The 288,358-nt window shown below is 44.5% G+C and overlaps 1 protein-coding gene, 1 long non-coding RNA gene and 1 pseudogene across 2 annotated transcripts; 2 read left to right on the top strand and 1 right to left on the bottom strand.

Annotated features, from left to right (window-relative positions):
• The first annotated feature begins 141,798 nt into the window (after positions 1–141,798).
• LOC6604047 lies at positions 141,799–143,872 on the top strand (annotated as a pseudogene).
• Positions 143,873–145,355: 1,483 nt separating this feature from the next.
• On the top strand, positions 145,356–263,724 carry LOC6603528. The gene is made up of 3 exons (XM_026990943.1): positions 145,356–145,467; positions 259,816–259,927; positions 259,992–263,724. The coding sequence occupies exons 1-3, from the start codon at positions 145,356–145,358 to the stop codon at positions 263,551–263,553; spliced, it is 3,786 nt and encodes a 1,261-aa protein (XP_026846744.1). The 3' UTR covers positions 263,554–263,724.
• Positions 263,725–283,207: 19,483 nt separating this feature from the next.
• Positions 283,208–284,063, bottom strand: LOC113566225. The gene is made up of 3 exons (XR_003409001.1): positions 283,748–284,063; positions 283,491–283,666; positions 283,208–283,424 (listed from the first exon to the last, which is right to left on the bottom strand). It is a non-coding gene; the product is annotated as an uncharacterized LOC113566225 (long non-coding RNA).
• Between the last annotated feature and the right edge of the window lie 4,295 nt (positions 284,064–288,358).

Genomic DNA, 288,358 nt, shown 5'->3' with positions numbered 1-288,358 from the left:
CTACACGAGATCTGGAAGATAGAAGATTTGCCTTGACTCCATTGTCGCCTTGCGAAACAGCGTAGATGCAAGCTCCATAAGCACTCATGCTGGCATCACAAAATCCATGTATTTCAAGGTTGCTGCTTCGAAGGAACGATAGGCGCGGGAAAGAAATTTGTTGCATAGAGTCAAACTGCTGAATAAAGTTGATCCAAGTTGTGCGTAAGGAGACTGGCAGACTTTCATCCCAATGAAGCTTTTCTTTCCACAGCTGCTGTAGAAATATTTTTGCGTTGGTAATTACTGGCCCTATAAGTCCGAGTGGATCATAAAATCGTGCAATAGTTGACAATACGACTCGCTTAGTTGGTTTCGAAGGGACTTGATTGGGACAGAATGAAAATATTAGCTCATCCGAATAATAGCGTCTTGGTTACATCGCTGCCATCAGTAATTTTAACAAATGTTTCCCTAGTTCACTGGGTGTTTGATCGAGTACAGATGTATCGTTGGAACACCATTTACTGATCTTGAAATTTCCTTTGGCTAAGAGTTCTGACACCTGGCGAATTATTTCCAGCACCTCATTTGTAGTATCTCCCCCCGTTAGCACATCATCCACGTAAAAGTCCCGCTGCACAACTTCAGAGCCAATGGGATATGAAGAACTTTCGTCTGCCGCTAGTTGGTGCATAGAACGGATGGCCAGAAATGCTGCTGGTTTCGTTCCATAGGTCACGGTATCTAGCTTGAATGTTTTTAGCTCCTCGAGGGGTGAGTCACGCCACAGTATACACTGCAGAAAACTATCTTGGGGCGAGACACGGACGCATCTATACATTTTACAAATGTCACCAGTCAATGCTATGCGAACGGTACGAAATCGAAGAGGCGTCGTAACTAACTTCGGCTGAATTGTTGGGCCTGACATCAATATATCGATGAGGGAATATCCTGTAGATGTACAAGCGGATCCGTCGAAAACTACTCGGAGTTTTGTGGTGGTTTTGTCTTCTCTTAAGACGCAGTGATGAGGAAGAAAAAATTTGAATTGTTTAAGTGAGTCACCTTTGAAAGGAGACATGTGATTCAAATCGACGTATTCCTTTATAAAAGCGGCGTATTGGGTCTTGAGAAGTGGTTTTCGAACCAGCTTGCACTCTAGATTGAGGAATCTGCGATAGGTTTGTTGATATGAATCTCCAAGGAGACTGTCACTCAGCTTCAAAGGCAATTGAACGCAGTACTCGCCGCTTGGAAGCCGACCGCAATGATTTTTAAAATGTACCTCGCAAACAATTTCCTCCTTTGTGGCTTCTGTAGCGAGACCGTGCAGTTTTCCACTTCCCAGAACCTTCGCACTAGCTCATCCAAACCAACGGTAGGCGTTTGGCTCAATTCCGTCGAACTAGAGGCCGCTAGGAGCACTGAGCTGTGGGAGTAATGACCGCCACCTATGACAACCCAGCCGAGACGGGTTTTTTGTATCATAGGAAGTCCCCTCTCCAATTTGAACTGTCCAACGCATTTAATGTAGTAAAATAAGCTGGCTCCAAGGCTGATATTGGATGGCATTTCCCATTTGAATACATCAAATGAAGAAGCAGGCTGGTTTCCTGTAATACGTGGAGCAACGAGAGCTGTGAGACTCGTGAAGTAATCGGAAGTCCTGGATTGAATGACCAAATTAACTGAACCTTCCGTGTGAAATGCAGAATCTGCGCCGATACCGGATACTGATACCGACCCTTTGGCTCGTTTCAGCTGAAGCTTCTGAGCAAAGCGAGAGGTTATTAAATTAATCTGAGAGCCTGAATCCAGAAGATCCCGGCAAGGAAGAAGATCACCAAATTGACTCTTTATCATAATGACTGTCGTGGCTAGAAACACTACGTCTGAGCTAAGATTCTGAGCAGGAGGTGAGCATGATGGTGAAGCGGCAACCAGAGAACTTGGAAGATTGGGACCTGAGCATGAGTCTGTCTGAATAGGAGACGTTGAAGCGTTCGTAGGTTCCGTGATAACTGACGTAGGCAGCGGATTGTTGATATGTAAAAGGGTATGATGTTTTTCACCGCATGTGCGACAAGAGCCTAAACTGCAAGAGGTATTCCAATGTCCCTTCTTCAAACAATTGAAGCAAACTCTAAGCTTCCTTGCCTCTCTAAGACGCAAAGATGGCGAAAGGTTTCCAAAGCGAGTGCAGCTGTAAAATGTTAGGCCCTTTATTATCACAGAATACGCATTCCAATACGATTGTATTTGTAACAACAAGACTGTGTTTTGAATGAGTGATTCGTTTGTGTGGATTGAATGATGATGCATCCTGCTATTTCCTCCATGGAAGATTAAACGTTTATTATTGAAACGATTGTTTAAAGTGTCCAATGCAATATCATAATTGCTCTCCGATACTTCAAAAGATCGAACAGCCTCCAAGGCAGGTAAATCAAAATATGAGCGCAGGTGCTGGAACTTCTCAATCTTTGATAGAACGGGCTCCTGATCTATTACTGTGCTAAATATTGAGTGAAAGTCTGCCCACTCAGTATAACCTCCACGGAAATTGGGAGGTTTAATGTCAGCAATATGATATCGTGACCGTACATTTCCGGAGTCAGTAACGTTGAGCTCGGGTCGTATCGTTGAGTGATGCGGCATGTTCTGGGTAGTCCTGCGGAGTGCTGAGCGAATACAAACTTCCATAGCCAAATCCTCAAAATTGTTGCTTAGGTCGCTGCCAATATCGTTCACATCAAGCTCTTCTAAATTAAAATGAGTATCATTAAATGAGTCGGATATTTTTTTCGAAGAATTTTAAATGAACACTTAGCGCTTCTTCATTGATTGGGTTGTTTTCATCACTCAATATCGTACCTCGAAGTGAAACGGCTTTGTTGTATATTGAGAGTGCCTTTCGTTTGTAAAAATCCACCCTGTTTTCCGGCAAGTCATTGGACTCATCCATTTTCGACAGGCAGCACCGAGCAAAGCACAAAGAAGAATCGAAGAACGTGCAGCGAACCCGAAGCCGTAAATGCACGTAGCTGTATTAGTGCTTGTGAGCAAGCGTGCGACGAAATGGGAATTATTATGTTTAGTGGATAATTTTCACAGTTTATAATTGTTTAATTCCAAATTGTTATTAACGATCACGTCGGGGTCACCAAATTTTGAGACAACGAGCTTTTTCGCTGACTATAATTGTTCAAGAATTTCAAAAATTAATAATTTGAGAAACGTTATAAATTTTATTATAGGTGATTTGTGTGTTGAGGGTGGCCGAAGATGCCAGAGCCTTTTACAATAGTATTAGAGAGTGATACACTTGGATGAGGCAAGCGAGCCGATCTCGAGCCAAAGTAATAGATTGGGGGAAAAAAAGGTCTGTTCTATATCAAGCGGTAACTGCCAGAGCAGGCGCAGCTGCTGAGGGCTTAGCGATGGCATACGAAAGAAAAGATAACAAGAGCGAGCATAGATGATTAAATGAGAGCATATTGCTGAGCGAGCATAGATAAAGCTACGGTTACGTTACGTTAGTTTAGTATAATGAACAAAGTGGAAAAAGTGAACTGATAGGCAATAGAAAGATGGTACAAAATTAACAGTCGTCCGAGGTATGTCTACAGGATGCGCCCCGGCCGATTCCCACTTGTAGAATGGTCGCTGAGCTGAATCAGAAGTAGAGCTCTCCTTTGGCAGCCGTGCAGTCGGGGCCGGCGACTCCTTGTTGAGGACGACCACCGCCTGGTTTGTAGGGCCCTGTGTCGTCTCCACTTTGACCACTTTTCTGGACTTTCTGGACGGAGTATATTGCCAGCACTCCCTCTGTCAGCATATGTGTATGTCTTGGCTTGGACGCTTGTAGATGTTAACTCGTCCCCCGCCACTTTACCAGCAGGCAGAGCAGCCGCAGGAATGCACAACCACTCTGCCAAGGTATCGGTTTTGTCGATTCACCACCCACTCCGGGTCCGGGATGGGAACCCTTTGGGTTCTTCCTAGCGTCTTCAAGGGCGAGGCCTTTGGGCCGCTGCCTTTCCCTGTTTAGGATTACTCCCTGTTAGAATTTGGGTGGTCCCAGACTAATTTTTGCTCTTATTTTGATTTAATTCTACTATTCTTTTCCACGAGCTGCAGAGAAGGGTTAAGGTCCGTTCGGGCAGAGATCTCTCAGCAAACAACTCAGCCTCTGGTCACATTGATCTGGCCATTTCGGAGTTTTTTTTTTTTTATTCATATAATTATTTATTTACTCTATAATATACTATATATTTAATATTTAACTTAATTAACGGACAGCAGTACAGGACAGGACTGTTGGGACTGGGGGTCCCGTGGTCTGCGGTACTGCCGCAAAGCATTGCTTCGCAGTGGCGTGAACCTCTACTCCGTCTGCTCCTTCCGCCTCCTCTCCGACGACCTAAGCGTTCGCATCACGCTAGAGGCGAACTCCGCAGCCGCTTCCCACACCTTCGGGTCTGCCAGCATCAGCGGTACCAGAGTCTTGGTGCTGACCCTAGACCCTGCTGCTGAGGCAGTGTCTGACTTTCATGGTCAAACCTGTGGCAGTCGAAGAGGACGTAACGAGCGTCCTCCTCAATGCCTGTGCCACACTCGGGGCACCATCCCCCTGTCTCGTGGGCAAAGCGCTTAAGGTAGCCGCGGAAGCAGCCATGTCCGCTCAGTGCCTGGGTGAGGTAGAAATCTACCTGGCCGTGCTTCCTTTCTTGGACGTTGACATGCAATGACTGCATCTTTCAAGAGGCGATGCAGCTACTGCACCGTCAAGTGGCCCGTGTGAAACCAGCAGAAGGCTGTTACGCGCGGATCCCAGGCAAAACGCAGCCCTCCTCCCGCCCAACCGACCGAGGGGCGCTGCCGCATGACGCACGGTGCGTAGTCGAACCGAACGCGAACATGCAAGAAAGATAGCTATTAGACTAACATTCGAGGAAAGTTAGCACTAAACTTACTAAGAAACTAAGCATGCAAAATACAAATACCACTACAATTACTAATTACTAGAAAGGTGAGTAAGGATTAGTAATTTATTAAGAGGAAGAGAACTAGTGGTGGATATAATATGGTAGAGGGAATTATAATCCGAGCATAAGACCCTAGACGGTTCATGCAAGGAATAATTCGATCTACAAAGTGGAAGGAACAACGGTATAAAATTTCTAGTCAGTCTAATAGGAATCGTGAAGTTTATGCGGCTCAACAGATCAGGGCTGTCTATGTCACCCCTGATCAAGTTGTGCATAAATATCACACCAAGCATTTTTCTACGGTTAACTAAGGATGGGAGGTTTACTAATAGTAGTCTACTAGAGTAAGATGGGAGTCTTACACCCGCATCCCAGTTAAGTCCCCGCAGAGCAAAGAGTAAAAAGTTTTTCTGTACTGATTCTATACGGTCCTGGTGTACTTTGTACTGAGGGCACCATACACAGGAGCCGTATTCTAAGATCGGACGAACAAGCGAGGTATAGAGAGTCTTTGTTATATAGGGGTCGTCAAATTCCTTTGACCACCTCTTTATAAACCCAAGCACGCCCATGGCCTTATTTACCATGGTAGAAATGTGTTCGGAAACTTTAACTTGGGGTCTGCCTTGTGGTACTCCCGAAGAAACCTTTACTGGTAAAGAGAGGGAGTTTTTGAAGAGGACTCTTTGAGACCTAGAACAAAGATAGCTAGAAATCCATCTCAGGAGGTTGGGCGGAAACCCTAAAAGGTCAAGATTATTCGCTAAAAGGAAATGGTTTACAGAGTCGAATGCTTTACTAAAGTCGGTGTAAATAACATCCGTCTGTAAGTTACATTGAAAGCCTTTAATAATGAAGGAGGTAAACTCTAACAAGTTCGTGGTGGTTGATCGCCGCCTTATAAATCCATGCTGAGTTATAGATATAAGTGCCTGCAGAGATGTTGCAAGTGCGGAGTTAAAACCTTTTCAAACAATTTGGGAATAGCGGATAACTTTGCTATACCTCAATAATTTTTTGCATCAGACTTGCTACCTTTTTTATGGAGAGGAATTATAAACGATTCCTTCCAGATTGGGGGGAAGCAAGAGGAATCAATGGACAGGGTGAATAGTTTAAGCAATGGTCCACACAGAGCCTCGGCGCAGTACCTGAGTACCCCGTCTGGACCCGGTGAAAACACCGGCTTAACTAGTCGAAGATCATGAAGTATGGAATATTCATTTAACAAGGGACTGAAAATGCGTTCGACCTCGGTAATCCGTGTGGGTACGGTTGACCAGAGTAGCGTTCCTCAGAATAGGTGGTTTGGAAAAACTGGGCAAAAAGATCGGCAATTGCCTGATCATTATTTGCCGACGTATTACAAAATGATAGCGAGGATGGGTGTGCGGACGTTCTACGCTTACTGTTTACGAAGCTGTAAAACTGTTTAGGGTCCTGAGAAAAACGTATCCTGCATCGAGATAGGTAGTTCTTATAGCATTGAGCATTAAGAACTGAAAAGTTTGACCGAGCTAATACATAGCGAGAGTGAGAAGTAGGAGAACCCACTTCTTGAAATTTTTTATAAAGTCTTGATTTTAAGTTTTTTAGACTGGATAACTCTTTGGTAAACCAAGGGGGTTTTCCAGATCTAGTCGGACAAGAAAGCGGGACTCAAGAATCAAAAAATGTGCCAAGAGCATTGTAAAAAATGTTTGTGCCTTTTATGATATCAGTGCACAAGTACAAAGCGGATCAATCAAAATCCCTAATGAGGTTATTAAGCTTCGCAAACTCGGCTTTACGAAAGCAGCGGACACGTTCGGGCAGCCTACTCGACCGATCCAATACAGTTGGTCCTATATCTAGCGACACCTCGAAAGTAGGGTGGTAGGTGTCTTCAGGTATAGTGAGCGGAAGGGCTCGGGTTAACAACACTATGGTCGGATCCGATACAAAGCACAGATCAAGCAATCGACCCAAGGAATTTTTCACATGGTTGACTTGAGACAGGGATAGGTCAAGCAAGCCGTCAACAAAGTCATGTCGTGACATGGGCACTAGGATACTAGACTCGTTTACCGAAGACCAAACAGTTCCTGGCAAGTTGAAATCACCAAGAACTATCATATGATCTTTATCTGATAGCGAGGAAGAAACAGCAGTTAAAGGGGACAAATGCTGCTCATAAATAGAGATATCCGAAGAAGGTGGGATATACGAGCAAGTAATGAATATAGCGAAAGCGGGAAGAATCAGTTTTACACACAGGAATTCCAGTTCCGGTTGAACCTGGACTGTGAAGAGTTCCGACGTGAAGATAGAGTCCACTGCAATCAGAACCCCTCCTGCACGTCGAGACGAACGGTCCTTTCTAAAAGTTGTGTACCGACCTGCCAAAACCTCGGAACTAAGAATGTCCGGCTTTAACCAGGTTTCAGTAAACACAATAACGTGGGAAGCAAATGCAACACTATCCCGGAAAAGAATGCTGAGCTTACTACGCAAGCCTCTTACATTCTGATAGGTTACTAAAAGAGAAGTTAGTTTTTTGGAAAAGTGGAAGCAAGACGGGAAGTTGAGGAAGAGGAAGTTGAGGTTGAGGGTGGCACACTGGAAAGATTTGTAAGGGAAAATGGGGGCCTATTCTTCTTCTTAGCCTTAAAGGCTAGCCACGCCTCAACGGCTTGTATGGCGACGTTGGCAAGCTCCTCCACTGTGGCTAGCTTCTTCACTATAGCCACTATTGCGACGTCATCAGCGAATCCCACCAGGTTGGTGTTGGCTGGCATCAGGAGCCTTAGGACCCCGTCGTACATGGCGTTCCAGAGCTGGCGTTCCTGAACCCGTATTGGTTCTGGGAGAGACCGCCTGCTGTTTCGATGGCTGCGTTTAGCCTTGCACCGATCACCCTTTCGAAAACCTTTCCTATGGAGTCCAGAAGGCAGATGGAACTGTAGGAAGAGGCCACCCCTGACGGCTTGCCCGGCTTGGTTAGTAATAGCAGCCATTGCTTTTTCCACCTCTCAGAGAACGTCCCCTCCTGGAGGCATTTGTTGAAAAGGCCCGCAACTTTCCTCGGGAGCAGAAGAAATGCCAGCTTCAACGCACTGTTGGGGATCGCATTCGGACACGGAGCTTTCCTGGGTATCAGGTTTCTGCTTAGTTGCAACACCTCGGCTTCCGTAACCTCGCAGATGTCGCTCGGGCTATGCTGGAACCGTAGGGAGCTAGTGATCTGCCGTTCTCGAGGCAAAAGCCTCCAGCACCGTGCAGCCTCTGGCGTTGGTACGGGAGGACCTCCATTCCAGGGCCCAGGCGTTGAAGTCGCCCCCGACTACGACGTTGTTCCGTCCTCGCAGATCGGAGCTCAGCTCGTCCATAATGCGGCTGAAGGTCTCGAGTGAGAGGCTGGGTGCCAGGTAGCAGCTGTAGAACCATTACCTCGAACGAACCCGTCTGCCGGCTTGGTGTCGCGGAATTGTAGCGCGTCAACGCCACAGAGCCACAGGGCCGCTTTGCCAGTGAGGTCCGCGGCCCAATGGCTGCTGCTTCCCACCTTTTGCGGTTCGCTGAGGAGTGCCACCTCAGAGCCAAGCTCGCGCACCGTCTGCGTCCGGAGATCCTGTGCGGCGCTGCAGTGATTCAGTGAGTTGAATCAACTGCATGACGTCCTGCACTTGCCGATCCCGCTTCGTGTGGCCTCGCAGTTTTTAGTGCCTGCCTGGTGCCTGACCTCCTTCTTTCCAGCTGCTGAGCAGATGAAACACGCCGGCTCTTTGGTACACTCAGCAACTTTGTGCCCCTTCTCACCGCACTTGATGCAGCAGCCACTCCTGTCCACTGTGCTCTCGCAGATCCTCGCGATATAACCAGGTTCCAGACATCGGTAGCACCTTGGGAGTTCATCTCTTTCCCGGATCCTACAGATGGTCCAGCTGATCCTCACGTCGCCGCCTTTCAGGACCGCTTGGCCCAGGGAGAAGGGCAAGCTGACCACCGCCAACTGGGACTCCGCGTATCCGCGGCGCAGTCTGCGGACTCTTACTCGTCCCTCGTCAAACTTGAATTGAGGAGCTCGAACGGCACGGATCTCCTGCTCCGTCGCGAGGGAGTCGATGTCTCGTGTCTCTACGACGACCTTCGATTCTTCCGTCATTGCGCGCACAGACGCTCCATCGCCGAGGACCCGTGCGATGCTGTCCTTCATGCCCTCAGCACTTTCCACGCTATCCTTTGCCACCTCCAGCAGAAGGTTGCCGTTAATGGTGCGGCGTACCTTGGAGACACAGCTTCCCAGGTCCGAAAGCTGGTTGTCGTCTCGTCTGGTATGGCTTCCCGGAGGCCTGAACTATGACCGCGTCTGGGCGAGCCCGGCGTGCTGCTCTCGGCCTCTTGGCCACCACGTTCTATCCGCTGTCCGGGATTCCGGGGCTCTTGGGCTGCCTCATGGCGCTGGGCGTCGCGATTTCTCCTTGTGGCCGCAACGGGGCCTTCCTAAGGGTCCTCTTGGTTGCGATGGCTCCTTTTGGCTGCCATGGGCGCGTAGGTGGGGTTCCCGGCTCCACCAATGGACCTTCTGCCACGGATGGCTGGCTTAATCTACGCCACGGTTCAGTTTTCACCGCGGCATCTTTCCTCCAGACGGTCGTTGTCTGCTGCTCCTTGTCTGCGCTCCGAGTGCTCTGTGAGCATTTCGGGCACAAACCGTGGGCGCCGGAGCCTTCCTTTCTCGATTCGATGATGTTCGAGTGCAGCTCCTTCATCACGCGAACAATGCTCTGGTGGCCATGTTGATGTGGCGCGTCTTTTTTTTGGTCCATCATCCTAGTTTGAACCTCGTCAAGGATTTTCCCCAGCTCAGAGAGGTTCTCGAGGCAGGTAGCCTCCTGGTGGGCCTTGCTCTTCTTTGGCGGCGTTTGCCTCTGGGAACTTCCCGGGCGTGCAAATCTGCCTTGGTCAAAATCAAATCCCACTGCAACCATCACCTCAGAAAGTCGCTAGGTCTGATAATCTGCACTCCCGTTCCTATCCTATATCACATGGCAGTCCCCCGGACTACAGGATGAGATTCCTGGCGGCGAAAGAGTTGGTTAAGCTGCTTGCATTTAATCTCCCAGCAAGTGAAACGGTGGCAGCATATAGGAATTCAAACACGGGCTACGCTAAGGCATATCGGGAGTTTGGCAGCATAATAGATGAAGTTAAGGTTTTTGAGAACACCTCCTCGTTTTGCACTAAAATTGCCCCCGACTTAGATTTTTTCAAAGGTTCTGCGGCTAACAAGCACGCTATAGAACAAACAGGTATCATGTTGCTCCACGGGGAAAAGAAGGATTAACTGGCAAAGGGAAGCTTTGAAATCTATTACACGGACGGGTCAGTCACAGATGGGCATTCCAGTGCCGCTTTCCTGCACAATAGAACAGGTTTTTTAGATAGCTATTACACGCACAAAACCCTTTCCTTGTTGTTCGCCGAGCTGCGTGCTATCGAGAAGGCATAAGACCATGCTATTTCGTACAATTCTCCTCGTGTCGCGCTCCTGACAGAGGTGACAATCGTGGCTCTCATTGTGGTGAAGAACATTCAGGATAACTTTATCGCCTAAAATCAGAAAAAAGATTCAACAAAATTAACATCTAAGAACTGTAGAGGTTAACTACATTCCCGGACACGCTAACATCCCTCAGAACACTTCAGTTGACGCAGCAGCTAAAGAAGCCCACAGACGAGGAAAATACACGCGAAACGGTTAATTCCCATTTCGTCGCACGCTTGCTCACAAGCACTAATACAGCTACGTGCATTTACGGCTTCGGGCTCGCTGCACTTGCGTTTCAAACCAAAAAATCAAACGGTTGGTTCTTCGATTCTTCTTTGTGCTTTGCTTGCTGCTGCCTGTCGAAAAGGGATGAGTCCAATGACTTGTCGGACTTGCAGGGTGTCGTTTTACAAACGAAATGCACTCTCAATATCACTTCGAGATACGATGCTGAGTGATGAAAACAGCCCAATCAATGAAGATGCGCTAAGTGTTAATTTCAAATTCTTGGACAAAATTTCCGACTCATTTAGTGTTACTTATTCTAATTTGAACCCTCGGGCCAACTATGGAGGCGAAGAAGGAGCAAGTACGGGTTGGGATGTCAACCCAAACGTCGGTGAGAAGCGTGACTGCTACCACCGGCGGGCACGGGGAAGAGCAATCCTCGATGCGTGTCGCCAGCGGTCACACCTCGGACTTGGCGGGAGCAGGCCAGGTCAGTTGTATAGCTACTGCCACAACGACAACTCCCTCAGGCAGGGCCGGCTACACTACGCTCAGATGCCACAAATGAGGGCGTCGAAGCTGGTGCATGCACGTCTCGTCGACGCACTGTTTGCACATATGGAGGAAGACCATACAAGACGATCCAACCTTAAGGTGGCTGACGCACACGGTCTGCCAACTGGAGGCGATGTGGGGAGGGGGCCAAGCTGGAGGTTGTGGACCGGGAGCATATCCCGTCCAAGCCCGTCCGTCCACGTGCCAACGACCTGACCTGACGCTGGTAGTCAACCCGTCAGGTGCAGCTCAACCTGCATAAAAGCAAGGTGGCGTCGGATGAGCTCCTCATTGGGCTTGCCGACATAGCTCTAGTCCAGGAGCCCTGGATTGCGACAAGCAACTCTGGGGCCGGACCAAAGTCCGCAGATCACAACTTGCTTTATTCAACATCGCTAAGCAGGAACAGAACCGTCGTACTCATACGAAGGGGAATCCATGCTTACCTTATGTCTCATTACAGCACGGATGTTCTTTCTATCTCACTCATTAAACTTTCTGAGCAATAGCGCTCTCTACTCAGTACCGCTCGCTATAATTGCTCTCCACTCTGCTCTCATTTTTTACCAATTCCGCTTTGAGCGTTGTCAGGCACATTGGTCTGATACCAATTTGTTTTGGAAATTTTCTTTTTTTCGTAAATTTTCTTGAGTAAATAAAATTATAGTAATAAAAAAATTCATCGCCTCGGAGAATGTGCAGCCAAGTACATCTGCAGCGTCCGTGTCCGTGGTGTCCGCAAGCTCGCTAGCTGTCCCGTCTATCCCGATCCCATCAGTGAATAGACGTTTCGGACCTCCGGATATTGCCACCACAGGTACTAGGCCTGTGGTGACTAGACCACTGGTGGGAGTCCAACCAAAACGACAAGTTTTTGTTTCACGGCTGGCCCCTGACCTCACATCTAATAATGTAATTTCTTTTATTTAAAGCAAAATAAAAGCCGTGGCATTAAAGGTGGAGAAATTCAAGTTCTCTTATGCCAGGTAGATAGCCTCTTTTAAGATAAGCATCTCCCCAACTCAATATGACACCATTTGCTCCGCCAAATTTTGGCCGGAGCATTTGGTGGTGAATGAGTTTAAGGCTAAGAAGAAGAATACGCCCTCCATAAACCTTACAAATATTTCTCAACTTCCTGTCTTGCTTCCACCTTTCCAAAAAACTAACTTCTCTTTTAGTAACGTATCAGAATGTTAGAGGTTTACGTAGTAAGCTCAGCACTCTTCTCCGGGATAGTGTTGCATTTGCTTCCCACGTTATTGTGTTTACTACAACCTGGTTAAAGCCGGACATTCTCAGTTCCGACGTTTGTTGTTGACGGCTTGCTTGACCTGTCCCTGTCTCAAGTCAATCATATTAAAAATTCCTTGGGTCGATTGCTTGATCTGTGCTTTGTATCGGATCCGACCATAGTGTTGTTAACCCGAGCCCTTCCGCTCACTATACCTGAAGACGCCTACCACCCTACTTTCGAGGTGTCACTAGATATAGGACCAACTGTATGGGATCGGTCGAGTAGACTACCTGAACGTGTCCGCTGCTTTCATAAAGCCGAGCTTGCGAAGCTTAATAACTTCATTTGGGATTTTGATTGGCCCGCTTTGTACTTGTGCACTGATGTCATAAAAGGCACAAACATTTTTTACAATGCTCTTGGCACATTTTTTGATTCGTGTGTCCCGCTTTCTTGTCCGATTAGATCTGGAAAACCCCCTTGGCTTACCAAAGAGTTATCCAGTCTGAAAAACTTAAAATCAAGACTTTATACGAAATTTCAAGAAGTGGGTTCTCCTACTTCTCACTCTCGCTATGTAATAGCTCGGTCAAAATTTTCAGTTCTTAATGCTCAATGCTATAAGAACTACCTATCTCGATGCAGGATATGTTTTTCTCAGGACCCTAACCAGTTTTACTGCTTCGTAAACAGTAAGCGTAGAACGTTCGCACACCCATCCTCGCTATCATTTTGTAATACGTCGGCAAATAATGATCAGGCAATTGCCGATCTTTTTGCCCAATTTTTCCAAACCACCTATTCTGAGAAAAGCTACTCTGGTCATCCGTACCCATACGTTTACCGATGTCAAACGTCATTTTTAGTCCTGTTCAGTTGGAGAAATATGCATAATTAATAGTTAATAATACTCGTCGGCATAATAGAGTGACACCGTGACACAGGGATCTATTTAACATGAAATATACCTCATATATATATATACCTCACGACAACACACTAGCCACTGCAGTGAGTTCTGCTGACAATGCACTCTCTCCGCAGAGGGCGAAGACAGCGGTGCGATTGCTGACCATCACAATGTCGCAATTGCCCACCAGACACTAAAATTATCCATAATACACAAACTTATATTTTTACGGACTCAGCACTTTTGTACCTTTTGTTAACTATAAATAAGAATCAATTTTATCAATAAAGTCAGTATCAGAAACAGTACCATAACTGCTTAGACTGTGAGGCTGTCGCCGTGTCTTCAGACCCTCCCTTGCGCACCGTAGGATACCCACTCCGCAGTCCAACTGGTTCCAACTAGTTGCGACGACCAAACTGTAGACGGTTTATGTAGCGTATGCAACCCAGATTCCTACATACACACACATTAACAAGTCCTTTGTTAAATGATTGTTCTTTACTTCATGATCTTCGACTAGTTAAGACGGTGTTTTCCCAGGGTCCAGACGGGGTTCCAGGTTGTGTACGCAGGTACCGCGCCGAGGCTCTGTGTGGACCCTTGCTTAAACTATCCACCCTGTCCATCGATTCTTCTTGCTTCTTGCTTGGAAGGAATCGTTTATAATTCCTCTCCATAAAAAAGGTAGCAAGTCTGATGCAAAAAATTATAGAGGTATAGCAAAGTTATCCGCTATTCCTAAAATGTTTGAGAAGGTTTTAACTCCGCACTTGCAACATCTCTGCAAGTCACTTATATCTCCAACTCAGTATGGATTTATAAGGCGGCGATCAACCACCACGAACTTGTTATAGTTTACCTCTTTCATTATTAAAGGCTTTCAATGTAACTTACAGACGGATGTTATTTACACCGACTTTAGTAAAGCATTCGACTCTGTAAACCATTCTTTTTTAGTACATAAACTTGACCTTTTAGGATTTCCGCCCAACCTCCTGAGATGAATTTCTAGCTATCTTTGTTCCAGGTCTCAAAGAGACATCTTCAAAAACTCCCTCTCTTTACCAGTAAAGCTTTCTTCGGGAGTACCACAGGGCAACCATCTAGGACCCTTATTCTTCACACTCTTTTTTAATGACTTGCCTTCGGTATTAACATACTCTCGAGTACTTATGTATGCGGATGATGTTAAACTCTGTGTCCAGTACAAGGAAATTTCATTTCATTCTCGCTTGCAATCCGATCTCAATAAGTTTCAGTCATGGTGTTGTGCAAAAAACACATAAAATCTTCTTACTCCTTGCTCTGCGGGGCTTTAACTGGGATGTGGGTGTGGGACTCCCATATTACTATAGTAGACTGCTATTAGTAAACCTCCCATCCTTAGTTAACCGTAGAAAAATGCTTGGTGTGATTTTTATGCAGAACTTGATCAGGGGTGACATAGACAGCCTTGATCTGTTGAGCCGCATAAACTTCACGATTCTTATTAGACTTACTAGATATTTTATACTGTTGGCCCTTCCACTTTGTAGATGGAATTATTCCTTGCATGAACCGTTTAGGGTCTTATGCTCCAATTATAGTTCCCTCTACCGTATTATATCCACCACTAATTCTCTTCTCTAATTCTAATTCTCTTATTAAATTACTAATCCTTACACACCTTTCTAGTAATTAGTAATTGTAGTGGTATTTGTATTATGAATGCATGCCTAACTCTCTTAGTAAGTTTAGTGCTAATTTTCCTCGAATATTAGTCTAACAGCTATTTTTCCTAACAGCCTTCTGCTGGTGTCACACGGGACACTTGACGGTGCGGTAATTGCATCGCCTCTTGAAAGATGCAGTCATTGCATGTCAACGTCCAAGAGATAAGTACATTCAGTTTAAGTGCGATTTCAAACACTCTTCGAAGGTAACAGTCTATAGAAACCCCCGGAATACAAACTGAGAAAATTTAAAAAGATAGTTACTTCGAAGCTCGCGAGTCCGGGCTCAGTGAAATCCGCGGAGGACATAGAGAAGTCTCTAGAGATCCTATCCAACTCGTTACTGGACACCTATCACACATCGTGCAAACCCTCGAGGACGAAGAAGAGGTCCAAGCCACTCCGGTGGAACCGGGATCTTTCTCTCCAAAGGAACAACCTCAAGGAATTCTTTAAGATCGGCAAACAAGCGAACGAAGGGATCGTCTATGAGGAATACACACTCATACTTAGGAGCTACAGGAAGGAAATATGCAAAGCCCAACGGAACTCGTGGAGGACCTTCTGCTCCAAAATCGAGAAAGTACCAGAAACCGCACGACTTCGGAAGCTGCTCTTTAAGCAGTCTACTGGCTTTGTATGGCCAATTAAAGCTAGACGACGGAAATTGGACAGAGGGCAGTGATGAAGCCCTAAGAGCACTAATGGAGGAGCATTTCCCTGGCTGCACCGAGGTCGCTGATGCCAAAAAGCACCAGGACCTAGCAACCGAGGAACAACACCCCCCAACAGATCTGTTAACCACAAAGCGAATCCACTGGGCAATAGACTTCTTTGCGGGCCCAAACGCACCAGGACTGGACGGGGTATTCCCAGCCATGATGCAGGTGACCAAAGAGGCGATTACCCCATAGCTTTCCGCAATATTCACAGCTTCACAGCCAGGCAGAGGTTTTTGCTATCAGGAAAGCAGTAGAGATCGCTCTTCTTACTGATAGAGCACACGATGCGTCGACAGCAAAGCGGCGATAATATCCATGCAGTCGTCCGCGGTTTGTTGCAGAATTGTCTTGGCGAGCAGGGAGGCAGTAGATATCCGAAGCACGACAAAGTCAGTGCGGATCTATTGGGTTACCAGTCACCAAGGCATCGAAGGAAACGAGGCGGCGGTCGTACTAGCTTAGAAAGGCGTTGGGCTGGCGAATACGAGAATCGAGAACGTGCCTGTTTCCCTTAGAAAGCTGCAAAGCGATCTAGAGAAGCAGGCCAGATCACAAACCGAAAGCAGGTGGAGGAGTACCAGCACCTGCAGAACCTCGAAAATAATGTGCATGGAACGCAACGAGAAACTTAGCCACTACCTATGCACCTACCACGAAAGGACTGTAGATTGTTAATGGAAATACTAACAGGTCATTTCAAGGCTGCTGAACATGCAACAAAGCTAGCCATCACCAACAGAGGCATTTGTAGGAAATGCGATGAACCTGGGGCTATCGAAACCCTGGAACATCTCATCTGCAACTGTCCGGCCCTCTCAAGGGTAAGGAGGAAATACCTGGGCGCCCCAGTGCTGGCATCACTGAACGATGCCTCCAAGAGGATGCCACAGGAACTGCTGGCCTATGCTAAAAACACTTCGATTCTCGCTGACTTTATACCAACCTGAACACTCGCGCGATGGTTCATACCCAGATTATGATATTGCATTGGACATTTTAAACAATCGTTACAATAATAAACGTTTAATCTTTCAGGCACACGTTGCTGAGATTCTGAGGCATGAGAAGGTTGAAGATGAGTCAACTACAAACCTACGTACTTTATCGGACAAGCTTCATTCTCACATGAGAGCGCTTAGGTCGATGGGTACCATGGAAGAAATAGCAGGATGCATCATCATTCAATCCACACAAACGAATCACTCATTCAAAACACAGTCTTGTTGTTACAAATACAATCGTATTGGAATGCGTATTCTGTGATAATAAAGGGCCTAACATTTTACAGCTGCACTCGCTTTGGAAACCTTTCGCCATCTTTGCGTCTTAGAGAGGCAAGGAAGCTTAGAGTTTGCTTCAATTGTTTGAAGAAGGGACATTGGAATACCTCTTGCAGTTTAGGCTCTTGTCGCACATGCGGTGAAAAACATCATACCCTTTTACATATCAACAATCCGCTGCCTACGTCAGTTATCACGGAACCTACGAACGCTTCAACGTCTCCTATTCAGACAGACTCATGCTCAGGTCCCAATCTTCCAAGTTCTCTGGTTGCCGCTTCACCATCATGCTCACCTCCTGCTCAGAATCTTAGCTCAGACGTAGTGCTTCTAGGCACGACAGTCATTATGATAAAGAGTCAATTTGGTGATCTTCTTCCTTGCCGGGCTCTTCTGGATTCAGGCTCTCAGATTAATTTAATAACCTCTCGCTTTGCTCAAAAGCTTCAGCTGAAACGAGCCAAAGGGTCGGTATCAGTATCCGGTATCGGCGCAGATTCTGCATTTCACACGGAAGGTTCAGTTAATTTGGTCATTCAATCCAGGACTTCCGATTACTTCACGAGTCTCACAGCTCTCGTTGCTCCACGTATTACAGGAAACCAGCCTGCTTCTTCATTTGATGTATCCAAATGGGAAATGCCATCCAATATCAGCCTTGGAGCCAGCTTATTTTACTACATTAAATGCGTTGGACAGTTCAAATTGGAGAGGGGACTTCCTATGATACAAAAAACCCGTCTCGGCTGGGTTGTCACAGGTGGCGGTCATTACTCCCACAGCTCAGTGCTCCTAGCGGCCTCTAGTTCGACGGAATTGAGCCAAACGCCTACCGTTGGTTTGGATGAGCTAGTGCGAAGGTTCTGGGAAGTGGAAAACTGCACGGTCTCGCTACAGAAGCCACAAAGGAGGAAATTGCTTGCGAGGTACATTTTAAAAATCATTGCGGTCGGCTTCCAAGCGGCGAGTACTGCGTTCAATTGCCTTTGAAGCTGAGTGGAAGTCTCCTTGGAGATTCATATCAACAAGCCTATCGCAGATTCCTCAATCTAGAGTGCAAGCTGGTTCGCAAACCACTTCTCAAGACCCAATACGCCGCTTTTATAAAGGAATACGTCGATTTGAATCACATGTCTCCTTTCAAAGGTGACTCACTTAAACAATTCAAATTTTTTCTTCCTCATCACTGCGTCTTAAGAGAAGACAAAACCACCACAAAACTCCTACGGGACTTTTACGTGGATGATGTGCTAACGGGGGGAGATACTAGAAATGAGGTGCTGGAAATAATTCGCCAGGTGTCAGAACTCTTAGCCAAAGGAAATTTCAAGATCAGTAAATGGTGTTCCAACGATACATCTGTACTCGATCAAACACCCAGTGAACTAGGGAAACATTTGTTAAAATTACTGGTGGCAGCGATGTAACCAAGACGCTATTATTCGGATGAGCTAATATTTTCATTCTGTCCCAATCAAGTCCCTTCGAAACCAACTAAGCGAGTCGTATTGTCAACTATTGCACGATTTTATGATCCACTCGGACTTATAGGGCCAGTAATTACCAACGCAAAAATATTTCTACAGCAGCTGTGGAAAGAAAAGCTTCATTGGGATGAAAGTCTGCCAGTCTCCTTACGCACAACTTGGATCAACTTTATTCAGCAGTTTGACTCTATGCAACAAATTTCTTTCCCGCGCCTATCGTTCCTTCGAAGCAGCAACCTTGAAATATATGGATTTTGTGATGCCAGCATGAGTGCTTATGGAGCTTGCATCTACGCTGTTTCGCAAGGCGACAATGGAGTCAAGGCAAATCTTCTATCTTCCAGATCTCGTGTAGCGCCACCCAAGTTGGAATTATGTGACGCAGCGCTACTCGCCCAGCTTATGCATTAAGTGTCTTTGATGACACTTGTGGTGTGACTCCACAGTCGTTTTGGCTTGGATCAAGAATCAACCATCCAACTTCAATGTATTTGTCGCTAATAGACTTTCTGTTATTCATGAACTCACATCTGGAATGTCTTGGCTGTACGTGCCAACTGATCTAAACCCTGCCGATATGCTTTCTCGAGGATCATTACCAGCTGAGCTCATCAATTCTCATCTTTGGATGTATGGACCTACATACTTGACAGCCAGGAAGGATCAATGGCCAAGTACGCCTGCTCTTCCAGAGCCAATTTTGGAGGCACGAAAAACCATAATAATTACAAACTGCTCGTCAATATATTTGGTGGAAGAATCAAAGTTTGTAAGTTCCTTTCCCAAAATGCAACGAATTTTTGCGTATATATGCAAATTTTTTCATCGACGAAAGTATGGAATAGCTGTGGAGGACTTGCGTTTGGGAACCGAGCTGCTTCTTCGCCCTGGAAACCCGAAAGGACATCAAGGCTTCAAGCTCGATCGTCTCGCTTTCGCCATTTTTAGATGATTGCGGCTTGCATCGAGTTGGAGGGCGTCTTAAAAACTCTACCTTGGACTTCGAAGCTCGGCATCCCATAATATAGCCCAGGAATCATTCCATCACTTCTGCTCTGATACGGCCCTTACACGAAAAACACCTTCACGCTGGACCCCAGTCGCTATTAGCCATCATTCGTCAAACGTACTGGCCAATCGGTGGCCGAAAGAGCGTAGCACACGTAACCAAAAAGTGTGTCAGATGCTTTAGAGTGAAGCCTCGAACTCTCGGGAAAATAATGGCAGATCTTCCGGTGGACAGAGTTAGCGAATCTCGTGCATTTTTAGTTACCGGCGTTTATTATTGCGGTCCGTTCCTATATAAATCAGAAGTTCGAAACCGGCCCCCACTAAAGTGCTACATGAGCATTTTTATATGTTTCTCCACTAAGGCGGTTCACATCGAGCTTGTGAAGGATCTTACAATGTCTGAGTTCCTCTCTGCTCTTCGCCGTTTTATTTGCACCCATGGAAGACCGATTCGTATTTGGTCAGATAATGCCACAAATTTTGTTGGAGCGCGGAACGAACTAGCGGAACTTAAGTCGCTATTCCTAAGCGACAGTCATCAAGAAGCCGTGCATCAAGCTTGTCTCGACGATTGCATCGATTGGCGTTTCATTCCTCCTACATCGCCACATTTTGGAGGATTGTGGGAGGCGTCAGTCAAGCTTGCTAAACATCATCTTCGACGTGCCCTTGGATCCTCGCTTCTTGGATTTGATGAGCTGCGCACTCTCGCGTGCAATATCTGTGCAATCATTAATTCAATGCCATTGTTTCCTTTTTCAGAGAACCCTGCAGATCTCGATGTACTCACGCCCAGCCATTTTCTGGTTGGCGCCCCTATCACAACCTTCTTGGAGCCCGACTTGGTTCATTCAAACGGCGATCGCTTGGACCGTTGGCAGAAGGTCACACAGCTTCAGCAAATCTTTTGGTTTCGCTGGCGCCAATCCTATTTAACCAGTCTTCAAGAAAGAACGAAGTGGCGCACCCGGAATCCTGAGCTTCGCGTCAATGATGTCGTTCTTGTTAAGGACGAGAACTTCCCTCCTCTGAAGTGGCCTCTAGCGAGCATCCTCGAGCTCTTCCCAGGAGCTGATGGCGTATCTCGAGTCGCCTTGATCATGATGGCTACAGGTGTTAGCCGAAGAGCACTTGAAAAATTATGTCTATTGCCTCTACAAGATGAGGTGAAAGGCATGGATCCTGCCACGGCCGGAGTATGTTCGGGCGAAGCCCGACTGTAAATTTTGTACCATCTTTCTATTGCCTATCGATTCACTTCTTTCCACTTTGGTCATTATACTAAACTAACGTAACGTAACCGTAGCTTTATCTATGCTCGCTCAGCAATATGCTCTCATTTAATCATCTATGCTCGCTCTTGTTATCTTTTCTTTCGTATGCCGTCGCTAAGCCCTCAGCAGCTGCGCCTGCTCTGGCAGTTACCGCTTGATATAGAACAGACCTTTTTTTCCCCCAATCTATTACTTTGGCTCGAGATCGGCTCGCTTGCCTCATCCAAGTGTATACTATTGTAATACTAATACTATTGTAAAAGGCTCTGGCATCTTCGGCCACCCTCAACACACAAATCACCCATAATAAAATTTATGATGTTTCTCAAATTATTAATTTTTGAAATTCTTGAACAATTATAGTCAGCGAAAAAGCTCGTTGTCTCAACAATAAGGATATAAATGATTTTGTTCTTGTAATATTTTAAATATAGTAATATAATTTAGATATTAATATTTATGCATTCAAATAAATGAAACAAATAACAAATATACAACTAATATGTGCACAAACCACCTTACGGTTTCGCATTCTCTTCAAATGCATCTTGCACTTTTAGGGCAGTTAGGCGCATGTCAAAATTACATAGCTAACAGAGTTAACTTTCAATGGGCGGTGAAAAAGGGAACGAGAGAAACAAGAGCTCAAGCGGATGGAGCGTGTCGAAGGTCTGTCTTTTCAATTTTATCCGTGATCACAGACGGACGTATGTAAGAAGAAAAACATTCAGTGCAGTGAAAAGAAACAGAACGTTGAGGAACGTTGTGAGTTTCTGCTGCGACCGTAACTCTACATTTATACCCGATACAAAGTCAGTATGGCTACATTGAGCGACAAAAAGTGCGTGTAGAAGAGACGTGTCTGAACGCGTCGCCGGGCGCTGCGTAGTCACTGTAAATTGACTTGTTCCTTTTGGCTATTAAAATGATCCGATCTGATCGAGATACCAACGGCAAAAGCTTCTGTTTTGTTCTAGAGCTAAGGCCAACGTGGAGCCCGACTTGTGGTACTTTTTATAGAGCCTGGATTTATTATTTTTTAAGTATGAAAAATACTTGGAGAACCAGGGAGGCTTGCACGATACAGGTACAGTGATTTCTGGAACAAATGTATTAAGGGCGGAGTAAATAGAGCAATAAAACGAGTTAACAGTTGCGCCTATGTTTGGTAATGAATAAAGAAACGACTAATCAACAGCGAGAGATGTAGATCTAAGTCGTTAAAGTTTGTTTTGCGAAAACACTTTATGTGGCAAAGCGCCATGGAACTGTCAGCACAACCAGATCGGGTACACTCAAGGGATATCGACAAAGTTGGATGGTAAGGATCTTCAGGTAATGATATTGGGCTATCGTTGGGGATATCGTTAACAAACATGAGGTCACGAAGTCTGTCCCTAATGTTTTTAACGGCATTAATTTGGACAAGGGAAATATCCGTTAGCCCATTGATAAAGTCATTGTGGCAATTGGGAAACAACAGGTTAGCGTCATCACAAGGCAGCCAAGAAAGAAATGGGAGGTTAAAATCCCCCATGACAATAATTTGATCATTGCAACCTAATGCAGATATGACAGTATTGATTGCTGGGAGGTGGTTTAAGTAAACCTCAGGATCAGACCTGGGAGGAATGTAGAAGCAGGTTAAATAGAAAAATGCCGAACCAACACGAACTTTGATTGCAACAAATTCAATTAACATGTATGTTATTGAATGGGAATAACTCAGATGAGAAATAAGATTTGATTGCAATCAGAACCCCACCTGCAAAAGATGGGCGGTCCATTCTATAAATAGTGTAAGTGTTAATGAAAATTTAAAGATCATTGATAGAAGAGTTAAGCCAGGTTTCTGTAAAAGCGATGGCATCGAAATCAAATGACGCAATTTGCCCAAGAAACTGGAAACGTTCTGATAGTGAATAGAAAAATGGTACATCAGTGTTTTGGAGCAGCAGGTTCGGTAATTCTGGGACTCGGATTCGTATCTTTGTGAAGGAACTCATGCAAAATTGTATGCTCAGGCCATATTGACGGTTCCACAGATTTAGATAGTAAAGAATCAGGGAGAAGAATTTTAAAGGATGATATGTTGCGCTTATTTTTAAATGTAAATTTAGTCACAACTATATCATCAGGCGAAGCGATAAGTTTAGAGGAAAGGTGTTGTTTACCATCCTCCGTTGTAGCCTCAGGAATAATTATAGCCGGAAACAACCACTGCTCTAAGTTGAAGCTCCGACCGAGAACGTGATGGTGGAGCCACTCTTAAAAGAGATCTCGGTCCTGAGGCAGAAACATTGGCAGAAACGGGTGGAGCAGGATTTGGCACGACATTACCAGCAACCTACACACCCGCACTAGGAGCACACACCACGTCGCTAGTGATGGCAGCAGAAACTGCAGAGATGGGATTGATGCTGATGGGATCTTGGATGCTCGAAGGAAGCACATTGCTCGGTGTAAAAAAACACCGGGGGCATGACCACACGGAGTAACAAATGCTTCCGATGGATGAAGGTGGGCGGCAGGCGTACCAATCGGATTAGGTTGCAAGAGATTGGTATCATTATGCGGAATTTTCCGTCTAGGCGATTCGCTCAAGAGTTTGAGCCCAAAGTGCGATTAAAGGGCTAGAAATTTCTCGTTGACATCCAGAAACCCAGTTTGAGGCTGTCTCATGAATGTGCGCATTTCGGCCTCAATCCGCCGACAAGCCAAACGTGACCAAGACAGGCCTATACGTTTCGAGATCAGATCATTTAGCCAGCCAAAATTTCCGCCACCAGCACATTTTATGTGGGCAAAATTATCGCACCGCCAGCAGCTAAGGAATAAATCACCAATGATTACACCACCGAATTCACATTTCTTTTCACTGCACACATTTGCCATTATTGACAGCAGTAGAATCACGGTGCACGAATAATTAAAGTACAGAGTGACAGCGCAGGCAAAATGGGAGAGCAGACAGCGGCGCGAGTCCGACAATCAGCAGCAGTGGCAATAATTCAGAGCAGATGATCCAACGAAGTGCAGAAAACGAGCAGTAAACTGACCAAAGCAGAGATACAAAAGAATAGTCCACAAAGAGGGAGAGTATATGCAATCCAGAGAGAGTTAGCTCTTTGTGGACTATTCTTTTGTGTCTCTGCTTTGGTCAGGTCAGGTGGACCAGGTTCACCCCCAGGTCAGTCAGGGCTTCTGTAATGGCGCCCGGTACAACGTTGTTGAAAGCTCCCTCAATATCGAAGAAGGCTATTAGTGAGTACTCTTTGAGATCCAGAGAATTCTCTACCGCTCAGATTACTTCAGGAAGTGCCGTTTCTGTGGATTTTCCTTTCCGGTAGGCATGATGTGCGCCTGACAGCAACTGAGGGTGCATAGTTGTCCTCAGTCCGCAGCCCGACGAGTCTTTCAAAGGAGGAGGAAGGACTGTCGGTACAACGGTCGATGCAGCCGCAAATTTGAATTAAATTAGATAAATGGTAACATTTACTCTTTAAGATCTAACGCCCAACATAGCTGCAGCATAGCTTAGGGTAATAAACGGAGAGACAGTCGTAATCTCACATTGATGAAGAACGGTCGTACCTCTTATATCTTCTCGTCTCCCCCGCAAGCAGCTCTGGTCCACCCCGCTAGTCCCCCGCGTCCATAGACTGATTAAAGGCAATTACCAATATTTGTAGCATTCTACATGGCCCCGAGCAGGGACCTTGGGATTAGCTTTCGTGATCGCAAATTTTCGTTTGGACCAAAAAGCTGTTCGAATCGAACCCAACGTTTATGCGTTGATATTTTTCCGAATTTATGCGCTCTTGGTTCGAATAGTTGTTATTAATCGAATGAGGATAGCCTTCGAGGAGTGTGCAATTTCTTTACAAATCCAATGTCGTTTGGAAATATAAGATTTTTTTTTTGCGCTCCGCATATTTTCCCTTTGTTTTACATAAACATCCGGTGTTTTCTTAAATAAACATTAAATACCTTCCTAATTCACATACTATCTGGAAATCTATTCTATTCCGCGAGTGCATGCCTTTTGATTTGTGTTTAATTATTATTTATTGAACTTAAAATTTTTCATCGTCGGGTTGTTCTGTTTGTGTTGTTGCCGTGAGTAAATTACATTGCATTACAGCTTTCGTCTCTCGTCTTGTAGCTTTTGTTGTTTTATCACTCTCTCGCTATCACCTCTACTTCAATAACTGTTCTTTCTCTCTCACTCTTTAAACATTCTGAGCAATAGCGCTCTCTTCTCAGTACCGCTTGCTATACCCGCTCTCCACTCTGCTCTCATCTTTTACCAATTCCGCTTTGAGCAATGTCTGGCACATTGGTCTGATAATAATTTGTTTTGGAAATTTTATTTTTTTCGTAAATTTTCTTGAGTAAATAAATAAATAATAAAAATGGAATACGCTGTGGTCTGCGCCAAAAAAAACCTGTAAGAAGCAGATCACCCAAGATCAGCCGAATGTCCCCTGCTGGCTCTGCGACAGAGTAGTGCACGCAAAATGCGCTGGATTTTCTGGCCTCGTGAGTGATGCTATAGCTAAACGTAATGGGTTGCATTACAGTTGCGAGGAATCTTATCGTCCTGCTTCCACCTCTCCAAAAAACTAACTTCTCTTTTAGTAACTTATCAGAATGTTAGAGGCTAACGTAGTAAGCTCAGCATTCTTTTCCGGGAAAGTGTTGCATTTGCTTCCCACTGTATTGTGTTTACTGAAACCTGGTTAAGGCTGGACTTTTAGAAAGGACCGTTCGTCTCGACGTGCAGGAGGGGTTCTGATTGCAGTGGACTCTAACTTCACGTCGGACCACTTCACAGTCTAGGTTAAACTGGAACTGGAATTCCTGTGTGTAAAACTGATTCTTCCCGCTTTCACTATATTCATTACTTGCTCGTATACTTATTCCACCTTTTTCAGATATTTATATTTATGAGCAGCATTTGTCCGCTATAATCGCTAAAGATCAGATAAAGATCATATGATAGTTCTTGGTGACTTCAACTTGCCAGGAACTGTTTGGTCTTCGGTAAACTAGTCTAGTAACCTAGTGCCCATGTCACGACATGACTTTGGTGACGGCTTGCTTGACCTGTCCCTGTCTCAAGTCAATCATGTTAAAAATTCCTTGGGTCGATTGCTTGATCTGTGCTTTGTCTCGGAGTCGACCATAGTGTTGACAACCCGAGCCCTTCTGCTCACTACACCTGAAGACGCCTACCATCCTACTTTCGAAGTGTCGCTAGATATAGGACCAACTGTATTGGATCGGTCGAGTAGGCCACCAGAACGTGTCCGTCGCTTTCGTAAAGCCGAGTTTACGAAGCTTAATAATCTAATTAGGGATTTTGATTGGTCCGTCATAAAAGGCACAAACATTTTTTACAATGCTCTTGGCATATTTTTTGATTCTTGTGTCCCGCTTTCTTGTCCGATTAGATCTGGAAAACCATAGAGTTCTCCAGTTTAAGAAACTTAAAATCAAGACTTTATAAAATAGTTCAAGAAGTTGGTTTTCCTATTTCTCACTCTCGCTATGTAACAGCTCGGTCAAAATTCTCGGTTTTTAATGGACAATGCTATAAGAACTACCTATCTCTATGCAGAATACGTTTTTCTCAGGACCCTAAAAGTTTTACTGCTTCGTAAACAGTGTAACGAACCTAAAGGGGTACGATACAATCCTTCCCCCGAAATATAATGAGCGTATCACACAACACCCCGCAACCAATGCCCCCTCTCCACACGTAGCCACCGATCAACACGCGCCGACTCCATAGCGTTGACCAAAGACATCAGGACACGCGGACTTCCCCCACTCCAGGCCAAGCCATCGGCCAAGTGCAGTCTTCCTGGTTCATCGACTGCGGAAAGATGACACCGCGAAAGTCTGCGACGGTCACCAAAAACGGCGAAGTGCACCCCGACGCGGAAGTGCACTTTCGAACCCGCGGACTCAGCAATACGGGCGTATAAAAAGACGACGACCAGAACCGGGAAACAGCTTGCGCAGAAACCTGGATCAGAGTACAGACGTTGTACCAGGAACCTACGGGAAACACCGGCGATCAGCCAAACTAAGCTAATTTAAAGTGCTAAGATTAATAATAAAGAGTCAAATTATCAGAGTAATATCCAATTGCGTAAGTTCATTCCAACTAGCCAAGCCACCGACACTACCCCACCGCGAGTCCACGCACGCCGTTTTGTATACACGACGAGCGACGCCCACTCTAGCCCCGATCCACACCCTCTACGATAGGCCACCCCCGACGCCTCCCTTAAGGTTCCATCTATTTCTACAAATTTCTTTTGGATTGACCCCTGGACGTGACAGAGCTTACCTCAGCCTAAAATAGGACCATCACAACAGTAAGGGTAGAATTTCCGCACACCCATCCTCGCTATCATTTTGTAATATGACGGCAAATAATGATCAGGAAATGGCCGATCTTTTTGCCCAATTTTTCCAAACCACCTTTTCTGAATAAAGCTACTCTGGTCATCCGTACTCATACGGTTTACCGAGGTCGAGTGGCATTTTCAGTCCCTTGTTAAATGAATGTTCTTTACTTCATGATCTTCGACTAGTTAAGCCGATGTTTTCACTGGGTCCAGACGGGGTTCCAGGTTGTGTACTCAGGTACTGCGCCGAGGCTCTGTGTGGAGCCTTGCTTAAACTATTCACCCTGTCCATCGATTCTTCTTGCTTCCTCCCCATCGGGAAGGAATCGTTTATAATTCCTCTCCATAAAAAAGGTAGCAAGTCTGAAGCAACCAATTATAGAGGTATAGCAAAGTTATCCGCTATTCCCAAAATGTTTGAGAAGGTATTAACTCCGCACTTGCAACATCTTTGCAAGTCACTTATATCTCCCACTCAGCATTGATTTATAAGGCGGCGATCAACCACCACGAACTTGTTAGAGTTAACCTCTTTCATTATTAAAGGCTTTCAAGGTAACTTACAGATGTTATTTACACCGACTTTAGTAAAGCATTCGACTCTGTAAACCATTCCCTTTTAACGCATAAACTTGACCTTGTAGGGTTTCCGCCCAACCTCCTGAGATGGATTTCTAGCTATCACAAAGAGACCTCTTGAAAAACTCCCTCTCCTTACCAGTAAAGCTTTCTTCGGGAGTACCACAGGGCAACCATCTAGGACCCTTATTCTTCACACTCTTTTTTAATGACTTGCCTTCGGTATTAACATACTCTCGAGTACTTATGTATGCGGATGATGTTAAACTCTGTGTCCAGTACAAGGAAATTTCATTTCATTATCGCTTGCAATCCGATCTCAATAACTTTTAGTCATGGTGTTGTGCAAACTTGTTACACCTTAATGCCTCGAAATGCAAAGTTATGACATTTCATCGTTCTAGCCCTTTGTTGGCTCCGTACACCCTATTTGGTGGTTCACTTGAGATAATTACCCTGGTGGATGATCTGGGTGTTATGTTAGACCCCAAGTTAAAGTTTTCCGAACACATTTCTACCATGGTAAATAAGGCCATGGGCCTGCTTGGGTTTATAAAGAGGTGGTCAAAAGAATTTGACGACCCCTATATAACAAAGACTCTCTATACTACGAAAGTTCGACCGATTTTAGAATACGGCTACGGTGTATGGTACCCTCAGTACAAAGTACACCGGGACCGTATAGAATCAGTACAGAAAAACTTTTACTCTTTGCTCTGCGGGTTAACTGGGATGAAGGTGTGAGACTCCCATCTATTAGTAAACCTCCCATCCTTATTTAACCGTAGAAAAAAGCTTGGTGTGATTTTTATTCACAACTTGATCAGGGGTGACATAGACAGCCCTGATCTGTTGAACCGCATTAACTTCACGATTCCTATTAGACTGACTAGAAATTTTATACCGTTGTTCCTTCCACTTTGTAGATCGAATTATTCCTTGCATGAACCGATTAGGGTCTTATGCTCGGATTATAATTCCCTCTACCATATCATATCCACCACTAATTCTCTTCCTCTTATTAAATAACATATTCTTACACACCTTTCTAGTAATTAGTAATTAGTAATTAGTAATTGTAGTGGTATTTTTATTTTTATGTTTATTTTGAATGCATGTTTAGTTATCTTAGAAACTTTCGTGCTAATCTTCCTTGAATATTAGTCTAACAGCTATCTTTCCTGCATGCTCGCGTAACAGCCTTCTGCTGGTGTCACACGGGCCACTTGACGGTGCAGTAATTGCATCGCCTCTTGAAAGATGCAGTCATTGCATGTCAGCGTCCACAATGGCCCTGCAGTCTGAGATCGACAGTTTAGATCCAGATAACTCGAAAAGGTCGGATTTAGAAGAAACGTGTGTGATTTTTTAGGCGTTGTACATGTCGGCAGCGCCAAACAGGTCTTTCCAACCACGAGGAAATTTAGTTCCCGTGCAGCACCGTCATAATTTACCAAAATTAAAGTTGCAAAGTTCGGCGGCAAGCACGGGGAATATAAACAATTTATTAATTTGTTCGAAAGTTTGGTAGATTCCAAACGGTCGTTGTCCAATATTGAGAAATTCAACCATTTCATTTCGTGCTTGTCCGATGAAGCCTTGGGAACGATACAAGCATTCCAAGTCTCAGATGCAAAGTTTCAGATTCGAAGGCTTTAGAAAGTTTGAGGGTGGTGTATGATAGTGTTGGGTAAACATTGCTCATTTTGGTGAACATGTTCACTTGTTTTTTTTTAGTAAGTGAGTCAACTCCCTCATATTGCTCACTTGCTCTCTTAGATTGCTCAGTTACTCACTTGCTCAGTTGCTCACTTGCTCACTCAGTTGTTAACTATTCATGCACAGATGGTCCCAAATTTCACTATACTTTCGATTTAGCGACATACTGAATTTTTGAAAGAGTAAACAGCTTTGCCGGTAATACAAAAAGTGTGAAGTAAACGCAAATATGAGCAACAGCTGCCAGATCGCAATATGCCCTTTGAGGAGCAAAATTGCGCAAAAAGTGAGTAGAGAACAAGTAAACAAAAATGAACAAGTGAAAACAAAAAACAAGTGAGCAAAAAAGAACAAGTGAACAACAAAGAACATGTGAACAAAAAAGAACAGCTTGGAAGGAACATGTTCAGTTGCTCATTTAAGTGAACAACTCTTTTTTGTTCACTCACTCATATGCAACACAACACTAGTGTATGACAACAAGTGCTTAATATTTTTCGATACACTTGCCCAGTTGTTTGAAATCCCGGCCATGACTAAGCCGTCCGCTTCTTCTCTGCGACTAGTTATAGTCCGTGTCAGCAATTTTCAAGTCGCTCTTAAAATTAAAAGACGAGCGAGGGGTTGCTAACGCCATGATCATATATCTGTCGTTTGACTATGATGTGCTGCCGCGCTGATCCGATTGTGCAAAAACTTTAAATAGGCGGTACCAGAACATTTCAGCAGAGGATTCCTCCAAGGTTAGGTTAGGTTAGGTTGAGGCGGCTGCCGGGCTCGCTCGGAGCCCGTCACACTTAGGCCGGTTTTGGCCCGTTGTGTCAGCAATTATCCCACCCAGATGCTCTCACAAAGTTCGCTATCCTCCTGGGACATAGTTTGGACATCTCTGAGATGTCGTGTAGAAAGGCTGAGCCCAGGTGCTGTAGCCTTCTTCTGCTGAGAGCTGGGCAGGAGCAGAACAGATGTTCCACTGTCTCCTCCTCTTCCTCGTCTCTACAGCTGCGACAAAAATCGTTATGTGGGGCCCCCAGCCTGTTAGCGTGGGTGCCTATTAGCCAGTGTCCCGTGAGGGAACGTATGACTACGCTGCACCTTTTCCTGCTTAACTTGAGGAGCTCGGAGGTGCGCTTCATGTCCATGGTCGGCCATGTTTGCCGAGTTGTGCGACATCGTGGCACTGTTTGCCACATATCGTTTGTTAGTCGCTTGTATTGCTCCCCACCCTTACAGGTGGCCATTGGCATACAGATATCCTCCTTGTCTTGGAGAAGGGGGATTGTAGTGCCAGATCTGGCCAGCTCGTCCGCTATACAGTTGCCCTCGATGTCCCGGTGGCCCGGGACCCAAATCAGGCTAATAGCAAATTGCTGAGCCATCTCGTGCAGAGATTTGCGGCAGTCTGCCACGGTGGCCGAGTTCAAGGAAATCGCGCTTAGCGATTTGATCGCAGCCTGGCAGTCGCTGTAAATGTTTAGCTTGGTTGCCGTAACGGCAGCCGCTTGTAGGCAGTCTAGAGCCTCCCTGATTGCTATGCCTTCCGCTTGAAAGTCTGAAGGAATGCCTTATGTTTAGCTGTTCAGAGTAGATTCCCCCTCCGACTCTGTCGTCCAGCTTTGATCCATCTGTGCAGATGTTTATGGCCCCATCTGGGCCTGGGAGTCCCTCGAGCAATTCGTCTCTGGGAGGGATGATTGTGTCGAAGGGAGTGACTGTGTACTCTCTTGGAACTTGGTAGTCTGTTTTTGAGGGGACGGTACTGCTATTATTTAGTATGGCTGAGTGACCTATGCACTGTGTCACCCATTGATCTGAGTCTCTTAGACGTATTGCTGCTGCTTCTGCCCGTTCCTTTCCTGCGAGGTCAAGGCTCTGTAGGCATAGGATGGCATTTAGGGCATCATTTGGGGTGGTGCGAAGAGCTCCGCTGATACACAGGGCGGCAGTCCGCTGGACTTTGCCCAGTTGCTTGGTGATCGCCCTTTTTGATAGGGCCGGCCACCACACCGTAACTGCGTAGAGTAGTATTGGTCTAACTATAGCTTGATATATCCATTGGACTATGCTTGGGATCATACCCCATCTTAGCCCAATAGCTTTTTTGCATGTGTAGAGTGCAGTCATTGCCTTCTTCACTCTGTCTTTGACATTCAGGTTCCAGCTAAGCTTCTTGTCAATTACCAACCCTAAGTAACTGGCACTGTCGCTAAAGGAGAGCCTGCATCCTTGTAGTATTGGAGGGTTGAGGGGCGGGCCCTTGTATTTATTTGTGAATAATACGAGTTCCGTTTTTGAGGGATTTACTCCCAGACCGCGCGATTCTGTCCAATCCGACAGTTGCGCTAGCTTTGTGGACATTAGGTCGCACAGTGTTTGCGGGTATTTCCCCGAGAAGATAATCGCAACGTCGTCCGCATAGGCCACGACTTTGCAGCCCCCCCTTCTAGGTCACATAGAATCTTGTTGACTGCTATGTTCCACAGAAGAGGAGACAGGACACCACCTTGCGGGGTGCCTCTGTTGACATACCTTGACTGTGCGAATGATCCCATCGATGATGTCACCGTCCTGCATGTGAGCAATTGATCAATGAGCATCACCAAGTAACGGTCCACCCCCAGGTCAGTCAGGGATTCTGTAATGGCGCCCGGTACACCGTTGTTGAAAGCTCCCTCAATATCGAGAAAGGCTATGAGTGAGTACTCTTTGAGATGCAGAGATTTCTCTACCGCTGAGATCACTTCATGAAGAGCCGTTTCCGTGGATTTTCCTTTCCGGTAGGCATGCTGGGCGCCTGACAGCAACTGAGGGTGTATAGTTGTCCTCAGTTGCAGCCCGACGAGTCTGTCAAAGGTTTTGTGGAGGAAGGACGATAGGCTGATTGGTCCAAAGTCTTTTGCAGCTGAGTGCGAGGCTTTTCCAGCTTTGGGAATGAAGACTATCTTTGCCTTAAGCCATGTTCGTGGGATTGTACCCACAGCCAGTATCTTCCTGAAGATACCTTTAGCCAGTTGATGGCCGTATCCCCGGCCTTCTGAAGTTGGGCCGAGATTACCTGGCAGATCCAGCGTTCCACCGGGCAACTCAGACTCGATAATGAAGGTCCGTTGATACAGAAAACTCTCCTGGGATGGGTCGTTTCTGGACGATGCAAGCTACAACAAGAAGCTGGTTGTTGTGTTGTAGTTTCGTCAAAGGAAAACATGGAGTTGGGAGGCTTTGTTGAAAGGCTTTGGGAGCTAGATACTGTTCCAGAGAATAAAAAAAAAAACAAAATACTCAGCAGAACAAATTGCTTGTGAGAACCACTTTGTGAAAAAGCGTTTCTAATTTGAATTCTGGGCGGTTCGAAGTTAGCCTGCCTTTTAAATCTGATCCCCATATGCTTGGATCTTCGTTCGACGCGTCGGCGAAGACTATTTCGGCGCAGTCATTAAATGACATTTTAATGGTGGGGCCCACTATTCAGAGGGAATTGGTATTATTTCTTGTCAGATTTCATTTGAATCGCATCGCCTTAACAGCAGATATATCGAAAATGTACAGGCAAGTGACTATGACTGCTCATAGTATGGCGAGAATCCATCTGATGAGGTACAGACTTTGCGTTTAAATACTGTCACCTACGGAACGGCTCCAGATTCATTTCTTGCCATCCGTTGCTTGCAAGAACTTGGAGTTCTTTATAGAGACACATTTGAGATCGGTTTCAACATAATTTGCAACGATTTTTATGTGGACGACAATGCCAACACAAGCCAATGAAATTGACACGTTGAATGTGATGTATAATCAAGTGTCCGAAATCCAAAATTACGGTGGCTTCCAGCTGTCTAAATGGTTTTCAAAACATCCACAACTAGCTGAAGGAATCAATATGGAAACATCCCTTAACTTCAATGAAACCGATTCGACCAAAGCCTTAGGTATGCGATGGAGTCCAAATGCAGACACATTCCGCTTTCATTTGGATGAAATGTTAACGGAAGTGGAATGGGATAAAGCGATTCCGATGGACTTCATTCAGGTTGGGAAGTTATTAGGAAGAATTTGCGGACTCTTCACGCAGTGACCATTCCAAGGTAGCATTCCAAGTAAAGCATACGGCTGTTGCCTTTATAATCTAGCAATCGAAAGTGGTCAAGTCTGTTGTCGATTGATGGCAGCAAAAGCTAGAGTTGCTCCACTAAAGACGAAAACCTTACCAAGGCTTGAACTATGCGCCGCTACTCTCTTGGCTCAATTTTGGTCCTACGTCAAACAAATTCTTGACAATTGCAGAATCGAGAGCGTTTATTTCTGGACGGACTCCGAAATAACGCTACATTGGATAAAGACTCCGCCATCGTCGCGAGATGTTTTTGTGTCAAATAGGGTATCCACAATTCAGGAGTTATCAGAAGGGATTACATGGCGTCATGTGCCTTCACTGTCAAATCCATCAGACTTGGCTTCTCGTGGATGCGACGTCCCTGAACTCTTGGAGTCAATTTGGCTAGAAGGTCCTAAATTTGTATGTGAGCCTGAGCACTGTTGGCCAGAGAACTCGCATTTTAACATCCCAGCCGATGTAAGGGAGTCGGAGGTAAAAAAGTCCGCACAAGTTTTAATTGGTGTTGAGGACTCATTTCCCAATCAGGTATTTGCTCGTTTTTCGTCGAACACAAAATTATTTCGAGTATTTGCCTATTGTAACCCACTAACCCACCCACTGTTTATTTGCTCGTTTTTCGTCGAACACAAAATTATTTCGAGTATTTGCCTATTGTAACCCACTAACCCACCCACTGTTTTTTAAACATCGATAGTCAAAGAGAGCTCTCCACGTAGTTGACTGTAAAGGAGTTGCAGCAATCGTCCCTCAAATTGATGGAACTGGTTCTACGATGTGTCTTTCCGCAGGAGCTTAAACAGTTGAAAAAGGGACAGGCTCGGCCGCCAAGCCTGCAAATGATGGTCCAAAAGATGTCTGAAAAAGGGAGAACGTTTTCGCTTATCAGGTTTTCGCCTGTGCCACTTGAGGCCAAGTTTCCAATTATACTGCCCGCCAAGAGTTACTTAGTCAAACTGTTTTTGAGGAATTTGCACTTCAAAAATTGTCATGCAAAGACACTGGTCAGTCTGCTGAGACAGGAGATTTGGTTTGCAAATGCACGTCGGGAATGCACTAGGATAGTTAGGAGATGCATCCATTGTTTTCGCTACGGGACGGTACTGCTATTATTTAGTATGGCTGAGTGACCTATGCACTGTGTCACCCATTGATCTGAGTCTCTTAGACGTATTGCTGCTGCTTCTGCCCGTTCCTTTCCTGCGAGGTCAAGGCTCTGTAGGCATAGGATGGCATTTAGGGCATCATTTGGGGTGGTGCGAAGAGCTCCGCTGATACACAGGGCGGCAGTCCGCTGGACTTTGCCCAGTTGCTTGGTGATCGCCCTTTTTGATAGGGCCGGCCACCACACCGTAACTGCGTAGAGTAGTATTGGTCTAACTATAGCTTGATATATCCATTGGACTATGCTTGGGATCATACCCCATCTTAGCCCAATAGCTTTTTTGCATGTGTAGAGTGCAGTCATTGCCTTCTTCACTCTGTCTTTGACATTCAGGTTCCAGCTAAGCTTCTTGTCAATTACCAACCCTAAGTAACTGGCACTGTCGCTAAAGGAGAGCCTGCATCCTTGTAGTATTGGAGGGTTGAGGGGCGGGCCCTTGTATTTATTTGTGAATAATACGAGTTCCGTTTTTGAGGGATTTACTCCCAGACCGCGCGATTCTGTCCAATCCGACAGTTGCGCTAGCTTTGTGGACATTAGGTCGCACAGTGTTTGCGGGTATTTCCCCGAGAAGATAATCGCAACGTCGTCCGCATAGGCCACGACTTTGCAGCCCCCCCTTCTAGGTCACATAGAATCTTGTTGACTGCTATGTTCCACAGAAGAGGAGACAGGACACCACCTTGCGGGGTGCCTCTGTTGACATACCTTGACTGTGCGAATGATCCCATCGATGATGTCACCGTCCTGCATGTGAGCAATTGATCAATGAGCATCACCAAGTAACGGTCCACCCCCAGGTCAGTCAGGGATTCTGTAATGGCGCCCGGTACACCGTTGTTGAAAGCTCCCTCAATATCGAGAAAGGCTATGAGTGAGTACTCTTTGAGATGCAGAGATTTCTCTACCGCTGAGATCACTTCATGAAGAGCCGTTTCCGTGGATTTTCCTTTCCGGTAGGCATGCTGGGCGCCTGACAGCAACTGAGGGTGTATAGTTGTCCTCAGTTGCAGCCCGACGAGTCTGTCAAAGGTTTTGTGGAGGAAGGACGATAGGCTGATTGGTCCAAAGTCTTTTGCAGCTGAGTGCGAGGCTTTTCCAGCTTTGGGAATGAAGACTATCTTTGCCTTAAGCCATGTTCGTGGGATTGTACCCACAGCCAGTATCTTCCTGAAGATACCTTTAGCCAGTTGATGGCCGTATCCCCGGCCTTCTGAAGTTGGGCCGAGATTACCTGGCAGATCCAGCGTTCCACCGGGCAACTCAGACTCGATAATGAAGGTCCGTTGATACAGAAAACTCTCCTGGGATGGGTCGTTTCTGGACGATGCAAGCTACAACAAGAAGCTGGTTGTTGTGTTGTAGTTTCGTCAAAGGAAAACATGGAGTTGGGAGGCTTTGTTGAAAGGCTTTGGGAGCTAGATACTGTTCCAGAGAATAAAAAAAAAAACAAAATACTCAGCAGAACAAATAGCTTGTGAGAACCACTTTGTGAAAAAGCGTTTCTAATTTGAATTCTGGGCGGTTCGAAGTTAGCCTGCCTTTTAAATCTGATCCCCATATGCTTGGATCTTCGTTCGACGCGTCGGCGAAGACTATTTCGGCGCAGTCATTAAATGACATTTTAATGGTGGGGCCCACTATTCAGAGGGAATTGGTATTATTTCTTGTCAGATTTCATTTGAATCGCATCGCCTTAACAGCAGATATATCGAAAATGTACAGGCAAGTGACTATGACTGCTCATAGTATGGCGAGAATCCATCTGATGAGGTACAGACTTTGCGTTTAAATACTGTCACCTACGGAACGGCTCCAGATTCATTTCTTGCCATCCGTTGCTTGCAAGAACTTGGAGTTCTTTATAGAGACACATTTGAGATCGGTTTCAACATAATTTGCAACGATTTTTATGTGGACGACAATGCCAACACAAGCCAATGAAATTGACACGTTGAATGTGATGTATAATCAAGTGTCCGAAATCCTAAATTAAGGTGGCTTCCAGCTGTCTAAATGGTTTTCAAAACATCCACAACTAGCTGAAGGAATCAATATGGAAACATCCCTTAACTTCAATGATACCGATTCGACCAAAGCATTAGGTATGCGATGGAGTCCAAATGCAGACACATTCCGCTTTCATTTGGATGAAATGTTAACGGAAGTGGAATGGGATAAAGCGATTCCGATGGACTTCATTCAGGTTGGGAAGTTATTAGGAAGAATTTGCGGACTCTTCACGCAGTGACCATTCCAAGGTAGCATTCCAAGTAAAGCATACGGCTGTTGCCTTTATAATCTAGCAATCGAAAGTGGTCAAGTCTGTTGTCGATTGATGGCAGCAAAAGCTAGAGTTGCTCCACTAAAGACGAAAACCTTACCAAGGCTTGAACTATGCGCCGCTACTCTCTTGGCTCAATTTTGGTCCTACGTCAAACAAATTCTTGACAATTGCAGAATCGAGAGCGTTTATTTCTGGACGGACTCCGAAATAACGCTACATTGGATAAAGACTCCGCCATCGTCGCGAGCTGTTTTTGTGTCAAATAGGGTATCCACAATTCAGGAGTTATCAGAAGGGATTACATGGCGTCATGTGCCTTCACTGTCAAATCCATCAGACTTGGCTTCTCGTGGATGCGACGTCCCTGAACTCTTGGAGTCAATTTGGCTAGAAGGTCCTAAATTTGTATGTGAGCCTGAGCACTGTTGGCCAGAGAACTCGCATTTTAACATCCCAGCCGATGTAAGGGAGTCGGAGGTAAAAAAGTCCGCACAAGTTTTAATTGGTGTTGAGGACTCATTTCCCAATCAGGTATTTGCTCGTTTTTCGTCGAACACAAAATTATTTCGAGTATTTGCCTATTGTAACCCACTAACCCACCCACTGTTTTTTAAACATCGATAGTCAAAGAGAGCTCTCCACGTAGTTGACTGTAAAGGAGTTGCAGCAATCGTCCCTCAAATTGATGGAACTGGTTCTACGATGTGTCTTTCCGCAGGAGCTTAAACAGTTGAAAAAGGGACAGGCTCGGCCGCCAAGCCTGCAAATGATGGTCCAAAAGATGTCTGAAAAAGGGAGAACGTTTTCGCTTATCAGGTTTTCGCCTGTGCCACTTGAGGCCAAGTTTCCAATTATACTGCCCGCCAAGAGTTACTTAGTCAAACTGTTTTTGAGGAATTTGCACTTCAAAAATTGTCATGCAAAGACACTGGTCAGTCTGCTGAGACAGGAGATTTGGTTTGCAAATGCACGTCGGGAATGCACTAGGATAGTTAGGAGATGCATCCATTGTTTTCGCTACGGGACGGTACTGCTATTATTTAGTATGGCTGAGTGACCTATGCACTGTGTCACCCATTGATCTGAGTCTCTTAGACGTATTGCTGCTGCTTCTGCCCGTTCCTTTCCTGCGAGGTCAAGGCTCTGTAGGCATAGGATGGCATTTAGGGCATCATTTGGGGTGGTGCGAAGAGCTCCGCTGATACACAGGGCGGCAGTCCGCTGGACTTTGCCCAGTTGCTTGGTGATCGCCCTTTTTGATAGGGCCGGCCACCACACCGTAACTGCGTAGAGTAGTATTGGTCTAACTATAGCTTGATATATCCATTGGACTATGCTTGGGATCATACCCCATCTTAGCCCAATAGCTTTTTTGCATGTGTAGAGTGCAGTCATTGCCTTCTTCACTCTGTCTTTGACATTCAGGTTCCAGCTAAGCTTCTTGTCAATTACCAACCCTAAGTAACTGGCACTGTCGCTAAAGGAGAGCCTGCATCCTTGTAGTATTGGAGGGTTGAGGGGCGGGCCCTTGTATTTATTTGTGAATAATACGAGTTCCGTTTTTGAGGGATTTACTCCCAGACCGCGCGATTCTGTCCAATCCGACAGTTGCGCTAGCTTTGTGGACATTAGGTCGCACAGTGTTTGCGGGTATTTCCCCGAGAAGATAATCGCAACGTCGTCCGCATAGGCCACGACTTTGCAGCCCCCCCTTCTAGGTCACATAGAATCTTGTTGACTGCTATGTTCCACAGAAGAGGAGACAGGACACCACCTTGCGGGGTGCCTCTGTTGACATACCTTGACTGTGCGAATGATCCCATCGATGATGTCACCGTCCTGCATGTGAGCAATTGATCAATGAGCATCACCAAGTAACGGTCCACCCCCAGGTCAGTCAGGGATTCTGTAATGGCGCCCGGTACACCGTTGTTGAAAGCTCCCTCAATATCGAGAAAGGCTATGAGTGAGTACTCTTTGAGATGCAGAGATTTCTCTACCGCTGAGATCACTTCATGAAGAGCCGTTTCCGTGGATTTTCCTTTCCGGTAGGCATGCTGGGCGCCTGACAGCAACTGAGGGTGTATAGTTGTCCTCAGTTGCAGCCCGACGAGTCTGTCAAAGGTTTTGTGGAGGAAGGACGATAGGCTGATTGGTCCAAAGTCTTTTGCAGCTGAGTGCGAGGCTTTTCCAGCTTTGGGAATGAAGACTATCTTTGCCTTAAGCCATGTTCGTGGGATTGTACCCACAGCCAGTATCTTCCTGAAGATACCTGAAGCCAGTTGATGGCCGTATCCCCGGCCTTCTGAAGTTGGGCCGAGATTACCTGGCAGATCCAGCGTTCCACCGGGCAACTCAGACTCGATAATGAAGGTCCGTTGATACAGAAAACTCTCCTGGGATGGGTCGTTTCTGGACGATGCAAGCTACAACAAGAAGCTGGTTGTTGTGTTGTAGTTTCGTCAAAGGAAAACATGGAGTTGGGAGGCTTTGTTGAAAGGCTTTGGGAGCTAGATACTGTTCCAGAGAATAAAAAAAAAAACAAAATACTCAGCAGAACAAATTGCTTGTGAGAACCACTTTGTGAAAAAGCGTTTCTAATTTGAATTCTGGGCGGTTCGAAGTTAGCCTGCCTTTTAAATCTGATCCCCATATGCTTGGATCTTCGTTCGACGCGTCAGCGAAGACTATTTCGGCGCAGTCATTAAATGACATTTTAATGGTGGGGCCCACTATTCAGAGGGAATTGGTATTATTTCTTGTCAGATTTCATTTGAATCGCATCGCCTTAACAGCAGATATATCGAAAATGTACAGGCAAGTGACTATGACTGCTCATAGTATGGCGAGAATCCATCTGATGAGGTACAGACTTTGCGTTTAAATACTGTCACCTACGGAACGGCTCCAGATTCATTTCTTGCCATCCGTTGCTTGCAAGAACTTGGAGTTCTTTATAGAGACACATTTGAGATCGGTTTCAACATAATTTGCAACGATTTTTATGTGGACGACAATGCCAACACAAGCCAATGAAATTGACACGTTGAATGTGATGTATAATCAAGTGTCCGAAATCCTAAATTAAGGTGGCTTCCAGCTGTCTAAATGGTTTTCAAAACATCCACAACTAGCTGAAGGAATCAATATGGAAACATCCCTTAACTTCAATGATACCGATTCGACCAAAGCCTTAGGTATGCGATGGAGTCCAAATGCAGACACATTCCGCTTTCATTTGGATGAAATGTTAACGGAAGTGGAATGGGATAAAGCGATTCCGATGGACTTCATTCAGGTTGGGAAGTTATTAGGAAGAATTTGCGGACTCTTCACGCAGTGACCATTCCAAGGTAGCATTCCAAGTAAAGCATACGGCTGTTGCCTTTATAATCTAGCAATCGAAAGTGGTCAAGTCTGTTGTCGATTGATGGCAGCAAAAGCTAGAGTTGCTCCACTAAAGACGAAAACCTTACCAAGGCTTGAACTATGCGCCGCTACTCTCTTGGCTCAATTTTGGTCCTACGTCAAACAAATTCTTGACAATTGCAGAATCGAGAGCGTTTATTTCTGGACGGACTCCGAAATAACGCTACATTGGATAAAGACTCCGCCATCGTCGCGAGCTGTTTTTGTGTCAAATAGGGTATCCACAATTGAGGAGTTATCAGAAGGGATTACATGGCGTCATGTGCCTTCACTGTCAAATCCATCAGACTTGGCTTCTCGTGGATGCGACGTCCCTGAACTCTTGGAGTCAATTTGGCTAGAAGGTCCTAAATTTGTATGTGAGCCTGAGCACTGTTGGCCAGAGAACTCGCATTTTAACATCCCAGCCGATGTAAGGGAGTCGGAGGTAAAAAAGTCCGCACAAGTTTTAATTGGTGTTGAGGACTCATTTCCCAATCAGGTATTTGCTCGTTTTTCGTCGAACACAAAATTATTTCGAGTATTTGCCTATTGTAACCCACTAACCCACCCACTGTTTTTTAAACATCGATAGTCAAAGAGAGCTCTCCACGTAGTTGACTGTAAAGGAGTTGCAGCAATCGTCCCTCAAATTGATGGAACTGGTTCTACGATGTGTCTTTCCGCAGGAGCTTAAACAGTTGAAAAAGGGACAGGCTCGGCCGCCAAGCCTGCAAATGATGGTCCAAAAGATGTCTGAAAAAGGGAGAACGTTTTCGCTTATCAGGTTTTCGCCTGTGCCACTTGAGGCCAAGTTTCCAATTATACTGCCCGCCAAGAGTTACTTAGTCAAACTGTTTTTGAGGAATTTGCACTTCAAAAATTTTCATGCAAAGACACTGGTCAGTCTGCTGAGACAGGAGATTTGGTTTGCAAATGCACGTCGGGAATGCACTAGGATAGTTAGGAGATGCATCCATTGTTTTCGCTACAAACCAAAATAATGAGTCAGATCATGGGAAATCTACCGGCAGACAGGTTTAGAGAAGGTTGTCCATTAATGATTTGTGGGGTGGTTTTTTGTGGTCCTATTAACTTCTCGCTTCGGATTTGAGGACGTCCGCCCGTCAAAATGTATATCGCGGTATTTGTTTGTTTCGCTTCGAAGGCCGTTCATTTAGAGCTTGTCCCAGATTACTAAGGCGTTATACATATCGGCAGCGCCAAACAGGTCTTTCCAACCACGAGGAAATTTAGTTCCCGTGCAGCACCGTTATAATTTGCCAAAATTAAAGTAGCCAAAGTTCAGCGGCAAGCACGCGGAATGTAAACAGTTTATTAATTTGCTCGAAAGTTTGGTAGACTACGACCGGTCGTTGTCCAATATTGAGAAATTCAACCATCTCATTTCGTGATTGTCCAATGAAGCTTTAAGAACGATACAACGATACATTCCAAATCTCAGATGCAAAGTCAAAGATTCGAAGGCCCTTTTCGCAAAGGGCAAGCAGCTGTGCATTAATTGCCTTCTATCTGGTCATAGAGTTTTCCAGTGCACATCCTCTAAGTGCAGAGTTTGTTCACAGGGCTAACACACACTATTGCATAGATATGACGTTTCGAATGCAAATCAGAGCTCGGACTAGCAAGGTCAGGCCATTAGAGTTCAGGCTTCGTCACATACTGCGCAGGTTGAACGTGTTTCCATTGAGCCCGAGCACGTCATCCTGGCCACAGCAGTGGTTCGAGTTCGATTGGTTTGGCCAAGTTCAGTTCGCAAGAGCACACTATTGGACTTAGGCTCGCAGGTCAAAGATTCATTTCTTGCCATCCGTTGCTTGCAAGAACTTGGAGTTCTTTATAGAGACACATTTGAGATCGGTTTCGACATAATTTGCAACGATTTTTATGTGGACGACAATGCCAACACAAGCCAATGAAATTGACACGTTGAATGTGATGTATAATCAAGTGTCCGAAATCCTAAATTAAGGTGGCTTCCAGCTGTCTAAATGGTTTTCAAAACATCCACAACTAGCTGAAGGAATCAATATGGAAACATCCCTTAACTTCAATGATACCGATTCGACCAAAGCCTTAGGTATGCGATGGAGTCCAAATGCAGACACATTCCGCTTTCATTTGGATGAAATGTTAACGGAAGTGGAATGGGATAAAGCGATTCCGATGGACTTCATTCAGGTTGGGAAGTTATTAGGAAGAATTTGCGGACTCTTCACGCAGTGACCATTCCAAGGTAGCATTCCAAGTAAAGCATACGGCTGTTGCCTTTATAATCTAGCAATCGAAAGTGGTCAAGTCTGTTGTCGATTGATGGCAGCAAAAGCTAGAGTTGCTCCACTAAAGACGAAAACCTTACCAAGGCTTGAACTATGCGCCGCTACTCTCTTGGCTCAATTTTGGTCCTACGTCAAACAAATTCTTGACAATTGCAGAATCGAGAGCGTTTATTTCTGGACGGACTCCGAAATAACGCTACATTGGATAAAGACTCCGCCATCGTCGCGAGCTGTTTTTGTGTCAAATAGGGTATCCACAATTCAGGAGTTATCAGAAGGGATTACATGGCGTCATGTGCCTTGTCAAATCCATCAGACTTGGCTTCTCGTGGATGCGACGTCCCTGAACTCTTGGAGTCAATTTGGCTAGAAGGTCCTAAATTTGTATGTGAGCCTGAGCACTGTTGGCCAGAGAACTCGCATTTTAACATCCCAGCCGATGTAAGGGAGTCGGAGGTAAAAAAGTCCGCACAAGTTTTAATTGGTGTTGAGGACTCATTTCCCAATCAGGTATTTGCTCGTTTTTCGTCGAATACAAAATTATTTCGAGTATTTGCCTATTGTAACCCACTAACCCACCCACTGTTTTTTAAACATCGATAGTCAAAGAGAGCTCTCCACGTAGTTGACTGTAAAGGAGTTGCAGCAATCGTCCCTCAAATTGATGGAACTGGTTCAACGAAGTGTCTTTCCGCAGGAGCTTAAACAGTTGAAAAAAGGACAGGCTCGGCCGCCAAGCCTGCAAAGGATGGTCCAAAAGATGTCTGAAAAAGGGAGAACGTTTTCGCTTATCAAGTTTTCGCCTGTGCCACTTGAGGCCAAGTTTCCAATTATACTGCCCGCCAAGAGTTACTTAGTCAAACTGTTTTTGAGGAATTTGCACTTCAAAAATTGTCATGCAAAGACACTGGTCAGTCTGCTGAGACAGGAGATTTGGTTTGCAAATGCACGTCGGGAATGCACTAGGATAGTTAGGAGATGCATCCATTGTTTTCGCTACAAACCAAAATAATGAGTCAGATCATGGGAAATCTACCGGCAGACAGGTTTAGAGACGTTGTCCATTAATGATTTGTGGGGTGGATTTTTGTGGTCCTATTAACTTCTCGCTTCGGATTTGAGGACGTCCGCCCGTCAAAATGTATATCGCGGTATTTGTTTGTTTCGCTTCGAAGGCCGTTCATTTAGAGCTTGTCCCAGACTTGTCCACTAAATGCTTTCTTATATCTTTTAAAAGCTTCATCGCAATACGCGGCGTTCCGCAGAGGATATATTCCGACAACGGGACCAACTTCGTCAGAGCCCGGAACGAGCTGAGGAAGCTGCAGGAAGCGTTAGAGGAGTAGCAGCACAGCCTGCGGACGTTCGCAGCGGAGCAAGGGATGGAGTGGAAATTCATTCCCCCACAAGCACCGCACTTCGACGGTTTGTGGGAGGCGGCGGTCAAACCGGCGTAACAAATCGTCATCCTCACGAAGAGCGAGGTTCGGACGGTGCTGGCCGAAGCAGAGGCCATACTGAACTCCAGACCACTCACTCCGGCCAGCCCAGATCCCAACGACGGAGAGGTACTCACCCCAGGCCACTTGCAGCATAGCTTAGGGTAATAAATGGAGAGAGAGTCGCAATCTCACATTGATAAAGAACGGTCATGCCTTTTTATTTGTTTCGTCTCCGCCGCAAGCAGCTCTTGTCCATCCCGCTAGTCCCCCGCGTCCGCAGCCTGATTAAAGGCAATTACCAATATTTGATCGCAAGATTCTACATGGCGCCCGAGCAGAGACCTTGGGATTAACTTTCGTGATCGCATTTTCGTTTTGGACCAGAAAGCTGTTTGCGAATAACCATGTTTCGCGTCGTATAAAATAACACTTCGTCGCCAGAAAACTATCGGAGAAGGAATAACATAGTGCCATAACCAAGACATAGAATTAATACTGACCTGCCCATGCCCAGGGAAATGGATTCTTCCGACAATCAGGTAACAATGCCAAAGCAATAGCGGCTAAAATAATAGCAAAAATACCTATTGGCTTGGCATTGAACAGTTCATATGTAAATGTATGTATGTATGACATGCCCAAACGGTTTAATATTCGTGTGTCGCTTTCTATATGAGAAAGAGTATCATAACGCTCCAACGCCAAAATTTTACCACCTCTTTCGGTGCTTGGGTGCTGTTCAGTTGCAAAAATATGCATAAGTAATATTTTATGATATCCGTTGGCATAACACAGTGACACCGTGACACAGTTTTCTATTTAACATTTAATATAATACCTCACGACAACTAGCCACTGCAGTGAGCTCTGCTGACAATGCACTCTCTCCGCAGAGGGCGAAGACAGCGGTGTAATTGCTGACCATCACAATGTCGCAATTGCCCTCCAGACACTAAAATTATCCATAATACACAAACATATATTTTACAGACAGTCACAAAACTACTCTCATAGAGATCGAACGTGCCTACGCTAACTAAAAGCTCATCGCAAAACCTTGCACAAAGCAGAATCACCAACAACTACCAACAATTATAACTAGAACAGTAACAAACACAAATATTCAATTAAGTGACAACCTAACGGAATCAAAACCAGAGGCGCCGTAATGGGGGACCCCCCAGATCGAGGGCCTAGTCTCTCTCCCCAAATTGAAACCCTTCTACAAACACCTGGACCGAAATTCGTCAACATCTCGAGAACAGATCCCAACAAAGACCTCAACTTGGTATCCCCCTTTCTCATAAAAAAACAAGTTGACTACACCTGTGGAGGTGAAGTCGAAATGTGCAAAAAAATAAGAAACGGAACAATTTTGATAAAGACGAAAACAAACATACAAGCGAAAAAACTAATACACCTAAAATCTCTTGCAAGCGACATCAACGTCAACGTCACAATACACAACTCTCTTAACTACTCAAAGGGCGTCGTTTACTCTAACGATTTAAGAGGCATTGATGAAGACGAAATCCAATTAGAACTTGCGCACCAACAGGTCTCCGAAGTAAAGAAAATTTTGAAAAGAGAAAACGGATCTCTTAAAGAGACTGGCGTCTGCATATTAACATTCAACCTACTAACCCTACCGGAGTACATAATGATTGGATACCAAAGAGCCCAAGTCAGACAATATATACCACTTCCAATGAAATGCAACAATTGCTTCCAGTTTGGACACCTCCAAAAATTCTGCAAAAACAAAAAACTTTGCTTCAATTGCGGAGAGGACTTTCACATTGACACGACCACACAAGAGAAATGTAACAAAACCCAGCACTGCATTAACTGCAATAACGACCAGCACTCTTCGAACCCACATAACTCCACCAGCAAAAAATGCCCTATCTTTATCACTCAATACGAACTCCAAGCAATTAAAACCACGAACAAATGCGACAACAAAACAGCCCTCTCAATACTACGGACACGGAACACAGATAATACACCCCACTTATTCTCTTCAGTCACCAAAACCACACAGGCCTCTACGCATTCCCAACAACAATACACAGCATCACAACAACAACACACAACACCACAACAACAACACACAGCATCACAAAAACAACAACACCCCCAGCAAGCATCCACATCCAAACGCCAAACTGTATCGTACTCTGATATCGACTCAGAAATAGACAGTAAGATAAACACCCTATCAAATTCCCATAAAAACAGCACAACCTCTAACATTGTAAAAATTCTACCACTAACTACCTCTAAGCGCAGACTAGCAGCAATTAAGGCTGCGGACAAATTAAAAAGCTCAAGCAGCAAAAAAACAAGACAGAAGAACCCCAATACTGACGCCTTGAGTAGCAACAACTGCTCAATGGAAATAGAATCCGACTAAAACTAACAGATCAAGTAAAAACAACCCAAATAACCAGCACTCAAGAGATAAAAACTCAAAAAAATGACTCTGACAATAATCCAATGGAACCTTCGAGGCTACATAAACAACTATAATGAACTACAAATTATTATTAAACAATACCAGCCGCATATAATTGCATTACAAGAAACGCATCTATTTAATATTCACAATATACCCATTCCTATCAACTTCTCACTTTACGCTAAAAACTACTCACCCAATTTTGGGGGAGCAGCAGTCCTCATACACAACTCAATCGAATCAAAGGAAATACATTTACAAACTGACTTCGATGCAACTGCTATTGAAGTTGAATCGAAGAAAAAATTTAAAATAATTTCTGCATACATATCGCCAAGCCAAAATTTTAACGAAAGTAACCTACACAATGTTCTCAGCAATAACTCAAGCTCACTTATTTTAGGTGATTTCAACAGTTGGAGCAAACTTTGGGGCTCACCAAAAAATAACGCAAGAGGCAATACAGTAGCCAAATTCCTAAATAACACCAACTTTATACTCTTAAACGACAAATCCCCCACACACTTTACCACACACAATACATACACACATATTGACCTATCATTTTGCTCTCCAGACTTATTCCAATACGCTAACTGGAAAATCATCGACGACCTTCACGGAAGTGACCATTTCCCTATCCTCATTACACTCTTTAACAATAACAAACAGAATAAAACACAAAACAACCCAATCTTCAAAATAAACTCAGCCAACTGGGATGCATTTAAGGACAAAACTGACTACTTTAATACAAAAAGTTCGCCCTCAAACAATATCAATAAAGAATCATCATGTCTAAATAAAATTCTACTACAAAGCGCCCATCTTACCATCCCACAAACATCAATTAAAAACTATCCCAGAAACGTTCCCTGGTGGAACAATGGACTGCAAACTCTCAACAACGAAAGAAAACAAGCATGGAACAAACTAAAAAAACACATTACAACTACAAACATCATTAGATTTCGAAAAGCAGCGGCAAAATTTAAAAAAGAAATTAAATCTGCAAAAAATAAGTCACTTTCCTCTTTTACTTCAGAAATCCAACCACAAACAAAGACAAGTCAAACCTGGTCAAATATAAGACGCTTTTGTGGACTGAATAATATGAAAAACATCCATACAATTATCCATCCGACCACTTTACAGCCAACTTCAGATAACCCCTCCATTGCCAATTCATTTGCCGAATACTGGTCTGATCAGTCCAAAGATTCCAACTTCTCATCCATGTTCACTAACAACAAATATTCAATTTCAACATATCAAAGCTCTCCTCCATCGCAATCTGCACAGAAAATAGAATCAGATATCACTTCCATAGAACTTTCCTCCGCACTCTCAAGCTTAAAGGGCCATACACCAGGTATTGATCGAATCTCCTACCCAATGATTGCAAATACATCCCCAGCAGTTAAGGATCGAATTTTAAAACACTACAATAATATACTTAATAACTATATACCTCAAGCTTACAAAATAGGTCTTGTTATACCAATAGCCAAACCCGGCTACATCAAAACATCAATAACCTCATACCGCCCGATTTCTCTAAACTCTTGCTTCGCAAAAGTCCTAGACAAAATCATAGCCAAGAGGTTGTGGTGGTTTGTTACTACAAACAAACATATACACACAAATCAAGTTGGTTGAAACCAAACGTGGAAAATCAGTTACAGACAATCTAGCGTACTTAGATCATCTGATAACTGATGCATTATCCCACAAACAACATTTGTCAATAGTATCATTAGATTTCAATAAAGCCTTTGACAAAATTGGACTACATGCAATAACTAAGCAACTCCAAGAATGGAACATCGGCCCAAAAATACTTAACTATATTATTAATTTTATGAGCAAGAGAAAAATCAAATGTCGCGTAGCAAACAACCTATCGAGCACTTTTCCTCTGCATAACGGAATCCCCCAGGGATCACCGATATCAGTTATTATATTCTTAATAGCATATAATAAACTAGCAAACCTCATTACTATCCAACGAAATCTCACATTCACAGCCTATGCTGACGATTTTCATATTATTGTCAAATTTAAAAAAAACCAAACCCAAGAAAATTTCAATCTCGATGATCTATTCCAAAAAATCGACGAATGGTGTTCGTTTTCAGGCTCATCCTTATCATTTGATAAATGCAAACACTTACATATATGCCGTAAACATAACTGTAAATGCACAATAACAACGAGAAACCTAAACATTCCGAGCGTAGACCACTTAAAAATATTAGGACTCACATTCGATTCAAAATATAGATGGACTAGACACATAGAAGACTTAGCTAGCTCTCTCTCAAACAAAATTAATATAATAAAATGTCTCTCCAGTAACAAGTTCAATTGCAATACGCATACACTAATATCAATCACAAAAGCAATAATAGTTTCTAAAATTGACTACGGACTAGTATTTTACGGCAATTCCTCAATAACTTGGCTTAAAAAAATTCAAACCATTCTAAACTGTGCAGTAAGGATAGCTTTGGGAGCATTCAGGACAACCCCGATTACAAATCTTTTAATGGAAGCTAACATAAACACAGTTGCAGATCGACGTGACTTTCTACAAGCCAAACTAATAAAAAACCTTTATTTTCCAAACAACTCACCTCTTCACAAAATCTCAAAGTCCCTCCAAAGCAGAATCCACTTCAACAACAAAATACCTTCAGCAATAACTTACTCTCTACAACATTGCAAAAAACAAAACATAAGCCTTCTCATAAAACCCGAAATAAAAACTAAGCTACCTTTCTGGAAATTCCAACCAAATACCATAAATACCGAACTTGAAAAACTAGACAAAAATAATACACACGACTCTATATACCAACAACACTTTCTTACCATCAAAAACCAATTTAATGATCACACCTTTCTGTTTACGGATGGATCCAAAACCATAAGTACCACATCATTTGCAATCACAACTGAAAAAAAACACCTTAAAAGTGGGCTTACTACAAAATTTTTCTTCAATTTACTCTGCCGAAATCATAGCCATATTCGAGGCAATACAAATTGTCAAATCTATGCGCGGGAAATATATGATATGCTCAGACTCTCTATCCTCTCTTCAAGCCATAGGCAACCCCGATAACTTCAACTATTACGAATCTAAAATAGATCTCTTCTAATGCAACTACACCCAAAAATAAAACTACTCTGGATCCCAGGTCATAAAAACATAAAAGGAAATGAACTAGCAGACCAAAAAGCAAAATCAGCTTCAACAATGCCCCTTACATACACACACAATAGCAATATATCAGACATTAATAAACACCTCAAGACAAAAATGCTTAAAGACAAACTTATAAAACTAGAACAAACATCGAACTGGTATCAATTTATCAATCCCAACCAAATAACAGCCGACAAATTCACCAAAAGACTAGACCAAAACACCACATCAAGGATAAAACAAACAAAAATAATTAGACTAAGACTAGGACATACAAGAATAACTCACCAACATTACCTAGACCCAACCAAAATAAATACTTGTACGCATTGCCTGAACAACGTTCCAGTAACTATAGAACACCTACTCAAAGACTGCCCATCCTCACAACTCACAGACATACGTTTCAAAATCTTCGCTAACAATAATCCACTGACATTCCTCTCTAACCCAACTAAAACTGAAATAGACCTAATCATAAAATATCTAAAAGAAACCAACTTATATCCATTAATCTAACTCTAATATAAAACCTATGGAATACATCTCACATATAATAAACATAATATAATAAGCATAACATAATAACAACATAGCCGAAGGTCGTAGTAACCAGTGCTATCATTAATAAGCTAGGTTAATAGTTTTAACTCTAACCTCGCTGTAAATAAATAAATAAATAAATAAAAATATTTTACAGACTCAGCACTTTTGTACCTTTTTTTACCTATAAATAAGAATCAATTTTATCAATAAAGTCAGTATCAGCAACGTTACCATAACTGCCTGTCACTAATCTTCCATCGCAATCATCAGAGGCTGTAGCCGTATTATGTATCCATAATACACAAACATATATTTTACAGACTCAGCACTTTTGTACCTTTTGTTACCTATAAATAAGAATCAATTTTATCAATAAAGTCAGTATCAGCAACGTTACCATAACTGCCTGTCACTAATCTTCCATCGCAATCATCAGAGGCTGTAGCCGTGTCTTCAGACCCTCCCTTGCGCACCGTAAAATATACACTCCGCAGTCCAACTGGATCAAGTTCTAGAGGCGACGACAAAACTGCAGACGGTTTATGTACCATATGCAACCCAGCTTCCTACACACACACAGGTGCAATATTTCGTCTTTCAATTGGAGAAAACATTGACCCTTGCAGCGGTAAGCTGATGCTCATGGCCGTTCTCTTAAAAAATTCATCTCGTTAATGCCTCACATACGCGTCTGTTTATTGTCGCATTCGGTCTTTACCCTGATCACAGCTTGTCGTTTCGTTTCGTAGATTGCTTTCGCAGCTTCGTTTGTCATATCGGCCTCTTTTGCTGGCCTCGCTCAGCTTGTGTTTCGTTCGTGTGTCAAGAAGCGATCATTTCGGTCTCTTATACTTGGTGAGTTAACTGGAGCATCGTTTGTCTGTTTGCTTTCCCAATACGCTCCAAACATTTTTTGCCGCATGGTTTTCGGATCAAACGTTGTTTTAACTTACATACGTATTTCTGCGCGCGCTTAGCGTTTTGCGCATCGCACGCTTCGTATCGTGTCGAACGTGGTTCAAACTTGATACGTCGAGCCAATGCTTGGCTGTTGGTAGCGTTCGCTTAGAACGGTTCGAAGTGCTTTCGTTCAAGCGTTTCGAATCAAACCCAACGTTTATGCGTTGATATTTTACCGAATTTATGTGCGCTTGGTTCGAATATTTGTTATTAATCGAATGAGGATAGCCTTCGAGGAGGGACACAGCAGCCATAGAAAAGAAAGGTACATCTTTTTTCGGCAAGTGTGGACTAGTCCGGAGGATCAATTCGATCAGATGGTAGTCTAGAGAAACAACCCTTCCGAAGATCTCAGGTACTATCGCCTGCAAACAGTGCTCCGTTCCTAGCAACGAAATGTCTGGATCATTTGGCAACATAATACATCCTACCAGTAGGAACATCAACATTAAAAACCGATTTCTACGTTGACGACTGTCTAACTGGATTAAACACTATTCAAGAGGCAATTCATGTTCGACAAGAACTAAATAAGATATTGCTACCGTCCGTATTCAAATTGCGTAAGTGGTGCTCTAACAATAAGACACTTCTCCAAGGAATCCCCAAAGAGGATATTGTAAGCGATGTCAAACTAGGAGAGACACTAGAGCACTACAGCGTGAAAGCTCTGGGTCTCATCTGGGTGCCTAAGAAGGATAAATTGTGTGGACGAACACAGGAAAGCCAAGCTACAGGCATCACCAAAAGGGATGTATGTTCCGAACTGGCCCAAATCTTTGACCCACTAGGACTCTTTGCACCGGTGGAAGTAAAGGAAAAAAACTTCATGCAAAAATTTTGGGAGCTCAAACTGGATTGGGATGACGAACTACCATCACAACACCAAATCGAATGGAAAGAATACCGGGACGTCTTACAAACATTGAACAAAATGCAAATTCCCCGGCATATCTACGATGGAAAAATTCTAGTTACACAAGAACTCCATACGTTTGTAGATGCATCAGAACGAGCACATGGCGCAGCTGTATATGTACGCGCTACATACAAAAACAACCAAGTGTCAGTAAGACAAACAATCGCTATCACGGTTACCAACTGTGTGCTGCAGTCCTCGGTGCTGAGCTCACAAACCGAGTCCGACAGGATCTGCACATGGAGATTAACACGGTTTCAGGATGTTTTTGGAGTGATTCCACCGTTGTGTTATCCTGGATAAACGCATCGTCATCCACATACCATACCTTTGTGGCAAATCGAATAGCCAAAATCCAGGCATAACAAACCAGTTACAATGGCGTCATGTCTCATCGGCCAACATCGCAGCCGATGTCCTGTCGAGAGGGATCCCAGCAAGCAGACTGACAGATCGCAATCTGTGGTTATATGGACCAGTTTTCCTGTACGGATCTCGAGACAAATGGACGAAGGCACCCAACATAGAACCCAGCAATCTTGAGAGAAGGGCTAAGCATGTAAGGTTGCCAATCACACCCAGCACACTTGGGGAAAAATTGTATACATGCAGACATAGCAACTCGTTTCACAAACTGCAACGTATTGTGGCATATATGTTTCGCTTCTGCTACAAAACCAACAGAGCGCACACCACGACGCTCTGCGCAGAAGAACTGACTCATGCCCGCGCTATAATCCTGCGATCCTGTAAACTCCTCCTATAATCAAGTCGAGTTTACAGCAGAGTTAAAAGAGTTTCAACGCTATAAGACTGTGGATAGAAAGAGCTCGATCATATCGTTATCTCCCTTCCTAGGAGACGATGAGCTCATCCGAGTTGGTGATAGACTTGAAGAAGCTCTACTGTCATACAACGCAAAACACCCAGTTTTGCTGCCATACAATGAACCAATCGTCAAAATGATCTTACGGGAACTACATGAGGAGAACATGCATTGTGGAGCTCAAGCATTAAGGGCAATTGCAAGACAACAATATTGGATCATCAATGGCAAGACAATGGCTAGAAGCATCATTCACACCTGTGTTAGATGCACCAAGGCTAGACCAAAGCTGATGCACCAAATCATGGGCAATCTCTCAGCACAACGAGTCACACAAGCACGTCCGTTTTTTAATGCAGGCGTCGACTACTGTGGACCAATCTCGATCCACCATAAGATCCGAGGCAAAAGACCAGATAAGGCATACATCGCTAGGTTCTGCTGCATTTCCACAAAGGCAGTGCACCTGGAGCTGGTAAGCGACCTGACCAAAGATGCATTCTTGGCCGCCCTGCGTCGATTCTTAAGTAGACGTGGGAAGTGCCAAACTATTCATTGCGACAATGCAACGAACTTTGTGGGTGCAAGAAACCAGCTTAGGTTAGGTTAGGTTCAGGCGGTAGCCTGGGAGAGTGATGAAACCCTCCCAAGCTCACTTGGACCTGTAGAAGGTCCGTTGTGGTGCCGCATGGGCGTGTGCCCCTTCCCAGTGCCTAGAAACCGTGGAGAAACAGGCTGTTGCAAATTAAGGGCAGTCCCATCCGGTGGCTTGGATGTATTTGGACAAGGTCCCTGGTTTGATTTCGGACAGGTCCGAAATATCAATGAGTAAAGCGGCCCCGAGAATACGAAGACGACGATTTCCAAGGGCTGGGCAATGGCAGAAGAAGTGGAGGACCGATTCCTCCTCCTCCTCGTCGCGACAACTCCTGCAGAAGTCGTTATGAGGGATTGACAGTCTAGAGGCATGAGTGCCGATCTGCCAGTGTCCCGTAATGGCTCTAGTAACTGCAGAGAACTGTGCTCTGCTGAGTTTATACAGCTCTGCTGAGCGCTTCTTCGATCGATATGGCCATATCAATCTTGAGACTTTACAGGAAACGGTTTGCTGCCATCTCCTATTGGCATTTTGCTCGAACAATTCGTGCGTTAGGAGCCTGCACGTAGCCAAGGGCATCGCTACTTGCTCCCTCTCCGATAGGAGAGGAATCGTAGTACCCTGCCTGGCTAGCTCGTCGGCGGCGTCGTTCCCCTCGATGTCCCTGTGGCCGGGGACCCATATAAGGAAGAGATCTAACTGCTCTGCGATCTCGTGCAGAGACCTGCGGCAGTCATTTACAGTCGCTGAGTTCGACAATATTGAGCCTAGAGCTTTGATAGCTAGCTGTCCGAGAAGACGCACACTAAGTGCGTGTCTAGACGTAGTTTGGAGACTACAGAAATGGCCTCCTTGATGGCTTCAACCTCCGCTTGGAACACACTACAGTGATCCGGGAGCCTGAAGCAATGACTGATGTTCAGCTCGCTGCAGTAGACTCCGCCTCCCACGCGGCCGTCTAGCTTTGAGCCATCAGTGTAGAAGTGAACCGCATTTGCAGGTCCTGGTTCGCCCATCTCCCAGTCCTCCCTAGGTGCGATTGATACCTGGAAGGGCGTCGAGAGGTGATCACTAGGATTACAGTAATCTGTCCTCTTTTGTAATTGCGGGAGTCTCATCAGGAGTCCCGAGTGCCCAACCGCGGACACCTTCCACAGTCTGGCTTCTCTCATTCTGAGGGCAGAAAGTGTTGCCACCTTCTTTCCCATGAGATCAACAGGGAGGAGGTCCAGCACAGTATCCAGGGCTTCCCCTGGAGTAGTGCGTAGCCCGCCAGTTATGCATAGCTCTGCCATGCGTTGAACTCTGCTGAGTTTATTGAGGCATGTCCTTCTGTCTAAGGCTGGCCACCATACCACCACTCCATAGAGCATAATCGGTCGTATGATGGCGGTCAACTATATAGGGGGTCATTCCCCATTTTAGTCCGATGGATTTCCTGCAAGTATAGAGGGCTACTGTGGCCTTCTTTACTCTATCCTCTATGCTCAATTTCCAATCGAGCTTTCTATCGAGGATTAGACCAAGATACTTGGCGTTGTTGCTGAAGATTAGCGCTTCCCCACATAGTCTTGGGGGAATCAGTGCCGGGACTTTGTACTTCCTAGTGAAGAGCACCAGTTCCGTTTTAGACGGGTTGACGCCTAGACCGCATTTGTCTGCCCATTTTGACATCTTCATGAGAGTGCTTGTCAGGCACTCACACAGCGTCTGCGGGAATTTACCCGAGAATGCTATAGCAACATCGTCTGCATACGCCACCACGCGGCAGCCACCCCCCTCGTTCGTTCACTGCCACGTTCCATAGGAGGGGCGAGAGGACTCCGCCCTGCGGGGTGCCTCTACTGACAAATCTGGTGGACGTTGACGTCCCCAGTGATGCCTCAACCGTCCTGCATTGTAGCATCTGATCGATCAGGCTCACCGTCCGGGAGTCAACCCCCAGTTCCGTCAGTGCACCCGTGATGGCGGTCGGTAGGATGTTATTAAAGGCGACTTCTATGTCCAGGAAGGCTACCAGGGTGTACTCCTTACAGTTGAGGGACGCTTCTATGATCGATGTGATCGTGTGTAGGGCCGTTTCGGTGGATCTTCCTTTCCGATAGGCATGCTGGGAGTCTGAGAATAGACTAGGCGGAATATTTACCGTGAGATGCATCCCCAAAAGCCGTTCCATCGTCTTCAGAAGGAAGGACGATAGACTTATGGGTCTGAAATCTTTGGGGGCAGTGTGCGAAGGCTTGCCTGCCTTGGGGATGAAGACGACTTTGGTATGAAGCCAGGTTTCCGGGATATATCCATGGGAGAAGATTCCCTCGTATATCCTTGAGCCAATTAGTGCCTTTTTGTCCAGCGTGAATCAGTTGGGCAGGGATGATGCCATCTGGTCCCGCGGATTTGTATGGTTTGAAGCTTTTTATTGCCCAAGAAATGTTCTCCTGGCTTAGCAGGTTCATGATAACACTTGAGGCAACGGAGGGAGCCGCGATGTAGTGTGGTCTGTTTTCATCGCAGCCGGGAAAGTGGGTGTTAAGGAGAAGATTTAGCGACTCATTGCTGGACGTTGTCCATGATTGGTCGGCGTTCTTCAGGTAGCCCAGAGTGGGTGTAGTCTTCGAGAGAACTTTGCGCAAGCGCGAGGCTTCCGAGTTATTCTCAATGTCGCTACAGAACTTACGCCATGAGGCGCGTTTGGCTTTCCTCAGTTCTTTATTGTAAACTGACAGACTGGTCTTGTAGTCGGCCCAGTTCTGCTCAGCGTTTTCAGCCTTAGCTTTATTGAAGAGTCTTCGGGAGGCTTTCCGGGGTTCCCTCAGTTTCGGATTCCACCATTCAGGTTTCTTCCGGCCTCTGCTCTTGCTAGAGGGGCAGGATTTATCGAGCATACATTGCAGGCGTCGGTAAATAGTTTCACAAGATGAGTCGTGGCTTCCCTGGAGATCTCCTCCTCAGGTGGAGTCTCAGGGAGAACACGACAGAGGTGGTCTGAGTACCGAGCCCAGTTTGTCCGCCTAAGGTTCCGAAATTGAGCTGGTCTCGGTAGTGAAAAAGAGAATACGGTTTCCACGTACCTGTGGTCCGAGAAGGAGTGCTCTTCCAGGACCCTCCAGGATACGATGTTCCCGTGTAACTCATGAGAGGCAAGTGTGAGGTCCAGGACCTCCTTGCGGTTTTTAATAATGAAGGTGGGATCACTCCCCCTATTTAAAAGGACCATCTGAGTGGTCAGTAAATAGTTGAAAAGGTACTCACCCCTTTCGTTGGTGTCAGTGCTTCCCCACTGGCAGTGGTGTGCATTGGCGTCGCACCCTACGATTAGGCCGGTGTCCTTGGCCTCGCAGTCGGTGATTAGCGCCTGAGCCCTGAGCGCCTGTGGAGGGGGGTCTGGTTGGTCGTGACCCATGTACGTGGAGCAGATTCTCAGTGAGCACCCCTGGCCTTCGAGGCTCACTGCTGTTTGGTCTTCATTGCTGAAATTTGGGAGCAAAAATAAATGCAAATATCTTTTTGCAAGGATGCAGGTGCGAGTTTTACCTGCGGAGTCAGCTACGTATAGCTTATAGTCAGGAGTCCTCAGACCAGAGACCCTGTTTCCGAGGATCCAGGGCTCCTGAATGAGGACTATGTCGGCTCCACCCTTGGCTAGGTGGAGCAGGGGAGCAGCGCATGCTGCCTTACAATGGTGGAGGTTTATCTGCAGGAGTATCAGTCACATTCTTGAGGTTCACCTCCACCATTGTCCTGTCGTGGTCGCTCTCCGAAGAGTCCAACTCCTCCACGACCCCGATGTGTTTGAGATCCCTAGTGAGATCGCTCACGTCTGACACGTAACCATCTAGGATGTCATCCGACACCACTGATGCCACGTCTGACACCGCCGGCTTGATCTCCATACTAGGGATCTCCGGGGGCTCCAGGTCTGGCTCGACCGTCGGCTGCATGCCTTTGGAGTCGGACTTGTACGGTACTACGACTACCTTCTTGTAGCCGTAGTCCACAGCGCCCTCCGTGTCGTGGAGAAGTCTGACCGACTCCTCGATCAGGACGAGGATGATTTGGCGCCTCTGCCCGTTGCTCTCCTCTACTTTGGCCACCTTCCAATCGGCAGTGGGAAGGTGGGGGTTGCAGACCTGCAGAATCCGGAGAATCTTATCCGGCTCTGCAGGCTTCGCCGAGACCCACGCTCTGGCCCTCGGCTTGCTGGGGATGTCCTCCCACTTCACGCCCTTGGGGCCCCCCGACGTGGATTGGCCCGATTGGCTTTTCGGTCCTCTCCTCACAGCGCCTGCTGCCTCGAGACGGTGGACCGACTTAGTCTCCTTCCCCGTCTTTTTGGGCACTGGTTTCCCAGATGCGTTTGTAGAGTGATGGTCTTTTCCCTCCGGCACTTTAGGAGGAGTGCCGTGCTCCTTTGCGGTGTTTTTTGTTTTAATATTTAAATTTGGCATATTTGATCCCACGAGTAGGCGGGAAGGGGTTAGTCGCCCGGGGCATAGCCCGCGTGCCCCGGGAAGCCTTATTAAAACTGGAGGTCGGCAGGTATCCAGAGTCCGCATATAAGCGACCGAGCACCCCCTCGGCCATGCATCCCTCGGCATATGACAGTGTCACCTTGGATTGGGGTTATTTCACTGAGAGTTTTCTTCTCTCCGCCCGACTACAATTAGCCAGCATCCTGGCAGAGACATGACCGTACCAGGACCTGTTTCCAGCCGCCCTCACGGGGAGAGTATAGTCGCACTTCCGCCGGTGTGTGCAGTTACGGCGGGTGCCGGTTCGCTCGTGCCCACCTGTATCCTATGACGCGGAGCACAGTCGCCTTGGATCCAGGGCAAGCCATGAACCCGAGGCGCCTGTGCCCCTTTCCGAGTCTACAGTTGTGACGAGCCGACCCGACATCCGTTTATCCCCCTATAGCACCCGACGGCTGACGACCCAAACCAGCTTAAAGAACTAGAAGAATCTATATTCCGTTCAATGGCAAGTGCTCTGATCACGAATCATTGCAACAAAAAGCAAGTGGATTTTAAATTCATTCCTCCCAGGGCTCCATCGTTTGGCGGCCTCTGGGAAGCGGCGGTAAAATCAGCAAAAAGCTGTTGATAACAACCACCAACACAGCCTCATTGACATTTGATGAACTAAACACAGTGATCATCGAAATTGAAGTAATTCTCGACCCATCATTCCAATGACAAATGATCCCACTGATACAACAGCGCTCACCCCAGGACACTTCTTGATTGGTGAACCATTGACAACGCCACCTGATATCAATGTTGATCATCACGGAAAAACATTGGTAAAGCGCTGGGAATTGGTATTGCGCATAAAGTATTCATTCTGGAAACAATGAGTATCAGTATTCTCCGAGCATTGCAAGCTCGGCACAAATGGAAGACCGCTTCCCCAAGCGTACCTGAAGGTTTATTAGTTTTGGTAAGGAAGAAAACCTTCCAGTAATGAAGATGCTAATGGGTCGCATCATTAAGACATATCCTGGACAGGACAACCATGGCGTATACAAGCGCTTGATCACTCGTCTAGCACCGCTATTTCCAGAAGATGTGGCAATCAAACGTTCCCATAACGTGATCAGTGACACCACGGAGATCGATGAGCCACCCACACAGCGAACAAAAAAATTGTTACCTACATTAACAACAACATTATTAGTGCTGTTGCTCATTAGCATTGTCACAGTCAATAAATGTGACACAATTCGCAAACAAGTCTGGAATATTAAATGAGAAGCTTGGAACATCACGAATAGCAACCTCTGAGTGGACCAAAATCGTATACTATGACTTGGACCCATATTGGAAGGATATGCCACTAATGTCTGCTGGAATGTCAGAGGTACGACTCATGTGCCCTGAACTAAAAAATGTTCCGGCATGCAACTCCATAGCAACTCACCGGGCCGGACTAAGTGTGTTACTCGACCCGTGCCGAGAGTCAGCCTGGCTGGGGGCCCGGTATAAAAACTAGCCCAGTCGCTAACGGAGGGCTCAGGGACTTGGTAGCCCCCTGTTCTAATGATGCCTTACCCGGGCAACGTGGATCTCTGCCCGGGCTGACCTTTCCCTTTCTCTGCATCTCGTGGGAACAAGATGTATAACAACAAAAACCAAAAAACCAACAAAAAAACAAATGAGTGCGGCGCTCCCCAAATGCCAACTGGGAGCAATCCCAAGCTCGGAAAGGCAGCGGCCCAAAGGCCTGGCCCAACCGGCTCTATAGTAGGGAATACCTGCAAGGTGGAAGGTGCCTGTGCGAACCCGAGGGGGTCCCATCCCGAATCCGGTATGGGTGGCAAGGTAACTCCCGAAGCTGACACCTTGGAAGGAAAGCTAAGCAATATTGCGGCTGCCCGACCTTCTGGTAAAGCGGAGGGGGTTGACTTGCCGTCGACAAGCGCCCAAGCCAGACGCTACACATATGCCGAAAAGAGGAGTGCAGGGCACATACTCCGTCGGCAACACGCCAGCAGTGAAGACAGCCCATCTGCCGACTGGCTGAAGAAGGTTTAATGGGCTTCGGCCGTGCTCCCGGAGTTCACCTTAGAACAGAAAAAGGTGGCTCCCCAAGACAAGAGGCAGCGCTCGCAGGAGACACCGGGACCGGTAGCAAAGCGCTCCAGAGTGCTGCCAAATGTCTCCTTTGCGCAGATTGCCAAGGAGAGGACGCTAATTGGTGTCCTCGACAAAGGCAGCGCAGAGGGTAGAATCCCAAGGAGTCAGTGGAAGTGGGTGGAAGCGGCACTGGCCGACCGCTGCTTCGAACTCCTCGACAAAGACCCTGGACCTCCGCCAGTCTGCAAGGACATGGGGTGGTTCCAGGGCAATGTTAAGATAATTGCCTGCGAAGACGAGCGCTCTGTAAAGCTTTATAAAGCGGCGGTAGCGCAGGTCGGCGAGGTTTATGCTGGGGCGAAACTCGTCGCAGTCGACTGGAGCGAGGTGCCCAGCAGACCGAGGGCCAGGATTTGGGTGCCGGCTACCTTTAAGGAGCCAGAACGCATCCTCAAAATGTTGCAGAGATACAACCCAGGACTACCAACCTCAGATTGGAAGGTAGCCAAGGTTGAGACGACACAAGGGCCGACTAACCAGGCAGTTCTCGTTCTCAATAAAGAGTCGCTGGCCCGATAGAGGCAGCAAAAGGAGAGCTAAACTTCGGCTTCAGCTCGGTCACCATCAAGGTGTACAAATCGGACGCGGCGGCCGCGGCGCTTCCTGTCGTCAACCCAGACGTGCAGGATGTTGTTGCGGAGATCGAAGCGCCTGACGACGAGCTGGAGCCAGACCAGGAAGGCTTCTCCTCAGAGACAGAGCTGATGCTCGACTTTGAGTCAATGTGCCGAGAGAGAGTCTCAGATGACTCGGACGCGGACATCACGGTGGTGGAGAATCTTGAAGATGGTCCTAAGGATCCTTCAAATAAATCTCCACCACTGTAAAGCAGCATCGGCTGCTCTCATACTCCGCCTAGACGCAAGCGGAGCCGACGTAGTCCTGATCCAGGAGCCTTGGGTGGTAGGAGGCAAGGTCTGTGGATTGGGGACGAGGGAATACAAGATCATTGTATCCCAAAATGAAGGTAAAATCCGTACCTACATACTTGCTAGAAAGCACCTAAATATCTTTCTGCTCCATAATTATAGCAATGGCGATAACACGGCGGCAAGCCTAGAACTAAAAGGGAATCATCTCAGGCTGGTGGCGTCCTATATGGCCCACGAGGATGATGATCCTCCGAACGACCTTGTTCGCAAAATAGCCAGCGACAGCGAAAGGACGGACAAAGACCTACTTATAGGTTGCGATGCCAACGCCCACCACACCCAATGGGGGAGTACGGACACGAATGTAAGGGGTGAGTCACTGTTCAGCTTCATCCTGAACTCAAATTTATTCATATGCAATCGGGGTAACGACCCCACATTTATAATTAAAAATCGGCAGGAGGTCATTGACCTCACGCTAGTGTCAAGCAAACTGCTGGACACAATCAAGAGCTGGAGAGTCCTAGGAGAGCACTCCTTCTCGGACCACAGGCATATCGAGACGATATTATCCGTCGATATTCCCAAACCAACCGACTATATCAATCCCAGAAAAGCCAACTGGGAAAAATATAACACAACCCTGGAGGAGCTACTCCCTCCTAACGCCCCTAATTGCCCGAACACTGAAGACAACCTAAACCATCTTGTGAACAGGCTTACGGATGCGTGCAACAAAGCCTTCAAGGCAGCATGCCCTTCTACCAGACCAAGGGGGAAAAAGAAACCCCCCTGGTGGTCTAAGCAACTAGACACCCTTCGTAGAACTTGTAGGACTCTATTCAATAGAGCCACAAGAACTAAGGAGGATACTCACTGGGCAGACTATAAAACCAGTCTAGCACTATACAAAAAGGAAACGAGGAAGGCTAAAAGAGCCTCCTGGCAAAAATTTTGCTCCGAAATCGAGGAAACCTCGGAGGCCGCAAGACTCCGGAAAGTTTTCTCAAAAACTACCCCCTCGGTAGGTTACCTCAAAAAGAATGATGGCACGTGGACCAACTCTAGTGAGGAGTCCCTACACATTCTGCTCGACACGCACTTCCCCGGATGCACATCCACCGAGCCGTCACACCTCCCAGGAGAGGGATCGGTAGAATCAATGGACCATATCCTTACAAAACGGAACATAAGTTGGGCAGTAAACAGCTTCAACCCGTTTAAATCGCCAGGCCCGGAGCAGGTAATCCCGGCCCAACTTCAGAAGGCCGGGGATACGGCCATCAACTGGCTACATAGTATCTTCAGGAAGATACTGGCGGTATGTACAATACCGCAAGCGTGGCTTAAGGCTAGGATAGTTTTCATCCGTAAAGCAGGCAAAGCCTCACACTCAACCCCGAAAGACTTAAGACCAATCAGTTTATCGTCTTTCCTACTCAAAACCTTTGAGAGACTTATCGGGTTACAATTACGGACTACCATAAGTCCCCAGCTGTACTCAAGTGCGCTGCATGCCTACCGGAAAGGAAAATCCACGGAAACGGCACTTCACGAAGTGATCTCGAGTGTAGAAAAATCCCTGCATCTCAAAGAATACTCACTAATAGCTTTTCTCGATATCGAGGGAGCCTTCAACAACGTCACACCGGGCGCCATTACAGAAGCCCTGACTGACCTGGGGGTGGACCGTCACTTGGTGATGCTCATTGATCAATTGCTCATACGCAGGACGGTGACATCATCGATGGAATCGTCCACCCAGTCAAGGTATGTCAACAGAGGAACCCCGCAAGGGGGAGTTCTGTCTCCTCTTCTATGGAACATTGCAGTCAATAAGATTCTTTGCGACCTGGAAGAGGGGGGCTGTAAAGTAGTGGCATACGCGGATGACGTTGCAATTATCTTTGCGGGGAAATACCCCCAAACACTATGCGACCTAATGACCGCAAAGCTTGCTCGATTGTCCGAATGGACAGAATCGCGCGGATTGGGACTAAATCCCTCGAAAACGGAACTCGTGTTATTCACAAAAAAATACAAGGTCCCGCCCCTCAACCCCCCAACACTAAACGGATACAGGCTCTCCATCAGCGACAGTGCCAGTTACTTAGGGTTGGTAATTGACAAAAAGCTTAGCATGAACCCAAGCATAGTCCGATGGATATATCTGGCAATAGTCAGACCTATAATACTCAACGGAGTTACTGTCTGGTGGCCTGCCCTAGCAAAAAGGACAATCACCAATCAGCTGGGCAAGGTTCAGCGAACAGCCGCCCTCTGCATCAGTGGAGCTCTTCGAACTACACCAAATGATGCGCTAAACGCCATGTTATGCCTTCAGAGCCTCGACTTTGCAGGAAAGGAGCGGGCAGAAATGGCAGCAATACGTCTTAGGGACTCTGAACCATGGGTACCCCAGAACATAGGTCACTCATCTATACTAAATAAAAACAACATGGTCCCAGCAAGAACGGACTATCAAAATCCAATGGAGCACACGGAGACTCCATTCAGCATAATCATCCCTCATAGAGACGATTGGCTCGAGGGACCCCCCGGCCCAGACGGGGCCATAAGCATCTTCACGGATGGCTCAAAACTGGACGGCAGGGTTGGAGGAGGAATCTACTCTGAACAACTTATATTAAGGCAATCTTTCAGGCTTCCGGATCACTGTAGCGTCTTCCAAGCGGAAGTTACAGCAATCAGGGAGGCTCTGTACTGCCTTCACACGGTTACCACCACGGCAACCAATCTAAACATCTACAGCGACAGCCAAGCTGCGATCAGATCACTTAACGCGATCTCCTCGAACTCGGCCACTGTGGCGAAGTGCCGCAGATCTCTTCACGAGATGGCTCAGCAATTTGCTATCAGCCTTATATGGGTCCCGGGCCACCGGGATATCGAGGGCAACTGCATAGCGGACGAGCTGGCCAGATCTGGCACTACAACCCCCCTTCTCCAAGATAAGGAGGATATTTGTATGCCTATGGCCACCTGCAAGCTCATCATAAAAGAGCAGTACACGCGACTGATAGACAACAAGTGGCAAATAGGGCCACGTTGTCGCACAGCTCGGCAAACATGGCCGACCATAGATAAGAAGCGCACCTCAGAGCTCTGCAAACTAGGCAGGGAAAGGTGCAGCGCAGTCATACGTTCCCTCACAGGACACTGGCTAGTAGGCACCCACGCAAACAGGCTGGGTGCCCCATACAATGATTTCTGCCGCAGCTGCAGAGACGAGGACGAGGAGGAAACAGTGGAACACGTGTTCTGTTCCTGTCCAGCTCTCAGTAGAAGGAGGCTGCATCACTTGGGCTCTGCCTTTCTGAACGACATCTCGGAGATGTCCACGCTGTGTCCCAGAAAGATCGTCAACTTTATAAGGGCATCTGGATGGGACAACTGTTGACATGAAGTCTCATCTGCAGGGAGGGAATGATCCCAAGCGGTATCACAACGGGCCGAAACCGGCCTATGTGTGCTGGGCTCCGAGCGAGCTTGGCGGCCGTCTCTACCTAACCTAACCTAACTCCATAGTTCAACACTTTCATCATGTGTATAACGTGCTAATTTAATAACGAAACAATTTGGATCTGGATATCATAGGAAATGTAGCAAGCAGTCTTTTTGGTGTTCTCGACTAAAATACGCTGTGGAGATGACTCAAGTAATTAAAAAAGTGAAAACCAATGAAGACTTCCTACTACATCTGCTTCAAAAACAAACATCAATTATTGACGCTACAATAAACTTAGTCAGAAAAGACAAAGTATCCACAATTAATCGCCTAAAAGTTTTGGAACAGTAATTGACTACTATCAACCGACAAATAGGACTTTATTTACTTATTTATTTTATTTATTTATTACTTAGGACTATTAGCACAGTTAACCCTGCTCACAACAACTCTCCAACGAATGGAGTCCGACATATCTGATGTCCTGATCGGTATTCATCATCGGAGAATAAGCCCCACGCTGGTGTCTCCCGACCAACTAAGAGACCAACTAGACCAGATACGGGATCATTTGCCACATGAGCAAATTATGCCAGTCACAACGAAAGAGGTGATTCAACTATACAGAATCATGCAAGCTAAAGGAACCCCGACTGCAACACACGTCATCTTCAAGTATACGCTACCTCTGGTCTCAACAATTCAGCTCGAAGTCTTCAGCATCATACCAATTCCAATCCAATGGGATTCAACAAGCTGGAGTCTATTTGACCGAGACCAGTTCACGGGCACTTCCCAAGAGGATTTCCGACGCTGTCTTAAAGTACATAACGAGGAGTTCATCTGCTTTGACCATCAGACGATCTTCAATGTGGACAATCGCTGTGAGTTTCAACTATTTAACAATAAAACAGAAACACTGTGTCAGGTAACACACACAAAGGCTGACATGGTGTGGCTAAAAACTCAGCATCCAGCACTCAAATCCAAGCAGTACGCAACGAAGTTCCGTCAACCATAACACTAGAAGGAACTGGTCCACTGCTCGCAATACTGAAGTAATCATCAGCACCTTCAGCACCACAATCAGCGAAGTAAAATCGACTTACACTCGGTTTGGTAACGTGAGCCCACCGGAGACATCATTCTCGCCATCAATGTGGCAACTGAAGAATCAGACATCAGACTATCTTCAAGAACTCGTCAGCCATCAATCATCACGAGCTGCCACACCATCTCACCACCGTTCAGCACCATCAACTCGCTCCCTAGCAATATCAATTCTGTTGATCATTGCCTACATTTTCCGGAAGAAGTATCAACTATGGAAACCATCAAATCCCGATCCAGCCGTGTCACACGGCTCCCCCTTGAACGCCGATTTGCCGACGACTTGAACGATGGTTGAACACCTGTTCAACCTGTTATGTATTCGTTGGCATAACACAGTGACACCGTGACACAGTTTTCTATTTAACATGTAATATAATGCCTCACGACAACACACTAGCCACTGCAGTGAGTTCTGCTTACAATGCACTCTCTCCGCAGAGGGCGAAGACAGCGGTGTAATTGCTGACCATCACAATGTCGCAATTGCCCTCCAGACACTAAAATTATCCATAATACACAAACATATATTTTACAGACTCAGCACTTTTGTACCTTTTGTTACCTATAAATAAGAATCAATTTTATCAATAAAGTCAGTATCAGCAACGTTACCATAACTGCCTGTCACTAATCTTCCATCGCAATCATCAGAGGCTGTAGCCGTATTATGTATCCATAATACACAAACATATATTTTACAGACTCAGCACTTTTGTACCTTTTGTTACCTATAAATAAGAATCAATTTTATCAATAAAGTCAGTATCAGCAACGTTACCATAACTGCCTGTCACTAATCTTCCATCGCAATCATCAGAGGCTGTAGCCGTGTCTTCAGACCCTCCCTTGCGCACCGTAAAATATACACTCCGCAGTCCAACTGGATCAAGTTCTAGAGGCGACGACAAAACTGCAGACGGTTTATGTACCATATGCAACACAGCTTCCTACACACACACACATAAACAGGTGCAATATTTCGTCTTTCATTTGGAGAAAATATTGACCCTTGCAGCGGTAAGCTGGTGCTCATGGCCGTTCTCTTAAACAATTCATCTCGTTAATGCCTCACATACGCGTCTGTTTATTGTCGCATTCGGTCTTTACCCTGATCACAGCTTGTCGTTTCGTTTCGTAGATTGCTTTCGCGCTTCGTTTGTCATATCGGCCTCTTTTGCTGGCCTCGCTCAGCATGTGTTTCGTTCGTGTGTCAAGAAGCGATCATTTCGGTCTCTTATACTTGGTGAGTTAGCTGGAGCATCGCTCGTCTACGTTTGCCTGTTTGCTTTCCCAATACGTTCGCAACATTTTTTGCCGCATGTTTTTCGGATCAAACGTTGTTTTAACTTACATACGTATTTCTGCGCGCGCTTAGCGTTTTGCGCATCGCACGCTTCGTATCGTGTCGAACGTGGTTCAAACTTGATACGTCGAGCCAATGCTTGGCTGTTGGTAGCGTTCGCTTAGAACGGTTCGAAGTGCTTTCGTTCAAGCGTTTCGAATCGAACCCAACGTTTATGCGTTGATATTTTACCGAATTTATGTGCGCTTGGTTCGAATATTTGTTATTAATCGAATGAGGATAGCCTTCGAGGAGGGTGCAATTTCTCTACAAATCTAATGTCGTTTGGAAATATTACCAAAGCAATAAATAAATAACTCCAAATAACTCGGAAAGGTCGGATTTAGAAGAAACGTGTGTGATTACTAAGGCGTTATACATATCGGCAGCGCCAAACAGGTCTTTCCAACCACTAGGAAATTTAGTTCCCGTGCAGCACCGTTATAATTTGCCAAAATTAAAGTAGCCAAAGTTCAGCGGCAAGCACGCGGAATGTAAACAATTTATTAATTTGCTCGAAAGTTTGGTAGACTACGACCGGTCGTTGTCCAATATTGAGAAATTCAACTCAACTCATCTCATTTCGTGATTGTCCAATGAAGCTTTAAGAACGATACAACGATACATTCCAAATCTCAGATGCAAAGTCAAAGATTCGAAGGCCCTTTTCGCAAAGGGCAAGCAGCTGTGCATTAATTGCCTTCTATCTGGTCATAGAGTTTTCCAGTGCACATCCTCTAAGTGCAGAGTTTGTTCACAGGGCTAACACACACTATTGCATAGATATGGCGTTTCGAATGCAAATCAGAGTTCGGACTAGCAAGGTCAGGCCATTAGAGTTCAGGCTTCGTCACATACTGCGCAGGTTGAACGTGTTTCCATTGAGCCCGAGCACGTCATCCTGGCCACAGCAGTGGTTCGAGTTCGATTGGTTTGGCCAAGTTCAGTTCGCAAGAGCACACTATTGGACTTAGGCTCGCAGGTCAAAGATTCATTTCTTGCCATCCGTTGCTTGCAAGAACTTGGAGTTCTTTATAGAGACACATTTGAGATCGGTTTCGACATAATTTGCAACGATTTTTATGTGGACGACAATGCCAACACAAGCCAATGAAATTGACACGTTGAATGTGATGTATAATCAAGTGTCCGAAATCCTAAATTAAGGTGGCTTCCAGCTGTCTAAATGGTTTTCAAAACATCCACAACTAGCTGAAGGAATCAATATGGAAACATCCCTTAACTTCAATGATACCGATTCGACCAAAGCCTTAGGTATGCGATGGAGTCCAAATGCAGACACATTCCGCTTTCATTTGGATGAAATGTTAACGGAAGTGGAATGGGATAAAGCGATTCCGATGGACTTCATTCAGGTTGGGAAGTTATTAGGAAGAATTTGCGGACTCTTCACGCAGTGACCATTCCAAGGTAGCATTCCAAGTAAAGCATACAGCTGTTGCCTTTATAATCTAGCAATCGAAAGTGGTCAAGTCTGTTGTCGATTGATGGCAGCAAAAGCTAGAGTTGCTCCACTAAAGACGAAAACCTTACCAAGGCTTGAACTATGCGCCGCTACTCTCTTGGCTCAATTTTGGTCCTACGTCAAACAAATTCTTGACAATTGCAGAATCGAGAGCGTTTATTTCTGGACGGACTCCGAAATAACGCTACATTGGATAAAGACTCCGCCATCGTCGCGAGCTGTTTTTGTGTCAAATAGGGTATCCACAATTCAGGAGTTATCAGAAGGGATTACATGGCGTCATGTGCCTTGTCAAATCCATCAGACTTGGCTTCTCGTGGATGCGACGTCCCTGAACTCTTGGAGTCAATTTGGCTAGAAGGTCCTAAATTTGTATGTGAGCCTGACCACTGTTGGCCAGAGAACTCGCATTTTAACATCCCAGCCGATGTAAGGGAGTCGGAGGTAAAAAAGTCCGCACAAGTTTTAATTGGTGTTGAGGACTCATTTCCCAATCAGGTATTTGCTCGTTTTTCGTCGAATACAAAATTATTTCGAGTATTTGCCTATTGTAACCCACTAACCCACCCAAAGAGAGCTCTCCACGTAGTTGACTGTAAAGGAGTTGCAGCAATCGTCCCTCAAATTGATGGAACTGGTTCAACGAAGTGTCTTTCCGCAGGAGCTTAAACAGTTGAAAAAAGGACAGGCTCGGCCGCCAAGCCTGCAAAGGATGGTCCAAAAGATGTCTGAAAAAGGGAGAACGTTTTCGCTTATCAAGTTTTCGCCTGTGCCACTTGAGGCCAAGTTTCCAATTATACTGCCCGCCAAGAGTTACTTAGTCAAACTGTTTTTGAGGAATTTGCACTTCAAAAATTGTCATGCAAAGACACTGGTCAGTCTGCTGAGACAGGAGATTTGGTTTGCAAATGCACGTCGGGAATGCACTAGGATAGTTAGGAGATGCATCCATTGTTTTCGCTACAAACCAAAATAATGAGTCAGATCATGGGAAATCTACCGGCAGACAGGTTTAGAGACGTTGTCCATTAATGATTTGTGGGGTGGATTTTTGTGGTCCTATTAACTTCTCGCTTCGGATTTGAGGACGTCCGCCCGTCAAAATGTATATCGCGGTATTTGTTTGTTTCGCTTCGAAGGCCGTTCATTTAGAGCTTGTCCCAGACTTGTCCACTAAATGCTTTCTTATATCTTTTAAAAGCTTCATCGCAATACGCGGCGTTCCGCAGAGGATATATTCCGACAACGGGACCAACTTCGTCAGAGCCCGGAACGAGCTGAGGAAGCTGCAGGAAGCGTTAGAGGAGTAGCAGCACAGCCTGCGGACGTTCGCAGCGGAGCAAGGGATGGAGTGGAAATTCATTCCCCCACAAGCACCGCACTTCGACGGTTTGTGGGAGGCGGCGGTCAAACCGGCGTAACAAATCGTCATCCTCACGAAGAGCGAGGTTCGGACGGTGCTGGCCGAAGCAGAGGCCATACTGAACTCCAGACCACTCACTCCGGCCAGCCCAGATCCCAACGACGGAGAGGTACTCACCCCAGGCCACTTGCTGATCGGCCAGTCCCTTTGCTCGCTGCCGCAAGGGTCGAGCCAGCCGAGCATTGAGGTCAGGATTAGGGGGGTGGTCCACGAAGACCACACGCTGCCGCACCGGTAGTTCAACGGCAGGGTAACCAGAGTCGTCGAAGGAGCGGATGGAAGAGTCAGGGGGGCCAAGGTGGGGACAGGAGTCATTAAGCGCCCAATTCATAAATTGGGCCAGCTACCAGCGGATTGAAGACCGACGTGCGGTCGTTCAAGGCGGCCGGAATGTCGGTACAGCGGTCCATGCAGCCGCAAATTTGAATTAAATAAAGCAACACAAAAATGTTGAGCAACTTTCGCTGCAGCATAGCTTAGGGTAATAAATGGAGAGATTATGAAGAACATTGATGAAGAATGGTCATGCCTTTTTATTTGTTTCGTCTCCGCCGCAAGCACCTCTGGTCCATTCCGCTAGTCCCCCGCGTCCGCAGCCTGATTAAAGGCAATTACCAATATTTTGTCGCAAAATTCTACAGGCATGCTGCCGTGGAGGCCTAGGTCTAGGTCTTCCTTTGTGTCCGGCTTGTTGGTGCTTTAGAAGGAAGTAAGTAATTCAGGGCTGAGCTATTTATTTCCCTGTTGGCTTTCCTGAGATTGATGTAGTCATTTGGTTTCGGACTCTCGAAGGATAGTGTGGTCTCGATATACCTGTGATCAGAGTAGGAGTGGTCATCAAGGACTTGCCAACTCTTGACTATGTCTAACAGTTTGTGAGACACTAAGGTGAGGTCAATAACCTCCTGTCGATTTTTAGTTTTAAAAGTGGGGTCGTTGCCCCGATTACAAATAAATAGATTTGAGTTAAGGATGAAGCTGAAAAGTGACTCAACTCTTACATTTGTGTCCCAGATCCCCCATTCAGTGTGGTGAGCGTTGGCATCGGAACCTGTTAGGTCTATGTCCGACCACTCGCTGACGCTGGCTAATATGCGAGCAAGGTCGTTGGGAGGATCGCTCTCCTCATGGGCTTTGTAGGACGACATCAGCCTTAGATGTGTCCCTTTCAGCTCTAGGCTTGCCGCCGTGTTGTCGCTACCGCTATAATTATGGAGCAGAAAGATATTTAGGTGCTCTGTGGCAAGAATTCAGGTGCGGGTTTTGCCTTCATGTTGAGCTACAATCATCTTGTACTCCTTCGATCCTAGTCAACAAACATTGTCTCCCACTGTCCAAGGTTCCTGGACTAGGGCTACTAGGTAGGACTAGGGTAATCCCATCCCGGATCCGGGGTGGGTGGTGAATTTGCTCCCAAAACCGATACCTTGGCAGAGTGGCTATACAATCCACGGCTGCTGTGCCTGCTGGTAAAGTGGCGGGGGACGAGTTACCATCTACAAGCGTCCAAGCCAAGACATACACATATGCTGACAGAAGGAGTGCTGGTAACATACTCCGTCGGCAGAACGCAAGTCAGATGTCCAGCCCAAAGGACAAATGGCAATAGAAGGTTGAGTGGGTCTCGAAGGTGCTGCCGAATTATGCCACAGAGGCGCCGAAAAAGAGATCCCCTAAGCCAAAGAGGCAACACTCGCAGGCGACCCCTGGACCAGTAGTGGTCGTCCTAAATAAGGAGTCACTGGTGCCGATAGAGGCTGCCAAAGGCGAGCTCAACTTTGGGTTCAGCTCCGTGACCGTAAAGGTCTACAAGTAGGATGTAGCGGCCGGGGCGCATCCTGTCGACAATCCAGTCGAGCAGGACGCTGCCTCGGAAATCGAAGCACCAGACGATTACAGGGAGACAGATTTCAGATTGGAGTATTTTTATTTATTTGTATATATATTCCTAACGCGACAGTATTCCTACTTTATGTTAAAGCGCTAGTCACATGGAGTTCACATATATATGTAGTTGTATGCTTTAAGCAGAATGATTTTCTTATTCTAACATTTTTGGTATGACTAATATTTTTATTATTATGACTAATATTTGTATTATTAATACTAATACTAATTCTAATTTTTGTTTTTGTTTTTTTTCTATTTTATTTTTTTTATTTATTTATTTTTTTTTATTATTTTTTTTTATTATTATTATTATTATTTATTTTTATTTACTTATTTATTTATTTTTATTTATTTATTTTTTTTTTTTTATGGGTTTATCAAGTGTTTTTCTAGTTTATCCCTAAATTGCGTTGCTCTACTAATATTTTTAATATTGAAAGGTAACTCATTCCATAACCGAATAGCATTTGTTAAAAATTGTTTTCCTGAATTGGCAAGTTTGTACCTTATGGTTACCAGATTCAACGTTCTATTTGATGAAGCAAAGGTTAATTTATCATATAAGTAGCTCGGCTGTCTGGTATAGATTATTCGATGTAGAAAAATAATTGTTCTGTACCCTATCCATGTCTTTAAATCCATTTTGGATATTTGTCTTGCTAAGATTGAGATATGATCGGTTCGTCTCTTATTATATATGTAGCGGGCAATGTTGTTAAATGTTACTTTTAGTTTTTTTTGAGATTCAGCGTCACAATTTCCAAATATTTCAATACCATAGAATAAGGTGGGTGTCAAATATGTCTTAGCTATCATTAGTTTGAGTATATCTGGCAGGTATTTTTGTGTTGGTGCGAGTTTTCTTAGTAGACTATATGTTCTACCAGTAGCTTTCACTACATGGCTACTCCAAGAAAGCGTATTGTTAAATGTTAATCCTAAGTTTTCCACCTGATCTACGTAATTAATTTGTTTTCCTTCGATTTCAAGTTTTGGATAGGCCATCGTATTTAGTTGCTTCTTGTATATAATTACACATTTACATTTATCTGGATTAAGTGCCAGACCGTTACGCTTCGCCCAGCTACTCACATTGAGCAAATCACTGTTACACACACTTATACACTCATCAATTTTACTCAATGGACGACTAACATACATTTGGACGTCATCCGCATACATATGACTTTTACAATTTAACAGGACGTCTGGCAGGTCATTCACATATAATGAGAACAAAAGCGGCCCAAGAACTGAACCTTGAGGCACACCACGTGCAGTGCTCATCATTGAAGAAATTCTACTTCAACTTACCACTACCTGTCTTCTATCCGTTAAATACGATTTTAATAGCTTTATAGCTACCTTACTAAAATTGAAAAAGTTAACTAATTTACTTAATAAGATTTCGTGGTTAACCGTGTCAAATGCTTTACTGAAGTCAAGTAGTACTAATAGCGTCACATTTCCTTCATCTTGTGTTAACCTAATGTCTTCCGTTATATTTACTATTGCCGTAGTACAGCTTCTTTGTCTTCTGTAACCTGACTGTTTGTCACTTAGTAGTGCATTGTTATCTAGAAAAGTTCGAATTTGTTGTGACATTAATTGTTCAAGGACTTTTGACAAAAACGATAGAATTGATATAGGTCTATATTCATTTTTTCCTTTAGGGACCGGTGTTATTTTCGCAAGCTTCCATGTACTTGGAAATATTGATTTTGTTAAGACAGTATTGCAAATATAAGTCACATGTGGTAATATTTTCGGAAGTAAGATTTTTAGAAATTTTGGATGTATTTCATCCAGTCCGATTGCATTTGACTTAATTTTAAGCACAGATTCAAGGACATCACACTGACTGGCACACATGAAGCTAAAGTTATTATCACAGGAACTATTCGGTATATTGTCAAGATAATGATTATATGCTACTTCAGGTACCCCGTTTATCACAAATTTTCTATTTAATTCATCTATGTCTACATCAATTTTGGTGTTATTTGTCCTCTTCCCTATTCCCAAGTCTTTGAGCTCCCTCCATGTCCTTCTTGTTAATATTGCACTTTGAAACCTTACAGAATAAAAAGATTTTTTAGCTGTCAGTATTAATAGGTTGGTTTTTTTCCTTAAAGTTTTAAATTCTTGATACTGAACAGAAATTCTGTAGCGTTTCCATTTGTTATATGCTTTGTCCCTTAATGATATATTGTGTGCAATACATTGATTGAACCATGGATTTTTCTTTTGTGCAATCTTTAATTTACGCAGTGGTACGAATTTTTCATAAAGACATGTTATGTGAGCTCGTAGTTGTTCTATTTGAGAATTAACATCATCCATGTCAAATATTATATTAAGGTCATATGTATTGAATTCGTCATTAAGTTTGGTAATGTCAATGCTCTTAAAATTCCGGTACCATATGTCGTCGTCAATCTTTTTACAATTAAAATCATAAGTCAGGAAAAGTAGGTCGTGTCTGGAAAATGTTGGGACAGATAACTGATCATAAAGAACTATTTTTTCTTTATCATTGACAAAACAAAGGTCCAATAATGTACTTGCAGTGTTTGAGAAATGTGTTGGTCTACTATTATTGACTAGATGCAAGCCTAACGATGCCATCGCTGACTCCATATGTCGTTCCTTCAGTATATTGCTGTTTAGATCCCCGATTATAATTACGTCAGTATAGCTTACAGATAGGTCTGAAATTGCATCAATTACTTGTTGGTAGATTGTATTGCGGTGTGGTCTGTACAGACAGCCCAATAGTAATTTAAGAGAGGCCGATAATTCTATAAAAAGGTATTCTATTGCACTTTCTGAAGGGTGCTTGCATATTAATTTGGATTTGAATTTCTTGTTTATGTATACAGCAACACCCCCACCATTTCCTTCCCGATCAGATCGGTATAGATCAAATCCGGTACACAAAATAACATTATCACATAGATGCGGCATGAACCACGTTTCCGAAACACAAACTACATCAACATTCGATTGTTCAAACATATATCGGAACTCATCAATCTTACCATACAGACTCTGAGCATTTATATGACAAATATTTATGCCATCTTTTTGTTTAGCCAGCGTACGAATCAATATCCTACTATTCGTTGGAAGTCTATTCATATTATGGACCATTTAAAAGTTACTAAATAGCATATTAGCAGCACACGCAATATACACAAATCAATTATAACTATATAAAAACATAAAACCTTAAACTTCAACATTATATTACTATGGCTAAGGGAAGTTTTACTAACGAAAAAGGTTATTGTGGTCTGTCTCAACTGGCCTGTTAACTGCACCTGGATCAACTGCTGCAAGCTCATCCTCGGAAGTATCCCGCAATGTTTGCAGGACATGCATGTTATCCACTCTAAAAATCTCTCCAGCTGGATGCTTCTTAACATGCACGATCGCCCGACGAGTGAAAACAGCCGATAGTGCTTTTCTTTTTTTCATTTTCATAGCCTCTTTGAAAACAGCCAGATTCTCTTTAGACAGCTGCTCATTAATATAAAACGCAGCCTGTGAGTCGAATTCCATTAGGTCCAGTGATAGCAGTTTTTTCGATTCCCTGCGATAGTTGCCAACAGCTTGCAACAACGCCGCCTTCTCTCTCACACTCTCTAGTCGCAGGATTATCACTGGATCAACAGCTGTTTCGTGTGTTCTCTGTCGGATCCTAAAGATGTCTTTCACCCTTGGGAGGGGTGTTAGGTTAAGGGCAAAGCACATCTTGTTGAATCGGACCTTCAACATTTCACCTTCTTCAAAGGGTATTCCATGAATACGGAGATCACACGCAATGTCCGCTTTGGCGCGCTCAACACATTGTGTGCTTAGATCTCTAACTTGCGCACGTATTTCTTGCATACCATGTACCTCATTTTTGAGTTTGATAATTTGCTGCTCCATTTCGTGGATTACCTCACCCGCCTTTTCCAATTGCAGGACACGTTCAGTGAGTTTCTTCACATCTACTGCCATACCAAGAATTTGATTGGTCATAGCTGTGAACTTTTCCTCTATGGCCTGCAATACACCCTCAGACTTTAACGTATTTGCCGTGATTAGTTCAGCCTGCTTAGCAAACATTCTGTCCAGGGCTTTCTGAATATTTTCTGGTATTTCCTCAGAACTCTTCGAGCCCTTGAGATCAGTTCCAGATTTTTCTCGCAGACGTTTTGAAACTGGAGCCATGTTCAAAACGTTTTTCCGTTACGGTTCTGCTTGAAATACTGCTTTATACTGCTTGAAATACTGCTTTGCCGACTCTTTACAATGCGTTGCCAATCACTTTGCTGTCTGCACTGCTTGCAACCTTTTATTGGGTATGGCTACGTTATTCTCTCAGTGACTCCGAAAGATCAAATGCTGGTTTACAGAGAGTGGTTCAGAACAATAACAAATATTCTTCTTCCACAGCACAACCAATAACAAATATTTTTCCACTGTATTTTATTAAAATTGGCTTTGTAGCGTTATCTTCAATTATTTCCACCGTCAATTGTTGTCTTTCAATGCGGACACAGTTTATGATGTGAACAAAACACTCTGTTTAATAAATAATAGTGTATCACTTGAGTTTTTCACGATTTTGTTCCTCTGTATGTTGTACACGACTTGCTTGCTTGCTTGCTTGAAGAGTTGTTGGAAGGCTACTTTACCGACAGCATGCTGGGGCGTGAATTTGAGGCGATGTGTCGCGACGCGGAAGTCGAAGACCTGTAGTGTATGAGCTACTTATACGAGGCATCGAGGCGCATCGTCAGTGTTGCTACTTCGCGAACACCCGCTGACGCTCCGGGGATACTTGTTTTTGGAACTCTCCCCTGGGAAAGCCCGCTTATTCGATATCCGCAACCAGTCCCCGTCCGACAAGAAATAGAATATTTCATATATAAATAAAATGAATGCTTTGTACGTGTAAATAGAATCATTAAAAAGAAGTATAAGAAGAAGAAAAAGTTGAGTTTCATTTGTTCATTCAATTCCTTCTGCTGTTCCACCGTTTTTATTATAAAAACAATGTTTGTATCTTCTTTGATAATACAAGTAATGTTCTATTAATGTTAATTAGTCTTACCACGAATAATATCATTCTCCTGATATAGAGTTACTGAAAGTATATACATATTTATTTCGATTTTCTGCAATTTCTTTCCGATATGCCAACAGGCTGTATCATTCTCCACATTATATTGGCTACGCAGATGATTATTACCACTAACCATACAGTGAATACCCCAGAGACTTCGGCTCTGGCGTTCGGGTACTGACGCGTCATCATGAGAAAGCGCAGAGAACATCTTTGCATGTGTTAGTACACCGCAATATGTTTCGACAAAAATATTAGTTTGTAATTTCTGTTTTCTGTTGTGCCTCCAGCATATTTTAATCTATGGGTGCACATGCATTCTCACGTACTTAGCGTGTGTATTATTTTATTGCTGGCCGCTAGAACTGGAATTTTAGTTTGGTTTTTGTTTTGGGTCTCTTAATGATTTGACCTACCGCCAAAAAAAATTAAGAATGGGCAGGGGTGGGGGTATGGTACACTAGGGCGCGGGAAATAAAATAAAGCTGTTATTTATTTTTATACTAAAAAATATAAAATATTAAAATAATATTATTACACATTTATTTCCTTAATTTAAACAGGTGGATTATAAATTATAAAAATTATGTAAACGCAGTTGGTTCTCGACTTCTTTCTTTATTTATTAATTAATTAATTAATTAATGAACTATCTAATTAAACGATATAAGAAAAAACGAGGGGGAACGTTGTGAGTTGCTGCGTACACCGCAACTCTACAGTTATACCCGATACTAGGTCAGTATGGCTCTCCTCCGGCAGACGGCGCTAATATGAAACGAAACGACAAAGAGTGTGTGCGAGAGAGACAGAAAATCAGTCTGTGCGTGACGGCGGGCGCTGCGTAGCCACTGCAAATTGATTTGTTCCTGTTGGCTATAAAAATTATCTGATCTGATCCAGACTCAGCAATCTGATAGATATGGTCATTCTCTATGATTCTGCATTTTTAGTTTTCTCAAATCTGTAATATTGTGGATGCAACAGATTGCATCGTCCTTTGTGGGGCCGAAAGGGGGTGGGGCGAAATTCTGAGATATACGTTTTATAGTGAGATCTAACAGAAGTGCGGATACCAAATTTGGTTACTCTAGCCTTAATAGTCTCTGAGATTTGTGGTTGCCCCAGATTTTCGTCCTTTGCGGGGGCGGAAGTGGGCGGGGCAAAGTTTTGAAATATTTTTGTAGCAGTGACATATCACAGAAGTCTGGATCCAAAACATCGTTGCTCTAGCTCTTATAGTCTTTGAGCAGTAGGCGCTGAAAGGGACGGACAGACGGACGGACGGACAGACGGACAGACAGACATGGCTCAATCGACTCGGCTATTGATGCTGATCAAGAATATATATACTTTATGGGGTCGGAAACGATTCCTTCTGGACGTTACACACATCCACTTTTACCACAAATCTAATATACCCCAATACTCATTTTGAGTATAGGGTATAAATATATATGTACCAAAATAAATATGCATAAATATAAATGAAATTGGTTTCACATATATTTCAAATCAATTGTCAATACGCGCTTTCCGACGGGAATGTGCAAAGCAAAAATGTAGATGCGTGTCGCACCATGAATACTCTCATGGACAATACCCAAACATTTTCTAATTATATCATGAAACTTCTTATGTACATATGTACATAAATATATATGAGATTATTACATTCGTATATTGCATGAGGGTATTCAAAATTACTGTTGTATGTCTTGGTGGCAAGCTTCTTTAAAAAGTTGTAGTACCCGAAAATACCCTAAATCAAAGAAACGAACCTGAACAAAATTCGAACTGTGTGCATGCCTTTGTCACAAGATTTCGAGATTTGGTACATCCATCATACTCGCATAGATACATACATACATTACATCCAGTTGCGCGCCCTTTAAGAGTACTAAACTCTTCTAAGAAGCTTGGCACCTAACATGAAGACAACTGTAATTTTGAAGTCTCTGGGGAAGTCTCTAGGAAGTACGCGCTGGCTTCGGCTTTTGTCTCTGGTCGGCGGGGTGTGGGCATGGAGGATATTTTACTACCCATTTAGAGCTCTGGCAAATGGTCGAGATAAGAATTTATATAAAAAAAAAATCGCGTACGAGTAGGGAAAGGATACTAGGAAACGGGATACAGGGGGTCAAAGGGACAGATCAGCATGGATACGTAAAGGAAGAAGATCACCGGTCAGATCTTTGTCGGCTGCGGTATCGCCCATTGGCGAGAACGCCCACCCTACCATGATCCTTCAGGGCCACCTATTAACAGTCAGGATCCCTCCAACAAAGACTGCGGTGGCTCACATCTGCGTCAGACGAGGTTTCATGGTTCCGATATAAGCCTTGGTTCATTTCCAAACTTACTTTATTTAAGCATTCATTTAAATGCCTATAAAACCTAACGCTTATAGAATGTAGTCCCTAATATAAGCCTTATATTCGATATTGTCTTACATTTATAGGGTATTACTATACAGCATATACTGGGGAAAGAATATCATAGGGGCGAGGTAAGGTATAATGATCTTAAATCTATAAAACTGATTAGTAGTAGGTAAATATAAATGCAAGCGCTATGTTATGTGTTCATCATAGGAACAAGAAAACTTCAAACTTCATTACGTTAACTTGGTCAGTGCCAAAACCAGACAAAAATCGAAATATGGAAATTCGCTTAAAGGCATGAGTAATACGTGTATAAAACCGTGATCATGGTTGAAGACCAACGGATAGTCACCGCACATTCATTCTTTTCAGATGGCTTTCTTGGTTCAGGATAATCACTTACGATACGATTAATAGCTACGCAGAAGTTGACTCCCACGCAGAAAGATCTTTCGTTGTGTGTTGGATGAGGTGATTTGATGGGTGGATGAGTATGATGATGTGTGTGATTGTGATGAGTGTCTGCATAGATGATGAGATGAATGCGTGGCAACCAAAATCAAAAACTGTAAAAATAATCGGTATTAATACACTACTCATTTGTTCAAGTTCGACTTAGCCCATGGACAGGAATTCCCTTTTTGTTTATACCGGATTTAATTGGCTGTTGCACATTTTTGCCGTATCAAAAGAACGTAGTTAAACAGAAAGCGGATAAAAAAACAGGGTTTCGCATATCGGGTCTAATTTCGAAAGAAAGATAGAAAATATAACTAAATCCGAGGCGGGGTCGATGCTTCCCGGCTGGAGACCGAGTTCCTACTCGAGGGCTGACGGTGGCACACGATTATACCGGGCGCATGTAACGTCAGCTGCTTCCGATGCCAGGGGTCAATGACCGCGGTCCATCTGCGGCGTGAGGTTAGGTACACTCGCACACTGGATTGCTCGTGGGGCGACTGGTGTATTTGAAGAGTCAGCCAGATCATCCCCATGGGTCGAACGGGGGGCGATGATTGCAGAGCCCACCGATCGGGTATACTTGGGGAGCAAGTCCATGCCCTCGGCTACCGCCTCATCCGAATGTCAAACGGTGGGCTTTAACCGGTGGTACGGGCAAGTGGCTAATAGAGGTCTCCGGCAATATGTTTCGACAAAAATATTAGTTTGTAATTTCTGTTTTCTGTTGTGCCTCCAGCATATTTTAATCTATGGGTGCACATGCATTCTCACGTACTTAGCGTGTGTATTATTTTATTGCTGGCCGCTAGAACTGGAATTTTAGTTTGGTTTTTGTTTTGGGTCTCTTAATGATTTGACCTACCGCCAAAAAAAATTAAGAATGGGCAGGGGTGGGGGTATGGTACACTAGGGCGCGGGAAATAAAATAAAGCTGTTATTTATTTTTATACTAAAAAATATAAAATATTAAAATAATATTATTACACATTTATTTCCTTAATTTAAACAGGTGGATTATAAATTATAAAAATTATGTAAACGCAGTTGGTTCTCGACTTCTTTCTTTATTTATTAATTAATTAATTAATTAATGAACTATCTAAATAAACGATATAAGAAAAAACGAGGGGGAACGTTGTGAGTTGCTGCGTACACCGCAACTCTACAGTTATACCCGATACTAGGTCAGTATGGCTCTCCTCCGGCAGACGGCGCTAATATGAAACGAAACGACAAAGAGTGTGTGCGAGAGAGACAGAAAATCAGTCTGTGCGTGACGGCGGGCGCTGCGTAGCCACTGCAAATTGATTTGTTCCTGTTGGCTATAAAAATTATCTGATCTGATCCAGACTCAGCAATCTGATAGATATGGTCATTCTCTATGATTCTGCATTTTTAGTTTTCTCAAATCTGTAATATTGTGGATGCAACAGATTGCATCGTCCTTTGTGGGGCCGAAAGGGGGTGGGGCGAAATTCTGAGATATACGTTTTATAGTGAGATCTAACAGAAGTGCGGATACCAAATTTGGTTACTCTAGCCTTAATAGTCTCTGAGATTTGTGGTTGCCCCAGATTTTCGTCCTTTGCGGGGGCGGAAGTGGGCGGGGCAAAGTTTTGAAATATTTTTGTAGCAGTGACATATCACAGAAGTCTGGATCCAAAACATCGTTGCTCTAGCTCTTATAGTCTTTGAGCAGTAGGCGCTGAAAGGGACGGACAGACGGACGGACGGACAGACGGACAGACAGACATGGCTCAATCGACTCGGCTATTGATGCTGATCAAGAATATATATACTTTATGGGGTCGGAAACGATTCCTTCTGGACGTTACACACATCCACTTTTACCACAAATCTAATATACCCCAATACTCATTTTGAGTATAGGGTATAAATATATATGTACCAAAATAAATATGCATAAATATAAATGAAATTGGTTTCACATATATTTCAAATCAATTGTCAATACGCGCTTTCCGACGGGAATGTGCAAAGCAAAAATGTAGATGCGTGTCGCACCATGAATACTCTCATGGACAATACCCAAACATTTTCTAATTATATCATGAAACTTCTTATGTACATATGTACATAAATATATATGAGATTATTACATTCGTATATTGCATGAGGGTATTCAAAATTACTGTTGTATGTCTTGGTGGCAAGCTTCTTTAAAAAGTTGTAGTACCCGAAAATACCCTAAATCAAAGAAACGAACCTGAACAAAATTCGAACTGTGTGCATGCCTTTGTCACAAGATTTCGAGATTTGGTACATCCATCATACTCGCATAGATACATACATACATTACATCCAGTTGCGCGCCCTTTAAGAGTACTAAACTCTTCTAAGAAGCTTGGCACCTAACATGAAGACAACTGTAATTTTGAAGTCTCTGGGGAAGTCTCTAGGAAGTACGCGCTGGCTTCGGCTTTTGTCTCTGGTCGGCGGGGTGTGGGCATGGAGGATATTTTACTACCCATTTAGAGCTCTGGCAAATGGTCGAGATAAGAATTTATATAAAAAAAAAATCGCGTACGAGTAGGGAAAGGATACTAGGAAACGGGATACAGGGGGTCAAAGGGACAGATCAGCATGGATACGTAAAGGAAGAAGATCACCGGTCAGATCTTTGTCGGCTGCGGTATCGCCCATTGGCGAGAACGCCCACCCTACCATGATCCTTCAGGGCCACCTATTAACAGTCAGGATCCCTCCAACAAAGACTGCGGTGGCTCACATCTGCGTCAGACGAGGTTTCATGGTTCCGATATAAGCCTTGGTTCATTTCCAAACTTACTTTATTTAAGCATTCATTTAAATGCCTATAAAACCTAACGCTTATAGAATGTAGTCCCTAATATAAGCCTTATATTCGATATTGTCTTACATTTATAGGGTATTACTATACAGCATATACTGGGGAAAGAATATCATAGGGGCGAGGTAAGGTATAATGATCTTAAATCTATAAAACTGATTAGTAGTAGGTAAATATAAATGCAAGCGCTATGTTATGTGTTCATCATAGGAACAAGAAAACTTCAAACTTCATTACGTTAACTTGGTCAGTGCCAAAACCAGACAAAAATCGAAATATGGAAATTCGCTTAAAGGCATGAGTAATACGTGTATAAAACCGTGATCATGGTTGAAGACCAACGGATAGTCACCGCACATTCATTCTTTTCAGATGGCTTTCTTGGTTCAGGATAATCACTTACGATACGATTAATAGCTACGCAGAAGTTGACTCCCACGCAGAAAGATCTTTCGTTGTGTGTTGGATGAGGTGATTTGATGGGTGGATGAGTATGATGATGTGTGTGATTGTGATGAGTGTCTGCATAGATGATGAGATGAATGCGTGGCAACCAAAATCAAAAACTGTAAAAATAATCGGTATTAATACACTACTCATTTGTTCAAGTTCGACTTAGCCCATGGACAGGAATTCCCTTTTTGTTTATACCGGATTTAATTGGCTGTTGCACATTTTTGCCGTATCAAAAGAACGTAGTTAAACAGAAAGCGGATAAAAAAACAGGGTTTCGCATATCGGGTCTAATTTCGAAAGAAAGATAGAAAATATAACTAAATCCGAGGCGGGGTCGATGCTTCCCGGCTGGAGACCGAGTTCCTACTCGAGGGCTGACGGTGGCACACGATTATACCGGGCGCATGTAACGTCAGCTGCTTCCGATGCCAGGGGTCAATGACCGCGGTCCATCTGCGGCGTGAGGTTAGGTACACTCGCACACTGGATTGCTCGTGGGGCGACTGGTGTATTTGAAGAGTCAGCCAGATCATCCCCATGGGTCGAACGGGGGGCGATGATTGCAGAGCCCACCGATCGGGTATACTTGGGGAGCAAGTCCATGCCCTCGGCTACCGCCTCATCCGAATGTCAAACGGTGGGCTTTAACCGGTGGTACGGGCAAGTGGCTAATAGAGGTCTCCGGGAATAACCAATCCGTAACTTCTAGACCAGCGTTTCAATACGTAGATAATAGTGGTGCTAATCCTACGCGGAAAGAACTGAACATTTTTCAACGGGTCGCTGTAGCTAAGTGGATAATTACCTCAACAGAATTGCACCACTGTTTCGAAAAATGTTAGTAAACTGTGGGCGCTCGTTTTCCAAATGGTCGAACGGCTGCCCCAGTATTGGCGATATATAACTGGCGCGTCCACTCAAATTAAATGGTCACTTTGAGCCGCACTTGGCACTTGCACTAGGCTTTAACTTTGGCTTGACCTTGGTTTAGAGAACTGGGTCAGCTCTACAAGACTTCTTTTTCCACTGCCGGTCACTCTGACGGTCACGAGATGAAAAAGAAAGAGGCTGAGCCTACTAAGTCCAGCAACCCACGTTTTTTCCACACTTTATGGTCTTCTTCTGTTATACAGAATCCAGGCACAGAAATATTTAATAAAATATAGTGCACGGCAGAAAAATTGCATATCAAAGTGTTGCCACTTGGTCGCAAAACAGCTGTTGATAAGCTTTATCAAAGCTCACAAGATCTTCAACTCTAATTTTTTACGGCCTAGTTTTAGGCTGTTATTTTGGGAGTTAGCCGTGGATAATTAAAATACAAGAAGGCACGACAAGCGTCGAATATTTCAAATGTATCGTTACGTACCTGTTGATTAGCATTTATTTGGTGAAATTAGAGTATATTTCTCACTCTTTTTTTATATTTTAAACAACGTTTTCGCAAATCCTTTTGCCAGAAACTAGATCTTTAACATAAGTCAACAAAATCAATGCAGAATGCAAACGCGCAGACAAGAAACGCGTTTTGTTTGTGGTTTTTTTTGTATCTTCCAGCACAAATACAGTAAAATATCACAATTCACGATTGCATGGCGTGTCATCGGTAGAAACTTAATGAGTCCGCAATGTACTGTAAGTCTTGTTCGCGGCTTATGGTTACTTATCGACTTCGAAAACAAAACAAACGCGGCTTTATATTACGGATATGTTAAGACTGGTCGGCGTTTGCTTCCCGCCTAACTATGTAGTTGAGCGGCAACCGGCGCGGAACTAGTCCGAAATTTTCGGTGTATGAACTGTCACATCTAAATAATGTATGGTTGAAACAGTCTTGTCTCCCAGTAATTGGGAATGAGTCCTATATCATTCCGCTTCACAAAAAAGGTTCAAGATCAAACATTGAAAACTATCGTGGTATCGCAAAGCTTTCCGCCATCCCGAAGCTTCTTGAGTTTCTGGTCACCCGGCAACTGCAACATCTTTGTTGCAGCTTGATATCTCCGTCGCAACACGGTTTTTTCAGACATCGTTCAACATCGACTAACCTTCTTGAGTTTTCTAACCTAATCCACAGTGGTTTTCAAATTGGTTTGCAGACGGATGTAGTTTTTACGGACTTCAGCAAGGCATTCGATTCTGTGAACCATGCTATGCTTATTCACAAGATCTCTTTATTAGGGTTCCCAACGAATCTTCTAGATTGGATTTTGTCCTATCTCTCTAACCGTACTCAACGTGTTTTGTTTTCTAACGTGTTGTCAAATACTGTTAATGTTACTTCAGGTATGCCACAGGGAAGTCATCTGGGCCCGCTTCTGTTTATTTTATTTGTGAATGACCTTCCTCAAGTTATAACATACTCTACTACACTAATGTATGCTGATGATGTTAAAATCTGTCTCTCTTACTCTGATTGGTATTTGCACACACGCCTTCAACTTGATCTAAGTGAACTACTATTGTGGTGTTCAACTAATCTTCTTTTTCTGAACCTTTCCAAATGCAAACTTATGACATTTTACCATTTATTATTTTGTCTCATATGTTCTAGGAAATCATGTCCTTGAGCGAATTTCGAGTTCAAATGACCTCGAAGTCCTTTTTGATCATAAGATGTGTTTTAACACCCATATAGCTGCAACTGTAAATAAAGCTAAGGGTGTTTTAGCGTTCATCAAGCGTTGGTCCAAGGAGTTTGACGACCCGTACGTTACGAAACAAGTGTACATCTCGTTAGTACGTCCTATATTGGAGTATTGTTCATGTGTGTGGAGCCCGCAGTATAAAGAGCAGCAGGTTGTTATTGAATCCGTGCAAAAGCAATTTTTAATTTTTTCCCTTCGGAACTTTAACTGGGACCCGGGTAGAATCTTGCCACCCTACCGGTCTAGGCTAAATCTTATTGACCTGCCGTCGTTGCACCATCGCAGAATATGCAATGGCGTAATGTTCGTGCACAAGCTCCTTCTCGGGACTGTTGACTCCCAAACTCTCTTGGGTCAGATTGACTTGGCCGTTCCATCTAGACCTACCCGTACTTTTAGGCCTATCCGTCTACCCATATGTAGGTCTAATTATGCTGATCATGAACGTTTTACGGTTTTATGCCATAATTATAACTCCCTTTGTCAAACCCTATCCCCTGAACTGTCTCTTAAACTAATTGCATGCAATATTTATAATCACTTAAATTTAGCTAACTTTTAACTTCTCTTTTTCCGCCTTTAGAAACTAAGTACCATTATTAACAGATAATTTGCTAATTTAATAAATAAAAAAATAGTAGCTTTACACAAAAAATTTGTATTCGGTATGTGGTGAGAAATGAGCCTCGTAGTTTTTAATTCAATGTTCATGTATGTTGCGATTGACCTATTTACACGCTCATGATTGTAGTACACCGCCTAAGTAACTATATTTACGCGCATAGCTGTGTTGTTGTTTACTCGGGTCCAGAACATAGCTGTAATGTTCTCACACGCATGGCCAGACCCGCAGCTGCACACGCACACAGCGATGCGTTCCGTTGTTTTGCATTGAGACCGTCGCGTCGAGTCTTATCGCGTGATCTTTCAATTCCCTTTTGCTCGACTTCTTTTCGCGGAGTTGATGCAGTAGAAACTTCTAGACGAAGCCGCCCGCACGCTTACTTTGAACCGCAGTAGAAACTTCTAGACGAAGCCGCCCGCACGCTTACCTTGTAGGGCAGTAGAAACTTCTAGACGAAACCGCCCGCACGCATACTTTGTACCGCCGCAGAAACGATCCCCCCGCTGGTCTTGTAATATACTTGTAAAATAACCACCAATATTAAATAATCAAGAAAATAAATAAGCTCAAGATATAGACGATTATACAGTCCACTAATTCATAACCATAACAAAATTTGGTCCTTCGAGCCGGATCTCCGCGTTTGAGTTTATTTATATACATATTGAGTGATACCGTTACCCGCTGTTTGCCATGAAGGCCCTAGTGCATCGTCTAATTCAGCAACGTGGGGCCTGCAAATCCCAATTAACTCGCGTGGCTGCGGAGGCTCAAGAGTTTGTACAGTCATGTACTTCTGTGCAAACATTACAGCACAAGTTGGACCGACTTGTTCAAATTTTCAACCGCTTTATGGAGCTGTCTGAAGAGCAGGTCCAATATAATGAAGATTTTCAATGAAGCCATATGTGACCGGAGCAGTCACGATAATGAGCACGACAACTCAAATCTACTGCTATCGAACACTGTGGAACACTTGTTTGAGGGACAAACTCAACTTCTGGAGAGGATTCGGGACTCATCGGGAACCACAGAGCTGCAGTTCGAGAAAATACGCATTCCGACGTTTTCGGGCAGATACGAGGATTGGTGGCAGTTTAGTGACTTGTTCTTAGGCTCAGTCGACAAGAAGAGTAGTCTGTCCAAGTGCCAAAAGTTTCATTATTTGAATTCCTATCTGGATGGTGAAGCGTTGTCTCTGATAAAACATATCGGATGCCAATTACCAGGACGCATGGGAGAGGCTCGAAAATCGCTACAACAAGAAGTCACTGATTGCTCGTTCGTTCATTCAAAACTTTCTTTCGTTGCCAACCGCAAAGGGTTCAAACATCGCCGAGTTGCGTAAGATAGTCGACACCGCTGACGACAGTATACGTGGTCTACATGCGCTGAGCTGCGACAGCCGCGATGTGTGGCTAATCCATATCTTGCTCTCAAAGTTAGACCCGGAATGCAAGGAAGCGTGGGCCACCTCCAGTGAATCGTGCAAGGAAAATGTGACCATAAATGACCTGTTCGGCTTTGTCTTCGCCCGTTGCGATGCACTTGAGTCTTGTCAAGATCCAAAGCTAATCCAGGATACACACACGGTGCTGAATAAACGTCGTGCAATTTCTCATCATGTGGACGTGCCAAATACGTCTGCTCGTGATTGTGTATATTGTCACGAGCAACACAGTCTTTATGCGTGCACTCAATTCAAGGCTCTGGATGTTGTGGACCGCCGCAAGTTCGCAAGGGATGGTCATTTGTGCTTCAATTGTCTAAGCCGATCTCATCAAGTCAAGGAGTGTAATTCCACAAACACATGCCGTCTGTGTAAGCTGAGGCAGCACACTCTTGTTCATCCAGAGGACATACGCTCTGTCACGGCTTCCGCTGATGTCAATAACTCCGCTGACTCACCCGTCCGCTCGTCCAGTTTCCCTGCTGACGCTGATCCTGCCGTGGTCAGCCATCATACATTGGAGAGGAAATTCGTGGCCAAGAGTCAGGCCATATTTCCTACGATTTTGGCCACTATAGTCGACTCCTGGGGCAACGAGACCACCTGCAGGATACTGTTGGATACTGGTTCGACTATAACGATGGTCGCCGAATCATTTATTCAACGAATTGGTTTGCCGCGCACCCACGCTCGTATACCAGTGGTTGGTCTAGGCGCAAATCCTGCTGGGGTTACTAGAGGTCGCGCCACATTCACGCTGCTCTCCCGCACAAGCTCGGCCTCAGTGGTGGTAACAGGTCTGATTATGAACACTTTAACCTCCTCGATTCCAGCCCAGAGGATCGAGTCTAACACACCGATGTGGAAAAGGATTCGTGATCTACCCTTAGCGGACCCTACATTTGGTAAACCAGGCGAAATTGACGTGATCTTAGGAGCTGATCAGCTTTGGAACCTTTACACTGGACAACGCAAAGAGTTTGGTTCTGAATATCCTATTGCACTTCATACTAATTTTGGTTGGGTCATTACAGGCAGCTACCATCTCAGTAGTGATGCTCACAACCACGCACTAGCACATCACGCGCACGAGGATCTGGACACTTTGGTTCGATCGTTCATGGACATGGAACGAGTTCAACCAAGTGACGCTACCATTGATGCTAGTGATCCCGCTGAGCAACACTTCGTTCACACGCACGCCCGCAGAAACGATGGTGTGTACATCGTCCAATACCCGTTCAAGGAATCTGCCCCTCCGATGGGGTCCACACTGCCACAAGCACTACGCCGCTTTTCTTCTCTCGAGCGGAAATTTCGAAAATTTCCTGCGCTCAAACAACAGTATGTCGAGTTTATGGAGGATTATATACAACGAGGACACATGGAGGTGATTCCTTCTACTACCGTAGAAAACAGTCCCGCCAATCACAATTACTTAGCACACCACGCAGTATTTAAACCAGATAGCACCACCACGAAATGCCGAGTTGTATTCGATGGCTCTGGGGAGGACTGCAATGGATCTTCACTTAATTCACGACTACACATCGGACCACCTATTCAAAGGGATTTACTTGGAGTATGTCTACGTTTCCGTCAGCATCGCTATGTGTTTTGTACGGACATTGAGAAAATGTTTAGAGGCATCCTGGTTTCAGAAGATCACACGCATTACCAACGGATTGTCTGGCGAAAGGAGGAGACTGCTACACTCGATCATTATCGATTGCTGACCGTGACGTATGGTTTAGCGTCTTCGCCGTTCTTGGCTGTTCGAGTTCTCAAGCAGATCGCGCAAGATCATGCCGATTTGTATCCGAAGGCTGCTGCTGTGCTTGTACGAGACGCGTACGTGGATGATATCCCTACTGGTTGCGATAGTATCGACGATCTCATTGCACTCAAAGATGAATTCATTTTGCTATTGAGCCAAGCTCAATTTAAACTTCGAAAATGGAGTTCAAACTGTTGGTCACTACTCAAATCGCTTGCCAAGATCTACGATCCACTGGGGTTGCTTGCCCCCACAACTGTATTTCTAAAGGTTCTCTTTCAAGATAGTTGGCTGAGCTCGGTCGACTGGAACGAACCACTACCCGCGCAGCTATGCGCACGGTGGCAACCGTTTGTAGCCGAAGTTCATTTACTGGAAAGCTGTCGCATACCCCGCTACCTATCCTCGCCACTTCAAGCAACGGAGCTGCATGGATTCGCCGATGCGTCATCTCATGCATACGCCGCTGTCATCTACAGTCGCGTGAGAGTCAATAATGACTACGCTGTAACACTGATCGCCACAAAAACACGGGTGGCACCCATCAAACCTATCTCCATCCCACGGCTCGAGTTGAATGCCGCCCATCTTCTGTCGAAATTGATGTCTCTGGTTAAGCAAACTCTAACTATTCCTATTTCCAGTACTTCGTGTTGGTCAGACTCCGAAATTGTACTACATTGGCTCTCATCACCCCCACGGACTTGGAACACTTATGTTTGTAATCGCATGGCTGAGATTCTAGAAGCATGCCCACGTAGCTGCTGGCAACACATTCGCACTGAGGACAATCCCGCGGACTGTGCATCACGCGGACTTCTACCAAAGGATCTGGTAGAACATCAACTGTGGTGGAATGGACCACCGTGGCTTTCCCAATCACATCGTCGACTGAGGACGCTGAGCGGATGGAAGTAAAGGTCAAGCCCCAAGTTAATCTACACATTTCCAATGAAGGAAATGATCTTAACTGTATGATCAACAAAGCTTCCTCCTGGTCACATCTCTTGCGGACACTTAGCTATTGCTTTCGGTTCGTACATCGTCTTCGTTGCAAGGACCGCCTGTCATCATTTTTATCGTCATGGGAGCTTCAATATGCCCGCTCTAGGGTAATCAAACATGTCCAGATGGAGTTCTTCCAAGTGGAGTACAGACAGCTGAGCACTGGACAAGCCCTTTCTCAAAAATCCAAGTTGATTCACTACACTCCATTTGTTGACGACCAAGGAATTCTGCGCGTGGGAGGACGCATTGGAAATTCGATGACAACCTATGACGCAAAACATCCCATACGTCTTCCAAAGGAATCACCAGTCGCTGTTTTAATAGCTAGACACCAGCACGTCACATCGTTACACGCTGGAGTCGAATTTATGTTTCACACGTTGAGACAGAAGTATTGGATCCTGGGAGCCCGTAACATAGTCCGCAAAATTGTATTCAACTGCAAGATATGCTTCCTCCAGCGCAAAGGAACGAGTACACAACTCATGGCTGATCTTCCCGCCTTTCGCGTTCAGCCCACCCGCTGCTTTCTTCATTCTGGATTGTATTCCCCTTCATTACCAGAACAAAACAGAAGCTTCTGCGGTTGGTATTGCTAATTTATTCGCTAACTTTTTCCAAACAACGTACTCGTCTCATATTTACAACGCATCCACTCCGTATCCGTACCAGCTACCTCAAGCTAACAGCATTTTTCTGCCCTTTTTTGAGGAAAGCGTTGTTCTGGAAGGTTTGTCATCTATGGACATATCGTTTTCTGCGGGTCCAGATAAGGTACCAAGTTGCATCTTAAAACACTGTGCCCAGTCCCTTTGCAAACCCTTGACCTTTCTCTTCAACCTCTCTTTGGAACAGTCTTGTCTCCCAGTAATTTGGAATGAGTCCTATATCATTCCGCTTCACAAAAAAGGTTCAAGATCAAACATTGAAAACTATCGTGGTATCGCAAAGCTTTCCGCCATCCCGAAGCTTCTTGAGTTCCTGGTCACCCGGCAACTGCAACATCTTTGTTGCAGCTTGATATCTCCGTCGCAACACGGTTTTTTCAGACATCGTTCAACATCGACTAACCTTCTTGAGTTTTCTAACCTAATCCACCGTGGTTTTCAAATTGGTTTGCAGACGGATGTAGTTTTTACGGACTTCAGCAAGGCATTCGATTCTGTGAACCATGCTATGCTTATTCACAAGCTCTCTTTATTAGGGTTCCCAACGAATCTTCTAGATTGGATTTTGTCCTATCTCTCTAACCGTACTCAACGTGTTTTGTTTTCTAACGTGTTGTCAAATACTGTTAATGTTACTTCAGGTATGCCACAGGGAAGTCATCTGGGCCCGCTTCTGTTTATTTTATTTGTGAATGATCTTCCTCAAGTTATAACATACTCTACTACACTAATGTATGCTGATGATGTTAAAATCTGTCTTTCTTACTCTGATTGGTATTTGCACACACGCCTTCAACTTGATCTAAGTGAACTACTATTGTGGTGTTCAACTAATCTTCTTTTTCTGAACCTTTCCAAATGCAAACTTATGACATTTTACCATTTATTATTTTGTCTCATATGTTCTAGGAAATCATGTCCTTGAGCGAATTTCGAGTTCAAATGACCTCGAAGTCCTTTTTGATCATAAGATGTGTTTTAACACCCATATAGCTGCAACTGTAAATAAAGCTAAGGGTGTTTTAGCGTTCATCAAGCGTTGGTCCAAGGAGTTTGACGACCCGTACGTTACGAAACAAGTGTACATCTCGTTAGTACGTCCTATATTGGAGTATTGTTCATGTGTGTGGAGCCCGCAGTATAAAGAGCAGCAGGTTGTTATTGAATCCGTGCAAAAGCAATTTTTAATTTTTTCCCTTCGGAACTTTAACTGGGACCCGGGTAGAATCTTGCCACCCTACCGGTCTAGGCTAAATCTTATTGACCTGCCGTCGTTGCACCATCGCAGAATATGCAATGGCGTAATGTTCGTGCACAAGCTCCTTCTCGGGACTGTTGACTCCCAAACTCTCTTGGGTCAGATTGACTTGGCCGTTCCATCTAGACCTACCCGTACTTTTAGGCCTATCCGTCTACCCATATGTAGATCTAATTATGCTGATCATGAACCTTTTAGGGTTTTATGCCATAATTATAACTCCCTCTGTCAAACCCTATCCCCTGAACTGTCTCTTAAACTAATTGCATGCAATATTTATAATCATTTAAATTTAGCTAACTTTTAACTTATCTTTTTCCGCCTTTAGTAACTAAGTACCATTATTAACAGATAATTGTTAATTAAATAAATAAATAAATAAATAAATAAATTACGTTGGACCAGTTACCATCAAGACATCAGCAGGTCGGACACCGAAGTTTGGCAAAGCTTGGTTTGCCATCTTTGTTTGTCTGTCCACCAAAGCAATTCATATCGAGCTCGTCAGTGATTTGACGACTCCTGCATTTATCGCCGCTTTCAAACGTTTTTGGTCTCGACGTGGCCCTATATCCGACTTGTACTCGGACAATGGCACAACATTCCATGGAGCCAGAAAGGAACTAACGGAGATGCAACGGATAGCTGTATCTCAAAGTCAAGACGAGGAAATTGCTAATTTTCTGACGAGTCAGGACATCAACTGGCACTTCATTCCGCCATCTGCCCCGCACTTTGGAGGTCTTTGGGAAACAGGCGTACGATCTGTCAAACTACACCTTCGCCGAGTAATTGGTAGCAGTGCGTTAACCTTCGAGGAATATTCAACAATTTTAACTCAGATTGAAGGGTTACTCAACTCTCGCCCACTGTGCGCGCCCAGCGATCACAGCTTGGATCCCCTTACCCCCGCTCATTTTCTTACAGGTCAACCTCACATGTCGGTGCCGGAGCCGTCCTTGTTAGACGTCAACATTAACAGACTGCAGCGTTGGAGACAACTGCAAGCCAAGGTTCAAGGATTCTGGAAACGTTGGAATCTGGAATACCTTACTTCCTTGCAACCTCGCACGAAATGGCAGCAGGAGTCCAACGACATAACCGTGGACACTCTTGTGGTATTGAAGGAGACAAATCAACCGCCTAGCAAGTGGCTGCTTGGGCGAATCACCGAAGTTCATCCTGGCCAGAGAGGGTTCGAGTGGTCACCGTCAAAACCGCCCGAGGAGTGTACAAGAGGCCTATTACCAAACTTGCTGTGCTTCCCTTGTTCTGAACAGTCGTTCAGGGGGGCCGGTATGGTGAGAAATGAGCCTCGTAGTTTTTAATTCAATGTTCATGTATATTGCGATTGACCTATTTACACGCTCATGATTGTAGTACACCGCCTAAGTAACTATTTTTACGCGCATAGCTGTGTTGTTGTTTACTCGGGTCCAGAACATAGCTGTAATGTTCTCACACGCATGGCCAGACCCGCAGCTGCACACGCACACAGCGATGCGTTCCGTTGTTTTGCATTGAGACCGTCGCGTCGAGTCTTATCGCGTGATCTTTCAATTCCCTTTTGCTCGACTTCTTTTCGCGGAGTTGATGCAGTAGAAACTTCTAGACGAAGCCGCCGCACGCTTACCTTGTAGGGCAGTAGAAACTTCTAGACGAAACCGCCCGCACGCATACTTTGTACCGCCGCAGAAACGATCCCCCCGCTGGTCTTGTAATATACTTGTAAAATAACCACCAATATTAAATAATCAAGAAAATAAATAAGCTCAAGATATAAACGATTATACAGTCCACTAATTCATAACCAGTATGCTTAAAGTATATTTTGCAAATGAAAAAGTAAATTTCGGTATATTTCTGATGTACAGACAGTATATCTTATCGATAAGTCTGCGATTCATAAGTGGGCAAGTTATAAAAACACGAAGTAACGAAGGAAAAATCAATATCTTTATAAATTCACATAGATATTTATTTTCTGTTTGCTCTATAACAAGAATGCGTTAAAAATGTGAGTCCTTAACACCAGTATTCCACAAACCTTTTGTTTACGAAGTACACCTTTCAAATCAAGGACGACATCAGCCTTAGATGTGTCCCTTTCAGCTCTAGGCTTGCCGCCGTGTTGTCGCTACCGCTATAATTATGGAGCAGAAAGATATTTAGGTGCTCTGTGGCAAGAATTCAGTTGCGGGTTTTACCTTCATGTTGAGCTACAATCATCTTGTACTCCTTCGGTCCTAGTCAACAAACATTGTCTCCCACTATCCAAGGTTCCTGGACTAGGGCTACTAGGTAGGACTAGGGTAATCCCATCCCGGATCCGGGGTGGGTGGTGAATTTGCTCCCAAAACCGATACCTTGGCAGAGTGGCTATACAATCCACGGCTGCTGTGCCTGCTGGTAAAGTGGCGGGGGACGAGTTACCATCTACAAGCGTCCAAGCCAAGACATACACATATGCTGACAGAAGGAGTGCTGGTAACATACTCCGTCGGCAGAACGCAAGTCAGATGTCCAGCCCAAAGGACAAATGGCAATAGAAGGTTGAGTGGGTCTGGAAGGTGCTGCCGAATTATGCCACAGAGGCGCCGAAAAAGAGATCCCCTAAGCCAAAGAGGCAACACTCGCAGGCGACCCCTGGACCAGTAGTGGTCGTCCTAAATAAGGAGTCACTGGTGCCGATAGAGGCTGCCAAAGGCGAGCTCAACTTTGGGTTCAGCTCCGTGACCGTAAAGGTCTACAAGTAGGATGTAGCGGCCGGGGCGCATCCTGTCGACAATCCAGTCGAGCAGGACGCTGCCTCAGAAATCGAAGCACCAGACGATTACAGGGAAACAGACCTGGAAGGCTACTTTACCGACAGCATGCTGGGGCGTGAATTTGAGGCGATGTGTCGCGACGCGGAAGTCGAAGACCTGTAGTGTATGAGCTACTTATACGAGGCATCGAGGCGCATCGTCAGTGTTGCTACTTCGCGAACACCCGCTGACGCTCCGGGGATACTTGTTTTTGGAACTCTCCCCTGGGAAAGCCCGCTTATTCGATATCCGCAACCAGTCCCCGTCCGACCAGAAATAGAATATTTCATATATAAATAAAATGAATGCTTTGTACGTGTAAATAGAATCCTTAAAAAGAAGTATAAGAAGAAGAAAAAGTTGAGTTTCATTTGTTCATTCAATTCCTTCTGCTGTTCCACCGTTTTTATTATAAAAACAATGTTTGTAATTTCTTTGATAATACAAGTAATGTTCTATTAATGTTAATTAGTCTTACCACGAATAATATCATTCTCCTGATATAGAGTTGCTGAAAGTATATACATATTTATTTCGATTTTCTGCAATTTCTTTCCGATATGCCAACAGGCTGTATCATTCTCCACATTATATTGGCTACGCAGATGATTATTACCACTAACCATACAGTGAATACCCCAGAGACTTCGGCTCTGGCGTTCGGGTACTGACGCGTCATCATGAGAAAGCGCAGAGAACATCTTTGCATGTGTTAGTACACCGCAATATGTTTCGACAAAAATATTAGTTTGTAATTTCTGTTTTCTGTTGTGCCTCCAGCATATTTGAAACTATGGGTGCACATGCATTCTCACGTACTTAGCGTGTGTATTATTTTATTGCTGGCCGCTAGAACTGGAATTTTAGTTTGGTTTTTGTTTTGGGTCTCTTAATGATTTGACCTACCGCCAAAAAAAATTAAGAATGGGCAGGGGTGGGGGTATGGTACACTAGGGCGCGGGAAATAAAATAAAGCTGTTATTTATTTTTATACTAAAAAATATAAAATATTAAAATAATATTATTACACATTTATTTCCTTAATTTAAACAGGTGGATTATAAATTATAAAAATTATGTAAGCGCAGTCGGTTCTCGACTTCTTTCTTTATTTATTAATTAATTAATTAATTAATGAACTATCTAAATAAACGATATAAGAAAAAACGAGGGGGAACGTTGTGAGTTGCTGCGTACACCGCAACTCTACAGTTATACCCGATACTAGGTCAGTATGGCTCTCCTCCGGCAGACGGCGCTAATATGAAACGAAACGACAAAGAGTGTGTGCGAGAGAGACAGAAAATCAGTCTGTGCGTGACGGCGGGCGCTGCGTAGCCACTGCAAATTGATTTGTTCCTGTTGGCTATAAAAATTATCTGATCTGATCCAGACTCAGCAATCTGATAGATATGGTCATTCTCTATGATTCTGCATTTTTAGTTTTCTCAAATCTGTAATATTGTGGATGCAACAGATTCTCGTCCTTTGTGGGGCCGAAAGGGGGTGGGGCGAAATTCTGAGATATACGTTTTATAGTGAGATCTAACAGAAGTGCGGATACCAAATTTGGTTACTCTAGCCTTAATAGTCTCTGAGATTTGTGGTTGCCCCAGATTTTCGTCCTTTGCGGGGGCGGAAGTGGGCGGGGCAAAGTTTTGAAATATTTTTGTAGCAGTGACATATCACAGAAGTCTGGATCCAAAACATCGTTGCTCTAGCTCTTATAGTCTTTGAGCAGTAGGCGCTGAAAGGGACGGACAGACGGACGGACGGACAGACGGACAGACAGACATGGCTCAATCGACTCGGCTATTGATGCTGATCAAGAATATATATACTTTATGGGGTCGGAAACGATTCCTTCTGGACGTTACACACATCCACTTTTACCACAAATCTAATATACCCCAATACTCATTTTGAGTATAGGGTATAAATATATATGTACCAAAATAAATATGCATAAATATAAATGAAATTGGTTTCACATATATTTCAAATCAATTGTCAATACGCGCTTTCCGACGGGAATGTGCAAAGCAAAAATGTAGATGCGTGTCGCACCATGAATACTCTCATGGACAATACCCAAACATTTTCTAATTATATCATGAAACTTCTTATGTACATATGTACATAAATATATATGAGATTATTACATTCGTATATTGCATGAGGGTATTCAAAATTACTGTTGTATGTCTTGGTGGCAAGCTTCTTTAAAAAGTTGTAGTACCCGAAAATACCCTAAATCAAAGAAACGAACCTGAACAAAATTCGAACTGTGTGCATGCCTTTGTCACAAGATTTCGAGATTTGGTACATCCATCATACTCGCATAGATACATACATACATTACATCCAGTTGCGCGCCCTTTAAGAGTACTAAACTCTTCTAAGAAGCTTGGCACCTAACATGAAGACAACTGTAATTTTGAAGTCTCTGGGGAAGTCTCTAGGAAGTACGCGCTGGCTTCGGCTTTTGTCTCTGGTCGGCGGGGTGTGGGCATGGAGGATATTTTACTACCCATTTAGAGCTCTGGCAAATGGTCGAGATAAGAATTTATATAAAAAAAAAATCGCGTACGAGTAGGGAAAGGATACTAGGAAACGGGATACAGGGGGTCAAAGGGACAGATCAGCATGGATACGTAAAGGAAGAAGATCACCGGTCACATCTTTGTCGGCTGCGGTATCGCCCATTGGCGAGAACGCCCACCCTACCATGATCCTTCAGGGCCACCTATTAACAGTCAGGATCCCTCCAACAAAGACTGCGGTGGGTCACATCTGCGTCAGACGAGGTTTCATGGTTCCGATATAAGCCTTGGTTCATTTCCAAACTTACTTTATTTAAGCAATCCATAGTTCTTCATTTAAATGCCTATAAAACCTAACGCTTATAGAATGTAGTCCCTAATATAAGCCTTATATTCGATATTGTCTTACATTTATAGGGTATTACTATACAGCATATACTGGGGAAAGAATATCATAGGGGCGAGGTAAGGTATAATGATCTTAAATCTATAAAACTGATTAGTAGTAGGTAAATATAAATGCAAGCGCTATGTTATGTGTTCATCATAGGAACAAGAAAACTTCAAACTTCATTACGTTAACTTGGTCAGTGCCAAAACCAGACAAAAATCGAAATATGGAAATTCGCTTAAAGGCATGAGTAATACGTGTATAAAACCGTGATCATGGTTGAAGACCAACGAATAGTCACCGCACATTCATTCTTTTCAGATGGCTTTCTTGGTTCAGGATAATCACTTACGATACGATTAATAGCTACGCAGAAGTTGACTCCCACGCAGAAAGATCTTTCGTTGTGTGTTGGATGAGGTGATTTGATGGGTGGATGAGTATGATGATGTGTGTGATTGTGATGAGTGTCTGCATAGATGATGAGATGAATGCGTGGCAACCAAAATCAAAAACTGTAAAAATAATCGGTATTAATACACTACTCATTTGTTCAAGTTCGACTTAGCCCATGGACAGGAATTCCCTTTTTGTTTATACCGGATTTAATTGGCTGTTGCACATTTTTGCCGTATCAAAAGAACGTAGTTAAACAGAAAGCGGATAAAAAAACAGGGTTTCGCATATCGGGTCTAATTTCGAAAGAAAGATAGAAAATATAACTAAATCCGAGGCGGGGTCGATGCTTCCCGGCTGGAGACCGAGTTCCTACTCGAGGGCTGACGGTGGCACACGATTATACCGGGCGCATGTAACGTCAGCTGCTTCCGATGCCAGGGGTCAATGACCGCGGTCCATCTGCGGCGTGAGGTTAGGTACACTCGCACACTGGATTGCTCGTGGGGCGACTGGTGTATTTGAAGAGTCAGCCAGATCATCCCCATGGGTCGAACGGGGGGCGATGATTGCAGAGCCCACCGATCGGGTATACTTGGGGAGCAAGTCCATGCCCTCGGCTACCGCCTCATCCGAATGTCAAACGGTGGGCTTTAACCGGTGGTACGGGCAAGTGGCTAATAGAGGTCTCCGGGAATAACCAATCCGTAACTTCTAGACCAGCGTTTCAATACGTAGATAATAGTGGTGCTAATCCTACGCGGAAAGAACTGAACATTTTTCAACGGGTCGCTGTAGCTAAGTGGATAATTACCTCAACAGAATTGCACCACTGTTTCGAAAAATGTTAGTAAACTGTGGGCGCTCGTTTTCCAAATGGTCGAATGGCTGCCCCAGTATTGGCGATATATAACTGGCGCGTCCACTCAAATTAAATGATCACTTTGAGCCGCACTTGGCACTTGCACTAGGCTTTAACTTTGGCTTGACCTTGGTTTAGAGAACTGGGTCAGCTCTACAAGACTTCTTTTTCCACTGCCGGTCACTCTGACGGTCACGAGATGAAAAAGAAAGAGGCTGAGCCTACTAAGTCCAGCAACCCACGTTTTTTCCACACTTTATGGTCTTCTTCTGTTATACAGAATCCAGGCACAGAAATATTTAATAAAATATAGTGCACGGCAGAAAAATTGCATATCAAAGTGTTGCCACTTGGTCTCAAAACAGCTGTTGATAAGCTTTATCAAAGCTCACAAGATCTTCAACTCGAATTTTTTACGGCCTAGTTTTAGGCTGTTATTTTGGGAGTTAGCCGTGGATAATTAAAATACAAGAAGGCACGACAAGCGTCGAATATTTCAAATGTATCGTTACGTACCTGTTGATTAGCATTTATTTGGTGAAATTAGAGTATATTTCTCACTCTTTTTTTATATTTTAAACAACGTTTTCGCAAATCCTTTTGCCAGAAACTAGATCTTTAACATAAGTCAACAAAAACAATGCAGAATGCAAACGCGCAGACAAGAAACGCGTTTTGTTTGTGGTTTTTTTTGTATCTTCCATTCTACCAGCACAAATACAGCAAAATATCACAATTCACGATTGCATGGCGTGTCATCGGTAGAAACTTAATGAGTCCGCAATGTACTGTAAGTCTTGTTCGCGGCTTATGGTTACTTATCGACTTCGAAAACAAAACAAACGCGGCTTTATATTACGGATATGTTAAGACTGGTCGGCGTTTGCTTCCCGCCTAACTATGTAGTTGAGCGGCAACCGGCGCGGAACTAGTCCGAAATTTTCGGTGTATGAACTGTCACATCTAAATAATGTATGGTTGAAACAGTCTTGTCTCCCAGTAATTGGGAATGAGTCCTACATCATTCCGCTTCACAAAAAAGGTTCAAGATCAAACATTGAAAACTATCGTGGTATCGCAAAGCTTCTTGAGTTCCTGGTCACCCGGTAACTGCAACATCTTTGTTGCAGCTTGATATCTCCGTCGCAACACGGTTTTTTCAGACATCGTTCAACATCGACTAACCTTCTTGAGTTTTCTAACCTAATCCACAGTGGTTTTCAAATTGGTTTGCAGACGGATGTAGTTTTTACGGACTTCAGCAAGGCATTCGATTCTGTGAACCATGCTATGCTTATTCACAAGCTCTCTTTATTAGGGTTCCCAACGAATCTTCTAGATTGGATTTTGTCCTATCTCTCTAACCGTACTCAACGTGTTTTGTTTTCTAACGTGTTGTCAAATACTGTTAATGTTACTTCAGGTATGCCACAGGGAAGTCATCTGGGCCCGCTTCTGTTTATTTTATTTGTGAATGATCTTCCTCAAGTTATAACATACTCTACTACACTAATGTATGCTGATGATGTTAAAATCTGTCTTTCTTACTCTGATTGGTATTTGCACACACGCCTTCAACTTGATCTAAGTGAACTACTATTGTGGTGTTCAACTAATCTTCTTTTTCTGAACCTTTCCAAATGCAAACTTATGACATTTTACCATTTATTATTTTGTCTCATATGTTCTAGGAAATCATGTCCTTGAGCGAATTTCGAGTTCAAATGACCTCGAAGTCCTTTTTGATCATAAGATGTGTTTTAACACCCATATAGCTGCAACTGTAAATAAAGCTAAGGGTGTTTTAGCGTTCATCAAGCGTTGGTCCAAGGAGTTTGACGACCCGTACGTTACGAAACAAGTGTACATCTCGTTAGTACGTCCTATATTGGAGTATTGTTCATGTGTGTGGAGCCCGCAGTATAAAGAGCAGCAGGTTGTTATTGAATCCGTGCAAAAGCAATTTTTAATTTTTTCCCTTCGGAACTTTAACTGGGACCCGGGTAGAATCTTGCCACCCTACCGGTCTAGGCTAAATCTTATTGACCTGCCGTCGTTGCACCATCGCAGAATATGCAATGGCGTAATGTTCGTGCACAAGCTTCTTCTCGGGACTGTTGACTCCCAAACTCTCTTGGGTCAGATTGACTTGGCCGTTCCATCTAGACCTACCCGTACTTTTAGGCCTATCCGTCTACCCATATGTAGGTCTAATTATGCTGATCATGAACCTTTTACGGTTTATTCCATAATTATAACTCCCTTTGTCAAACCCTATTAGTGTTGTGTTGCTCATGAGTGAGTGAACAAAAAAGAGTTGTTCACTTAAGTGAGCAACTGAACATGTTCCTTCCAAGTTGTTCTTTTTTGTTCACTTGATCTTTGTTGTTCACTTGTTCTTTTTTGCTCACTTGTTCTTTGTTGTTCACTTGTTCATTTTTACTCACTTGTTCTCTACTCACTTTTTGCGCAATTTTGCTCCTCAAAGGGCATTTTGCGATCTGGCAGCTTTGCTCATATTTGCGTTTACTTCACACTTTTTGTATTACCGGCAATGCTATTTACTCTTTTGATAGTGAACAACTGAGAGAGCAAGTCGGCAACTGAGCAAGTGAGCAACTGAGCAAGTGAGCAACTGAGCAAGTGAACAAGTGAGTAACTGAGCAATCTAAGAGAGCAAGTGAGCAAATGAGCAATATGAGTGAGTTGACTCACTTACTAAAAAAGAACAAGTGAACATGTTCACCAAAATAAGCAATGTTTACCCAACACTAAACCCTATCCCCTGAACTGTCTCTTAAACTAATTGCATGCAATATTTATAATCACTTAAATTTAGCTAACTTTTAACTTCCCTTTTTCCGCCTTTAGTAACTAAGTACCATTATTAACAGATAATTTGCTAATTTAATAAATAAATAAATAGTAGCTTTACACAAAAAATTTGTATTCGGTATGCTTAAAGTATATTTTGCAAATGAAAAAGTAAATTTCGGTATATTTCTGATGTACAGACAGTATATCTTATCGATAAGTCTGCGATTCATAAGTGGGCAAGTTATAAAAACACGAAGTAACGAAGGAAAAATCAATATCTTTATAAATTCACATAGATATTTATTTTCTGTTTGCTCTATAACAAGAATGCGTTAAAAATGTGAGTCCTTAACACCAGTATTCCACAAACCTTTTGTTTACGAAGTAAACCTTTCAAATCAAGAAAATTTAAAGGGAGACTAAAGCAAAAGCAATGTTTATTTAATTATTTGTTTATTTCTAAAATCAATATACCTAATATAAAAACATATTCAGTGAGAAATGCGATTTTGTTTAACTGAGTTTAAACTCCAAATTCGCATAAATAACATCTATAATTTTTTATATGCGCCCAAAACTGTGCTACGCTATCTCTACTTCGGAAAATACTCAAAATGAGTATTGGGGTATATTAGATTTGTGGTAAAAGTGGATGTGTGTAACGTCCAGAAGGAATCGTTTCCGACCCCATAAAGTATATATATTCTTGATCAGCATCAATAGCCGAGTCGATTGAGCCCTGTCTGTCTGTCCGTCCGTCCGTCTGTCCGTCTATCCGTCCCCTTCAGCGCCTAGTGCTCAAAGACTATAAGAGCTAGAGCAACGATGTTTTGGATCCAGACTCCTGTGATATGTCACTGCTATAAAAATATTTCAAAACTTCGCCCCGCCCACTTCCGCCCCCACAAAGGACGAAAATCTGTGGCATCCACATTTTTAAAGATACGATAAAACCAAAAACACAGAAACACAAACATAGAGGATGACCATATCTTCTAGAGTGCGAAATCTGAACCAGATCGTAAAATTATTATAGCCAGAATCAAGAAAACAATTTCATTCTTTCTCGCTCTGTCTCTCTCTAACACACAGGTTTCATGGTCGGTTTTGCCAATTGCAAAATACCAGTTCAAGGATCTCAGAACCTATAAGAGCTAGAGCAACCAAATTTGGTATCCACACTCCTGTGATATCGGACCTTGACCGTTTTGTGTCCAAATTTCGCCACACCCCCTTCCGCCCCCGCTAAGGACGAAAATCTGGGGGGTATCCACAAATTTCAGAGACTATTAACGCCAGAGTAACCAAATTTGGTATCCGCTCTCCTGTTAGATCTCACTATAAAACATTTATCTCAAAATTTCACCCCACCCCTTTCCGCCCCCACAAAGAACGCAAATCTGTGGCATCCACAATATTGAAGATACGAGAAAACGCACGATCATAGAGAATGACCGTATCTATGAGACTGCTGAATCTGGATCAGATCGGATCATTTTTATAGCCAAAAGGAACAAATTAATTTGCAGTGGGTACGCAGCGCCCGACGAAATGTTCAGATACGATTTCTGTCTCTCTCAATGTAGCCATACTGACTATGTATCGGGTCTAAATGCAGAGTTGCGGTCGCCGCAGCAACTCACAACGTTCGCCCTCGTTTTTATATCCGTCAGTGTACCTCAAATTTGAGATGAGATGCGCGTTAATTCTGATATCAGTAGACTCGTCGATTTTTTGCTTACAAAAATCCACAAAGTTTTAAATGTTCAATTAGCGTTGATTTAATTTCAATGGAAATATCATTAATGTGACGTCGGATTGTATCTGTCACACTGGTGACGCTGTCTTCGCACAACAAAGCACATCGCTTTTATAGCTCTCAGCTTTCTTGAGGTGTATTATCTAAACCAAAACTTGACTTTTTCCGCGCACACCAATTGATGGCGACGGTACACCAGTAAACCAGTACACCAGGTCCTGGCAAACGCTTTGCGGAACACTGTCTTCCACTTTGGAAGCCATTCAGAGTTAAAAATCTTAGCATCTTAGCATCCTCGCATTATCCGTTTTAGTTTTAGGGCTCGCGCACACTGTAGCTGAAAGCTCACTTTTAAGCTCTGAAAAAACAAACACACTGCACCGGTGCAAGTGCGCACATTGCCGACTGAGCTGAGCTGAAAAAGCTCGCTGAAATCATCTCAGCTTAGTTTGATCGATCAAGCATGTTTGTTTTTTTAGCAAGCTGATTGCTGATTGTGTTCAAGTGTATTGGTTCATAAGTGATCGAATATGGGCAACATTATTATTATTTACCATTTTCATATGTCAATAATAAATATAATATACTATGTCCTCAAGTACAGTAAACGCTCGAAAGACATCACAATGTTTATTATTATACAAAATAAATAATAATTGAAAAATGTAATAATAATTCGTAAAATAAAAGTAATACGAATAAAAACTCAACGGAAATGTGGTTAAAATACACGGAATTTAAAACAAAACGAGGGGGAACGTTGTGAGTTGCTGCGGACACCGCAACTCTACGGTTATACCCGATACTAAGTCAGTATGGCTCTCCTCCGGCAGACGCCGCTAATATTTAACGACACGACAAAGAGTGCGTGCGAGAGAGACAGAAAATCAGTCTGAGCGTGACGTCGGGCGCTGCGTAGCCACTGCAAATTGATTTGTTCCTTTTGGCTATAAAAATGATCTGATCTGATCCAGATTCAGCAATCTAATAGATATGGTCATTATCTATGATTCTGCGTTTTTAGTTTTCTCAAATCTGCAATATTGTGGATGCAACAGATTTTCGTCCTTTGTGGGGGCGGATGGGGGTGGGGCGAAATTCTGAGATATACGTTTTATAGTGACATCTTAAAGGAGTGTGTGCACCAAATTTGGTTACTCTAGCCTTAATAGTCTCTGAGATTTGTGGTTGCCTCAGATTTTCGTCCTTTGCGGGGGCGGAAGGGGGTGTGGCGAAATTTGGACAGGAAACGGTCAAGGTCCGATATCACAGGAGTGTGGATACCAAATTTGGTTGCTCTGGCTTTTATAGGTTCTGAGATCCTTGAACTCATATTTTGCAATTGGCAAAACCGACCATGAAACCTGTGTGTTAGAGTGAGACAGAGCGAGAAAGAGTGAAATTGTTTTCGTGATTCTGGCTGTAATAATTATACGATCTGGTTCAGATTTTGCACTCTAGAAGATATAGTCATCTTCTACGATTCTGCGTTTTTAGTTTCCTCGTATCGTCGAAATTGTGGATGCCACAGATTTTCGCCCTTTGTGGGGGCGGAAGTGGGCGGGGCAAAGTTTTAAAATATTTTTGTAGCAGTGACATATCACAGAAGTCTGGATCCAAAACATCGTTGCTCTAGCTCTTATAGTCTTTGAGCATTAGGCGCTGAAGGGGACGGACAGACGGACAGACGGACGGACGGACAGACGGACAGACAGACAGGGCTCAATCGACTCGGCTATTGATGCTGATCAAGAATATATATACTTTATAGGGTCGGAAACGATTCCTTCTGGACGTTACACACATCCACATTTACCACAAATCTAATATACCCCAATACTCATTTTGAGTATCGGGTATAAAAAAAAGCGAAGAAAGCTTCCGTCTGGCTACTGTACGTGCTGTGAAGTAATAGTTCATTAACAATATAATAATAATAATTAGAATGATATTTATTGATGCCACTTAAGGAAATAGACAAAGCGCCATTTCAGCTCCGATTTCAGCTACAGTGTGCGCGAGCCCTTAGAGGCAATAAATAAGCAGATTTTTGATTTTATCCTATTCAGTTCTGCGTTTTAATGATTTTTTAATTATTTTTCGATTCTTTTTATACCCCATATTCAAAATGAGCAGAGTAAAATGATGAAAATGGATGTGTGTAACTCCACTAACCATACAGTATATACATAGATGTGCCAGTTCATACTACGAAGTGTCACACGACGGGTAACCAGATTGAGCACCCCAGAGACTTCGGCTCTGGCGTTCGGGCACTGACGCGTCATCATGAGAGAGCCAGAGAGAACATCTTTGCATGTGTTATTTGACAAAAATATGTGTTTGTATGCTTTTTTCGTTTTCAGAGATCTGATGCTGATGCTAATTTCTGTTTTCTGTTGTGCCTCCAGCATATTTCAATGTATGGGTGCACACGCATTCTCACGTACTTAGCGTGTGTATTATTGTATTGCTGGCCGCTAGAACTGGAATTTTAGTTTGGTTTTTGTTTTGGGTCTCTTAATGAATGGGCAGGGGTGGGGGTATGGTACACTAGGGCGCGGGAAATAAAATAAAGCTGTTATTTCTTTGATTTATACTACAAAATATAAAATATTAAAATAATATTATTACACATTTATTTCCTTAATTTAAACAGGTGGATTACAAATTATAAAAATTATGTAAACGCCGTCGGTTCTCGATATAAGAACTAATTTATTATCCATGTTAAGCTATTAAGCGTTTTTAATAACTGTTGCAATTTGAAGTTAATGAAAGTCGAGAGGCTGTTTATAATTCACAATTTATTTGCATATGTAAACCAACTTATCGCGTATGTACATATGGGGATGATTGGGGCGAACGATTGATGCGAGGATGTTAATCTAATAGCTGCGACGATTAGCTCAAGACTGCCCATGCAAGGGCTGACGGGCCAAATTGCCGGGCCCTATGCAGCAAGCTTAGACGCGAGCGAGAGCGTATGATAGCCAGAGAGCGTTAGAGCTGCTCGGGGACGCTGTTAAGCCGAGTACGAGAGATTGCGACATAAGGAGAAGAAAGAATTCCGCTGCATGCATCTTTAAGAGGCAGCAGGCACAGCTTGTTGACGGCGCGCTTGGTGATTCCAGATGACGTCTTCAGCACAGCAACTCGGGAAACGCCATCTCGTCCAGGCAAAAGCTCTACCACTCTCGCCAGTGGCCACTTCATGGGAGGAAGATTCTCATCCTTGACAAGCACCAAATCTGCGACTGCTAAACTAGGCTTCGCAGTGCGCCACTTTGAGCGCTGCTGCAGTGACGTTATGTACTCCTCCTTCCACCGGGACCAAAAGAGCTGCTGAAGGTACGAAACGCGCTGCCAGCCGTCCAGGCGATCGAAGTTTAGCTGCGTGACGTCAGGCTCAGCGAACAAAGAAGGAGGGCCACCATTCAAGAAATGCGCTGGAGTTAGAACATCTAGATCGGCAGGGCTCTCTGAAATTGAAACTAAAGGTCTTGAATTAATCACTGCCGTGTTGCGGCAAGCAGCTCGTCAAATCCAAGAACCGAGTTGCCTATCGCACGGTAGAAGTGGTACTTGGCCGTCTTCACTGCAGCCTCCCATAGACCACCAAAATGAGGGGAGCGCGGAGGAATGTCCAGTCCATAGCTTCGACCAAGTCGTAGAACTATCTTGACTGGGTAGGAACCTGAGACATATGGCCTAAATCAAGGTACTCCTTTATAAATGCTGCATACTGAGATTTAACATCAGGGCGACGATCTAACTGACCAACACACAGGAGTTCGAATAACAGACTTTCGCCAATTAGCAGATCGACGCGCTGCGGCTTATAAAACTCCGGATCAGATAGTGTTATGTGTAGATGGAATGTTCCAGTTTTGAGTGTCAATTCCAAAGCTTGGCTGTCGATCGGTTATGCTAGGGGCTACAATGGCAGTGATGAGAGTTGAGTAATCCGATGAGCGAGAGTGCAGGCTAACGTTGACCGAAAATCCATCCGTGACGAAGCTAGTGTCGCCTATTCCCGAGACTGCAGTCGATGATTTCATTTTTCGAAGCTGAAGCTGATTCGCGAAACGAGAAGTTATTAGATGCAACTGGGAGCCGGAATCCAGCAACGCTCGGCAGGGAACTAAAACTCCGGAACAATTTTTGACTAAGACCGTGGCCGTGGCAAGTAGAACAACACCATTCCTGAGATCTTGGGCAATAAGGGCAGACGAGGTAGCCGCTGAAGTAGAGGGCTCAGTGGTATGCTCAGACGGCGTAGACTCAGACAGCGTAGACTGAGATGGAGTATACGGCGCTGATTTCCTTTGGACTGCGGTATCTTCAGGGCTACCAAAATGAAGGAGGGTATGGTGTCTACCCCCGCAGGTGCGACAGTTGCTCGAGGTGCACTGAAGTAATCGATGCCTTGTCTGAGATAATTTATACACAGGGAAAGCCGCTTGGCTTCTTTATGGCGATTTGTGGGGGACAGCGCTTTAACCTTCTGACAGTGCTGGACCTCGTGAGCACCATCGTTGCACAGCGCGCAGCGTGCTACGGTTTGGTTCGTTGTAACCAATGTGGACCTAGAATTATTATGCTTTCTACTTCTGCCCACCTGATTGCTCAACGCATAGCTTGCCATAGAAAAGTCCATCGTCTCCAATGATCTGCATCGCTGCTCCAAGAACGAGGCCATAAATTCCCACGACGGAATTAAGTTGGCGAATGGGGGGTCGTTGAATCGTTCCTCCCACTTCTCTTGGCTCGCTGGATCCAGTTTTCGGAGAAGCTCCTGCACGACGATGCATCCTGCGATCTGCTCAGTGGTGCCCAAACCCTGGAGCGCGCGCATATGTGAATTGAACTTGTCTGAAAGCTCCCGAAGCATGACCACTGACCCAGGTTCCACAGCCTGGAGCGCCAAGATCTCATTGATGTGTGCCTGAAAGACCAATCGCCGATTATTGAATCTGTTTTCCAACAAATCTAATGACACAGCATAATTGCCATCTGAGATTTCCAGCGCGACCGAACAGTCTCCAATGCCGAATCCCGCAGACAGGAACGCAAATGCTGGAGCTTTTCTATGTTTGTTAAGTCCGGATGGCTGTCGATGATGGTGGCAAACACTGAATAGAAGTCCGTCCAGTTCACATACCCGCCGCTAAACGTCGGCAATTGTATAGGAGGCAGGGATGGTACTTGTCTACGGTGAGGTAGAAATTGCGAGCCGGCAAACTCAACCGTAGTGTTTCCTCCAGCCAAGGTAGAATGAAACGGCATGCGGCCGCTACTCTTAGCCATTTCCCTCATAATCGCCGCCTTCAGCGAGCTGGCAACTGACTCAAAAATGTCACACAAACCACTGTGAATTTGGTTTGTATCCAATTCCTCAAGCTCGCCGTGAAACATCTCAAATTTGCCGATCAACTTCTCGACTTGCTCTTGCTTTTCCACGAGATATAGTAGTCATAGTCCGACGACTCATTCTGCCAAGCGGTAACTAACCTTTTCATTTTCTCGCATAATTTCGTTGACTTTAGCTTCAAGCAAGATACCCTGTTTTGCTCACTGGTCATTGGAATTTCGTTAGCAGCATTGATTTCCTTGGTAGCGGTAGCGTTAGCAGGGAGAGCCACGTCTCTAGCGGGAAGATGATCGCAAAGAGTAACATGAGCAATAGACGACAATAGCCGAGCACAGCAAGCGAACAGCTATGTACCAACCGTATATACAAAGGCGGCCGGTGTAAGAAACGTTTCTTACTGGAAGATGACCGAAAAGAGAAGCGAAAGCTAACAGCTACGTGCACTACCGAATATGCAGGGGAGGCCGGTGTATATATGTATGGATAACTTATGTAGTCGATGACACTGGTTGAGATGGCAATTAGTTTAGATCTTTGAATGCTATATTAGTTTGTGATTGCACTGATTGATTATTTATTGCACAATCACGTCGGGGTCACCAAATGTTAAGCTATTAAGCGTTTTTAATAACTGTTGCAATTTGAAGTTAATGAAAGTCGAGAGGCTGTTTATAATTCACAATTTATTTGCATATGTAAACCAACTTATCGCGTATGTACATATGGGGATGATTGGGGCGAACGATTGATGCGAGGATGTTAATCTAATAGCTGCGACGATTAGCTCAAGACTGCCCATGCAAGGGCTGACGGGCCAAATTGCCGGGCCCTATGCAGCAAGCTTAGACGCGAGCGAGAGCGTATGATAGCCAGAGAGCGTTAGAGCTGCTCGGGGACGCTGTTAAGCCGAGTACGAGAGATTGCGACATAAGGAGAAGAATGAATTCCGCTGCATGCATCTTTAAGAGGCAGCAGGCACAGCTTGTTGACGGCGCGCTTGGTGATTCCAGATGACGTCTTCAGCACAGCAACTCGGGAAACGCCATCTCGTCCAGGCAAAAGCTCTACCACTCTCGCCAGTGGCCACTTCATGGGAGGAAGATTCTCATCCTTGACAAGCACCAAATCTGCGACTGCTAAACTAGGCTTCGCAGTGCGCCACTTTGAGCGCTGCTGCAGTGACGTTATGTACTCCTCCTTCCACCGGGACCAAAAGAGCTGCTGAAGGTACGAAACGCGCTGCCAGCCGTCCAGGCGATCGAAGTTTAGCTGCGTGACGTCAGGCTCAGCGAACAAAGAAGGAGGGCCACCATTCAAGAAATGCGCTGGAGTTAGAACATCTAGATCGGCAGGGCTCTCTGAAATTGAAACTAAAGGTCTTGAATTAATCACTGCCGTGTTGCGGCAAGCAGCTCGTCAAATCCAAGAACCGAGTTGCCTATCGCACGGTAGAAGTGGTACTTGGCCGTCTTCACTGCAGCCTCCCATAGACCACCAAAATGAGGGGAGCGCGGAGGAATGTCCAGTCCATAGCTTCGACCAAGTCGTAGAACTATCTTGACTGGGTAGGAACCTGAGACATATGGCCTAAATCAAGGTACTCCTTTATAAATGCTGCATACTGAGATTTAACATCAGGGCGACGATCTAACTGACCAACACACAGGAGTTCGAATAACAGACTTTCGCCAATTAGCAGATCGACGCGCTGCGGCTTATAAAACTCCGGATCAGATAGTGTTATGTGTAGATGGAATGTTCCAGTTTTGAGTGTCAATTCCAAAGCTTGGCTGTCGATCGGTTATGCTAGGGGCTACAATGGCAGTGATGAGAGTTGAGTAATCCGATGAGTGAGAGTGCAGGCTAACGTTGACCGAAAATCCATCCGTGACGAAGCTAGTGTCGCCTATTCCCGAGACTGCAGTCGATGATTTCATTTTTCGAAGCTGAAGCTGATTCGCGAAACGAGAAGTTATTAGATGCAACTGGGAGCCGGAATCCAGCAACGCTCGGCAGGGAACTAAAACTCCGGAACAATTTTTGACTAAGACCGTGGCCGTGGCAAGTAGAACAACACCATTCCTGAGATCTTGGGCAATAAGGGCAGACGAGGTAGCCGCTGAAGTAGAGGGCTCAGTGGTATGCTCAGACGGCGTAGACTCAGACAGCGTAGACTGAGATGGAGTATACGGCGCTGATTTCCTTTGGACTGCGGTATCTTCAGGGCTACCAAAATGAAGGAGGGTATGGTGTCTACCCCCGCAGGTGCGACAGTTGCTCGAGGTGCACTGAAGTAATCGATGCCTTGTCTGAGATAATTTATACACAGGGAAAGCCGCTTGGCTTCTTTATGGCGATTTGTGGGGGACAGCGCTTTAACCTTCTGACAGTGCTGGACCTCGTGAGCACCATCGTTGCACAGCGCGCAGCGTGCTACGGTTTGGTTCGTTGTAACCAATGTGGACCTAGAATTATTATGCTTTCTACTTCTGCCCACCTGATTGCTCAACGCATAGCTTGCCATAGAAAAGTCCATCGTCTCCAATGATCTGCATCGCTGCTCCAAGAACGAGGCCATAAATTCCCACGACGGAATTAAGTTGGCGAATGGGGGGTCGTTGAATCGTTCCTCCCACTTCTCTTGGCTCGCTGGATCCAGTTTTCGGAGAAGCTCCTGCACGACGATGCATCCTGCGATCTGCTCAGTGGTGCCCAAACCCTGGAGCGCGCGCATATGTGAATTGAACTTGTCTGAAAGCTCCCGAAGCATGACCACTGACCCAGGTTCCACAGCCTGGAGCGCCAAGATCTCATTGATGTGTGCCTGAAAGACCAATCGCCGATTATTGAATCTGTTTTCCAACAAATCTAATGACACAGCATAATTGCCATCTGAGATTTCCAGCGCGACCGAACAGTCTCCAATGCCGAATCCCGCAGACAGGAACGCAAATGCTGGAGCTTTTCTATGTTTGTTAAGTCCGGATGGCTGTCGATGATGGTGGCAAACACTGAATAGAAGTCCGTCCAGTTCACATACCCGCCGCTAAACGTCGGCAATTGTATAGGAGGCAGGGATGGTACTTGTCTACGGTGAGGTAGAAATTGCGAGCCGGCAAACTCAACCGTAGTATTTCCTCCAGCCAAGGTAGAATGAAACGGCATGCGGCCGCTACTCTTAGCCATTTCCCTCATAATCGCCGCCTTCAGCGAGCTGGCAACTGACTCAAAAATGTCACACAAACCACTGTGAATTTGGTTTGTATCCAATTCCTCAAGCTCGCCGTGAAACATCTCAAATTTGCCGATCAACTTCTCGACTTGCTCTTGCTTTTCCACGAGATATAGTAGTCATAGTCCGACGACTCATTCTGCCAGGCGGTAACTAACCTTTTCATTTTCTCGCATAATTCCGTTGACTTTAGCTTCAAGCAAGATACCCTGTTTTGCTCACTGGTCATTGGAATTTCGTTAGCAGCATTGATTTCCTTGGTAGCGGTAGCGTTAGCAGGGAGAGCCACGTCTCTAGCGGGAAGATGATCGCAAAGAGTAACATGAGCAATAGACGACAATAGCCGAGCACCGCTTGCACAGCTATGTACCAACCGTATATACAAAGGCGGCCGGTGTAAGAAACGTTTCTTACTGGAAGATGACCGAAAAGAGAAGCGAAAGCTAACAGCTACGTGCACTACCGAATATGCAGGGGAGGCCGGTGTATATATGTATGGATAACTTATGTGGTCGATGACACTGGTTGAGATGGCAATTAGTTTAGATCTTTGAATGCTATATTAGTTTGTGATTGCACTGATTGATTATTTATTGCACAATCACGTCGGGGTCACCAAATGTTAAGCTATTAAGCGTTTTTAATAACTGTTGCAATTTGAAGTTAATGAAAGTCGAGAGGCTGTTTATAATTCACAATTTATTTGCATATGTAAACCAACTTATCGCGTATGTACATATGGGGATGATTGGGGCGAACGATTGATGCGAGGATGTTAATCTAATAGCTGCGACGATTAGCTCAAGACTGCCCATGCAAGGGCTGACGGGCCAAATTGCCGGGCCCTATGCAGCAAGCTTAGACGCGAGCGAGAGCGTATGATAGCCCGAGAGCGTTAGAGCTGCTCGGAGACGCTGTTAAGCCAAGTACGAGAGATTGCGACATAAGGAGAAGAAAGAATTCCGCTGCATGCGCATATGCGGTAGCAAATGATCTTTGCAGTGGGGGCATTGGAAACGACAACACCAAAATGCATTTCCTTTGGGCCGCACCACTGGAAATAATTTAAAATATTTAAGCTGCTTGACCCGACAATCCACATACTAAAAAAAATATGCATACATACATATACATATATGGAATTCGTTTTACACCAGAAACAGAAACGGATGGAAAAAAAAAATGTAGATACCGGTCGCAAATTGAATACTCTCATGGACAATTAATCAGTATAAAGTCAATTGTGAAACATCTTATGTACATACATACATACATATTTACATAAATATATCAGTTTACATTCGTATATTGCATGATGTTATTTAAAATTACTGTTGTCTTGATGTTTTGGTGGCAAGCTTCTTAGAAAAGGGCACGCAAGTGCATGTGGGAAGGAATGCGTATCTTGGGAGAAAGACAACTGATTCGTTTTTCCGCTAGTACGTTGCTTTTATGCCACATTAATTACATTAGATTATATTAGATTCCCCTTTTTTTTATCTAAGTGGGTGTAAGTGTTTGTGCTTAAATGTGCATATGCTGGAAGGACTAAAAGACCTGCATATGAATAGTAAGTGAGATTTTGTGGAGAAAGCTGCATTTTCACTAGGATTAAGAGACCTGCATATGCATATCCACGTGTGACTGAGAGTTTGTTAAGCAAGGCATAGTAGGACTAAGAGGCATGCAGATAAAAGCTCTAGGTTTGAGTGGCTAGCCTATCTCCCCCTTTTCGGCAAGTGAATGCGTTGAGTGTGTCTGTAGAATCAGTGCGCAGTGAAGTGCATTATATATAATTATTATTATTAGCCTACATAGTTGTTTTATTATAATATATTATGTCGCCAGCTAATTAAAAAGATAACCGAAAATCCGGTATAAAATCCATTATCTCATCCTGTCTCAGTGGGTAGAAATAGTTCGTCCGATTTCCCTATAGGTTAGGTTAGGTTAAAGCGGTAGCCGGGAGGGGGGGGGGGGATAAGAGCCTCCCGCCTCCCAAGCTCACTTGGACCTATAAACAGGTCCGTTGTGTTGCCGCATGGGCATGTGCCCCTTCGCGTTGCCCCAACCGTGAGAGCATACTACTGCAGGTTAAGGGCAGTCCCATCCGGTGGCTTGGATGTATTTGGACAAGGTCCCTGGTTTGATTACGGATAGGTCCGAAATGTCCGTGAGGAAAGCGGCCCGTAATGGCTCTAGTAACTGCAGAGCACTGTGCTCTGCTGAGTTTATACAGCTCTGCTGAGCGCTTCTTCGATCGATATGGCCATATCAATCTTGAGACTTTACAGGAAACGGTTTGCTGCCATCTCCTATTGGCATTTTGCTCGAACAATTCGTGCGTTAGGAGCCTGCACTTAGCCAAGGGCATCGCTACTTGCTCCCTCTCCGATAGGAGAGGAATCGTAGTACCCTGCCTGGCTAGCTCGTCGGCGGCGTCATTCCCCTCGATGTCCCTGTGGCCGGGGACCCATATAAGGAAGAGATCTAACTGCTCTGCGATCTCGTGCAGAGACCTGCGGCAGTCATTTACAGTCGCTGAGTTCGACGATATTGAGCCTAGAGCTTTGATAGCTGCTTGGCTGTCCGAGAAGACGCACACTAAGTGCGTATCTAGGAGTAGTTTGGAGACGATCGAAATGGCCTCCTTGATGGCTTCAACCTCCGCTTGGAACACACTACAGTGATCCGGGAGCCTGAAGCAATGACTGATGTTCAGCTCGCTGCAGTAGACTCCGCCTCCCACGCGGCCGTCTAGCTTTGAGCCATCAGTGTAGAAGTGGACCGCATTTGCAGGCCCTGGTTCGCCCATCTCCCAGTCCTCCCTAGATGGGATTGATACCTGGAAGGGCGTCGAGAGGTGATCACTGGGGATACAGTAATCTGTCCTCTCTGGTAATTGCGGGAGTCTCATCAGGATTCCCGAGTGCCCAACCGCGGATGCTTTCCACAGTCTGGCTTCTCTCATTCGGAGGGCGGAAAGTGTTGCCACCTTCTTTCCCATGAGATCAACCGGGAGGAGGTCCAGCACAGTATCCAGGGCTTCCCCTGGAGTAGTGCGTAGCCTGCCAGTTATGCATAGCTCTGCCATGCGTTGAACTCTGCTGAGTTTATTGAGGCCTGTCCTTTTGTCCAAGGCTGGCCACCATACCACCACTCCATAGAGCATGATTGGTCGTATGATGGCGGTGTAGAGCCACCGAACTATATAGGGGGTCATTCCCCATTTTAGTCCGATGGCTTTCCTGCAAGTATAGAGGGCCACTGTGGCCTTCTTTACTCTATCCTCTATGCTCAATTTCCAATCGAGCTTTCTATCGAGGATTAGGCCAAGATACTTGGCGTTGTTGCTGAAGACTAGCGTTTCCCCACATAGTCTTGGGGGAATCAGTGCCGGAACTTTGTACTTCCTAGTGAAAAGCACCAGTTCCGTTTTAGACGGGTTGACGCCTAACCCGCATTTGTCTGCCCATTTCGACATTTTCGTGGGAGTACTTGTCATGCACTCACACAACGTCTGCGGAAATTTTCCGGAGAATGCTATGGCAACATCGTCCGCGTACGCCACCACACGGCAGCCATCCCCCTCTATCTCCCGCAACAGTGTGTTCACTGCCATGTTCCATAGGAGGGCGAGAGGACTCCGTCCTGCGGTGTGCCTCTACTGACAAATCTGGTACCCGTTGACGTCCCCAGTGATGCCTCAACCGTCCTGCATTGTAGCATCTGATCGATCAGGCTCACCGTCCTGGAGTCAACGCCCAGATCCGTCAGTGCGCCCGTGATGGCGGTCGGAAGGATGTTGTTAAAGGCGCCTTCTATGTCGAGGAAGGCTACTAGGGTGTACTCCTTAAAATTAAGGGACGCTTCGATGATCGATGTGATCGAGTGGAGGGCCGTTTCGGTGGATCTTCCCTTCCGATAGGCATGCTGGGAGTCTGAGATCAGACTGGACGGAATGCACGCCGTTAGATGCAGCCCCAGGAGCCGCTCCATCGCCTTTAGAAGAAAAGACGATAGACTTATGGGTCTGAAATCTTTTGGGGCAGTGTGCGAGGGCTTGCCTGCCTTGGGTATGAATACGACTTTGGTCTGAAGCCAGGTGTCAGGAATGCACCCGTGGGAGAAGATTCCCTCGTAAATTATTTTGAGCCAGTTAATGGCTTTGTGTCCCGCGTGAATCAGTTGGGCAGGGAAAATGCCGTCTGGCCCCGCGGACTTGTAGGGTTTAAAACTTCTGATCGCCCAGGAAATGTTCTCCTGGCTTAGCAGTCTCAGGATGGCATTTGAGGCGACGGAAGGAGGCGCGAGGTAGTTGGGTCTGTTTTCATCGCAGCCAGGGAAGTGGGTATTTAGGAGAAGATTTAGCGACTCCTCGCTGGACGTAGTCCACGACTGGTCGGTGTTCTTCAAGTAGCCCAGGGTGGGTGTTGTCTTCGAGAGAACTCTGCGCAAGCGTGAGGCTTCTGAGTTACTCTCGATTTCGCTGCAGAACTTACGCCAGGAGGCGCGTTTGGCTTTTCTAAGTTCTTTGTTGTAGGTTGACAGACTGGCTTTGTACTCGGCCCAGTTTTGCTCAACGTTTTCAGCCTTAGCTTTATTGAAGAGTCTCCGGGAGGCTTTCCGGAGTTCACCCAGTTTCGGATTCCACCATTCAGGTTTCTTCCGGCCTCTGTTCTTGCCAGAGGGGCATGCTTTGTCGAGCGCCTTATTGCAGGCGTCGGTAAAGATCTTAAGAAGGCGAGTCGTGGCCTCCGCGGAGAACTCCTCCTCAGATGAGGGCTCAGGGAGAACACGACAGAGGTAGTCAGAATACCGAGTCCAGTTTGTCCGCCTGATGTTCCGGAATCGGACTGGCTTCGGCACTGAGAAGGAGGAGACAGTTTCCACGTACCTGTGGTCCGAGAAGGAGTGCTCTTCCAGGACCCTCCAGGATACAATGTTACGCTGTATCTCATGAGAGGCAAGCGTGAGGTCCAGGACCTCCTTGCGGTTTTTAATGATAAAGGTGGGATCACTACCCCGGTTTAATAAGACCATCTGTGTGGTCAGTAAGTAACTGAAAAGGTACTCACCCCTTTCGTTTGTGTCAGTGCTTCCCCACTGACAGTGATGTGCATTGGCATCACACCCCACAATTAGGCCGATGTCCTTGGCCGAGCAGTCTGCGATTAGAGCCCGGAGGGGCGCGTGTGGAGGGGGGTCTGGTTGTTCATGCCCCATGTATGCGGAGCAGATCCTCAGTGAGCGCTCCTGGCCTTCGAGGCTCACTGCGGTGTGGTCTTCATTGCTGAAATTTGGGAGCAAAAATAAGTGCAACTCTCTTTTTGCAAGAATGCAGGTACGAGTTTTACCTGCGGTTTCAGCTACATATAGCTTGTAGTCAGAAGTCCTCAGACCGGAGACCCTGTTTCCGAGGATCCAGGGCTCCTGAATGAGGACTATGTCGGCTCCACCCTTGGCCAGGTGGAGCAGTAGAGCAGCGCATGCTGCCTTACAATGGTGGAGGTTTATCTGCAGGAGCGTCAACGACATTCCTGAGGCTCGCCTCCACCATTGTTACTTCTGGATCGCTGTCAGGGGACTCCGGCTCCTCCCCGACAACGATATGGCTGAGACCTCTGGCTAGGTCGCTCTCGTCGAACGCGTAGTCGTCCAGGATGTCGTCCGACATCATGGACGCCGCATCCGACGCCGGGTTATCTTCCTCGCACGAGGCCCCCTCTTTCAGGATCTCCGGCAGCTCCGGGTCTGGCTCGACCTCCGCTTGCCTGCCCTTGCGATCGGACTTGTACGTGGATATGGTGACCTTCTTATAGCCATAATCCACTACACCGTCCGACTTTGCGAGGAGATCTATTGATTCCTCATTTAGGACGAGGATAATCTGGCGCCTCTGCCCTTGGATATCCTCCACCTTTGCCACCTTCCAATCGGCTGTAGGAAGGTGGGGGTTGCAGACCTGCAGTAACCTGAGGATCTTCTCAGGCTCTGCAGGCTTAGCCGAGACCCACGCTCTGGCTCTCGGGCGACTAGGGACATCTTCCCACTTCACGGCCTCCAGTTTTGCCCCTGGATAGACCTCTTTTAGGGCCGCCACCGCCTTCATGTAGAGGGCCGCAGAGCGAGCGTCTTGGCAGGCGATGGCTTTCACCTTGCCTTGATGCCACCCTGCGTCCTCACACTTTGGCGGTGGTCCGCCGTTCTCCTCCAGTTCCAGCAGGAACCGGTCCTGGAGCTCGTTCTCCACCAGGTGCCACTTATCGCGGGGGACATGGCCGTCCTCGGTGCCCCCGTCCAGGACACCGATCAGGGTCTTGCCCCTCGCCACCTCAGCGAACGACCGGTTCGTGAGGTGGGTCTTCACCCGCTTGGCTTGCTGGGCTTGACCTGGCTGATTTGCGGGGTCCTCCGCTGAGCGTTGCCGCTTGTTGGGGGCTTTGGCTGCGCCCTTTCCGGCTTTGGCTGGCTGGAACAGAGGAAGGATTGAGCAGGCCCACAGCCTCTGCTCCTTTCCTTCGGCTGACGCCTTGAAATTCGGGTCTTCGTTGGACAGGATGAAGGCCGCTCGTCTCCTGTCCTGGTACGACGGCTTTCCTCCCCGTGGTGCAGAGACGCTGCCCGCCGGGGGTCCCAAGGGTTCTTCGGTCCCGGTGCGCTTACCAGCCGCGATTTCGCTCTGCTTGGCAGCCACCCCGGTATCCGCTTCGCCCTTGGAGCCACCCGACTTGGAAGGACCCGATTGGCTTTTCGGGCCCCCCCTCGCTGCGGCTGCTGCCTGAAGACGGTGGACCGACTCAGTCTCCTTCCCCGTCTTCTTTGGACCCGGTTTCCCAGGCGCTGGTGCAGAGGGATTGGCTTGTCCCTCCGGTACTTTAGGAGGAGTACCGAGCTCCTTTGCGGCTTTGTTTGTTTTTATATGTTTATTATTATTTGGCATAGTTATTCCCACGAGTAGGCGGGAAGGGGATGGTCACCCGAGGCATAGCCCGCTTGCACCGGGAAGCCTGATTTAAACTGGAGGTCGGCAGGTATCCAGAGTCCGCATATTAGCGACCGGGCACCCCCCCGGCCATGCATCCCTCGGCATATAACAGTGTCACCTTGGATTGGGGTAATTTCACTGAGAGTTTTCTTCTCTCCGCCCGACTACCATTCGCCAGCATCCTAGCAGAGACATGACCGTGCTAGGACCTGTTTCCAGCCGCCCTCACGGGGAGAGTATAGTCGCACTTCCACCGGTGTGTACAGTTACGGCGGGTGACGGTTCGCTCGCAACCCTCTGTGTCCTAGGGGGGGTGTGAGACGCAGACCGCACCGGGTATTACTAACCGGAGCGGCTGCGCCTCAGTTCCGAGTTCACAGTTGTGCGAGCCGACCCGTCATCCGTTTGTCCCCCTGTAGCACCCGATGGCTGACGCCCTATAAGATTATTTAAATTTCCACAGAATTTATTATTTTTTAATAAATAAATGGGTTGAGGTTTGTGGTTTGGGTAGCAATTTGGTGAAAAAAACTGCACGAATTTGTGACCAGCTTTTTGATGTTAAGTATTTAGGAGTGTGTAAAACATTAAACTTGTCTGAAAATACTTTATTAAATCCATTCAATGCAGATCCTTGTAATAATTATGAATTTTCAGAAAATGAACAAGGCAATGAACCAATAGAAACATTTTTTAAGGCTTAGAGAATTAAACTGGCAGATGTGCATAATATAATTCTAAACGAACAATAGCAACAGTGCGTTACAGAAACGCCTGATAAAGTTTCATTAAAAAATAAAGAATCGATTGATATCAACTTCTGTGAAAATTGCTTAAAAAGAGAGAAAAACGAGAAATATAGTACAAACTAGGGGGAACGTTGTGAGTTGCTGCGGACACCGCAACTCTACATTTATACCCGATACATAGTCAGTATGGCTACATTGAGCGACAATGTGTGAGTGCGAGAGAGACAGAAATCGTATCTGAACATGTCGTCGGGCGCTGCGTACCCACTGCAAATTAATTTGTTCCTTTTGGCTATAAAAATGATCCGATCTGATCTAGATTCAGCAGTCTCATAGATACGGTCATTCTCTATGATCGTGCGTTTTCTCGTATCTTCAATATTGTGGATGCCACAGATTTGCGTTCTTTGTGGGGGCGGAAAGGGGTGGGGTGAAATTTTGAGATAAATGTTTTATAGTGAGATCTAACAGGAGAGCGGATACCAAATTTGGTTACTCTGGCGTTAATAGTCTCTGAAATTTGTGGATACCCCCCAGATTTTCGTCCTTAGCGGGGGCGGAAGGGGGTGTGGCGAAATTTGGACACAAAACGGTCAAGGTCCGATATCACAGGAGTGTGGATACCAAATTTGGTTGCTCTAGCTCTTATAGGTTCTGAGATCCTTGAACTCGTATTTTGCAATTGGCAAAACCGACCATGAAACCTGTGTGTTAGAGAGAGACAGAGCGAGAAAGAATGAAATTGTTTTCTTGATTCTGGCTATAATAATTTTACGATCTGGTTCAGATTTCGCACTCTAGAAGATATAGTCATCCTCTACGTTTGTGTTTCTGTGTTTTTTGTTTTATCGTATCTTTAAAAATGTGGATGCCACAGATTTTCGTCCTTTGTGGGGGCGGAAGTGGGCGGGGCGAAGTTTTGAAATATTTTTATAGCAGTGACATATCACAGGAGTCTGGATCCAAAACATCGTTGCTCTAGCTCTTATAGTCTGTGAGCACTAGGCGCTGAAGGGGACGGATAGACGGACAGACGGACGGACGGACAGACAGACAGGGCTCAATCGACTCGGCTATTGATGCTGATCAAGAATATATATACTTTATGGGGTCGGAAACGATTCCTTCTAGACGTTACACACATCCACTTTTACCACAAATCTAATATACCCCAATACTCATTTTGAGTATCTGGTATAAAAATATGAGTTAATGGCTGACCAAAAAAAAGAGAATGGCTTTAAAAGATTAAAAGATCGATTTTCGGCTTTAAAAAGGGTCGTATATCGTACGAATAGCCGTAACAGTATCAAAACAACTTAAAACAACTCCCATAATAGCCAAGATGTTTCCGTTCAGGTTTCTGCGGAGGCAAAAACGATATGTATCTTGCATGCAAAATAGACATTAAGCTATAGCCCCGCAGAAAAAAATATTACGCAAAATATTAACTTTTACTCGTCAAGGACTCATGAGTATCTTCAAGATGTTCTAAAATTATGTTTGAGACAACGAGCTTTTTCGCTGTCTATAATTGTTCAATAATTTCACAATTTAATGAATTTGGAAACGTTCTAATTTTTATTTCTTGGTTATTGGTAATATGTGTGATGAGGTTGGCCAAAGATGCCAGAGCCTTTTACAATAGTATTAAAGAGTGATACACTTGGATGAGGCAAGCGAGCCGATGCGCAGCTGCTTACGGCATAGCGACGGCAGAGGAAAGAAAAGATACGCTACGCTTACGTTACGTTAGCTTAGTACAGTGACCAAAATGGTACAGAAAATGAATAGGATAGGAAATAGAAAGATGAGTAAAGAATTTACACTCGGGCTGCGAGCGATTATAATATTTTATATTTTGTAGTAAAAATCAGAAAAATAACAGCTTTTATTTTATTTAACGCGTTTAAGTGAACCCACTCCTGCCCATTCTTAATTTTTTTCATTCATTAAGAGACCCAAAACAAAAACCAAACTAAAATTCCAGTTCTAGCGGCCAGCAATACAATAATACACACGCTAAGTACGTGAGAATGCGTGTGCACCCATACATTGAAATATGCTGGAGGCACAACAGAAAACAGAAATTAGCATCAGCATCAGATCTCTGAAAACGAAAAAAGCATACAAACACATATTTTTGTCAAAACATATAACACATGCAAAGATGTTCTCTCTGGCTCTCTCATGATGACGCGTCAGTACGCCAGAGCCGAAGTCTCTGGGGTGCTTAATCTGGTTACCCGTCGTGTGACACTTCGTAGTGTGAACTGGCACATCTATGTATATATTGTATGGTTACGTGGTAACACCCAGAAGGAAGGAATCGGTCCATAGCCGAGTCGATGTATCAATGTCTGTCTGTTCTTCTTGCTTGACGTCTAGCTATCAGAGACTATAAGAGCTAGAGCAACCAAATTTCATGTGTAGGCTCCTGTGATATCACACTCAATCAAGTTTATTTAAAAATTTGGCAAAGCCCCCTTTCGAACCCACAAAGGGCGAAAGTCTGTAGCATCCATAATTTAGAAGATTCGAGAACGTTGAATTATGAAATATCGATGTCTAGCACATTGCCAGAAAGAACAAATGAAATTGGAGTGGCTACGCTACCCCTTCCATGCGCTTACTCAGTGCAATGTACGCCCTCTGGAAAGATAACGAGGGGGAACGTTGTGAGTTGCTGCGGACACCGCAACTCTACGGTTATACCCGATACTAAGTCAGTATGGCTCTCCTCCGGCAGACGCCGCTAATATTTAACGACACGACAAAGAGTGCGTGCGAGAGAGACAGAAAATCAGTCTGAGCGTGACGTCGGGCGCTGCGTAGCCAGTGCAAATTGATTTGCTCCTTTTGGCTATGAAAATGATCTGATCTGATCCAGATTCAGCAACCTGATAGATATGGTTATTATCTATGATTCTGCGTTTTTAGTTTTCTCAAATCTGCAATATTGTGGATGCAACAGATTTTCGTCCTTTGTGGGGGCGGATGGGGGTGGGGCGAAATTCTGAGATATACGTTTTATAGTGACATCTTAAAGGAGTGTGTGTACCAAATTTGGTTACTCTAGCCTTAATAGTCTCTGAGATTTGTGGTTGCCTCAGATTTTCGTCCTTTGCGGGGGCGGAAGGGGGTGTGGCGAAATTTGGACAGGAAACGGTCAAGGTCCGATATCACAGGAGTGTGGATACCAAATTTGGTTGCTCTGGCTTTTATAGGTTCTGAGATCCTTGAACTCATATTTTGCAATTGGCAAAACCGACCATGAAACCTGTGTGTTAGAGTGAGACAGAGCGAGAAAGAGTGAAATTGTTTTCGTGATTCTGGCTGTAATAATTATACGATCTGGTTCAGATTTTGCACTCTAGAAGATATAGTCATCTTCTACGATTCTGCGTTTTTAGTTTTCTCGTATCGTCAAAATTGTGGATGCCACAGATTTTCGCCCTTTGTGGGGGCGGAAGTGGGCGGGGCAAAGTTTTGAAATATTTTTGGAGCAGTGACATATCACAGAAGTCTGGATCCAAAACATCGTTGCTCTAGCTCTTATAGTCTTTGAGCATTAGGCGCTGAAGGGGACGGACAGACGGACAGACGGACAGACGGACGGACGGACAGACGGACAGACAGACATGGCTCAATCGACTCGGCTATTGATGCTGATCAAGAATATATATACTTTATGGGGTCGGAAACGATTCCTTCTGGACGTTACACACATCCACTTTTACCACAAATCTAATATACCCCAATACTCATTTTGAGTATCGGGTATAAAAAGGCTGCTGTTGCTGTAAGAACAACAAAAAAAGAGACAGATTTTTATTTTAAGACGGATACCTTTGCATGCAATGGTGAAACAAATGTTCTGAAAACAGCTGCTAAAACCTAAGGTCTTAACTCTGAAAGCATTGCACCGAATTTTCACGTAGGACCCACTGTACATACATATGTATGCTTTTAAGCCCTAGTCCACACTAAACAACAAATTATCCCATCACGCTCAACTGAATCATGTGCTACTCGCAAACTATTAATGTTTCACACTGACTTTAAAAACACTTTGATGAAATTCTCATGTCACCATTGTGAATAGGTACTGTGCTAAAATCAGATTTAATGTGAATAAATTTTACGAATAAAAAAATTTTTTTATAGGTGATTAAACTTAATATTTTTCCATAATTTATTGAAAAACATAATTTTTTCACCATGTCTTCGTTGCCAGGAAAACTGCTCATTTCTCAAAGTAGTTTCCTTGCTAGAGAAAACACACTTCCGAAAAAGCTGACGATGCTGCACTATGGTCCGAACGACCACTTTTGTTGGTCAAAGCCTAATTTTGAAAAGTCAAAACTAAAACCTGGTTTTGATCACTCTGCATTAGAAAAAGAGTGACCATTAAAGCTGCGTACCAGAAATTTCCATAGATGGCGCCACATTGGCAAAATCAGCTGTGTAGCCCAACTGTTTTTATCGTAAAGCACGTGAAGTGAAAAAGTGCCATATTAATAACCATTTGAAATCTGTCAAAAATTGAAAAAAGTCAAGACCTGATTAAATATTTTTGATGAATCTTAATCAGTCGGGTTTTTACTACGTGTTTTGAGTTTTGAATGGTATCTTGCAGATGTGATGTCTACGTAATTGAAGGTTAAGGTGAGGCCTTCAACATGTGCCAACTTTTAATGAAAACTAATTTTTGAAACAAGTCCCACATTGAAACCTTTTGTGAGTCATAGATTAATAAAATCTTGTTGATATGTATATAGTAAGAAATTACACTTTTCACCACAATTCTTGAAATTTGCATTAATAGATCATTTTTAAAAATAGGATATATATATATATATATATATATATATATATATATATATATATATATATATATATAAAATATAGTAATATAAAACTTAGAATACAATTATATAACATTTACATATATGGACCAGACTTGTGGGACCGCCGTGAAGCATTGCTTCACAAGGCTGGCTAGCCTGTTACGGCCGCTCATTTCGTGTGCGTTCCAGCCGCCTTAGTTCCGAAGCGATCTCTGTTGCAAGACTGCATATCGCCGTCCACTTTGTTTGGTTTTCCAGCATCCTTGGTACCAAACCTTCTACTGTTATGGGCGCCCCTAGGGTGCCTTCCGCTCGCCTACGGGCCTCTGCGAATCTGGCGCATGTGGTCAGGACATGCTCAGCGTTTTCTGTTGTTCCTCAGCAGCTGCACAGCCCATTTTCCTCGTGGCCACGGCGGTGAAGGTACTCCTTAAAGCACCCGTGACCTCTGAGAACTTGTGTCAGTTCGAACGTAAGTTCTCCATGCCGCCGATTCATCCATGCTGCAATGTTGGGGATTAGTCGGTGGGTCCAGCGGCCAGTTACGGCATTATCCCATCTGCGTTGCCAGCTCTCCACACATTCAGCCCTCGCCCTGGTCTTAGCTGTTCTAGCGTCTGCCTGTGTGTTGGCGGCCTTTTTTCCCTTGTGGACTTCGCTGGTTTCCTACGCTGCAAGCTCGACCGGTGGTATGCCGCTTATGACCATTATGGCCTCTGTGAAGACTGTACGGAACGCCCAGCTGACCCGCAGGGCGCCAAGTCTGAAGGCCGACTCGCCGACTCGCCGACTAGCATGGGCCCATATTGTCTCTGCGTATAGTATTGATGACTTGGCCTCGTTAAACAGCAGTCTCCTGCTCGTCGACTTTGGGCCTCTATGGTTCAGCATCATTCTTGAAACCGCCATGACTACGCCGTGTGCCTTCTGGTGTGTCTGCTGCGGGTGCTCTCTAAACGACAGCCGGGTGTCGAGCATAACCTTATCGCTCGTTTTCGGCTCCTCCTACGGTTATCTTCGCCGTCTCCACCTGTTGCCTGCTACTGATGAGGACCGATTCTGTCTTGTGCTCGGCAAATTTGAGCCAGTCGCTTATGGTTTCTATTGCCTTGTTCATGCAGCTCTCCGTCTCCGCGAGTGTTTTCTTCGTGACTGTCACCGCAACAATGTCAGCGAATCCAACGATTTCGAATCCTTGCTGGAAGTTGAGGCGAAGGATTCCAACGTACATGGTATTCCACAATAGCGGTTCGAGTACAGATCCTTGTCCAAGGATCGTGATCCTTTCAACCTGCGTGTCCTGCGCTGGGAATAGGTGCTCGACAATCGCCTCCATTTTTTTCGCTCCTGTTGGGGCCGCATGCTTTAATGCGCCGGTCTTCTTCATGACCACCTTTTAGGCCTTACTCCAGAGATCATTTTCGGCTTCGTCGCAAAGATCTAAGAAGCATCGTTGTTTACTATTTTTAATTTCCTTCTTCAGTGCTTTCCTTGAGAGCCTGGAAGTCTGCTGTTCCGCGGGATCTGTGGTATGCCCTTCTGGCGCCTATGCATGTTTGGCGGGCCTCCTCGATTGCCCGGTTCCACCAGAATATCGGCCTATGCCCTTTAAACGGTTTGCTGCGCTCCAAGCTAGCTTTGCACGCCCCTTCGAGTTGCCCCATGACTTGTGCCACTAGATCGTGTTCGCCTTCCACATCGGCTAGTCCTGCTAGGGCTGCCCTGAAGGCTGATGTGTTCAGCGTGGTTTCTTTGTAGTGCCCCCTCGTAGCGAAACTCTGGGTGGCTCTTCTGGTCTGGAGGCTGCACAGGATAGTGTTGTGGTCGCTCGCGGTGTACTGCTCGCTGATCTGCCATGACGTGTTCACTGCTAGTCGAGTATTTATGTAGGTGAGGTCTATGATGGATGTGGTACATGCTCTGCTGAAAGTTGGGTTGGAACCAGCGTTTTTTAGGACTATGTCCAGGGAGGGAAAAGCCTCCACCAAGACACGGCCCCTGGCGTTCGTTGATGTTGACTGCCATTCCGTTACCCAGGCGTTGTAGTCCCCAGCTACTAGCGACGGCAAATGCGCCCTGATGTCATCTGCCAAGTTTTCGATTCGCCGCTGAACTCCTCGAGTGACCAGCTGGGTGGTAGGTAGCAGCTGTATACCCATAGGTCTTTCAGCCGCCCTCGTACGTATCCTTTGGATCTTTTTACTCCGTCTAGGTGCCGTGCCGGTTTGCCGCACATCCAGATGGCCGCTTTTTCCGATTGATCCGTGACCCACGTGTTGGATCTCTCGGTATTGTAGGGCTCCCTCAGCAGTGCCAGGTCCGTGCTGAGTTCTGTAACGGATTGGGTGAGAAGGTCTTGGGCCACCCTGCAATGGTTAAGATTCAGTTGGATGATTCTTAACATTGGAGTAGTCTAACTACCTCGCGGTACGCCGGGCACTTGAAACTTCCCGAGGCATGGTCCGTGGGGCTACCCGTTTTTTGAGTAAGCAGTGTGGGTCCTTTCTGCAATTTCTGGCCTAATGGTCTCTGCCTCCACATCTAAAGCACGCTCCTCTGAGGTCGTTTCCTCCGGGGCAGTTTGCTGAGATGTGCCCGAACTCCAAGCATTTATAGCATCGTTTTGGCGACACTATTTGCTTTATATGGCAGTTTACCCAGCCAACCCTTATCTTTCCCATTGCAGAGAGCTTGTTGGCGGCGACTGCTTGGAGGGATAGGGTGGCTATCTGCATCCCGCTTCTGGTGGCTCGTAGGGATCTAACAGGTCCTCGGGGATTTCGGATACCCCCGTGGCACGCTTCAATGCTTCCAATATCTCTTCCTTTGTTGTGACTTCATCCAGGTCCATTAATTCAAGCCTCGTTTGTTCAGTCAGGGCCCGTACCACTGCCTTGGCCCCTAGTGCGTTTCCGACCGCTCTTTTGACCTCCTCCGCGCTGTGACTCGGGGTTTTTTTGAGGCGCAGCAGCAGATCTCCCTTAGCTGTCTTCCTAATGCTTTCCACGTCACCGCTCACATGGCTCAGTGTTGCATCTCCTTTTACCGATTTTAGTAGTTCCGCGTAGGTGGTGTTTCCTACGCTCGCTATCACTACGGCATCTGATCGCGTTTTCTTCGTGGCCTGTTTTCTCCTGGTTTCTTTCCGAACTGCTGCCAGCTGGGGACCGTTGGGTTTCAGTTTCGCGGTCCGTTCTCTCCCGTGGCCTGAACTTCTTCGGCGGTGTCTGTCTCTGGCCTGTCGTTGGTTCCCTTGCACGTTTTGGTGTCGCTTGACTCCTCTCCAGTGTGCCGAGCACTCTGCCGTTCCTACTTGCGGCTATTGGCGTTGTCTGCGTGTCTGCCTCTTTGCGCTCGGGAATCTTGCCATTATCTTGGCTGATGAGATCGGCTACCATCTCCTGCAGGTTTACTAGCTGTGTTAAGCTGTCTCTCATCCGTTGGTTAATGTGCCTCTGGCCCGTGAACATGGTCGAGAGGTGCTTCAAGATTAGACCTATTTGGCTTACCGCGTCCGCCAGGGACTTTGGTGCCGTGGTAGGGCTGCTTATCGATTCAGCCAGCTGCTGCGCCAATGGCGTGGCCTTTGGCTGAGGGGGCGATCTTGCCATCGCTGCGCTTTTAGCAAAGGGGTTTCCTACCTCCATGCCTCTTGCTATTCCAAGTCAGACGATAGGTGAACCCGCGCTGGCCACAGGTTTCCATTGGCTTTTGGTCGATGGGGGATATACCGCCCTTTCTCGTTCCCCAGAGCCCCATTTTCCGGGACACCGCCTAGGCGGGGGGTTGGCAAATAGTCGGATCCGCGACCTTCAGCCCTTTCCCCTATTTAGACCTGTGCTTGCTTACTTTGGCCTAGGCAGGTATCACTTACACTTTACCAGTACGAATAATTCTGCCTGGAAATATGCACCTTTCTGCTTTTACCTCTTCTTCTTTGCTTTTAGTTTTACGCCTGTCGGCGGCTGGCTGCTACAAGACTTGTGAGGCCGATAGTGTAGCTGCCTGATAGTGTGCGCGCGGAAAAACTTTGTTTTTGTGGTCCGAATGGGAGAGAGCGGCAGACAGCGGAACTAAATTTCCCCTCCGCCCCTTAACCCTGGCTGGTGCACCCAAATTTACCTGGTACCTTCGCTGCAGGATTCCCTTCACGCTTGGGCCAGGCTTGGTGCGTACCCCCTTCCTATTGGAAACCACGCACTCACTTATCTACCTTTTTTAGGAGGGTCTAAAGCTTCTTTTCTTTATGATCGCTGGAGGCACACTATAAACACGTCTGTTCGCTTTCAACACTGCTCGTCGTGTGTATTAACTGGTGTTTGTAGACGTGGAGTGGGGTAGAGTCTGTGTCTCGGATGGTTGGAATGAATTTACGCAGCTCGATCTTGTTCGGATGATTAGACACTTTATGATGAATACTTTAACACTTTTAATTTTTTAGATTAGTTCGATGACTTTACTGATCTCCAGACTCCTCCGTAAGTTCTTGGTACAACGTCGGTACTCGGAGCCGAGTTTCTGCGTAAGCTGTCTTCTGGTTCTGGCTGGCACCTATTTATATGCCTTTTGTTGCTGTGTCAGCGGGCGTCACAAAATGCATTTCCGCGTAGGGCTTGCTTTTCGCCGGTTCGGCGATCGTAGTTTGACCCGGTTTCGCTTCTTGTGTTTTGGCAACCTGGCGTATTCGACGTTGGCGTTCGTCGCGAGCTTTCGCGGTGTCATCTTTTCGTGGCCGATGGCACTGTATCGGTCACTTTGTCTGGAGTGGGGGAAGTCTGCGCGACCTGGTGTGTTCAGTCAGTGATGTTGGAGTCGTTGCGTGTCGAGTAGTTATGTGTGGAGGGAGTGTTGGTAAATAATATATGCGGGGTGTTGTAACTTAGTAGTAGGTTTATGTTTATCATACGTTGGGGGAAGGATTGTATCGAACCCTTTTAGGCTCGTTACACCCTGCCCTTTCTTCCCCGGCGAGAGATACGAAGACTCGTGGGCTGTTGGTCGGGCTCTGGTGGTTTCTTCAAGTGTGGGCGTACGTAGTGTGATCGATGATATCGCCTTTCGGGGTCTATACTTGCGAATCAAGCTTTTCTTCCGCGTTGCATCATGGGTGCGCTTTTGGGTCATCCGCGTGCCCTTTTCTTGCTATAATTTGGGAGACTCCCCTTCGACGGTGTCGCCGGTTGTAGCTTGTCGTCCTGTTTCTTCTGTGGTCTGCTTTAGGGTTTCCGCGTTCTCTTCGCTTCGTCAGCGGATTTGTGGGGCGCGTGGTCGTGACGTCAAATGAGCGTTATATTCGAGACTTTCTGCTTCCGGCTTTCACGATGTTGTAATTTGGCGATATTCGGTATCGGGAAGCTTTTGACTTGGCAGGGGCCATGGAACTAGTTTTGCTGCGAAGCCCTCGGCGGCGTTCGAGAGGTGGTGTTGGAGTAACAGTACTAATGACCCGATGGCGGGGCGCCATAATTGCCGGCGGAGTTTATAATGTCTCCCTTGCTCTTGGCTGGCTCTATGGATGTTGGTCCGGACGATGGCGAATACTTCCTTCAGCCTCGTTGCTTTGCTGGTGGCCGTCTCTGGAGTGCTTCCTATCCAGGTCGTGACTTCGTCGTATAGAGCACCGGGGAGCCGGGCTTCCCTTCCTTGCAGGAGGAACGCGGGGCTGAGTCCGGTCGTCTCGGAGACGCTTGAGTTGATCGCCAGTGTCATTTCGGGTAGGAGTTCGTTCCATGTATTCTGGTGTTCTTCGACGAATTGGGCGATCATCGTCTTTACGGTCCGGTTGGCGCTCTCCGTTGGGCTCTCTTGTGGCAATACGGTGCTGTATTTTGAAGCTCCACGCCTGCGGTTCGTATGAAGGTTCCGAAGGACCGGCTGGTGAACTGCGTGCCGTTGTCGCATACGAAAAGTTTCGGCACGCCAAAGCTGCTTATTTATTTTATTTTTTTTTGGGCGTTGACATGCAATGCCTGCATCTTTCAAGAGGCGAAGTACTGCACCGTCAAGTGGCCCGTGTGACACCAGCAGAAGGCTGTTACGCGCGGATCCCAGGCAAAACGCAACCCTCCTCCCGCCCAACCGACCGAGGGGCGCTGCCGCATGACGCGCGGTGCGTAGCCGAACCAAACGCGAACATGCAAGAAAGATAGCTATTAGACTAACATTCGAGGAAAATTAGCACTAAACGTACTAAGAAACTAAGCATGCAATCAAAATACAAATACCACTACAATTACTAATTAATGGAAAGGTGTGTAAGGATTAATAATTTAATAAGAGGAAGAGAATTAGTGTTGGATATAATATGGTAGAGGGAATTATAATCCGAGCATAAGACCCTAAACGGTTCATGCAAGGAATAATTCGATCTACAAAGTGGAAGGAACAACGGTATAAAATTTCTAGTCAGTCTAATAGGAATGCGGAGTTTATGCGGCTCAACAGATCGGGGCTGTCTATGTCAGCCCTGATCAAGTTGTGCATAAATATCACACCAAGCATTTTTCTACGGTTAACTAAGGATGGGAGGTTTACTAATAGTAGTCTACTAGATTAAGATGGGAGTCTTACACCCGCATCCCAGTTAAGGCCCCGCAGAGCAAAGAGTAAAAAGTTTTTCTGTACTGATTCTATACGGTCCTGGTGTACTTTGTACTGAGGGCACCATACACAGGAGCCGTATTCTAAGATCGGACGAACAAGCGAGGTATAGAGAGTCTTTGTTATATAGGGGTCGTCAAATTCTTTTACCACCTTTTTATAAACCCAAGCACGCCCATGGCCTTATTTACCATGGTAGAAATCTGTTCGGAAAACTTTAACTTGGGGTCTAACATAACACCCAGATCATCCACCAGGTTAATCATCTCAAGAGAACCATCAATTAGGGTATAGGGAGCCAACAAAGGGCTAGAACGAAGAAATGTCATAACTTTGCATTTCGAGGCATTAAGGTGTAACAAGTTTGCACAACACCATGACTGAAAGCTATTGAGATCGGATTGCAAGCGAGAATGAAATGAAATGTCCTTGTACTGGACACAGAGTTTAACATCATCCGCATACATAAGTACTCGAGAGTATGTTATTACTGAAGGCAAGTCATTAATAAAGAGTGTGAAGAGTAAGGGGCCTCGATGGCTGCTCTGTGGTACTCCCGAAGAAACCTTTACTGGTAAAGAGAGGGAGTTTTTGAAGAGAACTCTTTGAGACCTGGAAAAAAGATAGCTAGAAATCCATCTCAGGAGGTTGGGCGGAAACCTTAAATGGTCAAGTTTATACGCTAAAAGCGAATGGTTTACAGAGTCGAATGCTTTACTGAAGTCGGTGTAAATAACATCCGTCTGTAAGTTAGCTTGAAAGCCTTTAATAATGAAAGAGGTAAACTCTAACAAGTTCGTGGTGGTTGATCGTCGCCTTATAAATCCATGCTGAGTTGGAGATATAAGTGACTTTCCAGATATGTTGCAAGTGCGGAGTTAAAACCTTCTCAAACAATTTGGGAATAGCGGATAACTTTGCTATACCTCTATAATTTTTTGCATCAGACTTGCTACCTTTTTTATGGAGAGGAATTATAAACGATTCCTTCCAGATTGGGGGGAAGCAAGAGGAATCAATGGACAGGGTGAATAGTTTAAGCAATGGTCCACACAGAGCCTCGGTGCAGTATCTGAGTACACAACCTGGAAACCCGTCTGGAACCGGTGAAAACACCGGCTTAACTAGTAGAAGATCATGAAGTAGGGAATATTCATTTAACAAGGGACTGAAAATGCCATTCGACCTCGGTAATCCGTATGGGTACGGTTGACCAGAGTAGCTTTCCTTAGAATAGGTGGTTTGGAAAAACTGGGCAAAAAGATCGGCAATTGCCTGATCATTATTTGCCGACGTATTACAAAATGATAGCGAGGATGGGTGTGCGGACGTTCTACGCTTACTGTTTACGAAGCAGTAAAACTGTTTAGGGTCCTGAGAAAAACGTATCCTGCAACGAGATAGGTAGTTCTTATAGCATTGAGCATTAAGAACTGAAAAGTTTGACCGAGCTATTACATAACGAGAGTGAGAAGTAGGAGAGCCCACTTCTTGAAAGTTTTTATAAAGTCTTGATTTTAAGTTTTTAAAACTGGATAACTCTTTGGTAAACCAAGGGGGTTTTCCAGATCTAATCGGGCAAGAAAGCGGGACACAAGAATCAAAAAATGTGCTGACAGCATTGTAAAAAATGTTTGTGACTTTTGTGACATCAAAGCACAAGTACAAAGCGGACCAATCAAAATCCCTAATTAGGTTATTAAGCTTCGCAAACTCGGCTTTACGAAAGCAGCGGACACGTTCAGGTAGTCTACTCGACCGATCCAATACAGTTGGTCCTATATCTAGCGACACCTCGAAAGTAGGGTGGTAGGCGTCTTCAGGTATAGTGAGCGGAAGGGCTCGGGTTAACAACACTATGGTCGGATCCGATACAAGGCATAGATCAAGCAATCGACCCAAGGAATTTTTCACATGATTGACTTGAGACAGGGACAGGTCAAGCAAGCCGTCAACAAAGTCATGTCGTGACATGGGCACTAGGATACTAGACTCCTTTACCGAAGACCAAACAGTTCCTGGCAAGTTGAAGTCACCAAGAACTATCATACGATCTTTATCAGATAGCGAGGAAGAAACAGCGGTTAAAGCGGACAAGTGCTGCTCATAAATTGAAATATCCGAAGAAGGTGGGATATACGAGCAAGTAATGAATATAGCGAAAGCGGGAAGAATCAGTTTTACACACAGGAATTCCAGTTCCTGTTGAACTTGGACTGTGAAGTGTTCTGACGTGGAGTAAGAGTCCACTGCAATTAGAACCCCTCCTGCACGTCGAGACGAACGGTCCTTTCTAAGAGTTGTGTACCGACCTGCCAAAACCTCGGAACTAAGAATCTCCTGCTTTAACCAGGTTTCAGTAAACACAATAACGTGGGAAGCAAATGCAACACTATCCCGGAAAAGAATGCTGAGCTTACTACGCAAGCCTCTTACATTCTGATAGGTTACTAAAAGAGAAGTTAGTTTTTTGGAAAGGTGGAAGCAAGACGGGAAGTTGAGGAAGACGAAGTTGAGGTTGAGGGTGGCACACTGGAAAGATTTGGAAGGAATATGGGGGGCCTATTCTTCTTCTTAGCCTTAAACTCCTTCACCACCAAATGCTCCGGCCAAAATTTGGCGGAGCAAATGGTGTCAAATTGAGTTGGGGAGATGCTTATCTTAAACGAGGCTATCTCCCTGGCATAAGAGAAGTTACATTTCTCCACCTTTAATTTCTCCACATTAGTATCCGTTCTCTGACGGCTCGTTCAAGATTTGCTGTTGTCGCCTTCTTGAGGGGCACCAGCTCGACCCACTTCGAGAAAGTGTCGAAGAAGACCAGCAGGATGGTGTTCCCGTGTTTGGACCGTGGTAATGGTCCGACGACATCGGGGCACACCGTGGCGAAGGGCTCCTCGGCTTTGCGTGTGAGCATCCTACCCACGGCCTTGCGTTGTGTGGTCTTGAGCTTCTGACAGCTGACACAGCCCTATACGTATCGTCGTACTTCCTGGTGTAGTCCTGGCCAGTAATACCGCTGCGTTATCCTTAGGATGGTCTTCCGGATGCCGCGGTGACCTGCTATTGGCTCGTCGTGGCATTCGTGGAGTACTATCGTTTGGCAATTTATAGGCAGCCATAGTTTCCACGGTATGTGTAATTCGCGTAGTCCGGGTATTTCTGGGGTTCGTCTTGGACTTGCTGGATCCTTTGTTTGAGCCAGGTGCATGCTGTGTTGTGTTTTTCCTCGATGCGGGAGAGGGTTTCTAATGGTTGTCTCGATAGCGCGTCTGCGACTACGTTCTGGTTGCCGGTCCGATAATGCACGTCGTATTGGTACTGCTGTAGCTCGAGTGCCCATCTTGCTACTCTACCATATGGGCTCTCGAGGGTATTCAGCCACTTTAGTGCGAGGTGGTCGGTCATCACATCGAAACGGCAGCCTTCGAGGTAGAATCGCAGTTTTCTGATCGCCCAGATGACGGCTAGGCATTTTTTGTCGGTGGCGGAGCAGTTTTCCTCAGCTTCGTTGAGGCGTCGACTGACGTATGCGATGACCCGCTCTTTCCCTTCGATCTCTTGGGTGAGGACTGCGCCCACTCCAGGGTTGCTTGCGTCCGACTACAGGGCGAATTTGACATTGAAGTCTGGGCAGGCGAGTACTGGTGCGGTGGTGAGCAGTATTTTTAGCTCGTCGAAGGCGTCTTGTTCCTGGCTCCACGTCCATGCTTTCCCTTTCTTCAGCAGCAGTGACATTGGTTGGACCACGGTGGCAAAGTTTGGGACAAATTTGCGGTACAAACCGGCCATGCCTACGCATTGTCGTAGTTCCTTCAGGTTGGTCGTTGGCCTCAGTTCTGTTACGGCCGCGATTTTGTCGAGGTCCGTGTGGATACCTTCTTCGCTGATCATGTGGCCCAGGTATTTTATCCGGCGCTGGAAGAAGGCACACTTGTCTGTGTCGATCCGTAAGTTCGCCTTGTGTAGTCGTGCGAAAACTTCCTTCACGTTGTTCAGGTGTTCCGTGAAGTTTTTCCCGACGATGACGATGTCATCGAGATATGCGAATGCGAACGGTTCCATGACGCCGTTGACGGCGTCGAGGGTCCGTTGAAACGGAATGTAAACCGAAAGGCATTACTTTCCATTGGTATAATCCTCGGCCAGGTATCGTGAATGCCGTGGCTTCCCGGCTGTCGCGGGCCATGGGTATCTGCCAGTATCCGTTTTTCAGGTCAAGGGTCGTGATGAAGTGCGCGTTTCGGAGTCGTTCTAGTATGTAGTTTATCCTGTACAGCGGGTGTGCGTCCGGGATAAAACGTTCGTTGAGCTGTCGATAGTTTACGCACATGCGCCATCTCCCGTCCTTTTTACGGACCAGGACAATTGGGGCGCTGTGGGGGCTCCGAGATGGTTCGATTAGGTCTTTGGCTATTAGTTGGTCGACCTGTTCGTCGATGATCCGCCTCATGGCTGCATTTTTTGGGTGGTACCACTCTTTTATGGTTCGGTTGTCCCTCATGACGATGGTATGTTCCTTTAGATCTGTCGTCCCTCGGAGGCGTGCGAGTGTTGGCAGCTCCTCGTCCAGAAATTGCTGTATTTTCGGCGCGATTTCGGGGGGCCATGGGTCGGAGATTCGTTCCGAATCGTCCTTGGACGGTTCCTCGATTCCTGGGTCGCAGGTGTGGTCGAGGTTCTCGGGGAGGATCGTCGTGTTGAATTCGCTTGTTGGGTCAACTTCGCGAGTGTATTCGCTTATGTGGGCTGCTACCGCGAGGGTGTCGACCATGGGAGGGGTGCCCGTGTGGGACTTGGTGGCGATCCTAGCGTTGGACCGACGACTAGTTTGGGCGACGCAGGTTTCGGACAGGCATGCCGACGATGTGCGAGGGGCTGCCTGGGAGGCGTTCCATAATGTCGGCGACGATCGATGGCGTGTTGGCTCTAGGTGCATAGGGGTTCAGATTGGTGCCTCGTGGCGCCTTTCCCGGTTCCTGCCTGAGAGGATGCGGGAGTAGCTGGTCGCTCTCTGTTGTAGAGGTCTTGTGTCTTGTGTCAATGGCGTTGTCGCTGCAGTCCTGGGCCAGGGTGGCGGTCGGAGCCGGTACCTCGAGCGTCTAGCTGCGTGGCGGTTGTTGCCGGTGGGGCCGTGGTGATATTGGGTTTCTCGCCGTGGGCCTAGGGCTAGTGTGCCTCGATGCGGCCGTGGGTTTTGTGTTCCTTGTTTCTCTTGCTCGTGTCTCGTATCGTGTCGGGGGATCCGTTAGCGGCGGGGGTCTCGAGTTCGTGGGTCTTGGGGTGTGTACTTGGCTGGCGGTGATCATTGGCGTGTTTAAAACGGCGCGCTGGTGACCTTGAAGATGGAGGCGCGTGGTGCCACACTGTATCGTTATGTCGATGGCGCGTAGGAAATCCATCCCAACGATGACTTGCTCTAGCATATTTGGTAGTACTAAGAGCGGTATCTGTACCTCTCGCTCGTCTAGTCGGACGCGCGCTAGCAAGATCTGAGTTATCTCGAGTGCCGAGCCATCGGCCAGGCGGATCTGGATGCACGCCTCTCTCAGGTCGTTGTTTTGATGGAGTTGGCGGGCGAGGTCAGCGTTGATGAAGCTTCGCGATGCCCCGGTGTCGACCGTGGCTTCCGTGCGTCGTCCTTCGACGGTTACTCTCGCCACTATCCGGCCTTCGTGTACTTGTAGCGGGTTCTTTAGACGGATGTTTGAGAGAGCGTCGTGCCCGGCTGTTCCCGTGTCAGCTGGGGACGCGAGTCGTTCCCCGACAGGTATTGGCGGCAACAGCCCACAATGCGTGTTCCGCGCTTACCGCACTCCCAGCAGAAGAGGATCGGTGTCCAGCTTCTTCACAGCGCCGACAGGCCGCTGATCATCCGATGTGTAGCTTTCCGGGCTGGAGCGCCGGCTTGCGGATTACGGGGTGTTCCAGTGAGGTTTTCGGAATTTGGCCCGATTCATCTCGCCTTCAATTTGCGCTCGTTGTGCCGTCGGCCATGTGTACCTTGGTGGTTGTCGAAGAAGGATGAGGGTCGCCGGTATGTTTCGCTCCTGGATACTCTCGAACTCTGTGGCCAACATCGTCAGTTGCGCCAGACTTCTCAGTTCGTGTCTTCGCACGTATAGCTGGTACGCTGGGAGAGAGTTGTCATAGATCCAGTTGAGCGCTTTTGCCACGTCATACCCGGCGTGGTGCATGATCAAACGGAGCTCGATGCCAAAGTCCTTGAACGGTTCGCCTACCGCTTGTTTGCGGTCCTTGATCTGGTCTTCAAGTTGGTCGAAGTATCGGGGAGGCAGGAAGAAGGCTAGGAATTCCTGACGGAACTCGATCCATAAGTCGCTCTGTATCGGCAGGTAGTTCATGTCTTCCCGCATGCGAGAGGGCACGCTCTTCCAGTAGTTCCACGAGGGACAATGGGTCATCATGCCCGTCGAACTGGATTCCCCAATTCCGAACCCGTTCCGCCATCTACGCGGCGTGACTGTAGTGACCGTCTGTGGGGTCGTTTCCTTCTGTAGTCGGCAAGATCCTTCTCATGGGCGAAGGCCTTGGCTCCGCAGGCTTTGGGACTCGCAGGCTAAGATCGGGGTTCGTCTTCCGCTTTTCCGTTTGTCCCGATGTGCTGGGCTGTGGCGATCTGGCTCGTCCTGGTGATCTGGCGTACTGTCGCTCGAGTTTCGCCAGCCTGACCCAGGAATCATGTTCGAGGGGCCCGGCGACTAGTTCGGCGAAATTTCTTCGCAAATCTTCCACGTTACCCTCGCGGCTGAGTCGGAATTCCTCCACGAAGGACTCCAGCTTCTCTCGGCGACGTTTAGGTATTCAGCCGGTACTCACCCCTGGTTTGGCGACTAATTCTCCAGGGTAGTACTCACCAGACTGTTCCTCTGTATGGGATTCCACTGCTCTGCTTATTACTCGCGTTTGCTATTTCGTTTGGCTTGCGTTTTGCGGCACTGGGTCGAGCTTCACTGCGGACGTTTCGAATTTATTCGCGGGGTGGTGACACTGTTCGCGTTTCTCTGTCGCTGTGCCGCGCTGTCACAAAATGCATTTCCGCGTAGGGCTTGCTTTTCGCCTGTTCGGCGATCGTGGTTTGACCCGGTTTAGCTTGTGTTTTGGCAACCTGGCGTATTCGACGTTGGCGTTCGTCGCGAGGTTCCGCGGTGTCTGCGCGACCTGGTGTGTTTGGTCAGCGATGTTGGAGTCGGCGCGTGTCGAGTAGGGAGGGGAGATAAATAATATATGCGGGGTGTTGTAACTTAGTAGTGGGCTTATGTTTATTATACGTTGGGGGAAGGATTGTATCGAACCCTTTTAGGCTCATTACAACATTGGGAACTGCCATTTGTTTGCACTCCACCAGTGCAAAACATTGAACTCGTCTTTCATAGGTACTCTTATATTGGAGTACGCTTATATATTCCCTTGTCACTTCTTCGTCTACCTATCCTGAAAGTGGTTCGATAAAACCAGCTACAAACACTCCGAATTTATTTTAGCAATTCACCGACAGGTCTATGCGCTCCCTGTCAAAACGACCCTATCATGTCCTTACACTCTTTAATCGGACGGAAGGGCAAGCAATAACAGCACGAGCAAATTTTATACAATAATTTCCAGAAAGCTTTGAATTACACCTATCTCATATAGACATACGCAAACATTTTTCCACAATCAACAGAAACAACACTTGCATTTTTGTCTATTTTCTGAAATTAGCAAAAACCAGTAATGCCACCGACAGACAACTTAACGAAAATCTCTTTACTTTTTGATCTATTCTTTTTCTTTCAATTTGTTTGGATAACATATTCCACACTGCAGCGAATAAAATAATACACAACGAAAAGAGCGTGAGAGAAACCACAGACACTGTCTCTATCACAACGATTATCGTAACAATGTGACTGCGAGTCATACGAAATGACGAAATTTCATATATGTTCCGTGGAAAACATAGAAACATTAAAGTGTAAAGACACAAATTAAATACGGGGTAATACAACTTAATCAAGGTCTGCTCGAAGTGACTAACGTGTCGTATACTGTGTTGAATTAAGAACTATATATAAAAGCAACTGTCATGACAACGACCAGTAACAACACGAGCATATCCTCGGCAACGCCATTGATGGTCAAAACAACAGTCACAACTTTGCATACGAATAGAGAAACTGAATCGGCAATGACCATAGCTGCCTCTAAAACGAAACGCTCTGGGTATATATCTCCGAGTACATCCGTCATATGCGAAGAAGTTTTCGACGATGCCTGTTTACCATCATCAGACGGTAAGTACTGTTAAACTGTACATTCTAACTGTTCGGAGCGAACGGTGCAGATTTGTCCTAAAGTTACTGCCATCGAGCATCATTGCTTGTTTTTGCATATTTTGTAATCTCTCTTCATTAGCGCTAGCCCCGCTAAAGCTTGTGCTCTGGTTAGCTTTGGCGCTCTTGCATTCGACCTGAGCTTTCGGCTGCTGCTGTAGCTGGGCCGATGGAGCTTGTGCTGATGGAGTTAGTGCTAATGGAGCTTGTGCACAAACATTTAACACAATTAAATACATAACTATTTCGTGAGTCTTTATGTAAAATCAAGGTGCTTGTTGAGAAATGAGCCTCGTAGTTTTTAATTCAATGTTCATGTATATTGCGATTGACCTATTTACACGCTCATGATTGTAGTACACCGCCTAAGTAACTATTTTTACGCGCATAGCTGTGTTGTTGTTTTTGCTCGTGTCCAGAACATAGATGTAATGTTCTCACACGCATGGCCAGACCCGCAGCTGCACACGCACACAGCGATGCGTTCCGTTGTTTGCATTGAGTCCGTCGCGTCGAGTCGTATCGCGTGATCTTCCAATTCCCTTTTGCTCGACTTCTTTTCGCGGAGTTGAGTTAGTAGAAACTTCTAGACGAAACCGCCCGCACGCATACTTTGTACCGCCGCAGAAACGACCCCCCCGCTGTTCTTGTAATATAATTGTACTATAACCACCAATAATCAATAAAAATAAATGAGCTCAAGATATAAACGATTATACAGTCCACTAATTCATAACCAGTGCTATAATTGATATCTTCCTCTAAACATATTGGCGACCCCGACGAGATATGAAGCCTGAACCACGCTCTTAATAATCAAATTACCTATGTAGTTCAGGAAATTTATTATTCGCGATGAAGCTGTTTGCGCTCATATCGGTGCCAAACATATAAAATACAAGTAAACCACACATAAAACAGTGATATTCGACATTTTCCATTACCGACATTTGGCTGCAGTTTGTGCTGTACAAAGGATATAGCCCTACATATATGAATCCGCATAATTCCCTACTTCACATACAAATTATGTTTACGTCCTATTCACCCACCCTAACCACGAGTAACAGGACACCGCCTAGTATCGAATGATTCTGACACTTCAAGCTAGAGTCACCAATTACAAACAGTTGATTCATCCACTCCAGAAACACCACCAATGATGAGATCGATTCCCCACAATCACGCCATACATGGAGGATCAATCCGAGCTAAGCATTAAACCTTGAATTCTCTCACACTTCTAACTTCCTCATGTAATGCAACACGGATCGCCAGCAGCGGTCGCCTTATATAAAAGCCGACGCATCCCCAAATATTAGTCCAGGCACGTATGACATCGCCACGAAGATGCAGACGAGGAATGCGACGCCCAAAGCAAGAGTCTAGATCTCCGAAAGAAGTGCTGATGGAATCTAGCCAGCAGCAGAGAGATCAGTTTACAACAAACAGACCTACAGTTCAGTCGCGGAACTCAACCTTATCTTGTAACATTAAGAAGTACAGCCATTTGAAAATAAAATCTTTTTACAAACGTAAGTTTCAGTTGCGGATATTTAACTATATGTATATATATATCGGTCTCTGAGTGCAATTACACCGTCAAGAAGCGGTTCTTCTTTTAGAAGCTGAGGCAAAAGCAGAACACAAATCGGAACAGTTTGTTTTTCGTCGCTTGGTTTTTCGGCCTGGCCCGTGTATACAGGGTGTTATTTCGTACCCTGGAAAACTCTAGTAGTGCCTCGATCTGATGGAGCTCGCCAGTGGCGCTCGTGCCGATTTCACGACGGAATATTTGGATAACGAGGCGAAATTATATAGCGAGTTAGCCCCACAGAAGAAGCAGTTGAGCAAGGCAAACTCAACTACCATGCCACATCATTTCACCGAAGAAGCTACTTTCAACATTTCAGCTCGGAGGTCAAGGCTGCCGCATCTGGTGTCGGCTCGCTTCAGTAGTGCACTATGGTACTATGGTAGTACAATGAGCAGGAGCTAAGTAATTTGGAGAAATTCCAGTATGCTAGCTTAGAAAAATTATGGAATTCGACTTATGGAAAATCGTTAGAATTGCTTAGTAATCGTTTCCACAAAAATTACCTTCATTTTCAGGCACACGTAAGGGCGATATTTGGGCTACATGGTGTTGAGATGGGATCTACAAGGAGTCTTCCACAGCTCAGCGACAAGGTCAATGCTCATCTGCATGCGATTCGGCCGTTGTCATCATCAAAAGGGGATTTTAGATGGAGTTCTGACTCGAATCGTAACGCAGAAAAAAGAGTTGCCGAGCAATAAGCTGTCCAGGTGGAACTCCTTGGCGTAATTTCTGGAAATACGATACAGGATGATGGAGCATCGAGGAAATGAGTTGGTAACCGAAACACGAAGCACCAAAAAGCATTCATAATCCAAGCCAAAATGTCCTCATTGCTTCATCTAACTATATTAAAAACACAGCACGTAGGTTTTGTGATTCCATTCTCCAATCTAGTCACATTCTCCAATCTCGTTCGCGTCCCGTCAAACTGACAAACAGAGAACAGAACAGCACCAGTTGCAACAGAAGAAGTGTGTGATATACCCCAACATATTACTTAGTATATAAAACTGAAAGCGATGAAATTCCTAATCTGTGCACTACTCGCCGCGGCTTTCTACGTGGCCGCTGCCAAAGTCAAAGTTGAGGAGGAGGCTCTCATTGCGACAATGGACAACTTTAAGCAATTGGTTGCCGACAATGAGTTTATGCTAGTTGAATTATATGCTCCTTGGTGCGGACAATGCAAGGCCCTCACTCACGAGTATGCCAAGGCTGCTCAGCAGCTAGCCGAGAAGGGCTCGCCAATCAATCTGGCCAAGGTCGACGCCACCGTCGAAGGTGATCTAGCTGAGCAGTAACAGGTGCGTGGTTACCTCACAGGGGAGTACAACGGGGTCGTCAGGCCGCCGACATCATCTCCAACGTGGCCGATGCTGAGCAGTTCCTCAAGAACAACGAAATTGCCATCATTGGTTTCTTCCAGGAGGCCAAGATCTTCACCAAGACCGCCTACGCCCTGGACTCGTTTGTCTTCGGTGTGAGCAGCAGTGCAAAGACAATGGCGTGATCCTGTTTAATCTGTGTTCGAATGCGAGCTCACCAAGGAGACTCTGATGTAGGTCGCTCAAGTACAGTCACTGCCCCTGATTGTGAACTTTAACCACGAGAAGGAGGAAAACAAAAAGAGCTAACACGAAAATCTAACAACAATGAACAGAAACATGCCTACAACAAACAACAGCAACAACAAATGGCATCGTAAACTCTGTAGCTTATTTCTTTGTTCTATTTGTATGCAATTGACCGCACAGGATCGGCTAGAATCTCCTCATCCAGCAAATGAGTTGTTATCATTTGGCTGTTGCGTCAGGTCGCTGGTCTCCCGCCCGTCCGCCATCCCAGCATTTGAGACTCAATTTTATCTTCGCATAATCAATTTTTCAATATTTTTATACTCGATATTCAAAATGAGCATTGGGGTATATCAGATTTGTGGTAAAAGTGGATGTATGTAACGTCCAGAAGGAATCGTTTCCGACCCCATAAAGTATATATATTCTTGATCAGCATCAATAGCCGAGTCGATTGAGCCATGTCTGCCTGTCCGTCCCTATTAGCGCCTGGTGCTCAAAGACTATAAGAGCTAGAGCAACGATGTTTTGGATCCAGACTTCTGTGATATGTCACTGCTACAAAAATATTTCCAAACTTCGCCCCGCCCACTTCCGCCCCCACAAAGGACGAAAATCTGTGGCATCCACAATTTTAAAGATGCAAGAAAACCAAAAACGCAGGAAATGACCATATCTTTAAGACAGAATCTGAATTGGATCGTATTATTATTATAGCCAGTATCAAGAAAAAAATTTCATTTTTTCTCGCCCTGTCTCTCTCTAACACACACGGAGAATAGGCTTTACTTAGAGTAAAACATTAGCGCCTAGATCTCAGAGACTATAAAAGCTAGAGCAACCAAATTTGGTACACAAATTTGGTCACAAAAGACGAAAATCTTGGGGGTATCCACAAATCTCAGAGACTATTAACGCTAGATAACCAAATTTGGTATCCGCACTCCTGTTAGATCTCACTATAAGACTTATATCACAAAATTTCGACCCACCCCCTTCCGCCCCCACAAAGAACGAAAATCTGTTGCATCCACAATATTGAGGATACGAGAAAACTAAAAACGCAAATCATAAATTATGACCATATCTATCAGATTGTTGAATCTGGATCAGATCAGATAATTTTTATAGCCAACAGGAACAAATCAATTTGCACTGGCTACGTAGCCCCCGACGTCACGCTCAGACTGATTTTCTGTCTCTCTCGCACGCACTCTTTGTCGTGTCTTTTAATATTCGCGGCGTATGGCGGAGGAGAGCCTGACTAAGTATCGGGTATAAATGTAGAGTTGCGGTCTCCGCAGCAACTTACAACGTTCCCCCTCATTTTGTTTGTATCTGTACTTGCAAAGAAACTTTCAACGCTAACATGTGCCTGTGGATTGCATAAACTTAAAATTCAGTTTTATTGAAGAATGAAGCAAAATCGATCAATTTTAATATGTAATTCTTTAAGTTTTCTTTTTTTTTAGAATTTTTAAAATCATTGAAGATACTGATTAAGAAAGTTGGTAGCAACATTAAAACTAGAAAAAATATCTAACATGTTTTTAAATTTGGCCCCTACTTTGCGCTTTAAGAAAGCAAAGAAAATTCATCTCTGCCTCAATTTTTTTCATCCTCAATAGTTTCAGCAGACACGGCCCGCCAAAACATCAAACATCTGCATCTGCTAGACCGCACATGCCAAAGGATGAGGAGGATTCCCTGTTTGAGGTTGTGAAGCGGTCTTGGGAGCTGGAAAATTATTGCTCTTCGGAGGAAACTGCATCGAGTGAGGATCTACTCCGCGAGCGTTTGTTCAAGGAAAACTACTCTCCTCTCGAAAATGGACAAATTTCGTTTTGGCTTTTGACTAATGCTGGTTTTGAGTCTCTTGGCAACGTTTTTTTCGATGGTTCCGCTAATACCACATCTGGGCGCTCTCTTAATGACTTAGTTATGGCTGGCCCAGCCATTCAGCCAAAATTATTCAACAAACTGCCACGTTTTAGCTTCTAAACGATTGCTCTTTGCGAATATATATGCAAGATGTATCGCTGCCTACTGATGAAATCAAGGTGTACAAGCTGGAGACCGTTATATATAGAACTAGGCCCGCTGCTTTTTGGGCCAGCATGGCCGCATAAGGAGCTTGCGCTTGCATAAAATCGAATGTCCAACTGAATCGCGCATGGCCTTCTAAAGTTTCGCAAACTATAGACTTACCGGAGCGCACACCTATGCCGCAGGTTGGATCACTCATAAAGATTTTGGCTGGAAGCCAAGGGAAGCCGGCTTTCAAGTCGGCAAAATACCATTTTTATCAAGTCGTCGGAACAACAGTGCTAGCTCTTGAAGAGCAGGGTCACGCTGATGGAGCTAGTGCAGCTCCGACCGCAAACACAGAATAAACATTTAACAAATTAAAATAACTATTTCGTGAGTCCTAGCGCCCGACGGTTTGTACGTATCCCGTTTTCCACAGCCGTAACAAAAGACGATGCGATCCCCTACGCAATGTTGATACAGATGACCCTGACAACCACAGTTCCTACTGCGGGTTACTGCCGCAATATCTAGCTGTTCTGCTTCATCGACCTCAACATCACCATCCTTATCTGTCTGCACAACAATTTCATGCACCTGTCGTCGTATAGGAATACGCTTCGGCTCAGCGCTGCCCACTTTAGCCACTGATTGCAAAAAGCGCTCGCGAGTACGCAATATGTTGCGCAATTGCGCTACGGACAGAATTGGAATGTATAAAATTTCATGTTGGTTATCGGCCAAGATATTCGACTTTAGCACTTCCAACAGCGACATTTCCGACATGGGGCTGACTATTTTGTCGGACAAGGTTACAATGGCTTCGTAGATTGTATCAAATGGTTCGTGCGGCTTCTGCTTTCGTTGAACTATTGCCGCACGAATTTCTAGGTCGCTACGCCCCTCTCTAAATCGAGTTTTTAAAGCTGTACTTAGCTGCTGCGGAGGGTACACTTTTATGGTAACGCCAAAACCACTCGCTAGCACTGGCTTCAAACAGGTAAATGGCGTTTCTGGCAACTAGGTCGAGATTATCTTCTAAGGTCGGCTTGGTTAGGGCTTCTATCCAATATATAAAATCGATTATTTTTCCAGTCCTATCTGTTCGTAGTCCCGCTATCTGTTGGAATCCACATGGGGTTACCCATAGAATCATTGATTTATCGGGACACCTAGAGGCTCTCAAGTGGGTATTTGGAACCACTGTTAAATGGTTTGGTTTTCTCCACTAGGCTTTGAACATCCTGAAACTTGATTATTCGGCTGCTGTACCGTTTGACTTACATTGTCTTAGTCAATTTGGGCCAGGGCGTCCGTCAACGCCATGAGCGGCCCGCCTGTCAGCAGGTGCCCGGGAGTCAGCGCGTCTCCGTCGCTTGGGTCTGGGCTTAGGGGTCCTAGCGGGCGCGAGTTGAGTACCGCCTCGATCCCGACCAGCACGGTCTCCAGCTCCTCTGCGGTGAGGAGAGCGCTTCCGACTGCCCGTAGGAGTAGGCCCTTGGCAGACTTCACACCGGCCTCCCAAAGTCCGCCCATGTGCGGTGCTCGAGGCGGTATGAAAGCAAACTCGCACCCGCTTCTTGACGCAAATTCGCGTATCGCGTCCGCTTCCGCTTCTATTTTCTTCCGCAGTTCGCTGAAGTGGCGACATGCTCCGACGAAATTTGTCGCGTTGTCGCGTTGTCGCAGTTCACGCGTTGCGGACATCATCGACGACCGACGAACCTTTGGAATGCCAACAAGAAGGAATTAGTCGTCAAATCGGAGACAATTTCTAAATGATTCGCCTTGGACGCAAAACAGACAAATAACGCAATTTAGGACTTATAAGGGGGCCTTCCACGAATTTTCAGAGTCGTATAGACTGGGCCACAAAAATCAACGCCACATACTGAAAATGGGCGGAGAGCACGGAGCCGGTCTGCGGGTAAGTTGCCCATCATTTGGGTCTGGAGTAGAGGCTTGCATTTAAAGCAACAAATACACTACCTAACTGTCGCCCTGCAGACCGCCTGAGCATTCACTATCCAAATGCGCTGTCTAAGGATACTCACGAGTGCTCGTGGGCCGGCATGAAAATTCGTTTGATGCAGATAGCGAACGTATGTCTGCACAAACTGCGAGCGTTTTGTCAATAAAAAGGGAAACTTGGCATTATATGACATAGGAGCGTTAACTAGTAGCCCCCCAACTCGCAACAACGAAAAAGAGCACCATGTCCCGGCCTCTTCATGGATGAAGGGATTCAAGCGCTGAAGACTGGGGCCTAACTTGGTGCCTTTACGAACCCTTTCAATATCTTCTTGAGACTCATTTTTCTGTGTTATTTCGACTATTTTTAGAAACGCCTCGTCGTATTCCACGGATGACGGAATTTTTCCACAGTTGAGACTTTTGTCTTTGCATTTTCGGATGAAGCGGAACACGAAAACGAACACTCTTAGCAGTTTGAGGTGTGACGAGTATCCCTCGACTACATCCACTAAATAATTTGGCTTGGCCGCGACGGTCAGTCCGACCGATTTCTTCTGACTTTCCATCTGTAGCTCTTCTTCGGAAAGCTCGAAGTGTGGATTTCTGGGCCAGCTCTCTTCTTCAAACTTTAAGAACTCTGATCCACCAAACCAGATCGACTGCACGATTTCCTCTACGTCACAACCTCTCGAAACTATGTCTGCTGGGCTCTGTTTTGTTGGCACATGCCGCCACGTAGCTTCACTTGACCACTCTTGAATCTCCGCTACTCGGTTCGCAACGAATGTTGACAACGACGAAGGGTGGGATCTGATCCAATGAAGAGTAACTTCTGAATCTGACCAGAATATCATTTTCTCAATTGGAACCTTGAGCAGTGATTTGATTCGGTGACAAAGGTCTGCTAGAAGGTGAGCGGCACATAACTCAAGCCTTGGGAGCGTTTTCGTCTTGAGTGGCCCTACTTTCGACTTTGCAGTCAACAAGGAGACCTCGAAACCTTCTGCAGTCTTTCTACGGATATAGACGCAGGCTCCATAAGCTCTCATGGATGCGTCGGCAAAGGCATGTACTTGAATCGGTGACATGGGATCAGTATGCACAAATCGAGGTATGGTAATCTTCTCTAACTAACCCAAGGATTCTTTTAATAAGTTCCATGCTGTTTCCAAGTTCATTAGAATGGACTCATCCCAATCTAGCTTGTTAAGCCAAAGCTCCTGCAGTAGGATCTTTCCCTTAATTACTAAAGGACTTAACAAGCCAAGGGGGTCAAACAGCTTTGATGTCACCGATAATATGTTCCGTTTTGTCGCTCGGAGACCCATAACTGACGTGTCAATTTGGAACTTAAAGACGTCTTCGTGTGGCAGCCACGATATTCCTAACGCCTTAGTTGACTCTTAGTCCGAGATCTTTATCGGTTTAACTGTGCTCTCGGATGCGGTGACCTCAGGTGAGTTCGAAAACCATTTAGTCAATTCAAACCCAGCAGTTTGAAGAACCTGAGCCACATCAGACTAAATTGTCTTTAACTCCTCTACGCAACCAGCACCAGTCAACATGCCATCTACATAGAAGTCGGAGTCAATAACTTCAGCAGCTTTAGGGAATGAGAGTTTTGCAGACTCACTCAACCTCTTCAAACACCGAATAGCCAAAAATGGGGCTGGTCCAGTCCTATATGTTACGGTGTTGAGCTGGTATATTCTCAAGGACTCAGACGGGTCTCTTCTCCACACTATGAGCTGGAATTGTCTATCCGCATCAGCGACCCAGCCTTGGCGATACGTCTTCTTGACATCAGCTGTCAAGGCGTACCTGTGTACTCCAAATTCATCGTCAATGTCTATATCTTCAATCTTCTCTTGAAGTTCGCGTGCCGTGTCAATGCTACGCATCAGCGCTTCGAGTCTGCACTCGAGCTCCGTCAATACCAGCGGAATATCCCCCTCTTCTAAACGGTCCGCTAATAAACGAATGCCTTTGACACGGCAACTGCGCTTTTTCTTCAGCTCTTCAAAGGCGATATTGTTGGCTTTTGAGGCCATATTGATTCTCAATACAAGCAACTGAAGGCGAAAGATCGTTTTTAATAATCGTATTTAATGCCGAGGCACTCAATGAAATAATGGGTAATTGTACCCAAACGAGGTGAAAAACCAATATACCCGACCAATTTAGGGTGGAGCGTCGTTGGCTGGCGCGTACACGAAAACCACACAAGAATAGCAACGAACTGCACTGGTGACAAGCGAAAACGAAAAATTTCACCGCTGTAGTTCTGAAGAATGGATGTTGTGTATACGTATGCACCGACAACTATCGACGCTAAATTGATTTGCGAGGCACGACTTTGTCTTAATTGATAGTTGGATCCTACTGACACCAAACGAATATACCCGACGAAAACAGGGTAGCGCGTCACTTGGTGTCTGGTTTGGATCAAACGCGCCAAACAAAAGAACAACGATAAGCAACGGTGAGGAGCGAAAGCGAGACGAAAAAATTCACCGCTGCAGCTGCGTATTGGTATGCGTGCTTGGCCAACGACCCAACTATACATATATTTGACACAACGAAAACGAGAAAGGGGTGACAGCGATTGCAGTTAAAATGAGTTATATGTGTAGTTATTGCGTCCAAGAGGGTAAGATGTACATATGTATATAGTTAAATATCCGCAATTCGATTTTAAGTTTTTTAAAAAAGACTTTTATTTTACAACTTAAATATCTTTATGTCACAAGATTTAAATGAATTCCCCGACTTGACTGTGGGTCTGCTTGTCTCAAACGGAACGGATCTCTCTGCTACTGGCTAGTTTCCATGAGCCCTTCTCTTGGAACTCCCGACTCTGGCTTCGGGCGTTGCTTTCCTCGGCTGCATCTTCGTGTCGGTGGCGTACGTTCCTGGATCGATATTTGGGGATGCGTCGGCTTTGATGAAAGGCATCCACTGCTGGCGATCGGTGTTGTATTACATGACGGAGCTAGGAATGTGATACTCCTTGGTTTTATGTCTAGCTTTGATTGGTCCTCATGAATGGCGTGATTCTAAAGAATCGATTTCTCGAGAGTGGCGTGATTCTAATGTTGATGAAACAATGTGGTCCATTGTTTATATTATGGGGGGCCCTAGCTTGGAGTATGGGAAGAAACAGTTATTGATTCTTGAGTGGGGTCCTGTTACTTGTGTGGATGGGGTGGATGAATTGTACATAAACATAATGTGTATGGGATGTGGGGAATTATGGATATGTCACTCCCCCAAAGTTTGTTATTAGCCTGTCCCTAGGCGATTACCCTCGGGTATAGTGACGGGGTGTCAAGTGCGGTGGCTGAGGTTGGTTCCTCTTCTGCTTCTATTATAGGGTTAATACATTTAACCGTGACTCTTTTAGAAGTTTTCGTAAATTTAACAGCTACATAACTTAGTAGTACTAATATAATTATGACAAATGAAATTAGTAGACTTATTTGTAATAGGTTACTATATGTGGTGTATTGCATAATTATTTCATTAGTTTGGACATACGACAGTGGTTTTATTTTAGTTATGTTGTTGTTGACATAAACATTCTGGGCAAAATCTAACATTGTGTTTGATATTGTAAATTCATTTAATTGGATTGAACAGTTGTAGATTTTTATAATGGTATTTCCTTCCGCTATGATTTCTTGGTTTAAACAATTCTGATTTAGCGTTGTTTTTGGAAGATTCCACGTGATTAGTATATTGGGTTCAATAAAGTTTATTTGAAAGTTTTGAAAAGTTTTGGAATATGGACATTTAGTGGGAGTTTGCATTAAAATTCCTTTTATACAATTGTCATTGGTTTTCAATCTAGTTTCTTTAACAAATACTTCTTCATTTTTTATGTAGTACTTGTCGTATGTCATATCTGTTAACATGTTATTTAATTCGTCTGGATACGGAACGATTTTATAGATTGGTACTTTTGTAATGTCTTTGGGAATGTTGGAAATTATTAGAATTTCGTTGGTATCGGATTTTAGCCATGTGGAGGTTTTTATATTTAGTATTTTCTCAGAATTTATTTGTTCCAGGTAGTCTTGATTTAATAATTTTGGATTAAATATACCGAGCCTAGTTAATTTCATACCTAGTTCTATATCTTCGATATATTCTGTGAAATGTTGTAGATTGAATATCAAAATTTCTATTTGTTGATTCCTGTCTTTTTCTTCATTTAGTTTGTTTATAACGTTTATTCCGCTATTAACTGCATCTATTACCAAATTTAGTTCATTCATTTGAATGCTATGGGATTTTATAGGATTTATTTCTATGTTTTGGCCCTGTGCCATTACGATGGTAATTATGAGGAAGATGAGGATTTTAATTGTGTTGAAGTTCGCCGATTCCATTAACTTCCTCGGTTTCTCTGGAATTATTATATTTGCTTGTATTAGATTTCTTCTTTTTCTTGAATTTTGATTTATAATGAGTTATTTTCCTACCCCTATTCTTTTCTTCATAATGTTTTTCGTCTACCTGTCTAATTTCGCCCGTCCTTTTGAAAGGATTTGTTACCTTAGACTTAACTAGAGGTGATAGTTTATAGCGGGTATCTACTTCATACTCTATGCGGTTTTTATTTAATTGAGTGATTTTATTCACTTTATTTAGTTGGGTGTCATAATCAGGTGAGCCTGCATAAATGAATATATCAGCTGGTGTCCTATTTGTGGTATTATGTTTGGTTTTATGATTATAAGTATAAAGAATTAATTCAAACTTCGTGAATCTATCTTCTGGGTTATCCTCGCTAGATATTATTCTTAATTTTTCATTTACTGTTTTATGAAATCTTTCTACGTCAGATATTCCATTTTTGCTGGAAGTGATCTCTATTTTGACGTTTTCCGCATTCAGCCATGCTTGCAATGCTGTGCACATAAAAGCTGAATCTTTATCGGCTTTGATTTCAATTGGTTTGCCCATCTCGTTAAAAACTTTCATGATGGCTCTTTTTGCTTCTAACCAGTCACGACTTTTTACTTCTACAAGAGTGGCAAACTTCGAGTATACGTCAATACATGATAGGAACTGTTGGTTACCAACCATATAGAAATCCATGACGTATTTCTCTCTGATGTTCAGTATTTCCGGTGTAGTTTCGAATGCCAACTTCGTATTTCTATGCTCTGTTTTGGCAATATTACAAGTAGGACATTCGTTTATGATGTTTTGGATTAGTTTTTGATAATCCGGGTAATAGTATTTTTCCCTAAACCAATTGACGGTTTTCTCTATCCATGGATGGAGTAAGCCCTTATGATTCTTTAATATGGTTTCTTTAAATTCAGCGTAATTCTGAATATCTAGGAGTTTCGTGCTTGATTTAATAGCTTTGGTTATATTGTTAGAATTAATGATTTCTAAATAGGCTTTTTGGAATGGAGAAAATCTATTTCGTTATGGAAATATAATGCGCTCTTTTTGGTGCATAGATATTCCTTTATTATAAGGTAAGGTGTTAGTCATTTCCTTATACGTGATCTTGATGATTAGCTTGTGAAAATAACGAATTGTTTCTACCTTATCTTCATTGCCTTTTATTAGCTCAATTTGCCGATTGTAATAGTTAATTGGTCTTTCCGTGATAGCAATGTGATTTAGATTGTCTTCCTGTGCGCTATGTACAGTTGTACCAACGCTATTGGAAGCTTCTCCCAGGAGATTTTCATTAATCTTTACCCTTGATAAGGCATCAGCTACATGATTTTCTTTGCCTGGTAGATATTTCATTTTAAAATCAAACTCATTCAGTTTTATTTTCCACCTTTGTAATTTCATATTTGGCTCCTTGAGGTTGTTCAACCAAATCAAGGGTTTATGATCGCTTTGTATCTCGAATGTTCTACCGAACAGGTATGAACGGAAATACTTGGTTGCCCATACGATCGCTAATAATTCCTTTTCGATGGCTGAATAGTTTATTTCATGTTCATTTAGGGTTCTGCTAGCGTAGCAGATCGGTTTGTGTTCTTGTGACAAAACCGCTCCCAATGCTATGTTACTAGCGTCGGTTGTTACCGTGAACATTTTGTCAAAGTCTGGGAACGCAAGGATAGGGTCTGAGGTGATGAGTAATTTTAGTCTCTCAAATGCCTCGACGTACTTTTCTTCCAATGGGTCTATGACAGCTCCTTTCTTTAGTTTGAGTGTCATGGGTTTTGCTATGTTTGCAAAATTAGGAATGAATTTCCTGTAGAACCCGCACAGACCTAAGAATGACTTTATTTGTTTAGTCGTTTCTGGTATTGGAAATTTGACAATGGCAGAGATTTTGCCTGGATTTGGTACTATTCCTTCAGTAGTGACTACATGACCTAGGAATTCAGTTTCCTTTTTCATGAATTCACATTTATCCATTTGTAGCTTCAAGTTGGCGTCTCTCAACTTTCCAAATACTCTCCTTAGTGACAACAAGTGTTCTTCCAATGAAGTGGAAAATATAATGATGTCATCTAAGTATACAAAGCAATCTTTGAAGATTAACTCTTCTAGCAGATTGTTCATACATCTTTGGAAGGTAGCTGGGGCAGTGGTTAGCCCAAAGGGCATACGAGTGAACTCGTAATGTCCATGCTTAGTGGAGAACGCAGTTTTGGGGATTGAGCTAGGTTCCATGGGTATTTGATGGAAGCCTTTTGCTAAATCGATTGTCGTAAAATACTGACTTTTACCTAGTTTTTCTAGGATTTCATCCATTCGTGGAGTTGGGAATTTGTCCTTAACTGTTATTTCATTTAGACTTCTATAGTCTACTACCATTCGATATTTTTGCTTTCCTGAAGCATCTATCTTCTTCGGAATCATAGATATGGGCGAGCAGTAAGGAGAATTCGACTTTCGAATTATTCCCTGCCTGATCATATCTTTGATTTGCTGGTTTACCTCCTGATCATGTATCTGGGCATATTTGTATGGTCGTCTGTAGACCGGGTCTTCATGTTGAGTTTTGATCTCGAGCTTGATTGTACTTGTGAAAGTCACATTGTCACCTTCTCTGTACTGCACATCCTTAAACTCATATAAGACCTTCTTTAACTCTTCCCTCTCTTCGTCGTTTAAGTGTTCCAATCTTAATTGATTACATTCCCTTAATTCACTGTCTAGAGCGGAAGCGAAGTATTGATCTCCCTCTGGAGATGGGTCAAGGCACTTAGGTGCGATCTTCTCTTCTTTTGTAGAGGGATCAGTGCACTTCTGTGCGGTCTTGCCGGCTTCAATAGCTTCTCCACTCTGAATGATTGGGTACGACCTAGCTCCTAGTGTTACAGTGTCATTTCTGTAATCGATGACGGCTTTACTTGCCATCAAGTATTCTCTTCCTAATAAAATATCATAATTTTCGGAAAAGTTATGTATGTAGAACTTTTGTTCGGACGGACATGTTTTGTTCGCATTCCTCATTATACTCTTAGTTAAACGGACAGGTCCATTGATGGTATGGACCGTAAGGTTATCGTCTTTTATCTCGGAATCTGTGTAATTTTCTTTCATGATGTTGATCGATGATCCCGAGTCAGCGATACACCTTAATATTCTTTTATTAATGGTAATGTTTATATAGGGTCCTCCTCGGTTTCTTCCGAGGCGGCTTGATGAAAATTTACGTCCATCTTCGTTTGGCCACTCTGGCTCTCCCTCCCTCTTTTAGTAGGTTGGTTGGGTCCACTCCCACTAGCTTGGTTTTGAGATATTTGCTGATTGAATTGATTCTGAGCCCTACCTTGATTCAAGGAATTTTTGAACTCATTGTATAATCCAGGATTTTGGGAATTTTGATTTTGATTTGTTCGATTAGTCTGACCTGTTCCAGATGAACTCTGAGTTTGATTGTGATAGTTAGTAGTATTATAATTTGGATAATAGTTTCCAACATTCTTTCGATTTGATTGAGACGATTTCGATTGATCTTTATTTGTACCTGAATCTGTTGTACTACCTTCGTACAATCCTTCTTCTTGTGCTGCCTTCTTAAGATTAGACAATGTGGTAATATCTTTTCTTGCTACGGTCATGAACATTCTGTCAGGAAGTTTTCGAGTAATGACATCTTTAATTGTGTTGTTCAAAGCGTTTTTATAAATGACATTATTTTCTGGTATGTTTTCTAAGTTTAGCTTATTGTTTATTAATAATGCTTTTATCTCTAATTCTTCTATAAACTTACGAAGACTGCCGTTGAATCTGGTGGTGTATAGTTGTCGTAAGAGTTCTTCATATGGTGTGTGATTTTTGAACTCGTTGATCAGCGCCGTCTTCAGTTCGAGCCACGTGTTGGGTTGTATCATTTGCGATATGCGTTGTGCCTCTCCTGACAGTTGGATCTCGGTCGCTCCAAATAGGATCCTTTGTTGGCGAAGATCTTCACTTGGATATAATCCGCATACATATTCGATTCGTTTGATAAATGAGCTTAGCTGTCCAGATGAACCGTCATAGGCAGGTATTTGTCTGATCGACAGCAGTGCCTGGTTCAAGTGGATTTCGCTCAATGATAGTGGTGGTAACGCCATGTTGTTGGTGTTGATTGGGTTTTGTTTTGTTTTCAGTAGTTTTTAACTTTATTTTGGTTCACTTGTAAGTTTTTTGATTTTGTATTTAGAGTTTCACTGTCCTTGGTGATTCACTATCTCCGCTTACTTCAGTTCACTTAAATTAGTTTTGCAAATCGTATGTGCTTGCAGCACATAGGTTCTTTGGCGGATTTCACAATTTTATTAACGATTCCGGGATTACGTGATCACAGTAATTATAAATTACACAAGCTGACCATTACCGAAATATAGGTGTTAATTTTAAACGAAATCCTACCGACTGCGCCAGTTAAATATCCGCAACTCGATTTTAAGTTTTTTAAAAAAGACTTTTATTTTACAACTTAAATATCTTTATGTCACAAGATTTAAATGAATTCCCCGACTTGACTGTGGGTCTGCTTGTCTCAAACGGAACTGATCTCTCTGCTGCTGGCTAGTTTCCATGAGCCCTTCTCTTGGAACTCCCGACTCTGGCTTCGGGCGTTGCTTTCCTCGGCTGCATCTTCGTGTCGGTGGCGTAAGTGCCTGGATCGATATTTGGGGATGCGTCGGCTTTGATGAAAGGCATCCACTGCTGGCGATCGGTGTTGTATTACATGACGGAGCTAGGAATGTGATACTCCTTGGTTTTATGTCTAGCTTTGATTGGTCCTCATGAATGGCGTGATTCTAAAGAATCGATTTCTCGAGAGTGGCGTGATTCTAATGTTGATGAAACAATGTGGTCCATTGTTTATATTATGGGGGGCCCTAGCTTGGAGTATGGGAAGAAACAGTTATTGATTCTTGAGTGGGGTCCTGTTACTTGCGTGGATGGGGTGGATGAATTGTACATAAACATAATGGGTATGGGATGTGGGGAATTATGGATATGTCACTATATATGTATTAATATATATGTATGCTCAACTCTAACTACAGCATGCAATCTAGCTCTACTATGTCATACGTATGTGCCAAGAATTGAAAGCGAGGTGCAATTGTTTCAGCACAAGACAATAATTGCGAGTTTTTTAATCTTTTCGTCTTCACTCGAGCTTTCAATTTTTTGCACAAATACCTCTTGATAAGATTGGAAATTCCAGGTGCTGTACTCTCCTCTTCTGATGCTGGATGCTCCACTTGGATCTCCTTTGGTAGATGGTATATGTATATATCCCCTTTTATATGTATATAGCTGCAAACAGGGTATTGCACGACCGACGCGGTGATTTTTAGTTTTGTTTGTTGAATTATTTGCACACACGTCGCGGACAATTTGGCAATTTAGCTGCAGCACATATGCATGTACATGTAGGTATAATAGATTTTGGCTATTGATCTATTCTCCACTGTGTCACTGTCACTTTTGCCTTTCACTTTTAATTAATTTGCAAGTCCAGCCGGGGGCGCCATGAAAATTTAGAATAGTTTTTCTAAATAAAAGATACCGAAAAACTTGGGTGACTGCAAATTTGTATTTTAAGACGACGAAAAAAAGGAGTGCGTGCGTTCGATTTCATAGATTTTTCTCGACCTCTCTTCATATATTCAAACATTTCTTCTTCGCCTATCTTACCTACGGTGGCAAAGCGGGGCGAATTCGCCAAGTGCGAGAGAGCGAGCTTTTATTGCGTTCCCGCTTTGCCCTAGACTAACTTACACTAGACTTCATAAAATACTATCCTAATAACAATTATTATTAGCCAAATGGCGCTACAAATACTATATAAAGCTGATTTCAAAATTTCGTATTGATATTCGCACGCGAAGTATTTTGGCCACCATTTCCGTACAGCACCGTCCACTGTGGGACGGAGGAAAAGTGTTTGACTTACGCTTAGAGTTAACGAACGAAAAGAATTTTTTAGGATCACTACGAAAGTTACTACTACATTGTGAAAGGTAATGATTATAAACAGAGAGCGAGCGGAAGAGTATGGAGCTAAGGCCGACGTGGAGCCCGACTTCTGGTACTTTTTATAGAGCCGGGATTTATTTTTTTTTAAGTATGACAAATACTTGGCTTGGACGATACGGGTACAGTGATATCTGGAAGAAATGTATTAAGGGCGGAGTAAATAGAGCTATAAAACGAGCTAACAGTTGCATCTATGTTCGGTAATGAATAAAGAAACGGCCAATCAACACGCGAGAGATGTAGATCTAAATCGATAAAGTTTGTTTTGCGAAAACACTTTATGTGACAAGGAGCCATGGAACTGTCAGCACCACCAGGGACAGTTGGGAGTGATATTGGGCTTGCTCTATATACCGTAGCAAGAGAAGCATCGTTAACAAAAACGAGGTCAAGAAGTCTGTCCCTAATGTTTTTAACGGCATTAATTTGGACAAGGGAAATATCCGTTAGCCCATTGATAAACTCATTATAGCAATTGGGAAACAACAGGTTAGCGTCATCGCAAGGCAGCCAAGAAATGGGAAGTTAAAGTCCCCCATGACAATAACTCATTCATTGCACCCTAATGCAGATACGACAGTATTAATTGCCGAGAGGTGGTGTAGGTAAAGCTCAGCATCAGACCTGGGGGGAATGTAAGAGCAGGTTAAATAGAAAAATGCCGAGCCAACACGAACTTTGACTGCAACAAATTCAATTCCATGGATGTTATTGAATGGTAAAAACTCAGATGAGAAAACAGATTTGACTGCAATCAGAACCCCACCTATAAATAGTGTAACTATCAATGAAAATTTCATAATCATTGATAGTGAAATTAAGCCAGGTTTCGGTAAAAGCGATGGCATCGAAATCAAAAGACGCACTATTAGTATGAATTTGACGCAATTTGCCCAACAAACTGCGAACGTTCTGATAGTGCATAGAAAAATGGTACATCAGTTTTTTGGAGCAGCAGGTTCGGTAATTCTGGGATTCGAGTTCGAATCTTTGAAAATGATCTCATGCATTGAATGCTCATGCCAGATTGACGGTTCTAGAGAATTGGATAGTAAAGAATCAGGGGGAAGAATTTTAAAGGATGATATGTTGCGCTTATGTTTAAATGTAAATTTAGTCACAACTATATCATCCGGCGAAGCGTTAAGTTTAGAGGAAAGATGTTGTTTAACGTCCTCCGTTGTAGCCTCAGGAATAAGACGAGAAACAAATATTGCTTTCCGAGGGACCACTGCTCTAAGTTGAAGTCCCGAGCGAGATCGAGATGGTGGAGCCACTCCTAAAAGAGATCTCGGTCCTGGGGCAGAAGAATTGGCAGCAATGGCTGGAGCAGGAATTGGACATCACCAGCAACCAGCACACCCGCACTAGGAGCACTCAACATGTCAGAAGTGACAGCAACAGAAACTGCAGGGATGGGATTGATTCTGTTGGGAACTTGGATGCTCGAAGGAAGCACATTGCTCGGTTTAAAGAACACCGGAGCCACCGTTGGCGGATTTACAGATAACGGCGTGGCATGACCACCCGGAGTAACAAATGCTTCCGATGGATGAAGGTGGGAGGCAGGCGTACCAATCGGATTAGGTTGCAAGAGATTGGTATCATTATCCGGAATTTTCCGTCTAGGCGATTCGCTCAACGGTTTGATCAATCTCGTCGAAACTCCAATCTAATGACATCCTATTCTACTTTTACCACTGTATAATTTTCTTTTCTACTATCGATTATTAACTTATAATGATCGATATATCTACTCGTTATCTTCAAAATTCGGAAACCGTGCAACATTCGTCTAACAGGAGTGTGTCCCCCACTGACTCTGGTGATATTATTAACAATCAACAATCAATACAATGAATTATCGGATGAATTGGGACCGTTCGGTAGTTTTGCACCACCGATGGATATCCGAGCAATTCGGAAGCCCTGACAATCCCATGGACCTCTACTTATAGTGTAGGTCGCAAACACAAAAAAGTTCTGGATCGCGGACCACCAAATTTTCCAGATCCACAGTATAGGAGAACCATTCCACCTACGTCTGTCAAACAAAAAAACGAAACCACAATAGAAACACTGAAGAAGAAGACAAGGTTTATCAAGATCAGCAACGGTATGGACAAGTTCCGCCCCCAAACAACACGCTCCCATATTCCCCATGGGTAGGCAGTAGAGCTAATCCACTTTGAAACCTAAATCAGACAGAAACATTGGAACGCGCTATTTAGCAGAGTTGCCTATCCGGCCAGATATTACAGGTTCGTTACTATGCCGAATACACGTACAGCAATATTCAATAAAATAAGATGCAAAGCAGATACATTGCATATTAAAATGTTGCCACTTGATCGCAAAACATATGTTGATAAGCTCACCAGATCTTAAACTCTAATTTTATTACGGCCAAGTTTTAGGCTGTTCTTTCGCAGTTAGCCGTTGATATATCCAATAAATAAGGCACGACAAGCGTCAAATATTACACTGGCGATGGCGATTGGTGTAGATGTGTTTTCTGCTAGGCAGACGAGCCTCCCTAGCAGCTTTCGCCAGCGACGAACGATGAGAAAAGGGGGATATAACGATTAAGAGCGTAGGGAAAAGCAACCAAGCAAAAAAAAAAAAAAAAAATAACAACAAGTTGCGCTAGGTTCAGAGATACGTTCTCTGTAATGATTTCTGTGCTTAGCGCTTAGCCGAACAGTCTTGATTCTAATTTTTTGTCTGGATAATTCTTTGGTGAACTAAGAAGATGTTCGTTTTTATACCCGATACTCAAAATGAGTATTGGGGTATATTAGATTTGTGGTAAAAGTGGATGTGTGTAACGTCCAGAAGGAATCGTTTCCGACCCTATAAAGTATATATATTATTGATCAGCATCAATAGCCGAGTCGATTGAGCCCTGTCTGTCTGTCCGTCCGTCCGTCTGTCCGTCTGTCCGTCCCCTTCAGCGCCTAATGCTCAAAGACTATAAGAGCTAGAGCAACGATGTTTTGGATCCAGACTTCTGTGATATGTCACTGCTCCAAAAATATTTCAAAACTTTGCACCTGTGCATCTGTGGCATCCACAATTTTGACGATACGAGAAAACTAAAAACGCAGAATCGTAGAAGATGACTATATCTTCTAGAGTGCAAAATCTGAACCAGATCGTATAATTATTACAGCCAGAATCACGAAAACAATTTCACTCTTTCTCGCTCTGTCTCACTCTAACACACAGGTTTCATGGTCGGTTTTGCCAATTGCAAAATATGAGTTCAAGGATCTCAGAACCTATAAAAGCCAGAGCAACCAAATTTGGTATCCACACTCCTGTGATATCGGACCTTGACCGTTTCCTGTCCAAATTTCGCCACACCCCCATCCGCCCCCACAAAGGACGAAAATCTGTTGCATCCACAATATTGCAGATTTGAGAAAACTAAAAACGCAGAATCATAGATAATGACCATATCTATTAGATTGCTGAATCTGGATCAGATCAGACAATTTTTTTAGCCAAAAGGAACAAATCAATTTGCAGTGGCTACGCAGCGCCCGACGTCACGCTCAGACTGATTTTCTGTCTCTCTCGCACGCACTCTTTGTCGTGTCGTTAAATATTAGCGGCGTCTGCCGGAGGAGAGCCATACTGACTTAGTATCGGGTATAACCGTAGAGTTGCGGTGTCCGCAGCAACTCACAACGTTCCCCCTCGTTTGAACGTATGAAAGTAGAACGGGAAGATTAGGATGGCTTTTTGGGCTGATTTTATTTGCAGAGAGTTATGGGGGGCCTTCTCTTCTTTTTAGCCTTAAACTCTTTCACAACCAAATGCTCCATCCAAAAATTTGGCAAGGTATTTGATTTCGAATTAAATTGGGGATACGTTTACCACAAGGTACGCTATCATCCTGGCATAAGAGAACTTAAAGTTCTCCACCTTTAAACTGACGGCTTTTATTTTGTTTTGTATGAAAGCTGTTAATGTGATATGTGTGTGTGTAGGAAGCTGGGTTGCATACGGTACATAAACCGTCTACAGTTTGGTCGTCGCAACTAGAACTTGAACCAGTTGGACTGCGGAGAGGGTATCCTACGGTGCGCAAGTGAGGATCTGAAGACACAGCGACAGCCTCTGTTGATTGCGATGGAAGATGAGTGACAGGCAGATATGGTACTGTTTCTGATACTGACTTTATTGAACAAATGCATCTCCTTATATAGCTATCAGTGGAATTCTTATTCTATGGGAAGGACCGCACAGGCTCCTTGTGAGTGTATTTTTAGATTGGGTACACTTACTCTGTGCGGGGGTTATATTTCAGTGTATTTACTTAGGTACTTGGCAGCAATAAAGTAGATAGTTTATTGCTTGATCCCTTTTGGTGGGTTCGAGTTTACAAGTGCTATTGTCCATTCTTAGTTGCTAATGTATTTTTCGTGTCGTCATATTCAGTTACATGAAATGACATGAACAATTTTATTTATGAGTATTTGTGTATAAGATTGAACTGTATATTCCTAATATTCATTAAATACATGTCTGTGGCTGAACATTCTCCCGGCCGTTGAACTGGTGTTCAACCATCGCTCAAGTCGACCGCAAACCGGCGTGCAGGGGGTATAGGGGGTGATGACATGGCTGGATCGGGATTTGATGGCCTTGGTTTCCATAGTTGATATTTCTCCCGGAAAATGAAGGCAATGATCAATAAAATTAATATTGCTAGGGTTGCGTAAGCAGCGAGTTGATGGTGCTGCACGGTGGTGAGATGGTGTGGCAGCTCGTGATGATTGATGGTTGATAGTTGCTGGCGTAGATCATCAAGTTCTTGAAGAAAGTCTGATGTCTGGTTCTTCAGTTGCCACATTGGTGGCGAGGGTGATGTCTCTGGTGGGCTCACGTCATCAAACCGAGTGTAAGTCGATTTTACTTCGCTGATTGTGGTGCTGAAAGTGCTGATGCTTACTTCAGTATTGCGAGCAGTGCAACCAGGGGACATGGAGAGTAGACCAGTTCCTTCCAGTGTTATGGTTGACGGAACTCCGTTGCATACTGCTTGAAGTTTGGTTGTAGAATGCGTTGCGAAGATCCAATTATTTGGATGCTGAGTTTTTAGCCACACCGTGTCAGCCTTTGTGTGTGTTACCTGACACAGTGTTTCTGTTTTATTGTTAAACAGTTGAAACTCACAGCGATTGTCCACATTGAAGATCGTCTGATGGTCAAAGCAGATGAACTCCTCGTTGTGTACTTTAAGACAACGTCGGAACTCCTCTTGGGTAGTGCCCATGAACTGGTCTCGGTGTATGTTCACCGTTATTATGGTGGTTCTGAGGTCAAATAGACTCCAGCTTGTTGAATCCCAAAACGGAATTGGGATGATGCTGAAAACTTCGAGCTGAGCTGTTGAAACCAGCGGTAGCGTCAGTTTGAAGATGACGTGTTTTGCAGTCGGGGTTCCTTCGGCTCGCATGATTCTGTATAGTTGAATCACCTCCTTCGTTGTGACCGGCAGCATTTGATCTTGTGGCAAATGATCCCGTATCTGGTCTAGTTGGTCTATTAGTTGCTCGGGAGACACCAGCGTGGAGCTTATTCTCCGATGATGAATACCGATTAGGACATCAGATATGTCGGACTGCATTCGTTGGAGAGTTGTTGTGAGCAGGGTTAATTGTGCTATTAGTCCTAAGTACGCTTGAGTCAGATGATCGCTGTGATATGACCCTCTTTCTCGGTTGATGGTAGCCATATGCTGTTCCAAAATTTTTAGGCGATTATCAGTTGTTACTTTGTCTTTTCTGACTACGTTTATTGTCGCGTCAACAATTGATGTTTGGTTTTGGAGCAGATGTAGTAAAAAGTCTTCATTGGTTTTCACTTTCTCAATTACTTGAGTCATCTCTTCTGCGTATTTTGCGTCGAGAACACCAAAAAGACTGCTTGCTACGTTTCCTATGATGTCCAGCGGCGATCTGCGTTTTCGAGAGGTTTTCATTAAAACGCTTCCTGCTTGTAGCTCGTTATGCACATGTTGAAAGTGTTGAACTATGGAGTTACATGCCGGAACATTTTTTAGTTCAGGGCACATGTATCGTAACTCTGAAATTCCAGCAGACATTAGTTGCATATCCTTCCAATATGGGTCCAAGTCATAGTATACGATCATAGTCCACTCAGACGTTGCTATTCTTGATGTTCCAAGTTTCTCATAGAATATTCCAGGCTTGTTTGCGAATTGTGTCACATTTATTGACTGTGACAATGCTAACGGAAGCATGAGCAACAGCACCACTAATGTTGACGTTAATGTAGGTGACAATTTTGTTGTTCGCTGTGTGGGTGGCTCATCAATCCCCGTGGTGTCACTGATCACGTTGTGGGAACGTTTGACTGCCACATCTTCTGGAAAGAGCGGCGATAGACGAGTGATCGGGCGCTTGTATACGCCAGATGCTGTCTTAACGTCAACCACTCGTACGTGGTTGTCCTGTCCAGGATATGTCTTAATGATGCGACCCATTGGCCACTTCATTACAGGAAGGTTGTCTTCCTTAACCAAAACTAATAATCCTTCAGGTACGTTTGGTGAAGCGGTCTTCCATTTATGCCGAGCTTGCAATTCTTGGAGGTATTCTGTAGACCATTGTTTCCAGAATGAATGCTTTAGGCGCGATACCAATTCCCAGCGCTTGACCAATGTTCTTCCTTGATGATCAGTATTGACGTCAGGAGGCGTTGTTAATGGTTCACCAATCAAGAAGTGTCCTGGGGTGAGCGCTGTTGTATCAGTGGGATCATTTGACATTGGAGTGATGGGTCGAGAATTGAGAATTGCTTCAATTTCGATTATCACTGTGTTTAGTTCTTCAAATGTCAATGAGGCTGTGTTGGTGGTTGTTATCAACAGCTTTTTTGCTGATTTTACCGCCGCTTCCCAGAGGCCGCCAAACGATGGAGCCCTGGGAGGAATGAATTTAAAATCCACTTGCTTTTTGTTGCAATGATTCGTGATCAGAGCACTTGCCTTTGAGCTGAATATAGAGTCTTCTAATTCTTTAAGCTGGTTGTTTGCACCCACAAAGTTCGTTGCATTGTCGCAATGAATAGTTTGGCACTTCCCACGTCTGCTTAAGAATCGACGCAGGGCGGCCAAGAATGCATCTGTGGTCAGGTCGCTTACCAGCTCCAGGTGTACTGCCTTTGTGGAAAAGCAGCAGAACACGGGGATGTACGCCTTATCTGGTCTTTTGCCTCGGATCTTATGGTGGATCGAGATTGGTCCACAGTAGTCGACGCCTGCATTAAGAAACGGGCGTGCTTGTGTGACTCGTTGTGCTGGGAGATTGCCCATGATTTGGTGCATCAGCTTTGGTCTAGCCTTGGTGCATCTAACACAGCTGTGGATGATGCTTCTAGCCATTGTCTTGTCATTGATAATCCAATATTGTTGTCTTGCGATTGCCCTTAATGCTTGAGCACCACAATGCATGTTCTCCTCATGTAGCTCCCGCAAAATCATTTTGACGATTGGGTCATTGTAAGGCAGCAAAACTGGGTGTTTTGCGTTGTATGGAAGTAGAGCTTCTTCAAGTCTACCACCAACTCGGATGAGCTCATCGTCTCCTAGGAAGGGAGATAACGATATGATCGAGCTCTTTCTATCCACAGTCTTATATCGTTGGAACTGTTTTAACTCTGCTGTAAACTCGACTTGTTGTATGGTTCGCAGGATTATAGTGCGGGCGTGAGTCAGTTCTTCTGCGCAGAGCGTCGTGGTGTTCGCTCTGTTGGTTTTGTAGCAGAAGCGTAACATATATGCCACAATGCGTTGCAGTTTGTGAAACGAGTTGCTATGTCAGCAAGTATATAATTCATCCCCAAGTGCGCTGGGTGTGATTGGCAAGCTTACATGTTTAGCCTTTCTCTCAAGATTGCTGGGTTCTATGTTGGGTGCCTTCGTCCAGTTGTCTCGAGATCCGTGCAGGAATAATGGTTCATATAACCACAGATTGTGATCTGCCAGCCTGCTTGCTGCGATTCCTCTCGACAGGACATCGGCTGCGTTGTTGGCCGATGACACGTGACGCCATTGTGACTGGTTTGTTAATGCCTGGATTTTGGCTATTCGATTTGCCACAAAGGTATGGTATGTTGATGACGATGCGTTTATCCAGGATAACACAACTGTGGAATCACTCCAAAACCATCCTGAAACCGTGTTAATGTCCATGTGCAGATCCTGTCGGACTCGGTTTGTGAGCTCGGCACCGAGGACTGCAGCACAAAGTTCTAACCGTGGTAGCGATTGTTTGGCTGTCGGCGCCACACGTGATTTCGAACAGAGCAGTCTTACTGACACTTGGTTGTTTTTGTATGTAGCGCGTACATATACTGCTGCGCCATATGCTCGTTCTGATGCATCTACAAACGTATGGAGTTCTTGTGTAACTGGAATTTTACCATCGTAGATATGCCGGGGAATTTGCATTTTGTTCAATGTTTGTAAGTCGTCCCGGTATTCTTTCCATTCGGTTTGGTGTTGTAATGGTAGTTCGTCATCCCAATCCAGTTTGAGCTCCCAAAGTTGTTGCATGAAGATTTTTGCCTTTACGACCACCGGTGCAAAGAGTCCTAGTGGGTCAAAGATTTGGGCCAGTTCGGAACATACCACTCGTTTGGTGATGCGTGTAGCCTGGCTTTTCTGTGTTTGTCCACACAATGTATCCATCTTCGGCATCCAGATGAGACCCAGAGTTTTCACGTCTCTCCTAGTTTTACATCGGTTACAATATCCTCTTTGGGGATTCCTTGGAGAAGTTGCTCATTGTTGGAGCACCACTTACGCAATTTGAATCCGGACGGTAGCAATATCTTATTTAGTTCTTGTCGAACATGAATTGCCTCTGGAATCGTGTTTGCTCCAGTTAGACAGTCGTCAACATAGAAATCGGCTTTTAATGTTGTTGATCCGACTGGTAGTCTGTCTTTGTATTGTATTGCCAAATGATCCAGACATTTCGTTGCTAGGAACGGAGCAGCTGTTGTCCCATATGTTACTGTTTTCAGGCGATAGTACCTGATCTCTTCGGATGGATTGTTTCTCCACACTATCATCTGATGGAACTGATCCTCCGGATTCATCCACACTTACCGGTACATCTTTTCTATGTCCGCTGTGAATACGTACTTATGAATTCGAAATCGTAGCAGAATGGACATAAGTTCGCTCTGAACGGTGGGTCCAGCCTGCAGAATGTCGTTCAACGATTTCCCGCTTGTTGATTTGCATGAGGCATCGAATACTACCCGAAGCCTTGTGGTGGTGCTCTCAGGTTTGAGTACACAATGATGTGGAATGAAGTAGTGCCTTTTGGGAACTTTTAATGCTGGCACAATCTTCATATGTCCTAGTCCTTCATACTCTTCCATGAAGTCCACATAACTCTTCCAAGTTTCTGTTGAGCTTCGCCGCTCCAACGCTAGGAATCTTTTTGTTGCGGTTTCCAACGACTCCCCCAGGGCTGAAGGGTGTTCGGAAAATGGGAGCTTTACAATAAAACGGCCGTCTGAAGCTGTCTGAATATTTTCTATAAAATGAGCTTCACACCGTGCTTCCACTGGAGTGCGTGGTTTGTCTTCCGTCTCTAGATTGTCCAGAGTCCAGAATCTTTCCATGAGCTCGTTTACTCCCGTGGCACAAATGGGTGAGGAATTGTGGGCAGATTTGACTTTTCCTGCCACAATCCATCCCAGTTTCGTGTTTTGTAGCAACGGGCCTCCTGTCCTTAGCTGCTGTTGATCTGGTAGCAGCAGCGAGTATTAATGCTCGGCTCCGATTAGCATGTCGATTTTGCCTGGCTTATGGAAGTTTGGATCTGCCAGTGAGATCTTGCTTGGTATGTTTAAGCTATCTGAATCGAGTGCCTGAGCTGGTTGATCAGCTATTATCTGTGGTAATACGAAAGCTTCAATTCTTTGCGTAAAACCATTGTGAAGGGATTTCATGAGCACATTTACTCGTGCTCTGCTGGTCTTTGATTGACCTCCAATTCCTTCGATCCGTAATGTTGTGTCTTTTAGTTTGAGTGACAACATTGATGCCATTCGTTCAGAGATCAAGTTTATCTGTGATCCTGAATCTAGCAGTGCTCTGAAATTAGCAACCTGCCCGTTGTTGGCTTCTACTGCCACCTTTGCTGTAGCCAGAAGATTGTAACTATTGTTACTTGCTGCACCGACCGTCGGGCCTCTTGATTCTGTAGCTGCGCCTGATGCTGTTTCCAAATGTAGCATCGTGTTGTGCTTCTTGTCACACTTGAAGCAGTTTCGACCAGGGCATGCGTTTGTTTTGTGATTTGTTCTAAAACAATTAACGCACATTTTTTGTTTTTGTACCCAATTTAGTCGTTCTGATGGAGATTTGGAGCGAAATTCTTCGCATCCGTAGAGCCAATGGCTTGCTTTTTTGCAGAATGTGCATAAGGGTGCTCGCGTTCTCCCTGTGTTTGCTGATGCACATGTCGTGCCTTTTGGCTCTCTCCTTGATGCTGGTGGCTTCTTACTGGTTCCTAGAACCCGAATTCTTTGCTCCAAGAACTGAAGCATCGTATCCAGCGCCTGAATGTCCTTTGAGCTTCCCAATGATTGCTCATACAAGGCCTTATTTGTTACATCCAGTTTGTTTCTGATAATGGCAATCAATATCGGATCCCATGTAGATATATTGATGCCCAATCCCTTTAGTGATGCAAGGGATTCTATGGTTGTTATATACAATTCTTTTAATGACTTTGGATCGTCATTAATTGTTTGGTGATTGAGGAAGCGGTTCAGTACCGTGTTCGAAACATCTCTGGGATTGTTGTATGCGTCAACTAGTATTTCCCAAACGGCTTCATAATTTTCTTCCTTTAGATCGATATGTCCAATCAATCTTTCTGCCTCGCCGGTAACGGTGGTTTTAAGATACCACATCTTTTTCACCGTAGGCATGTTGGTCTCATGCACCATGCATGAGAACAGATCGACGAACTGGGTCCATTTTAATAGATCCCCATCAAACTTTGGGATGCTGATGCGTGGAAGATGCACGTTATCCGTGTTTGGTGTGGCTGATTTTGCCAATGCTCTTTGGACCTTACTTTCCAGTGTTAGGTAGGATTCCATGTCATACCCTCCTTCCACTGGGTCCTCATATTCCTCATGAATTGTGAAGTGGACTTCCTGTGCTTGAGTCCATAGTGATTCTATCAAATCATTTGATGTGCGTCCATCCGTCTCTGAAAGTTGTTCCAGATTGCGTTTAACGGACTCTACTATGGCCTTTTGTCGGCGACATAGTGAAAGCAGTTTGCTGTAATCCTTCGAGGGCTGCTGGATCAGACCGCTTTCTTTGGGATCTACTGGAGGATTCTCATGCTTTTCTTTAAAGACGATTTGACGTTCCCCACGAGCACTAGGAGTCTGTGATAGCTTATCCATGCATTCGGTAAAGATCGTAATGTGTTGCTTACATGTTGTACGTAAGTCTTCACGGAATTTTACGTATTCATCCGTTTTGTCTGTATCGCGAAGTTTGGAGTCGTTTTTGTTGAAGCGATTCCACGCATTTTCGAGTGCTGATATTTTGGCTTGAAAATAAGAGGCCGTTTGCTTTCGTTCTTGGGAATCTTTTTTAAAGTTCCGAATGCACCTCGATATTTCCTCACCAATCTCTTGCTGCACATCCATTGCCATTGTAGCGGCAGCTTCTGCCTCCATATGTGTATCCATTCTATCTGTTTGTACTTATTAATTTTTGACCCGTTGGGAGTGTTTTATTTGCTTTGCAGCTGGATACGCTCCGAATCGCAACCGTTGTTGGTCAGAAAGGTAATAGTACAGGTGATGTGTTGGATGGAGGGATTTGTGCTGTTTCCAATCTATGGAACGCACGAAAAAACAAAAATTGATTGCCTCGGTGGTAATCGAATTCTATAGCTGTTTTTCTGTTGGCTGATAACCTGAATATGTCAGATTTGCCAAAGTGATACTTATTGGTAGGAGATGCTACCGTAAGTGTATGGCCTGATGCCAAATTTTTATTGAAGATGTCCTGTTGACTGCTTTAATCTGATGTCCAGATCGAATCCTTTCACTGTAGCTTGTTAGACAGTTTGAAAGGATGACCAAGGTCGGGGGTCACCAAATGTTAATGTGATATGTGTGTGTGTAGGAAGCTGGGTTGCATACGGTACATAAACCGTCTACAGTTTGGTCGTCGCAACTAGAACTTGAACCAGTTGGACTGCGGAGAGGGTATCCTACGGTGCGCAAGTGAGGATCTGAAGACACAGCGACAGCCTCTGTTGATTGCGATGGAAGATGAGTGACAGGCAGCTATGGTACTGTTTCTGATACTGACTTTATTGAACAATCTCCTTATATATCTATCAGTGGAATTCTTATTCTATGGGAAGGACCGCACAGGCTCCTTGTGAGTGTATTTTTAGATTGGGTACACTTACTCTGTGCGGGGGTTATATTTCAGTGTATTTACTTAGGTACTTGGCAGCAATAAAGTAGATAGTTTATTGCTTGATCCCTTTTGGTGGGTTCGAGTTTACAAGTGCTATTGTCCATTCTTAGTTGCTAATGTATTTTTCGTGTCGTCATATTCAGTTACATGAAATGACATGAACAATTTTATTTATGAGTATTTGTGTATAAGATTGAACTGTATATTCCTAATATTCATTAAATACATGTCTGTGGCTGAACAAAAGCTTTTACTTCATTAGATGCGTAAGTTCTGGGGCTAGCCGTGAGACAAAAACTTGCCTATTTTTTGGTACTCCCACCGGGTGCCGAATCTGTTTCACCAGCAGCTGTCGTTGAACTTGGAGTAGAAAATGAGCTGCACTGCAAGTTCGGCGGAGCAGACTTCTTAAAACTCGCAGACTCACTCAGAAGCTGGTAGCTGCAGAACTGGGTATCCATATTCCATAGAAGATCATATTGCTTCTTGAAGCCCAGCTTTTTGAAGCCACTCCGTGTTTGCCTCTTCAACGATCGCATGTCGTTTTCAACAGCGTGCCATTTCTCACAACTATAATGCAGGCCATTACTTCGGAATATGGCAACACTCACACGGCCCGAGATCCCTGCACATCTGCACATTTAACGCGACAATAATTCACAGCCAAATTTAGCAAACAGCTAAGCGGAATTTTAACAAGACCAAACAAGATATCCATCCTGGACATGAAGGCCGATCCGCCGGAATATTGGGCCGAGATCAGAAGCTTCTCTGTTCTACCGGTCCCATCAATTGAATAAATATTTATCATCACCTTCTAGTTGCATGGAGCCATGCTAGACTACATGGAGCTTGACTTCACGGACCAAGGGGGTTTACCTGTTTGTTCTCGTGACCATCGATATGTACATTTATAAGAACCGAAGTACTTGCCCTGCTCTCCCTGCTCCCAGGAGCTCACTCGCTCACTTTCTATGCCCCTCGCAGCGGGCCTTTAGTCGAAACGCAAAAGTTAAATAATTTTTTTCTTTATTCTATAACTCACATACCGTGCCGACCACTAGATGACGCAGCAATCTAGAACTGTCGGCTGATCCAAGCCATACCAAATCTTCACTATCCACGGCACCTCGCAATTAGAAAAGACAAAGTTCTGCTAACGCTGAAATTTGACCAAGAATGAAACTACCTCCCACTTTCTTTCCTTATATATGAACTTAAATTACTTGATGTAACTTCTCTCTATGACAAACGCCTAGCAAGGCCTTTGCAGATTTAGCTTGTTAAATTGTGTAATTGCAGCGCGTTTTGCCAGTGTAAGGCGTTTGAAAGCTTTAAAGTTTTTCTGTGTGGAAGTTCATGTATGCTCAGCTATCTATCCTTACAATGTTATATGTATAGAATTGTAAAGAATTGTTCCTCATATTTATTAGTTACTCATTATAAGAGAAAAACGCAATGTATTAATTAACCAAAGAACTAATTTTCGTTTTAGCTAAAGCCGTTTCATACCTCTTTGTGAGACTCTACTTCTGCAGAAAACTATTTTTCCCCTAGTACATACAACTATGGTTATAATTCGCAAAATCTACCACTAAATAAATATGAACAAGCAAAAATAAGCAAACTGCGTTTGAAAGAAAAATCCTGAACAATTTAGACTGCACACGTACACGGTTCTACGGTGTCTAGAAGTTTCACAATATTTTTCCGGTGTATTTTTGTCTATATAAATACAGTTTTTTATATTCTTTGATCAATAAAGAACATTCAATGGTATTTTTCGCTTTACAAAATTTTGCTATATTTAATTTCTTACTAAATTAAATTTTTTTAACAAACTAAACAAAATAAAAATAAAAAAATCGCTTACTTTTAATTTTAATTTTAATTTTTTATTCACTGATAATCATTATTTTGGAGTAATTTGATAAAACCTAGACTTAATCAATCAAATTAATGATTAATTATGATTTATTATTTTTTTTGCTTAAAATAAAACTCAACAGGATTTACGGCTTCTGTGTTAGAATGTTCGCCAATATTATTGCATATCCTTGTTAAGGGACCACAAAGTTACCCCTGAGCTAAAATTTTCTTTTTGAAAATAATGTCGGGTCAAGCAGCATAAATATTATAAACTATTGCTAGTGGTGCGACCCAAAGCAAATGTATTTTGTTGTTGATAGTCATTTGCAATGCCCACTGTAAAGATAATTTTGTTACCGTATATGCATACACAGCGGAATTCTTTCGTCTCTTTATATTGTCTCAATCAAATTTTCGTACTCGACTTAGCAGCGGCCCAGAGTAGCTCTAACGCTCTCGGGCTATCCTACTCTCTCGCTCGCGTCTAAGCTTGCTGCATAGGGCCCGGCAATTTGGCCCGTCAACCTTTACATTATAAGTCTTGAGTCGCATCAATCGTTCACCCAATTACGAGTACCTACATATGACACAATAAGTTGGTTTTCATATGCTTATTTATTTTTTTTTTTGTATTGGTCGTTGACATGCAATGACTGCATATTTCAAGAGGCGATGCAATTACTGCAACGTCAAGTGGCCCGTCTGCAACCAGCAGAAAGCTGTTACGCGAGCATGCAGGAAAGATAGCTGTTAGACTAATATTTATTTATTTATTTATTATTCGCCAACGGAATCAAAAAATCCTTAGCTGGCTAGGCTAACTTATTTCTATCTTAACAAATAACAAAAAATAACATTAATAAATTGATTATGTAACAGGAAGAAGTCCACAAACAATTGTCTGACGGCTCCCTTCCCCTGGCAAAAGTCAAAGCGCATCCCAGCTGGCAGCGCATTGTGCTGCCGAAGCGCCCTACAGATGGGCTCATGAAAGCCATAATTGGTCCGGTGGAGATCAACTGCAAAGGGTGCATGGGTCCTGAGGCTACTGGCGGGCGTAGTGAAGCTAATCCTACTAAGTAGGTCAGGGCAATCGATATTACCCACTAAAAGGTCATAAATAAATATTTGAGCCGCAATGGTCCTACGATCCTCGAGAGAGGAGAGATGCACGAGGCGACATCTGCACTCATAGGACGGCATCGGAATGGAAAATGGCAGAGGCTGAAGTGCAAATTTCAGAAACTTTCTTTGGAGTCTCTCGATGCGCGAAATTTGAACGACCCCGTTGGGATTCCAGACCATGGAAGCGTACTCAAGGCGCGAGAGCACAAGGAATGCGTACAGACTGAGCCTCGTATATGGGTCCCTGAATTTAGATGAATTGCGCTTAACAAAGCCAAACATTGCATAGGTTTTTGGCAATATTAAATTCGTATGCCCTGCAAACAGAAATCTACAGTCAAATAAGACCCCGAGGTCAAGTATCTCCATCTGCTTTAAGAGAGGATGGCCATCTATTGAATATGAGGCCAGCACATTGAAGACACGCTTGCTAAAAGTAACAAAGTAACATTTACTAATGTTCAGTGGGAGCGAATTAAGTCTGCACCAACGAGCAACTCTATCCAGGTCGCGCTGCAGAAGGATACTGTCGCCTAAGGTTTTGACAGATCGGAAGATTTTAAGATCATCAGCATAAAGCAGATGCTCAGAAGCTTGAATGCTGATACATATGTCGTTAATAAAAATTAAGAACAGAAGTGGACCAAGTGCACTTCCCTGTGGAAGGCCGGAAGTAGCCAAGAATGGGACCGAAGGCTTTCCATTTATCAATACGACATACTCTCGCCGCTCAAGATACGACCTAAACCAACTGATCAGGCAGGAATGAATTCCTAACCGATGCAGCTTGGCTATTAAAGCACAGTGGGAGACTTTGTCAAAGGCTTTAGCAAAGTCAGTATACACAACGTCTATTTGAGAGTGCATTTCAAAGACACGAGTGCAGAAATTACTGAAAGCAATGAGATTAGTGGTTGTTGATCTACCCGGCATAAAACCATGCTGATTAGGGCTAATGTACGATTTCATGAGGAAGGTGATCTTTCTGGCAATGATTCGCTCTAGAAGTTTCGAAACATTGCTGAGTTTGGCAATTGGTCTATAATTGGAAATAAGATTTTTGGTAGCTCTCTTAAAAATTGGCGTAATCGTGATAGCTTTCCACTTACCAATAAACTGACATGTTAACAGCGAATTTGTGAATAGAATTTTGAGATGCTCACAGAACGGTACAACACAGTTGCGAAGCAGGAAGGCAGAAATGCCATCACAGGCGGGTTTATTAGAATTATCGAATTCATCAATTGCCACCATCCTCCTCCGATACATCGAGTATGCCAATATTGACCACCGATGGAATAGAGTTTAAGACGTCGAAACTGTGCCAAGCTGCGTATGGCTCAAAATTTGAGCTAAAGAAAGAAGCAAAAAGGTTTGCTATACCATTATCCGTATTAGCGCTCAAGCTGCCCAGGTTCATAACGGAAGGAAGAGAGCTCGTTGACCTTTTGGACTTTATAAAATGCCAAAAAGACCTGGAATTGACTTTAAGTTCCCTCTCAACGTCGGCAATATATTGGTTATACAAAAATTTGCTTAAAAAAGCAAACTCCCTCTTATGTTGCACATACCTCGCCCAATCTACAGGGTCCCGGGTCTTACCAAATCGTTTAAAGTACTTATTACGAAGATTCTTATATTTCATAAGACCCATCCTATACCACGGCAGTCTATAGGAGCCATGCACCCTTTTGGAAGCATTGTTACCAATAATACGACGGACCGTATGGAGGAAAACATTATAGGACGTGTCTACACTAGGATGCGAGAGAACAGAAGCCCAATTAACATTTAAGATACTATCCTAATACTATACTAATAGCATTCAGGCTTACACTAGTAAAGAAGCATTCATAATATGGTTCCGCCCAGGGCGAATAAAAATGGAAATTGACTAAGAATTCCAACGGCATATGATGCATGTCACATTCCGCGATGGGGAGTTCGCAACATGTAACATGGCAATCTATATCCGAACTAACAAAAATTAAGTCTAGAATCTTATTTAGCCTATTAAAAATATTGTTTACTTGGGATAAGCCCATACTAGTCAGTCATCTAGGAAAATAATCTCGTTCGGCAAATGTACATTACTAGGTATCATAGCCGACGATTGCGGATCGCCGAACCATACCAACGAACCCAAATTAAAGTCGCCAACAACGCAGAGGTGCTGACGGTCTCGCAGATTACTATAAATGTAAGCAATGTTCTGTGTGTGTGCCTTGTATATTTCATAGCTGCTATTTGGTGGAATGTACGATGCGCTAATAAATAGCGTCTCCAACTGGCCAGCCACCGCCACACCAATCTGATCCAGAACAGAGTCTCCATCCAGGAGACAAATCCGATCGCAGCGTAGGGTGCGTCTGACGGCCACAATGACCCCACCACCTCTGCAGCACTTCGTTTTGGCACAATCTGTGTCCTTACGAAACACCTGGAAAAGGCCAGGATCGAAGTATTCGTTGTAAAAAAAGTTAGAATTGAGCCAGGTTTCAACCAAGTTGTGCATAAAAATCACACCAAGCATTTTTCTACGATTAAATAAGGATGGGAGGTTTACTAATAGCAGTCTACTAGAGTAAGATGGGAGTCTCACACCTTAATCCCAGTTAAGGCCCCGCAGAGCAAAGAGTAAAAAGTTTTTCTGTACTGAATCTATACGGTCCTGGTGTACTTTCTACTGAGGTCACCATACAATGGAGCCGTATTCTAAGATCGGACGAACAAGCAAGGTATAGATAGTCTTTGTTATATAGGGGTCGTCAAATTCCTTTGACCACCTCTTTATAAACCCAAGCACGCCCATGGCTTTATTTACCATGGTAGACATGTGTTCAGAAAACTTTAACTTGGGATCTAACATAACACCAAGATCATCCACCAGGGTAATTCTCTCAAGAGAACCGCCAAATAGGGTATAGGTGTAGGGTATCAGGTGAAACAAGTTTGCACAACACCATGACTGAAAGTTATTGAGATCAGATTGCAAGCGAGAATGAAATGAAATGTCCTTATACTGGACACAAAGTCATCCGCATACATAAGTACTCGAGAGTATGTTAATACCGAAGGCAAGTCATTAAAAAAGAGTGTGAAGAATAAGGGTCCTAGATGGCCGCCCTGTGGTACTCCCGAAGAAAGCTTTACTGGTAAAGAGAGGGAGTTTTTGAAGACGACTCTTTGAGACCTGGAAAAAGATAGCTAGAAATCCATCTCAGGAGGTTGGGCGGAAACCCTACAAGGTCAAGTTTATGCGTCAAAAGGAAATGGTTTACAGAGTCGAATGCTTTACTAAAGTCGGTGTAAATAACATCTGTAAGTTACCTTGAAAGCCTTTATTAATGAAAGAGGTAAACTCTAACAGGTTCGTGGTGGTTGATCGCCGACTTATAAATCCATGCTGAGTTGGAGATATAAGTGACTGGAAGAGATGTTGCAAGTGCTGAGTTAAAACCTTCTCAAACATTTTGGGAATAGCGGATAACTTTGCTATACCTCTATAATTTTTTGCATCAGACTTGCTACCTTTTTAATGGAGAGGAATTATAAACGATTCCTTCCAGATCGGGGCGAAGCAAGAAGAATCAATGGACATGGTGCATTGTTTAAGCAAGGGTCCACACAGTGCCTCGGTGCAGTATCTGAGTACACAACCAGGAACTCCGTCTGGACCCGGTGAAAACACCGGCTTAACTAGTAGAAGATCATGAAGTAAAGAACATTCATTTAACAAGGGACTTAAAATGCCGTTCGACCTCGGTAAGCCGTATGGGTACGGTTGACCAGAGTAGCGTTCCTCAGAATAGGTGGTTTGGAAAAATTGTGCAAAAAGGTCGGCGATTGCCTGATCATTACTTGCCGGCGCATTACGAACTGATAGCGATGCGTATCCTGCATCGAGATAGGTAGTTCTTATAGCATTGTGCATTAAGAACTGAAAAGTTTGACCGAGCTGTTACATAGCAAGATTGAGAAGTAGGAGAACCAGCTTCTTGAAATTTTGTATAAAGCCTTGATTTTAAGTTTTTTAGGCTGGATATTTCTTTGGTAAACGAAGCGGGTTTTCCAGATCTAATCGGACAAGACAGCGGGACACAAGAATCAACAAATGTGCCAAGTGCATTGTACAAAATGTTTGCGCTTTTTTTGTGACATCAGTGCACAAGTACAAAGCGGACCAATTAAAATCCCTAATAAAGTTATTAAGCTTCGCAATCTCGGCTTTACCTAAGCAGCGGTAACGTTCAGGTAGCCTTCTCGACCAATCCAATACAGTTGGTCCTATATCTAGCGACACCTCGAATGTAGGATGGTAGGCGTCTTCCGGTATAGTGAGCGGAAGGGCTCGGGCTATCAACACTAAGGTCGGATCCGATACAAAGCACAGATCAAGCAATCGACGCAAGGAATTTTTCACATGATTGACTTAAAACAGGGACAGGTCAAGCAAGCCGTCAACAAAGTCATGTCGTGACATGGACACTAGGATACTAGACTCGTTTAACGAAGACCAAACAGTTCCTGGAAAGTTGAAGTCACCAAGAACTATCATATGATCTTTATCAGATAGCGAGGAAGAAACAGCGGTTAAAGCGAACAAGTGCTGCTCATTAACAGAGATATCCGAAGACGGTGGAATATACGAGCAATACGAGCAGTAATGAATATAGCGAAAGCGGGAAGAATCAGTTTTACACACAGGAATTCCAGTTCCTGTTGAACTTGGACTGTAAGGTGTTCCGACGTGAAGTTAGAGTCCACTGTAATCAGAACCCCTCCTGCACGTCGAGACGAACGGTCTTTTCTAAAAGTTGTGTAACGACCTGCCAAAACCACGGAACTAAGAATGTCCCGCTTTAACCAGGTTTCATTAATCACAATAACGTGGGAAACAAATGTAACACTATCCCGGAAAAGAATGCTGAGCTTACTACACAAGTCTCTAACATTCTGATAGGTTACTAAAAGAGAAGTTCGTTTTTTGGAAGTGGCACACTGAAATGATTTGTAAGAGTTATGGGGGCCTATTCTTCTTCTTAGTCTTAAGCTCCTTCTCCACCAAATGCTCCGCCCAAAATTTGGCAGAGAAAATGGTGTCAAATTGAGTTGGGGAGATGCTTATCTTAAACGAGGCTATCTCCCTGGAATAAGAGAAGTTAAACTTCTCCACCTCTAAACCCACAGCTTTTATTTTGCTTTGAATAAAAGCAATTACATCATTAGATGTGAGGTCAAGGGCCATCCGTGAAACAAAAACTTGTCGTTTTGGTGCGACTCCCACCAGAGGTTTAGGCACCACAGGCCTAGAACCTGAGATGGCAATTATCCGTTCTCTTTCGTAGTGATCAGACGTGTTTTTGTTTTGCGCTCCGCATTTTTCCTTTTGTTTCGAATAAACAGCCGGAGTTTTCCTAACTAAATTCTAAATATACTTTCTAACCAGACAACAATCTGGAAACCTATTCATTTACGCGAGTGCATGCCTTTTGATTTGTGTTAAAATATTATTTAACTTTTTATTTTTCGGCGTCGGCTTGTGTTGTGTTGTGTTGTTGCAGTGAGTGAGTATTGCATTGCAGTCCGCTCTCGTCTGGTAGCTTTTGTTGTCTTATCACTCTCTCGCTATCACCTCAACCTCAATAACTGTTCTTTCTCTCTCGCTCTTTCAACTTTCTGAGCAATAGCGCTCTCTGTCTAGTAGCTCTCGCTATAACCGCTCTCCACTCTGCTCTCTTTTTTTTCTTACCAATTCCGCTTTGAGCGTTGTCTGGCACATTGGTCTGATACCAATTTGTTTTGGAAATTTTTAATTTTTTTGATTTTAATTTTTCTTTGCAAATTTTCTTAAGAAAATATTTGAATAATAAAAATAAAATGGAATTCGCTGTGGTCTGCGCCAAAAAAACCTGCAAGAAGCAGATCACTCACGATCAGCCAAATGTCCCCTGCTGGCTCTGCGACAGCGTAGTCCACGCAAAATGCGCGGGATTTTCTGGCCTCGTGAGCGATGCCATAGCCAAACGTAATGGCTTGCATTACAGTTGCGAGGCATGCCGTGCGGTGGAGAAAGACATGGTGGCTTTCATGAGGCAGACGCGGAGTGGCTTTAAGGAGCTGACCGTTGGTTTCAAAAACCAATACGATCGGCTCCTAGCCATGGAGGCTCAGTTTAGCGGTTTAAAACTGCTGAATGAGTCTCCGAGGCGCAAAAAGGTCACTCCGCGGGACCTGCAAGTGCCAACCGTCACTCAGCCGTGCGCCGCCGAAAAATTGACTCCGACCACTCCAAGTGTGCAGCAGTTGATCTCGTTTGCCACTCCAAAGGCAACGAAAGCTGCTGGCGATGCAGATTCGGTAGCCGAATTCATCGCCTCGGAGAATGTGCAGCCAAGTACGTCTGCTGCGTCCGTGTCCGTGGTGTCCGCAAGTTCACTAGTTGTCCCGTCTATCCCGATCCCACCAGTAAATAGACGTTCCGGACCTCCGGATATTGCCACCACAGGTACTAGACCTGCGGTGACTAAACCACTGGTGGGAGTCCCACCAAAACGACAAGTTTTTGTTTCACGGCTGGCCCCTGACCTCACATCTAATGATGTAACTGCTTTCATTCAAAGCAAAATAAAAGCCGTGGGTTTAAAGGTGGAGAAATTTAACTTCTCTTATGCCAGGGAGATAGCGTCGTTTAAGATAAGCATCTCCCCAACTCAATTTGACACCATTTGCTCCACCAAATTTTGGCCGGAGCATTTGGTGGTGAAAGAGTTTAAGGCTAAGAAGAAGAATAGGCCCCCCATATCGCTTCCAAATCTTTCCAGCGTGCCACCCTCAACCTCAACTTCCTCTTCCTCAACTTCCCGTCTTGCTCCAACCTTTCCAAAAAACTAACTTCTCTTTTAGTAACCTATCAGAATGTAAGAGGCTTGCGTAGTAAGCTCAGCATTCTTTTCCGGGATAGTGTTGCATTTGCTTCCCACGTTATTGTGTTTACTGAAACCTGGTTAAAGCCGGACATTCTTAGTTCCGAGGTTTTGGCAGGTCGGTACACAACTTTTAGAAAGGACCGTTCGTCTCGACGTGCAGGAGGGGTTCTAATTGCAGTGGACTCTTACTTCACGTCAGAACACTTCACAGTCCAAGTTCAACAGGAACTGGAATTCCTGTGTGTAAAACTGATTCTTCCCGCTTTCGCTATATTCATTACTTGCTCGTATATCCCAGCTTCTTCGGGTCTAGTCTAGTATCCTAGTGCCCATGTCACGACATGACTTTGTTGACGGCTTGCTTGACCTGTCCCTGTCTCAAGTCAATCATGTGAAAAATTCCTTGGGTCGATTGCTTGATCTATGCTTTGTATCGGATCCGACCATAGTGTTGTTAACCCGAGCCCTTCCGCTCACTATACCTGAAGACGCCTACCACCCTACTTTCGAGGTGTCGCTAGACATAGGACCAACTGTATTGGATCGGTCGAGTAGACTACCTGAACGTGTCCGCTGCTTTCGTAAAGCCGAGTTTGCGAAGCTTAATAACCTAATTAGGGATTTTGATTGGTCCGCTTTGTACTTGTGCACTGATGTCACAAAAGCCACAAACATTTTTTACAATGCTCTTGGCACATTTTTTGATTCTTGTGTCCCGCTTTCTTGTCCGATTAGATCTGGAAAACCCCCTTGGTTTACCAAAGAGTTATCCAGTTTTAAAAACTTAAAATCAAGACTTTATAAAAAATTTCAAGAAGTGGGTTCTCCTACTTCTCACTCTCGTTATGTAATAGCTCGGTCAAACTTTTCAGTTCTTAATGCTCAATGCTATAAGAACTACCTATCTCGTTGCAGGATACGTTTTTCTCAGGACCCTAAACAGTTTTACTGCTTCGTAAACAGTAAGCGTAGAACGTCCGCACACCCATCCTCGCTATCATTTTGTAATACGTCGGCAAATAATGATCAGGCAATTGCCGATCTTTTTGCCCAGTTTTTCCAAACCACCTATTCTGAGGAACGCTACTCTGGTCAACCGTACCCATACGGATTACCGAGGTCGAACGGCATTTTCAGTCCCTTGTTAAATGAATATTCCCTACTTCAAGATCTTCGACTAGTTAAGCCGGTGTTTTCACCGGGTCCAGACGGGGTTCCAGGTTGTGTACTCAGGTACTGCGCCGAGGCTCTGTGTGGACCATTGCTTAAACTATTCACCATGTCCATTGATTCCTCTTGCTTCCCCCCAATCTGGAAGGAATCGTTTATAATTCCTCTCCATAAAAAAGGTAGCAAGTCTGATGCAAAAAATTATAGAGGTATAGCAAAGTTATCCGCTATTCCCAAATTGTTTGAGAAGGTTTTAACTCCGCACTTGCAACATCTCTGCAAGTCACTTATATCTCCAACTCAGCATGGATTTATAAGGCGGCGATCAACCACCACGAACTTGTTAGAGTTTACCTCTTTCATTATTAAAGGCTTTCAAGGTAACTTACAGACGGATGTTATTTACACCGACTTTAGTAAAGCATTCGACTCTGTAAACCATTCCCTTTTAGCACATAAACTTGACATTTTAGGGTTTCCGCCCAACCTCCTGAGATGGATTTCTAGCTATCTTTGTTCTAGGTCTCAAAGAGTCCTCTTCAAAAACTCCCTCTCTTTACCAGTAAAGGTTTCTTCGGGAGTACCACAGGGCAGCCATCTAGGCCCCTTACTCTTCACACTCTTTATTAATGACTTGCCTTCAGTAATAACATACTCTCGAGTACTTATGTATGCGGATGATGTTAAACTCTGTGTCCAGTACAAGGACATTTCATTTCATTCTCGCTTGCAATCCGATCTCAATAGCTTTCAGTCATGGTGTTGTGCAAACTTGTTACACCTTAATGCCTCGAAATGCAAAGTTATGACATTTCATCGTTCTAACCCTTTGTTGGCTCCCTACACCCTATTTGGGGGTTCTCTTGAGAGAATTACCCTGGTGGATGATCTGGGTGTTATGTTAGATCCCAAGTTAAAGTTTTCCGAACACATTTCTACCATGGTAAATAAGGCCATGGGCGTGCTTGGGTTTATAAAGAGGTGGTCAAAGGAATTTGACGACCCCTATATAACAAAGACTCTCTATACCTCGCTTGTTCGTCCGATTTTAGAATACGGCTCCTGTGTATGGTGCCCTCAGTACAAAGTACACCAGGACCGTATAGAATCAGTACAGAAAAACTTTTTACTCTTTGCTCTGCGGGGCCTTAACTGGGATGCGGGTGTAAGACTCCCATCTTACTCTAGTAGACTATTATTAGTAAACCTCCCATCCTTAGTTAACCGTAGAAAAATGCTTGGTGTGATATTTATGCACAACTTGATCAGGGGTGACATAGACAGCCCTGATCTGTTGAGCCGCATAAACTTCACGATTCCTATTAGACTGACTAGAAACTTTATACCGTTGTTCCTTCCACTTTGTAGATCGAATTATTCCTTGCATGAACCGTTTAGGGTCTTATGCTCGGATTATAATTCCCTCTACCATATTATATCCTCCACTAATTCTCTTCCTCTTATTAAATTACTAATCCTTACACACCTTTCTAGTAATTAGTAATTGTAGTGGTATTTGTATTTTGTATTTTATTGCATGCTTAATTTCTTAATAAGTTTAGTGCTAATTTTCCTCGAATGTTAGTCTAATATCTATCTTTCTTGCATGCTCGCGTTTGGTTCGGCTACGCACCGCGCGTCATGCGGCAGCGCCCCTCGGTCGGTTGGGCGGGAGGAGGGCTGCGTTTTGCCTGGGATCCGCGCGTAACAGCCTTCTGCTGGTGTCACACGGGCCACTTGACGGTGCAGTAATTGCATCGCCTCTTGATAGATGCAGTCATTGCATGTCAACGTCCAAATATAATATCCGGAGGTCCGGACCTTCTGATCACTGGTGGGATCGGAATAGACGGGAGAGCTAGCGGGCTTGCGGACACCACGGACTCGGACGCTGCAGACGTACTTGGCTGCACGTTCTCCGATGCGATGAATTCGGCTACCGAGTCTGCATCACCAGCAGCTGTCGTTGCCCTTGGAGGGCAAACGAGATCAACTGCTGCACACTTGGAGTGGTCGGAGTCAGTTTTAAAGCCTTAAAGCCTTAAAGCCTCATTCTCCACCGCACGGCATGCCTCACAACTGCCAAGCCATTACGTTTGGAGATGGCATCACCCACGAGGCCCGTAAGCCCAGCGCATTTTCGTGCACTACGCTGTCGTAAAAACGCGTCTGATCACTACGAATGAGAACGAACGAGTTCCCAAGCAAGTCAAGTTATTCGGCTTATTATGTATGAGGGCAATGTCCTTGCAGGAGCAGACTCCACAAATGAGGCCCAGCTAGCTATCCGCGAGTTGCAGGCCGCACTTTACTTTACCACTTTGTGGCTACAAATGAGATGAGTGGAAAGCAGCTCAGAAAATTGTCATTCGCAACATACAACGGAATGATTCATAGAGGACATACGCCACAAAACAAGGCATGAGGAGACACAAAAGGAAATCTCAATAAGCTGGCTAACACTCTTTTTGGATCACAATGGAATCTTGCGTGGGTGGTCGACAGGAAGTGGAAACTATTTCATTTGATGCCAAACACCCAATGCTCCTGCCATGTAGCGATCCAATTGTTAAAAACATCCTTACCAAAATAAAAAAGGAAAATATGCAATGCGGTCCCCAGGCCCTGATGACAGCATCACGGCAGCAATTCTGTATTTTAAAAGGGAGAAATATGACCAGAAACATTATACAGAACTGCGTGAAGTGCGCTAGAGCCAGGCCAAAATTGTTAAATCAGATCATGGGAAATCTGACACCTCTTCGTGTCACGCAGGAAAGGCCATTCCTCAATTCTGGTGTTGAATTTTACGGACAATTTAAAATCCATTATACAATTTGAGAAATAAACCCCAATACAGTTTACGTTTCGATATTCTATTATTTCGCAACTAAGGCAGTACATTTGGAACTAATCAACGATCTCACCACAGAAGCATTTCTAGCGGCACTTCGGCGGTTTATTTCTCGGAGCCAGAAACAAGGTTCAAGAGTTGGAAGAAGCTATATTCTCGGAAAAAGCTCAAAGGGATATTAAGAAGGAGTGCAGCAACAAAGGATGCACCAGACTTCGGCGGATTACGGGAAGCTGCAGTAGATTAAGTTAGGTTAGGTAAAGGCGGTAGCCGGGGAGCGGGTATAAAACCCCCGCCCCTCCAAGCTCACTTGGACCTATAAGAGGTCCAATGTGTAGCCGCATTTGAACCGTGAGAGCAAACTACTGCAGATTAAGGGCAGTCCCATCCGGAGACTTGGATGAATTTGGACAAGGTCCCAGGTTTGATTTCTGACAGGTCCGAAACGTCCCTGAGGAAAGCGGCCCCTAGAAGCCCAAGGGCCGGGCAATGTGCTCTGCTGAGTCTATAGAGCTCTGCTGAGCGCTTTTTCGATCGATATGGCCACATCAATCTCGAGACTTTATAGGAGATTGTTTGCTGCTATCTCCTATTTGAATTTTGCTCATATCTTTCGTGCGTGAGAAGCCTGCACGAAGTCAAAGGCATCGCTACTTGCTCCCTCTCCGACAAGAGAGGAATCGTAGGACCCTGCCTGGCTAGCTCGTCGGCGGCGTCGTCCCCTCTATGTCCCTGTGGCCGGGGACCCATATAAGGAAGACATCTAACTGCTGTACGATCTCATGCAGACCTGCTGCAGTCATTTACAGTAGCTGAATTGGCTGTTTGAGAAGACGCACACTAAGTGCGTGTCCAGAAGTAGTTTGGAGACAATGGAAATGGCCTCCTTGATGGCCACAACCTCCGCTTGGAACACACTACAGTGATCCGCGAGCCTGTAGCAATGACTGATGTTCGGCTCGCTACTTTGAGCCATCAGTATAGAAGTGGACCGCATTTGCAGGTCCTGATTCGCCCATCTGCCAGTCCTCCCTAGGTGAAAAAGAAAGACAAATAAGAAAAAAAGAAAATAAAAATAAATAAATAAAATTATTGGTTGTATGATGGCCTTCAGGAGGAAAGACGATAGACTAATGGCTCTGAAATCTTTTGGGTGGCCCAGGGTGGGTGTTGTCTTCGAGAGAACTCTGCACAGGTGCGATTCTTCTGAGTTGTTCTCGACTTCGCTACAGAACTTACGCCAGGAGGAGCGTTTGGCTTTCCTTAGTTCTTTGTTGTATGTTGACAGGCTGGCCCAATTCGGCCCAATCGATACAGTTCTGCTCAACCTTTTGAGCCTTTTTATACCCGATACTCAAAATGAGTATGAGTATGAGCAGTATTAGATTTGTGGTTAAAATGGATGTGTGTAACGTCCAGAAGGAATCGTTTCCGACCCCATAAAGTATATATATTCTTGATCAGCATCAATAGCCGAGTCGATTGAGCCATGTCTGTCTGTCCGTCTGTCCGTCCGTCCGTCTGTCCGCCCCTTCAGCGCCTAATGCTCAAAGACTATGAGAGCTAGAGCAACGATGTTTGCTGCTACAAAAATATTTCAAAACTTTGCCCCGCCCACTTCCGCCCCCACAAAGGGCGAAAATCTGTGGCATCCACAATTTTAAAGATACGAAAAAACCAAAAACGCAGAATCGTAGAAGATGACTATATCTTCTAGAGTGCAAAATCTGAACCAGATTGTATAATTATTATAGCCAGAATCACGAAAACAATTTCACTCTTTCTCGCTCTGTCTCACTCTAACACACAGGTTTCATGGTCGGTTTTGCCAATTGCAAAATATGAGTTCAAGGATCTCAGAACCCATAAGAGCTAGAGCAACCAAATTTGGTATCCACACTCCTGTGATATCGGACCTTGACCGTTTTGTGTCAAAATTTCGCCGCACCCCCTTCCGCCCCCGCAAAGGACGAAAATCTGGGGCAACCACTAATCTCAGAGACTATTAAGGCTAGAGTAACCAAATTTGGTATCCGCACTTCTGTTAGATCTCACTATAAATCGTATATCTCAGAGTTTCGCCCCACCCCCTTCCGCCCCCACAAAGGACGAGAATCTGTTGCATCCACAATATTGCAGATTCGAGAAAACTAAAAACGCGGAATCATAGAAAATGACCATATCTATCCAGTTGTCCAGATCAGATCGGATAATTTTTATAGCCGAAAAGAAAAAAAAACAATTTTCAGTGGCTACGCAGCGCCCGACGTCACGCTTAGACTGATTTTCTGTCTCTCTCGCACGCACTCTTTGTCGTGTAGTTTAATATTAGCGCCGTCTGCCGGAGGAGAGCTATACTGACTTAGTATCGGGTATAACTGTAGAGTTGCGGTGTCCGCCGCAACTCACAACGTTCCCCCTCGTTTTTATTGAAGAGTATTCGGGAGGCTTTCCGGATTCCAGTCTCGGATTCCACAATGCAGGTTTCTTCCGGCCTCTATTCTTGCCAGAGGGCCAGGATTTATCGAGCGCCTTATTGCAGGCCTCAGTGAAAATTGTAACAAGACGAGTCGTGGCCTCCCTGGAAATCTCTTTCTCAGGGAGAACCCAACAAAGGTAGTCAGAGTACCAAGTCCAGTTTGTCCGCCTGAGGTTCCGGAATTGAATTCGGTAATAAAAAGGAGAATACAGTTTCCTTTACGTACCTGTGGTCCGAGAAGGAGTGTTCTTCCAGGACCCTCCAGGATACAATGTTCCCCTGTATCTCATGAGAGGCAAGCGTGAGGTCCAGGACATCCTTGCGGTTTTTAATAATGAAGGTGGGCTCACTCCCTCGGCTTAATAAGACCATCTGAGCGGTCAGTAAGTAACTGAAAAGGTACTCACTCCTTTCTTTTGTTTCAGTGCTTCCCCACTGGCAGTGATGTGCGTAGGCTTCGCACCCCACAATTAGGCCAATGTCCTTGCCGAACAGTCTGCGATTATAGCCCGGAGGGGCGCGTGTGGAGGGGGTTCAGGTTGATCATGACCCATGGATGCGGAGCAGATTTTGCCTTGCCTCGTGTGGTCTTCGTTGCTGAAATTTGGGAGCATAAATAAGTGCAACTCTCTTCTTGCAAGAATGCAGGTACGAATTTTACCAGCGGTTTCAGCAACGTATAGCTTATAGTCTCGAGTCCTCAGACCGGAGGCCCTGTTTCTGAGAATCCAGGCTCCACCCTTGGCTAGTTGGAGCAGAAGAGCAGCGAATGCTGCATTGCAATATTAGAGGTTTATCTTCAGGAGCGTCAGTATCTTCCAGGTCGATTTGGGGGGACTCCAGCTCCGCCCCGATATCGATGTGGCTGAGACCACTGGCTAAGTCTCAGTCTAAGTATCAACATTTTTCTTCAACAATATTAGAAAAATACCAATGTGTTTTGTGCTTACAAATTAGTGGACTGTATTCGCTTTTTATATTGATATATTTTCTTATTCATATTGGTGGCTTATAGGTTTGTTGACAGTGTTTTTATTGTTGGTTTTAACTAAAATATTCGACAAACTCAACTCTACGAAAAGAAGTTGCGTGTGAGAGCGTTACAGTTGGATTCTCTACATAAGCAATAACAACAACACTATGAGAATAAAAATAGGTGCTTAAACGTTAAAATACAATGATGCGCGTAAGAATAGGGAAAGTTAGAATATGAAGGAAACTATAAAATACTGAAATATGAGGCGAATTTTTAATATAGCTGCCCCCCTGAACGACTGTTCAGTTGAAGCAAATCATAGAAAGTTTTGTGATAGACTTATCACAATCCTCGGTTAGTTTTTATGGTGACCACTCGAACCATTATGAACGTTGGTGTTTCGCCCAAGCAACGTTTCCAGAACCCTTGAACCTTGGCTAGCCATTGTCACCATTGCTGCAGTCAATGTTAATGTTCCGATCACTAAGCGCACAGTGGGCGAGAGGTGAGAAGACCTTCTTGATTGATCATACGCCAGTCTCCCAGATGTGGGGCAGACGGCGGAATGAAATGCCAGCTGATTTCTTAATTCGAAACATTACATTTCTGTTAATTCCTGTCTTGCTCTATTTAATTTTATGGAATTGTCAGAGTATAAATCGGATATACGGGCACGTTGAGATCAAAAATGTTTGAAAGTGGCGATGAATGCGAGAGTCGTCAAATCGATGTCGGCTCATGTCTTGATGGTAACTGGTCCAACGTAATCCAACCCAGAATAAAGAAAACAGGGGTGTGTTGAAGTCAAAAAGCGGGAAGAAATAAATGAATAAAGGATTCCAATACTTTTGTCGCAAAGTGTTGTACAATCCAGCGTTTAGCGATGTAAGTAGGCCGAAGCCTACTATTTCCGAGTGTGATCTGATCCCTGATTGCTATGACTTCCGCTTGAAAGACGCTGCAGTGATCTGGGAGCCTGAAGGACTGCCTTATGTTTAGCTGTTCAGAATAGATTCCCCTTTCCGACTCTGTCGTTGCCTTCTTCACTCTGTCTTTGACATTCAGGTTCCAGTTAAGCTACTTGTCAATTACCAATCCTAAGTAACTGGCGCCGTTGCTAGCCTGCATCCATCTAGTATTGGTGGGTTGAAGGCAGGACCTTGTATTTATTTGTGAATAATACGAGTTCCGTTTTTGAGGGATTTACTTCCAGGCCGCGCGATTCTGTCCATTCCGGCAGTTGCGCTAGCTTTGCGGCCATTTAGTCGCACAATGTTTGGCCGTATTTCCCCGAGACTTTGCAGCCCCCCCTTCCAGGTCACATAGAATCTTGTTGACTGCTATGTTCCACAGAAGAGGAGACAGGACACCACCTTGCGGGGTGCCTCTGTTGACATACTTTGACTGGGCGGATGATCCCATCGATGATGCCACCGTCCTGCATATGAGCAATTGATCAATGAGCATCACCAATGACGGTCCACCCCCAGGTCAGTCAGGGCTTCTGTAATGGCGCCCGTAACCCCCTTAATATCGAGGAAGACTATTAGTGAGTACTCTTTGAGATGCAAAGATTACTCTACCGCTGAGATTACTTCATGGACAGCCCTTTCCGTGGATTTTCTTTTACGGTAGGCATGGGCCTGGCGATTTGAACGGGTTGAAGCTGTTTATTGCCCTGCTTATGTTACGTTTTGTGAGGATGTGATCCATTGATGTTACCGGTCCCTCTCTTGTGAGATGTGAACCCCCTAAAAATGCGTGTCTGGTAGAATGTGCAGGGACTCCTAACTGGAGTTGATACACGTACCATCATGCCTTTTAAGGTACCCTACCGAGGGGTTAGTTTTTGAGAGACTCTTTCGTAGCCTTGCGGCCTCTGACGTTTCCTCAATTTCCGAGCAAAATTTTTGCCAGGAGGCTCTTTTTGCTTTCCTTGTTTCCTTTTTATATAGTGACAGACTGATTTTGTAGTCTGCCCAGTGGCTCTCCTCGTTCGCGCTTTTGGCCCAGTTGAAGAGGGTCCTGCAGCTTTTACGTAGGATGTCTATTTGTTTTGACCACCAGGGGGGTTTCTTCTTCCCCCTAGGTTTGCTAGAGGGGCATGTTGCCGCGAAGGCTTTGTTGCATGCCTCTGTGAACCTGTTCACTGGGCGATCTCGGTCGTCTTTTGTGTCCGGGCATGATGGTGCTTTGGAGGGGAGTAAGTCCTCCAGGGCTGAGCAATAGGCAATCCAGAGAGAGTTAGAGTAGTGTTGTGTTGTTCATGAGTGAGTGAACAGAAAAGAGTTGTTCACTTAAGTGAACAACTGAACATGTTCCTTCCAAACTGTTATTTTTCGCTCACTTGTTCTTTGTTGCTCACTTGTTCTTGTTTGCTCAATTGTTCTTTGTTGCTCACTTGTTCTTTGTTGCTCACTTGATCATTTCTGCTCACTTGTTCTCTACTCACTTTTTGCGCAATTTTGCTCCTCAAATGGCATTTTGCGTTCTGGCAGTTGTTGCTCATGTTTGATTTTACTTCACACTTTTTGTATTACAGGAAAAACTGTTTATTCGTACCTCTTATATCTTCTCGTCTCCCCCGCAAGCAGCTCTGGTCCACCCCGCTATTTTCCGCTCCGCATATTTTCCCTTTGTTTTACATAAACAACCGGTGTTTTCTTAAATAAACATTAAATACCTTCCTAATTCACATACTATCTGGAAATCTATTCTATTCCGCGAGTGCATGCCTTTTGATTTGTGTTTAATTATTATTTATTGAACTTAAAATTGTTCATCGTCGGGTTGTTCTGTTGTTTGTGTTGTTGCCGTGAGTAAATTACATTGCATTACAGCTTTCGTCTCTCGTCTTGTAGCTTTTGTTGTTTTATCACTCTCTCGCTATCACCTCTACTTCAATAACTGTTCTTTCTCTCTCACTCTTTAAACATTCTGAGCAATAGCGCTCTCTTCTCAGTACCGCTCGCTATAACCGCTCTCCACTCTGCTCTCATCTTTTACCAATTCCGCTTTGAGCGATGTCTGGCACATTGGTCTGATACTAATTTGTTTTGGAAATTTTATTTTTTTTGTAAATTTTCTTGAGTAAATAAATAAATAATAAAAATGGAATACGCTGTGGTCTGCGCCAAAAAAAACCTGTAAGAAGCAGATAACCCAAGATCAGCCGAATGTCCCCTGCTGGCTCTGCGACAGCGTAGTGCACGCAAAATGCGCTGGATTTTCTAGCCTCGTGAGTGATGCTATAGCTAAACGTAATGGGTTGCATTACAGTTGCGAGGCAACTTATCGTCCTGCTTCCACCTCTCCAAAAAACTAACTTATCTTTTAGTAACTTATCAGAATGTTAGAGGCTAACGTAGTAAGCTCAGCATTCTTTTCCGGGAAAGTGTTGCATTTGCTTCCCACTGTATTGTGTTTACTGAAACCTGGTTAAGGCTGGACTTTTAGAAAGGACCGTTCGTCTCGACGTGCAGGAGGGGTTCTGATTGCAGTGGACTCTAACTTCACGTCGGACCACTTCACAGTCTAGGTTCAACTGGAACTGGAATTCCTGTGTGTAAAACTGATTCTTCCCGCTTTCACTATATTCATTACTTGCTCGTATACTTATTCCACCTTTTTCAGATATTTATATTTATGAGCAGCATTTGTCCGCTATAATCGTTAAAGATCAGATAAAGATCATATGATAGTTCTTGGTGACTTCAACTTGCCAGGAACTGTTTGGTCTTCGGTAAACTAGTCTAGTAACCTAGTGCCCATGTCACGACATGACTTTGGTGACGGCTTGCTTGACCTGTCCCTGTCTCAAGTCAATCATGTTAAAAATTCCTTGGGTCGATTGCTTGATCTGTGCTTTGTCTCGGAGTCGACCATAGTGTTGACAACCCGAGCCCTTCCGCTCACTACACCTGAAGACGCCTACCATCCTACTTTCGAAGTGTCGCTAGATATAGGACCAACTGTATTGGATCGGTCGAGTAGGCCACCAGAACGTGTCCGTCGCTTTCGTAAAGCCGAGTTTACGAAGCTTAATAATCTAATTAGGGATTTTGATTGGTCCGTCATAAAAGGCACAAACATTTTTTACAATGCTCTTGGCATATTTTTTGATTCTTGTGTCCCGCTTTCTTGTCCGATTAGATCTGGAAAACCATAGAGTTCTCCAGTTTAAGAAACTTAAAATCAAGACTTTATAAAATAGTTCATGAAGTTGGTTTTCCTATTTCTCACTCTCGCTATGTAACAGCTCGGTCAAAATTTTCGGTTTTTAATGGACAATGCTATAAGAACTACTTATCTCTATGCAGAATACGTTTTTCTCAGGACCCTAAAAGTTTTACTGCTTCGTAAACAGTGTAACGAACCTAAAGGGGTACGATACAATCCTTCCCCCGAAATATAATGAGCGTATCACACAACACCCCGCAACCAATGCCCCCTCTCCACACGTAGCCACCGATCAACACGCGCCGACTCCATAGCGTTGACCAAAGACATCAGGACACGCGGACTTCCCCCACTCCAGGCCAAGCCATCGGCCAAGTGCAGTCTTCCTGGTTCATCGACTGCGGAAAGATGACACCGCGAAAGTCTGCGACGGTCACCAAAAACGGCGAAGTGCACCCCGACGCGGAAGTGCACTTTCGAACCCGCGGACTCAGCAATACGGGCGTATAAAAAGACGACGACCAGAACCGGGAAACAGCTTGCGCAGAAACCTGGATCAGAGTACAGACGTTATACCAGGAACCTACGGGAAACACCGGCGATCAGCCAAACTAAGCTAATTTAAAGTGCTAAGATTAATAATAAAGAGTCAAATTATCAGAGTAATATCCAATTGCGTAAGTTCATTCCAACTAGCCAAGCCACCGACACTACCCCACCGCGAGTCCACGCACGCCGTTTTGTATACACGACGAGCGACGCCCACTCTAGCCCCGATCCACCCCCTCTACGATAGGCCACCCCCGACGCCTCCCTTAAGGTTCCATCTATTTCTACAAATTTCTTTTGGATTGACCCCTGGACGTGACAGAGCTTACCTCAGCCTGAAATAGGACCATCACAACAGTAAGGGTAGAATTTCCGCACACTCTGTAAACTATTCCCTTTTAACGCATAAACTTGACCTTGTAGGTTTTCCGCCCAACCTCCTGAGATGGATTTCTAGCTATCTTTATTCCAGGTCACAAAGAGACCTCTTGAAAAACTCCCTCTCTTTACCAGTAAAGCTTTCTACGGGAGTACCACAGGGCAACCATCTAGGACCCTTATTCTTCACACTCTTTTTTAATGACTTGCCTTCGGTATTAACATACTCTCGAGTACCTTTGTATGCGGATGATGTTAAACTCTGTGTCCAGCACAAGGACATTTCATTTCATTATCGCTTGCAATCCGATCTCAATAACTTTTAGTCATGGTGTTGTGCAAACTTGTTACACCTTAATGCCTCGAAATGCAAAGTTATGACATTTCATCGTTCTAGCCCTTTGTTGGCTCCCTACACCCTATTTGGTGGTTCACTTGAGATAATTACCATGGTGGATGATCTGGGTGTTATGTTAGATCCCAAGTTAAAGTTTTCCGAACACATTTCTACCATGGTAAATAAGGCCATGGGCCTGCTTGGGCGTATAAAGAGGTGATCAAAAGAATTTGACGACCCCTATATAACAAAGACTCTCTATACTACGAAAGTTCGACCGATTTTAGAATACGGCTACGGTGTATGGTGCCCTCAGTACACCAGGACCGTATAGAATCAGTAGAGAAAAACTTTTTACTCTTTGCTCTGCGGGTTAACTGGGATGAAGGTGTGAGACTCCCATCTATTAGTAAACCTCCCATCCTTATTTAACCGTAGAAAAAAGCTTGGTGTGATTTTTATTCACAACTTGATCAGGGGTGACATAGACAGCCCTGATCTGTTGAACCGCATAAACTTCACGATTCCTATTAGACTGACTAGAAATTTTATACCGTTGTTCCTTCCACTTTGCAGATCGAATTATTCCTTGCATGAACCGATTAGGGTCTTATGCTCGGATTATAATTCCCTCTACCATATCATATCCACCACTAATTCTCTTCCTCTTATTAAATAACTAATTCTTACACACCTTTCTAGTAATTAGTAATTAGTAATTAGTAATTGTAGTGGTATTTTTATTTTTATGTTTATTTTGAATGCATGTTTAGTTATCTTAGAAACTTTCGTGCTAATCTACCTTGAATATTAGTCTAACAGCTATCTTTCCTGCATGCTTGCGTAACAGCCTTCTGCTGGTGTCACACGGGCCACTTGACGGTGCAGTAATTGCATCGCCTCTTGAAAGATGCAGTCATTGCATGTCAGCGTCCACAATGGCCCTGCAGTCTGAGATCGACAGTTTAGATCCAGATAACTCGAAAAGGTCGGATTTAGAAGAAACGTGTGTGATTATTTAGGCGTTGTACATGTCGGCAGCGCCAAACAGGTCTTTCCAACCACGAGGAAATTTAGTTCCCGTGCAGCACCGTCATAATTTACCAAAATTAAAGTTGCAAAGTTCGGCAGCAAGTACGGGGAATATAAACAATTTATTAATTTGTTCGAAAGTTTGGTAGATTCCAAACGGTCGTTGTCGAATATTGAGAAATTCAACCATTTCATTTCGTGCCTGTCCGATGAAGCCTTGGGAACGATACAAGCATTCCAAGTCTCAGATGCAAAGTTTCAGATTCAAAGGCTTTAGAAAGTTTGAGGGTGGTGTATGATGGGTAAACATTGCTCATTTTGGTGAACATGTTCACTTGTTCTTTTTTAGTAAGTGAGTCAACTCTGTCATATTGCATATTGCTCACTTGCCCACTTGCTCTCTTAGATTGCTCAGTTATTCACTTGCTCAGTTGCTCACTTGCTCACTCAGTTGTTAACTATTCATGCACAGATGGTCCCAAATTTCACTATACTTTCGATTTAGCGACATACTGAATTTTTGAAAGAGTAAACAGCTTTGCCGGTAATACAAAAAGTGTGAAGTAAACGCAAATATGAGCAACAGCTGCCAGATCGCAATATGCCCTTTGAGGAGCAAAATTGCGCAAAAAGTGAGTAGAGAACAAGTGAACAAAAATGAACAAGTGAACAACAAAGAACAAGTGAGCAAAAAAGAACAAGTGAACAACAAAGAACAAGTGAACAACAAAGAACAAGTGAACAAAAAAGAACAGCTTGGAAGGAACATGTTCAGTTGCTCACGTAAGTGCACAACTCTTTTTTGTTCACTCACTCATGAGCAACACAACACTCTTGTATGACAACAAGTGCTTAATATTTTTCGATACACTTGCTCAGTTTTTTGAAATCACGGCAATGACTAAGCCGTCCGCTTCTTCTCTGCGACTAGTTATAGTCCGTGTCAGCAATTTTCAAGTAACTCTTAACATTAAAAGACGAGCGAGGGGTTGCTAACGCCATGATCATATATCTGTCGTTGTCGAAGGTCGATTCATATACGAAATCGAAATATAAGAAGCAGTTTGACTATGATGTGCTGCCGCGCTGGTCCGATTGTGCAAAAACTTTAAATAGGCGGTACCAGCACATTTCAGCAGAGGATTCCTCCAAGGTTAGGTTAGGTTAGGTTGAGGCGGCTGCCGGGCTCGCTCGGAGCCCGTCACACTTAGGCCGGTTTCGGCCCGTTGTGATACCGCATAGGATCATTCCTTCCTGCGTTGTGAGACTTCCTGTCAGCAATTATCCCATCCAGATGTTCTCACAAAGTTCGCTATCCTCCTGGGACATAGTTTGGACATCTCTGAGATGTCGTGTAGAAAGGCTGAGCCCAGGTGCTGTAGCCTTCTTCTGCTGAGAGCTGGGCAAGAGCAGAACAGATGTTCCACTGTCTCCTCCTCTTCCTCGTCTCTACAACTGCGACAAAAATCGTTATGTGGGGCCCCCAGCCTGTTAGCGTGGGTGCCTATTAGCCAGTGTCCCGTGAGGGAACGTATGACTACGCTGCACCTTTTCCTGCTTAACTTGAGGAGCTCGGAGGTGCGCTTCATGTCCATGGTCTGCCATGTTTGCCGAGTTGTGCGACATCGTGGCATTATTTGCCACATATCGTTTGTTAGTCGCTTGTATTGCTCTTTTATAATGAGCTTACAGGTGGCCATTGACATACAGATATCCTCCATGTCTTGAAGAAGGGGGATTGTAGTGCCAGATCTGGACAGCTCATCCGCTATACAGTTGCCCTCGATGTCCCGGTGGCTCGGGACCCAAATCAGGCTAATAGCAAATTGCTGAGCCATCTCGTGCAGAGATTTGCGGAAGTCTGCCACGGTGGCCGAGTTCGAGGAAATCGCACTTAGCGATTTGATCGCAGCCTGGCTGTCGCTTGTTTAGCTTGGTTGCCGTAACGGCAGCCGCTTGTAGGCAGTCTAGAGCCTCCCTGATTGCTATGGCTTTCGCTTGAAAGACACTGCAATGATCTGGGAGCCTGAAGGAATGCCTTATGTTTAGCTGTTCAGATTAGATTCCCCCTTCGACTCTGTCGTCCAGCTTTGATCCATCTGTGAAGATGTTTATGGCCCCATCTGGGCCTGGGGGTCTCTCGAGCCATTCGTCTCTGTGAGGCATGATTGTGTCGAAGGGAGTGACTGCGTACTCTTTTGGAACTTGGTAGTCTGTTTTTGAGGGGACGGTATTGCTATTATTTAATATGGCTGAGTGACCTATGCACTGTGTCACCCATTGATCTGAGTCTCTTAGACGTATTGATGCTGCTTCTGCCCGTTCCTTTCCTGCGAGGTCAAGGCTCTGTAGGCATAGGATGGCATTTAGCGCATCATTTGGGGTGGTGCGAAGAGCTCCGCTGATACATAGGGCGGCAGTCCGCTGGACTTTGCCCAGTTGCTTGGTGATCGCCCTTTTTGATAGGGCCGGCCACCACACCGTAACACCGTAACAGACTGATTTTGTAGTCTGCCCAGTCTGTAGTCTCTTGGCTCTTTTGAAAAAAGTCCTGTAGCGTTAACATAGGATTTCTATTTGTTTTGACCACCAGCCTTTTCCCTCTAGGTTTATTAGAGCGGTACGCTGCCGTAAAGTCCTTGCTGCATGGTCCTATGAACCTGCTCACTAGACGATCTAGGTCGTCCGGCCCTGTTGGTTCTTTAGAGGGAAATAAGTCCTTCAGGGTTCTGATATATTTTGCCCAGTTGGCTTTCCTGGGATTAATGAAATCATTAAGTTTCGGAGGAATGGTCATCTAGGACTTGTCAACTCTTGAATATATCTAACAGTTTGTGAGACACTAAGGTGAGGTCAGTAACCTCCTTTCGATTTTTAATTATACAAAAAAATAGATTTGAGTTAAGGATGAAGCTGAAAAGTGACTCACCCCTTACATTTGTGTCTCAGATCCCCCATTCAGTGTGGTGAGCGTTGGCATCGCAACCTATTAATAGGTCTATGTCCGACCTCTCGCTGTCGCTGGCTAGTTTGCGAACAAGGTCGTTGGGAGGATCGTTTTCCTCATAGGCCATGTAGGACGACAGCTGACGCTATCGCTATATTTATGAGGCAGAAAGATATTAAGGTGCTTTTTGGCAATTCTTGCCAGGCGCAGGTTTTACCTTCATGTTGAGCTACAATTATGTTGCACTCCTTCGACCCTAGTCCTTCGCAAAATGATTAGCGAGTACTTCATTTGAAAAATATTCCACATATAACTATTTTATGTTTCTGGCTGTTCACTTTGGTTCATTTTATTGCTTTATGTTTTATTTAATTGGTATTCCAATTCAAAAAGGTACCAAAAATTGAGACCAGTGACCAAATAGAGGCCCAACCAGCCAGCTAGAGCTCTATTCGCAACAGAACAGAAAGCAATGACTTGTGCCGAGCCAACGAAGATGAACTGTAGGTCACTGCGAATTTCCACGAAAATGCTGAATGCCGATGTCCCTGCTCGGGCGCCAATGAAAATTCGGAAGTATTTTTCCAAATTAAATTATACGTTGACTCCGGTCCAGCGGCTTTCGGGGTTGAGTGTGAGGCTTTACCTGCTTTAGGGATGAAAACTATCCTAGCCTTAAGCCAAGCTTGTGGTAATGTACATACCGCCAGTATCTTCCTGAAGATACTTTTTAGCCAGTTGATGGCGTGTCCCCGGCCTTCTGAATTTAGGACTGGATTACCTGGTCCGGGCCTGGTGATTTCAACGTGTTGAAGCTGTTTACTGACCAGTTTATGTTCCGTTTTGTTAGGATCTGGTCCATTGAGGTTACCGGTCCCTCTCCTGCGAGGTGTGCCGGCTCGATGGTTGTGCACCCTGGGAAATGCGTGTCTAGTAGAATGTGTAGGGACTACTCACTGGAGTTGATCCACGTACCATCATTCTTTTTAAGGTAACCTACCGAAGGGGCAGTTTTTGAGAGAACCTGCCGGAGTCTTGCGGCCTGCGACGTTTCCTCGATCTCGGAGCAACATTTTTGCCAGGAGGCTCTTTTTGCCTTTCTTTTTTTCTTTTTTATATAGTGCTAGACTGGTTTTATAGTCTGCCCAGTGAGTATCCTCGTTAGATTTTGTGGCTCTATTGAAGAGAGTCCTGCAGCTTTTGCGGAGGATGTCTAACTGTTTTCACAACCAAGGGGGCTTCTTCTTCCCCCTTGGTCTGTTAGGAGGGCATGCTGCCTTGAAGGCCTTATTGCATGCTTCCGTGAACCTGTTCACAAGACGGCTTAGGTCGTCTTTCGTGTTCGGGCATATAGGGCCATTAGGAGGGTGTAGTTTCTCCAGGGTTTTGCTATATATTTCCCAGTTGGTTTTTCTGGGATTGATATAGTCGGTGTATTCGGTCTCGGTCTCGATGTACCAATGGTCCGAGAAGGAATGGTCCTCTAGGACTTTCCAACTCTTGATTCTGTTTAATACTTTGTTTGGCACTATCGTGAGGTCGATAACGTCCTGCCAATTTTTAATTATAAAAGTGGGGTCGTTGCCCCGATTACAAATAAATAAGTTTGAGTCCAGGATGAAGCTGAAAAGTTAGTCACCCCTTACATTTGTGTCCGTGCTCCCCCATTGGGTGTGTTGAGCGTTGGCATCGCAATCTATTAGCAGGTCTCTGTCCGACCTTTCGCTGTCGCTGTCTAGTTTGCGAACAAGGTCGTTGTGAGTATCGATTTCCTCATGGGCCATATAGGACGACACCTGACGCTATCGCTATATTTATGAGGAAGAAAGATATTAAGGTGCTTTTTGGCAATTCTTGCCAGGCGCTGGTTTTAATTTCATGTTGAGCTACAATTGTGTTGCACTCCTTCGACCCTAGTCCACAAACCTTGTCTCCCACTATCCAAGGCTCCTGGACTAGGGCTCCGCTCCCTTGGAGGCGGAGTATAAGAGCAACGAATGCTGCTTTACAGTGGTAGATATTTATCTGAAGGAGCCTCAAGGATATCCTTAGAGTTCTCCACCACAGTAATACACACCACAGTCTGGATCGTCTTCGACTTCGTCATGGCAACACATCGTAGCCTTCTGGATCTGTCTCCGTGTAATCGTCGGGTGCTTCGATTTCCGAGGCAGCGTCCTGCTTGACTGGCTTCATCCAACTTATAGACCTGTACAGTCACCAAGCTGAACCCAAAATTGAGCTGGCCTTTGGTAGCCTCAATTGGGGCCAGCGATTCTTTATTGAGGACGAGGGGTCCAGGCTGCTGTTCCAGCAGCTCGAAGCAGAGGTCGGCCAGTGCCGCTTCCACCCACTTCCACTGGTTCTTGGGAATTCGGGAGTCCGCGCTGCCTTTGTCCAGGACGCCAATCAACGTCTTTTCTCTGGCAACCTGCACGATCGATGCACTTGGCAGTACTCTAGAGCGCTTCGTTGGTTTGTTGGTCCAGGAGTCTCCTGCGAGCGCTGCCTTTTTGGCTGAGGGTCTTCCTTCTTCGGTGCTTCCTTGCCAAAGTTCGGCAGCACCTTCGAGGCCCACTCAACATTCTTTAGCCATTTGTCCGTTGGGCTGGACATCTGACTTGCGTTCTGCCGACGGAGTATGTTACCAGCACTCCTTCTGTCGGCATATGTGTATGTCTTGGCTTGGACGCTTGTAGATGGTAACTCATCCCCCGCCACTTTACCAGCAGGCAGAGCAGCCGGAGGATTCCATAGTCACTCTGCCAAGGTATCGGTTTTGGGAGCCAATTCACCACCCACCCCGGATCCGGGATGGGATTACCCTTCTGTTTTTCGGGTTGGGCCAGGCCTTTGGGGCGCTGCCTTTCCCTGTTTGGGATTGTTCTCTGTTGGCATTGGGGAGTGCCAGTCTCATTTTTGTTTTTTGTTTTATTAAAATCTTCCATTCTTTGACCACGAGCTGCAGAGAAGGGGTACTGTACATCCGGGCAGAGATTCACGTTGCCCGGATAGGGCATACTTAGAACAGGGGGCTGCCAAGTCCCTGAGCTCTCCGTTAACGACTGGGCTAGTTTTATATACCGGGCCCCCAGCCAGGCTGACTCTCGGCACTGGTCGAATAACACTCTTAGTCCGTGTGAATGTCAGGGTTGGGATATGAGTAGGAAGTGTGTAGAGAGAGAGGAGTGTGTGAGCTACTTATACGAGGCGGCACCACAAGCTCATCGTCAGTGGTGCTACTTCGTGGAGGGGCCCCCTTTAAGTCACCTCACCAGCTCATCAGAACAGAGTGACCCATGTAAAGAAGAGATATAACTGCTCTGCGATCTCGTTCAGAGACCTACGGGAGCTGGTAACTGGTAGCTGGCAGTTGGTGCAGTCGCTGAGCTCGACAATATTGAGCCTAGTGCTGTAATGGCTGCTTGGCTGTCAATGGGGGAGTTTTGAGGCTATGAAAATTGACTCCTTGATTGGTTTAACCTCCGCTTGGAGCACACTGAAGTGCACCGGGAGCCTGAAACAATGACTAATGTTGAGCTCGTCACAGTCCATCTAACCCACGTGGCCGTCTGGCTTTAGCTTTTGCAGGTCCTGTTTCGCCCAGCTCCTACTGGAAATGCGTCGAGAGGTGATCACTGGGGATACTGTAATCTGTCCTTTTTTGTAAGTGCGGGTGTCCCGTAAAGATTCCCGAGTTTCCAGACGTGGATGCTTACTTCCCTCATTCCAAGAGCAGAAAATGTTGCCACATTCATAAAATAGCGATTAAGAATTCCATTCGGAGAATTATCCGGTGCTCTGCTTCTTGTACTCCATCCTTAATTAACATAAAGCATGCATATTGAAGCTGACGAAACAAATTATGAAAAGCGGTTCCTACAACGAAGACAATGAACGAAGCGATAGCAGTAGCTAAGTGTCTGCAAGTAGTGTCACTAACAGGAAGCCTTATTGATCATACATTGAGATTAACTTGAGGCTTGACCTTTACTTCAATGCGCGCAGCTTCTTTAGTCGAAAGTGCAAACTTTGCCTTAGCTGGTGGCCAAGTTAGTAGTGATTTTGAGAGTCACGGTGGTTCATTCCACCAGAATTTTTTGAGTACAGGAAACTTTCAAAATTGTGGCAATGTGAACCACATCAGCGGAGCAGAATCGTTGAACGTATGAGCGATGTGTTGCTCAACTGGATCACTAGCGTCAATTGTATCATTACTTGGTTGAGCTCGTTCCATGTCCATGAATGAGCGAACTAAGCTATCAAGATCCTCGCGAGCGTGCTGTATGTGGGAGCGTCAATACTGAGATGATAGCTGCCTGTATTGATCCAACCAAAATTAGTATGAAATGGAATAGGATATTCAGAGCAAAACTCTTTGCGTTGTCCAGTGGAAGTGTTCCAAAGCTGATCGGCTCCTAAAATCACATCGATTTCGCCTGGTATAAGAAATGTAGGGTCCGATAAGGGTAGATCACGAATCTTTTTCCACATCAGTGTGTTAGCCTCGATCCTCTGGGCTGGAATCGAGGATATTAAAGTGTTCGTAATCAAACCTGTTACCACCACTGAGGCTAAGCTTGTGCGGGAGAACAGCGTGAATGTGGCGTGACCTCTAGTAACCCCAGCAGGATTTGCGCCTAGACCAACCACTGGTATACGAGCATGCGTGCGCGGAAATCCAATTTGTTGAATAAATGATTCGGCGACCATCGTTATAGTTGAACCAGTATCCAGCAGTATCCTGCAGGTTGTCTCGTTGCCCCATGAGTCGACTATAGTGGTCAAAATCGTTGGCAATATGGCCTGACTCTTGGCCACAAATTTCCCCTCCAATGTATGATGGCTGACCACGGCAGAGTCAGCATCAGCAGAGAAACTGGACGAGCGGACGGCTGAGTCAGCGGATGTATTGACAGCAGCTGAAGCCGTGACAGAGCGTATATTCCTGACAATATACACAATCACTAACTATCGTATTTGGCATGTCCACATGATGAGAAACTGCACGATGTCTTTTCGGCACAGTGGGTGTGCTGTGAATTGTGTTTGGCTCATGACAAGACTCCACCCAGGAATAAAAAGACGAACACATTATACCGGCTTGTCGTCTCTCCTACGCTACTCGGTGATGCTTGAACTTTTGCAATTGGCAATTGACAACGTAAGAAAGTTTCAAATTCTTGTTCAATGACCTCTCCCATGCGCCCTGGTAATTATGGTCAGTCATGGCAATATGTTTAATCAGAGGCAATTCTTTACCATACAAATAGCATTTTTAAAAATGGAAGTTGTGGCATTAAGAAAGACTATTTTTCTTGTCGACTGAGCGTAAGAACAGATCACTAAGCTGACACCAATCCTCGTATCTTCCAGAGAATATAGGTCTACGGATCCCACTGAATTTTTTCAGAAGTTGGATTTGTCCATCAAATTATCATTCCACTGTTTTCGATAGAAATATAATGAAGTTGTCGTGGCCATTATCGCAGCTGATTCGGTCACCTATGACTTCAGTGAAAATAGCATGAGTACTAAAGAACTTTTTGTCATAGTCGCGTAGCCACATCCGGATCCACAAATTCATCTTCTGCGTTATATTACAACCAACCGGTCCAGCTTGTGTTCTAATGTTTTTGACAGAAGTACATGACTGGACAAATTTCCGAGCCTCAGTAAAGGTGCGGGGGATTTGGGATTGGCACGCACCACGTTGCTGAATTATGCGATTTACGTAGGCATTTATAAGCGGTCAACTATGTCACTCAATGGAGATCCGTCTCGAAGCACCGCAATTTACTATGGTCACGAATAAGTGGACTTTATTATCTTTTTATGCACTGCACACTAAATAGGAGGAGTGTATTAGATTTTTGAGGGGAAGTAGATGTGTATAACACCCATAAAAAATCACTTCACACAGACCGTGAAAGCTCTAATATTGAGCTATTGGTTGTATTCAACAATGGTTACTTGAGTAATTTTTTATTTTTTATTTTTTAGAGGTAGTGTTTCTTTTTTTTCACATAACTTAAGTATCTTACGCATGGTCGTATTGAACTTGGCAATTCCAAAAAGCTGATATGTAAATACAGCTAAACGGACCCAAACGATCTGGAAACCCACTGGAAAATTTTAAGCTTTCAAATTCAAAATTGAGCGTTTTTCCGGTATATCTTTACATACATTCATTTCTTGTGTTTTTGTATATAGATAAACGGTAAAAATAAACGATTAATCGTTTGACCAAACCTCTGAATGTCTCATTTTATATTTAAATTCCGTTTATCGAAATACGACTGTTTTTATCTACAAACGAGGGGGAACGTTGTGAGTTGCTGCGGAGACCTCAACTCTACATTTATACCCGATGCTTAGTCAGTATGGCTCTCCTCCGGCAGACGCCGCTAATATTGAATGACACGACAAAGAGTGCGTGCGAGAGAGACGGAAAATAAGTCTGACTGAGTATCTGTGTACTCTATTGGAACTTGATAGTCCGTTTTTTTCTGGGTGGATATTGATGAGTGATGTGTGCAGTTTTCCTGCAAGGTCAAAGCTTTATAGCCATATGATGGCATTTAGCGCATCATTTGCGGTGTTGCTTAGAACTCCACTGATGCATAGGGCAGTTCGCTGAACTTTGTGTTGAACGCCTAGCTGTGTGGTGATCGTCCTTTTCAATAGAGCCGGCCACTGCCCTGTAACTCCGTAGAGTAGTCTATGTCTGACTATTGCCAGAAATGCTTGCCAGAACTCTGCTTGCCAGAACTATGCTTGCGTTGATGCCCCATTTGAGACCAATCGCTTTCTTACATGTATAGAGCGCTGTTGTTACCTTCTTCACTCTATCTTTGACGTTTAGGTTCCAATTAAGCTTTTTGTCAATTACCAACCCTAAGTAACTGGTACAGTCGCTGAAGGAAAGCCTGCATCCATTTCATATTAGGGGGTTGACCTGAGGGACCTTGTATTTGTTTGTGAATAAGACGAGTTCCATTTTTGATTGATTTTCTCCCAGGCTACTCGATTCTGTCCATTCCGACAGTTGCGCTGGCTCTTCTTTCTGGCATGCTGTGCGCCTGACAGCATTTGAAGACTTTTAGTTGTCCTCAGCTGTAGTCCGCCAAGTCTCTCAAAAGCTTTGAGAACGAAGGACGATAAACTGATTGGTCTAAAGTTGTTTGGTGTTGAGTGTGAGGCTTTCCGAGCTTTGCAGATGAAGACTATCTTTGCCTTAAGCCAAGACTGTGGTATTTTACCCACTGCCAGTATCTTCCTAAAGATACGGTGTGGCGATTTGAATAGGCTGACGCTGTTTACTCCCCAGCCTATTTTCCCTTGTGTAAGGATGTATTCCATTGAAGTTACCCAACCTTCGCTAGGGGGGCTCGATAGTTTTAATCCCGGGGTACAACCAGGAGTGAATTCAGAAAAATCAGTGAAAAAAAAACAGCTTAAAATTTTGCCAGGTTTGGCTGGCAGCGGAAAAAGTTCAGTTATGTGGCCTAATGTAATCTATTCCTTCGCTATTTTGGCGATTTTAAATAACTCTTTAATAATATTTCTTTTAGCGATAGGTCCCGATTCCACCAGAGTGGCTTGGTCGTCTGTTTCGTATTTGAGGGTGAGCACGGTGGGTTGTAGGCCTCTAGTAATTCCTTGGATAAGGTCACTAAAAACGGCTCTATATTTTCCGCGAATATCACTGAGTCCGAGTGTCGACGTAACCGTCTTTTTTAGCTTTACACTGATTGTATTTCAGAAGTTTCTATAGACCGATATCTTCGGAGAGGGTTTGAATTCGAATTAGATATAATATATGATCTAGAAGGATAGACGAGGTAGGACCTACCAAGTTATGTTCCTCCCTCAAGTTTTATATTTCTAGATTAGTTAATGGTATGAAGTCTAAGAGCTACGTTGATATGCAAGTCGAACCGAACGCTAACATGCAGGAAAGAAAGCTGTTAGACTGATGTTCGAGGATAATTATAACTATAGTTGCTAAAAGATCTAAGCATGCACTAAAAATATAAATACGAATACTAATTACAAGAAGGCCATGCTAATATTAGTGATTCAAGAAGATGAAGGGAATTAGTTGTAGATATTATAAGGTAGAGGGAATTATAATCCGAGCATAAGACCCCAAACGGTTCATGTAGGGAATAATACAATCTATAAAGTGGAAGGAACAACGGTATAAAATTTCTAATAGGTCTGATAGGAATCGTGAAGTTTATGCGGCTCAACAGATCAGGGCTGTCTATGTCACCCCTGATCAAGTTGTGCATAAATATCACACCAAGCATTTTTCTACGGTTAAATAAGGATGGGAGGTTTACTATTAGCAGTCTACTAGAGTAAGGCACACCTTCATCCCAGTTAAGGCCCCGCAGAGCAAAGAGTAAAAAGTTTTTCTGTACTGAATCTATACGGTCCTGGTGTACTTTCAACTGAGGTCACCATACACAGGAGCCCTATTCTAAGATCGGACGAACAAGCCAGGTATAGATAGTCTTTGTTATATAGGGGTCGTCAAATTTGACCACCTCTTTATAAACCCAAGCACGCCCATGGCTTTATTTACCATGATAGAAATGTGTTCAGAAAACTTTAACTTGGGATCTAACACAACACCAAGATCACCCACCAGGGTAATTCTCTCAAGACAACCGCCAAATAGGGTATAGGTGTAGGGTATCAGGTGTAACAAGTTTGCACAACACCATGACTGAAAGTTATTGAGATCGGATTGCAAGCGAGAATGAAATGAAATGTCCTTATACTGGACACAAAGTTTAACATCATCCGCATACATAAGTACTCTGTTAATACCGAAGGCATAAGAAGAATAAGGGGCCTAGATGGCTGCCCTGTGGTACTCCCGAAGAAAGCTTTACTGGTAAAGAGAGGAAGTTTTTGAAGACGACTCTTTGAGACCTGGAAAAAGATAGCTAGAAATCCATCTCAGGAGGTTGGGCGGAAACCCTACAAGGTCAAGTTTATGCGTTAAAAGGGAATGGTTTACAGAGTCGAATGCTTTACTAAAGTCGGTGTAAATAACATCTGTAAGTTACCTTGAAAGCATTTATTAATGAAAGAGGTAAGCTCTAACAGGTTCGTGGTGGTTGATCGCCGACTTATAAATCCATGCTGAGTGGGAGATATAAGTGACTTGAAGAGATGTTGCGAGTGCTGAGTTAAAAATTTCTCAAACATTTTGGGAATAGCGGATAACTTTGCTATACCTCTATAATTTTTTGCATCAGACTTGCTACCTTTTTTATGGAGAAATATTATAAACGATTCCTTCCAGATCGGGGGGAAGTAAGAAGAATCAATGGACATGGTGCATTGTTTAAGCAAGGGTCCACACAGTGCCTCGGTGCAGTACCTGAGTACACAACCAGGAACCCCGTCTGGACCCGGTGAAAACACCGGCTTAACTAGTCGAAGATCATGAAGTATAGAACATTCATTTAACAAGGGACTTAAAATGCCGTTCGACCTCGGTAAACCGTATGGGTACGGATGACCAGAGTAGCTTTCCTTAGAATAGGTGGTTTGGAAAAATTGGGCAAAAAGATCGGCGATTGCCTGATCATTACTTGCCGGCGCATTACGAACTGATAGCGAGGATGGGTGTGCGGACGTTCTACGCTTACTGTTTACGAAGCAGTAAAACTGCTTAGGGTCCTGAGAAAAACGTATCCTGCATCGAGATAGGTAGTTCTTACAGCATTGTGCATTGTGCATTGTGAAAAGTTTGACCGAGCTGTTATATAGCAAGATTGAGAAGTAGGAGAACCAACTTCTTGAAATTTTGTATAAAGTCTTGATCTTAAGTTTTTTAGGCTGGATATTTCTTTGGTAAACGTAGGGGGTTTTCCAGATCTAATCGGACAAGACAGCGGGACACAAGAATCAACAAATGTGCCAAGTGCATTGTACAAAATGTTTGCGCTTTTTTTTGTGACATCAGTGCATAAGTACAAAGCGGACCAATTAAAATCCATAATAAAGTTATTAAGCTTCGCAATCTCGGCTTTACCTAAGCAGCGGTCACGTTCAGGTGGCCTTCTCGACCAATCCAATACAGTTGGTCCTATATCTAGCGGCACCTCGAATGTAGGATGGTAGGCGTCTTCCGGTATAGTGAGCGGAAGGGCTCGGGTTATCAACACTAAGGTCGGATCCGATACAAAGCACAGATCAAGCAATCGACGCCAAGTGCTGCTCATTAACAGAGATATCCGAAGACGGTGGAATATACGAGCAATACGAGCAGTAATGAATATAGCGAAAGCGGGAAGAATCAGTTTTACACACAGGAATTCCAGTTCCTGTTGAACTTGGACTGTAAGGTGTTCCGACGTGAAGTTAGAGTCCACTGTAATCAGAACCCGTCCTGCACGTCGAGACGAACGGTCTTTTCTAAAAGTTGTGTAACGACCTGCCATAACCACGGAACTAAGAATGTCCCGCTTTAACCAGGTTTCATTAATCACAATAACGTGGGAAACAAATGTAACACTATCCCGGAAAAGAATGCTGAGCTTACTACACAAGTCTCTAACATTCTGATAGGTTACTAAAAGAGAAGTTCGTTTTTTGGAAGTGGCACACTGAAATGATTTGTAAGAGTTATGGGGGCCTATTCTTCTTCTTAGTCTTAAGCTCCTTCTCCACCAAATGCTCCGCCCAAAATTTGGCAGAGAAAATGGTGTCAAATTGAGTTGGGGAGATGCTTATCTTAAACGAGGCTATCTCCCTGGAATAAGAGAAGTTAAACTTCTCCACCTCTAAACCCACAGCTTTTATTTTGCTTTGAATAAAAGCAATTACATCATTAGATGTGAGGTCAAGGGCCATCCGTGAAACAAAAACTTGTCGTTTTGGTGCGACTCCCACCAGAGGTTTAGGCACCGCAGGGCTAGAACCTGAGATGGCAATATCCGGAGGTCCGGACCTTCTGATCACTGGTGGGATCGGAATAGACGGGAGAGCTAGCGGGCTTGCGGACACCACGGACTCGGACGCTGCAGACGTACTTGGCTGCACGTTCTCCGATGCGATGAATTCGGCTACCGAGTCTGCATCACCAGCAGCTGTCGTTGCCCTTGGAGGGCAAACGAGATCAACTGCTGCACACTTGGAGTGGTCGGAGTCAGTTTTAAAGCCTTAAAGCCTTAAAGCCTCATTCTCCACCGCACGGCATGCCTCACAACTGCCAAGCCATTACGTTTGGAGATGGCATCACCCACGAGGCCCGTAAGCCCAGCGCATTTTCGTGCACTACGCTGTCGTAAAAACGCGCCTGATTACTACGAATGAGAACGTACGAGATCCCAAGCAAGTCAAGTTATTCGGCTTATTATGTATGAGGGCAATGTCCTTGCAGGAGCAGACTCCACAAATGAGGCCCAGCTAGCTATCCGCGAGTTGCAGGCCGCACTTTACTTTACCACTTTGTGGCTACAAATGAGATGAGTGGAAAGCAGCTCAGAAAATTGTCATTCGCAACATACAACGGAATGATTCATAGAGGACATACGCCACAAAACAAGGCAAGGCAAAACAACAAGTCCCTCTACCAGACCAAGGGGAAAAAAGAAACCCCCCTGGTGGTCCAAGCAACTAGACACCCTTCGTAGAACTTGCAGGACTCTATTCAACAGAGCCACAAGAACTAAGGAGGATACTCACTGGGCAGACTATAAAACCAGTCTAGCACTATACAAAAAGGAAACGAGGAAGGCTAAAAGAGCCTCCTGGCAAAAATTTTGCTCCGAAATCGAGGAAACCTCGGAGGCCGCAAGACTCCGGAAAGTTCTCTCAAAAACCACCCCCTCGGTAGGGTACCTCAAAAAGAATGATGGCACGTGGACCAACTCTAGTGAGGAGTCCCTGCACATTTTGCTCGACACGCACTTCCCCGGATGCACATCCACCGAGCCGTCTCACCTCCCAAGAGAGGGATCGGTAGAATCGATGGACCATATCCTTACAAAACGGAACATAAGTTGGGCAGTAAACAGCTTCAACCCGTTTAAATCGCCAGGCCCGGACCAGGTAATCCCGGCCCAGCTTCAGAGGGCCGGGGAGACGGCCATCAACTGGCTACACAGTATCTTCAGGAAGATACTGGCGGTATGCACAATACCGCAAGCGTGGCTTAAGGCTAGGATAGTTTTCATCCCTAAAGCAGGCAAAGCCTCACACTCAACCCCAAAAGACTTTAGACCAATCAGTTTATCGTCTTTCCTACTCAAAACCTTTGAGAGACTTATCGGGTTACAATTACGGACCACCATAAGTCCCCAGCTGTACTCAAGTGCGCAGCATGCCTACCGGAAAGGAAAATCCACGGAAACGGCACTTCACGAAGTGATCTCGAGTGTAGAAAAATCGCTGCATCTCAAAGAATACTCACTAATAGCTTTTCTCGATATCGAGGGAGCCTTCAACAACGTCACACCGGGCGCCATTACAGAAGCCCTGACTGAGCTGGGGGTGGACCGTCACTTGGTGATGCTCATTGATCAATTGCTCACACGCAGGACGGTGACATCATCGATGGGATCGTCCACCCAGTCAAGGTATGTCAACAGAAGAACCCCGCAAGGGGGAGTTCTGTCTCCTCTTATATGGAACATTGCAGTCAATAAGATTCTATGCGACCTGGAAGAGGGGGGCTGTAAAGTAGTGGCATACGCGGATGACGTTGCAATTATCTTTGCGGGGAAATACCCCCAAACACTATGCGACCTAATGACCGCAAAGCTTGCTCGATTGTCCGAATGGACAGAATCGTGCGGATTGGGACTAAATCCCTCGAAAAGGGAACTCGTGTTATTCACAAAAAAATACAAGGTCCCGCCCCTCAACCCCCCAACACTAAACGGATACAGGCTCTCCTTCAGCGACAGTGCCAGTTACTTAGGGTTGGTAATTGACAAAAAGCTTAGCTGGAACCTGAATGTCAAGGATAGAGTGAGGAAGGCAACGACAGCACTCTATACTTGCAAAAAAGCTATCGGCCTAAAGTGGGGCATGAACCCAAGCATAGTCCGATGGATATATCTGGCAATAGTCAGACCCATAATACTCTACGGAGTTACTGTCTGGTGGCCTGCCCTAGCGAAAAGGACAATAACCAATCAGCTGGGCAAGGTTCAGCGAACAGCCGCCCTCTGCATCAGTGGAGCTCTTCGAACTACACCAAATGAGGCGCTAAACGCCATGTTATGCCTTCAGAGCCTTGACTTTGCAGGAAAAGAGCGGGCAGAAATGGCAGCAATACGTCTTAGGGACTCTGAACAATGGGTACCCCAGAACATAGGTCACTCATCTATACTAAACAAAAACAACAAGGTCCCAGCAAGAACGGACTATCAAGTTCCAATGGAGCACACGGAGACTCCATTCAGCATAATCATCCCTCATAGAGACGATTGGCTCGAGGGACCCCCCGGCCCAGACGGGGCCATAAGCATCTTCACGGATGGCTCAAAACTGGACGGCAGGGTTGGAGGAGGAATCTACTCTGAACAACTTAACATAAGGCAATCTTTCAGGCTTCCGGATCACTGTAGCGTCTTCCAAGCGGAAGTTACGGCAATCAGGGAGGCTCTGTACTGCCTTCACACGGTTACCACCACGGCAACCAATCTAAACATCTACAGCGACAGCCAAGCTGCGATCAGATCACTTAACGCGATCTCCTCGAACTCGGCTACTGTGGCGAAGTGCCGCAGATCTCTTCACGAGATGGCTCAGCAATTTGCTATCAGCCTTATATGGGTCCCGGGTCACCGGGATATCGAGGGCAACTGCATAGCGGACGAGCTGGCCAGATCTGGCACTACAACCCCCCTTCTCCAAGATAAGGAGGATATTTGTATGCCTATGGCCACCTGCAAGCTCATCATAAAAGAGCAGTACACGCTACTGATAGACAACAAGTGGCAAACAGGGCCACGTTGTCGCACAGCTCGGCAAACATGGCCGACCATAGACAAGAAGCGCACCTCAGAGCTCTGCAAACTAGGCAGGGAAAGGTGCAGCGCAGTCATACGTTCCCTCACAGGACACTGGCTAGTAGGCACCCACGCAAACAGGCTGGGTGCCCCATACAATGATTTCTGCCGCAGCTGCAGAGACGAGGACGAGGAGGAAACAGTGGAACACCTGTTCTGTTCCTGTCCAGCTCTCAGCAGAAGGAGGCTGCATTACTTGGGCTCTGCCTTTCTGAACGACATCTCGGAGATGTCCACGCTATGTCCCAGAAAGATCGTCAACTTTATAAGGGCATCTGGATGGGACAACTGTTGACATGAAGTCTCATCTGCAGGGAGGGAATGATCCCAAACGGTATCACAACGGGCCGAAACCGGCCTATGTGTGCTGCGCTCCGAGCGAGCTTGGCGGCCGTCTCTACCTAACCTAACCTAACCTAAACAAGGCATGAGGAGACACAAAAGGAAATCTCAATAAGCTGGCTAACACTCTTTTTGGATCACAATGGAATCTTGCGTGGGTGGTCGACAGGAAGTGGAAACTATTTCATTTGACGCCAAACACCCAATGCTCCTGCCATGTAGCGATCCAATTGTTAAAAACATCCTTACCAAAATAAAAAAGGAAAATATTCAATGCGGTCCCCAGGCCCTGATGACACCATCACGGCAGCAATTCTGTATATTAAAAGGGAGAAATATGACCAGAAACATTATACAGAACTGCGTGAAGTGCGCTAGAGCCAGGCCAAAATTGTTAAATCAGATCATGGGAAATCTGACACCTCTTCGTGTCACGCAGGAAAGGCCATTCCTCAATTCTGGTGTTGAATTTTACGGACCATTTAAAATCCATTATACAATTTGAGAAATAAACCCCAATACAGTTCACGTTTCGATATTCTACTATTTCGCAACTAAGGCAGTACATTTGGAACTAATCAACGATCTCACCACAGAAGCATTTCTAGCGGCACTTCGGCGGTTTATTTCTCGGAGCCAGAAACAAGGTTCAAGAGTTGGAAGAAGCTATATTCTCGGAAAAAGCTCAAAGGGATATTAAGAAGGAGTGCAGCAACAAAGGATGCACCAGACTTCGGCGGATTACGGGAAGCTGCAGTAGATTAAGTTAGGTTAGGTAAAGGCGGTAGCCGGGGAGCGTGTATAAAACCCCCGCCCCTCCAAGCTCACTTGGACCTATAAGAGGCAAACTACTGCAGGTTAAGGGCAGTCCCATCCGGAGACTTGGATGAATTTCGACAAGGTCCCAGGTTTGATTTCTGACGATCTACGAATCGGAAGAAAAACGGTGAATAGTTTCTAGTGGATCTAGTAGGAATCGTGGAGTTAATGCGGTTCAACAAGTAAGGGTTATCTATGTTATCCTTGATCAAGTTGTGCACAAAAATCACACCAAGCATTTTTCTACTATTAACTAAGGTTGGAATGTGTATTAAAAGCAATCTTCTAGGGTATGATAATTTTATATTCTATGTCCTGGTGTACTTTGTACTGAGGGCACCATACACAGGAGCCGTATTTTAAGATCGGAGGAACAAGCGAGGTATAGATAGCCTTTGTTATATAGGGGTCGTCAAATTCCTTTGACCACCTCTTTATAAACCCAAGCACGACCATTGTCATATTTAACATGGTAGAAATCTGTTCAGAAAACTTTATGTTGGGGTTTAACATAACACCAAGACCATCCACCAGGGTAATTCTCTCAAGAGAACCACAAAATAGGGTATAGGGAGCCAATAAGGGGCTAGAACGATGAAATGTCATTACTTTGCATTTCGAGACATTATGGTGTAACAACAACACCATGACTGAAAGTTATTAAGATCGGATTGCCAGCGAGAACGAAATGAAATTTTCTTATACTGGACACAGAGTTTAACATCATCCGCATACTCGCGTACTCGAGAGTATTTTAATACCGAAGGCAAGTCATTAATAAAGAGTGTAAAGAGTAAGGGGCCTAGATGGCTGCCGGTGGTACTCCCGAACAAACCTTTACTGGTGAAGAGAGGGAGTTTTTAAATAGGACTCTTTGAGACCTGGAACAAAGGTAGCTAGAAATCTATTTCAGGAGGTTGGGCGGAAACCCTAAAAGGTCAAGTTTATGCCCTAAAAGGGAATGGTTTCCAGAGTCAAAAGCTTTACTAAAGTCGGTGTAAATGACATCCGTCTGTAAGTTACCTTGAACGCCTTTAATAATGAAAAAGGTAAACTCTAATATATTCGTGGTGGTTGATCGCCGCCTTATAAATCCATGCTGAGTTGGAGATATAAGTGACTTGCAGAGGTGTTGCAAGTGCGGAGCTACGACTTTCTCAAACATTTTAGGAATAGCGGATTACTTTGATATACCTTTATAATTTTATAAACGAATTATAAACGATTCCTTCCCGATCGGGGGAAGTAAGATGAATCAATGGACGGGGTGAACAGTTTAAGCAAGGGTGCACCCACAAGGTGCCCCGGCGCAGTACCTGCGTGCACAACCTGGAACGCCGTCTGGACCCGGTAAAAACACCGGCTTAACTAGTCGAAGATCATGAAGTAAACAACATTAATTTATCAAGGGACTGAAAATGCCGTTCCAACTCGGTAAACTGTAGGGTTACGGATGAGCAGAGTAGCTTTCCTCAGAATAGGTGGTTTGGAAAAATGGCAATTGCCTGATCATTATTTGCCGACGTATTACAAAATGATAGCGGGGATGGGTGTGCGGACGTTCTACGCTTACTGTTTACGAAGCAGTGTTTACGAAACGTATCCTGCATCGAGATAGGTAGTTCTTATAGCATTGAGCATTAAGAACTGAACTACTACACGCTTTCCACTACATTGGGTTTCCACATAGCTTGCTGTCCTGTACAATAGCTAGGTATTTGACCTGTGTTTTTGGGGTAAGCCTAGCTTGGTCGATTTTCGGGGGGTCCATATCGGTGCCTTGTACCTCTTGGTAAAGAGGATGAGGTCCGTCTTGTCCGCGTTGATACTGAGTCCTACCTCTTCCACCCACTCATGTATTTCCCTGAGTGTACGTTCCATTAAGCAGCTGAGGGTCGATGGACATATATCCGTAATAACTATGCTTATGTCATCTGCATAAGCTGTTATTTGATGATATCGTCGACCACTAGATTCCACAGAAGTGCCGACAGGACTCCACCCTGAGGTATACCTCCGTGAGCCCCTTGTACCATGGAAGCGGTGCCCCACTCCGATTGCACCCGTCTACAACATAGGATGTTCCTGATCCAAAGGTTGATTGGTGGGTGTATGTTTTAATTGCTTCTAAGCGATTTTTTATTGCGTTCGTAGCCACGTTATTCAATACCCCGGAGATGTCCACATATACTCCCAGTGCATACTGTTTGAGATTCCAAGCTTTTTTGGCACCTATGTGTTTCAAAAATGAAAAGAGAATTTGGGTTAAACTTTATAATTCGTATTTAATCTTGGTGGCTTAGCGGAAGCCGATTGCTTGCTATGGCCAGATAAAATTTATGCGAGATCGATATGCATCCAGTGCGCAGAGGAGTTAGCATAGAACTAAAAATAGACGACGGCGTTAGATCAAAGTGATTGATCTCCCCCTTTAGCGGGAGAGCGCAGCAGCTCTGCAGAAAGTCAACGTTTTACAACATAGGCGGCTCTCTCTGCTCATACAATAATAATGCTTAAAGTTACGGTTATTATTCAGCGGCTGGCCCGAACATACTCCCCCCGTTGGGAGCTAGTCTCTCAACAGATTCCTTAAGGGGCAGCAAACATAGCCAGGTTCGGGTTAGCGACGCGACACACTCCGTCCTTGCCCATAACGACATCGACCACTCTAGCCAGTGGCCAACGCATTGGAGGAAAATTTTCGTCCTTCACCAGAACGAGATCGTTCTTGCAGATGTTTTGCGCGGAGGTACGCCACTTTGCGCGCTCTTGCAAAAGAGTGAGATATTCTTCGCGCCAACGGCTCCGAAATATTTGTTGAAGTTGGGTGACCCGCTGCCAGCCATCCAGACGGTTGTAGTTCAGCTTCGTTAGGTCAGGCTCGAGGGCGGCTCATGGGGGCTGCCTAAAAGCAAATGAGCAGCAATAAAACTCGGCGCAGAAATAAAATAACGATATGTTCTTTAATGCGTGACATCCAAATTGCAAGTGTGGCTTGCCTGCCCTTTACATTGCCGCTCCGATCGCTAAGCGCAGCTTTGCTCGGCCGACGTCGGTAGGCAGACGCAAAGCGGAGATAGCGAAGAGCGAGCTGGCAGAGAGCGTTTAGCAGGGCAAGCAAGCGCAAAGCTTTAACAAACAAATGAGTGACATGGACATAAGTAACAAACAAAATAAGCGGCTGAGGGCCAAGAATTAGGTGCTATTTGGCAAGCAGCTAATCGGCTGGGTTCTGCTCCGAACATTCACCCCCCGTTGGAAGGCAAAGGCTTTCAACAGATCCATCCTGAAGGGGCAGAACCGCTATTTTTCCAACGGCCCTCTTGAAGATGCTGGCTTGGGCGCAGCTGGCGGCTACGCTGGGATGATCGTCGAACGCAGTAATCGGCGCTTCTTTACGAAGGCGACTTGTCGTGATTACGTCTTGATCATCGGGAACCTCTGTAATTGCATAGAATGGCAGGAAATTTGGCAATGTAGAAATTGTTGAAAGTTGAATTTCATTTAGCGTGGATATGTAGGTTTTTAATATATGGAAAAGTTCGCGCTACAGTTCCAGATTCTCCGATCGGAGTTTTTCCACTTGCACCTGGCACTCGAGCAGCTGCTTCCTGCATTGCTGCTCTAAGTTTTGGTACTCCAGCGTTGTGGGTCGAAAATTGTCAATAGAGATGCACGAGGAATTTTCAAAAGCGGCTAAAGCTGCACGCTTATTCTCCGATCTATCAATGCTTCCTGATACTATCCAACCAAGTTTTGTCTCCTGCAATGTTGGCAATTGTTCTGATAGTCGAATCTGTCCGACGCACATTAAATCGAAGAACAAACCAGAACCTATCAACAGATCGATACGTTGGGGCTTGGAGAAATTAGGATCAGCTAGTTTTAGATTATTCGGCATTGGCCAATCCTTTGCGTCTACGCCGAAGTTAGGCTGCATTTCCGTAATTGAGTTGGTGACAATTGCAGCGAAGGAAGCTCGATAGCTTGCGTCCTGGGATTGTACAACTATATGTACAGACTTGCTCGAAGGTAGAATGGAATCTCCGATTCCAGAGATGTGAACATAAGACGAGCGATGATCCAACTGCAACTGATCAGCGAGTCTAGATGTTACAAAGTTTGCCTGTGATGCAGAATCCAAAATGGCACGACATGGGATAAGTGCTCCATAACGATCTGTTACATGGACGAGGGCAGTAGGTAGCAACACGTTCTGGCTAGGCTGAGATTTCTGGATCGAGGGGGAGGCCTAGAACACCCGCTTGCTAGAAGCACAGTCGCGGCCTCTTGCTGGATCGATTCCTCGGCCGGTGAAGAGGAAGATGAAGCACCAGTTCCCGATGGAATGTGGAGTAGCGTGTGATGTTTGGCCTGGCAATGCCTGCAAAGTCCTGACCTGCACCTCTGCAATTCATGGCCTTTGTTGAGGCAGTTCAAACACAAGCGGCTCTTCTTTGCTTCTTTGTATCGTTCAAACGCAGAGAGATTCAGGAATGCCTGACATCTAGATATGTAATGCTCGGAGGAATTGCAATGGTTACATATGGGGTTAGGATGGTCGTTACTGGAGGTGATAAGAGTGACAGGTTTGTCTTCTCCCACCTGCTGACTAGGACTTGTTGCCATGGCTGATCCCAAATTCTCCAGCATCCGACATCTCGCTTCCAAAAATGAGGCCATTCTTGACCACCGAGGCAATCCTGACGTCGGCAAGTTCTCTTCCCATTTCTCCTTTGTTTTGTGGTCCAGTTTCGTGCCTATGATGAAGATCAGCAACCCATCCGAAATCTCCTGCGGGGTCGCCAAGGTCTGAAGTGCACGCAAGTGCGAATTGATTTTGTCGCTAAGCGCGCGCAAGCCGATAGCTGAGCCCTTCTCCACCCCTTGCAGCCCGAAAATAGCCTTGACGTGTGCCTGAAAATGTAACAGTTTATTATCGAATCGCAACATTAGCAAATTCAACGCCTTGTCGTAATTCTCCTCAGAAAGTTCCAAGGAACGAATCGTATCCAGCGCCGCACCATCTAGATATCCACGAAGATATTGGAATTTTTCGATGAATGGGATACGATGGTCTTTGTGCACCATTGTCGAGAACATTGAGTGGAATTCTGGCCAATCCATGTAGTTCCCACCGAATCGCGGAAGCTGCAACTCGGGAATTCGAGAACGGCCTATACTACTATAGGCGAACAACGACGAATTCCTCTCGAGAGTATGCCGAGAATTGGCAACATTTACCGTGCGAGCAGCCATCAACTCCCGCGACAGCCTGGACCTAACCTTGACATAAACATTCGAAAAGTCCAGCCGGGCATCATGGGCTAACTGCAGGAAATCCAGCCTTTCAAGGCTCGTTTGAGCGGCATCGCAATCCGCATTCATTCGCTCGATTTGCTCTAAGCGAGCTTGAAGTTCTGCCTCATCTAACTCGGCAAGCTCTTCCTTGGTGAGAAAGCGATCCATGGCCTTTAGTTGGCGCGCGATGGACTCGGCCTTGTGCTTGTAGAAATCTACATCACTCGGCATTGCTGCGTTCGCGACATTGGTAGGCTCAGGTGCTGCCATGTTGAGATTTTAAAAGAGTCACTCAGCACAACCGAAAAAGACACCCTGTATACGTATAAACGTGGGAACCGAAAGCAAAGGGATTACAGCTTATGCCTTTAGCTGTGCGGCTGTGCGAGCTGTCCGATTACGCTTTGTACTCCGCTTGTGTGTATTAGTGAGTTCGCTGCACTGCACTGACCGAATTGTCGCGACAGAGAAATTAATAGCCAGCAATGCGTGTATGTAGGTGTATGTAAGTATGTTTTAGCACCGAATTGTGCTTAACCGCCGAAAATTTGTTAAGGCTAACGAATGTCGATCGCGAATGATTATAAATTGACACTACAACTCAGAGATCAGGTCGGGGTCACCAAATTTTATGTGGAGATAATGTTTTTTATCCCCAATCGGCCGACTAATTATTTCGAATTAAATAAAACTCGGCGCAGAAATAAAATTACGATATTTTCTTTAATGCGTGACATCCAAATTGCAATGTGGCTTGCCTGCCCTTTACATTGCCGCTCCGATCGCTAAGCGCAGCTTTGCTCGGCCGACGTCGGTAGGCAGACGCAAAGCGGAGATAGCGAAGAGCGAGCTGGCAGAGAGCGTTTAGCAGGGCAAGCAAGCGCAAAGCTTTAATAAACAAATGAGTGACATAGACATAAGTAACACACAAAAAAAGCGGCTGAGGGCCAAGAATTAGGTGCTATTTGGCAAGCAGCTAATCGGCTGGGTTCTGCTCCGAACAGGAGTCAAAACGTCTAAATCATCAGGATTTTCTGAAAGCGAGAGCAAAGGGCGAGAGTTAACAATTGCAGTGATCTGACAGATCAGAGTACGCAGCTCGTCGAAGCTAAGCACAGATGGTCAAACTGAGCGGTACTGGTGATATTTTGCGGTCTTCACGGCCGCTTCCCACAACCCGCCAAAATGCGGAGAGCGATTGGGATGAAACGCCAGTCGATCGAGTCAGCCAAGTAGGATTCATGGACCTCCTTCATATGCGGTTCGCTCAGACAAAGCTTCTTTAGCTCCAGAAGCTCGATCTTGGCGCCAACAAAGTTTGTCGCTTTGTCCGACCAAATTTGACTTGGCCTTCCTCGAGTGGAAGTAAAACGCTTTAGTGCACCTAGAAACGATGCGGTGGTCAAATCCTTTACGAGCTCCATGTGTATAGCCTTAGAAGTGAAGCAGATGAATACGCTAATGTAGCACTTGTTCGGAGGCCTCGTGCGGATTTCTGATCGGTAGAAAAAAGGTCCACAGTAATCTACTCCAGTGACTTCAAATGCTCGAGATCCTTCCAAACGTTCCTTAGGTAGGTCTCCCATGATGTGTTCAACCATGCGCGGCGTAGTCCTGAAGCATCTCACACACTTGCTGACGACCCTTGACACTGCTTTAATACCTCCAATGGGCCAATATTCCAGCCGAATTTTGGATAGCAAGGCGCGAGGTCCGGCATGGAGGTTTCTTTCGTGATAATATCTTATCAGCGCAAAGGTAATGGAATGTCCCTTTGGCAGAATGAGCGGGTGCTGAGCGTCAAATCCTAGCGATGAGTTGCCAAGACGACCTCCAACTCTAAGTAGTCCAGAATGATCGATGAACAAGTTGAGCGAACTAGTAGAACTGGATTTCATGACTTGACCATTGCGCCGAATCTCCTTTATGTCCATCCACAAATTTGCCAGATGAATGTGGCGAATTAGAAGATGCATTCCTTGCCGAATATCAGAAACGGTGAGTCCTGGATGCCTAAGACGATGTATAAAATTATTGCATTTAGGCGAATGTGCGCTGCATGCGAAAGAATGAATTCGCAAATTTGCATCCGGACGTGAGATCGGCATGTGGTGATGTGATTAGCAATCCTCTCTTGCGAAGCTCCAAAGTTGCTATGTTGTTAGCAGGAGATACAGGCCACTTATCCTTGGAGCCTAGCAAAAAGTATGGGCCGTGAAACCATAGCTCTGAGTGGATAAGATGGTTGGGAAGCGAGCCTCTCGAGAGAATATCAGCAGGATTTAAGGATGTGGGAACATAGCGCCATTCCATGGCTGCCGTCAACTCCTGAATTGATGCCACTCGATTTGCCACGAAAACTTGAAATTTAGCTGGCTCGTCCCTAATCCAAGATAATGCTGTTGACGAATCCAACCAGCAATAGAACCGACCTGTAAAGATTCCCATGTCCTTTACATTCTGCATGATTTTCGCAAGCAAATGGGCTCCACTTAATTCCAGCTTAGGAATCGATATAGTCTTTAGCGGCGCCACTCGCGACTTTGAGCACAAAACGTGGCTCGAAGACTGGGCTTCCCTGGACACGACATACACGCATGCGCCATATGCTTCTAAGCTGGCATCACAGAATCCGTGAACTTCTGTAGCCACACTAGAACGAAGAACCAAGCGAGGAAATGAGATCCAAGAAATGCTTGCCAAACTATTTCTCAAGTCCATCCAAGTTGAATGCAACGCTGAGGGTAGGCTTTCATCCCAATCCAAATTTTATCTCCAAAGCTGCTGAAGGAAGATTTTGCACGTGACAATGGCTGGATTTATCAATCCAAGAGGGTCGTAGAACCGCGCAATCGTAGATAAAACCGACCGCTTTGATGGCTTTGAGTTTGTGTCCAGTGCGGACAAGGCAAAAAGCAGCTGATCCGAAGCAGGGTCCCACGCTAAGCCGAGATGTCGCTTCCATCATTAAACTTTAGGAACTTCTCTATGTCATCTTCAGGGGTTCCCTCAAGTACTTACTGGTGACTGGAGCACCATTTCCTAAGTCTAAAATTACCACGGGACAGTAAAGCTGATGTTTGGTGCATATTGTCCATGACCTGCGCGACCGAATTACCGACCGAAATAAGGTCATCCACGTAAAACTCCTGCCGCAGAGCAGCTGAGCCAAGAGGGTAGGACTCACCCTCGTCGATGGCCAGCTGGTGCATTGCGCGGACCGCTAAAAATGATGCAGCCCTCGTCCCGTATGTGACGGTGTCTAACGTGTAGATTTGAACCTCGGACTCGATGGAATCTGGCCATAGGATGCACTGATACAAATTGTCGGGTGGAGACACTCGTACGCAGCGGTACATTTTACAAATGTCTCCAGTGAGAGCGACTGGATATGTTCGAAAGCGAATCAATATGTTAAACAATGCAGGCTGAATAACAGGGCCTGTCATCATCACATCATTTAGAGAATATCCAGTTGATGTAGCTGTGGATCCATCGAAAACGACACGGAATTTTGTTGTCGTACTGTCCTCCTTTAGGACACAGTGATAAGGCAAGAAATATTTGCAGAGGCTACGGGAATCAGGGTTGACTTGGTGCATATGATGCAAATCAATGTACTCCCTCATAAAGGCGGAATACCGCTCCTTGAGTGTAGGAGTACGCTCCAGTTTTCGCTCCAGACTGATGAACCGTCGATAAGCCTGAGCATAAGATTCTCCTAAACGATCAGTATTGTTATTTAGTGGCAGACAAACTGCATACTCCCCGGATGGCAACCGTGAAAGGTGGCTTACGAAATGTGCTTCTCAATCATCTTCTTCTTTGGTATTCAACCCAGCCTCCACAGAATTCTCGACTTCCCAAAACATACGGAGAGTTTTATCCAACCTTGCTTCCATCTCAGCTATCGAATCTGGACAATTGTGCGTGGCCAATTCGCGGCCAAGGTATCGGCGGAAGAGTTGGAAGCTACAAACGTTTTCTTAACCTGCCTATAGGTATGGTTTTTTCCCACCTGATCGCTACTAGCGTGTGTCGCTATAGCAAATTCCAATCGCTCCATTTTCTGGCAGCGTTGCTGCAAGAATTCGAAGAATTCCTCTGCGGTAGGTATAGCATCCGACGATGTGTGCTCCTCCCATTTGGTTTGCGTCTTCGAATCCAACTTCTGCAGCAGCATGTTGATGACCATGAATCCTGAAATCTCCTCAGCAGTTCCCAATGTCTGCAACGCTCGCATGTGTAAATTGACTGCATCCGAAAACTCCCGAAGCCTTTTAGCAGAAGGCGAGTCTACCCTCTTTATCCCAAGAGTCTTCTTGATGTGTGTCTGAAAAACAAGTCTTTTGTTATTAAAGCGTTTATTAAGTATATCCAGAGCCGCACGATAATTGGCACTGGAGAGCTCCAACGATCGAACCGAATCCAAAGCCGCATCAGCGAGGCAAGAGCGAAGAAAAGAGCGATCCGAAATCTCGACGTATCCACCAGAAAACTTAGGCACCTTCAGCTCATGAAGTCGCTGCTTGTGAGCCACGATGATGGTACTATGTCCGGAATGGTTTGGCAGAGTCGTAGAATGGGCAGCGGCGTGTGACTGGCTTACTTCAACAGCAGCCAGCAACTCCGCTTTCAACGATATGAAAAGAGTATCGAAGATTTCGCGCATCTCACTCCCAATCTCGTTTTGATCGAGAGCCTCCAATTCATTATGGGCCTTATTGAATTCCTCTCGAATTTCTGCGTACATATCAAGGCGCAAGGCCCGCGCCTGTATTCGGATCGTTGTCCATGTTAACCGTTGTGCAATTCGACACAACAACGGAAGATGAAATACCGCTTAAGCGACGATGTATAGACGCGAGAGCGAGAATGCAAGACACGAAAAGTCAAGAACCGCGGCTACAGCTGCGCAGAGAATGAGAGATTCGACGCTTAAAGTACCGGAATTTGTATATAAATATTCCAGCCGCACTCTCACTGAATTTGCACTTTAAACTGTTTTTCAACGTGCACCCAAATGTATTTGTTGGTAGTTAAACTACCCAACAACAAAATATTGTATAATTAATAAGTGTTTTAACGGAACGCGATTAAGCAATGGTTTTATATCACGTCGGGGGGTCACCAATGTTTGAGATGCCAAGCTTTTTTGGAACTTATGTGTTTCAAAAATGAAAAGAGAATTTGGGTTAAACTTTATAATTCGGATTTAATCTTGGTGGCTTAGCGGAAGCCGATTGCTTGCTATGGCCAGATAAAATTTATGCGAGATCGATATGTATCCAATGCGCAGAGGGGTTAGCATAGAACTAAAAATAGACGACGGCTTTAGATCAAAGTGATTGCTGAAGTGGCGGCAGCAGATCAAAGTAATTGCCGAAGTGGCGGCGGCAGAGAGCCCCTTTAGCGGGAGCTCTGCTCTCTGCTCATACAATAATAATGCTTAAAGTTACGGTTATTCTTCAGCGGCTGGCCCGAACACATACTTTTTATTGTGAAGGCGCTCTCGATGGTGGCTACTAACGAGTGTAATGCCGTCCCCACAGATTTCCCTTTGAAGTAGGGATGTTGGTTTGTTGACATCAGTCCCTCTACCTCATTCCTGATGTGTAAATCCAACAGCTTTTCCAGTTTTTAGAAGAAAGGATGTAGGGCTTATCGGTATGTAATCCTTGGGATTCGCGTGGCCAGCACTTTCCTGCCTCTGGGAGGGAGACAACTCTCTAGGCTCTCCATTGGATAGAGATATAGCCCGTACTTAGACGTGCTGAATATAGTGCTTAGAGCTATCGGGTGATAACCTCTTTGGTCACCTTCATCATGGCTGGGAATATCCCGTCCAGTCCTGGCGATTTTAAGCCCGCGATGGAGTTATAGCCCAATGGATTCTCTTAGTGGTTAACAGATCTCGGTGGCGTCGGTGACCTCAGTGCATCCAGGGAAATGTGCCTCCATTAGTGCTGTTAGGGCTTCTTTACTGCCAACTATCCACTGTCTGTCATCTAGCTCTAATTGACTCTGTATTGTAGGCTGCTTTGAAAGCAGGTTCCAGAGCCTAGGGGTTTCAGGCACTTTCTCGATGTTGGAGCAGAAGTTCCTCCACTAGTTTATTTGTGGCTTACGCATTTCCTTCTTGTAGCTCCTAAGTCGGATTTCGTATTCCGATAGAAAGATCTCGGCTCCACCAGAGTGTATTGGACCTCTTCTCTTGTCATGAGGGGTCGCACGATACGTGGTAGACATCCAGTAACTCTTTGGATATGGTCTCTAGGGACTTATCTATATCCTCTGCCGATTTCATTGAGCCCGGATTCCAGAGCTTCGAAGTAAATGTTTTTTTAAACTTTACCCAGTTTGTATTCTGGGGGTTTCTATAGACAGTTATCTTCGAAGAGTGTTTGAATTCGCACCTGAACTGAATGTACTTATGGTCTGAGAAAGATGGTCTTTCGAGGACTCTCCAGCAGATACCAAAGTACTCTTTTCAGTGACGAGAGTAAGGTCTAGCACGTTTGACGAGGTGGGACCTAGGAAGGTGTGTTCCTCCCCCACGTTTGCTACATCTAAGTTAGTGGATAATATAAAGTCTAGGAGTGACTCACCTCTATTATTAATGTCGGGGCTTCCGCACACACTTGGAGATTTTTGGAGCCGGCTTCTGTCACCAGGCTCCTAAGTTTTTCTGGTGGTGCGGTGCTGTCGTGTGCCATGTAGCAAGAAGCTGCCATAAGGCGCTTTTCCTCACTCTCCAGCATCACTACCGTCAGGTCATCCGTGATGTAATGAGGCCTTTAGTCCGGACACATAATGGCCTAACACAATCCACGGCTAAAGCTATGTCAGCGGGCCCTTCCTCCATGTCAATGAGGATCACCGGATCATGAGGATCATGAGGATCATGAGGATCATGAGGATCAATAAGGTTGAGCTGCGGCACCCTTAATGTCATGGGTGGCTAACTCAACCTCAGACAAGCGGTTGATTTTAGTTCTTAGGACACCGTCCTCCCCTTCCTCCGAGTCGTCCAGTGCAAGACCCTGGGCGGCCACCGGTATGGTCTCCAGACCTAGATCATTTTCAACATAGCCTTCCTGAAGGTCACCTCCGCCTTTGGTATAGACGGGTTCAGCTCCCTCTCTAACAACTCCAGCTTGGCACCCTCCCTTAGAGCTTCCAGTTAGGGCACCTTCTCCACCATCCACTGCCGCGTTGGGTCGTCGTTAGCAGTCATGTTTTCCACCGACGTTTGGATTGACATCCCAACGCGTGCTTGATCCTTATCAACCTCCATGTCTGGCCCGAAGGTCCATACCGGTTAATTTTTTTCAGGGGGACCACCCCTAGCGTTTTATGCCTGAGGCCAGGCACCTCTAGCCATGGCCCTGGTTCAGTTCCCCTGACTTTAGATCGGGAAGACGCTGGACCATTGCCTTAGCTAGACACTGCTTTACCTCGGACAGAGCAAGCGACAGCACCCTCGTGGAGGGTTCAGCTGGAGGATATTCGCCAGCCTTTAGTGGTATAGGGGTCCGAAAATTCCTTAGACCATCATTTGATAAAGCCATGGACTCCTTTGGCTTTATTCGAAATAGCGGATAGATGAGAATTAAAACAAACGTTAGGCACGAAGATAATGCCTAAGTCATTAACTTTGTACAGGCGTTCCAAGGACATATTATTAATTGAAAAGTCAAATAGTTAAGGCTTGTTGCGATGGAAGGTCATGACGTTACATGTGGAAATTTTAAGAGGAAGAGCGTTAATAATATACCAATTGTTGCGAGCGTCGAGATCCGATTAAAGAAATAACGGGGACACAGGATCCCTAGGTTTGGAAAGAGAAGTTGGAAGCAGACACGCTGAGAACGATTGCAAAGGTACGCATTAGTCCAAAGAAGAAGTTTAGTCGGAAATCCTAATAGAGAAAGCTTTACTAAAATCAGTATGAACTACGTCAGTTTAACATTGCGTTGCAAATCCGGCAGTTACATAGTTACAAATCCGTGCTGTGATTCTGAAAACATGTTACTACAAAAGTGTTGGAGCTGAGAAGTAATATGTTCTTCGAAGAGTTTAGGAATGGCAGATAAATTGGAGATACAACGGTAGTTTGAGATGTCTGATTTCGACCCCTTTTTATACCCGATACTCAAAATTAGTATTGGGGTATATTAGATTTGTGGTGAAAATGGATGTGTGTATGTTCCAGATGGAATCGTTTCCGACCCCATAAAGTATATACATTTATATTCTTGATCAGCATCAATAGCCGAGTCGATTGAGCCCTGTCTGTCTGTCCGTCCCTATTAGCGCCTAGTGCTCAAAGACGATAAGAGCTAGAGCTACGACATTCTATATCCAGACTTCTGTAATATGTCACTGCTAAAAGTATATTTCAAAACATTGCCCCGCCCCCACATAGGGCGAAATTCTGTGGCATCTACAATGTTTGAGATGACAAGCTTTTTTGGCACCTATGTATTTCAAAATAAAAAGAGATTTTGGGTTAAACTTTATAATTTGTATTTAATCTTGGTGGCTTAGCGGAAGCCGATTGCTTGCTATTGCCAGATGAACTTTATGCGAGATCGATATGCAACCAATGCGCAGAGGGGTTAGCATAGAACTAAAACTATAGACGACGGCGTTAGATCAAAGTGACTGCCGAAGTGGCGGCAGCAGATCAAAGTAGTTGCCGAAGTGGCGGCGGCAGAGAGCCCCTTTAGCGAGAGAGCGCAGCAGCTCTGCAGAAAGTCAACGTTTTACAACATATGTAGGCGGCTCTCTATGCTCATACAATAATAATGCTAAAGTTACGGTTATTCCTCAGCGGCTGGCCCGAACATACTCCCCCCGTTGGGAGCTAGTCTCTCAACAGATTCCTTAAGGGGCAGCAAACATAGCCGAGTGACGGCCCTCCTGATGTTTCCTGAGGATGTCTTCAGGTCAGCGACGCGACACACTCCGTCCTTGCCCAAAACGACATCGACCACTCTAGCCAGTGGCCAACGCATTGGAGGAAGATTTTCGTCCTTCACCAGAACGAGGTCGTTCTTGCAGATGTTTTGCGCGGGGGTACGCCACTTCGCGCGCTCTTGCAACAGAGTGAGATACTCTTCGCGCCAACGGCTCCAAAATATTTGTTGTAGTTGGGTGACCCGCTGCCAGCCATCCAGACGATTGTAGTTCAGCTTCGTTAGATCAGGCTCGAGGATTTGCTCATGGGGGCCGCCTAAAAGCAGATGAGCAGGAGTCAAAACGTCTAAATCATCAGGATTTTCTGAAAGCGAGAGCAAAGGGCGAGAGTTAACAATTGCAGTGATCTGACAGATCAGAGTGCGCAGCTCGTCGAAGCTAAGCACAGATGGTCCAACTGAGCGGTACAGGTGATATTTTGCGGTCTTCACGGCGGCTTCCCACAACCCGCCAAAATGCGGAGAGCGAGGTGGGATGAAACGCCAGTCGATCGAGTCAGCCAAGCAGGATTCGTGGACCTCCTTCATATGCGGTTCGCTTAGACAGAGCTTCTTTAGCTCCAGAAGCTCGTTCTTGGCCCCAACGAAGTTTGTCGCATTGTCCGACCAAATTTGACTTGGCCTTCCTCGAGTGGAAGTAAAACGCTTTAGTGCGCCTAGAAACGATGCAGTGGTCAAATCCTTTACAAGCTCCATGTGTATAGCCTTGGAAGTGAAGCAGATGAATACGCTAATGTAGCACTTGATCGGAGGCCTTGTGCGGATTTCTGATCGGTAGAAAAAAGGTCCACAGTAATCTACTCCAGTGACTTCAAAAGCTCGAGATCCTTCCAAACGTTCCTTAGGTAGGTCTCCCATGATGTGTTCGACCATGCGCGGCCTAGTCCTGAAGCATCTCACACATCTGCTGACGACCCTTGACACTGCCTTAACACCTCCAATGGGCCAATATTCCAGCCGAATTTTGGATAGCAAGGCGCGAGGTCCGGCATGGAGGTTTCTTTCATGATAATATCTTATCAGCGCAAAGGTAATGGAATGTCCCTTTGGCAAAATGAGCGGGTGCTGAGCATCAAATCCTAGCGATGAGTTGCCAAGACGACCTCCAACTCTAAGTAGTCCAGAATGATCGATGAACGGGTTGAGCGAACTAATAGAACTGGATTTCATGACTTGACCATTGCGCCGAATCTCCTTTATGTCCATCCACAAATTTGCCAGCTGAATGTGTCGAATTAGAAGATGCGTTCCTTGCCGAATATCAGAAACGGTGAGTCCTGGATGCCTAAGACGATGTATAAATTTATGCATGTAGGCGAATGTGCGCTGCATGCGAAAGAATGAATTCGCAAATTTGCATCCGGACGTGAGATCGGCATGTGGAGACGTGATTAGCAATCCTCTCTTGCGAAGCTCCAAAGTTGCTATGTTGTTAGTAGGAGATACAGGCCACTTATCCTTGGAGCATAGCAAAAAGGATGGGCCGTGAAACCATAGCTCTGACTGGATAAGATGGTTGGGAAGCGAGCCTCTCGAGAGAATATCAGCAGGATTTAAAGATGTGGGAACATAGCGCCATTCCATGTCTGCCGTCAACTCCTGAATTGATGCCACTCGATTTGCCACGAAAACTTGAAATTTAGCTGGCTCGTCCCTAATCCAAGATAATGCTGTTGACGAATCCGACCAGCAATAGAACCGACCTGTAAAGATTCCCATGTCCTTTACATTCTGCATGATTTTTGCAAGCAAATGGGCTCCACTTAATTCCAGCTTAGGAATCGATATAGTCTTTAGCGGCGCCACTCGCGACTTTGAGCACAAAACGTGGCTCGAAGACTGGGCTTCCCTGGACACGACATACACGCAAGCGCCATATGCTTCTAAGCTGGCATCACAGAATCCGTGAACTTCTGTAGCCACACTAGAACGAAGAACCAAGCGAGGAAATGAGATCCGAGAAATGCTTGCCAAACTATTTCTCAAGTCCATCCAAGTTGAATGCAACGCTGAGGGTAGGCTTTCATCCCAATCCAAATTTTCTCTCCAAAGCTGCTGAAGGAAGATTTTGCACCTGACAATGACTGGATTTATCAATCCAAGAGGGTCGTAGAACCGCGCAATCGTAGATAAAACCGACCGCTTTGATGGCTTTGAGGTTGTGTCCAGTGCGGACAAGGCAAAAAGCAGCTGATCCGAAGCAGGGTCCCACGCTAAGCCGAGAGTTTTGGCTATGTCGCTTCCATCATTAAACTTTAGGAACTTCTCTATGTCATCTTCAGGGGTTCCCTCAAGTACTTCCTGGTGACTGGAGCACCATTTCCTAAGTCTAAAGTTACCACGGGACAGTAAAGCTGATGTTTGGTGCATTTTTTCCATGACCTGTGCGACCGAATTACCGCCCGAAATGAGGTCATCCACGAAAAACTCCTGCCGCAGAGCAGCTGAGCCAAGAGGGTAGGATTCACCCTCGTCGATGGCCAGCTGGTGCATTGCGCGGACCGCTAAAAATGATGCAGCCCTCGTCCCGTATGTGACGGTGTCTAATGTGTAGACTTGAACCTCGGACTCGATGGAATCTCGCCATAGGATGCACTGATACAAATTGTCGGGTGGAGACACTCGTACGCAGCGGTACATTTTACAAATGTCCCCAGTGAGAGCGACTGGATATGTTCGAAAGCGAATCAATATGTTGAACAATGCAGGCTGAATAACAGGGCCTGTCATCATCACATCATTTAGAGAATATCCAGTTGATGTAGCTGCGGATCCATCGAAAACGACACGGAGTTTTGTCGTCGTACTGTCCTCCTTTAGGACACAGTGATGAGGCAGGAAATATTTGCAGAGGCTACGGGAATCAGGGTTGACTTGGTGCATATGATGCAAATCAATGTACTCCCTCATAAAGGCGGAATACCGCTCCTTGAGTGTAGGATTACGCTCCAGTTTTCGCTCCAGACTGATGAACCGTCGATAAGCCTGAGCATAAGATTCTCCTAAACGATCAATATTGTTGTTTAGCGGCAGACGAACTGCATACTCCCCGGATGGCAACCGTGAAAGGTGGCTTACGAAATGTGCTTCACAATCGTCTTCTTCTTTGGTATTCAACCCAACCTCCACACAATTCTCGACTTCCCAAAACATACGAAGAGTTTTATCCAACCTTGCTTCCATCTCAGCTATCGAATCTGGACAATTGTGCGTGGCCAAAAGCGCCGAGCTTGATACCTTCTGCCCACCACCAGATACGATCCACCCAAGCCGGGTCTTCTGCAGAAGAGGCAGTCCATCGGTGAGTTTGATTTGCCCTACGCAGAGGAGATCATAAAAAACGCTCGCACCAATGAGAAGATCAACCCGTTGAGGATTGAAAAATGCAGGATCAGCGAGCTGAATGTTAGATGGAATACGCCAATCGGATACATTTACTGCCATACTTGGTTGAGAATCGGTAATCGTGGGGGCGATGAGAGCAGTAAGCGTAGTTGTGTAAGAAGAGGTGCGAGAATGCATACAAATGCTTCTGGTGGATCCCTCAGTAGAAACGCTGGTATCGCCCAGCCCAGACACAAGTGCAGACGATTGAGTTCTCCTAAGCTGAAGCTGCTGGGCGAACCTGGATGTGACGAGATGCAGCTGCGATCCTGAATCTAAGATGGCACGACAAGGAACTAAAACGCCAGACCGATTCTTCACGAGAACCACGGCTGTAGCCAGAAGCACGACATCAGAGTGAAGACCTTGGGCAGCAAGAGAGGTAGACGAAGGTAGAGACGAGCTGCTAGCAGAATTTTGAGCAACGGAAAAAGTGTCCGGTTGAACGGCCAGATCGGGAGGAGTAATACCTGGGCAGCCTTTGATGGCTTTGAGGTTGTGTCCAGTGCGGACAAGGCAAAAAGCAGCTGATCCGAAGCAGGGTCCCACGCTAAGCCGAGAGTTTTGGCTATGTCGCTTCCATCATTAAACTTTAGGAACTTCTCTATGTCATCTTCAGGGGTTCCCTCAAGTACTTCCTGGTGACTGGAGCACCATTTCCTAAGTCTAAAGTTACCACGGGACAGTAAAGCTGATGTTTGGTGCATTTTTTCCATGACCTGTGCGACCGAATTACCGCCCGAAATGAGGTCATCCACGAAAAACTCCTGCCGCAGAGCAGCTGAGCCAAGAGGGTAGGATTCACCCTCGTCGATGGCCAGCTGGTGCATTGCGCGGACCGCTAAAAATGATGCAGCCCTCGTCCCGTATGTGACGGTGTCTAATGTGTAGACTTGAACCTCGGACTCGATGGAATCTCGCCATAGGATGCACTGATACAAATTGTCGGGTGGAGACACTCGTACGCAGCGGTACATTTTACAAATGTCCCCAGTGAGAGCGACTGGATATGTTCGAAAGCGAATCAATATGTTGAACAATGCAGGCTGAATAACAGGGCCTGTCATCATCACATCATTTAGAGAATATCCAGTTGATGTAGCTGCGGATCCATCGAAAACGACACGGAGTTTTGTCGTCGTACTGTCCTCCTTTAGGACACAGTGATGAGGCAGGAAATATTTGCAGAGGCTACGGGAATCAGGGTTGACTTGGTGCATATGATGCAAATCAATGTACTCCCTCATAAAGGCGGAATACCGCTCCTTGAGTGTAGGATTACGCTCCAGTTTTCGCTCCAGACTGATGAACCGTCGATAAGCCTGAGCATAAGATTCTCCTAAACGATCAATATTGTTGTTTAGCGGCAGACGAACTGCATACTCCCCGGATGGCAACCGTGAAAGGTGGCTTACGAAATGTGCTTCACAATCGTCTTCTTCTTTGGTATTCAACCCAACCTCCACACAATTCTCGACTTCCCAAAACATACGAAGAGTTTTATCCAACCTTGCTTCCATCTCAGCTATCGAATCTGGACAATTGTGCGTGGCCAAAAGCGCCGAGCTTGATACCTTCTGCCCACCACCAGATACGATCCACCCAAGCCGGGTCTTCTGCAGAAGAGGCAGTCCATCGGTGAGTTTGATTTGCCCTACGCAGAGGAGATCATAAAAAACGCTCGCACCAATGAGAAGATCAACCCGTTGAGGATTGAAAAATGCAGGATCAGCGAGCTGAATGTTAGATGGAATACGCCAATCGGATACATTTACTGCCATACTTGGTTGAGAATCGGTAATCGTGGGGGCGATGAGAGCAGTAAGCGTAGTTGTGTAAGAAGAGGTGCGAGAATGCATACAAATGCTTATGGTGGATCCCTCAGTAGAAACGCTGGTATCGCCCAGCCCAGACACAAGTGCAGACGATTGAGTTCTCCTAAGCTGAAGCTGCTGGGCGAACCTGGATGTGACGAGATGCAGCTGCGATCCTGAATCTAAGATGGCACGACAAGGAACTAAAACGCCAGACCGATTCTTCACGAGAACCACGGCTGTAGCCAGAAGCACGACATCAGAGTGAAGACCTTGGGCAGCAAGAGAGGTAGACGAAGGTAGAGACGAGCTGCTAGCAGAATTTTGAGCAACGGAAAAAGTGTCCGGTTGAACGGCCAGATCGGGAGGAGTAATACCTGGGCAGCCTTGTGTTGTGGGCTGCATACTAACGAAGTGCAACAAACTATGATGCTTACCGCCGCATACTCTACATTTTCCACTATTGCATGCGCGGGTCCGGTGCCCCGGTTTTAGGCAATTGAAGCATAGGGAAAGCTTCTTCACTTCTTTGTGGCGCAGCAACGGTGAGAGATTTTCGAATATCTTGCACGAGTATATTCCATGGCCCGCTGAGTGGCAAAAAACGCATACAGACGGGTCGGAAGAGTTGGAAGCTACAAACGTTTTCTTAACATGCGTATAGGAATGGTTTTTTCCCACCTGATCGCTACTAGCGTGTGTCGCTGTAGCATATTCCAATCGCTCCATTTTCTGGCAGCGTTGCTGCAAGAATTCGAAGAATTTCTCTGCGGTAGGTATAGCATCCGACGATGTGTGCTCCTCCCATTTGGTTTGCGTCTTCGAATCCAACTTCTGCAGCAGCATGTTGATAACCATGAATCCCGAAATCTCCTCAGCAGTTCCCAATGTCTGCAACGCTCGCATGTGTAAATTGACTGCATCCGAAAACTCCCGAAGCCTTTTAGCAGAAGGCGAGTCTACCCTCTTTAGCCCAAGAATCTTCTTGATGTGTGCCTGGAAAACAAGTCTTTTGTTATTAAAGCGTTTATTAAGTATATCCAGAGCCGCACGATAATTGGCACTGGAGAGCTCCAACGATCGAACCGAATCCAAAGCCGCATCAGCGAGGCAAGAGCGAAGGTGCTGGAATTTCTCGATGTCACTGAGATCCGCATCCGCTTCAATCACCGATTTGAACATTGCCATAAAATCCGAGAACTCGACGTATCCACCAGAAAACTTCGGCACCTTCAGCTCAGGAAGTCGCTGCTTGTGAGCCATGATGATGGTACTATGTCCGGAATGGCTTGGCAGAGTCGTAGAATTGGCAGCGGCGTGTGACTGGCTTACTTCAACAGCAGCCAGCAACTCAGCTTTCAACGATATGAAAAGAGTATCGAAGATTTCGCGCAGCTCACTCCCAATCTCGTTTTGATCGAGAGCCTCCAACTCATTATGGGCCTTATTAAATTCCGCTCGAATTTCTGCCAACATATCAAGGCGCACCTCGACTTCCGCGGCGGTCAGCTTGTCGATTTTATTCCCCGCGAAGGATTCGCCAAGCCTGTGCAATCGATCATATAATGACTGACTTTTACGTTTATACAGACTCAGTCTGGAATCAGCCACCACAATATTTCCGCCCGCGCCTGTATTTGGATCGTTGTCCATGTTAACCGTTGTGCAATCGACACAACAACGGAAAATGAAATACCGCTTAAGCGACGATGTATAGACGCGAGAGCGAGAATGCAAGACACGAAAAGTCAAGAACCGCGGCTGCAGCTGCGCAGAGAATGAGAGATTCGACGCTTAAAGTACCGGAATTTGTCTATAAATATTCCAGCCGCACTCTCACTGAATTTGCACTTTAAACTGTTTTTAATGTGCACACAAATGTATTTGTTGGTAGTTAAACTACCCAACAACACAATATTGTATAATTAATAAGTGTTTTAACGGAACGCGATTAAGCAATGGTTTTATATCACGTCGGGGGGTCACCAATGTTTGAGATGCCAAGCTTTTTTGGCACCTATGTATTTCAAAATAAAAAGAGATTTTGGGTTAAACTTTATAATTTATATTTAATCTTGGTGGCTTAGCGGAAGCCGATTGCTTGCTATTGCCAGATGAACTTTATGCGAGATCGATATGCAACCAATGCGCAGAGGGGTTAGCATAGAACTAAAACTATAGACGACGGCGTTAGATCAAAGTGACTGCCTAAGTGGCGGCAGCAGATCAAAGTAGTTGCCGAAGTGGCGGCGGCAGAGAGCCCCTTTAGCGAGAGAGCGCAGCAGCTCTGCAGAAAGTCAACGTTTTACAACATATGTAGGCGGCTCTCTATGCTCATACAATAATAATGCTAAAGTTACGGTTATTCCTCAGCGGCTGGCCCGAACATACAATTTCAAAAATACAAGAAAACTGAAAACGCAAAATCTCAGAGGATGACTATATGTTCTAGAGTGTAGAACTGAACCAGATCGTATAATTATTATAGCCAGAATCAAGAACACAATTTAATTTTTTCTCGCTCTGTCTCTCTCTAACACACAGGTTTCATGGTCGGTTTTGCCAATTGCAACAACATTTTTTATCCACACTCCTGTGATATCGGACCTTGACCGTTTTGTGTCAAAATTTCGCCACACCCCCTTCCGCCCCGCAAAGGACGAAAATCTGGGGCATCCACAAATCTCAGAAACTCTTAAGGCTAGTGCAACCAAATTTGGTATCCGCACTCCTGTTAGATATCACTATAAAACGTATATTTCAAAATATACGCCCTGCAACGCTCGCATGTGTAAATTGACTGCATCCGAAAACTCCCGAAGCCTTTTAGCAGAAGGCGAGTCTACCCTCTTTATCCCAAGAATCTTCTTGATGTGTGCCTGAAAAACAAGTCTTTTGTTATTAAAGCGTTTATTAAGTATATCCAGAGCCGCACGATAATTGGCACTGGAGAGCTCCAACGATCGAACCGAATCCAAAGCCGCATCAGCGAGGCAAGAGCGAAGAAAAGAGCGATCCGAAATCTCGACGTATCCACCAGAAAACTTAGGCACCTTCAGCTCATGAAGTCGCTGCTTGTGAGCGACGATGATGGTACTATGTCCGGAATGGTTTGGCAGAGTCGTAGAATGGGCAGCGGCGTGTGACTGGCTTACTTCAACAGCAGCCAGCAACTCCGCTTTCAACGATATGAAAAGAGTATCGAAGATTTCGCGCATCTCACTCCCAATCTCGTTTTGATCGAGAGCCTCGGCGGCGGTCAACTTATCGATTTTATTCCCCGCGAAGGATTCGCCAAGCCTATGCAATCGTCGATGGCCAGCTGGTGCATTGCGCGGACCGCTAAAAATGATGCAGCCCTCGTCCCGTATGTGACGGTGTCTAATGTGTAGACTTGAACCTCGGACTCGATGGAATCTCGCCATAGGATGCACTGATACAAATTGTCGGGTGGAGACACTCGTACGCAGCGGTACATTTTACAAATGTCCCCAGTGAGAGCGACTGGATATGTTCGAAAGCGAATCAATATGTTGAACAATGCAGGCTGAATAACAGGGCCTGTCATCATCACATCATTTAGAGAATATCCAGTTGATGTAGCTGCGGATCCATCGAAAACGACACGGAGTTTTGTCGTCGTACTGTCCTCCTTTAGGACACAGTGATGAGGCAGGAAATATTTGCAGAGGCTACGGGAATCAGGGTTGACTTGGTGCATATGATGCAAATCAATGTACTCCCTCATAAAGGCGGAATACCGCTCCTTGAGTGTAGGATTACGCTCCAGTTTTCGCTCCAGACTGATGAACCGTCGATAAGCCTGAGCATAAGATTCTCCTAAACGATCAATATTGTTGTTTAGCGGCAGACGAACTGCATACTCCCCGGATGGCAACCGTGAGAGGTGGCTTACGAAATGTGCTTCACAATCGTCTTCTTCTTTGGTATTCAACCCAACCTCCACACAATTCTCGACTTCCCAAAACATACGAAGAGTTTTATCCAACCTTGCTTCCATCTCAGCTATCGAATCTGGACAATTGTGCGTGGCCAAAAGCGCCGAGCTTGATACCTTCTGCCCACCACCAGATACGATCCACCCAAGCCGGGTCTTCTGCAGAAGAGGCAGTCCATCGGTGAGTTTGATTTGCCCTACGCAGAGGAGATCATAAAAAACGCTCGCACCAATGAGAAGATCAACCCGTTGAGGATTGAAAAATGCAGGATCAGCGAGCTGAATGTTAGATGGAATACGCCAATCGGATACATTTACTGCCATACTTGGTTGAGAATCGGTAATCGTGGGGGCGATGAGAGCAGTAAGCGTAGTTGTGTAAGAAGAGGTGCGAGAATGCATACAAATGCTTATGGTGGATCCCTCAGTAGAAACGCTGGTATCGCCCAGCCCAGACACAAGTGCAGACGATTGAGTTCTCCTAAGCTGAAGCTGCTGGGCGAACCTGGATGTGACGAGATGCAGCTGCGATCCTGAATCTAAGATGGCACGACAAGGAACTAAAACGCCAGACCGATTCTTCACGAGAACCACGGCTGTAGCCAGAAGCACGACATCAGAGTGAAGACCTTGGGCAGCAAGAGAGGTAGACGAAGGTAGAGACGAGCTGCTAGCAGAATTTTGAGCAACGGAAAAAGTGTCCGGTTGAACGGCCAGATCGGGAGGAGTAATACCTGGGCAGCCTTGTGTTGTGGGCTGCATACTAACGAAGTGCAACAAACTATGATGCTTACCGCCGCATACTCTACATTTTCCACTATTGCATGCGCGGGTCCGGTGCCCCGGTTTTAGGCAATTGAAGCATAGGGAAAGCTTCTTCACTTCTTTGTGGCGCAGCAACGGTGAGAGATTTTCGAATATCTTGCACGAGTATATTCCATGGCCCGCTGAGTGGCAAAAAACGCATACAGACGGGTCGGAAGAGTTGGAAGCTACAAACGTTTTCTTAACATGCGTATAGGAATGGTTTTTTCCCACCTGATCGCTACTAGCGTGTGTCGCTGTAGCATATTCCAATCGCTCCATTTTCTGGCAGCGTTGCTGCAAGAATTCGAAGAATTTCTCTGCGGTAGGTAGAGCATCCGACGATGTGTGCTCCTCCCATTTGGTTTGCGTCTTCGAATCCAACTTCTGCAGCAGCATGTTGATAACCATGAATCCCGAAATCTCCTCAGCAGTTCCCAATGTCTGCAACGCTCGCATGTGTAAATTGACTGCATCCGAAAACTCCCGAAGCCTTTTAGCAGAAGGCGAGTCTACCCTCTTTAGCCCAAGAATCTTCTTGATGTGTGCCTGGAAAACAAGTCTTTTGTTATTAAAGCGTTTATTAAGTATATCCAGAGCCGCACGATAATTGGCACTGGAGAGCTCCAACGATCGAACCGAATCCAAAGCCGCATCAGCGAGGCAAGAGCGAAGGTGCTGGAATTTCTCGATGTCACTGAGATCCGCATCCGCTTCAATCACCGATTTGAACATTGCCATAAAATCCGAGAACTCGACGTATCCACCAGAAAACTTCGGCACCTTCAGCTCAGGAAGTCGCTGCTTGTGAGCCATGATGATGGTACTATGTCCGGAATGGCTTGGCAGAGTCGTAGAATTGGCAGCGGCGTGTGACTGGCTTACTTCAACAGCAGCCAGCAACTCAGCTTTCAACGATATGAAAAGAGTATCGAAGATTTCGCGCAGCTCACTCCCAATCTCGTTTTGATCGAGAGCCTCCAACTCATTATGGGCCTTATTAAATTCCGCTCGAATTTCTGCCAACATATCAAGGCGCACCTCGACTTCCGCGGCGGTCAGCTTGTCGATTTTATTCCCCGCGAAGGATTCGCCAAGCCTGTGCAATCGATCATATAATGACTGACTTTTACGTTTATACAGACTCAGTCTGGAATCAGCCACCACAATATTTCCGCCCGCGCCTGTATTTGGATCGTTGTCCATGTTAACCGTTGTGCAATCGACACAACAACGGAAAATGAAATACCGCTTAAGCGACGATGTATAGACGCGAGAGCGAGAATGCAAGACACGAAAAGTCAAGAACCGCGGCTGCAGCTGCGCAGAGAATGAGAGATTCGACGCTTAAAGTACCGGAATTTGTCTATAAATATTCCAGCCGCACTCTCACTGAATTTGCACTTTAAACTGTTTTTAATGTGCACACAAATGTATTTGTTGGTAGTTAAACTACCCAACAACACAATATTGTATAATTAATAAGTGTTTTAACGGAACGCGATTAAGCAATGGTTTTATATCACGTCGGGGGGTCACCAATGTTTGAGATGCCAAGCTTTTTTGGCACCTATGTATTTCAAAATAAAAAGAGATTTTGGGTTAAACTTTATAATTTATATTTAATCTTGGTGGCTTAGCGGAAGCCGATTGCTTGCTATTGCCAGATGAACTTTATGCGAGATCGATATGCAACCAATGCGCAGAGGGGTTAGCATAGAACTAAAACTATAGACGACGGCGTTAGATCAAAGTGACTGCCGAAGTGGCGGCAGCAGATCAAAGTAGTTGCCGAAGTGGCGGCGGCAGAGAGCCCCTTTAGCGAGAGAGCGCAGCAGCTCTGCAGAAAGTCAACGTTTTACAACATATGTAGGCGGCTCTCTATGCTCATACAATAATAATGCTAAAGTTACGGTTATTCCTCAGCGGCTGGCCCGAACATACAATTTCAAAAATACAAGAAAACTGAAAACGCAAAATCTCAGAGGATGACTATATGTTCTAGAGTGTAGAACTGAACCTGATCGTATAATTATTATAGCCAGAATCAAGAACACAATTTAATTTTTTCTCGCTCTGTCTCTCTCTAACACACAGGTTTCATGGTCGGTTTTGCCAATTGCAACAACATTTTTTATCCACACTCCTGTGATATCGGACCTTGACCGTTTTGTGTCAAAATTTCGCCACACCCCCTTCCGCCCCGCAAAGGACGAAAATCTGGGGCATCCACAAATCTCAGAAACTCTTAAGGCTAGTGCAACCAAATTTGGTATCCGCACTCCTGTTAGATATCACTATAAAACGTATATTTCAAAATATACGCCCTGCAACGCTCGCATGTGTAAATTGACTGCATCCGAAAACTCCCGAAGCCTTTTAGCAGAAGGCGAGTCTACCCTCTTTATCCCAAGAATCTTCTTGATGTGTGCCTGAAAAACAAGTCTTTTGTTATTAAAGCGTTTATTAAGTATATCCAGAGCCGCACGATAATTGGCACTGGAGAGCTCCAACGATCGAACCGAATCCAAAGCCGCATCAGCGAGGCAAGAGCGAAGAAAAGAGCGATCCGAAATCTCGACGTATCCACCAGAAAACTTAGGCACCTTCAGCTCATGAAGTCGCTGCTTGTGAGCCACGATGATGGTACTATGTCCGGAATGGTTTGGCAGAGTCGTAGAATGGGCAGCGGCGTGTGACTGGCTTACTTCAACAGCAGCCAGCAACTCCGCTTTCAACGATATGAAAAGAGTATCGAAGATTTCGCGCATCTCACTCCCAATCTCGTTTTGATCGAGAGCCTCGGCGGCGGTCAACTTATCGATTTTATTCCCCGCGAAGGATTCGCCAAGCCTATGCAATCGATCATATAATGACTGACTTTTACGCTTATACAGACTCAGTCTGGAATCAGCCACCACAATGTTTCCGCCCGTCCTGTATTCGGATCGTTGTCCATGTTAACCGTTGTGCAATTCGACACAACAACGGAAGATGAAATACCGCTTAAGCGACGATGTATAGACGCGAGAGCGAGAATGCAAGACACGAAAAGTCAAGAACCGCGGCTACAGCTGCGCAGAGAATGAGAGATTCGACGCTTAAAGTACCGGAATTTGTATATAAATATTCCAGCCGCACTCTCACTGAATTTTCACTTTAAACTGTTTTTCAACGTGCACCCAAATGTATTTGTTGGTAGTTAAACTACCCAACAACAAAATATTGTATAATTAATAAGTGTTTTAACGGAACGCGATTAAGCAATGGTTTTATATCACGTCGGGGGGTCACCAATGTTTGAGATGCCAAGCTTTTTTGGAACTTATGTGTTTCAAAAATGAAAAGAGAATTTGGGTTAAACTTTATAATTCGGATTTAATCTTGGTGGCTTAGCGGAAGCCGATTGCTTGCTATGGCCAGATAAAATTTATGCGAGATCGATATGTATCCAATGCGCAGAGGGGTTAGCATAGAACTAAAAATAGACGACGGCTTTAGATCAAAGTGATTGCTGAAGTGGCGGCAGCAGATCAAAGTAATTGTCGAAGTGGCGGCGGCAGAGAGCCCCTTTAGCGGGAGAGCGCAGCAGCTCTGCAGAAAGTCAACGTTTTACAACATAGGCGGCTCTCTCTGCTCATACAATAATAATGCTTAAAGTTACGGTTATTATTCAGCGGCTGGCCCGAACACATACTTTTTATTGTGAAGGCGCTCTCGATGGTGGCTACTAACGAGTGTAATGCCGTCCCCACAGATTTCCCTTTGAAGTAGGGATGTTGGTTTGTTGACATCAGTCCCTCTACCTCATTCCTGATGTGTAAATCCAACAGCTTTTCCAGTTTTTAGAAGAAAGGATGTAGGGCTTATCGGTATGTAATCCTTGGGATTCGCGTGGCCAGCACTTTCCTGCCTCTGGGAGGGAGACAACTCTCTAGGCTCTCCATTGGATAGAGATATAGCCCGTACTTAGACGTGCTGAATATAGTGCTTAGAGCTATCGGGTGATAACCTCTTTGGTCACCTTCATCATGGCTGGGAATATCCCGTCCAGTCCTGGCGATTTTAAGCCCGCGATGGAGTTATAGCCCAATGGATTCTCTTAGTGGTTAACAGATCTCGGTGGCGTCGGTGACCTCAGTGCATCCAGGGAAATGTGCCTCCATTAGTGCTGTTAGGGCTTCTTTACTGCCAACTATCCACTGTCTGTCATCTAGCTCTAATTGACTCTGTATTGTAGGCTGCTTTGAAAGCAGGTTCCAGAGCCTAGCGGTTTCAGGCACTTTCTCGATGTTGGAGCAGAAGTTCCTCCACTAGTTTATTTGTGGCTTACGCATTTCCTTCTTGTAGCTCCTAAGTCGGATTTCGTATTCCGATAGAAAGATCTCGGCTCCACCAGAGTGTATTGGACCTCTTCTCTTGTCATGAGGGGTCGCACGATACGTGGTAGACATCCAGTAACTCTTTGGATATGGTCTCTAGGGACTTATCTATATCCTCTGCCGATTTCATTGAGCCCGGATTCCAGAGCTTCGAAGTAAATGTTTTTTTAAACTTTACCCAGTTTGTATTCTGGGGGTTTCTATAGACAGTTATCTTCGAAGAGTGTTTGAATTCGCACCTGAACTGAATGTACTTATGGTCTGAGAAAGATGGTCTTTCGAGGACTCTCCAGCAGATACCAAAGTACTCTTTTCAGTGACGAGAGTAAGGTCTAGCACGTTTGACGAGGTGGGACCTAGGAAGGTGTGTTCCTCCCCCACGTTTGCTACATCTAAGTTAGTGGATAATATAAAGTCTAGGAGTGACTCACCTCTATTATTAATGTCGGGGCTTCCGCACACACTTGGAGATTTTTGGAGCCGGCTTCTGTCACCAGGCTCCTAAGTTTTTCTGGTGGTGCGGTGCTGTCGTGTGCCATGTAGCAGGAAGCTGCCATGAGGCGCTTTTCCTCACTCTCCAGCATCACTACCGTCAGGTCATCCGTGATGTAATGAGGCATAAGATGAGCATGGATTCCCTTCCGTACGAGTACGGCGGTTCTGTTCCTGCTTACCGATGTTGAGTGAAGAAGGTTGTAATTTGAGGACTTTAGTCCGGACACAGAATGGCCTAACACAATCCACGGCTAAAGCTATGTCAGCGGGCCCTTCCTCCATGTCAATGAGGATCACCGGATCATGAGGATCATGAGGATCAATAAGGTTGAGCTGCGGCACCCTTAATGTCATGGGTGGCTAACTCAACCTCAGACAAGCGGTTGATTTTAGTTCTTAGGACACCGTCCTCCCCTTCCTCCGAGTCGTCCAGTGCAAGACCCTGGGCGGCCACCGGTATGGTCTCCAGACCTAGATCATTTTCAACATAGCCTTCCTGAAGGTCACCTCCGCCTTTGGTATAGACGGGTTCAGCTCCCTCTCTAACAACTCCAGCTTGGCACCCTCCCTTAGAGCTTCCAGTTAGGGCACCTTCTCCACCATCCACTGCCGCGTTGGGTCGTCGTTAGCAGTCATGTTTTCCACCGACGTTTGGATTGACATCCCAACGCGTGCTTGATCCTTATCAACCTCCATGTCTGGCCCGAAGGTCCATACCGGTTAAGTCATTAACTTTGTACAGGCGTTCCAAGGACATATTATTAATTGAAAAGTCAAATAGTTAAGGCTTGTTGCGATGGAAGGTCATGACGTTACATGTGGAAATTTTAAGAGGAAGAGCGTTAATAATATACCAATTGTTGCGAGCGTCGAGATCCGATTGAAGAAATAACGAGGACACAGGATCGCTAGGTTTGGAAAGAGAAGTTGGAAGCAGACACGCTGAGAACGATTGCAAAGGTACGCATTAGTCCAAAGAAGAAGTTTAGTCGGAAATCCTAATAGAGAAAGCTTTACTAAAATCAGTATGAACTACGTCAGTTTAACATTGCGTTGCAAATCCGGCAGTTACATAGTTACAAATCCGTGCTGTGATTCTGAAAACATGTTACTACAAAAGTGTTGGAGCTGAGAAGTAATATGTTCTTCGAAGAGTTTAGGAATGGCAGATAAATTGGAGATACAACGGTAGTTTGAGATGTCTGATTTCGACCCCTTTTTATACCCGATACTCAAAATTAGTATTGGGGTATATTAGATTTGTGGTGAAAATGGATGTGTGTATGTTCCAGATGGAATCGTTTCCGACCCCATAAAGTATATACATTTATATTCTTGATCAGCATCAATAGCCGAGTCGATTGAGCCCTGTCTGTCTGTCCGTCCGTCCGTCTGTCCATCCCTATTAGCGCCTAGTGCTCAAAGACGATAAGAGCTAGAGCTACGACATTCTATATCCAGACTTCTGTAATATGTCACTGCTAAAAGTATATTTCAAAACATTGCCCCGCCCCCACATAGGGCGAAATTCTGTGGCATCTACAATTTCAAAAATACAAGAAAACTGAAAACGCAAAATCTCAGAGGATGACTATATGTTCTAGAGTGTAGAACTGAACCAGATCGTATAATTATTATAGCCAGAATCAAGAACACAATTTAATTTTTTCTCGCTCTGTCTCTCTCTAACACACAGGTTTCATGGTCGGTTTTGCCAGTTGCAACAACATTTTTTATCCACACTCCTGTGATATCGGACCTTGACCGTTTTGTGTCAAAATTTCGCCACACCCCCTTCCGCCCCGCAAAGGACGAAAATCTGGGGCATCCACAAATCTCAGAAACTATTAAGGCTAGTGCAACCAAATTTGGTATCCGCACTCCTGTTAGATATCACTATAAAACGTATATTTCAAAATATACGCCCTGCAACGCTCGCATGTGTAAATTGACTGCATCCGAAAACTCCCGAAGCCTTTTAGCAGAAGGCGAGTCTACCCTCTTTATCCCAAGAATCTTCTTGATGTGTGCCTGGAAAACAAGTCTTTTGTTATTAAAGCGTTTATTAAGTATATCCAGAGCCGCACGATAATTGGCACTGGAGAGCTCCAACGATCGAACCGAATCCAAAGCCGCATCAGCGAGGCAAGAGCGAAGGTGCTGGAATTTCTCGATGTCACTGAGATCCGCATCCGCTTCAATCACCGATTTGAACATTGCCATAAAATCCGAGAACTCGACGTATCCACCAGAAAACTTCGGCACCTTCAGCTCAGGAAGTCGCTGCTTGTGAGCCATGATGATGGTACTATGTCCGGAATGGCTTGGCAGAGTCGTAGAATTGGCAGCGGCGTGTGACTGGCTTACTTCAACAGCAGCCAGCAACTCAGCTTTCAACGATATGAAAAGAGTATCGAAGATTTCGCGCAGCTCACTCCCAATCTCGTTTTGATCGAGAGCCTCCAACTCATTATGGGCCTTATTAAATTCCGCTCGAATTTCTGCCAACATATCAAGGCGCACCTCGACTTCCGCGGCGGTCAGCTTGTCGATTTTATTCCCCGCGAAGGATTCGCCAAGCCTGTGCAATCGATCATATAATGACTGACTTTTACGTTTATACAGACTCAGTCTGGAATCAGCCACCACAATATTTCCGCCCGCGCCTGTATTTGGATCGTTGTCCATGTTAACCGTTGTGCAATCGACACAACAACGGAAAATGAAATACCGCTTAAGCGACGATGTATAGACGCGAGAGCGAGAATGCAAGACACGAAAAGTCAAGAACCGCGGCTGCAGCTGCGCAGAGAATGAGAGATTCGACGCTTAAAGTACCGGAATTTGTCTATAAATATTCCAGCCGCACTCTCACTGAATTTGCACTTTAAACTGTTTTTAATGTGCACACAAATGTATTTGTTGGTAGTTAAACTACCCAACAACACAATATTGTATAATTAATAAGTGTTTTAACGGAACGCGATTAAGCAATGGTTTTATATCACGTCGGGGGGTCACCAATGTTTGAGATGCCAAGCTTTTTTGGCACCTATGTATTTCAAAATAAAAAGAGATTTTGGGTTAAACTTTATAATTTATATTTAATCTTGGTGGCTTAGCGGAAGCCGATTGCTTGCTATTGCCAGATGAACTTTATGCGAGATCGATATGCAACCAATGCGCAGAGGGGTTAGCATAGAACTAAAACTATAGACGACGGCGTTAGATCAAAGTGACTGCCTAAGTGGCGGCAGCAGATCAAAGTAGTTGCCGAAGTGGCGGCGGCAGAGAGCCCCTTTAGCGAGAGAGCGCAGCAGCTCTGCAGAAAGTCAACGTTTTACAACATATGTAGGCGGCTCTCTATGCTCATACAATAATAATGCTAAAGTTACGGTTATTCCTCAGCGGCTGGCCCGAACATACAATTTCAAAAATACAAGAAAACTGAAAACGCAAAATCTCAGAGGATGACTATATGTTCTAGAGTGTAGAACTGAACCAGATCGTATAATTATTATAGCCAGAATCAAGAACACAATTTAATTTTTTCTCGCTCTGTCTCTCTCTAACACACAGGTTTCATGGTCGGTTTTGCCAATTGCAACAACATTTTTTATCCACACTCTTGTGATATCGGACCTTGACCGTTTTGTGTCAAAATTTCGCCCCACCCCCTTCCACCACCACCAAGGACGAAAATCTGTTGCATCCACAATATTGCAGATTCGAGAAAACTAAAAAATCAGAATCAAATCTATTTGCAGTGGCTACGCAGCGCCCAACGTCACGCTCAGACTGATTTTCTGACTTTCTCGCACGCACTCTTTGTCGTGTCGATTAATATTAGCGGCATCTGCCGGAGGAGAGCCATACCGACAAAGTATCGGGTATAAATGTAGAGTTGCGGTCTCCGCAGCAACTCACAACGTTCCCCCTCGTTATGAATAGGAACTATGTAAGATTCTTTCCAGACGGTGGGAAAATTACTTAGCTCGGGAGAGAGGTTGAATAGTTTTAAGAGAAGAGAATCGCAAAGAGAATCCCCAGAAAGTTTAAGCAAGGCACTGGGAACCAAGAAGATTTACACGATTTTAAATTAGTTAAAAGGCCATCATAATCAATAAAGGGGGGATGGATACAACTTGAACTATTTAATGGGATAGGATATGAGTGAGCGGCAGGAAAGTAGTTAGGTGAAGCGAGAATAGAGGGTATGTTATAAGAAGTAGCCGAGTAACATAGTTGAAAAAAATTAAGCAAATAGGTTAGCAATATCGGAATTGTTATCTGCATAAGTACCATTTAAATGTAATGAAGAGGGATATTTTGAAGAATTACGTTTAGAGTTAACAAACTTAAAGAATTATTTAGGATCTCGCTTAAAGTTGGCAAAATGCCAAATAACTGTTATAGCATTGTGTATTACAAATGGAAAATTTAGATTTTGCAATTGAATACCTAGAAAAATCTGACTGCGAGCCAGACAGCTCAAACTTCTTATATAAACGAGTTTTTATTATTATTTATTAGCCGCGGAGTGAACCAAAAAAGGGCAGCAAGATATCTGAGATGGGAAACTAATGGAACAAAGGTAGGAAAGATGAAAAAACAGTCCTGTAGAATGCATTAGTGGCGGGCTCAATCTCTTGAAAGTCGTCGAGTAATGACCAATCGATCTGAGTAAGTGTGCGAATCAAAAATATAAGGCCTTCAGCCTTTTTGAAACAAAAGATAGCCGAGGGCTTTTTGAAAGATTTGGATATAGATAGAGGGATAGAGATCCTCTGCAGACCAGAGTATTCGTTGTATCGGTAGTAAAGACAAGGTCTAAAGAATTCCAACTCTATGTTCAGGTCTAGTGGGGCGATTTTTAAACAGGTGACAAATCGTATGCACCGGCTAGAAAGAGGGGTCAAGGAAACTATGGTCATGTTTATCCGGGACGAGAATTTTTAAAAAAGAGATGTTTTGCTTGACCTTGAGGTTAAACTGAGTAACTACAAGATCCGTGGAACTTTCTATGTTTAGACAGCATAAAGTCTCAAACCATGAACTCCGTAGCCGATACCATTATTCGAGAAACGAAAATTGTTTTTAGAGGGGCAACCGAGTGAATAATTTAGTGCTTTGTATATTTACTGTTGTTGGGTATGCTTTTTGTAAAATTAAAAAAAAAAATTAAAATATTAATGTATGTTCTAAAAGAAAATTTTAGCACAGGGGGTAGCTTTGGGGTCACATAACAAGGAAAGGCAATAATATGGCCGAAAATTCTAGCACAGAACCCGTAAATTCCTAATGTGTTTTATTTTAGGCGAGAAAACCTAAAATTATATACATATAATCATACATTTTTACGAGAGATATGCGTTTTATAGTGAGATCTGACAGTAGTGTGGAACTCATATTTTGCAATCGGCAAAGCCGACCATGAAATCTGTGTGTTCGAGAGAGACAGAGCGAGAGAGAATGAAATTGTTTTCTAGATTTTGGCTCTCATAATTATACGATCTGGTTCAGATTTTGCACTCTAAAAGATGCCACAGATTTTCGACTTTTGTGGGCCGGAAATGGGCGGGGCAAAATTTTGAAATATACTTGTAACAGTGACATATCAAGGAAGTCCGGATATAAAATGTCGTTGCTCTAGCTCTTATAGTCTTTGAGTACTAGGCGCTTATAGGGACGGACAGATAGACATGGCTCTGCCGACTCGGCTATTGATGCTGATCAAGAATATATATACTTTATGCGGTTGGAAACTATTCCTTCTGGATGTTACACACATCCATTTTCACCACAAATCTAATATACCCATATACTCATTTTGAGTATCGGGTATAAAAAATCGAAGTCATTATTTACGGTCCATGGCTTTCAGACCAGTGTGCCAGATAAAGGTTAATAGTGGAATTGGTAAGAATGGAAAGAGGAGAGGAGAGCAAAAGTAGCAGCAGCTAATGAGTGAGAGCGCTACTGAACAGAAATTTTCGAGCAAGAGAGAGAAAGAACAGTTGTTTAAGTTTAGGTGATAGGGAGATAGTGATAAAACAACAAAAGTTACAAGATGAGAGCGGGCTGTAATGCACTGTAATGCGTACTTACTAGCAACAACACAAACACAACTAACTGACTCACAAAAATAAATAGTTAAATTATGTTTTTACACAGATTAAAAGGCATGTACTCGCAGACTAGTATAGATTTAAAGATTGTAGGCAGGTTAATATTTAAAGATATTTATTAAGCTATTAAGTGTTTTTAATAACTGTTGGAATTTTGAATTTAAGTAGCGAGCGAGAGAGTAGGATAGACCGAGAGCGTAAGCGCTGCTCGGGGCCGCTGCTAAGCCGAGTACGAGAGATTGAGATATAAGGAGACGAAAGAATTCTGCTGCATATGCATATGCGGTAACAAATAATCTTTACAGTGGGTGGTGGAAATGACAATAACAACAAAATGCACTTCTTTAGGGCCGCACCACTGGGAATAATTTACAATATTTAAGCTGCTTGACCCGACATACTCCCCCCGTCGGAAGCCTGACTTTCAACAGCATCTTTGAGGGGCAGCAGGCACAGCTTGTTGACGGCGCGCTTGATGATTCCAGATGATGTCTTCAGCACAGCAACGCGGGAAACGCCATCTCGTCCAGGCAAAAGCTCTACCACTCTCGCCAGCGGCCACTTCATGGGAGGAAGATTCTCATCCTTGATAAGAACCAAATCTCCGACTGCTAAACTAGGCTTCGCAGTGCGCCACTTTGAGCGCTGCTGCAGTGACGTAATGTACTCCTCCTTCCACCGGGACCAAAAGAGCTGCTGCAGATACGAAACGCGCTGTCAGCCGTCCAGGCGATCGAAGTTTAGCCGCGTGACGTCAGGCTCAGCGAACAAAGAAGGAGGGCCACCATTCAAGAAATGTGCCGGAGTTAAAACATCTAGATCGGCAGGGCTCTCTGAAATTGAAACTAAAGGTCTTGAATTAATCACTGCCGTGATGTGGCACAACAGCGTCCGCAGCTCGTCAAATCCAAGAACCGAGTCGCCTATCGCACGGTAGAAGTGGTACTTGGCCGTCTTCACTGCAGCCTCCCATAGACCACCAAAATGAGAGGAGCGCGGAGGAATGAAATGCCAGTCCATAGCCTCGACCAAGCAAAAATCCAGCAGAGCCTTCTGATGGTCATCGCTGAGGACCAGGCGCTTTAACTCCATGAGCTCATTCTTAGCGCCGACAAAATTTGTTGCGTTGTCTGACCAAATTTGCCGCGGCTTTGGTCTGGTACATATGAAGCGCTTTAGTCCGTGTAGAAAAGCAACTGTGGATAAGTCCTTTATAAGCTACAGATGAACAGCCTTGATAGCGAAACAAATGAAGACGCAGACGTAGCACTTGATTGGAGCCTTGTTGCGTGCCTCCGGTTTGTGGAAAAACGGCCCACAGAAGTCCACGCCTGGGATTTCAAAGGCATGAGAACCATCGAGCCGCTCCTTTGGAAGATCCGCCATAATCTGCTCCAATACCCTGGGCTTCAGTCGAAAGCATCTTACGCACTTGTTTACTGCCTTGTTTACCGTCTTCCTCCCCCCAATAGGCTAATATTGGGATCGAATTAGTCCAAGCAAAGCTCGAGGACCAGCGTGCAGATTCCGCTCATGAAAATGGGAGATTATTGCAAGAGTCAGTGGATGGCTGCTGGCCAAGATGGTTGGATGACGGCCATCAAAATCCAACGAAGAGTTTTTCAGTCGACCATCTACCCTGAGAAGTCCAAACTGATCCATGAATGGCGATAACGATGCGATTGAGCTCGATGAGGAGACTGCTCCCTTTGCCCGCAGTGACTTCATGTCCTCCCATAGCTGAGTACGCTGGACTAGTCGTAGCAATACCTGGGTTCCATGTTCAATGTCTGAGACAGTGAGTCCGGGGCACCGAATTCGGTTGCAAAACTTGTGAATGTATCCGAAAACGCGTTGCAAAGAAGCAAATGAATTCGCATACTTGGAATCAGCAATAATGTCCATGTAGGGCGATTTGACCAGAAGAGCCTTCCGACGAAGTTCAACGGCTGGCTTATCAGGTAGCACAGTGGGTGGCCAGTCATCTGAGGAGCCGCAAAGAAATGGAGGACCATGAGCCCAAAGAGGTGACTCATTCAGCTCAGTCGGATGAGCCCCTCGAGACAGAATGTCGGCTGGGTTTAAAGCTGTGGGAACATAGCGCCATTCCATTTTTTCGGTCATTTCCTGAATCGTTGACACTCTATTTGCAACAAAAATATTAAATCTTGACGGCTCGTCCCGAATCCAAGAGAGCGCAACGGCAGAATCACACCAACAGTAACACCTTTCCTTGAATACATTCATTCCAGCTACCTCAGATATGAGCCTAGCCAGCAACTCCGCTCCAAGTGTCTTCAAAGGAGCCACACGAGATTTGGCACAAAGTAAGTGACTGCTGGAATGCTGACCCTTGGACACGACATAAATGCATGCACCATAAGCCTCGATGCTGGCATCGCAAAATCCGTGAATTTCCAGCGTAGAGTCTGGAAGGAGTACAAGCCGAGGAAATTCAAGTCGACGAATCTGACCAAAACTGGTGCATATTTCCTGCCACTCGGTGTTCAGTGCGACTGGAAGGCTTTCATCCCAGGACAACTTCTCTTGGCACAAACGTTGGAGAACGATTTTGGATTTAGTATTTAAGGGACCAGCTAGTCCGAGAGGATCGTAGAATCGCGCTATGGATGACAAAACAGAGCGCCTGCAGGAATTCAAAGAAGATTGAAGGGCCGAGAACGAAAATAATAGTAGATCAGAAACCGGATCCCACGCAAGTCCTAAAGTTTTAGTCACATGGCTGCCATCGTCGAACTTCAAAAATGTTTCCTTGTCCTCTTCCGGAACTCCATCCAGCACAGCACGGACGTTCGAACACCATTTCCTCAATCTGAACTGACCTCTAGACAAAATTCCAGTAGTTTGCTCACGAATTCGGATAGCCTCCTCCTGAGAGCTGGCTCCAGATATCAAGTCATCCACGTAGAAGTCACGGCGAAGGATTTCAGCTCCAACTGGAAACGCCATCTGCTCGTCCATTGCCAACTGATGCATCGCTCGCACAGATAAATAGGAGGTAGCCTTCGTCCCATAAGTAACGGTGTCCAATTGAAACACACGCAAGTCTTCTTCCCTGGAGTTTATCCACAGAATACACTGCAAGTTGCTATCCTCGGTCGAGACTCATACACAACGATACATCTTACAGATATCTCCCGTAACCGCAACGGCGTATTACCGAAATCGAGCAAGAATATGAAACAGTTTGGGTTGCATTACGGGACCAGCCATTAAAAAGTCGTTCAGGGAATATCCAGATGAGGTTGAAGCGGATCCATCAAAAACGACGCGAAGCTTGGTCGTAGAACTATCTTCCTTCATGACGCAATGGTGAGGCAAAAAATAACAGCAATTGCCCATTGACTGGGCAGTAACCTGAGACATATGGCCTTAATCAAGGTATTACTTTATGAATGCTGAGATTTAACATCAGTGCGACGAACTAACTTTCTCTCAAGAGTCAGGAATCTACGAAGCGGTTGATTGTAAATTCTCCAAGGAGATCCAAATTATATTTAGCTGGCAGACGAACACAATAATAGCCTTTATGTAATCGACGGAAATGCTGGACAAAGTGTGCTTCACAATCTAGCCCTTCTGTGGTAGCCTTTACAATTGGTTCGATGCAATTTTCTACCCCCCAGAACCTCTGGAACCTCAAGCCGGTCCTCTGAACTATTATCCTCAGCTGCTACGGCCCGAGCGCGAGAGACCATCAAAGAGGGACCTTTTAAACGGATGGAGTACACTTCGCTGATTTCACTTGGACTGCGATATCTTCAGGGCTACCAAAATGGAGGAGGATATGGTGTCTGCCCCGCAGGTACGACATTTGCTCGAGGTTCACTGAAGTAATCGATGCCTTGTCTGAGATAATTTATACACAGGGAAAGCCGCTTGGCTTCTTTATGGTGATTTGTGGGGGACAGCGCTTTAACCTTCTGACATTGCTGGACCTCGTGAGCACCATCGTTGCACAGCGCGCAGCGTGCTACGGTTTGGTTCGTTGTTCTACTTCTGCCCACCTGATTGCACAACGCATAGCTTGCCATAGAAAAGTCCATCGTCTCCAATGATCTGCATCGCTGCTCCAAGAACGAGGCCATAGATTCCCACGACGGAATTAAGTTTGCGAATGCGGGGTCGTTGAATCGTTCCTCCCACTTCTCTTGGCTCGCTGGATCCAGTTTTCGGAGAAGCTCCTGCACTACGATGCATCCTGCGATCTGCTCAGTGGTGCCCCAACCCTGGAGCGCGCGCATATGTGAATTGAACTTGTCTGAAAGCTCCCGAAGCATGACCACTGACCCAGGTTCCACAGCCTGGAGCGCCAAGATCTCATTGATGTGTGCCTGAAAGATCAATCGCCAATTATTGAATCTGTTTTCCAACAAATCTAATGACACAGCATAATTGCCATCTGAGATTTCCAGCGACCGAACAGTCTCCAATGTCGAATCCCACAGACAGGAACGCAAATGCTGGAGCTTTTCTATGTTTGTTAAGTCCGGATGGCTGTCGATGATGGTGGCAAACATTGAATAGAAGTCCGTCCAGTTCGCATACCCGCCGCTAAACGTCGGCAATTGTATAGGAGGCAGGGATGGTACTTGTCTACGGTGAGGTAGAAATTGCGAGCCGGCAAACTCAACCGTAGTGTTTCCTCCAGCCAAGGTAGAATGAAACGGCATGCGGCCGCCACTCTTAGCCATTTCCCTCATAATCGCCGCCTTCAGCGCGCTGGCAAGTGACTCAAAAATTTTACACAGTCCGCTGAGAACTTCGCTTCGATCCAATTCCATAAGCTCGCCGTGAAACATCTGAAATTAGCCGATCAACTTCTCGACCTGCTCTTGCTTTACCACGAGCATGTAGTAGTCACAGTCCTTCGACTCATTTTGCCAGGCGGTAACTAACCTTTTAATTTTCTCGCACAATTCCGTTGACTTAAGCTTCAAAAAAGACGGCCTGTTTGGCTCACTGGTCATTGGAATTTCGTTAGCAGCATTAATTTTCATGGTAGCGGCAGCGTTAGTAGGGAGACCAACGTCTCTAGAGGGAAGATGATCGCAAAGAGTAACACGAGCAATACACGACAAGAACCGAGCCCAGCAAGCGAACAGCTATGTACGAACTGTATATACAAAGGCGACCGGTGTAAGAAACGTTTCTTGCGGGAAGATGACCGAAAAGAGAAGCGCAAGGCAACAGCTACGTGCACTACTGAATATGCAGGGGAGGCCGGTGTATATATGTATGGATAACTTATGTGGTCGGCGACACTGGTAGAGGTGGCTATTAGTTTAGACCTTTGAATGCTATATTAGTTTGTGATTGCACAGATAGATTATTTATTGCACAATCACGTCAGGGTCACCAAATGTTAAGCTATTAAGCGTTTTTAATAACTGTTGCAATTTTGAATTTAATGAAAGTCGAGAGATTGTATATAATTCACAATTTATTTGCATAAGTAGACCAACTTATCGCGTATGCACATATGAGGGTGATTGGGCGAACGAATGATGCGAGGATCTTAATCTAATAGCTGCGACGATTAGCTCAAGACTGAAAAATGCAAGGGCTGAAGGGCCAAATTTCCGGGCCCTATGCAGCAAGCATAGACGCGAGCGAGAGAGTAGGATATACCTAGAGCGCTAGTGATGCTCGGGGCCGCTGCTAAGCCGAGTACGAGAGATTGAGATATGAGGAGATGAAAGAATTCTGCTGCATATGCATATGCGGTAACAAATGATCTTTACAGTTGGCGTTGGAAATGACAACAACAAATGGCATTTCCTTTGGGCCGCACCACTGGCAATAATATACAATATTTAAGCTGCTTGACCCAACAATTTTTTTATGAAAACATCAGGTGTTTGTGCAAAACAAAAGGAAAAAAAAGCAGAAAGGATTGCTCCTCCCATGCCCGCCGGTGGTAGCAGTCACGTTTCCCACCGACGTTTGGGTTGCTATAACCTAGTTGCATCCGACTCGCTGTCCAGGCACATCTAACCATTGCCATGTTTAGCGTTTTCCGACATGTGTTCGAGAAGACTATTGCCTTCGCTAGACACTGCATTACCTCGCAAAAGACAGAGGAAGAAAAAGCAATCATCAGCTCCGTTACCAGTTCCGGCGCTTACATATAATTACATTTAAAATCTTTGCATAGGTTACATTGATCAGTATATATACTGACTGAGTATAGAGTATATAAGTAAAGTTGGAAATCGGTTGTTTTGGTATTCTGTGACAGAACCGAAATTTTGATAACATTTTTCGAAAAACCGAATCATTTGATTTCTCATTTTTTCTGTTGAAGCATTATTAACAATTAAGAGCTTCCAAGTAGAGATTTGACAGCCTGGCCCGAGCTAGAGTCTTTAGTAAATATGACCGATACGATAACGGACGATGCCAAAGCCATATAAGGTTATGCCAAGCAAGCTGTATAATCGCAATTCCTTTAGATTTCGTAAGATCATTTAATTGCTAACGGTAGTACGTTTTCTCGTTAATTCAAAAGTTCTAGTTAGTTCAGTCTACGTCCTTCTTGAACTACTTTTTAAAATTGCATAATGAAGAAACAAAGCCACGCCAGGTTTTCAGCTTTAATTTCCAGGAAAATATTCCAGATTTTTACTTTCCAATGTTTACAATCTTTTTAGTTTTTTTTTTATTTTGACAAATAAAGATGGAAAAACTAAAAAGAAATCTAACTTTCGCCGCGAAATTTATTATATGGGCTCTTTCACCAAAATGTCCACCATGACAAAAATGATTAAAAGTCCAGCAAATACAGATTTCCGTATACTTTTGTCCAGATATTATTTTTAAAATTTAGCCAATTGATATATGTATAATTGATGTGTACGAGGGCTGCTGTTTATATTTCGGGAATAGTAAATAAGAAGCAAAACTTTTAAGTTAAAATGGCTTTATTGTTTTTCAAAATATTCCCCCTTGTAGCGCCATTTGGCTTATAATGTGTATTAGAATAATATTAGGATCGAATTTGATTAAGTCTAGTGTAAGTTATGCTAGGGCAAAGCGGAAGCGTAATAAAAGCTCGCTCTCTCGCTCTTGGCGGATTCGCTCCGCTTTGCCACCGTAGGTAAGATACGCTTAAACGAAATTGTTTGTATATAGAGGAGTCGCCAAAATCTATTGAAAACGAACGCACGCCACCCAAAGTTTTTGGTATTTCATATTTAGAAAAACTATTCTAAAATTTCACCCGTGATGATCAATACACTTTTGCATTCGTTAGAACCATAGCTATTGGCAGTTTTTCGTATAAACCTATTAAAGCAAGCCAAAGTTCACTTTTTCAGTATATTTTAGTATTTTTGTAGTCATGTTTTCATTTTCCGTTATTTCCCATAAGAAGGATTATTCTTGATACATATTTGTAGTTAGAGTGTTTTTTACATGTTAAACTATCTAAAAAATCATATAAAATTTGCCCAATATCGGTTAATGGTATATTTTTAAAGTGTTTCAGTTACCTCGGACTAACATTAGATCAACATTAAGATGTAACATTAGATGTTTTTGCATTTAATAACTTGAAAAATTAGCGCTTCATATATTGGCAAAAAAAATGTTATACAGATAGTTCTACCCAATTCGTAGAGTTTTGCAATTTTCTAGCCCTACCTCAAAAAAGACTTATGTTTTTTGTGACGTAACCGGTGAACCGGTGACATCGGATCGGAACACACAAACCGAGATATGCATATGTCTTCCAATTGAGACAGTGTATTTTTAAACCTATTACACGCTGTTTCTAAATGCAGCGGGATCGACTCATCCCAATCTAGTTTGTTAAGCCTATGCTCCTGCAACCTTTTCAAACACCGGATAGCTAAGAATGGGGCTGGTTCACTCCCATAGGTTACAGTGTTGAGCTTGCATAATTTCAAAGATTCAGAAGGGTCTCGGCAAATAACGAACTGCCCTTGGTACGTGCGCGGCTCCACCCTACATCGGGATTTGAATCTGCATACAGTAGAGGAGCAGATTGGAAGGCACACCAGCAGATACAGTGACAGGCTAATTAGACACCATAGTATGCTCGCCAGACGATTACTACCTGCCAGGCCTTTGAGGCGGTTGAAGAGATTGGGTTTTGCCAAAACTATTGGCCAACTCTAAGTTTCCCTCCCAATATTATAATATTACTTTTTTTTTATTATTACTATATACTATACTATATTATATCTCGATAAGCCCTCTTGCATAAAGCAATAGGTTTGGTCTCCTTAATACTATTTACCTGGGTTGTTAAGATACGATATATGCAATGTACGGATTCAACGCTTAACAAAAAAAAAAAAAAAAAAAAAAAACAAAAAGAAGGGTCTCTTCTCCACACTATGATTTAAAACTGCCGATTCCCTTCGTTCATCATCACTTGACGATACATCTTTTTAACATCGGCAGTCAGGTCACACCTGTGCAGACGGATACGCAGCAGTGTCGAGTATAATTACTCTTGAATGGTTGGTCCCACCATCAGAATATCATTCTGATGAGGGATTACGTAGTGTGGATTAGAAGGAATCGTATTGTCTGTAGAAGACATATGACCTAAGGAGAGGTACTCTTCCATGAATTTCAAGTACATTTTCTTTAACTCAGGGTCACGCTGCAATTTTCTTTCGAGCGAAAAAAACCGCCGTTTAGCAACCTCAAAGGAGCTGCCTAAACAATTAAGATCTGATTTAAACGGGAGCCTTACTTCGAGCCGACCTGATGATAGTACCTGAGTCGTCTTACGATAGTGTTCTTCGCATAACTTGTGCTCAGGTGTGACAATTTTCTTGGTAGATGGCATTTCATCCAGTGACCAAAACTTTTTTAAGGTCCTATCGGTGGATACTAGCAACTCTTCACTGCAACTCAAACTGTTTGTAATTTGAGGAGCAGAACTCCTTGAAACACATTTTCCCGACACAACCCAACCAAGAAGGGTTTTCTGACGAGTTGGAAAGTCGGGACCCTGATTAATTTGACCAACAGCTAATAATAATAATTCAATTCTACTCCAATTAGAATATCTATTCTTTGTGGCTTGTAGAAATATGGGTCTGCCAGTGGAAGGTTCTCTTTGATTCGCCAGTCAGTAACATTCACTCACTGGTCAGGGTGATAACCTGAATTTGATTTTAGGATCCAAAACTCAAGGGAGAACTCACTACCATTTATTCGCGACTTCCCCACTGTGTGTAGAGAGCTCTGGCCAAAATGTGTTCACCGCTCTTAGTTCGGACGCTTACGATCGACGTAGTCAGAATTACCCTGTCCAACGCTGTCGCATGCAGGTGGCAACGCGAGACTATTAGCCGACATTGTGTATCGATGCAATAATGTATGATGTGAGCGGTTGCACACTCGACATTTATTGGCTTTGCATTTTACAGCAGCGTGGCGTTTTCGCAAACAATCAAGCATTAAGGATGCCGACTTGGCAAACTCGAAAATTTGCCTCTCCGAGAGAGGCACTACATGGTCTCCTGAATTGCAATAGCTACAAGCTTGCTTAGTTCTTCTGCTGGTGGAAGTGGAAGAACTGCGAATGTTGCTTGCTTGGCATGACTTTGTCGTGTCTTGGCTTCGTCGATTCTTCAGCAGACTGATGCTGGTATCGACGATTCAAGACTTTCTCAAAGTCGGACCAAAACGGCAACTTCTCATAAGTAAGCTGTTCATCCCACTTTTGTTTCGTCACTGGGTCGACTCTGTTCAAAATGAGATGAATGAGCATTGCATTCGAAATTTTTGTATAGTCTCTGATCGACAGTAACGATCGGTAAACAGTATCGATTAGATTTCTTAGAGACGATTCAGATGGATGCGATATTCTCGGCAGATTGAACAATGAGGAAATATTATTCGTGAAAATCAAATAATCGTTGTCATATTCTCGTTTTAGGCCAGCCATGGCGTTTTCATAATTTGCCTTGGTGACTTGGAACGCCTTTATTTTTCCTAATGCTTCATCAGAGAGGCACGATGTCTAATGCTCAAAGACTATAAGACCTAGAGAAACGATGTTTTGGATCCATGTAACCAAAATTGAAAGCGATGTGAGATGTTTTCAGCACAAGACACTTCACAGAAAGATCTGAATATCTTTTGCTCAGCCTTCAACTTTCCGCACAAATACCTCTGATTCCTCTTTTGGATCTTTAAATCCAACTGCGACCGACGCGATGATATTATGCAAAATGATTGGTTGGACACACACTATTATGTTTGCATAGACTGCAATTTCTTGTGTCACTGTCATTTATTGTTATTGCCTATAATTAAATTTACAGTCCACCCGGGGACGCCATGAAAAATTAGAAGAGTTTTTCCAAACGAAAATCACCGAAAACTTTCGATGACTGTAATTTAAGTACTTATTTGGCGGGGCGAAAATGAATGTGTTCGATCTCTTTCAATCCCTTATACTAGCTAACCTACGGTGGCAAAGCGGGGCGAATTCGCTAAGAGCGAGAGAGCGAGCTTTTATTGCGCTCCCGCTTTGCCCTAGCCTAACTTACTCTAGACTTCATAATTAAGATAAAATAAAAAAATTCATCGCCGCCATAGATGGAGGTCACACATATTCTTGATTAGCATTAATAACCGAGTCAATAAAGCCATGTCTGTTCGTCCGCCCGTCCGTCTTGTTTGACTTCTAGCTCTATGAGACCATAAGAGCAAGAGCAACGTGATGTTATTTATTCAGTGGCTACGCAAAGCGCTTAATTATCGTGGCAGTAGCTGCGACTCACAATGTTCACCCTCGTTTTTTTATACCCGATACTCAAAATGAGTATAGGGGTATATAAGATTTATGGTGAAAATGGATGTGTGTAACGTCCAGAAGGAAGCGTTTCCGACCTCATAAAGTATATACATATATATTCTTGATCAGCATCAATAGCCGAGTCGATTGAGCCATGTTTGTATGTCCGTCCGTCCGTCTGTCCGTCCGTCTGCCCGTCCCTATGAGCGCCTAGTGCTCAGAGACTGTACCAGCTAGAGAAACGACTTTTTATATTCCGAATTCTGTGATATGTCACTGTTACAAGTATATTTCAAAACTTTGCTCCGCCCACTTCCGCCCCCACAAAGAGCGAAAATCTGTGGCATCCACAATTTCAAAGATACGAGAAAACGAGAAACGCAGAATCGTAGGGAATGACTATATCTTCTAGACAATAGAATCTGAACCAGATCGTATTATTTTTATAGCCCGAACGAAGAAAACAATTTCATTCTCTCTCGCTCTGTCTCCAACACACACATTTCATGGTCGGCTTTGTCTATCCCTAAAAGTGAGCGTCTATATCTCAGAAACTATAGGAGCTATAGCAACCAAATTTTGAATTCACTTTCCTGTGATTTCGAAATTTCACTCCACCCCATTCACAGATCTCAGAGACTATAACAACTAAATCAACCGATTTTGATATCCACACTCCTGCTGGATCTCACCATTACAAGTGTATTTCAAACTTTCGCCCGGCCCCTTCCGCCCCCACAAAGACCGAGAATCTTTGGCATGCACAATTTTGAAGATACGGGAAAATGGAGAATGACCATATCTACCAAATAGCCGAATCTGGATCAGACCAGATCATTTTTATAACCAAAAGGAGCAAAACTATTTGCAGTGGCTACGCTGTCTCTGTCTCTCTCGCAAGCGCTTTTTTCGTTCAAAGAAGGAGACTAAGTATCGGGTATAAATGTAGAGTTGAGGCCACAGCAGTGGGTTTGTGTTATTTATGGAATACATTTACTTTTTTGGAATGACAAATTATATTTTCTCAAATATTTATATTTTACTCATCAAAACTTCTTTTATAGAGATCTACGATTATGCCACGCTGATAGGGATCGATCCTCTTAAGGAGCACCATTTGCTTTATCTCGCTAAGGAAGGTTTGATGGCCGCACTGCCTTCGGAGTGGAAAATCTGGTGAGCTTACGGTTTTAATCAGCCATTGTATTACTAAGAAGGTTTTTTTTTTAATCTTCTACAGCTACTCCGAGGAGAAGAACGGTCATTACTATCATAATACGTTCACCAAGCAGTCGCAGTGGGATCATCCCTTAGATGCTGTGTATCGTGAATTAGTAGAGAAGACACGTCATAACATAGGGGCGATAATTCCTGAAGGAGCCATGGTTATTATTGATAGCTCAGATGATATATCCCAGTTGGATTCTGGTATACGCAGTATGCATTGTGCCGATGAATTCTACGAAATCAACTCACCTTTCAACAGCGTTAAAACGCAGGCGTCAATGATTAATTCCGTTTCTACTCACACGACCAGTTTTGCAGGTGCAAGTGTATTTAGTGGCGGTGTTAATCGATTTTTAGAGTCTCGCACTAGGAATTTCGGTCAAATTTTCAATTGTGTTAAAAATGCTCAACTTGAAAACGGCAACACAAATTCTCCAATTAGTATGAACACACATTTATCCGCATCTAAACTATCTCACAGGATGCTGGCACTAAGCAGGGAAAACGAGGAGACAAGGGAAAACTCAGATTCTATAGTGGAGCAGCGAGATGGAATGTTTCTGCTCTCAGGTGCAAGCGGTTCCAGGAGGTTTCTCAAGCCTCGTCAAAACTTGGAACAAGTAAAAATAGGTGGAAGTACTCCACTACTTTGTGTAAAGGGTATCCTCCGTGAATCAAGTGTGTTCGATATAAACCGTTGCATGGACCGTGACGATCCAACGACAGAATTTGATGATAAAAAAAGCGTGCGCTTTAATTTAGAGGAGATGCACCACATGCGAGACTCACCCGAGGATGAATTCTCGCCAAAGTTATGCCAGACTAGCGAGTTGTCCGTCAACCTGGACGACGAGGAAGTAGAGGCGGGGATGGACTACGATTTTAATGAAGATCGAGCTAATAACATGTTTAAAGGTGAAAATATTTATAATGATGAATTGCTCCATGGTAATCTCAAAGAGGGAAAGTGTAGCTTAAGCCGTTGCACAAGCGGCTTATCAAAATCCGTACCCAAAACTCAAACTATTGAGAAGATGATGGCTTGTAGTAACAATCCACCCATGGAGCATAATTTGGTAGACTCAACATCTGTTACGTGTAGGTCGATATGTGAATTAAAAGAAGGTGCTACAACGAGGCAACACAAAGATAACAATGACCCAGAACCTGAGCCTAGTTTTGTTCGCAGCTTTATTATAAAAAAAAATTCAGAGCAAGATGCCCTAAATCCAGTAAGCAACAGACCGTTTGATTTGGATGAGTTGGGTCGCAAGCATAGCCATGAGCTAGAGCTGTTGCAGCGCAAATCCGCGGAGGTATCAACAAAAAACGTGCAGGGCCTTAAAATGGCCAGCAAGTTAGGTACTCTATATAAACAGACAGATAGTTTTTTAAGTAACGATGAGGCAATCAAACGCGAGCATGAGGTAAGGCTAAAGAACCTAAGACATGAATACGATTTGCGCTTTACATCGCACCAGCACCAACTCGAAGAAGCGTTCGAGAGTCAAATTGAAAAATATCGGGGCAAGCTGGAGCTTCAGCTGCAAAGCAAGCGTTCTCTAATAGTAAGCGAACATAAGGCTCGAATGGCCATACTGCAGAGTAACCATTCTGAGATTCTCAATGAGTTAGAGCGTGACCTCCATAGTGAGGAAGAGATTCTTCGCCGCGAGCAAGCAGTCAGGCTATCACAAATGCGGGACAATCTTGCCCATGAGCTAGAATTGGAAAATAAACGATTTCGCGAGAAGGGTGAGGAGAGACTCTACGAGAAAGTTCGCTGTGAAAAACGTTTACTTGAGGACAAATATCGTTGTCTCAAAGAAAAATACGTAAGACTTAAAACGGACGTTAGACTGTCCTTAGAACGACGCAATCGACGACGCGAGGTACTCGCTTTTCAGAAAAATTGCCAAAATAATAAGACCAACGCTATCATTGGCTCTGAAACGGAGCGCTCTTTATCCAAAAATCCCATGGAAAATAGGGAAGATCACTCAGTGAGCTACTCAGATAAGGCAGTCAAAGGCAGCTTAAAAGAAAAACCACTGGGGCTTCCGAAGACACAGCTTAATAAGCAGAATATCAGCAGCAAATGCATCGGGCAGCGGCAGCTCAAGAATGAGACGAACACCTCAATCAGTCAGTCGGACACAACAGTATCAAATAACTACTCCAATGGTCGTTATTTACCTGTTTCACAACCCACAAGCTGCAAAGGTTGTGGTACAGTCAAGCTAAGCGGAAACAGAAATTCAGACGCGGAAATTCAAGAGAAAAACAACAACAGCAATCAGCTTAAGGAACTTGGAGGGTCACGGAAGAGGGTCTTTTCACGCGCTAAATCAGCATCAACCTCTAGACTTAACTCCGATTATAAATATCAACTGGAACGTGCGTTCACTCCTGTTGAAAATTTACGGTACCAACTGCGAAAGCTAGAGGATTTAGAGGATCAGTTTCCAGATCATGCGGTTGACGCCACTTTTCATCTTCGATACCCGTTTACTGATATTTCCAACGATCATGCTATTGAGGGTGTGGGCTCGGAACTGGAATTTTTTAAACATCGCATACATATGGAACGGGATTCAGTACGTCGAGCCAAAGAATCTTTGAAAAAAGACCGTAGTGACTTTAGGTTACGGCAACGCGATATAAAACAGCGGATCAAGACTCCCCCTTTGTTACCTAAGCAGTGGCTGGACCAGCATATCCAAGAGGAAAAAGAATTAACCGAGATGGAAGTAAACCTACATCGCACACGTGCTTTGTTAGGTGAGAAGGTTATAAGGCTAAAGCATCTAGAACGGAGCCTGCTCTGCATGTACGAGCAAGACAAGTGCGGTACCAATCTGGATGATGCTGCAACGCTCAGCGATCTTTCGTCGCAATCCAGTTCTGGCTTTAGCAGCACTGATTTCGCCAGTGGCGCAGATCTTCTGAAGCGCAGAGAATACTTTCAGCAGGAATCCATCGAATGGATTCAGAATCTTGAAATTCTTAACGAAGAGATTTGTGAAATTCTTGACATACTAAGTCAAAATCAACAAAAACAGCATCATCAGGAATCATTATCGACCATGGCCATACAATTTTCTAACGACCTTAAGTGGACACACATGCTTAGCCAGCAGGATACCGTAACAGCTATAGTTTCTCCGTTTCAAGCAAGCAACTCAACATCTAGCCATGGTATCAGCGATAGCAGTGGTATCGAGGCGGTACCTGCATCTCAACCAAAACCAACAATTGCGGATCGTCTTGAGACCTATCGCCAGTTAGCTGCTGGACATATGCAAGGCTCGATGGGTGGTGCGATTCTGGCGGCCAATAGTATCGTCTCCCAAAATCGACGGCCTGTAAACTATTCGACCAGTTTGGTGAAACGCTCTCGCGACCTTCGCGATTGGCTGCGTCGGACCAAAACGGAGCATGAGCTGCTAATCGGCACTGGAATTCAACACGGAATCACAGAGAAAACCAAAATTGCTGGTATCAGCGAAGTTAATGGTGAAAGTGATTATAATTCAATCAGCGCATCTGTAATTAATGCAGCCGCAAAAGGGTGAAGCTCTGCAAGTGGGCACACCATTTTACAAAAAAAAAAAACCAGTAGTGGAGTGTTTTGACCATAATATGCAATGCGATCTAGAATGTTTGTCTGTTATGTGCTGTATTACTTATTAGCCGACCGTTAGGAAGTCAAATGATTAAAGAGAATATCCATTTAAAAATGAAAACGACTGACTTCCATAATTTTTTTCATTTGATCTTTTTTACATCTTATCGTAGGACTTGGCATTTCACTCATGTGTTTAACACAGGCAAGGAAACAATTAAATTATGAAGTAGTTAAATTATTAACTGTTCAATAAGCCCGTGTCTATTTTAACCTCCCATATAACAAATATTAGGACAACACTCCTACTGTCAACAGCTCATTTCTGTCAAAACTTGAGAAATCTGCGTTATTTAGCTTGTGTTTGACAGCCATTGATGGACTATTTTAATTCGTGTGAGTACATAAAGAATTTTTTGCGGAGAAAATTTCACTCAATCAAGGCTAAGCTTGATAAATACTACGGTAAGTCTTCACAATCAATTCCAACGTCCTGGACGCCCAGATTGTGGAAGCCATAGGCTTATCAATGGGCTCAGTGGTTTCAATTTTGAATGAACACTTGATCATGAGAAACCGTTTCGCAAAATAACTGCCGCGCTTGCTCATAATTGACCACAAACGCATTCGAGTGATAGCTTTGATTTCCATAAATGATGCTCCCTAAACCACCCTGAGCGATTATTTCTTGAACCTGAAGAAATGGCTCGGCGGAAAGACACTTGAGTCTAACAGTGAAGTCATCTCACAAAAAAGCCTACTTTGAAGCTCTCGAGAAGGGATACATATATTAGCGAATCGTTGGACCATGCTGAAAAAACCAGTGTTTCATTCATAAAGTCACCGAATTATATCCCTCGTAAACTTCGTGGAAATGCCAACTGAGGCTAAAAAATGAAAGGTCAATAAAAACACATTGAAACTGAGCCAACGGAAATTGAACCAATTGGCACATAATTTCGTTAGCTTCGATGAAAACCTATTCAAATAAGAAAAGTTAGTTTTACTCGGGTTTTTGTTATTTTTATAGTCATGATCTTCTATAAGAAAGATGATTCTTAATAAAAATGTTTCCTCAAAGTGTCTCTTAAAAATCAACTATGTTGTTTGTCAAGGAAATATGAAGTGATTCATAGAAAAATGTGAGGTGATAAAGTAACAAAAAAAAACATGAAAAAAAACGTTCTCGACGCGTACGTAAAGAACAATAATTTATTGTGTAAATACTCGATAGGAACCCACCTTAATCCTCTTTAAAAAAAAATTATCTTCTTTAGAATATTTGTTTCTGTTTTGAAGATTTTCCCAATTCCAGATTAAGCCAGGACTTCTATTTCGTGTACGTTCGCGACCAAAACTTCATTGCAATCCTTATGAAAACTAAAAATTGGATGAACCCCATAGAGAACTAAACAGAGCTAACAAAATGACAAATGGCTTAAAAAACTAGTACATTTTTTTAAAAATAATTTTACATCAAAAAGCTACGAACATACGTTTGCGATCCGCGGAAATGACTAACTAACTTGGCATAACTAAAGCGTGTCAAAAAAAAGACTATGGAATTATGTTGCATGACGCACAAAAAAGCTTTTCAACGGCGGGGTTGCTGGCGGTATGCTGGCGGGTATGTAGCTTTTTCAACAGAGAGCAAAATTCTTTATGCTTCGCCTCTGACCACTGCAGTGTCTATGAGAGCTCTCAGTTTGTCTGTCTTCAGCAGTCGCATTTTCCAACTACTCCATAGGACCAAATTATACATTTTTGAGAGTGAAAATTTCGTGCTAACCATTTTCGTTTAGTAAAGAGGAAATATGGATCTACAAGGAAAATGTTTAAAAAGAATTATTTTCTGTGGCCTAACAGCAGTTTTTCACCTGTAAAAGTATTGGTTTTATACTCGTCGGAAAATGAAAATCGCGCAATTGTTTCAGACAGTTCCGGGTTTCCTTTATTAAAAAGAAAAAAATTAATAGACATTTTAACACGCCTGGCATCAAAATAAGTCTAATGAAAATTGGGATTTTAATGCCAAAAGGATTTTTTGTGGACTAAAAATGCAATTATGTTACTAAATGGAAAAACTACATATGGGATAAAAACCAGATGAAAATAATAATATTGTGTCAAAAACAGAGTAAAATATTTCCAAAACTCATGTTACTCATATGTATATTCGCATGGTTTTTTCTGTCTTGTCAATTACTATGGTTTCTAAAAGCAACAATATCAAAATTGCATCAAAATCGTAAGAGTCTTTTAAAAGAAGTCTTTGCGTTAACTGAAAGATTTTTTTCGACTTTTCCTGAGTTTTTAAAGTAAAAATTTGATAAAATACCAGAATACCATTTTTGTTTCATTAAAAAAACTCTTACCATAAAAAAAAAATAAAAACCATAATTCATTCAACATCTTTTATAAAGAGACGCTTTGGTTCGTGGAGTAAACATGTTGTTGCATAGTTTTATTTAGTGTTATCAGATGAATAGAAATGGAGCAGAAAAAGATAGCTCTGGGATTCGGCTAGCGCCGCGTTATCGTGAGCCAACACAGCAACGATTTGCATGTGTTAGTACAACACACACACAATAAGCCAGGCTCAAGTTTTCACTTTCACAAAAGTTGTCCGAGTTTTCATTTTGAAATCACATAATTGGTGCTTCCATTTTCATAATGCGTAAGATTTCTCCGTTTTCAAAACGAAAACATTTTCCTTGACGAAATGAAAAGTAAACGAAATGACAAAAGAACGAATCTTAATTGCAAACGAAGAAAAATAGATGACATTAACATTAATTTGGCACCAGGACAATTTAGCGTGTGGTTTCTTTATAAATAGTTTTTTCTTAACCCAAACTAGAATTTGGCTCGAAAATAATTGGTACGGGCAACAACACTTCTCGTGCTCGTGCAAACAGCTGACGCAGTCCGATTTGATTATCGGAACGTTGGCAAGAAATAAATGTTTACGCATAACAGCAGAAATAGAAGAATTTCTTTTTTGACCATTAGCAATTTAATTTGCAATATGCAGCCTGATACTCACAGCTCGTCAGACATGGTAAATACTTAGGTGTTTCATCTAGTATTTCTTTATCTTCTTAAATCACGAACTTTCTGTCGTCGTTTTGCATCAAAACAAGCAATTGAAAAAATGAAGACATTTTATCACGCTGTACACTTACGAAGCAACCAGGTCTGTTGATTTTGTTTTTCAGAATCGATGAGAAAATGATCCATACTTTTCATTTCATACGAAATATTTTTAAAAAGGGGAGCACCTAAAACGAAACGTTTTGGCTGAAACCATAGTTCGTAAAAGTTCGGAGCCTGCTTCAATATTTTCTCACAAAAATATGTGATGCTTATTCGTTTTCAGAGTTTAATTTCAGTTCCAGTGAGTTTTAATGTATGGTTGCACACGCATTCTCACGTACTTTGCTTGTTGTTTTATTATTGCTGGCAGCTAAAACTGAAATTTTTATTTTGTTTTTGGTGCTATTTCTCTTGAGGGTCCAGCGTACTTTAATGTGTTGAAGTAAACGCATTATCACATTCTGCATGTATAGGTTCTACGGTTGCTGGAATTTATGGACTATTTAACCTACTTTACCATTTTTTGAGCTCGCACTTTTTGAAGATGCTTGCCCCAAAATTTCGGATAAACTGTTTTTTTTATATATGCTTCAAATGCTAGTTTTGTTAAATATCGAATATACGAATATAATGTACAGATATACACTTGTATACATACAATAACAACATTTTGCATGAGGAACCGAAAGATGTTCTATGCCGTGATTTTTAATGACACCCCGTAGACAGAAGGCGCGACCATTTGTGGTCAAACTTAGCACGAAAAATATAGTATTTCACTGGGGAAACATATTTTCATCTGCGAAGATAATTTTTCTACTGCATATATAGGGACGAAAAAATTGAAACCGAATCTATTCCACAACTTCAAATTTAGTCGAAAAGCTGGAAAGTAATTGTGATGAATTTATTGAACCTGAAGTAATTACAATAAAATAACAAAAGCTTATCTATTAGCGCTAATTGCAATACATTTTCAAAGTCAAGTAACGTTTATAAAAAAAAATTGCAACACGCTACTGGCAAAAATACAAAACAGAAAAAAGGATTTAAATCCAAAAAAACAAAATTCCAGAGCAGAAAGCATAAAAAATATGTTCCCAGCCAAAAAATTAAAGATATTAATAATTTACAGATTAGTAAGGAATTAAAAATTTTAGCAAATTGTTGTTCAGATAGGAGCCAAACAAATCCCTCCAGCCTGGGTTTGAAAATACTGCTTTTGATTCAATTTGAAATTTTGTTTACAAATTGAATGAAAAAAATGAAATTGAAGTAGCCCGTATGATGCATTAAATGGCAATAAGAAGTGAGCTTCGCTATAATGAAAAGCTAGATATAATTGACGGATTCGTGCACAATGGTTTTGAACGAACGTTACAAATTGGTAAGAAAGTATGTATATTTTTATGTTATGACGGGACCAGACTGCTTTTCCAACAGCTCGAAGCAGCGGCCAGTTTTGCTTCCAGCCACTTCCACTGGTCCCTAGTTCTCGAGTCCGCGCTGCCTTTGTCCAGGACGCCAATCAACGTCTTTTCTCTGGCAATCTGCACGATCGATGCACTCGGCAGTACTCTAGAGCGCTTCGGTGTTGGTCCAGGAGTCTCCTGCGAGCGCTGCCTCTTTGGCTGAGGGGCTTCCTTCTTCGGTGCTTCCTTGCCAAAGTTCGGCCGCACCTTCGAGGCCCACTCAACCTTCTTTAGCCATTTGTCCGTTGGGCTGGACATCTGGCTTGCGTTCTGCCGACGGAGTATGTTGCCAGCACTCCTTCTGTCAGCATATGTGTATGTCTTGGCTTGGACGCTTGCAGATGGTAACTCATCCCCCCCTACTTTACCAGCAGGCAGAGCAGCCGCAGGATTGCATAGCAAATCTGCCAAGGTATCGGTCCTGGGAGTCGATTTACCACCCACCCCGGATCAGGTGTGAAACCCCTTTGGATTCTCCCTAGCGTCTTCCGCGCTGGTTTTCCCTGCTGTCTTGCGGGTTGGGCCAGGCCTTTTGGTGGTTGGGATATCGGTAGGTAAGGTGTAGGGATAGAGGAGTGTGTGAGCTCTCCCTAGGGATGCCCGCTTATTCGCAGCGGGTCTGGTCAACAGACCAGAAAGTAAAGAGTATGTGAGCGCGGAAACCAAAAATTAAATATTTCACAAATGGCAGCATCCGTAGAATTAAAATGCGCTGGACGCTCAAGCGAAACAGCAACAAACACAAAACACAAATTTCAGTTCTAGCGTGTAAAATACGCTGGAACCACAACAGAAAACAGCAACCAAACTCTGAAAGCGGAAGAGCTTACAATTATATATTTTTGTGAGCACGAATTGGGTGCACTATATGCATATGCAAAGCGAGGCTGGTTGGCTCATGATAACGCAGCGGTAGCCGAACGCCAGAGCCTTATCGATAGATATTGATTAGAAAACGCAACCAAAATAATAAAATCGAGGGGTACCCGGTAATCAATCAGCACATATGTATATGTGAGTTTTATATGTGTATTTATTTTATATGTCGTTTGAATTCGCTATTGATAAATTGATATATTGACAAAAAAAATGTTATATATTGGTTTGGGAGACTTTTATATTAATTATTAGATTTGATCTATTTCCAGTCTCTTTTTTTCTATTCGCTCGCCGACACCAGCCGTTTTCTTCTGCTCTCTTCCTACAAGGTAACTAGTTCCGAGCCGGTGCCGTTACCACTAGTTACCATTCTCACCTCCGTGGTTTCAGATTAGAGCCCTGCAGTAATCAGTAATCAAAAAATTATCCCGTCTCGTTTAACTGAATCGTGTGCTACTCGAGCACTATCAATATTTCACGCTGTTTACAAAAACACATTGACAATTGAGCTAGAGTCATGATTCAGTTGAACTGTATTCCGATTCACAGTACCCACAAAGCATGCATGTCCTAGCGCGGAACCAATTCTGGTTCCACTCTCGTTGCCCTGTCGATTATCAGTAGCTAGTTGCTCAGGAGGTAGTTCCGAACTAGTTACCAGTAGTCGATCTGGAACTAGTTATAATAAATAAAAAGAAATTCGAATTGCTGCAATAAAAAAAATCATAATTCAATTCAGAAATACTTAGATAAACACTTTTATTGAGTTTCATTTGTTCATTCAATTCCTTCTGCTGTTTCACCGTTTTTATTCTAAAAATGACGGGGAACGTTTAGAGTTGCTGCGGATACCGCAACTTTACATTTATACCCGATAGTCTCCTCTGGCAGACGGCGCTAACAACGACAAAGAGTGCGTTCAATAGATACCGAAAACCGGTCAGAACGTGTCCTCGGACGAGGCGTAGCCAGTGCAGATTAACTTTTTTCTTTTGGCTATAATAGTGATCCGATCTGATCCAAATTCGGCAATCTGGTAGATATGGTAATTTTTGATTGTGATTTCTTAATTCTCTCCTATTTTCAAAATTGTGGATGCCACAGATTTTCGTCCTTTGTGGGGGCGGAATCGGGTGGGGCATAATTTGGAAATATACTTTTAACGGTGAGATTCAGCAGGAGTGTGGATACCAAATTTGGTTCCTATTGCCTTAATAATCTCTGAGATATGTGGATGCCACAGATGCTCGTCCATTGTGGAAACGGAAGACGGCGGGTGAAATACACTTGTGCAGGTTTGATATCACAGCAATGTGGATCAATGAAAACAATTTTTTGTTTTTTGATTGTATTGTGATATTTGATAATTTTTATCGAGAAATTGGACAAAAATCATTATTTTTTGTTCGTATATTTGTATATCATCCAATTTTGTGTATAAATGTATGGTAATTTTGTTCCAGTCCCACCTGAACGATTGGTGGTCAGGGCTGAGGGCGACGCGCCATCTAGCGGAAGTCCAGGGAGGCTCGATGGTGTATGGGGACATCGGGAGGAGCTTGATCCGTTACTGGGGGTATAAGGAATAGAATAGGATTAGTTATATGTATTAGTAAGGGAAAAAGGGATAAATAGGAGTGAAAATATTAGAAAACGTGGATTGGATTATGGAAATCGTGGAGCGTGGACGGAAGAGTAACGTCGAAATATGAAATTTTGTGCTTAAATCAGAAAGTTTGAAGTGAGTACAGAAAAAGGCGGGCGTGCAAATACGTTGTAATGCAGGAAATTTTACTCACAGCCGGCAAGGAATACAGCCACCAGAACCGGGCCAGAAGGTTTCCTGGAGAGAAACACTGGATTTCGAGAAAGTCGACGGCAGTGTGTTGTCCTTTATTTAGTATTTAGTATTAGCTTAAACCGTTTACCGTAAAATCTCGGCCATTGAACTAAATATGTAAAAACACCAACACCTTTCACGAACCTAAATCAGCGATCAGCTGTTCAGTTCCGGAAGATTAACCCTTAGTGGGCGACGCGGGGGTCCCATCAGTCTACCGTATTTGGTCGAGCGATTTGTGGAAAAATATTGTTTATTGTTTATGTCCCGGGGACCCTTAACAAGAGCTCTTGGTAGGTTAAGTCTCCGTAGGGGCCCGAGTTAAATTAACTCCCGTAAAACTGGATCCAGTCATCTACACATATTCCATTACGTATGGGTGAGGGTATCCCTGTTGGTTGAACGAAATTTCAGCAATTATTTCCGAGTTTGCCGTGATTTTTAATGACACCCCGTAGACAGAAGGCGCGACCATTTGTGGTCAAACTTAGCACGAAAAATATAGTATTTCACTGGGGAAACATATTTTCATCTGCGAAGATAATTTTTCTACTGCATATATAGGGACGAAAAAATTGAAACCGAATCTATTCCACAACTTCAAATTTAGTCGAAAAGCTGGAAAGTAATTGTGATGAATTTATTGAACCTGAAGTAATTACAATAAAATAACAAAAGCTTATCTATTAGCGCTAATTGCAATACATTTTCAAAGTCAAGTAACGTTTATAAAAAAAAATTGCAACACGCTACTGGCAAAAATACAAAACAGAAAAAAAGATTTAAATCCAAAAAAACAAAATTCCAGAGCAGAAAGCATAAAAAATATGTTCCCAGCCAAAAAATTAAAGATATTAATAATTTACAGATTAGTAAGGAATTAAAAATTTTAGCAAATTGTTGTTCAGATAGGAGCCAAACAAATCCCTCCAGCCTGGGTTTGAAAATACTGCTTTTGATTCAATTTGAAATTTTGTTTACAAATTGAATGAAAAAAATGAAATTGAAGTAGCCCGTATGATGCATTAAATGGCAATAAGAAGTGAGCTTCGCTATAATGAAAAGCTAGATATAATTGACGGATTCGTGCACAATGGTTTTGAACGAACGTTACAAATTGGTAAGAAAGTATGTATATTTTTATGTTATGACGGGACCAGACTGCTTTTCCAACAGCTCGAAGCAGCGGCCAGTTTTGCTTCCAGCCACTTCCACTGGTCCCTAGTTCTCGAGTCCGCGCTGCCTTTGTCCAGGACGCCAATCAACGTCTTTTCTCTGGCAATCTGCACGATCGATGCACTCGGCAGTACTCTAGAGCGCTTCGGTGTTGGTCCAGGAGTCTCCTGCGAGCGCTGCCTCTTTGGCTGAGGGGCTTCCTTCTTCGGTGCTTCCTTGCCAAAGTTCGGCCGCACCTTCGAGGCCCACTCAACCTTCTTTAGCCATTTGTCCGTTGGGCTGGACATCTGGCTTGCGTTCTGCCGACGGAGTATGTTGCCAGCACTCCTTCTGTCAGCATATGTGTATGTCTTGGCTTGGACGCTTGCAGATGGTAACTCATCCCCCCCTACTTTACCAGCAGGCAGAGCAGCCGCAGGATTGCATAGCAAATCTGCCAAGGTATCGGTCCTGGGAGTCGATTTACCACCCACCCCGGATCAGGTGTGAAACCCCTTTGGATTCTCCCTAGCGTCTTCCGCGCTGGTTTTCCCTGCTGTCTTGCGGGTTGGGCCAGGCCTTTTGGTGGTTGGGATATCGGTAGGTAAGGTGTAGGGATAGAGGAGTGTGTGAGCTCTCCCTAGGGATGCCCGCTTATTCGCAGCGGGTCTGGTCAACAGACCAGAAAGTAAAGAGTATGTGAGCGCGGAAACCAAAAATTAAATATTTCACAAATGGCAGCATCCGTAGAATTAAAATGCGCTGGACGCTCAAGCGAAACAGCAACAAACACAAAACACAAATTTCAGTTCTAGCGTGTAAAATACGCTGGAACCACAACAGAAAACAGCAACCAAACTCTGAAAGCGGAAGAGCTTACAATTATATATTTTTGTGAGCACGAATTGGGTGCACTATATGCATATGCAAAGCGAGGCTGGTTGGCTCATGATAACGCAGCGGTAGCCGAACGCCAGAGCCTTATCGATAGATATTGATTAGAAAACGCAACCAAAATAATAAAATCGAGGGGTACCCGGTAATCAATCAGCACATATGTATATGTGAGTTTTATATGTGTATTTATTTTATATGTCGTTTGAATTCGCTATTGATAAATTGATATATTGACAAAAAAAATGTTATATATTGGTTTGGGAGACTTTTATATTAATTATTAGATTTGATCTATTTCCAGTCTCTTTTTTTCTATTCGCTCGCCGACACCAGCCGTTTTCTTCTGCTCTCTTCCTACAAGGTAACTAGTTCCGAGCCGGTGCCGTTACCACTAGTTATCATTCTCACCTCCGTGGTTTCAGATTAGAGCCCTGCAGTAATCAGTAATCAAAAAATTATCCCGTCTCGTTTAACTGAATCGTGTGCTACTCGAGCACTATCAATATTTCACGCTGTTTACAAAAACACATTGACAATTGAGCTAGAGTCATGATTCAGTTGAACTGTATTCCGATTCACAGTACCCACAAAGCATGCATGTCCTAGCGCGGAACCAATTCTGGTTCCACTCTCGTTGCCCTGTCGATTATCAGTAGCTAGTTGCTCAGGAGGTAGTTCCGAACTAGTTACCAGTAGTCGATCTGGAACTAGTTATAATAAATAAAAAGAAATTCGAATTGCTGCAATAAAAAAAATCATAATTCAATTCAGAAATACTTAGATAAACACTTTTATTGAGTTTCATTTGTTCATTCAATTCCTTCTGCTGTTTCACCGTTTTTATTCTAAAAATGACGGGGAACGTTTAGAGTTGCTGCGGATACCGCAACTTTACATTTATACCCGATAGTCTCCTCTGGCAGACGGCGCTAACAACGACAAAGAGTGCGTTCAATAGATACCGAAAACCGGTCAGAACGTGTCCTCGGACGAGGCGTAGCCAGTGCAGATTAACTTTTTTCTTTTGGCTATAATAGTGATCCGATCTGATCCAAATTCGGCAATCTGGTAGATATGGTAATTTTTGATTGTGATTTCTTAATTCTCTCCTATTTTCAAAATTGTGGATGCCACAGATTTTCGTCCTTTGTGGGGGCGGAATCGGGTGGGGCATAATTTGGAAATATACTTTTAACGGTGAGATTCAGCAGGAGTGTGGATACCAAATTTGGTTCCTATTGCCTTAATAATCTCTGAGATATGTGGATGCCACAGATGCTCGTCCATTGTGGAAACGGAAGACGGCGGGTGAAATACACTTGTGCAGGTTTGATATCACAGCAATGTGGATCAATGAAAACAATTTTTTGTTTTTTGATTGTATTGTGATATTTGATAATTTTTATCGAGAAATTGGACAAAAATCATTATTTTTTGTTCGTATATTTGTATATCATCCAATTTTGTGTATAAATGTATGGTAATTTTGTTCCAGTCCCACCTGAACGATTGGTGGTCAGGGCTGAGGGCGACGCGCCATCTAGCGGAAGTCCAGGGAGGCTCGATGGTGTATGGGGACATCGGGAGGAGCTTGATCCGTTACTGGGGGTATAAGGAATAGAATAGGATTAGTTATATGTATTAGTAAGGGAAAAAGGGATAAATAGGAGTGAAAATATTAGAAAACGTGGATTGGATTATGGAAATCGTGGAGCGTGGACGGAAGAGTAACGTCGAAATATGAAATTTTGTGCTTAAATCAGAAAGTTTGAAGTGAGTACAGAAAAAGGCGGGCGTGCAAATACGTTGTAATGCAGGAAATTTTACTCACAGCCGGCAAGGAATACAGCCACCAGAACCGGGCCAGAAGGTTTCCTGGAGAGAAACACTGGATTTCGAGAAAGTCGACGGCAGTGTGTTGTCCTTTATTTAGTATTTAGTATTAGCTTAAACCGTTTACCGTAAAATCTCGGCCATTGAACTAAATATGTAAAAACACCAACACCTTTCACGAACCTAAATCTGCGATCAGCTGTTCAGTTCCGGAAGATTAACCCTTAGTGGGCGACGCGGGGGTCCCATCAGTCTACCGTATTTGGTCGAGCGATTTGTGGAAAAATATTGTTTATTGTTTATGTCCCGGGGACCCTTAACAAGAGCTCTTGGTAGGTTAAGTCTCCGTAGGGGCCCGAGTTAAATTAACTCCCGTAAAACTGGATCCAGTCATCTACACATATTCCATTACGTATGGGTGAGGGTATCCCTGTTGGTTGAACGAAATTTCAGCAATTATTTCCGAGTTTGCCGTGATTTTTAATGACACCCCGTAGACAGAAGGCGCGACCATTTGTGGTCAAACTTAGCACGAAAAATATAGTATTTCACTGGGGAAACATATTTTCATCTGCGAAGATAATTTTTCTACTGCATATATAGGGACGAAAAAATTGAAACCGAATCTATTCCACAACTTCAAATTTAGTCGAAAAGCTGGAAAGTAATTGTGATGAATTTATTGAACCTGAAGTAATTACAATAAAATAACAAAAGCTTATCTATTAGCGCTAATTGCAATACATTTTCAAAGTCAAGTAACGTTTATAAAAAAAAATTGCAACACGCTACTGGCAAAAATACAAAACAGAAAAAAGGATTTAAATCCAAAAAAACAAAATTCCAGAGCAGAAAGCATAAAAAATATGTTCCCAGCCAAAAAATTAAAGATATTAATAATTTACAGATTAGTAAGGAATTAAAAATTTTAGCAAATTGTTGTTCAGGAGCCAAACAAATCCCTCCAGCCTGGGTTTGAAAATACTGCTTTTGATTCAATTTGAAATTTTGTTTACAAATTGAATGAAAAAAATGAAATTGAAGTAGCCCGTATGATGCATTAAATGGCAATAAGAAGTGAGCTTCGCTATAATGAAAAGCTAGATATAATTGACGGATTCGTGCACAATGGTTTTGAACGAACGTTACAAATTGGTAAGAAAGTATGTATATTTTTATGTTATGACGGGACCAGACTGCTTTTCCAACAGCTCGAAGCAGCGGCCAGTTTTGCTTCCAGCCACTTCCACTGGTCCCTAGTTCTCGAGTCCGCGCTGCCTTTGTCCAGGACGCCAATCAACGTCTTTTCTCTGGCAATCTGCACGATCGATGCACTCGGCAGTACTCTAGAGCGCTTCGGTGTTGGTCCAGGAGTCTCCTGCGAGCGCTGCCTCTTTGGCTGAGGGGCTTCCTTCTTCGGTGCTTCCTTGCCAAAGTTCGGCCGCACCTTCGAGGCCCACTCAACCTTCTTTAGCCATTTGTCCGTTGGGCTGGACATCTGGCTTGCGTTCTGCCGACGGAGTATGTTGCCAGCACTCCTTCTGTCAGCATATGTGTATGTCTTGGCTTGGACGCTTGCAGATGGTAACTCATCCCCCCCTACTTTACCAGCAGGCAGAGCAGCCGCAGGATTGCATAGCAAATCTGCCAAGGTATCGGTCCTGGGAGTCGATTTACCACCCACCCCGGATCAGGTGTGAAACCCCTTTGGATTCTCCCTAGCGTCTTCCGCGCTGGTTTTCCCTGCTGTCTTGCGGGTTGGGCCAGGCCTTTTGGTGGTTGGGATATCGGTAGGTAAGGTGTAGGGATAGAGGAGTGTGTGAGCTCTCCCTAGGGATGCCCGCTTATTCGCAGCGGGTCTGGTCAACAGACCAGAAAGTAAAGAGTATGTGAGCGCGGAAACCAAAAATTAAATATTTCACAAATGGCAGCATCCGTAGAATTAAAATGCGCTGGACGCTCAAGCGAAACAGCAACAAACACAAAACACAAATTTCAGTTCTAGCGTGTAAAATACGCTGGAACCACAACAGAAAACAGCAACCAAACTCTGAAAGCGGAAGAGCTTACAATTATATATTTTTGTGAGCACGAATTGGGTGCACTATATGCATATGCAAAGCGAGGCTGGTTGGCTCATGATAACGCAGCGGTAGCCGAACGCCAGAGCCTTATCGATAGATATTGATTAGAAAACGCAACCAAAATAATAAAATCGAGGGGTACCCGGTAATCAATCAGCACATATGTATATGTGAGTTTTATATGTGTATTTATTTTATATGTCGTTTGAATTCGCTATTGATAAATTGATATATTGACAAAAAAAATGTTATATATTGGTTTGGGAGACTTTTATATTAATTATTAGATTTGATCTATTTCCAGTCTCTTTTTTTCTATTCGCTCGCCGACACCAGCCGTTTTCTTCTGCTCTCTTCCTACAAGGTAACTAGTTCCGAGCCGGTGCCGTTACCACTAGTTACCATTCTCACCTCCGTGGTTTCAGATTAGAGCCCTGCAGTAATCAGTAATCAAAAAATTATCCCGTCTCGTTTAACTGAATCGTGTGCTACTCGAGCACTATCAATATTTCACGCTGTTTACAAAAACACATTGACAATTGAGCTAGAGTCATGATTCAGTTGAACTGTATTCCGATTCACAGTACCCACAAAGCATGCATGTCCTAGCGCGGAACCAATTCTGGTTCCACTCTCGTTGCCCTGTCGATTATCAGTAGCTAGTTGCTCAGGAGGTAGTTCCGAACTAGTTACCAGTAGTCGATCTGGAACTAGTTATAATAAATAAAAAGAAATTCGAATTGCTGCAATAAAAAAAATCATAATTCAATTCAGAAATACTTAGATAAACACTTTTATTGAGTTTCATTTGTTCATTCAATTCCTTCTGCTGTTTCACCGTTTTTATTCTAAAAATGACGGGGAACGTTTAGAGTTGCTGCGGATACCGCAACTTTACATTTATACCCGATAGTCTCCTCTGGCAGACGGCGCTAACAACGACAAAGAGTGCGTTCAATAGATACCGAAAACCGGTCAGAACGTGTCCTCGGACGAGGCGTAGCCAGTGCAGATTAACTTTTTTCTTTTGGCTATAATAGTGATCCGATCTGATCCAAATTCGGCAATCTGGTAGATATGGTAATTTTTGATTGTGATTTCTTAATTCTCTCCTATTTTCAAAATTGTGGATGCCACAGATTTTCGTCCTTTGTGGGGGCGGAATCGGGTGGGGCATAATTTGGAAATATACTTTTAACGGTGAGATTCAGCAGGAGTGTGGATACCAAATTTGGTTCCTATTGCCTTAATAATCTCTGAGATATGTGGATGCCACAGATGCTCGTCCATTGTGGAAACGGAAGACGGCGGGTGAAATACACTTGTGCAGGTTTGATATCACAGCAATGTGGATCAATGAAAACAATTTTTTGTTTTTTGATTGTATTGTGATATTTGATAATTTTTATCGAGAAATTGGACAAAAATCATTATTTTTTGTTCGTATATTTGTATATCATCCAATTTTGTGTATAAATGTATGGTAATTTTGTTCCAGTCCCACCTGAACGATTGGTGGTCAGGGCTGAGGGCGACGCGCCATCTAGCGGAAGTCCAGGGAGGCTCGATGGTGTATGGGGACATCGGGAGGAGCTTGATCCGTTACTGGGGGTATAAGGAATAGAATAGGATTAGTTATATGTATTAGTAAGGGAAAAAGGGATAAATAGGAGTGAAAATATTAGAAAACGTGGATTGGATTATGGAAATCGTGGAGCGTGGACGGAAGAGTAACGTCGAAATATGAAATTTTGTGCTTAAATCAGAAAGTTTGAAGTGAGTACAGAAAAAGGCGGGCGTGCAAATACGTTGTAATGCAGGAAATTTTACTCACAGCCGGCAAGGAATACAGCCACCAGAACCGGGCCAGAAGGTTTCCTGGAGAGAAACACTGGATTTCGAGAAAGTCGACGGCAGTGTGTTGTCCTTTATTTAGTATTTAGTATTAGCTTAAACCGTTTACCGTAAAATCTCGGCCATTGAACTAAATATGTAAAAACACCAACACCTTTCACGAACCTAAATCTGCGATCAGCTGTTCAGTTCCGGAAGATTAACCCTTAGTGGGCGACGCGGGGGTCCCATCAGTCTACCGTATTTGGTCGAGCGATTTGTGGAAAAATATTGTTTATTGTTTATGTCCCGGGGACCCTTAACAAGAGCTCTTGGTAGGTTAAGTCTCCGTAGGGGCCCGAGTTAAATTAACTCCCGTAAAACTGGATCCAGTCATCTACACATATTCCATTACGTATGGGTGAGGGTATCCCTGTTGGTTGAACGAAATTTCAGCAATTATTTCCGAGTTTGCCTTTGTGTCGAACGTTTTGGTGTTTCTTTTTGGTTAGTGATAATTTTGAGTATATCTATTTATTAATGAGAAAGATGAAATTGTCAATTTATAATTATTAAAGCTTGGATATATATTGAAGCATGATGCAGTAAATTAAAATAGAGGGAGGACGCGTGGCGTAAGCCAGGGATTAGGCCAGCCGTTACCGTTCCAGCAGAGGGTGGCCAAAATGATCGTTGTGTTTGGTCACAGGTAGGGCGGGCGCGCGAAGTGATAACACCCAAGCTTCACCCACTTCACCCGTCTGTTTATGATTTTCTTTGTCTTTAGGTTGTTGTTAGTTTTGATGTCCCGAGCAGTAGCATGTCTCCCTTTTTTGTCTACATTTGGCAGCTAGCCGGCATTGCCCCCAAGGAAACAAGCCAAGTGTAATAAATGGCGCCCAATTTATTTTCGAATTCGCATGCATCTGGACTGACGCAGGTTCGGGTGGTATTACAACAAATGTCACTCGGGCTGGTAAATCAGATGCGGGGGAATGAAAAAAAATAATACATTTTGTGGAGAAGACGACAACTCGCGAAATGCAGTTTAGCTGACCCGGCAGAATGGGATGGATCCCCGGCTAGGGATGGATAGACGGAGGCAGTTAACGGAAATATAAAATATGTGATAGGGACTTACGAATTGCAGTTGAACATTTTGTCGCTATTCGATGTCGCAAGTGAACGTAAGTCACACGGACACATTGCCTGGTGGACTGTGATATCGAATAAATCTGTGATGGAATGTGATATTGGAATAAGTTAGAGTAAGTCATGTAGGTAAATGTACATTGTAGTTTCGCACCTGTTTGTTTAAAACAAAGCCGCTTTCGTGTTTTTGAACTTGTTGTCTGTCTGCCGAGAGGTGGTGAGGAGTATGTGGTCCAGGAGTCGTAAAGACAACCCGCGATGCATCTGTTGTCATGGCAGATCGGTATGGATGACAGGAACAAATCACAAGCAAAGTGGGCTCATGCATCGTGAGGCTTCTCGTTTATCGGCCATCGCTTAGAGTGATGACTAGAGTAGATGACAGGCCACACAAAGGTGGTGTTCGTAATTGTAGGATATCCGTAGGGCGACTGTCAAGTGGAGCGCAGAAACTGGAGCAGTTACTGGTCCCGGCTAGTCACGTGTCCCCCTCTTAATGAATCTAAGAAGAAGAAGAAGAACTGTTAGAAATTTTTCTTGTTGTTAGGTTTGGTGTTGTGTTGAATGGGTTTGAAGTTTGAGTGTCTTAGGTGTCGATCGAATATACATGTATGTTATTATTTATTTATTCAAATATTTAATTGCATATATCTCGTTAACGGCGCTAGTTGGCGCAATATTTATATCGGTATTTATTTATTTATTTATCGGAGTATTTATTGGTCCGAAGCGTGGTGTTATTTATTCTTGCTAGTTATTTCTTTGGGTATTTATTTCTTTATTTATATATATTATCTTAGTTTAGGAGTTTCCCTTTTTTTTTTTGTAATATTGGTGTTGCTCGGTGCAGATGCCACAAGAAGGGGGTAGTCGACAGTATCATACGAGATCACGCGTAAACAAAATAGTGGACCAGATAGGAGAAGTGTCAGGGGCGATGTTTGATCAAGATCGGGAGGAACTTGGAGCTGTGGGTGGGTTGCCGAGAACACCGGTCCAGGCCAGGTCAGAAGAATGGCCAATGTCCGATCCTACACCCACGCTTGCTTCCGAAATGGCATCAGCAGTCAACGTATCGTTGGCTCAGGCTCATGCGACACACAGGGCAGCGAACACTGACTCGATTAGTCGGGTGTTGCAGGAGGAGTTGCGTAAGGGGTTTATCGAGATGATGCACCAACTCAACGAGGTACTCCAGCCGGTTAGACAGCTGCAGCAGCAGAAGGAACCGCAGCGGGAGGAGGTTCACCACGAGCAGGAGTATCGAGGAGCAATCCCGAAAAGGGAGCCGTCTAGCACGACTGATGCGCCGATTCCGCCACCAAAACCATTTTTGGCTCGCTCGGGGCGAGGTGGTATTGGTCCGGAACCGTCTTCAGGAGTAGGACCGACCGCATCCAGTGAGCAGCATTAAGCGCGAAATTGGCGAAACCCGATAGCACTCAGACACTCGGGTCAGGGTCGTGACGAGAGTAGGAGAGCTGGTGGGATTCCTCGAGAAGATCCGCATCCAAATCCCCCGGGTTATAGACCTTGGCCACGGTGGGGCCGAGTCGAAAAATGGGACGTGACGTTCGACGGAGACAGCAACAAAATGACAGTCGAGGATTTTGTGTTCCGAATTGAATTCCTACAAGCCCAATGCCGCTGTCCGTGGGATGAAGTTCTAAAGGGATTTCATCACCTGGTTACAGGAAACGCGCGGGAATGGTACTGGCAGTACATCCGTGATCATGGCGGTGGTGTTTGGCAGGAACTAAAGGGCGACTTAATTGCACGTTTCCGAGGCACGGCGTCCGAGTTCGACCGCATGAGAGAACTGCGAGAAAGAATGCAGCGGTCAAACGAGAGTGTGGAAGACTTTTTCCATGTCATGAGAAAGCTCGCGTCGAGGTTGGAGATGCCACCACCTGAAAAGGAGATGGTAAAAATCGTCAAAAAGCCACTCACAGATGAGATACCGAGTTTCGTCTACGGCTTACGGGTTTATTCCTTAGACCAACTGCGCGATGAGTGCGTGGAAATAGAGGCACATCTGAAGAGGAAGGCTCGATCGTCGTGGCGAGGAGCACCCAAAGCCACAAACTATAGTCGCGGGGCGAATGCGAACGTCAGCGAGGTAGCGCAGGATCGGTCGATTAGCGATGAAGAGGCAGAGGTCATTGAGGAAGCGCAAGTGACACAGCGTGTTCCACAGAAGTTGATTTGCTGGAACTGCGGGCAGACCGATCATGGCTTTAGGGACTGTATGGCATCGGAGAGGCGAATTTTCTGCTACCGGTGTGGAAAGCCCGATGCATATTGTCCAACCTGTCCGAATTGCGCGGGAAACGTGAAGAGGGGTGCGATCCAAGCAGGCGAATCACGCTCACAGAAGGGGCCTGCGCAGAGAAAGTAGAAGAAAATAAAAATGAATTAGATAGACTTAATTTGCATGCTAGGTTAAGAAACTTATCATATGAAGAGCGCTAAAGAAATTATTTAGAAACCCGAAATAGAATATTTTCTAAAGCGTTGTTGCAAGAAAGACCCGAGAGTTTTCGCAGAAATCTCTATAATGGGCGAGACCGTGCGAGGCCTGTTGGATTCAGGCGCTGCACACAGCATGCTAGGGTGTAATGGTCCGGAATTCCTGGAGAAGCTGGGCGTAGGTAGTGAAGGTAGCGAATGGGGAAGATCGCGCAATCGTTGGCCGATTAGAATTACCGGTGAAATACAAGGGAGATGTAAAAAGATTAACGTTTTTCGTATGCCCTTTCTTGGAACAGGAAATTTACTTGGGGGTAGACTTTTGGCGGGTATTCTCATTGGCTCCTGAGGTGATGGGAGAAGGTCCAGTAGGGGCATCTCACAGATTAGTGGAAGAAGTGCTGGCTGATCAAGTCGCTCACTATGTGGAAGGCCCGGAGAAGGAGATAGTGCAGGAAGAATGGGAGTTGTCAGAAGAGCAAAAGGCAGCCTTGGATCAGGTGAAGGAAGATTTTCTGACTTTCGAAGCCGTAGGCCTGGGGAGGACGTCGAGAGAGACTCACAAAATTCAGTTGGTGGAGAAGGCCGAGCCTGTGAAGGATCGGCATTACCCGCTGTCGCCAGCGATGCAGGAAGTGGTGTGTGGTGAGGTGGACAAAATGTTGGCTTTGGGAGTCATCGAGTACAGTGATAGTCCGTGGAGCAACCGTACCACCGTGGTGCGAAGGCCGGGCAAAAATCGTTTCTGTCTCGATGCCCGAAAGCTCAACAAAGTAACCATCAAGGACGCTTACCCACTTCCTAGCATCAAGGGGATTTTGTCGCGTCTCGATCAGACGATATATATCTCCAGCGTCGACTTAAAATTCGCTTTTTGGCAAATCGAGCTGGACGAGCAGAGTCGACCAAATACGGCGTTCACGGTGCCGGGACGGCCTCTGTACCAGTTCCCTTTGGCCTCTGCAACACCGCACAACGCCTATGTAGACTGGTCGATTCGGTGATTCCGGTGGAGATGCGTTCAAACGTCTATGCGTATCTCGACGACTTGCTGATTATAGCTGAGGACTTCCAAACGCACGTGAAGATTCTGCGACAGGTTGCCGAGCGTCTACGAGAAGCAATTTTAACGATAGGGCTGAGCAAATCTCATTTTTGCTATTAAAACATTAAATACCTGGGATTTATAGTGGGAGGAGGAGCGCTGAAGATGGATCCGGATCGTGTGTCGGCCATTTTGCGCATTCCCGAGCCCCGATCTGTTCGAGAATTGCGTAGTTTCCTGGGAACTGCGGGCTGGTACCGGCGCTTTATGAAAAACTATGCTGAGATGGCCGGTCCGCTCACAGACGCCTTGAAAAAGTCGGGAAATGGAAAGTTTAAATTGACTGAGGAGGCAAAACGAGCCATGGGGGAGCTAAAAGCTGCACTCACCTCGGCACCAGTCCTGGTACACGCGGATTTCAAGCGCCACTTCTACATACAGTGCGACGCCTCACATTATGGGGTAGGAGCCGTACTCTTCCAACGGGATGACGAGCAGAACGAGATGCCCATAGCGTTTTTCTCTGCCAAACTGAATTGCCACCAAAAAAAAACTACTCGGTGACAGAGAAGGAGTGTCTGGCAGCCCTCATGGCGATCCTAAAGTTCCGTCCGTACGTAGAGCTTATGCCGTTTACAGTCATAACTGACCACGCCAGTCTCAAATGGCTCATGACCATGAAGAACCTGGATGGTCGCTTAGCTCGTTGGTCCCTTCAATTGCAGGCCTTCGATTTCGGCATAGAACACCGGAAAGGAGCGGGCAATGTAGTGGCAGATACATTGTCGCGCAGTATTGAAGAGCTAAAAGTGGATCCGAGTAGTATACTGGGTTTTGAAACGGTGGAGTTTGAATCTGGAGAATATCAGGAGTTAAGGAAGGAAATAACAGAGAACCAAGACCGCTTACCTGATCACCAGATTGTTGACGGAATGATATTCAAGCGCATGCGCTTTGAACTGGATGATCAACTGGAGGGCGCCGTCTGGAAATTGTGGGTTCCGAGTTCGCTGACGGCCGCGTTGATAGACAAAGCACATTCGGAAGAGAAGACAGCGCATGGAGGAATCGCCAAAACCTTGCACTTATTGCGTAGGCAGTTTTACTGGCCGAACATGGCGATAGAGGTGCGGGATTATATCCGACTGTGCACCGTGTGCAAGAAGTCGGGATGGGGCAAGAAGTGGTCACTGAGCGCCCGTTCCAAAACCTTTATATTGATTTTTTGGGCAAATACCCGCGGTCAAAGAACGGTCAGGCGTGGATATTTATTGTAGTTGACCAGTTCTCTAAGTTCACATTCCTAAAGACCATGACCAAGGCCACAGCAAAGGAAGTTGTAAGATTCCTCGTTCACGAGGTGTTCATTCATTCGGAGTCATTCGGAGTCACTCATATGAGGACGCCAGTGTATTCTCCGCAGAGTAACGCATCCGAACGCGTGAATCGCACAGTACTCAGCGCGATTCGGGCGTATCTGGAAGACGATCACCGGCACTGGGATGTGCATCTGCCGGAGATAGAACTGGCTATTAGGAACTCGGTTCACGAGGCGACAGGCGTAACACCATTCTTTGCAGTCTTCGGGCAGCAAATGTATTTGCATGGGTCATGTTACAAGCTGGCAAAGCGAGCATGACATATCGCTGCTGGAGGGTCAGGACAAGCGACAACTCATCCAAGAGAGGATTCGCGCTAGTTTACATCAGGCATACGAGCGTAGTAGGGTAAGGTACAACCAGCGAGCTCGGGTGTTCTGCGCGAGGCCGGGACAAGAGGTATTCCGCCGAAATTTTGTCCTTAGTGACTTCGATGCCGGGTAGTGAAGCCAGTAGGAGAGAACGCGTATGCTCTGGAGGACCTTAACGGCCGTCCCATAGGAGTGTTCCACGCCAAAGACCTGAGAATGTAGTTAGGTGTGGGTGTGGCCTATGTTGGGCACGGCAGAAGAATTCAGGGCACGCCGGCGTATGCTTAATAGTGTTCCGGAATTCGGTGGGCATGCCCACGCGTATGTTGTCCCTCCTGGGACTGACGAAATACTCGTGGTGGAGTTCCGTCCCACCTGAACGATAGGTGGCCAGGGCTGAGGGCGACGCGCCATCTAGCGGAAGTCCAGGGAGGCTCGATGGTGTATGGGGACATCGGGGGGAGCTTGATCCGTTACTGGGGGTATAAGGAATAGAATAGGATTAGTTATATGTATTAGTAAGGGAAAAAGGGATAAATAGGAGTGAAAATATTAGAAAACGTGGATTGGATTATGGAAATCGTGGAGCGTGGACGGAAGAGAACTTTGTGCTTAAAACAGAAAGTTTGAAGTGAGTACAGAAAAAGGCGGGCGTGCAAATACGTTGTAATGCAGGAAATTTTACTCACAGCCGGCAAGGAATACAGCCACCCGAACCGGGCCAGAAGGTTTCCTGGAGAGAAACACTGGAGTTCGAGAAAGTCGACGGCAGAGAAGAAGACTGTCCAACGTGAACCTGAGTGAGTTCGTTCCAGTTGCGCGTGGGTGAGCCAAGAAGCGCGGGACGTGTGAAGGGGGAGGGTGAAAGAGGACGATTTAGCTGCCAGGGCGATTCTAGCCACATCGCACGATCGTTGCATCGCCTTCCAGTGCGTTCCACACGTTTGGTCTCATTCACCACGTAAAAGCCCCGAAACCCTATTTACACACACACACACGCATACGTATACACGGACCTATATAAATTTAGGGCTGACCGGCCACGGCCAGCGATCGCCCACGTCGTTTGAACTTAAAGAAAAAAAACATAATCCGCACTCCAAACACCTTTCCACATTAAATGTTATTTTGTTCCGTGTGTTGTCCTTTATTTAGTATTTAGTATTAGCTTAAACCGTTTAACTTAAAATCTTGGCCATTGAACTAAATATGTAAAAACACCAACACCTTTCACGAACCTAAATCTGCGATCAGCTGTTCAGTTCCAGAAGATTAACCCTTAGTGGGTGACGCGGGGGTCCCATTAGTCCACCGTATTTGGTCGAGCGATTTGTGGAAAAATATTGTTTATTGTTTATGTCCCGGGGACCCTTAACAAGAGCTCTTGGTAGGTTAAGTCTCCGTAGGGGCCCGAGTTAAATTAACTCCCGTAAAACTGGATCCAGTCATCTACACATATTCCATTACGTATTACGGGTGAGGGTATCCCTGTTGGTTGAACGAAATTTCAGCAGTTATTTCCGAGTTTGCCTTTGTGTCGAACGTTTTGGTGTGTCTTTTTGGTTAGTGATAATTTTGAGTATATCTATTTATTAATGAGAAAGATGAAATTGTCAATTTATAATTATTAAAGCTTGGATATATATTGAAGCATGATGCAGTAAATTAAAATAGAGGGAGGACGCGTGGCGTAAGCCAGGGATTAGGCCAGCCGTTACCGTTCCAGCAGAGGGTGGCCAAAATGAACGTTGTGTTTGGTCACAGGTAGGGCGGGCGCGCGAAGTGATAACACCCAAGCTTCACCCACTTCACCCGTCTGTTTATGATTTTCTTTGTCTTTAGGTTGTTGTTAGTTTTGATGTCCCGAGAAGTAGCATGTCTCCCTTTTTTGTCTACATTTGGCAGCTAGCCGGCATTGCCCCCAAGGAAACAAGCCAAGTGTAACAAATGGCGCCCAATTTATTTTCGAATTCGCATGCATCTGGACTGACGCAGGTTCGGGTGGTATTACAACAAATGTCACTCGGGCTGGTAAAGCAGATGCGGGGGAATGAAAAAAAATAATACATTTTGTGGAGAAGACGACAACTCGCGAAGTGCAGTTTAGCTGTCCCGGCAGAATGGGATGGATCCCCGGCTAGGGATGGATAGACGGAGGCAGTTAACGGAAATATAAAATATGTGATAGGGACTTACGAATTGCAGTTGAACATTTTGTCGCTATTCGATGTCGCAAGTGAACGTAAGTCACACGGACACATTGCCTGGTGGACTGTGATATCGAATAAATCTGTGATGGAATGTGATATTGGAATAAGTTAGAGTAAGTCATGTAGGTAAATGTTCATTGTAGTTTCGCACCTGTTTGTTTAAAACAAAGCCGCTTTCGTGTTTTTGAACTTGTTGTCTGTCTGCCGAGAGGTGGTGAGGAGTAGGTGGTCCAGGAGTCGTAAAGACAACCCGCGATGCATCTGTTGTCATGGCAGATCGGTATGGATGACAGGAACAAATCACAAGCAAAGTGGGCTCATGCATCATGAGGCTTCTCGTTTATCGGCCATCGCTTAGAGCGATGACTAGAGTAGATGACAGGCCACACAAAGGTGGTGTTCGTAATTGTAGGATATCCGTAGGGCGACTGTCAAGTGGAGCGCAGAAACTGGAGCAGTTACTGGTCCCGGCTAGTCACGTGTCCCCCTCTTAATGAATCTAAGAAGAAGAAGAAGAACTGTTAGAAATTTTTGTTGTTGTTAGGTTTGGTGTTGTGTTGAATGGGTTTGAAGTTTGAGTGTCTTAGGTGTCGATCGAATATACATGTATGTTATTATTTATTTATTTATTCAAATATTTAATTGCATATATCTCGTTAACGGCGCTAGTTGGCGCAATATTTATATCGGTATTTATTTATTTATTTATCGGAGTATTTATTGGTCCGAAGCGTGGTGTTATTTATTCTTGCTAGTTATTTCTTTGGGTATTTATTTCTTTATTTATATATATTATCTTAGTTTAGTTTCCCTTTTTTTTTTTGTAATATTGGTGTTGCTCGGTGCAGATGCCACAAGAAGGGGGTAGTCGACAGTATCATACGAGATCACGCGTAAACAAAATAGTGGACCAGATAGGAGAAGTGTCAGGGGCGATGTTTGATCAAGATCGGGAGGAACTTGGAGCTGTGGGTGGGTTGCCGAGAACACCGGTCCAGGCCAGGTCAGAAGAATGGCCAATGTCCGATCCTACACCCACGCTTGCTTCCGAACTGGTATCAGCAGTCAACGTATCGTTGGCTCAGGCTCATGCGACACAC

The sequence above is a fragment of the Drosophila persimilis genome, unplaced genomic scaffold (assembly GCF_003286085.1).
Source record: "Drosophila persimilis strain 14011-0111.01,24,50 unplaced genomic scaffold, DperRS2 tig00000631-arrow-arrow-pilon, whole genome shotgun sequence".
NCBI lineage: Eukaryota > Metazoa > Arthropoda > Insecta > Diptera > Drosophilidae > Drosophila > Drosophila persimilis.
The sequence above is the reverse complement of the archived record's forward strand: the minus strand, read 5'-3'. Positions and strand labels throughout refer to the sequence as shown.

Excerpts from the sequence above, each read along its gene's own strand:
- LOC6603528 (XM_026990943.1), top strand. The coding sequence starts at position 145,356 with ATGCCAAAGGATGAGGAGGATTCCCTGTTTGAGGTTGTGAAGCGGTCT. Across the intron at positions 145,468-259,815 it reads TGAGGATCTACTCCGCGAGC|AGATCTACGATTATGCCACG; the intron begins GTTTGTTCAAGG and ends CTTCTTTTATAG. Across the intron at positions 259,928-259,991 it reads CCTTCGGAGTGGAAAATCTG|CTACTCCGAGGAGAAGAACG; the intron begins GTGAGCTTACGG and ends AATCTTCTACAG.